This window comes from Brachycentrus maculatus, unplaced genomic scaffold (genome assembly GCF_059751285.1).
Source record: "Brachycentrus maculatus isolate JH-2025_06_01 unplaced genomic scaffold, ASM5975128v1 h1tg000475l, whole genome shotgun sequence".
Taxonomy (NCBI): Eukaryota; Metazoa; Arthropoda; class Insecta; order Trichoptera; family Brachycentridae; genus Brachycentrus; species Brachycentrus maculatus.
Window position 1 is genome coordinate 2,288,785 of NW_028281222.1, and position 255,299 is coordinate 2,544,083.

The 255,299-nt window shown below is 35.7% G+C and overlaps 16 protein-coding genes across 18 annotated transcripts; 10 read left to right on the plus strand and 6 right to left on the minus strand.

Moving 5' to 3' along the window:
* Positions 1–2,693: 2,693 nt before the first annotated feature.
* LOC148302152 (uncharacterized) lies at positions 2,694–73,291 on the minus strand. The gene is made up of 11 exons (XM_088272106.1): positions 73,152–73,291; positions 43,427–45,067; positions 41,502–41,653; positions 24,241–24,335; positions 17,606–17,873; positions 15,951–16,067; positions 15,282–15,361; positions 13,562–13,667; positions 12,350–12,493; positions 11,773–11,854; positions 2,694–11,575 (listed from the first exon to the last, which is right to left on the minus strand). The coding sequence occupies exons 1-11, from the start codon at positions 73,207–73,209 to the stop codon at positions 6,015–6,017; spliced, it is 8,304 nt and encodes a 2,767-aa protein (XP_088128232.1). The 5' UTR covers positions 73,210–73,291; the 3' UTR covers positions 2,694–6,014.
* Positions 73,292–74,890: 1,599 nt separating this feature from the next.
* On the plus strand, positions 74,891–91,228 carry LOC148302153 (uncharacterized). Its single transcript, XM_088272108.1, has 5 exons — positions 74,891–75,021; positions 75,127–75,379; positions 85,523–85,681; positions 86,429–88,843; positions 90,053–91,228. Exons 2-5 carry the CDS (start codon positions 75,199–75,201, stop codon positions 90,229–90,231), a joined length of 2,934 nt encoding a protein of 977 aa, XP_088128234.1. The 5' UTR covers positions 74,891–75,021; positions 75,127–75,198; the 3' UTR covers positions 90,232–91,228.
* A 6,961-nt stretch (positions 91,229–98,189) lies between these two features.
* Positions 98,190–116,198, plus strand: Hmbs (porphobilinogen deaminase-like protein l(3)02640). Its single transcript, XM_088272018.1, has 7 exons — positions 98,190–98,512; positions 103,679–103,751; positions 108,944–109,130; positions 109,959–110,041; positions 111,711–112,393; positions 113,703–113,862; positions 114,993–116,198. The coding sequence occupies exons 1-7, from the start codon at positions 98,462–98,464 to the stop codon at positions 115,925–115,927; spliced, it is 2,172 nt and encodes a 723-aa protein (XP_088128144.1). The 5' UTR covers positions 98,190–98,461; the 3' UTR covers positions 115,928–116,198.
* Positions 116,199–127,443: 11,245 nt separating this feature from the next.
* Positions 127,444–135,853, minus strand: LOC148302155 (mitochondrial import receptor subunit TOM20 homolog). The gene is made up of 5 exons (XM_088272138.1): positions 135,624–135,853; positions 133,434–133,537; positions 131,015–131,119; positions 129,653–129,773; positions 127,444–127,962 (listed from the first exon to the last, which is right to left on the minus strand). Exons 1-4 carry the CDS (start codon positions 135,751–135,753, stop codon positions 129,654–129,656), a joined length of 459 nt encoding a protein of 152 aa, XP_088128264.1. The 5' UTR covers positions 135,754–135,853; the 3' UTR covers positions 127,444–127,962; position 129,653.
* Positions 135,854–136,313: 460 nt separating this feature from the next.
* Positions 136,314–143,237, plus strand: LOC148302156 (cx9C motif-containing protein 4). Its single transcript, XM_088272139.1, has 2 exons — positions 136,314–136,475; positions 142,436–143,237. The coding sequence occupies exons 1-2, from the start codon at positions 136,424–136,426 to the stop codon at positions 142,597–142,599; spliced, it is 216 nt and encodes a 71-aa protein (XP_088128265.1). The 5' UTR covers positions 136,314–136,423; the 3' UTR covers positions 142,600–143,237.
* Positions 136,545–138,596, plus strand: Vps26 (vacuolar protein sorting 26). Its single transcript, XM_088272137.1, has one exon. It carries the CDS (start codon positions 136,694–136,696, stop codon positions 137,927–137,929), a length of 1,236 nt encoding a protein of 411 aa, XP_088128263.1. The 5' UTR covers positions 136,545–136,693; the 3' UTR covers positions 137,930–138,596.
* Positions 142,853–143,237, plus strand: LOC148302158 (NADH dehydrogenase [ubiquinone] 1 alpha subcomplex assembly factor 8). The gene has a single exon (XM_088272140.1). It carries the CDS (start codon positions 142,853–142,855, stop codon positions 143,051–143,053), a length of 201 nt encoding a protein of 66 aa, XP_088128266.1. The 3' UTR covers positions 143,054–143,237.
* A 122-nt stretch (positions 143,238–143,359) lies between these two features.
* Positions 143,360–144,680, plus strand: PIG-M (Phosphatidylinositol glycan anchor biosynthesis class M). Its single transcript, XM_088272136.1, has one exon. The coding sequence runs from the start codon at positions 143,360–143,362 to the stop codon at positions 144,668–144,670; it is 1,311 nt and encodes a 436-aa protein (XP_088128262.1). The 3' UTR covers positions 144,671–144,680.
* A 7,774-nt stretch (positions 144,681–152,454) lies between these two features.
* On the minus strand, positions 152,455–158,802 carry Tim10 (translocase of inner membrane 10). Of its 2 annotated transcripts, XM_088272131.1 has the most exons (4): positions 158,662–158,802; positions 156,616–156,766; positions 154,270–154,888; positions 152,455–152,577 (listed from the first exon to the last, which is right to left on the minus strand). In XM_088272131.1, the coding sequence occupies exons 2-3, from the start codon at positions 156,758–156,760 to the stop codon at positions 154,761–154,763; spliced, it is 273 nt and encodes a 90-aa protein (XP_088128257.1). In that variant the 5' UTR covers positions 156,761–156,766; positions 158,662–158,802; the 3' UTR covers positions 152,455–152,577; positions 154,270–154,760. The 2 variants fall into 2 exon arrangements, with proteins under 2 accessions (XP_088128257.1, XP_088128256.1); XM_088272130.1 differs by lacking the exon at positions 158,662–158,802 and having other exon boundaries at positions 156,616–156,952.
* A 221-nt stretch (positions 158,803–159,023) lies between these two features.
* Positions 159,024–162,270, plus strand: LOC148302161 (UPF0488 protein CG14286). Its single transcript, XM_088272124.1, has 3 exons — positions 159,024–159,568; positions 159,734–159,868; positions 161,062–162,270. Exons 1-3 carry the CDS (start codon positions 159,364–159,366, stop codon positions 161,358–161,360), a joined length of 639 nt encoding a protein of 212 aa, XP_088128250.1. The 5' UTR covers positions 159,024–159,363; the 3' UTR covers positions 161,361–162,270.
* Positions 162,271–165,736: 3,466 nt separating this feature from the next.
* LOC148302162 (uncharacterized) lies at positions 165,737–169,837 on the minus strand. Its single transcript, XM_088272008.1, has 3 exons — positions 168,068–169,837; positions 167,358–167,425; positions 165,737–165,853 (listed from the first exon to the last, which is right to left on the minus strand). Exons 1-3 carry the CDS (start codon positions 169,632–169,634, stop codon positions 165,737–165,739), a joined length of 1,752 nt encoding a protein of 583 aa, XP_088128134.1. The 5' UTR covers positions 169,635–169,837.
* Positions 169,838–178,810: 8,973 nt separating this feature from the next.
* Positions 178,811–181,052, minus strand: LOC148302163 (uncharacterized). Its single transcript, XM_088272032.1, has one exon. It carries the CDS (start codon positions 180,890–180,892, stop codon positions 179,312–179,314), a length of 1,581 nt encoding a protein of 526 aa, XP_088128158.1. The 5' UTR covers positions 180,893–181,052; the 3' UTR covers positions 178,811–179,311.
* A 10,639-nt stretch (positions 181,053–191,691) lies between these two features.
* Positions 191,692–193,435, plus strand: LOC148302164 (uncharacterized). The gene has a single exon (XM_088272037.1). The coding sequence runs from the start codon at positions 191,748–191,750 to the stop codon at positions 193,350–193,352; it is 1,605 nt and encodes a 534-aa protein (XP_088128163.1). The 5' UTR covers positions 191,692–191,747; the 3' UTR covers positions 193,353–193,435.
* A 1,816-nt stretch (positions 193,436–195,251) lies between these two features.
* Positions 195,252–215,906, plus strand: LOC148302165 (uncharacterized). The gene is made up of 14 exons (XM_088272024.1): positions 195,252–195,439; positions 197,158–197,335; positions 198,622–198,720; positions 199,266–199,357; positions 202,804–203,002; positions 204,208–204,342; positions 205,235–205,338; positions 206,254–206,372; positions 207,356–207,566; positions 208,385–208,523; positions 209,511–209,647; positions 210,521–210,674; positions 214,189–214,406; positions 215,487–215,906. The coding sequence occupies exons 1-14, from the start codon at positions 195,372–195,374 to the stop codon at positions 215,611–215,613; spliced, it is 1,980 nt and encodes a 659-aa protein (XP_088128150.1). The 5' UTR covers positions 195,252–195,371; the 3' UTR covers positions 215,614–215,906.
* A 599-nt stretch (positions 215,907–216,505) lies between these two features.
* On the plus strand, positions 216,506–217,353 carry Chrac-14 (DNA polymerase epsilon subunit 3 Chrac-14). Its single transcript, XM_088272062.1, has one exon. It carries the CDS (start codon positions 216,597–216,599, stop codon positions 216,966–216,968), a length of 372 nt encoding a protein of 123 aa, XP_088128188.1. The 5' UTR covers positions 216,506–216,596; the 3' UTR covers positions 216,969–217,353.
* A 10,719-nt stretch (positions 217,354–228,072) lies between these two features.
* Positions 228,073–252,073, minus strand: Uvrag (UV-resistance associated gene). 2 transcript variants are annotated; one of them, XM_088272035.1, is made up of 10 exons: positions 251,722–252,048; positions 244,417–244,546; positions 240,736–241,952; positions 239,510–239,678; positions 238,396–238,568; positions 236,098–236,324; positions 235,627–235,794; positions 233,192–233,381; positions 231,704–231,793; positions 228,073–229,724 (listed from the first exon to the last, which is right to left on the minus strand). In XM_088272035.1, the coding sequence occupies exons 1-10, from the start codon at positions 251,794–251,796 to the stop codon at positions 228,222–228,224; spliced, it is 3,942 nt and encodes a 1,313-aa protein (XP_088128161.1). In that variant the 5' UTR covers positions 251,797–252,048; the 3' UTR covers positions 228,073–228,221. The 2 variants fall into 2 exon arrangements, with proteins under 2 accessions (XP_088128161.1, XP_088128162.1); XM_088272036.1 differs by lacking the exon at positions 231,704–231,793 and having other exon boundaries at positions 251,722–252,073.
* Between the last annotated feature and the right edge of the window lie 3,226 nt (positions 252,074–255,299).

Sequence of the window (255,299 nt, forward strand, 5' to 3'; positions counted from 1 at the left end):
TTCTTCTTCTTTTAGGACTAGGTCCTGTCATTTTCGGGTCGGTCCTGGGAGGTGGAAGACCAGCTATCCTTCCATCGTTTAGGTGGTCTTCCTGGGGTCTGATCCCGCCTATGCTGCTGTCCGCTGCCACCCTCACCACTCGATCCGAACTCGCTCTTCTCACATGACCTCTCCAGAAACGTCTTCTTTCTCTTCCCCATCGCACAACATCGCAGATTTTTCTTATATCTGAGTTTCTTACTCTGTCGCGAAGTGTTAGGCCTGCGATGGGTCATAGAGTCTTCATTTCGGATGTCCTAAGGTGCAAGATCCTTAAAGAATTATTTTACATATTGGAAGACGCCTGAAAACATGATTTATAATTTTTATCATGCTTATGATTTGACCGGATATTTTATTCACAACATTTTGGGTGTGTCTAATCCATGTTCACAAACCTGGGTTTCTCCACTTATTCACTTTTTTTAACCCTTATCCGCACCCCACTGGTGCATAGGGCACTGCATCATACAAACGCAGTGGTATCTTGATCGTTAACACACGAAGGAAAGGTGATCAGCCCTCCGCTTCAGGTACCAACCAGTCCAGGGTAATATAGAATAATTATTAGAGTGGAAAAATCACTTATATTTATTTGACCCCCCCTGGGAATCGAACCCGGGACCTCCAGAACGGTAGCCGAGCGTGCTGACCATTACACTACGGAGGCGGATTCTCCACTTAAGTTATTTTTAAATGTTGAGATTTCAATATAGATGCCAACACACAGGTCATAAGCCCTGTAAATACCAAGACTTTTATATTCTTCTTCATCTATGTTGAGATATCGAAATGTAAATTATTGTATTAATATAGATATTAAAGTGTACAAGGATTTGGATACACCTAAAATGTTATTTTATTTCTCTGATTTTTTTTTACTCTGATGCAACTGAAGCGCAGGATGGGATGACTTCAATTTGTGTTGCGGTGGCCAATATAGTGCCCTAGGCGCCTTTTGCTCCGGATAAGGGTCAAAAAGAAATTAAAAAAAATAATAAATTTTGTAAAATATTTTATTTCCGTAATACAATTACCGGCATTCTTAAACATGTATAATAATAATAACATCCATTTTTGATTTCTTATAATAATAACTTACAAAATAAATAAAATATAATTACTGCACTTTTAGTATCAACAACGTATGTACTTAAAATTAAAAATTATAATGAGTATTAGTTTGGCATCTTACAATGACTTATGTTTATAACCAATTTTATAGATAAAATAAGTACATACAAAATTCATTCAATTCTCCTAAATATTACGTGTGCATTGACAAAAATCCATCACAAAAATCACGGAAGTCTACTACAGGTAAACTTGCAAAAATGTAAAAAAAATTATTGTAATACTCGGATTTTTAAATTCATGTTGGTAAATTCAACTTCAAATTTTACTGACTTATAACCCTTATCCGCACCTAATGGTGCATAGGGCACTGCATCAAATTGACGCAGTGTTATCTTGATCCTTACTTACATGACGGCAAGGTTAGTGTTAAATCACTAATATTTATTTTCACTACTCCCTGGGAATCGAACCCAGCACCAGCACGGTAGCTAAACACGCCGACCATTACACCACGGAGGCGGACTTGATTAACAGACAGCTTCAAATTAATGTTCAAAAAATGGAAGGATACGGAAGATCCTATATCCAGAATCAGAGGACAGAAGGCTAAAGAAGAAGAGTTCGAATCGCCAAAATTTTAACTCTTGAACCTCCGTGAAACAAATTGCTATTTATAGAAATTTATTTATTTATTGGACAATTTATATAGCGCTGTTTGTGAAAAATCACCTCAAGGGCGCTTTGCAATTCACAGTAATTTCAACCTTTAAAACAACATATGTAAATGATAATCTTTTATATACAACATTTTGAGTGTGTCCAAATACTTGTTCACAAAATCTGGATTATCTCCAATTACAGGAGTTATTTTCATATTATTTTTTGACATCTCATCAAAGATGAAGAAGAATATGGAAGTCTGGGCATTTACGGGGCTTACGACCGTCATAGGCTGGTTTGAGTGATCACTTTACACACGTGTAACATTCACCAATTCTACCCATTATTGACAACCACACTACTCAAATTCTTGGAAGTTCTATATATATGAACCAATTTAGAAACCTTGTTCATGAATCACTAAAACTTCACTAGAGACATCTATGATGAGATGTCAAAAAATAATATGAAAATAACTCCTGTAATTGGAGATAATCCAGATTTTGTGAACAAGTATTTGGACACACTCAAAATGTTGTAAATAAATTATCTGGTCAAATTATAAGCTTAATAATAAAAATGAAAATGGTATTTTCTGGCGTTTCTCATGTGTGTGATTATAATCCGGGATTCGGATCTCACATACTAATATAAGAGTTTCTGCTTAATAAAAAGCTTCTTTACATCTCACCAATAGATGTCTCTAGTGAAGTTTTAGTGATTCATGAACAAGGTTTCTAAATTGGTTCATATATATAGAACTTCCAAGAATTTGAGTAGTGTGGTTGTCAATAATGGGTAGAATTGGTGAATGTTACACGTGTGTAAAGTGATCACTCCAACCAGCCTATGACGGTCGTAAGCCCCGTAAATGCCCAGACTTCCATATTCTTCTTCATCTTTGATGAGATGTCAAAAAATAATATAATCTTTCATATTTATTGTAACTGCAGACAGTTGGTAGAATTCCATATTGAACTGTTGGGTAATATATCCTTAATTTAACACAGTTATTGGATTGAATTCTACTTTTATTTACATATATATGGTAATATGTGAAGCGTTTCGTCTTATTAAGACATTATCAAACACTGACTGGTCAGTTTTGATAATGTCTTAATAAGAGGAAACGCGGTCACATATAATATATGTAAATAAAATTATATGTAATTCTATCCAATTACCGTATTTAATTTTGGATATATGTATTACTAAACAATAATTTTCACACATTTGCATTTTATCAAGATATGTATATGAAAATTGTATATATCGATAAAATGTTATGTAGGGTCAAAATATGTATTTGCGATTTTTCACTCTGATGTTTATTTTATATTACCCTGGACTGGTACCTAAAATGCAGGGCTGATCACCTTTCCTTAGTGTGTCTAACCGACAAGATAACACTACTTTATGATTCAGTGCCCTATGCACCATTGGGTGGGAAAAAAGGTAAGAAGAGGATCTTCTATAGAACAATATTTTTGCTGCGATTCACCAATTTGATAATATGGAGGTTTTTTTTGTATATCTTCAAATTCAACCCTCATTCAATTATGTGTAACTATTGAGTTATCAATTAGAGTGAATGAAAAAACAATTTTACTAACATATTTTTTTTTTAAATTCTAAATTTCTCTCCAAGATAATTTCACACTGATTTTTGAAAAAGACTTAAAAACAAAAACATTTATTACTTTGGGCATATCGCCAGAAAGAACGAGAAGAGTCTTGAAAAACTGGTAGTAACAGGTACAGTTGAAGGCAAGCGGGCAAGAGGACGGTCTCCAACAAGATGGACAGACCAAATAAAGGAATTAACCGGATCCTCGCTAAACGCTGCCATCAAGTTGGCCCAGGACCGGGAAGAATGGAGAGGACTTGTGCACCAAGTGCCTGACATTCCAGAAGACCACGACGCTCAGCATTGAGCAAGAAGATGAAGAAGAAAGAAGAAATCAGTCTCATTTTGACAGCTGCACTTTTTTTCAATGAGATTATGTATTGCCCAAAATGCCTTCGAGGTGTAATAACTTTCCTTCAAATATTGTCGGTATTGCGAATGAGCTATCTCAACAAGTGTCAATTTATCAGGACAGCAAAATAATGACTTTTAATTATCATACATTATCATAATACATCACAATGAAATTCAGAAATTCTAAAAAATAAGGCCGATTGAACCACAACAAGGTGAATACAGTCCCTAATATATACCCAGTAGATGAGATCTACCTCCACCTCCGTAGCGCAGTGGTCAGCGCGTTTAGCTACCGTGCCGGAGGTCCCGGGTTTGATTCCCCGGAGGGTCAAAATAAATATGGCCGATTTTCACTCTCATATTTATTTAATACCACCCTGGACTGGTACAAGAAGCGCAGGGCTGATCACCTTGCCTTCGTGCAATTTACGATCAAGATAACACTGCGTCGCTACGATGCAGTGCCCTATGCACCATTGGGTGCGGATAAGGGTAAGAAGAAGAAGATGAGACCACTAAGATTCGTACTTGAGGCTATCCTCCCATTTATTATTTCGACGTGCCCTACGTAAAGTGCTCTAACTACATTTTTGACAATTTGGAGATATTTGGTGTATGTTATCAACTGCCCCGTTATCTACAAATAAAAACGAACAAAAAAATATATATATTAAATAAATCATGCCTAGTTTTCAGGCGTATAAGACGCTATCTACATCGAATTTTCGAAATGAACTGAACTCCTAAGATGCTAACTACTTAATTTTGACAAAGCATAAATTAGATTTATCACATTATTTTACCGTGTTTTTGAATGTATAATACTAGTTTAGTATTTCGGATAAAACCGTTAATTAAAAAAAAAAATTTTGAAAAAATCTTCTAAGCTCTCTCCTGTAAAGTAACAGATTTGAAGATAGAGTACTGTACGTAGGGGGCGTTGATTTACTAGTAATTTTTGAAGTATTTTGATTTTACATCGGTTTTTTTTCATTTTCATGCTTAACTCATTGTAAAATATCTTTAAATTAACCCGTCTGAAAATATGGTCATCCAAAGAAAACTTTCCTTAAAGGATTATGAGCATACATGAACGCCCGAGCTTATAATTAAAGCCCAATGACATTTATTTCTAAAATGGCACTTGTACTGCCATCTGTGGTCGTATTCAAACACTAAAACCTAACTTCAGATTGATTATTTTTTTGTTTTACCCATGACATTTTACTTAAAACAAAGTTAGTGTGACGTCAAAGAAAACCTTTTAAATATAAAATGGATAATTTTGATATAAAACATGCTTATTAATCTAAGTATTTTAGTTTAATTCAAGAAAATATGTTGCTTATAGCATTGACCATGATAAAAAATTATAAAAAGTAAAAAAAAAAAACAAAACAACTCACTTGATACAGTTTTGTCGCAGAAACTCACTCCCAGACAGGTTAATAATAATATTTATTATTATTATATTTTCAATCACATATTATTATTTTACGTTCCTGTTAAGTTGGCTGTTTTTGAGATAGCTTATTCGAATGTTTATATCATAACATGATGAATTTTCAGCCTTAAAAAGACATCAAATCAAATTCTATTTACATTATAATTAAATTAAATTAAAACACTGTTATCAATATAAAAATAAATAGTATAATACCCCCCAACCCCTACACGCACATATAGCATTTCTTTGAACAACGGAAATAAAGAGTATTCATATAAAAAGAGATGTCATTAGCAGAGGATAGATGTCGGTTCAAAATGGCCAAAAGAACTGTCAAAAAATGCCATACATTTAAAAATTATGACTTTTTAAAAAAAATATATAACTCTTAGAAAAATCATTATGAGCTACAAAATTATAGGTAGAGTAAGAGATATATAGAGGATAATTTTTAAAATACTGTATAACTTCGGCATCCATTACAAATGGTATTTTTTTCATATCTGAGGTTAAGGTAGGTACCCAATCAAAAGTGTACTGCGACGGCAATAAGTTGAATCTGTCAAAATGACAATATCAAACACGGAAAAATTTAAGAAACTGACATTCTGACCACCTTTAAACTCAAATTTACCCATAAATATTCGGGTATTCTGATTTGTCATAGTAGCAACACTCTTATATCCGCCGATCAAAGAAAGATCAATAAGTTTCTGGCACAATTTCATCTTTAGAAATAACAGTTATAGAATTTTACACAGATTTACAATTAAACAACAGTCCTTCCATTGTTCTCGTACAATACACTTACTGAAAGCGGTTTACAATGTGTTTCACCCATCCTCCTTTAGCATTGTCACTGTCGTGTGGACCCGGAACATTGTCTTGTGGGCCAGGAACATTGTCTTGGAGACCAGGAACATTGTCTTGTGGTCCAGGAACATTGTCTTGAGGACCAGGAATATTGCCTTGTGGACCAGGAACATTGTCTTGCGGAACTACAGCAACAGATTCTAATGTATCATCACTCCACGCATACTTGGAAGAACTCGGCAGTGGAATATTGCATTTCTGCGTTTTGGAAAGTGGTGCAGTTAATTTACTAATACAGCTTAATTTGGTTTGGTCTTTTGTGGAATTGTTCAGCTTCATACTGATGGATCTCTGAAATGTGATTGGAGAAGTGTCAATCAGTCCATCGGCCGATTTTCGATTGGCCGAGTTGTTTTTTGCCCTTTGCCCGACCGTGGTCATCATTTCGATTTCTTTTCGGCGCTCCTGGACGGACTTCGTCGCGATTTTATCTGAATCGCACGCGGTCACGCTTTTTGATCGCCTGCTAATCGTAGCTGAATCCAAGCTGCATCTTTCGAAGCTCATTCTTTTCAGCTGGATATTAGAACATCGCCGGACAGACTGGTTCAAATTATCATTCGGAGATTTCGGGGAAGGGAATTGGAAAACATTTTCCGGTTTTTCCGACAATTTGAGAGTCAAATTGAGCTGTCCGGATACTTCATGTTCAGGGCTGTTTATTTCTGAAACTTTTTGAACAGTTTTGATGGAAACACCGCTGTCATTTTGTTCGGTTATCTTCAAATTACTGCTGAGATCTCTAGTCTTTGGTACGAACCTCAATCCTTGTTTAGCGGAATCATGCTTTAAAGTTGTTTCTGCAGTTTTGATGACTGCGGGACTTTTGATGCTCGGTTTGAGAAGCGGTTTGGCCGGAACGGGAGGGGCAGTTTTTACACCGGGGAGTTTCGTGAGACTGGAAACCTTCTGCGACGTTTCCAAAGTATCGCGTTTGCAGATCAATTTTTCTAAATCTCTCGTTTTTTCTTTGATAATTGGATTGGGCTTGAGATCTTTGGCGGTATTTGTAACATACTCAACAGTGTTTAAATATGATGTACTGGTTATCACGGGCATTTCTTGTTTTGTCACATTCTCCGTGACGGATTTAAAAGTGGAAGATGCTTGTATCAAATTGTTTTTTTTGGTTAAAATACATCTTTTGAAGTCATTGGATGCATTCCTTTCTAGAGTGCGAGAGTTTTCATCCGGGTCACTGTAAATTGCCGAATCCCTGAACATTTCATTCCCGAATAAATTCTCTATTTCGTCGAAAGACTTTTCGTAAAAACTGTCATCCGAATTTATTTTGAAAACAAATTCTTTAGGTTGCGCCGCAAGTTTCTTTTCTTCTTCAATAGACTTTTTCAGCTCTTTTTTTAGCAGTTCTCTCGCAGCCTTCTGTATTTCCGTGTCTTTATCTTTGATGACTTCCGATTTGCTCGCAGTCGCCCTGTATAAGAACGAACTGTTTCTACTTCCTTCATTGCTCGCGTTGGCGTACCCTTCACTGGAGGAAGTGAAATGTGAGGAATTGGACAGCAGACTATCCGGTCGGAGAGCGTTCTTGTTGATAAATATATTGACTTTATCCAGATCAGAGTGAGATTCTCCGAGGAAGAGAGCTTTGGGGTCCGCATAATCCGACTGAGCTATCCTCGCCCCTAAGTGGCGACTTCCTTGCTTATAAATTGGCAATTTGTTCAGGTCTTGTACAGAGCTCTGGGCAGACCTCAGGCCTTGGTTCAAGGGGGTGGGGAATTGGACGGACTGAGACATCTGTTCCACGTTCGCAACGAGACTATCGGTGGACTTGTACGGCGATGTAATGTTGTTGCAACTTTTAGACACGGAAGATAAGATATTCCCCTGTTTGTAACTGGAATTGACAGAGACATTTGCCTTTTCATCGTCCGGTTTGGTCACGAGTACAGTTATGGGATTCTTGATTTCATCTTTAGAACTCTTGCGTTCATTTTTGTTATCGCCATTATTTGAACTGATTTTCAAAGCTTCCGCAACGTTGCTTTCGTGCTGTTCATCATTTATGATGCTCTTGAATCTCTGCATTAGATTTCTCGACGCAGTTGTCTTTTTACCGTCAGTTTTTTTGGCATCCTTGGTTTCTTTTTCGGAATTAGCAGCCGCGGTCGTAGTCTGCTCTTGATTGGACCGGCCCTTCAATTTAAAACGGTTTAAAACATTTTTGAGCGACAAAACATTCGCCGTCGTTTTGTATATCTTGTGCTCCGGATGCACGGACGCCGGAATGTCTTCTTGAGAAGCGCAATTCTGGGATTTTTCATTCATGACTTCCATAGACGAAGAGATGGACTGGTCTAAGAGCTGACTGCCGAGAAGCAGGTTGTTGTTGGAGCTGTTCAACGTCCCCAGATGTTGGCTCCGCATTTCGAAGTTGTTTTTGTAGCATCGGTCTATTTCCTCTTCCAGATCTAAAGTGGATCCGCTGACGGAGTCGATAGCTTCGTCGATGCCGTCTCCCTCCGCGAAAGATCTCGAGCTCCTGTTGGAAATGGTGAGGTCGCACGGGAATTTGAGGGCGGAATTATCGTCCCCTTTGATGAATCTTTCGATGTCTTCGTAACTGATCTCGCTGAAGTCCGAGGCAATGGTAAAGGGGCGATCGGACTGGAGAACTTTGCCCTCTTTGTTCAGATAAACTTTGTTGTAAAACGACGGTTTAGTCTTCACCATCGGTGACGCAATTTCTTCCGTTTCGCTCAAGTTGACCTGAAAACTTCGCGGCAACGATCCGGACTTTTTATCCCTCGGAGTGGTAAAATGTTCCTTTTGGCTTTTCAACCAAATTTCCGGGATATTGGGGCTCTGAGGCCCGTTCTCCGTTTCCAAATAGTCGTCGATGTTCACGTTGTTCAAATTATCTTTATTTTTGCGGGCTTTCAAGGCGGGATTTTCGATCACAGTGTCGTTTGAGATTCTCTTCCAAACTTCGGATCTATCATCGTAATGCTCGACAACCGGCCTGTCTCGGTTTCTTTGCTCCGAATCGACTTTGTCTCTTACAACCCTGACTTCTACATCATTCTTCACCTTCTGAGGGGTGGAAGAAGGGACTGCGTATTCTCCGTTATCCTCAAAATCACTCAACTTCTTAATGGTGCTAGGAACTTTGTAAGCGTCGATGTTTTTATTCCCGTCGAAACAGAGATAAACATAATCCGACTCTGACAAGCTGACTCTGGTCTGTTTGCCAAGGGGAAGATCAATCGAAATTGGTGCAACGACCGCCGGGGCATCATTTCGAAGAGGGGCAAAGGTGCTCAGGCGGGGAACTTCTTTGGAAGGCGACTTATCAGCAACTGGCAAAGAATCAATAACCGGTTTATCAGACACATTTTTCTCCGGACTTTGCACGAGTGTTTCGTAAATGTGTTCTTCCGCATGGTGTCCAACATTGTTGCCATCGTTATGTTGGCTTCCTGCACAGTTAGGTTCTTCTATGGCTTTTTTGAAGTCAGTTTTATGTTCATTTTCACCGTTGTCGGCATCGCTATCTATGCTGTGCAGTATATTCTCTATGGCGGAAGTTTGCCTCCCGTACTTGGGTCGTATCTTGGGTTGGCCATCCCTGGTCGGGATCATGATTTTCTCCGGATTGGAATGCGACTTGAGCAGCCTTTGGTGTCTTCTGTTTGTCGCGTTGCGGAACTGGTGCCTCTTCAAGATCTTCTGGAACTCTCTGTTTTGCATCAGGAGTTGAGATATGATTTGTTCCAGTGGTTTTTCATGTCCGTCGTCGCAACTCTCCAAGGTATCGTCTTCCGGCTCACTTTTTTTCGGTGAAGCGCTTCTGCTGCGTTCTTTCTTCTCGAAGACTTCCAAATGATTCCCCGATACCTTTTTGACGAGGGTTTTTTCTTTATTTATCTCGTTTTGTTTGAACGAATCGGTTTTTTGTATTAAGTTCCTGTAGACTTCTTCGTCCCCGTCTATACTTGGTGCGGAAGCGCCTGCGACAACACTCCGGGTATCGTTGGACTCCTCGCCGTTCTTATGGCTGCTGATAGTGTTGATGCTGTCGGTCGACTCCGAGATGTGGAGCACATTATCCGTCGAGAAATCGGTGTAAAATTTGGCCGTGGAGTCTACAGCGAGATGCCGAAGAGTTTTGGCTCTATTTTTCTTGATTTTAGAAATTTTCTTCGGCACCGTTTTGGCATTGTACATTTTAATTTCCAGGTTATTCAATTTAGCCTCTGGTTTTTTAGCTAGCGGATTAGCATCCCTGTCGAGGGATCGGGACTTGCGTTCCGTAGCTGATATCGGCGCATTTTGCGCGTCTTTTCGTTTGCAATGGAAGCTTCTAGAAGTAGCTCTGCCGCAGTTAGAACAGATCACGTTGATTCTCCCGCAATCTGCGCATCTGCCTTCGAAAGAATCCTTTCTCAACTCTTCCTGGCTCTTTGCGCATTTGTTCCTTTCACTCTCGACTGATTTCTTCCAATCTTTAGGATCGAAATTGATATTGGACATCCCCGGCTCGGATTTTCTCCTGAGTGTGCCGGAAGTTTTGGGAACATTCAGTAAGGTTTGGGAATCGTCCTTAGACACCCTTTTGATTTTGGGCTCAGCGGAATGTTCGCACTTGGCGGACGATCCGATAGCTTCCGTACTATAATTCAAACTGTCTTGCACGGTTATGTTTTCACGAATTTCTTGGCATTTCAGACATGTCTTTTTGAGATTGATACTATCCCTGTTTCTGAGTCTTTCTTCCGGGACTTCGAGCATATCCAATTGTTTTTTACTGAAGTCGTTTGCGGTTTTGATTCCGGAGCCGCCGCATCGTTGGCAACTAGAAGTTTTGGCTATATCGTCCGTGGATAGATTGTAATCATCCGGAGTAGACTTTTCATAACACTTTGAACAGGTTCTTCCGGCGCCTTCGGAACAATTTTCTCTGCTGCTTCGGTTGTCGATATGAAGAACAGATTTGCCGCAATCCGAGCAACTCTTCTTCATATCAAAACTGGTGTCCATCGATGATTGGCTTTGCATGTCGGAAGCTTCACAATTGTGATACTTGTATTCGTAATCGTCGCATTCGTAGTTGGAATCGGAGAAGTTGACTCCGTCTTTGTCGAGTTGACAGCGTTTGCAGAGGTAGATAGAATTGCCCTTGCAATCGGAGCAGAGATACCGACTCAGTCGTTGGCTTTGACAATCTGCGCACAGTTCGTAGTTGGAGCAGTCCACATTTGTGCAGGAGCTGTGGCAGTCGCAGATGTCTTCGTCGAAAGCCGAGTCGGTCCTCATACTCTTGTCCTTGTCTAAACTATCAATTTCTCCGGTTCCGTCGGCATTCTGTCCCTTTCTCGCGGAGCGTTTCAGTCGATGTCTCAGTCCAGACTCGAAGGATTTCCTTCTCTCCCTGTCGAGCTTGCGTTTCTCCAAGTATTCCGGCGCGGATAGTTGCTTCCTCATGGATGAATGAGAGATCAGAGTGCTCGACTTTTCGGCGAGAATATCATCTGAAAAAAAAAGAAAATTGATTATTTAAAGAGAAGTGGATGGTGAAATGATTCCTGGCAGTGTTTCTCTGGATTCACAAGTTTTGTGTTAGCACATCATGCATACGTTTCGGATCAGATTACCAGAATGTAGTCCATAAAGACATATAACACAATAACCCATGAAAGAATCAAAAATATTAATCATATTAGTTTACCATCGGTTTTATTCTGTCCGAGTTGCATGACCAACTGTCTGGCGTGGGACGGTATGACGGCCGTATAGTTCTCAAGTATCACCTGGAAATAAAAATATTTAAGTCCTCAAGTTTCGTATACAAATGATAAAATTTAAGTTCTCAAGTATCATATTCAAATACATAATAACATTTGATATATTATTTTGAGAAATAATTTTTGGTTCATTTCAGGGTTTATTTTAGTCATAAAATAAACCCTGAAGAGGGCAACAGGTTGTTGCCGAAACTAGTTGGTCGTTAATAAAAATGTGAGTGGATAAAAAAAAAAGGTCTTTTTATTTCTCAAAATAATACATCACTATGATCCACAAAGCTTTACATATTCAAAAAAAAAAATTAAAAAATAAAAGTTGAGTCCTAAAGTATTATATACAAATAATAACATCAAAGCACTCAATTATCACCCGCAAATAATACACAAATTCAAAATACACAAATTTATCCGAGAACAAAACAATGATAAAATGCCAAACATTTTGCATTCAGCAAATTTTCAAATACACATATTTATATTTTTTAAATTTGGTCACCTTACCCTTTTGAGTAAGAGCGTCCACTCCCTCTTGTGCTGTATGCTGCGAGCTTGTAGGGTGACCTGCATTCGGGGACAGTCAAACGGGATTACGTGGAAACTCAACGGCTGGCCTTGTATGGACTCCACAAGCATCAGGTTGTTGCACTAAAATAAAAAAATTAAAAATTAAGTAAATGTTTGACGTTTCAATAATATTCTGCAAAATATGACTATTTTTAAGAGAAATATTTGTGTTTTTTTTATTATTTAATAAAATAATTCAATTTCATACTATTTCTGTGAGCCTAAGTGGCTTATTATTAGAAATAGGTATCAAATTGTTGTACCGTGGGTTCGAACCCAGAAACTCAAAAGACTGAAAGTCCGCGACACTAACCACGGGACCACTACTCCACACATATAGTATATACAACATTTTGAATGTGTCCAAATACTTGTTCACAAGTCTGGACTATCTCCAATTAGGAGTTATTTTTTACATTATTTTTTGACATCTCAACATGGATAGTCATTTACAGGGCTTACGACTGTCGCAGGCTGGTTTAAGTGATCATTTTACTTTACACACGTGTAACATAACCAATTCTACCCATGATTGACGACCACAACTTCCATATTCTTCTTCATCTATGTTGAGATGTCAAAAATAATATGAAAAATAACTCCTATAATTGGAGGTAATCCAGATTTGTGAACAAGTATTTGGACACACTCAAAATGTTATTTCTAATTTTTTAAAATTTCCTTCATTGGCTAAAAATAATACATCGCTCACTTTCAAGAACGTCATAAAAAAACTTGATTTTTCAGGAGAACGTTTTTAAAGTTTAAAAATATAATACAATTTATTAAAAATATATATCAAGTCACTTATTGAACTTTTTACTGTGCAACAGATCTTTTTAGGTAAAACCTGAAGGTTTTTTCTCCATGTGAAAAATATTTAGTATATTGAAAAAAATACTTAAACAATACCTTTTCTTCAAAATGCAAAAACAACACTTTCTGCCCTGTAGCGGGTAAATATTAAGTTAAAAATATGCCTCTTTTGCTGGGGTATAGTACATTTTCTGGGCATTCCGAAAACATGCACAACTGAAAATGGATAATTTTTGATTTATGACATTCTTGAAAGGAGTGAGCGACATATGGAGCAGTAATCTATATGAAACATGAAAAAAGGGAAATTACAAATAAAAGTAGGAGAATTACCATGATGTGAGATTTGTACGCCAGAAGCCCATACTCCTTGTTCTTGGTGAGGAGTAACATCTTGTCAAACAGGAAGGCGTGCCTCATCGCCTTAGCGCCAAAAACCCTGCAATTCAGTCAAAAATACAAGATGAAGTCCTTCCCATTTGAGTAGCATTTTTTTTAGATGGGAGTTGCATGCCTCGCTTATTATGTACAAGGTTTATTGATTAGGTAGATTTTTGTTTTTTATTTGCACACAATATTTCGCAAAGCACACCAACGCATACCGAAATTATATCAGCTATTAAAAAGCTGAAAAACGGAAAGGCGCCTGGTGTCGACGAAATACATCCGGAATACGTCAAGAGTGGCATGGACGCTCTCCTTGACCCTCTGTATCAACTACTTTCAAAGGTATGGGAAGAGGAAAGGTGTCCGAAGGATTGGGTAAACGGGGAAGTTATAGCCCTCCACAAAAAGGGTGATCCGCTGTTGTGTGATAACTACCGTGGCATTACTCTTTTAAGCGTTCCTGGGATAATTATGTACATATAGTTAAGACTTTAACAAAGAGATTGGTACATAATATTCATATAAAAACATTAAATATGTAATTCCTTCTTTTCCGACTTTGAAATGAGGCCAGCACAGATGGTAACAATACTCTTCTGTCCTTAACCCTTTCCGGTCCCCCAAAATTAAAAAAAAATCTAGGTAGACAGTTACATTCCAACTGGAAAAATCTTTTGTCCTCTGCTCCACATACCGTTGTAATAGATACGAGTCACAAAAATGTAAGCTTGGAATTTAAATAAATAATACTAATGATGAAAAAATGTCTAATAACATCTGACATGGGACCTAAGAGGAAAAATTGATGTCGAATGAGATTTGACATTGGACCAGTAAGGGTTAAGCATCAATCGACCCAACGGGTAAAAATACCTTTCCCTTCCATAGTGTGTTAAGATATGTTTTATTTTGATCTGTGTTGGGAACAGGAGGGATAATCTAGTGTGGACCAATCAGGAACTTGTCAGCATTTGTCCATTGCTGGGAGGAAACCACGTTGCACTCCTCAGGAGAAGACGGACTGCTGACTATCCTCAACAGGCCTTCCATTCCACTAGAAGAGGGTTTGCCATTTTGTGTCCTAGCTTGGTTTATGTCCGGAATAATGAAACCTGGTCACTGGTCAAATAAAATAAATGTGGAAAAAAACCATAGTTATTTTATTGTATAAAATCCAGTTCCACCAAGAAATATATACTGATAACTTCTATACATTCTCAGCATTTCTTCTCCATGTTATAATGGGTAAATTTATACGTTATGTTTCACTCTCTCGCTGCTCGCTGATAGTGTGTGAAGGAGACGTGCATTGACCAGTGCTTACTATTTGTTATTTTACAATTATTTTATGTTTAAGACTTTTTGTTTCTCTATTAGTGTATTTTTATATTATACTGTATTTATGTATTATGTTAAAGGCATTAGCCAATCAATAAATAAATAAATAAACTTATCGAGTCTTTACATATTTATTTTTTTACAAAAATGTTAATTATATAAATATATTACCACTCACCGAGTGAGTTATATACCAATATTATTAACATTTTTGTAAAAAAAAAATAATTGAAAATTACTAACCACAAAGTAAATGCTTTAAATATAAATAATATTGAGAATATAAACTTATTGAGAATTATAAGCGGATTTGATTGGTTTTATTTACCTAAATGTCCCTTCAGCGCATAATTCTCCATAGGTCGTCAAATCCTGTTCGTGCCATCCGTACAACAGAGATTGAATTTCCTGAAAAAACAATAGAGAACAATTTATAATCTGAACTGTACACATTTCTCGTATGACTAAAATGTCGTCTGTCATCGAATGTTACAAAATTGAGAAGAATCTAAAACACACAGACAAAATATTTCAAATATGAAGCCTAATTCAAATGATGAATGCGGTAAATGGTGATAGAGAAACGATTGATGCAATCTATTTTTGTTTGAAGTGAATTTGGGGTAGAAGAAATAAAAGACGCATCCGGGAAAACGATTATTCAAGGAACGATAGATAGAGGTTTCACTGTATCTTCAAAAAAATCATATGATTTCATATCTTTAAAATAATTTTAGTGTATTGAAAATCGCTATTTTGTCGGCGCATTGTGATTGTTCGCAAGATATTGAACTTAGTGAATGTGTTGAGTGATCACTTTATACACTAATGTAACATTCACGAATCTTACATAGAAAGAGAACAGTGTGTACAAGTATCTACAAAAAGAAATTTCATATTTTTAGCATTTTTGAAATTGCTATTTCGTCAGCATCTTGTGATTGTTTGCGATAACTTTATATACTAGTGGAGGGTTCACCGTTTTGGTCATCATTACCTGAACCCTGACTGTGTGCTCGTGGCGTTTCTTCATCTCGTTGATGTGCTGGGCTATTCCCGTCATCTTTTGGAGAGCCAGCTCCGTCTCGCGGCACATGCATTGCTTCACCAAGTTCTGAAAACCAAAAGTCCGGTTCAGCAACACAAAATAAGCACGAAGCTAGGTAAAAAAAATTAAAAAATAAAATACACATCTGCATCCAGAGTTAGCATGTTTGCTGCCATGCTTGAGATCTTGGGTTCGATTGCTAAGGGGGAATAATTCTTTCCAATCTGTATTATCCTGACCTATTTTGGATAACATCCTTAGTGTACATCAGAGTTCGGCCTTTAGTGCATGTTGTTCTGCAATCTTTAGTGCATGTTGGTCCTTGGGTCGACCAAAACGCATGTGATTGACATTTTGCGTAGTTGTAAGTGTGTGAATAGTGCTATTGTAGTGACGTGTAGTGCTGTTTGTATGCTGGTGTAGTGATTGTCCTGACAAAGAGACGGGTACATCTCGAAAACGGTAGATAAGAATCTCAGTGAGTGATTGGTTTAAGCCCAAGAGATAAAATAAGAAATGAAGAAATTAAAAGTAGAACCAGAATAGGGGATATCATGGATCGCGTAGCAAGACTCAAGTGGCAATGGGCAGGATATGTTGCAAGACAGGACTCAACAAGATGGACCCCTAAATTTTAAGATGCAGACCTTGGGTGAATAAAAGAGGCGTCGGAAGACCTCAAAATAGATGGTCTGACGACATAGCCGCTGTGAGGGGTAAAAACTGACTGGAAACAGCAACCGATAGAAAAAATGGAAGGATACAAGATAGGCCTATTCTAGTAGTGGATGACAGAGGGATAAAGAAGCAATCGCTTTATACACTAGTGGAACGTGCAACATTCTGAACATATTGAACATCCATATTGCATTAATTATTGAAACCTGTATATGTGCAATGGTCTTAGATCCTTCTACATACCGTTAAGGTTTTCCATACATTCTTGAGATATGGCCAGTTGTCATGCTATCAGTTGAGCTATTGGTGGAGTATTTATTAAGCTTTCATTATTTATTTATTCCTCTTGAACATAGGTGAGATTCATTACAAATTATTAAACAGTAACCGATAGAAAAAATGGAAGGATACAAGATAGGCCTATTCTAGTAGTGGATGACAGAGGGATAAAGAAGCAATCGCTTTATACACTAGTGGAACGTGCAACATTCTGAACATATTGAACATCCATATTGCATTAATTATTGAAACCTGTATATGTGCAATGGTCTTAGATCCTTCTACATACCGTTAAGGTTTTCCATACATTCTTGAGATATGGCCAGTTGTCATGCTATCAGTTGAGCTATTGGTGGAGTATTTATTAAGCTTTCATTATTTATTTATTCCTCTTGAACATAGGTGAGATTCATTACAAATTATTCCATATAGGTTTTTTAGGAGACAGAGCCTTAAATAACTGGGATGCTCAGACTTCCATCTTCTTTCGTATAAAAGGGAAGAATGATACATGTTTCATATATAGTTGAGACACCTTTAAAAAAAGTAATTTGCTGTGTGAGTGTCCTCTGCATGGATTGAGGGAGATGGCTTGTTACATTGTGGCCTGAACCACTCAGGATTGGGGGAGTTGGATGGATGCCCACCTGCAGAAGGAGGTGGTACTTGAGTATCCGCTGCACCGGCTTGAGCAGGTAGGAGCCGAGCGGCAGCGGGTGGCCGAGCGCGGCCTGGCGCGCGCGCAGCTGCAGCGCGGCGCCGCGCTCGCGGGCCAGGCGCGCCAGCGCGGCCATGGTGTGCGGGTAGCCCGTGCAGTAGCGGCTGTAGATGCGGAAGCCGCCGCTGTGCACGGCGAAGCAGCGCGCGATGGCCACCGCCTGCAGCGAGCAGCCCTCCAGGTGCTCCGAGAACGTCCTGGAATCAGCGCAGGCCTTGTGAAGAAGGATTTCCAACATGCAAAGATGGCCATCAGACTGCTTCAGTACTAATAAAATATTTACATCTAGAACTCATTCCCTCCTCTAACTCAGGCGCCGTGGCGTAGTTGAGTAGACGCTCGACTGCGAAACTGGAGTCGCGGGTTCGATTCCCGCCAATTACAAAATAAATTCAAGAAAGATTTATTTTCAATTGGTCTGGGTTTTTGTGATGTATTTTTCACATTTACCTTCCCTATCCTTACTATCCTACCGGCAGACAAGACTCTAATAGAAGCTTTGCGGGTTATTCCTTTTAAATAAAATAAAATAATAAAATCCGGATTTTTTTGGATGTTCAGAGAATATCCTGGGATCTACGATAAAAACCGTATTATGAAGCAGAGCTGGTAATCCGACTGCTTTAATACTGCAGTCCTTTGGAAATGTCAACAGTTAGATCTCTTTTTCTACGTTACTACGTCATAGATCTTAGAGCTTCTGGATGTTCGGAGAATATTCTGGGATAAAAATGGTCTTATGAAATTGAGAATTTTTCTGTATGTAGAGTTGGCGATCCGACTGCTTCATTATTGCAGTGCTTCAGAAATATTGACAGCTAGAGCTCTAATTATTTTTTTAATACAATGTCGGCCAGAACGTTACGATCAATGGAGAGCGCTACAGAACCATGATTACTGACTTCTTCGTACCTCAGTTGAATGGCATTGATGTGACAGAGTTGATTTCAACAATATGGCGCAACATCCCACACGGCGGGTGCCACCATCAATTTATTGCGGGAAATTTAATTTTGTATAAAAATAATTTTAAAATAAAAAACCTATTTATTTGCCCCAGTCGCCTACTTAAAATTTTAAGCACCGTTTGAGATAACAACTTATGGCTATAACACCCAAGATGGGTGAAAAACCATTAAAAAGAAGAAGAAGAGATAACAACTTATTTTGATATAAAAATTAAATTTTATTAACCGGGCCATTTGAACATATGGGACAGGTGGGGAATAGCACCGAATGCCATAATTTCGACCTGGCGGCAATTCTCTTAACGCCAGCTGTTAAATTCTCAAACCGGAGTATAGACAACTGCAGATATGATTTATTGTGATTGGATTATACACGTATTAGGTGTGCATGTATAATATACGTGTGTAGATAATTTGGCGGCGCGTGCTCCCCAAACAAAATAGTAAACCAGTTTGGTGGGCGGTGGAGGGTGGTGGGGGTGAGGGTGGGGGGAATGGGTCGACGCACTCGCGCTGAGGAGCCTGTACGGCGTGCCCGCACGCGGTGTCACAAAACTCAACAGCTTAGTAAAAAAATATTTAAAAAATTAAGAAAAAATATTTTTTATTTTTTACAAAAATGTTAATAATAATATTATATAACCACTCACCGAGATTTTTATGTCTACCGGTTACGAGACGTACCTGTCTCTTCGTCAGGACAATCACTAACAAACATGATTGTCCTGACGAAGAGACGGGTACGTCTCGTGACCGGTAGAAATAAAAATGTGAGTGGTTATATACTATTATTATTAACATTTTTGTAAAAAATAAATAAGTAAAAATGACTAACCACCAAGTAAATGCTTTAAATATTAATAATAAAATTTATTTTCATAATTTACATATGTTTGTAGTTGAAGTTATACTTCCCACTATTCTAAAAAAATATATGGTAAATTTAATCTTAATTTATTTAAATAATTTACACATGTTTGTATTTGATGTGATACTCACCACTATTCTCAAAAAATATATATTAAATTTAGATCAATAATTGACAAGGTTCGTATTTAAAGTTATACTCAGTACAACTCTCAAAAAATATATATTAATTTTAATCTAAATTTATTTAAAAAAATTTACACATGTTCGTATTTGATGTGATACTCACTGCTATCTAAAAAAATAGTTGAATTTAATCTAAATTTAGTTTAATAATTTACACATGTTTGTAGTTGTAGTGATTCCAAACACTATTCAAAAACTCAATAGCGCAAGAAATACATATTTAAAATAATTAAAATTACATAGGTTCTAACCACTACATATGTATGTAAATCACCAATAACTAACTGACCATCATGCCGTTTTCCCGCAGGGGTAGGCAGAGAGAATAGAATGCCACACCACTATGTCTTTGCAAACAATCTTCGCCTCGTTCACATTCATGCATCTCCTCATATATACCATCGGGTATATATGAGGAGATGAATATTCCGACTCCTGACCTGACTACACACAAGTATTTGAATCACTTGATCATGCCATGTTTTCTTCAGTCTTCCTCTGTTCCCATTTTCAATTGCATTCGTTTCATAAATTTGTTTTGCTGTTCTTTCTTCACTCGTTTGATCCATATGCCCAAAAAACCTTTCTTTTTCAACATTTCAACACACCTTTCTTTTTTTATCGATAATGCCTTGCATCCTTTCCTTAAATACACATTTGGGCATCGATCACATCGTCTGAGAGATCGCACAAACGAAACAAGCGCCTGTGTCAGGTGACCCTTTATATAGTCCATGTGTGTTGGCGCACCGCGTGCGCGTGCGCGGGAATAATAACATATCGTCGGGCATCACATAAGAAGTACCTTCGGAGGATCAACGGGACCCGAGATTAGCGAATTGTATTGTGGTGACTCACGCTCAAGGTACAGGTACCACCTACCTCTGCTGCTAACCGAGTACCTAACGCTGTCCCAGTACCTACTAGCAGTACCTACTTGCAGTACTTACCCGCAGTACCTAATTACAGTACTTACTTACCCTCAGTACCTACCCGCAGTACCTACCCGCAGTACCTACACGCAGTACCTACCCGCAGTACCTACCCGCAGTACCCACCTCCAGTACCTACCTGCAGTACCTACCTACTGCTAAGGGAGTAGTACCTATCCACTGTTACATTATTGGAAGCTGTCCCACCGCATGCCCAGATCTGATACAAAAGCATCTAGGCTTCCTGACAGATCTGCTCTTGCAAAGCAATTTTTTTTTGTGAAACAACATAAATTTGTATCCCGATTTTACTGTGAATTTACATTTAAAAACTTTCAATATACCTGTCACTGCCAATCTAAATAAATCCACTGCTACAGTACCCACCCTTTATTAGGTGAGATTTGCAATTGTTATAACTTGCTTATTATGCACATGGTTTATAGATTAAAAGTAGATTTAGATAGACCGTGTAAAAAAATACATGCAAAAAAAACGATGGATGTTTCATCGACATTTGTGTTTAAGATGTAACATCCCTGCGGCGCTAGCTTGTTGAGATTTAGCGCACAATTTAAAATATTTGGTTGGTATATTATACACACACCTACTAGCTAGCTTTTACGCACACACCGATATCTTGTATTCATCATTAATGTTTTGATTAGGAAAAAAAAACATTTCCATAAATAGTACCAACTTCCTTTGTAGATTTTAAGTGAATCATATTTATTATGTGACGTGATCTTAAATTCAACAATGTAAGATATTATTCATTTCTATTGTGCGTATTTAAAATATTATGTTGTATTATTTTCAAATGCGAATAGCTATGTAATGTAGGAAGGCTTGGAATGAACCGGAAACTTACGAAAACGTCTCCGTTTCTTGATATTCTCGCAAATACATCTCTAGTTCCAGAACCCTCAAATACGGCTTCGGTTTGTTGAAAAAAACTCCGTTTCAGGGTATTGTATATACATATTTTAAACTTTAGTAGACGAGATTCTCTCAAATTCAGCTCTGGCGCGTGAGATTCTTTCAAGATTCTATCACATATCGCTCATCCCTTTCAACAACGTCATATTATATATAAAAAAACATGATTTTTCAGGAGATCGTTTTTAAAGTTTAAGAATATAATAAAATGTATTAAAAATAAATATCAAGCCACTTATTGAACTTTTTATTGTGCAACAGATATTTTTAGGTAAAACCTGAAGGTTTTTTCTCCATTTGCTCCATTATTTCCTCACTCATTCGTTCTACATATCCAAACCATCTCAACACACCTTTCTTAATTTTATCGATAGTGCTTAACTCAGCTTTGCGTTCCTTCCTTACTTCACTATTCGCACATCTATCATACATCGTTTTGTCGCACATTCTTCTGAGAAATCGCATTTCGACTGCATTCAGTCTACTTTCATCCTTCTTTTGCCAACTCCATGTTTCACTTCCATACATTAGAGTTGGAACCAGGACTCCGTTGTGCACTGCCAGTTTAGCTTCCGCTGATAGGTTTTTATGAAATCAGCCTTTGTCGAATTACTTAAGTATTGTATTTCAAGCCGCAGGGAAAAAACCTCATAAAACGTTTTTATAACGAATTAAACAAACAGCAGTGCCAATGATTTTTAAACGACTTTAATCAATGGCCAACGACGAAATGATCCTTTGAATTGTCGTGCAGAGAATTACGATGAAGCCACAAGGCCGTCTGTGGCTTTGACTTTCAATCAGTTGAATTAAAAACAATTCAATCATTGGTTATTATTATAACGCATTTGGGCAATTGAAAACAAAATGAAGGCCGAAAACGCATTGGTTTATATTGACATATCGCTCACTCCTTTCAAGAACGTCATAAATCAAAAATCGTAAATTTTCAGTTATGCACGTTTTCGGAATGCCCAGATAATATACTATATCTCAGCAAAAGAGGTATATTTTTAACTTAATATTTACCCGCTACAGGGCAGAAAGTGTTGTTTTTGCATTTTGAAGAAAAGGTATTGTTTTTTTATTTTTTTAAATGTATTAAATATTTTTCAAATGGAGAAAAAACCTTCAGGTTTTACCTAAAAAGATCTGTTGCACAGTAAAAAGTTTAATAAGTGGTTTGATATTTATTTTTAATACATTGTATTATATTTTTAAACTTTAAAAACGTCCTCCAGAAAAAACAAGTTTTTTGATTTATGACGTTCTTGAAAGGAGTGAGCGATATGTAGAGTTAAGTTTGGATTCGTGACGAATGCGTTCGGAAATGAGTCATTTGATGTTTGACTTTCTTTATTGGAAATATTTTTATTTATTCTCAAAAATTTCCGCTCAAAGTTAAGTATAATATAAAGTACGTGTAAAAGAAAGCGATTAAGGCGGAACAATCGATAATCGATTCAGCGTAATTTAATTTTTTGCTTAAAACACTGTTTTTGTATTGAATTTTTTTTCTTCGAAATAAATAAAAACTAACTAACCATCACGCCGCTTCCCCGCAGGGGTAGGCAGAGAGAATAGAGCGCCACACCACTCTGTCCTTGCAAACATTCTTCGCCTCTTCCACGTTCATGCATCTCCTCATACATACCCGCCGATTGTTACGACTCCTAACCTGACCACTTTCAAGTATTTGGCATACCTGATCGTGCCATGTTTTTCTCGGTCTTCCTCTGCTCCTTTTCCCACTAACATTCGCCCCATAAATCCGTTTTACCGTTCTTTCCTCACTCATTCGTTCCACATGTCCAAACCATCTCAACACACCTTTCTTAATTTTATCGATAATGCTTATCTCAGCTTTGCATTCCTTCCTTATTTCACTATTCGCACATCTATCATACATCGTTTTGTCGCACATTCTTCTGAGAGATCGCATTTCGACTGCATTCAGTCTACTTTCATCCTTCGTTTGCCAACTCCATGTTTCACTTCCATACATTAGAGTTGGAACCAGGACTCCGTTGTGCACTGCCAGTTTAGCTTCCGCTGATAGGTTTTATTTGCTATAACTGATTTCAGTGCACCATTCACTTTGTTTCCAGCATTCACTCTAAATATATTAATATTCACTCTAAATAAATAAATGGTTTTGAAAAGAAATAAATTATCGAAAGGTAAGGATTTTTGATGTTTTTTTAATCCTTAACTATCGATAACTATTAAAACCATATTTATTTCGAAGCAAAACTTATTTTTGACACAAAAACGATGTTTTAAGAAAAATAACAACATTAAATGATACTTGGCATTTAATAATAATAATAATAAAACCCTTATCCGCACCCCAATGGTGCATAGGGCACTGCGTCATATAAACGCAGTGTTATCTTGATCGGTTACACATGAAGGAAAGGTGATCAGCCCTCCGCTTCAGGTACCAGTCCAGGGTAATATTGAATAAATATTAGAGTGAAAAAATCACTTTTATTTATTTTACCCACCCTGAGAATCGAACCCGGGACCTCCAGAACGGTAGCCGAACGTGCTGACCATTACACTACGGAGGCGGACAGACTACCTGGCATTTACGAGGCATAAATACCCATCCATGTCTCGTCTCGGGTTTGTGAGGTTTAAATCTTAGATACGATTGGAAGCAGTGTTACCTGTTGAAGTGGTATATATCCTCTATGTTGCTAAAGAGATGGTCCAAATCCTGAGGTGAGAATGTTCCACTCTCTCTCCACGGATACAGGTAGCCCTGGAACAAAAAAACACACTAGATCATTCCAAAATACTTCGAAAAAATCATACTTAATTATAATATAACTTTGTTTTAAAATAATAAATATAATAATAATAAAACCCTTATCCGCACCCCAATGGTGCATAGGGCACTGCGTCATATAAACGCAGTGTTATCTTGATCGTTTACACATGAAGGAAAGGTGATCAGCCCTCCGCTTCAGGTACCAGTCCAGGGTAATATTGAATAAATACGACAGTGAAAAAAGTCACTTATATTTATTTTACCCCCCTTGGGAATCGAACCCGGGACCTCCAGAACGGTAGACGAGCGTGCTGACCATTACACTACGGAGGCGGACAAATTGTTTTAAAATAACTATAAATATTTTGCACTAAGTGATCACTTTACAGGCGTGTAAAATTCACCAATTCTACCCATGATTGACAACCACACTACTCTAATTCTTGGAAATTCTGTATATATATGAACCAATTTAGAAACCTTGTTCTTGAATCACTAGAACTTCACTAGAGACATCTATTGGTGAGATGTAAAGAAGCTTTTTTACTGAGCAGAAACTCTTACATTAGTATGTGAGGTCCGAATCCTGGACTATAATCACACACACGAGAAACGCCAGAAAATACCATTTTCATTTTTATTATTTAAGCTTATAATTTGACCAGACAATTTATTTACAACATTTTGAGTGTGTCCAAATACTTGTTCACAAAATCTGGATTATCTCCAATTGCAATAAATTACTTAGATACATTAAGTTATTGTCAAAAATGATATCAATAACTTTATGTATATTATAGTCCGCCTCCGTAGTGTAATGGTCAGCACGCTCGGCTACCTTTCTGGAGGTCCCGGGTTCGACTCCCAAGGGGGGTAAAATAAGTAAAAGTGATTTTTTCACTGTCATATTTATTCAATATTACCCTGGACTGGTACCTGAAGCGGAGGGCTGATCACCTTTCCTTCATGTGTTAAACGATCAAGATAACACTGCGTTTATATGACGCAGTGCCCTATGCACCATTGGGGTGCGGATAAGGGTTTTATTATTATTATTATATTATTTATGTATATTATATTACCCGAGCACAGGATTTTCACATGTGGAATTTTTCGTACATGTTTTGAAAATATTTAAATGATTGCACGTACCATGGAATGATAAGTGCAGTGCTGAGAAAAATCTACAAATACATGGCAGAAGTAACGTCGGTCTAATTGGAATCCAATGGAAGAACGCGATACCTAATTGCGTTACGTATGGCCCACACATGAGCTGACAGAATTCCAGGGGTGACGCGTTCTATCTTTTTGTGTGTCTCGATGGATGTGTGTATGTCCGCCTCCGTGGTGTAACGGTTAGCGTGTTTAGCTACCGTGCTGGAGGTCCCGGGTTCGATTCCCGGGGGGGTGATAATAAATATTTGTGATTTTACACTCGAATATTTATTCAATATTACCCTGGACTGGTTCCTGAAGCGGAGGGCTGATCACCTTTCCTTCATGTGTTAACGATCTAGATAAGACTATGTCAATACGATGCAGTTCCCTATGCACCATATTTATTCAATATTACCCTGAACTGGTACCTGAAGCGGAGGGCTGATCACCTTTCCTTCATGTGTTAACGATCTAGATAACACTGAGTCAATACGATGCAGTTCCCTATGCACCATTTAGGTGAGGATAAGGGTCAGAAGAAAAAGAAGAAGTAAAAAAACATCTAACAATTTCCTGTTATCTGGACCCGAATTCGTATAGTCTACTACATCTGAACAATGCAGCATTATCTTGACAGTGTCTGCTCAATATGCAGTCCAAAGACGAACAAAATGGTTTATCATGCTCTTGTACAGTAATGTACGCAACGGTTCCAATCCTAATGTACGGAGTTGAAGCATGGAGTTGGCAAAAGCATACTGAATGCGGTCGGAATGCCATCTCTCAGTGCGGCAAAGGATTACTAATATTTTTAATTTGTTTACGAGACAGAATAAGGAACACCAGGATAAGAGAAATATGCGAGATGGAAGGTGTCGTTAGGTTGGGAAGGCAACGAAGGAGACAACATTTTGAGTGTGTCCAAATACTTGTTCACAAAATCTGGATTATCTCCAATTACATGATTCATTTTCATATTATTTTTTGACATCTCATCAAAGATGAAGAAGATAATGGAAGTCTGGCCATTTACGGGGCTTACGACCGTCAAAGGTTGGATTATTATCCAGGATTCGGACGTCACATACTAATATAAGAGTTTCCGCTTAATAAATAGCTTCTTTACACCTCACCTATAGATCGGCTGTCCAAACTCAAAACACAGTAAGGGACATTTTTTTGTAGTAATTTTTTTTGGATTTTTGGACTAAGTAGATTCTACTTAGTCCAAAAATGCAAAAAAAACGTACTACAAAAAAATGTCCCTTATTGTGTTTTAAGTTTGGACAGCCGAGATGTCTCTAGTGAAGTTCTAGTGATTCAAGAACAAGGTTTCGAAATTGGTTCATATATATAGAACTTCCAAGAATTTGAGTAGTGTGGTTGTCAATAATGGGCAGAATCGGTGAATGTTACACGTGTGTAAAGTGATCACTTAAACCAGCCTATGACGGTCGTCAGCCCCGTAAATGCCCAGACTTCCATATTCTTCTTCATCTTTGATGAGATGTCAAAAAATTACAAAGGGGACAATGGTATGCGCATGTGAGGAAAATGGAACCATCCAGACTCCCCCACATTGCACTCCAAGGCAGACCACCAAAGAGATGGATTGACAGCTGGGAATCGACGTCTCTGGTTTTTACCAAGAAGAAGAGGGGAAGAAGAATATATTTTTAATGTACGCCTCTGCGTAATACATTAACGTTATATGTATATTCCATATGATCTATACAATTCGAGTGGATGAGAAATGAAAAACACTTGTTGGAGGCCGCGAACTGAACCCCATATCGTGCCCGTTCATACTAACATCCTTATCTAAGTGGTCCATTCATACACGGCACAGTCTCTGCCCATATTATCGGACTACTAGCGTTTTTTTTTCCTTTTCCACTCTGACCATTTTTTCTCATAACTGATCAGCTACTCTGATCAAAAAAATGTGACGTTTTTCTACCATTAAAATAAATATTTTGGTTCCTTAATTTTAGGACACTCTGTCTGGCAATTCGTATGACCACGTTAATTAAGATTAACTGTATATTATTTCGAGAAACAAAAATACTTTGTATTTTGATCCACTCACATTTTTATTAACCAACTAGTTTCGACAACAACCTGTTGCCCTCTCAGGGTTTAATTTATGACTGTAAAAACCCTGAAGAGGGCAACAGGCTGTTGCCGAAACGAAGTTAGTAAAAATGTGAGGGGATCAAAACACAAAGTATTTTTATTTCTCGAAATAATATATCAATACGATCCACAAAGTTAATGATTTCAATATTCAAAACATAACATTAACTGTATTTATCTGAAATATTTTTTGGTAGAATATACTTGGGTGATAGAGAAATCGGTGATTAAAGTTATACCTGCGCCGGGCCAGACATTGTGGCCCACGGAGCTGCCTACTAGAATCATACGGGCCAGAATGTCTGGCCTACAGAGTTAAAGGAATAACCCGCAAAGCCTCTTCTTTTAGAGACTTGTCTGCAGGTAGGATAGTCATTATTATGGAGAAAGTAAATGTAAAAAATACATCACAAACACCCAGACAAATTGTAAATAAATTTTTCGTGAATTCATTTTGCTATTGGCGGGAATCGAACCCGAGACGCTAGTTTCGCAGTCGAGCGTCAACCCAACTACGCCACAGCGCCTGTCACTTATATAGTCAAAATTATACTTGATAAAATAACATAACCTTCAAAAATCTATTGTTATTTATTAGGTTTAAGTTTTGTACTGACATTTCTTGGTGGAACTGCATTTTATAGAATCAAATAACAACTATGTAGTTTTTTCCACATGAATTTTATTTGACAGACTGGTCTGTCATCAACATCATCGTCAGATGTCGGTTACGACGAAAACCCGGTTGCTGGTCAAATAAATTTACTGTGGAAAAAACCTAGATATAGAATGACTAAGAAAATATATTTGGCGAATGTGAGCGGGAAATCAGAACGAGGACGGCCGAAAAAGACTTGGCACGATCAGATCAATCAGAACCTAAAATCTGGTGGTGTCAAAAGTCTGCGTAATCGGAGGGCATATATGACTAGATGTATGGATGTGAAGGAGGCGAGGAGTGTATGCCAGGACAGAAGAGTGTGGCGTTCCATCCTTTCTGCCTACCCCTAGGGGGAAACGGCGTGATGGTAGTTGTGGTATAATTATTTTTTAAACAAAATCGGCTCTGATAATATATCCGGATACTGTACTGCCAGAATTCATAGAAAGGAAACATAAATTATAATGTTCAAAAGATACTCGGATCAGAAATAGATGAGATGGTTGCAGCATCACGTTTCTCTAATTCATTAAAAAAACGAGAACTATCCATTAAGTTGGGCAGGTCATAGGCTTCAAACATAGCCTGAGCGACGATCGATTTAGCGGCGGTCATTTTTGCGACGGTCGATTAAGCGACGGTCGATTTAGCGACGGTCGATATAGCGACGTTCGATTTAGAGACGTTCGATTTAGAGACGTTCGATTTAGCGACGGTCGATTTAGCGACGGTCGATTTAGCGACGGTCGATATAGCGTCGGTCGATATAGCGACGGTCGATTTAGCGACGGTCGATAATGCGACGGTCATTTTTGCGACGGTCGATTTATCGCCGACGATTTATCGCCGTCGATATAGCGACGGCCGATATAGCGACTGTCGATATAGCGACGGTCGATTTAGCGACGGTCGATTTAGCGAAGGTCGATTTAGCGACGGTCGATTTAGCGACGGTCGATTTAGCGACGGTCGATTTAGCGACGGTCGATTTAGCGACGGTCGATTTAGCGACGGTCGATTTAGCGACGGTCGATTTAGCGACGGTCGATATAGCGTCGGTCGATATAGCGACGGTCGATTTAGCGACGGTCGATATAGCGACGGTCATTTTTGCGACGGTCGATTTATCGCCGACGATTTATCGCCGTCGATATAGCGACGGTCGATTTAACGACCGTCGATTTAACGACCGTCGATTTAACGACCGTCGATTTAACGACCGTCGATTTAACGACCGTCGATTTAACGACCGTCGATTTAGCGACCCACGATACAGCGGCCGTCGATGAATCGATTTTTTTGCACACAAATTCACCGGCACATTTAAAATGTTGTATGTATTTTTACATTTCTACCTTCCCTTTCCGTTTTATCCCACAAGCCTTTCATTGGCCGATTCGGCAATCACTTGGTGGTAAAATCTATCCATTTTAAATTTAAGTTTTACTTAGTAAATACCACTTTTTATTTAAATCTATTGTGACACGTGTTTCGATGCATTCCTAATCATTTTCCAACATCGTGTTTCAATACGATTTCTATGTTGATGAGGAAGAATATGAAAATCTGGTCATTTACAGGGCTTACGACCGTCATACGCTTGGTTAGGTGATCACTTTACACACGTCTAACATTCACCAATTCTACCTCACACAACTTGATTTTTGGAACTCCTAGACATATTAATATATCTCGTGACACAGCACATATCGCTCACTCCTTTCAACAACGTCATATATCAAAAATCGTAATATTTCAGTTGTGCATGTTTTCGGAATGCCCAGAAAATGTACTATATCCCAGCAAAAGAGGCATATTTTTAACTTAATATTTACACGCTACAGGGCAGAAAGTGTTATTTTTGCATTTTGAAGAAAAGGTATTGTTTAATTATTTTTTTAAATATACTAAATATTATTAAAATGGAGAAAAAACCTTCAGGTTTTACCTCAAAAGATCTGTTGCACAGTAAAAAGTTCCAATAAGTAGCTTGATATTTATTTTAAATACATTGTATTATATTTTAAAACTTCAAAAACGTTCTCTTGAAAAATCCAGTTATTTGATTTATGACGTTGTTGAAAGGAGTCAGCGATATGAGCATTCGCAATAGCTTAATAAAAGCTTTCCTCGATCCAACATAGATGGCTGTTATGAACTCGTATGTACATGTTTCATGTGAGTTCACAACATGCTTCTTACCATAGTTAGAATAGGGAAAGCGTTTATAAACACAGAATCTTTTTATTTGTATGCAAGGTCCGAATCCTGGTTTAAATCAACATACTTGAAAACATGTTTTTTTTTGTTTATTTTATAATTTTACCAGTTATTTTATTTACAACATTTTGAGTGTGTCCAAATACTTCGGATTACAAAAATCCGGATTACTTTCGCTCAGGAGTTAAAGATGAAGAATAATATGCAAGTCAGCATGTTATAAATATAAAAGATGGGAAAAATATGCTTAAAAGAATCAGTGTATGAAGCGAAGACAGGAGATTGCTGAAAGAAAAAAACCGAAATATATTCGATAAAACTGATAGATAATGATGATTAGAATATTCATATATGCAAAACAAAGCGTTCCAGCTATCAATTGTCAATTAAGGCACGTACTCTAAGCATGGATTACAAGGAAATGTCGGTGAAGGCAAAAAACTAGCCTACAGCTATCTCGGAACGTATGCAGAATAGTAAATAAGCTCAGAGAAATTTATAGGTTTGACGGGACAAAGATGTCTTATACTAATTTAATTATAAAAAAAGAGTATGTATTAGATTTCTAAACTAGACTACTCTCGGTTGTAAAAAAGCTTTTATTGAACATTAATTTAACAACATTTTGTGTGTGTTCAAATACTTCATAATTGATCATTCCAAAATACTTAAAGAAAATCATTACTTAAATGAAATATGTATACAAATTTTGTGTGTCCGAGTAATTCTTCACAAATCTGGATGATCTCCAATTATAGGAGTTATTTTTCATATTATTTTTTGACACCTCATCAAAGATGAAGAAGAATATGGAAGTATGGGCATTTACAGGGCGGACGACCGTCATAATAATATAACCGTGAATAAATGTATGGAGAAAACTTTCACCAAAAAAAAACAAAATTTTATAAATATATATATATATATATATATATATATATATATATATATATATATATATATATATATATATATATATATATATATATATATATATATATATATATATATATATATATATATACGAGGTAATATTCTTCTTTGTAATTAAAGTGGGTGCATAATAATAAAATAAACAATGTGTTGCTTTTTAATTAAAGAAACGACAGTAAAAGTTTATTCTTAATTAATCTTTATAATATTTTTCTATCTATCTGATGTCTTTTGTTTATTCAGAGCGACGCATGCGACATCCGGTGGTAGATTTGTTCTATTTGTAGGTACTTAATAAAATGTATAGGTAGGTACCTAGGTATTTTATTGCATCTCCCCCCTTGGGGAAGAAAATTCACAGTAAAATTTTCACTCGTCCTCCGGATCATCTCCTTGTAGTGAAGGGACTGGTATAAGTTTAGTGATACGATTAAGGTTTTCTTTTTGTTTTTTCTTTTTTTTTCTTGACCCTTTTAAAGTAGACACTGTTTTTTCCTACAATAAAATTTCCTAAAATACCTAGGTATTTTATTACACACATATATATATATATATATATATATATATATATATATATATATATATATATATATATATATATATATATATATATATATATATATGTATATATATATATATATATATATATATATATATATATATATATATATACATATATACACATATGATTACACACGCGTAATTTTGTTGAAAAAGCGTCGAAATAGTCAGGCTAACCTCACGATGAACTTTCTAAAGGCACGAATACAGAAACTCCATGCTCCGCCTAACTGTACACTACATGAGAACTAATATGGACACGGGCCTATTACAGGTCGCACAGGATCCATACATGGACAGCCGATCCCGGAGACTTGGAGATACCACTTTTTCTGTGCGGCGTGATACATTCATTTCATAATACAGCGTCCATCATAACAACAATAACTCTAAGTTCTAAATTATATCGACACGCCCCCGAAAACGTCGTATCTGCGATAGGAAATTGCTATTTTACAAGATAATAAGGCGGGTTTTTAAGTGGGTGTTGTAACCGAATCGTGGCGGAAGCTAAACTGACAGTGCACAACGGAGTCCTGGTTCCAACTCTAATGTATGGAAGTGAAACATGGAGTTGGCAAAAGAAGGATGAAAGTAGACTGAATGCAGCCGAAATGCGATCTCTCAGAAGAATGTGCGACAAAACGATGTATGATAGATGTACGAATAGTGAAATAAGGAAGGAATGCAAAGCTGAGATAAGCATTATCGATCAAATTAAGAAAGGTGTGTTGAGATGGTTTGGACATGTAGAACGAATGAGTGAGGAAAGAACGGTAAAACAAATTTATGAGGCGAATGTTAGCGAGAAAAGAAGCAGAGGAAGACCAAGAAAAACATGGCACGATCAGGTATGCCAAATACTTGAAAGTGGTCAGGTTAGGAGTCGTAACAATCGGCGGGTATGTATGAGGAGATGCATGAACGTGGGAGAGGCGAAGAATGTTTGCAAGGACAGAGTGGTGTGGCGCTCTATTCTCTCTGCCTACCCCTGCGGGGAAGCGGCGTGATGGTTAGTTAGTTAGTTAGTTAGTATACTTGATGGTTTGGGCATGTGAATCGAATGAGTGAAGAAAGGATTTTTAAGGCGCAGTATTCGTTAAGTCGTAACTTAATTTTCTTTAGATCCAGGTAACATTTTTCGTACCGTAGAACAGGGCTACTTAAAAAACAAAAAAAATATCGAAAACACATTCTTTATAAAAATCGGGCGTGATCAGACAACTGACCTCTCCGGTGGTCTCCGGTGGAATGAATGCGACGTAACGAATGCTGGGCCTTAAAACACCATTTTCGAATTGAAAAAAATAATTTTTATTCTAAATAAATACATATATTGTTTTGAAAAGAAAAGAGGTATTGAAAAGTAGAGTTTAAAAAAATACAATTTTCAACATATGTATATTCTAAAAAAAATCTAATTAAAAAAAAATGTGCGTGGAGACACGTCTGGCTTCTCGCACAGCCGATCGCTTAATGAATTGGGTGTTTGCGAATACCCCTTAACAGTTGAATCAGCTAACTGGGGAACTTTAACAAAAAATTTATCATCGAGATTCTCAAACGATTTTTCTACTCCAAAATGCAACACCAAGCATTTTCAGCAAAACTTCAAATATTTGGCAATCAAACATTTCAATAAACTCCCTAAAGAAATAAAAAAAATACATATAAAAATCCTTAAGAAAAAAATTAAAGCTCTATACATTTAAATCTTAAAAAAATATATAAAAAAACTATTATATCTTTTATTATATAACATTAAACCACGAGTGTAAGTCCCTCTCCAAGCACAAGAGCACAGACTCTTTTATGGAGAGGCACAGCGAATCGAAATATAAAAGTTCCCCATATGTATAAATGATTCAAATGTATTATGTTATATAGGGTCCGCCATCTAAAGTTTTTTTTTTCAACTAGTGCTTATTTCGTGAATGGTAACACTTAGCTCATGTCTGATTTGACAGATAATTAGTTTTATCCTTCCGCTGAGCGAATATGGTTGTGTATACGCTTGAACAACGCTGGGAAATATTGCGACATTCGACTTACAGAAGATGCCGATTTTGCCAAAAAAATCATCTTTTCGGATGAAGCTCATTTTGATCTTGGCGGGTATGTAAACAAGCAAAATTGTCGTATTTGGGGCACAGAAAACCCGCACGCATACATTGAAAAGCCGGTACACCCAAAACGAGTCACTGTTTGGTGCGGATTTTGGTCCAGAGGCATAATTGGGCCATTTTTCTTTGAAAATGAGCAAGGAGTGGCCGTTAGTCAATGGCGATCGTTATCGGGCCATGTTGAACGGATTTTTGTTCACAAAAATTGAAGAGGAGGATATTGGCAACATTTGGTTTCAACAGGACGGCGCTACGTGCCACACAGCCGAAGCTACACTCGATGTTTTGCGCCCCATTTTCAAAAAAAAAATGTTATTTGGCGGACCCTTTACATAAAAATGTAAATATATTAAATGAATAAAAAAAAATAATAATAAAACTCGTTCACCATTCATCTGTATTGGGTGCGTTGAGAAAACAAGGATTTGAACTGCCGGGAGTATTTATGTACGAGTATAGCTGTGCCGGGCTGTGGGGACGACATAACGCAGAACACGTGTGTTGCACATCACACATGCAGTGCTACTTGCATACCGGATGTGTTGCCATATACGAGGAGGTATGTAAAAATTTATTCAATTACATTATTTCCTTGGAATTTATTTTTTAAAAATTAATAATAAATCATAATAAAACCCTTATCCGCACCCCAATGGTGCATAGGGCACTGTGTCATATAAACGCAGTGTTATCTTGATCGTTTATACATGAAGGAAAGGTGATCAGCCCTCCGCTTCAGTTACCAGTCCATGGTAATTTTGAATAAATATGACAGTGAAAAAATCACTTACATTTATTTTACCCCCCTTGGGAATCGAACCCGGACCTCCAGAACGGTAGCCGAGCGTGCTGACCATTACACTACGGAGGTGGACATTAAACACTTGAATATACCGCATAATGAGTTTCATTTATATTTACGACTAGTTTCGAAAACTTACAGATGTTTTCATCTTCTGGTTAAAATTAAAAAGATTTAAATACAGTGGTGGGATTCAGCCGGTTCGCATCGGTTCTAGCGAACCGGTGCCTATTTTTTTTTGTTTCGCCGAACCGGTCCTTAACCCTTTGCTGTCACACAATATTCCCATTGAAATCATGTATCGGAGCATTCTCAGCCATTATGTGAATGTTCTGTTTATGTGCAGAATAAAAAACAAATAAATGAATAAATGTAATTTTTTATAGGGAAATTACCTAAAGGGCGAACCGGTTCTTGCAAATTTTGAATCCCGTCACTGGTTTAGATAACATTTTTGGAAAAAAGAGTTAATTTTTTTTGTTGCGTTGTGGCCCTTTGGCATTTAACCTGCAAAATGTATAATGAATTATAAATAAATAATGATGTGGAAAAATGTGGCGCGATTTTTGAATTTCGAGAGTTCACAGTAATTCCGTCACAATCTGTCAAACAGAACGTTCCTTCTAAATTTGAATGCATTCTTTTTTTTCAAACTTTCAGTCATTTCCGCCGCGGAGATGTATTTGTGAAAACGACAGCCTATCCCCGTCTCGCTCTGGCTTACGGGAAAGCGCGAAAGAGCGAGAGAGAGAAGGGACGTGTCTTCTTCACTTGGCGGGAGTCTAATCTATTTCCGTGAAATTTTCTAGCGGGAACTCTTAAAAGGCGGGAGGGATGGGCTCGTTTTTCAAAATGCTAACAAACTAACTAGTTAACCACTACGCCGCTCCCGCAGGGGTAGGCAGAGAGAATGAAACTGGTAGGCAGAGAGAAGCATAAATATATCGTTTAACAACATTTCGAGTGTGTCCAAATACTTGTTCACAAATCTGGATATCTCCAATTACAGGAGATATTTTTCGTATTATTTTTTTATATTTCATCAAAGATGAAGAAGAATATGGAAGTCTGGGCATTTACGGGGCTGACGACCGTCATTGGCTGGTTTAAGTGATCACTTTACACGCGTGTAACATTCACCAATTTTACCCATTACTGACAACCACACTACTCAAATTCTTGGAGTTTCTATACATCCAAAAAAAATCTTTTCATCTCACCAATAGATGTCTTGATCTTTAAACCGAAGTTTGCAATCTTGCCCGTTGATGATCATCTGCAGTTGCAACAACATGAGATCTATTCTCGGTCTTGTTATTCTGCAATCCTTAGTGCATGTTGGTCATCGGGTCGACCGACAACGCATGTGATAAATATTTTGTAAAGTGAGTATATAAAATGACGGGTAGTGATGTTTGCATGCTGTTGTAGTCATTGTCCTGACGAAGAGATGGGTACGTCTCAAAACCCGTAGACTCATTAATTGATTCGGCAGTCACTTTGTGGTAATATCTATCCAATTTTAATTTAAGTTTTACATAGGTAGGATTCTACTCTTTCACTTGATAAATACCACCATTTAATAGTGGTATTTACCAAGTTAAAATTCTACGATTAAAATCATTATATTACCTTCATCCATACTGTCCCTTGCTTTTACTTGGTAAATATCACTACATATTTCAAAACGGTCGATCGATATAGGGTATTTACCAAGTAAATATTTAATTAAAAATGAAAAGTAATTTTACCTACGTTTTACTTGGTAATTATCACTACATATTTCAAAACATAGCTATATAGCGGTATTTACCAAGTAAAAATTTAATTAAAAATGAAAAGTAATTTAACTTACGTTTTACTCGGTAATTATCACTACATTTTTCAAAACATAGCGATATAGCGGTATTCACCAAGTAAAATTTTAATTAAAATTGAAAAGTAATTTAACTTACGTTTTACTTGGTAAATATCACTACATATTTCAAAACATAGCGATATAGCGGTATTTACCAAGCAACACATTAATTAAAAACGAAAAGTAATTTAACTTACGCTTTACTTGGTAAATAGGTTATTTTTTTATTTATTTATTATTTTTTTTAGGTTCAATGCTGCAGAACAGCGTTTATTATTTAATATAATTTTGTACTTAAGTTATACATATTTATATAATATATATATATATATATATATATATATATATATATATATATATATATATATATATATATATATATATATATATATATATATATATATATATATATATATATATATATATATATATATATATATATATATATATATATATATATATATATATATATATATATATATATATATATATATATATATATATATATATATATATATATATATATATATATATATATATATATATATATATAGGGTCCGCCATCTAAAGTTTTTTTTTTCAACTAGTGCTTATTTCGTGAATGGTAACACTTAGCTCATGTCTGATTTGACAGATAATTAGTTTTATCCTTCCGCTGAGCGAATATGGTTGTGTATACGCTTGAACAACGCTGGGAAATATTGCGACATTACTTTGAAAATCATGGTAATGTTGCAGAATGTGTGCGAAAATTGCGTACGGTTTTTGGAAGAAGAGAAGCACCGTCAGCTCCGTATGTTCGTTATCTTGTGAAAAAAGTGAAAGAAACTGGCATCCTCATCGATAAACCAAAGCGTGAAAAGCCAAAAACAGTGCGTACACCCGAGAATATCGATGTTGTGGCAGAAAGTGTGCGTGAAGCGCCATCAACATCAATTCACCGTCGTTCTCAACAATTGAACATTTCGGAGACATCATTGAGACGAATTTTGCATAAAGACCTTGGTATGACGCCATACAAAGTCCAATTGGTTCAGGAGTTGAAGCCAACTGACCATCCAATGCGTTTTCGCTTCGCTGAGTGGGCCTGCGATCGACTTACAGAAGATGCCGATTTTGCCAAAAAAATCATCTTTTCGGATGAAGCTCATTTTGATCTTGGCGGGTATGTAAACAAGCAAAATTGTCGTATTTGGGGCACAGAAAACCCGCACGCATACATTGAAAAGCCGGTACACCCAAAACGAGTCACTGTTTGGTGCGGATTTTGGTCCAGAGGCATAATTGGGCCATTTTTCTTTGAAAATGAGCAAGGAGTGGCCGTTACAGTCAATGGCGATCGTTATCGGGCCATGTTGAACGGATTTTTGTTCACAAAAATTGAAGAGGAGGATATTGGCAACATTTGGTTTCAACAGGACGGCGCTACGTGCCACACAGCCGAAGCTACACTCGATGTTTTGCGCCTTGTTTTTGAAAAAAAAAAGTTATTTGGCGGACCCTTTATATATATATATATATATATATATATATATATATATATATATATATATATATATATATATATATATATATTATATATATATACATATATATTTATATATATATATATATATATATATATATATATATATATATATTATATATATATACATATATATATATATATATATATATATATATATATATATATATGTTTATTATTATTTTTTATTGGACACTGTCTATCCTCACTAGGCGTTTGGAGATACCTGTTCTGAGGTAGGCAGTGTATGCTTATTCTTTTTATAATACAGCTTTATATATTTTTAATAAATATCACTATATATTTCAAAACATAGCGATATAGTGGTATTTACCAGGTAAAACTTTAATAAAAAATGAATGGTAAATTAAGCTACGTTTGAAAGAGTTAGACCTGGGGTAAGGAGGTCTATGACGCGATCAAAATAGACATTATGACACTAATGAAGTGCACGCATATGAGAATGTAAACAAATTAAGGAACTTGTAGTCACGTACGTCACATCACTGCATACCTAACACTTTCTAGGGCGTCATATGCACTCAATGTGTCATGTATCAGGGATTATTATTATTATATATTGACTAACTAGCCATATAAACATCGCGCCGCTCTCACCTGCAAACAACACTTTAAAGATGGTCATCCAAGTAGACTGAATGCAGTCGGAATGCAATGGACCATTATCAGACGGGAGGAATATAGGAGGAGGTTAGGTTAGGAGTCGTAACAATCGGCGGGTATGTATGAGGAGATGCATGAACGTGGAAGAGGCGTAGAATGTTTGCAAGGACAGAGTGGTGTGGCGCTCTATTCTCTCTGCCTACCCCTGCGGGGAAGCGGCGTGATGGTTAGTTAGTTAGTTAGTTACATACTCAACCTATAAAGGACCGTCATAGACTGGTTATAGATTTCTCTAGTGAAGTTCTAATGATTCAAGAATAATGTTTCAAAATTGGTTCATATATCGCTCACTCCTTTCAACAACGTCATATATTAAAAATCGTCAATTTTCAGTTGTGCATGTTTTCGGAATGCCCAGAAAATGTACTATATCCCAGCAAAAGCGGCATATTTTAAACTTAATATTTACCCGCTACAGGGCAAAAAGTGTTGTTTTTGCATTTTGAAGAAAATATATTATTTAATATTTTTTTTTTAAATATCCTAAATATTTTTCAAATGGAGAAAAAACATTCAGGTATTACCTGAAAAGATTTGTTGCACAGTAAAAACTTCAATAAGTGGCTTGATATTTATTTTTATTACATTTTATTATATTTATCAACTTCAAAAAAGATCTTCAGAAAAATCAAGTTTTTTGATTGACGTTGTTGAAAGGAGTGAAGGTTCAGGCTATCTACATCGAATTTTCGAAATGAACTGAACTCCTAAAACGCTAACTACTTTATTTTGACAAAGCATAAAGTTTTGAAACGATTTAAAACATTATTTTATCGTGTATTTGAATGTATTATACTAGTTAAGAATTTCAGATAAAACCGCTAATTGATTTTAAAAAATACGTTGAAAAAATCTACTAAGCTCTCTCCTGTAAAGTAACAGATTTGCAGATAGAGTACTTTACGTAGGGGCCGTCGAATTCCTTGTACGTATACTTGATGGTTTGGGCATATGAATGGAATGAGTGAAGAAAGGATAGGATGGAAGTCCTCACCAAAAAATTATATTTCCAATATTGCACAAAAAAACCTTGAAATGCAAATCTGTTCAGTTTACTTCAATAAAAATAAAACACTTGAATAATAATAATAATAAATAAAACCCTTATCCGCACCCCAATGGTGCATAGGGCACTGCCTCATATAAATGCAGTGTTATCTTGATCGTTTTTACACATGAAGGAAAGGTGATCAGCCCTCCGCTTCAGGTACCAGTCCAGCGTAATATTGAATAAATATTACAGTGAAAAAATCACTTATATTTATTTGGCTCCCCTTGGGAATCGAACCCGGGACCTCCAGAACGGTAGCCGAGCGTGCTGACCATTACACTACGGAGGTGGATATTAAGCACTTGAATATACCACATGAGTTTCATTTATATATACGACTAGTTTCGAAAACTTACAGATGTTTTCATCTTCTGGTAACACTACGGAGGCGAACAAGTGCAAGCACTTGAATAATCCACTTGATTGAGTTTTATTTTTATTTACGACTAGTTTCGAAAACGACAATTGTTTTCATCTTCTGGTACAAATTAAAAGTGATTTAATTTGTAATTCAGTTTTAATTTGTACCAGAAGATGAAAACAATTGTCGTTTTCGAAACTAGTCGTAAATAAAAATAAAACTCAATGAAGTGGATTATTCAAGTGTTTAATTTTTATTAAAATAATCATGTCATTCCACAAAGTTAATGCCGAATCAATAAATAATATAATGTTCTGTTAATTTATTATTAGATTAAAACCAATATTTTTAGCTATTCCACTTTTTTTATTTGACCAGCGACCGGGTTTCGTCGTTACCGACATCATCAGACTGGTGAGAGGCTATACAAATTGTTATGTTATATATAAAAGAAGGCAGGAGTTGATAACCATGATTTGATATAATTTTATGGAATTAATTTCTCAATAAAATTATATCAAATCATGGTTATCAACTCCTGCCTTCTTTTATGTTATATATAAAAGAAGGCAGGAGTTGATAACCATGATTTGATATAATTTTATGGAATTAATTTCTCAATAAAATTATATCAAATCATGGTTATCAACTCCTGCCTTCTTTTATATATAACATAACAATTTGTATAGCCTCTCACCAGTCTGATGATGTCGGTAACGACGAAACCCGGTCGCTGGTCAAATAAAAAAAGTGGAAAAGCTAAAAATATTGGTTTTAATCTAATAATAAATTAAAAATGCAATTCCATCACGAAGTGTCAGTGGATAATATAAATCTATTAATGTTCTGTTTACTGTATTCTATCGAAATCTTAATTAAAGTTTCGACAAAACGGGACCAATCCTGTGTTAAACCAATATCAAATCATTGAATCGCTCAAAATCTTCTAAGCTCTCTCCTGTAAAGTTACAGATTTGCAGACAGAGTACATACTTTACGTCGGGCCGTCGATATGGTCGTATCGATCTGGTGATTGGGTCGATTTGGTCATTACAATAAGGGTTAAGTTCGGACGGCTCACCTCGACGACTTGGCGCAGGTCCTCGACGTAGATGCCCTCCGTGTCGACGATCTCCGTGCACACGCGCTGCAGGTGCGACAGGCTCGGGTCGCAGTAGCGGGGCCGCGGCGGGGTCGCGGGCCGCGCGCCGGGCACGGCGTCCGCGGGGCCGGCTGCGAACGGCGAAACCACATACCATATAGACAATATAGATAATATACACATAACAAACTTAATTTACAACATTTTGAGTGTGTCCAAATACTTGTTCACAAAATCTGGATTATCTCCAATTACAGGAGTTCTTTATATCTCACCAATAGATGTCTGTAGTGAAGTTCTAGTGATTCGAGAAAAAGGTTTCTAAATTGGTTCATATATATAGAACATCCAAGGATTTGAGTAGTGCGGTTGTCAATCATGGGTAGAATGGTGAATTCCACACGTGTATAAAGTGATCACTTAACCAAGCCTATGACAGGTCATAAGCTCCGTAAATACCCAGACTTCCATATTCTTCTTTACCTATCTTGAGATGTCAAAAAATAATGTTAAAAATATCCCCCAATCGGAGAAAATCCAGATTTGTGAACAAGTATTTGGGTAGTGTGGTTGTCAATAATGGGTAGAATTGTTGAATGTTACACGTGTGTAAAGTGCCCAGAGTGCCCAAGTACACTTAAACCCAGAAATGCCCAGACTTCCGTATTCTTCTTTATCTTATGATGAGATGTCAACAAATAATAACGAACTTAAATTTAAATCGTATACATTAACAAAAATAGAAAATAAGCAAGAATACTACGGCTGCCCAAATTTAAAACACAGTAAGGGACTTTTTTTTTTGTAGTACTTTTTTTTGCATTTTTGGACTAAGTAGATTCTACTTAGTCCAAAAATGCAAAAAAACGTAGTACAAAAAAATGTCCCTTACTGTGTTTTGTGTTTGGACAGCCGACTATTCATATTATTTTTTGACATCTCATCAAAGATGAAGAAGAATATGGAATTCTGGGCATTTACGGGGCTGACGACCGTCATAGGATGGTTTAAGTGATCACTTTACACACGTGTAACATTCACCAATTCTACCCATTATTGACAACCACACTACTCAAATCCTTGGAGGTTCTATATATATGAACCAGTTTTGAAACATTGTTCTTGAATTGAATCACTAGAACTTCACTAGAGACATCTATTGGTGAGATGATAAAGGACGATTACTCTCAAGTGATAGTGGACGTCAGGGGGACCTGACATGACACGCACAGAAGAAGATGTCATTGTAATCTGTGACTCATATGATGCGTCACGTTGCCAACTATGCGTTAAGTGTGTCGAATAAGTCGACTTGGGGTTATCGCAAAGTAAACATGGTGACAAATTCGATACTTTAAAAATAGACTGCAAAATTAAGAAGAGTTCTAATAGGAGCATGTGGACATGAATAACAAGAGAATGACAAAAAAAAGTTATTTTAGCAAATAGGAGCGGGGAAGAACACAACGAAGACTGCCGAAAAAGACTCGGCACGATCAGAACAATCAGGACCTAAAATCTGGACCAATTTTTATGTTCACGCTTCGAACTACAATGTTGAAGCTTTGTACTACGGATAGAAATTGGCACAATATTTATTTTGGACGCCCTAGGAATCGAGCCCGAGACCTCCAGCATGATAGCAAGAGGCTTAATACTGGAGAAAAATGTACGGAGGCAAAAATTAACATCAAGAACAAGAGAGATTTATGAGAGAGAAGAATTTCATTAATTGATTCGGCAGTCACTTTGAGGTTATACTTACCTATCCATTTTAAATTTAAGTTTTACTTGGTAAATACCGCTATTTAATAGTGAAATTGAAACTTGGTAAATACCACTATTAAATAGTGGTATTTACCAAGTAAAAGAGTAGAATTCTGTGATTAAAATCTTTGTATTACCTCCATCCATGGTGTCCCTTGCCATCTTGGATTCCGCCTGGACCAGCCTCGAGTTCTTGGCGAACACTACGCTGCTGTCGGCGTCGCTGTGGTCATCCAAGCTCTCGATGGAAGCCAGATAGGCCGAGTTCACACCCTTATTCTGCGCCCCGCTGCTCGAAGTAGAGCTGGACGAAGCTATGGAGCTCATAGACAAAGGTCTAGGAACGTTGGTCAGATTGGTAGAATTCGACCTTTCACCCTGGTCCGTCTGAGCAGTCGTCTTCAGATGCCCTGTACTTTCGCTGCTTTGGGCGTAAAGCGTTGAAGTAATGGGATTGCAAGAAGCTATTGAAGTCCTGCATCTATCAAACACTGGTTTTTGGTCACTTTCGGCTGATTTTACAACATTTTCTTGGTCGATACCTTTACCGATGATGCGGTCAGGAGAATCAACCATCACGAAATCGTTGATAACCTTCTCCGGAGATTCCACCATTATAAAATCATCGTCTTTCGATTCTCTGTCAGCGTCTTGGAGTTTTCTTTTAAGACTCTCTGGCCTGCTTATTTCTACCTTCAAAGCTTTTTTGTTGCTTGTGGGGACATCGTAAATGGCTGAGGAATTCAATGGCACGTCGTATATGGATCCGTTGCTGTCTTCTGCGTCGGAATTGACTGATTTGATCGATTTTTCTGGAGAGAAACTGGACACGTTTGTAGCTGAAGACCACTCGTTCGTGACACGGTGCATAAGACCAGATTTTGTGGGAGATACGAAGGAAGGAATCGAGTGGTTGGAAGAAGGGAGATTTGAACGTACATTGATACGAGTCAAGCTGGCTGTCAGCTCACTAGGTCTGCCATAGTCTACTGTTGGAACTATCTCGACTCCGGATTGGGTGATTTTTGACGTAGCGCCGATGAGAGGTATGTTAGATTGTCTCGATCTATAGGAAGACCTTCCCACTGTAGCCAACTGCTTCTTTGGTTGAACGATGGACGGTTTAGGATTCGCATTGTCTGCCACCGCACTATTCAGCATTCTTTTTACATTTGGGGATAGATTATCAAAGCTGTTCGAACTATTGGCGGACTTATCCAGCCAGTGTTTTCTACTCGTTTCCACTTTCGCGATCACTTCACTGTTGAGCTTTGAAATCACAGTAACACGGTCATCCGGGCACACTTTAACTTTTGTAACAACACTCGCGTCTTCTTCCGCTACTCTTTCGTTAAGTCTAGATGGCGGTGGTTTATTCGTAGGGCTAGTTTCACAATCTCCCATTTCTCTCGTTTCCTCCTGACTGGGATTACTGTTTTTTCTGAGCGCGAAGCTCTTGAAACGACTGACGTAGCTCATTTTAGTGGTGGTCTGGTCTTTATCTTTGTTGGTGGCAATCTGCGCTTGGGCGGGCTGTTGGACGGTATCGTCTTTAAAGAAACCTGGGAGTTTGACGCTGCCCGCTATTAATCTGGGGTCTTTTGAGGGGGAATTTGAAACTGGCGGTGCCATTTTTCGTTTCGGCTCATCCCTTTTCGAGGGAGTGTTTTCTTTATTCTTGGTGTCTGGAAACGCGTCGGGATCAACTGGTTGTAGAGGCGGTTCCAACAGAGAGTCGTAGATTCCTATAAGCGTCGGCGTTAGATCGGTCGTACTCCCTGTAAACAAAAAAAACATTTTTAATGGGTTGTTATTTCTAAATGCTTAAGTATATTAGATGAAAGGTTCTGCATCATAAGTGATAAATAAACAATAAGGTGTTTTATTTATGTAATGTGCTGTATTGTGTTGTGGTCTTTCTATGTCGTGGTTTGGACTTTGTGTTAGGTTGTGAGTTAGGGTATTTTTGTTCCATAATTTGTTAGGATTGTGACATGATCAAGAAAAAAATTGTTACTTGTGAAAGCGATATGTAAAAAAATGTCGATGAATAATGCTTTAGTGTTTTTACACATGCAATGGCTGAGCATTTTTTGCAAACGCCTTTGCACTATGTCTGTTTGCTGTGCTGGTCAGCGTTGTGAAGGCGTCTGTATACCGGCCAACGTCGGGTTGGAATCGGATCTAGCTGACTAACTGAACTAACTAACTACTAATCCCTTTACTGCCTACACTAGGGCATATAGAAACGTAATGGTTTTACAAACTTGTACTTATTTAGATATGCAGTATCAGGGACATTCAAAGCTATGCACAGTAAGATCGGGATACTATTTTGTTTCACATTTTCTAATCATTTCGATTGCTTAGCAAGAGAGGTCTGTCAGGAAGCCTCGATGCTTCCGTATCAGATCTGAGAATGCAGTTAGGAGAGCTTTCAATGTTAATGCGTTTCTAGAAGGTGCAGACAAGATGGATGCATAAAGTTTACATAATCTTGCATCAAGCTTATAACCTGCACCTTTGTTGTTTCTGTAAGCTTGTTGTGTTCTCATCTAATTGATGAAAAACATTCAAACAAATTGTATTGCACTGTATTTTACTTATTGTAATATGTTTTTCATTGTTGGTGAACCATAAATAAATGAATTAAATAGTGATGTGTCAGTAGCGAGTGGGATGGAATGAATGAAGAAGAAAGGTTATGTGGAGGATTTGGAGGATCATGGCCTGGTTGTCACCATACGGAACAATGAGTTTCATATGTATTTGAATGTGTGGTGGGCGTACTTGTGTGTATTGTGTAACAAGATCACAAATTTATGCCGAATGTATAATAAAAGTGACAAATCAGAAAGGAACCATAAAAGAAGACAATGCAACGCCTTATTTGGTCGTTAAACGATGATTTACTGACGTGAATGTATACGCCGTTAATACGATTGTCGTACGACGAGCCTAACTTTAAATTTAAGACGTCATTACACAATTTGAACTACACACATAAGTATACAGTATCGAACAGATTATTTGAAACATTTTTTTTCTTCGTATTTTCAACACCCTCTAAAAAACGTTTTGGGGGTGTTCCTCGTATTATGGACCAGGGCTGCTTCTTTCAGTGACTGAGATGATGAATAGCGAGAAGTATCACCCAATTCTACTGGAAAAGATACTACCAGAGATACAAAAACAAAGATATACAAAAACAAACGATTTTTCTATTCCAAAATGCAACACCAAGCAATTTCAGCAAAACTTCAAATATTTGGCAATCAAACATTTCAATAAACTCCCTAAAGAAATTTAAAAAAAATAGATGATATAAAAATCCTTAAGAAAAAAATCAAAGCTCTATACATTTAAATCTTTAAAAAATATATAAAAAAAACTATTATATCTTTTATTATATAACATTAAACCACGAGTGTAAGTCCCTTTCCAAGCACAAGAGCACAGACTCTTTTATGGGGAGGCACAGCGAATCGAAATATAAAAGTTCTCCATATGTATAAATGATTCAAATGTAAATACATAAAATGAATAAAAAAAAGGTCAAATGGTAATGAAATATTTCAGCAGGATTTAACCGCCTGCCACAAATCCAAAAAAAATATGAAAATTTTCACACAAAAACATTGAACTGTGATGGACTGGTCAAGAATTTTGCGAGACATAAACCTAATTGAAAATCTATCGGCAATCTGTAAGAATCGGCTCTCCAAAATTGATTGCACTACGGTTCATTTTGTTCATATTTCGGGTATGGTTTCGGGACGAAATAATGGCATTCCACGTGCCAAAACCTTACATAATGGATGCAAAGATGAGTAAAATCTTTGATGGAGCCCAAATAAGATCATATTCAATATTAATTTGTGATATTACTAATAAATAAAAGATTTTACAAACCTTTTTACGAAAATACAACCAAAAAAGTTTTTTTTCAATTAATCTGTTCGATACTGTATGTTCATGATCAATCTCATGACACAGTACATACGAGTTCACAACAGCCATCTATGTTGGATTGAGAAAGCTTTTATTTAACAGAAACCGTTTTATTTGGATGTATGCAAGATCCGAACTTTGGATTATTTTAACATACTAGGAGACGCCTGAAAACATGACGTAATTTTTTTTTATGCAGCTTATAATTTGACCAGTTATTTTTATTCGAAATATTTTTCTTCTAACCCTTATCCGCACCTAATGGTGCATAAGGCACTTCATCATAAAAACGCAGTTTTATCTTGATCATTATTAACACACGAAGGAAAGGTGATCAGCCCTCCGTGTCAAGTACCAGTCCAGGGTTATATTGAATAAATATCAAAGTAAAAATAACTTATATTTACTTGACCCCCCCTGGGAATCGAACCCGGGACATCCAGTATGGTGGCCGAGCGTGCTAACCATTACACAATATTAGGGATTAACAAAAGACAATTAAAGAAATTGATGCGAACTTTTAAAATTTCGGTTCCTTTTACGATGGTTTTATTTATTTACGATACATAGTAAAATTTACAAGTCAATAAATTGATAAAAGTTGATAAAGCCAATTCAATGAAAACATTCTTCACTAAACTGCGCGTAGATATAATAAAAATTGGGGCAAGTTGTTTATGTAATATTTAACCCGTTCCTTACCGAAATTTCAGACAAAGACTTTATTATTATTTTATTTATCGTTTCGGCATTAACTTTGTGGTAAGACATGTTACAATGATATAAGAAAACACTTGTTTTTTACCACTTGAGTTTTATTATAGACTACATGTTTCAGAAGTTAAACTTCCATCATTCAGGTCTGTATAATAACTAAAATATCAAATATAAAATTGTTCTATAAATAAGGAGAGGGGAAAGTAAGGGGAAGGGGTTAGTCAAGGGGCGGAGTTTGAAAACAAAGGAAAAATGGAAAGCAAAGGTGAAGAATTTTGAAACAATATATTATTTAATAAATTATTATTAGAATTCAGCCCGATCGATTCAATCGAGCCCGGAACCTCCAGTACAGTAGTTAAACACGCTAACTATTACACCAAGGAGTATTTAGAAATAGAGCGTAAAATCACTAGTATTTTTTTCTAACCCCCGGGAATCGAGCCCAGAACCTTCAGTACGGTAGTTAAACACGCTTACTATTACACCAAGGAGGTGGACTAAATGACATTTAATAACAACAAAAATATGAGATGTTTAAACATATGAGATGAAAATTACTAGATGTCTTTCGGGGGCCGGTAGCGAAAGGGTTAAACATCGGTATAGTTTACACAAGTGTTACGTTTGAACCGACAAACTCATAAATAGTGATAATTTTTCAATTCCAAATTCAGCTCGAGGGGTCTAGCATAAATATTTCTGCCTTCAACACTGTTTCGTTTCGATGCACTGCTCTGTGGCGAAGGACGAAAGAAGAAATTAGAGGTGTCGGTTATGGATAACAGCCAAGCCAAAGGGAAAAGTCTACCAAACAATGGATCTATGTCAGACGGGAGGAATATCTAATTTAACATACTCAACCTATAAAGGATTTTATTAGACTCGTGAAGTGTTTATAACAGCCGATATAATTAATGTTTTCATTCATCATTTTCCTTTGGAAAATTCGCCTTAGAAAAAACGTTATTTTCGTAAGTTGGCCATGAATGACGTCACAGAAATGATGGAGTTATTTTAATGGTGTCATTGATAAATTATTGGCGGCTATATTTGTTTATGTCTATGGTCTAATTAAAATTAAACCCTGAAGAGGGCAACAGGTTGTTGCCGAAACTAGTTGGTTAATAAAAATGTGAGTGGATCAAAACACAAAGTATTTTTATTTCTCGAAATAATAAATTAAACTCTGAATAAAAATCTGAGCCTGTAAATATCCCGACATCCGAACTCTTCCATATTCTAAATTGAGATGTCAAATCGTTATTATTATTATTATGTTTAATTCTATTGCCATGTTTGAATCGTTATTCTGATTCGTCCATTGACCTTTCGTTCGCATGACGAAAGAATGAAGAAGTGGCATTATGTGTATATGCTAGCGATCCAGATCAAACGCAAATTGAATGCAGACAGCACTAAACAAATAACTGGCAGAAATGTTTACTTTCTTTTTAAATTCTTCATCAAAAATGCAATAATCTAAATGATAACAGACGCTTGCAATATTTCATGTTTTAAAATACGCACATTGTTGTGTTATTTTACGTCGTACTTTTTAAAATATATTTAATTTTTATTATTTAATTTAACAGGGTTACGATTTTTTATTTTTTATTATTCAATTCATTTTCTAGACATTTCTACTTTTACAATCTTAAAAAGGAGGAAGACCGAGAAAAACTTGGCACGATCAGGTATGCAGAATACTTAAAAGCGGTCAGGTTAGGAGTCGAAACAATCGGCGGGTGTGTATGAGGAGATGCATGAACGTGGAAGAGCCGAAGAATTTGCAAAGCCAGAGTGGTGTGGTGTTCTGTTCTCTCTGCATACCCCTGCGGTGAAGTGGCGTTAGTAAGTTAGTTTATTAGTTCTCTCCAATGAAGAGACTAAGCTGTTGTGCTTGGAGAGGGACTTACACTTAATATTTACTGTTTATGTTTGTTGGTAATATAATTTATTTTTATTATAATTATTAAATATATTTTATTATATTCTTAAACTCAAAAACAATCTCCTGAAAAATGAAGTTTTTTTTATTATATTTGACGTTGTTGAAAGGAATGAGCGATGTGCGAGTGTGTAAGAGGATGTGTGTGTGTGATTTTTTGAATTACCTAACGTCCAAGTGACTCTGAAATCTAGCTACGGCTTATGCAACACCGCTTATCTTGACCCTATGAGTAGGGCTTCAACTTTTTAAGTTTTATAGCCTATGCCTACTCGTGAGTATATTTCCTCTTTATGTTTAAAGTTACTATAATTTCATGTAATTCATGAGTGAAAATTCTAGGCAAAAACACTCGCGTGGGTGTGTGTGATCTTGATTCTAGTGAAGACATATCGCTCACTCCTTTCAACAACGTCACATATCAAATAACTTGATTTTTCAGGAGACCGTTTTTAAAGTTTAAGAATATAATGAAATGTATTAAAAATAAATATCAAGCCACTTATTGAATTTTCAACTGTGCAACATATATTTTTAGGTAATACCTGAATGTTTTTTCTCCATCTGAAAAAGATTTAGTATATTTAAAAAAATTATTATAAAATACCTTTTCTTTAAAATGCAAAAACAACACTTTCTGCCCTGTAGCGGGTAAATATAGAGTTAAAAATATGCCGCTTTTGCTGGGATATAGTACATTTTCTGGGCATTCCTAAAACATGCATAACTAAAAATTGACGATTTTTGATATATGACGTTGTTGAAAGGAGTGAGCGATATACACAACGCACAGAAATAAATAATATAACACTCTCCTTATCATTCACGGTTCACTTTGTAGAAAAATAAAATTTGAAGTGAAGATTGTTTGCGAAGACGGATTGGTGGGGTTGTATTCTCACTGCCTACCCCTGCAAATAGCGGCGTGACGGTCGGCCAGTCTGTTTGAGAGCGATTGTTCAGCTCTGGTGAGCGCCAGTGAGTAGGTGGACTGTTGATTGTTTTGGTCGCGAATTTGTTGCCTTAATTTATGAGAGCGTTGCCATTTCACATCACGGACTCTCAACTACTTGAGGGTCGGGAAAAATTCCCAGTTGGTCATTGTTTCGGATGAATGTGTGTTTAATTTTTATTGATTTATTTTTCCTTTTTTGACAATACTTTATGCAATACGGTAATATGATTTTTTACAATATATAAGTATTTTTTATGAACGCCTCACTAAGCATAGTCCGTGACGAGGCGTTCATTTACATTATTCAAAAAGATATTTAAAAAAAAAATATATATATATTTATATATATATATATATATATATATATATATATATATATATATATATATATATATATATATATATATATATATATATATATACATATATATATATATATATAAAGGCAGTGTTATCTTGATCGTTTACACATGAAGGAAAGGTGTTTAGCCCTCCGCTTCAGTTACCAGTCCAGAGTAATATTGAATAAATATTACAGTGAAAAAATCACTTATATTTATTTAACCCCCCTGGAAATCGAACCCGGGACCTCCAGAACGGTAGCCGAGCATGCTGACCATTACACTACGGAGGCGGAGGCGGAATATATATGTATAACTATTTTATTATAACTAAATTATAATGTCTACCGGTTTTGAAGATAACCGCTTCTGTATCAAGACTGATCTATACTGTATTATCAGTCTTGATAAATAAGCGGTCAGCTTCGATTTAGTTTTGTGAACAAGTATTAAGACACACTCAAAATGTAGTAAAAATAAATAAATTGTATTATTTTTGGACATCTCAACATGGATAGATAAAGAAGAATATGAATGTCTGGGTATTTACAACCGTCATAGATGAATAAAATGATAACTCATATAATTGGAGATATTCCAGATTTGTGAACAAGGATTAATATTTTTTCATTTGTTTATTTTAAATATGCTTCTTACCTTATGTTTTTCTCATTTATTTCTTTTAAATGCGCTTCTTATGCCTTTTTATTATACCTGTTTATTGTTTTTATATTTCGCCATGTATTAGTTTTGGTGTTTTTTTAAAAATCTTTTTTGTAACTTTATTATTTGTGTTCCAGTCTTGTTAACCTTAATCCCATGTCCCAAACTGAGAAATAGAAATTACTAGCGGGAATATTATATGTATGACTTATGTATGTAATATGTTTTGAAATAAATAAATGAATACATATTTGGACACACTCAAAATGTTGTAAAAATAAATAAATGAATTCTTTCCATTTGCAGTCCGGACCTGAAGGAGTTACGGTGAATAACCAGACCCGATGACTTTGAACCAGAAATGGCTGCCGGGAGTCGAAGCGTGTCCGTTGGCGCCTCTTTGTGAACGCTGTTCACAGATCAGCACACCACTCACTGCTCAGCAACTCATTGACCAATCTACATATGTACCAATCTACATTCATAACATACTGGACAATCCTTGTTATCTCTCTCTACTCGACACACGTCTGAAATCTCGACATAAAAAGGATCATATTTGACGCGTTGAAAAATGCATATTAATATTTATAAATGTCGGACCGTAACGATTTCGCTTAAGTCTACATTTGACCTGATGATGGAGTGATTATTCCGAAGCCGGTAGTCACGAAGTACTGTTTTTTCAAAGTGGTATTACACAAAGTGAACGATGAATGATAAGGATATATATATATATATATATATATATATATATATATATATATATATATATATATATATATATATATATATATATATATTCAGAATTTGTACATGCCATTATTTTGATGACAAGATTTGTATAATTAAGAAATTTGATGTCAGGATTAGTATATTTCAGTATTTTGATGTCAAAATAAGTACAGGCCAATATTTTGATGTCAGGATTTCAAGATTTGCTCACGTCATGAGTCAGAGTTTGCAGGATTTGAACCTGTCATTACTTCGATAACCCATTCATTCACCAACCATCCCAGCCACAAAGGCGAATAATAATAAAAAACTTAATAAAAAAAAATCCGCGCCTGCGCAGAGTCAGACGGCAGACTGTCGGACAGGCGCCTCGAGAGAAACCATGCAGTGGAGAGAAATGAATGCAGTATGCTGCATGCACCACATAATATGCAGTTATGGTATTATTTACCTACCTACGCGATATCTTGCAATTACTGATTTCGAAATGCCGTTTTTTCCGACATTTTCGTGCGCTTAATTTGAAGAGAAAAAAAACCCGCCATTATTTCATTTTATAGGTGCCTTAAGGGGGTTCTCGCAATCACACGATTCAGTAAACGACCGGCTGCGTGAGGGACAGAAGTGTCTTCGCGCACAATTTATTTTTGTATATTTTCTTTAAACCCAGGTAACATTTGACGTAATTAAATTTTTGCTTTAAATACCGTTTTTGTATTTAAAAAAAATATTCGAAATAAACGTATGGTTTAGAAAAGAAAAGAGTTATTGAAAAGTAAGGATTTAAAAGAATTTCTAAAAAAACAACAAATTCCAATATACCATTCATTCTTTTAAAAAAAATGGGCGTGGAGAGTCGTGTGGACCTTAGCGCAGCCGGCTGCTTACTGAATTCTGTGTTCGCCAGTAAGCCCTTAAACTAAACCAGTAAACTAAGACAGAAAACTCAATACTTCACTTCCGTTGTTAAAGATCTTAAAAACCCTTATCCGCACCCCAATGGTGCATAGGGCACTGCGTCATATAAACGCAGTGTTATCTTGATCGTTTACACATGAAGGAAAGGTGATCAGCCCTCCGCTTCAGGTACCAGTCCAGGGTAATATTGAATAAATATGACAGTGAAAAAATCACTTATATTTATTTTACCCCCCTTGGGAATCGAACCCGGGACCTCCAGAACGGTAGCCGAGCGTGCTGACCATTACACTACGGAGGCGGATAAATATCTAACTGGATTTTAATATGCAATTAGGTTTAAATACCCTATTATATTTTGAAAGGTCTGTTTCGATTCTGATTCGACTCGAATTGAAAAATCATATTTGATGTTTAAATAGCATATTATATCTTGAAAGATCCGATTAGCTTTTTAAAAGATCTGGTTCGATTTCAATTGTCATATATAATTTTTAATCTTACAGCCATATTCTATTTGGAACAGCCTGATTCGTTTTTCAAATATCTGATTCTATTTTCAAAGATCCAGTTCGATTTTCAAATATCTGATCTATTTTAAAATATCTAGTTAGATTTTCAAATATCTGATTCTATTTTTAAAGATCCAGTTCGATTTTCAAATATCATATTCTATTTTGAAATTTATCCGCCTCCGTAGTGTAATGGTCAGCACGCTCGGCTACCGTTCTGGAGGACCCAGGTTCGATTCCCAGGGGGGGTAAAATAAATATAAGTGATTTTTTCACTGTCATATTTATTCAATATTACCCTGGACTGGTACCTGAAGCGGAGGGCTGATCACCTTTCCTTTATGTGTAAACGATCAAGATAACACTGCGTTTATATGACGCAGTGCCCTATGCACCATTGGGGTGCGGATAAGGGTTTTATTATTATTATTATTATTTTGAAAGGTCTGATTGAATTTTAAAAGATCTGATTCGTTTTTGAGATCTAGTTCGAATTTTAAAGAACAGCTTCGACGGCCCATCAAGTGTTGCCAGATATCCTGTGCCACGTGTGCTGAACCAGTTCTGGCCGTACGATGTATACAATATGTTGTATATTGCAGAAGGTGGATGGGTGGAGCGCTCGCGTCGTTGGGTACCTACCTATTTATTTATAAATTTACCGTACAATGCCTCCTGCATTTTATACGAACTAAATATAGCTCGCAGTGATGAATTCGTGGCGGGCCTAAAAACAGGACCTTTTTAATGGCTTCGGGGTACAAACCAGGGGTGCTAAATTTCAATTTATTATTTCATACTAGTGTTTTGTATCCATATCAACACATCATTCATATATTTTGTATGTTAAAAGCATTATTAACATTGTGGTTTGGTAATAAAACACTGTCCTTATCCTTCATTGTTTTACTAGTGTAATAAATACCATATTCTGAATATTATTAATACTGAGAATATGGTATTTTGGTTGAATTCAGTAAGATTTTTATCAATTTACCTTAATTAAATTGTTCGCCTCCGTAGTGTAATGGTCAGCACGCTAGGCTACCGTTCCGGAGGTCCCGGGTTCGATTCCCGGGGGGGGGGGGGTAAAATAAATATAAGTGATTTTTTCACTGTACTATGTAACGATCAAGATAACACTGCGTTTGTATTACGCAGTGCCCTATGCACCATTGGGGTGCGGAAAAGGGTTTTATATATATATATATATATATATATATATATATATATATATATATATATATATATATATATATATATATATATATATATATATATATATATATATATATATATATATATATATATATATATATATATATATATATTTTATTTTTTTTTATTTTTTTTTACCTTCACGAAATGTATGTAAGATTCTTTCCGAATTATTTTACATATTAGGAGACGTCTGAAAATATCATTTTTAATTTTAATCAAATTTATGTATATTTAAACAGTTATTAATTCACAATATTTTGAGTGTGTCCAAATTTTTGTTCACCAATTCACTGATACCTGTGAACTTTCCCTTCTTTATTTTAACCCTTTCCACTCTGACCATTTTTTCTCATAACTGATCAGCTACTCTGATAAAAAAAAATGAGACGTTTTTCTACCATTAAAATAAATATTTTGGTACACTCTGTCTGGCAATTCGTATGACCATGTTAATTAAGATTAACATCTCACCAATAGATGTCTCTAGTGAAGTTCTAGTGATTCAAGAACAAGGTTTCTAAATTGGTTCATATATATAGAACTTCCAAGAATTTGAGTAGTGTGGTTGTTAATAATGGGTAGAATTGGTGAATGTTACACGTGTGTAAAGTGATCACTTAAACCAGCCTATGACGGTCGTCAGCCCCGTAAATGCCCAGACTTCCATATTCTTCTTCATCTTTGGTGAGATGTCAAAAAATAAAATGGATTAACTGTATTTATCTGAAATATTTTTTGGTAGAATATACTTGGGTGACAGAGAAATCAGCGATTAAAGTTATACCTGCGCCGGGCCAGACATTGTGGCCCACGGAGCTGCCTACTAGAATCATACGGGCCAGAATGCCTGGCCTACAGAGTGGTAAGAGTTAACAGTTGAAATAAGGATTTAAATCGATTAATTTAAAAAATACTAATATTAATAAATTGACCACCCCTGGTATAACAACCAGTATCAGACTCGGGACAGTTTTTCTCCGAAATCCGTCTCGAGAGAGGCGTCAGGATACATGCATATTGTATACATCTCCCATACATAAACATGTCGCTCACTCCTTTCAAGAACGTCATAAATCAAAAATCGTAAATTTTCAGTTGTGCATGTTTTCGAAATGCCCAGAAAATGTACCATATCCCAGCAAAAGAGGAATATTTTTAACTTAATATTTACCCGCTACAGGGCAGAAAGTGTTGTTTTTGCATTTTGAGGAAAAGGTATTTTTTAATTATTTTTTTAAATATACTAAATATTTTTCAAATGGGGAAAAAACCTTCAGGTTTTACCTAAAAGGATCTGTTGCACAGTAAAAAGTTCAGTGAGTGGCTTGATATTAAGTTTTAATACATTGTGTTATATTTTTAAACTTTAAAAACGTTCTCCTGAAAAATCAATTTTTTTTTATTATGACGTTCTTGAAAGGAGTGAGCGATGTGATAAACCAAACATATACACGCACTCGCCTCTCCGAAGGGGTAAGAGGAGACGCGGCGACCCAAAACACCCACATCCACCCTCGCAAGAAATAATGCTGAGTTAAAAATATACAGGGTAGAGCGAAATATAACTGACCACGTTTTCTCAAAGGGAATTTGGTAAATTTTTTGCTAGTTGATATTTTTTTAAATTATTAATCTTATCAGACACTGGTTTATTCACCCTACAGATAATATATCGCCTACTCCTTTCAAGAACGTCATAAATCAAAAATCGTCAATTTTCAGTTGTGCATATTTTCCGAATGCCCAGAAAATGTACTATATCCCAGCAAAAGAAGCATATTTTTAACTTAATATTTACCCGCTACAGGACAGAAAGTGTTGTTTTTGCATTTTGAAGAACAGGTATTGTTTAATTTTTTTTTTTAAATAAACTAAATATTTTTGAAATGGAGAAAAAACCTTCAGGTTTTACCTAAAAAGATCTATTGCACAGTAAAAAGTTCAATAAGTGGCTTGATATTTTTTTTAATACATTGTATTATATTTTTAAACGTTAAAAACGTTCTCCTGAAAAATCAAGTTTTTTTTATTTGTGACGTTCTTAAAAGGAGTGAGCGATATGTTAATTGTAACTGCAGACAGTTGGTAGAAGTCCATTTTGAATTGCTGGGAAATATATCCAAAATGAAACATGGTTATTGGATTGAATTCTACTTTTGTTTGCATATAAGTATATGATATGTGACGCGTTTAGTCTTATTAAGTGTGTTTGATAATGTCTTAATAAGACGAAACGCGTCACATATTATCATATATCGCTCACTCCTTTCAACAACGTCATATTTCAAAAAACTTGATTTTTCAGGAGATCGTTTTTAAAGTTAAAGAATATAATAAAAACTGTTTTTTTTTAAAAAATAAATATCAAACCACTTGTTGAACTGTTTACTGTGCAACATATCTTTGTTGGTAAAACCTGAATGTTTTTTCTCCATTTGAAAAATATTTAGTATATTTAAAAAATAATAAACAATACATTTTCTTCAAAATGCAAAAACAACACTTTCTGCCCTGTAGCGGGTAAATATTAAGTTAAAAATATGCCGCTTTTGCTGGGATATAGTACATTTTCTGGGCATTCCGAAAACATGCACAACTGAAAATTTACGATTTTTGATATATGACGTTGTCGAAAGGAGTGAACGATATATGTAAATTAAAGTAGAATTCAACCCAATAAATGTGTTTAATTTTGGATATATTACCCAACCATACATGTTTTTCAATATTATAGGTATCTCAACTTGTGTCGGGCTGTGGTCCCGTGGTTAGTGTCGCAGACTCTTAAGTCAGAGTTTCTCTGTTCGAACCCACTCTACCACAATTTGATACCTATTTCTAATAATGAGCTTATGTTCTGATGATGTTCTGTTCTTACTTGGCGTCTTACACACTTCATCTCAAGATAAAACAAACAAGACTAGTTTCGAGAACTCCAGCGACATTCCTCGGGCATTTCTCCCTTCCTGTCCAGAGTTGACGACATTTCATAAGGTCAAATGGTTTGCAATTAACCCAGTGCCCCCTGAATTACAGACCTCTCGTTTTGTACCCAGTCCGGCTTAGCCACAGGAAACCGTAGGACTCGATATTAATCGTGAGGTCAAAGGGTTATGTTCGGCAATTTAGTTTCAGCTAGGCCGGTTTACATCGTGACAGCTACTGGCGCCGAAAACTGACTTACACTTGCAAGACCTGCCTTACCAACAGTCACAAAATTAAATGAAATATATTTTACTTACATACGGAACAAGTGAGATAAATAATAAATGCAACTCCCTTCTAAAAAGGAAATAAGTGAAATAATATGGTGAAATAAGGAAAGAATGCAAAGCTGAAATAAGCATAATGCACAACGGAGTCCTGGTTCCAACTCTAGTGTATGGAAAGGAAACATGGAGTTGGCCAACGAAGGATGAAAGTAGACTGAATGCAGTTGAAATGCGATCTCTCAGAAGAATGTGCGACAAAACGATGTATGATAGATGTTCGAATAGTGAAATAAGGAAGGAATGCAAAGCTGAGATAAGCACTATCGATCAAATTAAGAAAGGCGTGTTGAGATGGTTTGGACATGTAGAACAAATGAGTGAGGAAAGAACGGTAAAACAAATTTATGAGGCGAATGTAATTGGGAAAAGGAGCAGAGGAAGACTGAGAAAAACATGGCACGATCAGATATGCCACATACTTGAAAGTGGTCAGGTTAAGAGTCGTAATAATCGGCGGGTATGTACGAGGAGATGCATGAACGTGGAAGAGGCGAAGAATGGTTACAAAGACAGAGTGGTGTGGGGTGGCGTTCTATTCTCTCTGCCTACCTCTGCGGAAAGCGGCATATGAGTTTCATAGCCTATGCCTACTCGTGAGTGGATTTACTCTTTATGTTTAAAGTTACTATAATTTCATGTAATTCATGAGTGAAAATTCTAGGCAAAAACACTCGCTATCTCGCTACAGGCATGAGTTTCATTTCATTAATTTCTAACTCCTATACTATACGTATCGACATTACGAATATAAACTGATAATATATAACGAATAAATCCCAAGAGTGTAACCGATACATCGACAGTCACCCACTGCATAGTCACATCTCTAACGTATGGTCGCGCGAATGCATGAAGGCCGAGAAATAAGATCAGATAATACAAGTGACTTTGCGTCAATTTACCAATTTTTCATGCAGAATTGTTTGTTTGATCCTCAGGAATGCGTCTGCGTCACGTTCGCCGCATTTTCCCATGCATTCCTCTCTAACGACAATATAATGCGTCAAATATTTTGAGCTGAAACATTCTAAACATTTCGCGTCGATTTGCAACAATGAACTTGACTTGTGTTTAATTTTTCATTGGTTCAAATTCAACGTTTTACGATCGTCAGTCTAGTTTTTAACGCTATTTTTCAGATTATTTTAATTAAATTTAACACTTGAATAATACACTGAATCGAGTTTTATTTTATTTACGACTAGTTTCGAAAACGACAATTGTTTTCATCTTCTGGTACAAATTAAAAACTTAATTAAATTATTATGTTTTAATTTGTACCAGAAGATGAAAACAATTCGCTCACTCCTTTCAAGAACGTCATAAATCAAAAATCTTGATTTTTCAGGAGAACGTTTTTAAAGTTTAAAAATATAATACAATGTATTAAAAATAAATATCAAGCCACTTATTGAACTTTTTACTATGCGACAGATCTTTTTAGGTAAAACCTGAAGGTTTTTTATCCATTTGAAAAATATTTAGTTTATTTAAAAAAAAATATTAAACAATACCTTTTCTTCAAAATGCAAAAACAACACTTTCTGCCCTGTAGTGGGTAAATATTATGTTAAAATATGCCTCTTTTGCTGGGATATTGCACGTTTTTTGGGCATTCCGAAAACATGCACAACTGAAAATTGTCAATTTTTGATTTATGACGTTCTTGAAAGGAGTGAGCGAATTGTCGTTTTTGAAACTAGTCGTAAATAAAATAAAACTCAATTCAGTGGATTATTCAAGTGTTCAATTTAATGAAAATAATCATGTCATTCCACAAAGTTAATGCCGAATCAGTAAATAATATACTATTATTCAGACATTTTTACTATTTTAAATGTGTCCCAAGTTTACTTCTTAAATAACTTGTTACTTTTACTGTATTCCAACTAAGCATCGTATATGACTCACATGTTTGTTGCGTTTACTGTGTTTCAAGTTTACCGATTAAATATCTTATTTTATCGCGGTTAGTGTGCTCACTTAATATCTTATTTTGTTACTCAATAACTTATCAAAACTATTCAATAACTTATTTTGTTACTTTTTCTGTATTTTGAGTTAACCCCTTAAATACGTTTTTTTGTGACTTTTACCGTGGTCCAAGATTACCGCTTAAATAAATTATTTTATCACGTTTACTGTGTTCTTAGATAATCTCTTAAAAAAAAATTTTACTTTTACTGTGTCTTAAACAAATTACATTATTACTTAAAGTGTATTCCAAATTTACAACTAAAATAACTTATTTCGAGACTTTTACTATGTTCTAAGTTTACCTCTTAAATAGCTTATTTTGTTACTTTTACTGTGTTCCAAGTTTACCCCTTAAATAACATATTTTGTAACTATTACTGTGTTTTTCAATTAACCCGTTAAATAACTCATTTTGTTACTTTAACTGTATTACGTAATAAAAATGTTAATGTTCCTTGGTTCAAAATATTAAATCTTGTAGTTATTCACCGATTCCTTTCAAAAATTTAGCACAACGTTCAAATTCGAATACGTGCGAGTCGTTGTGTGCTCTTTTTTGTTTTCCTTTTAATCATACCGAGCATAAGGCTGGTATTACGCTTAGTTGTAACGGAATATCTTGAAAGTAAGGTTTTTGCAATAGCCATTTTTGCCTGGACGCGATGTTGATGCCATATAATGCGACGTAGCTGCAATCGTCACACCATTATTAATCGCCGATATAATCGCGTTACATGTAGTATGTAAGGTAACAGGTAATTAGGTAGGTTGACGGTCGTGACATCATCAAATTAAAATGTTTGAACGCAGCGCAAGGTAGACCGAGCGAAGGTCAGACTCGTCACCTCATACTATGGTATACACTATACACACTCGACCAGCCAGCGTGGTTACTTGAAACTTGTAAATAACAATAAAACAGTCTGCAAAGGTTGAAACTATGTCGTAATAACAATCGTAGGATTTTCTAATGTTTCAGGAAGTAATTCTCAAATGTGGAAATAACATCATTCCCTTAAAACCAGGGCTTTTTTAAAACAAAAAAGGTCCCCGAACTCACTTCATGTTAAGCTTTTTACTAAAAAAAAATATAAATGTATTTTTAAATATCATTTTTACATTCACTACAAAATCATATTCTATCATTTTGACGAATTATATAAATATAGATTATAAGCACAAACATTGTTTCGTCTAATTGATTTTGAAAAAAAAACCTGCACATAAAAAAATATATATATATATATATATATATATATATATATATATATATATATATATATATATATATATATATACATTTACATATATTTTTTTTATAAATATTAATATAAATAAATGTGTGTACCACATATATACAACCTTCTACTATTTCTACATACTTGCTTTATTTCTATATAAAGCATGTCGCTCACTCCTTTCAAGAACGTCAGAAATCAAAAATCGTAAATTTTCAGTTGTGCATTTTTTCGGAATGCCCAGAAAATATACTATATCCCAGCAAAAGCGGCATATTTTTAACTAAATATTTACCCGCTACAGGGTAGAAAGTGTTGTTTTTGCATTTTGATGAAAAGGTGTTGTTTAATTATTTTTTTAATTATACCAAATATTTTTCAAATGGAGGAAAAACCTTCAGGTTTTATCTCAAAAGATCTGTTGCACAGTAAAAAGTTCAATAAGTGGCTTGATATTTATTTTTAATACATTGCATTATATTTTTAAACTTTAAAAACGTTTTCCTGAAAAATCAAGTTTTTTGATTTATGACGTTCTTGAAAGGAGTGAGCGATGTATGTTAGTTAGTTAGTTACTTAAAATTAGAGATACTTATCCACCATATGGAATTCGCATAATTTTCAAGCACTGTTTGCATCGAAACACGTGTGACAATAGATCGAAAAAAATAGTGGTATTTACCAGGTAAAACTTAAAATTAAAAATGGATAGATTTTACAACAAAGTAATTGCTGAATCAATTAATGAAAATATATATTATTTATTTATTCATTTTTCAAAACATATTAAATGCATAAGTCATATATATACCATATATATATTATTCCCGATGAGTAATTTCTATTTCTCATTTTGGGACATGGGATCAAGGTTAACAAGACTGGAACACAAATAATAAAGTTACAAAAAAGATTTTTTTAAATAACCAAAAGTAATACATGGCAAAACATAAAAACAATAAACAGGTGTAATAAATAGGCATAAGAAGCATATTTAAAAGAAATAAATGAGACAAACACAAGGAAAGAAGCATATTTAAAATAAACAAATGAGAAAATATAAAAAAAATGAAAAAATAACAAATGAGAAAATATAAAAAAACATAAGGTAAAAACAAAATAAGAAAATATGACTAAACACTACATATATATCTTTCCATAAAGTATTTTTTCAGATAATTTATTTTGGATCCCCGAAAGGGTTCTATTTTATATATGTCAGGCAGCTGGTTTATTTAGTTAAATAATTTCAATTCCAGCCTAAGGTTCGCTTCCTGCCTGCCTGATTTCCAGCGGCGATAATACGTTACATTGGCTTTTAATTCATGCCGGGATTTTGTTAACATAAAGACGTTCCTTGTACGCATCACGGGAATGCACACTACGTATGTTCATGTGTGTCTCAGTACGTACGTAATACGCGATAAGAATTCATTACAAGCGCTTAATGAAATTACCTCCATTTATCTGCATTTTATATGGTAGACTATAAAATTATGAGTTTCATTGACGCGTGACTCAGAACTGGCTGTAAAAATTGCGGTTTAAAAGTTGACATTGTTTCCTTTGACTTATCGCTCACTCCTTTCAACAGCGTCGAATATATAAAAAATCGTCAATTTTCAGTTGTGCGCGTTTTCGGAATGCCCAGAAAATGTACCATATCCCAGCAAAAGCGGCATATTTTTAACTTAATATTTACCCGCTACAGGGCAGAAAATGTTGTTTTTGCATTTTGAAGAAAATGTATCGTTTAATTGTTTTTTTAAATATACTAAATATTTTTCAAATGGAGAAAAACTCTTCAGGTTTTACCTAAAAAGATTTGTTGCACAGTAAAAAGTTCAATAAGTGGCTTGATATTTATTTTTAATACATTTTAATATATTCTGAAACTTTAAAAACGATCCCTCGAAAAGTCTAGTTTTATTTTACTTATGACGTTGTTGAAAGGAGTGAGCGTTATGTACTTGCGTATTAGACGTAGAAGCCGAGGCAGATTGAAAAAAGCAATGGCAAACGTGTTTTTGTTGTTATTTTGTGTTTTTAACAATAAAATACAACTTAGTAGAGTCAAAAAATCAGTGTTTGATTTTAATATTTAATATTTAAATTTAAATGGACTTCTACAAATTAAGCGCCAAATATTTAAATATTTATTATAAAAAATATTGTACGTACATACACGTCTGGCCTCTCGCGCCGGCGGTCGCTTACTGAATGGTACCATCAAACATTTCGTAATTGCGTATTTTGTACAATGAAGTCTGAATTAGCAAGGTTTTGTGGTTGAAGTGACCCCGAGAGGCTCAAGAATGAGGTTGAATAACCATATTATTATCCTCAAACAGATTCCCGAATCGGGAATTCATGAGGAGTCATCCCGCATTCCGGGAATAGTGCCTCTACGTTTACAGGACGCCACACAGTGTGAGAATCAGCCAATCTAGCTGTACTAAAGTCCTAAAATGAATATCTTCATTTAGTATTAATTGTATGTCTAATATGATTTTGAAAGGTTGATCTATATAAAACTTAAAAATTTTGATTTGTAAAAATCTCTGTGTTAGTTTGGCAGCGTCGTAAACTATGTTATGGCGGAAGTACTGTGAGTTTTCAGTTATCAGTCAAATTTTATTAGTGCGTTCGGATGATTGTTTTATGCGCTGTGGTGATTATTTTTACGAAAACTGTCATGGAGTCTACAAAACAAGGTATACTTATTATTATTTTTATTACAAAATGTCAAATATATAATCGATCCATTTTAAATAAAATTATAACAAAATTACAAAATCAATTTTTTTTTTAGAAACTTTTGTCAAATTGAATAGACTTTAGAAAAAAACTTCTTCGAACACCACTCTAAAAGTACCACTATATTATATTTTCATTCTTTATCTATTTAGGCCCGTAGATTTTTTCTGCCAAAAGGTGCAAACCTTAATTTTTTTCCCTTTTTTCAGTGAGCGGGCGAACTTTTATTCGGAGTGAATTGTTTAAGCTTTGGCGTGATATCGATGTAGCATCGCGAAAAGAAAATATTTCCACTTACATAATGAACTTCTTTGGTTTTTCTTTGTGCAATAAAACTACTTAGATATATTTAAATAATTTTGTGAGTGCTTTATGTTGCAAATTTTATGTTCGTTGGCAAAAAAGTAAGAGAAATATGAGTACATTCTTGAAATACAATTCTAAACGGCTCAATGTATCAGTTACTTTGCCAAAGCATATTCTTAGTACTATGCCGTCTGTTTGTCAACCGTATCATAACACTCGCACTAGGATTGGACGGCCACTGAAAAATTTCGAAGAAACATGTGAGAGGGTAAAAAAATTCAACTGAAATTAAGGTGAATGAAAATCACAAAATGTTATTTACGATGGTAGATGGACCAATTTGTAGCACTCTTTCATCATAAAAATCTTCAAACAAATGCTATATTTGTGGTGCAACTCCTCGAGAGATGAACAATGACAATTTTATCACCAAAATTCCAGATCAAAATATGTATTCATTTGGAATATCTCTCCTCCATGCGTGGATTCGATTTTTCGCATGTCTCCTGCATATTGCATATCGTTTGAATATTTAAAAATGGCAAATTAGAGATAAGAGTGATGAAGAAAACCTTCAATTAAGAAAAATGGTTTTACAAGAAAAATTCAGGGAAGAAATGGGTGTTTTAGTGGACATACCTAAACATGGTACTGGCAATACAAATGACGGCAATACTGCAAGTAAATTTCTAAAAATTCCTCAAAAACAGCAGCTATTACAGGGTTAAATGAAGAATTGATCCAATGATTTAAAACTGTTTTAGAGGTTTTATCTTGTGGATATGACATAAATATTAATGCTTTTGATAAGTTTGCGTGAGAGACAAGACTAATTTTTTAAAAACATTATTCTTGGTTTTACATGCCTGCAAGTGTCCATAAAATTTTAGTACACGGTAAAGAAATTATAGACTCTTGTATTCTACCTATCGGTAAACTTTCGGAAGAAGCACAAGAAGCTAGACATAAAGATATTAAAAGATTTAGAAGGGACAATACGAGTAAAATATCAAGAATTGATACAAAAAGAGATTTGCTGCACATCCTTTTTATATCTTCTGACCCTTTCATAACAAGTTTGAGGAATCTTTCACAAAAAAGCTGTAAATTATCTTCTGATTTTCTACGTTTATTAAAAACTCCCGAAGTACCATATTCGGGTTCATCTGATAGTGAAAATAGCAAAAGTGACTGAATCACAGTGATTTATAAACATTTTTTTAAATATATCCTATTTGAGTTCAAATTTTTTGGCTTTTTTTTTGTTAGAGCTTTTATTGTATTTCTGTTTTCTATTACCAATATTAAAAACGTGAGAAATTTAATGTATTATTTTATTAAGTGAAACCATAATTTATTTTTAAAACGATTATGTACAATGGAAGGTTCATCGAATAATATCTCGACCTTTGAATGACATACTTTTACCGTGTACTTACACATTCTAATAAAACTATTTCTAATCTCTATTCCTGGTTTCATTACCTTTAAAATGACGTATCACACATAGTATACATAACTAAGGTTAGGGAGTTATTAATTTAGTACAGCTAGATTAGCTGATTCTCACACTGTGCGCCAGACACGTGATGATCTCATCTTTAAAGGAATGATTACATCCCATTGATTTTGAGAGTATGTATATTAAGTATAAATCTGTATAAATAAACGCTAATTATTATTCATATCGCTCACTCCTTTCAACAACGTCATTTAACAAAAAACTTGATTTTTCTGGAGATCGTTTTTAAAGTTTAAGAATATAGTAAAATGAATTAAAAATAAATATCAAGCCACTTATTAAACTTTTTACTGTGCAACATATATTTTTAGGTAAAACCTGAAGGTTTTTTCTCCATTTGAAAAATATTTAGTATAAATAAAAAAATACCTAAACAATACCTTTTCTTCAAAATGCAAAAACAACACTTTCTGGCCTGTAGCGGGTAAATATTAAGTTAAAAATATGTCGCTTTTGCTGGCATATAGTACATTTTTCGGGCATTCCGAAAACATGCACAACTGAATATTTACGATTTTTGATATATGACGTTGTTGGAAGGAGTGAGCGATATGTTAATTGTTAAAATCAAACACTGATTTTTTAGTCTACTAAGTTGTATTTTATTGTTAAAAAACGCATTATAAATAAGTATTGTGACAATTGTTTCGCCTCGTTATGGCATTTTCAAACGATTTTTTATTTTTTATTTTATTTCTTTAATTAGCTTATATTAAACTAATATAAACTATTATTTACATCATATATATATATTTACATCTTCTTACAGTAAAAAAACATTTATTTTAAAATTCTTTCAGACTATTTTCATTCTTCATACATTCAGGCATCTCATCATACATTTTCAAACCCATATACATTGAACAATTTTGCGATTCGGTTTTTTTCAACAATGGCAGTCTCATTTTATCCTTATTTCTAGTAATATGACCATGATTTTTTTAAAACTATTTTATCCTTAAAATATTTAGGTAATTTATCGTTAGAAAATTTATATATAAAGATCAGCATATTATATTTTAGTGTCTTTTTTATAGATAACCAGTTGAGTTCTTCTCTCATTTTTTTTCTATATTATTATATCTGTTTTTCTTAAGTACTGTTCTCATCGCTTTATTTTGCGTAATTTCTAATTTATTTGAATTTCCTTCATTTGCCAATATATTATTATATATTTAACGTGGTAATATTTTTCTTTGTAAATTGGGTGTAAATAATATGTTAAGTGGGTGTATAATAATAAAATAAACAATGTGTTGCTTTGTAATTAAAGTTTATTCTTAATTAATCTTTACAATATTTTTCTATTTATCTCTCTGATTCTGACAGTTTAGAATATTATATTTTTTCTATCTGATGTCTTTTGTTTTATTCAGTGCGACGCATGCGACATCTGGTGGTAGATCTGTTTTATGTAGGTACTATATGTAAGTACTTAATAAAATGTATAGGTAGGTACCTAGGCATTTTATTACATATATATTGATCAATCTCGAGAGACAGTACATGGATGAGTCAATGGAATAAATTTATGGAGCGAATGAAGTGAAAAACCCTGTAAATAATACACAAAATGAACGATGAATGATAAGGAGAGTGTTATTTAATTCTTTTTTATGTTTTAAAATATCATCTCTTCGGCTTTGTGTGGCCCTGTGTTTCACGTACGCCGGATGTGTGCAGGATGCGAACATGTAAGAGTACAACTTATGAATATGAAGTACGTTGTCACATATGTACACATTGATGATTTTTTGTAACTTCAAAAAGAACTCACCCTGCATCTATAATATAATAGAGTATCGCATTACGGGCCCGTATATCGTGCACCAAGTGGGCAGATACAAGTTACAAGGAGAAATTAACGTATTTCTTCTTTACTTATTTTTTTTTTACAAAAATGTTAATATCATTAGTATACAACCACTCACCGAGATTTTTATGTCAACCGGTTTCGAGACGTACCCGTCTCTTCGTCAGGACAATCACTACTGCAGCATGCAAACAATACCACATGTAGTGTCAAGTCATATTTTCTTATTTTATTAAAATTAAACGCTTGAATTATACCACTTTAATGAGTTTTATTTATTTATACGACTTGTTTCGAAAACGACAGATGTTTTCATCTTCGGGTACAAATTAAAACTTTTAAATGTTTTAATTTGTACCAGTCTAATTATATCTAATTATATTTAATTTGTACCAGTCTAATTTATTTGTACCAATAAAACATCTGTCGTTTTCGAAACTAGTCGTAATAAAACTCATTAAAGTGGTATTTTCAAGTGTTTAATATATATATATATATATATATATATATATATATATATATATATATATATATATATATATATATATATATATATATATATATATATATATATATATATATATATATATATATATATATATATATATATATATATATATATATATATATATATATATTTTAATAGTAGTGAAAGCTTTTATTAAGCTCTCTTATTCTTAATTTTTTAAATAAGTTTCACTTCTATCATGTACACGGTGTTGAACGCGCATTTTTTCCTTATCAGCAGATGCACGACGCCATATGGAGATCGTTTTGCAGCGTTTCCTAGAACTAGCATGCTCTATTGACAGAACTAGCGATTATCACCAACTATTATCATCGCCGTATTTGTTTAGTCGTTGTATTCCTGGAGATAAGAAGACACTCCAAGACAATAGCGGAGATGTCACGTACAGCTAGACTTCATTAATTTATTCGGCAGTCACTTTGTGGTAATAACTAACTACACAACTAAGAAGTTCCTGAGGTATCTCTACATGATAGAGGCCTCTTCTGTATCCTCCATTTCCTCCTGTCGGTTGCTGCTTGCAGCCAGTTTCTACCCCCCACAGCGACTATGTCGTCGGACCATCTCTTTGGGGTCTTCCGACACCTCTTTTGTGGTAATAACTAACTACACAACTAAGAAGTTCCTGAGGTATCTCTACATGATAGAGGCCTCTTCTGTATCCTCCATTTCCTCCTGTCAGTTGCTACTTGCAGCCAGTTTCTACCCCCCACAGCGACTATGTCGTCGGACCATCTCTTTTGGGGTCTTCCGACACCTCTTTTGTTCTCCTAAGGTCTCCATCTTAAAAATTTAGGGGTCCATCTTGTGGGGTCATGTCTTGCAATATGTCCTGCCCATTGGCGTTTGAGTCTTGTCACGCGATTTATGATATCCTGTATTTTGGTTCTGTTACTGATATCTTCATTTTATCCATCAGACTTAAACCAAGCATGGATCTTTCCATGGATCGCTGTGTGCATCTGAGCTTTTCTGCATTTCTCTTTGTCAGAGCCATAGTTTCTAGTGCATATGTGTTAACCTGCAGTATGCAAGGTGCGTACATTAATTTTTATTTTGATACAAGTCAGAACCTCATTATTTTGTAGAATTTGATAGAGTTTGCCAAAAGGAATGTGTATTTAATGAGGCATTTTTATCCATTGTTGCGCGGTATGATGGATAATCCTGAAATTACCCGGAACATTGGTCTGTATGTCCCCGATAGTTAGCTAAGACAGCGTCGGCATAGATTTTTTTCCCATTCCTATACACAGGTCAAACAAAATTGTCCGCCTCCGTAGTGTAATGGTCAGCACGCTCGGCTACCGTTCTAGAGGTCCCGGGTTCGATTCCCAAGGGGGGTAAAATAAATATAAGTGATTTTTTCACTGAAATATTTATTTCATATTACCCTAGACTGGTACCTGAAGCGGAGGGCTGATCACCTTTCCTTCATATGTAAAACGATCAAGATAACACTGCGTTTATATGACGCAGTGCCCTATGCACCTATTGGGGTGCGGATAAGGGTTTTATTATACACAGGACCAGCCTGCCGATGGTTATGCCTGCAGGAACAGCTACCGCTATACTGAACAATATCACGTCGGATATTCATATGTTCCATGTCTCTGAGGGGGTATTCCGAAGCGGGATTCTTCTACATCTTTAACAAAGTTTCTTTAAAAAGAGTCTTTTTACTTAATTTGTATGTTTTTAATATATCTATCCGCTATAATTGTCAATTTCTTATGTATATATTAATTTTTGCACTATCCTTTGTACTTCTGGTCAACACAAGATTATTCAAAATAATCGTTGATAAATCACACCATTCAATACGCATCGTAAAATTAAAACCAAATAGGTAGAAGTAAAAACATCAGTTAAGTGATTTTTAAGAAAAAACTTTTATTTTTTCTGACACATCGCTCACTCCTTTCAAGAACGTTTTTAAAGATTTAAAATATAACACAGTGTATTAAAAATAAATATCAAGTCCCTTATTGAACTTTTTACTGTGCAACACATCTTTTTAGGTAAAATCTGAAGGTTTTTTCTCCATTTGAAAAATATTTAGTACATTTAAAAAAATAATTAAACAATACCTTTTCTTCAAAATGCAAAAACAACACTTTCTGCCCTGTAGCGGGCAGTAAAGTTAAGTTAAAAATATGCCTCTTTTGCTGGGATATAGTACATTTTCTGGGCATTCCGAAAACATGCACAACTGAAAAATTACGATTTTTGATTTATGACTTTGTTGAAAGGAGTGAGCGATATGTGCTGTGTCACGAGATATATTAATATATCTAGGAGTTCCAAAATCAAGTAGTGTGATTGTCAACATTTTCTGCCCTGTAGCGGGTAAATATTAAGTAAAAAATATGCCTCTTTTGGTAAGATATAGTACATTTTCTGGGTATTCCGAAAACATGCACAACTGAAAATTGATGATTTTTTATTTATGACGTTCTTGAAAGGAGTGAGCGACATGTGCAAAATTGCATTTAATAAATCATTTTTGACAGTCCTAGAAGCCTCTTTGAAAACGATCGTTTTCCCAAGATGGAACACAAATCATAGATAAAATCAAAGACAAAACCAGAGATCATAAATCGATTTGAGGAACGAAGTCACATCTCTAATTCATTCCATTTTTATATAATTATTATAATACAATGTACAATGAGTGTGCCGTTGCACATTTCGCAACAAATTGTTTGTGTCAGGCAATGGCGGGCGCAATCAAGTTTCTTCCAGTGGAAATAATTTCAAACCAGTTTCAAAACTAACTTCCACGACCGAAGTGTCTCTAGATCTTGCCTAAAACGTACAATACGGTAATACCCCGCTTAACGACGCCATTACGTTATATACAATATAGTGGATCAATTTCATGATGTCGCTCACTCCTTTCAACAACGTCATATATCAAAAATCGACAATTTTCAGTTGTGCATGCTTTCAGAATGCCCAGAAAATGTACATATTTGGACCATAGACATCAACAAATAGAGCCGCAAATAATTTAGAAATGTCACCAATATTAAAATAAGTCCATCGTTTCTGTGACGTCGTTCGTTACCAACTTACGAAAACAACGGTTTAACGCAGGCGAATTTTGCAAAAGAAAACGATGAATGAAAATATTGATTATAGCGGCTCTTATAAACGCAAAACGAGTCTAATACAATCCTTTATAGGTTGAGTATGTTAAATTACATATTCCTCCCGTCTGCAAATATTCCATTATAACTTTATATGTGATCATCTCACCAATAGATGTCTCTAGTGAAATTCGAGTAATTCAAGCACAATGTTTCGAAATTGGATGATATATATAGAACTTCCAATGATTTGAGTAGTGTGGTTGTCAATCATGGGTAGAATTGGTGAATGTTACATGTGTGTAAAGTGATCACTCAAACTAGCCTATGACGGCTGTAAGCCCCGTAAATGCCCAAACTTCCATATTCTTCTTCTCTCCGTTGAGACGTCAATAAATAATATAAAATATAGTTCGAAATTTCGTTAACACTAACGAAAATAAAACTTGGATTTGACTAATTTATTAGAAAACAAAAAAAAATACTTTGACTAACATCCCTAGCGCAAGCCAGACCTCGGCCCTTAGTGCATGTTTGTGCTGCAACCGCTAGTGCATGTTGGTCCTCGGGTCGACCAAAATCGCGTGTGAACATTTGATGTAGTTAGGAAGTGTATGAATAGTGCTATGGTGGTGACGGGTAGTATTGTTTGCATTGTGTGGTAGTGATTGTCCTGACGAAGAGACGGGCACGTCTCAAAACCGGTAGACATAAAAATCTCGGTGAGTGGTCATGTATTACTAACATTTTTGTAACAAAAAAAATACAAAAGTTTATTTATTCTTTCGGGAATCACTTTGTGGTACGACATGATGAAATTGTAAAAGAAAAACACTGTTTTTTGTGTTTTTTTTTTACAATTTAAATAAAAACAAAGTTATTACATAAAAAAAATATATTACATTACGAAATTATAGTAACTTTAATAAAAACAAAGTTATTAAATAAAAAAAAATACATTACGAAATTATAGTAACTTTGATAAACATAAAGAGTAAATCCACTCACGAGTAGGCATGGCTATGAAACTTAAAAAGTTTAAGTCTGAGTAGGGTCATGATAAGCGGTGTCGCATAAGCCGTAGGCTAGATTTCAGAGTCACTTGGACGTTAGGTAATTAAAAAAAAAAAAAGAATAACGTTATAGCGAAGTATCATTTACCAGAGTGCCTTAAGACGAGGTACTACTCTACAAAACTAAACAAAACAATAATATGTGGGCGGCGCGAAGACAAACTAAAATATAAACATAAAACGGTCAAATAATCAACATAAAATGAATTCCGATGTACAACTCATAAAATACATTTAAAAAAGAACACAATCATTGATGATATGGGTTATCATCAATGATTGTGTTCATCAATATTTTAAAGATTTAAACGTGACATACCGAAGAAATCTTCCCAAGTCAGAGAATGGTCCGAGTCAGCATTCGCGGCTGCATCCATCGCACAAGTTTGTAAATCAACTTATCCCGTGAAACCCACAACGTAAATTGTGCACATTATCAAATGTTATCATTGTTTACTGTGTAAATAACCGTATCACAATTTTGCGTCGAGGTTTAAATGCATCGCGGGCGCGTAGTTTAAAAAAAAAATCTCAAATACGCGCATGACCGAACGCACACCCGCGCACGCGCAACTTGCTCGATCAACTGATTTCTGATTCGGTGATCTGTAGTAGTGATGACACCGCACAGTGTGTAGCGCTACATTCTACACGAAACACTACAGTCACTGTAGTGTTGACACTACGATTGTAGTGTTGTAGGATAAGTGAGTGGCTTTACGTTTCATATTAAATTATGCTGCATACATATCTTCGTATTCGGTAATGGAATACAAATATCTTAGTGTTTCAATCTAGTGTAAGATGTAGTCTTTACTTATTATAGGTCTATCTATGATAGTCTTACAGAAGTACACAACAATTATGATATTCATTCCATTCAATAATAAATGACTTTTAATAAATTTATTATAATAAATTGACAGGAACTTGGAATCAGATTTTCATATTTACGGCATAGTGACTTAATACTGATAGATACACCCAGCAATGGAGAAGTGGTTGACTAAGAAGAAGAAAGAAGAAACTTAATCCTGAATTCCAAATTTACATTTTTATCTGCTTATTTCGATAGTAAGTATTTATCAATTAAGATAGGCACTGAAATTAAGTAAAATAATAATTGTTTTTCTATTCACCTGTTATTTGGGATATTCTTCTAAATATGTTTTATAATGTAGTTGTAACATATAGTTGTCCAAATTTTGATTTTAACCACTTTTATCAAAAACCAAAAACCTTTGTGATAGTACGAAAAATAACAGTTTCTCGAAACAAAGTTTGTGATGTGCCACAAAGTATCAGCAAAAGAATGATTAAAAAATACTTGAGCGCTGGAGAAGTCTTCTAGGGGGTAGAGAGGGCCTAGAAATCACACGTAGGGTAAGGGAGAAGGCAATATAATTTGTATCTTCCCCTCCATGAAGGGCATTCTGGCAATTTTCTTTCCCGTCGATGGAAAATTTTGACAAGGGGGCGCTAGACCAAAAAAAGTTGGGAACTTGTGGTAAATCGGATTGAATCGGATCTCAAAAATATCCGGATCATCTTTTAGTAGCCAATCAAAACATCCACAGCTGTTTGCGTAATTTTTGAATATACATCAAATCCTATTCATATAAAGTTCAAAAGTATTCTTTATATAAAAAAATGATAAGGAATATTTTTGTTTATATTTATTAGAACACATATAGTATTCAGGTGCTAAGTTTCATTGATAACTGTAAATAGAATATAAAACCAGTAATCGTATTTATGGACAAATGTTACAATGACTATTTTCTCTTATCAAGTCAAGTACGTTTATTATAGAAAATATGTCTGGAATAAAATCTGCTATCTTCACGTCGATCTTTCTACCAACTTAAGCGCGCTAATAGAGAAAGGCGTGGCCAACATTTAAAAAATACCCAATAAACATTCCGCATTTTTCTGACGTCACGTCTCAGCCATCGATTTCTATTCCAACATGGCGTAATACTAATCAGTTGTTTTCCACACGATTACAAGCGGTTACTGACGGTTTTCAATAAGTTTTCAATAGAAAAATACAGTGTTTTATGTTTGGAAAATTTTACTCTACCTTCTACGCAAATTAACTATAAGAAATAAAGTGATTTTAGAGCGTAAATGCAGTGTTGTTTGGGTCCGTGTCTACCCTCTCCAGCGTGTATTTTGAGTGCTAACAGGTATTGATGTTTTGTATTTTATCATAATAAAACAACATATTTATATATTAGTTACATATAATCTGCTTGCAGATATTGATATGCTTGTTTTCTCGTTGTTTCCAGGATTGTATGTGTTGTCAAGACACAAGAAAGAAGAGGGAATGGTTTTGGTTTTTAAGTAATAATTAATTCAAGATGGGTCGCCGCGGTTGTGATTTAGAGACGAATGCTAACCCGGAGCCTCCGAAAAAAAGAAATAGAACCGCCTCAGACAATCATGTAATGAATTCTAGCATTAATATCGAACAACCTCTCCCCCCGGGAGTTGTATTGACGGATGTATCGCAGAAGGCATGGAGGATTGGAAAACCGATAGGTAAGTGATAAAACATTGCAATATCTTATCAAAATATGCTACAATATTAGAATAAGTTAGGTGATTCATATAATAAAGGGTAATTCATTATTCTCCGAATGGTAGAAGAGTGTATGGTAGATGTATTGTGCAGTTTGAATTAGTGGAGAGTGTAAGGGAGCATTATTCACAGAATGGAGGTCAGCCTACTCCCTGAATAGTAGAATAGTGTATGGTAGATGTACCTGCAGTTGGAATGAGTGCAAAGTGTAAGGGAGTACTATCCAAGGATTGGAGATCAGACTACTGCTTCCTGAATCATAGAACAGTGTATGGTAGATGCATTATGCAGTTTGAATTAGTGGAGAGTGTAAGGGAGTATTATTCACAGAATGGAGGTCAGACTACTCCCTGAATGGTATAATATTTTATGGTAGATGTACCTGCAGTAGGAACGAGTGCAAAGTGTAAGGGAGTACTATCCTCAGATTGGAGATCAGGCTACTGCTTCCTGAATCATAGAACAGTCTATGTTAAATGTCCCTGCAGTTGTAATAACAGGAGTATTTGAGTCTTGCCACTCAAATGGCAATGGGCAGAACATATTGCAAGACAGGACCCCACAAGATGGACCTCAAACCTTGGGAGACAAAAGAGGCTCCGGAAGACCCCAAAAGAGATGGTCCGACGACATAGTCGCTGTGGGGGGTAGAAACTGGCTGCAAGCAGCAACCAACCGGAGGAAATAGAAAGAAGGGGAAGAGGCCTATTTATTCGATGTTAAAAAAAAATCATATACATTAAAATACGAACAAAGATCGAAAATATGCAAGAACTATTGCTAAAGGTGTAGAAGAATCCCGCTTCGGAAAAACAGATCAATATCCAATGAGATATTGTTCAACATAGCGGAAGCTCTTCCTACAGGCATAACCATCGGCAGGTTGGTCCTGTATATAGGAATGTGAAACAATCTATGCTGACGCTGTCTTAGCTAACTATCGGGAACATACAGACCAATGTTCCGGATAATTTCAGGATTATCCATCATACCGCGCAACAATGGATAAAAATGTGTAATCAAATACACATTCCTTCTAGTCTCTAAACTATTGTAGCCAAGCATACCCTGGAGAAACTCGGTCAGGTAGAGCCAAGAATAATAGCATATATCCAGCAGTGGAGGACAGAGGGCTCATGAGGAAGTAAAGGAGCATTATTCACTGATTGGAAGCCAGAATACTCTGTGGATGGTAGAGCAGTGTATCATATACCTGCAGTTAGAATGAGTGCAGAATGTAAAAGACCACTATCCACAGAATGCAGGTTGGAAGAGTGAGATGATCTTTCCTGATACGTCACCCTAAAATGAGATACTCCATTTGTGCGGTCCAACTAAAATCTTATTTTCTGCTTCTGTTTGGTGTAGACCTGTGGCCTTATATCCCTTATCCTGTTGTTCCTTATTCTGTCTTGTAGACTCTTGCCAGATATGATCCTTAGGGCCTTCATTTCTGACACTAACTTATTTTCATCAGATTCAAATAAAACGCAAGAGTTCAATAAGTACTTAGAAATATTGAATTAACTAAAATTATGTGGAAATATGCTGCACATGTTTTGACGCAAGGTCAATGTTGATCCCGTTATTTGCGTAATATGGTTTCACCTCGCGTTTAGTCATTTCTTATATCATTAAGTAAACACAGACATTTTAAAATTTGTTTACCTCAATTGATTTTATTTGGAAATTGCGTAATTTCGATCAATCTACCACCTTTATTGTCCAATGCGATTTGCAAATAAATTATGACTATTTTTAATTAATGTTTTACTATGTATACCACATAGACTACATACTATGTATACTACATATGACTACATAGATGAAGAAGAATATGGAAGTTTCGGTATTTACTGGCCTTAGGACTCGTCATAAGATGTGTTGAGCGATCACTCTACACATTTGTACCATTCACCATTTTGTACTCAAATTCTTGGAACTTATATATTTGTATATTGTTCAAATTCGAAACATAGTGCTTGAATTCACTAGAATTTCACTAGAGACATCTATAATGAGATGCAGGAAGCTTTTTATTGAGCAGCAACTCTTTCATTTCATCTATTTTGAGATGTTACATAATAAAAAAAATAACTCTTAATTGGAGATAATCCAGATTTGTGAACAGATATAAAAATATTTTTTTGTGAGATCTAGGGATCTGTCATCCATTATGTCACTGCGACCATATTAGGTCTATTGTGACTTGTATCACAGCTCACTATCAAGGCCTACAAGAGTCACGTAGCTCACAACCTGTCTTAGTGGTAAGAGCTTCACCTTCTCGGAGTCCAGTAGTGGTCCTCCAAGGATGTGACTTCGTTTGCAAGCGAGTGCGTCATAATGATGGAGAATGTGGATTGGTGTTTCGTTATCCTCCATACAAATATTTGGACACACTCAAAATGCAGTATACAAAATTTGTTATAATGAATTTTTTCAAATTGCAAGTCTAGCATTGCGTTTTTAGCGCTTTCTTTATGCTTACATTCCAAGTGTTGGCGTTACCATTATCTAGATTTAGACAGACGTGCTGTGAACGACATATTACAATGACTCACTTATATTTCAAATATGTAATACGACTTTCTTATCTTGTATTTTGACGGTTATTTTTATTTGAACAACTGACTTGCGTTATCAATACTTATAAGTTATTTATAATTGATATCAAAATCATCAGACGGTTGTCATATTTTTAGTCTAATTACTTTAATTAAGTGTAGTCGTTTCTTGATTTGTGAAAATTCTATGTAAAAAAAACACAGTTTTTACATTTGTAAACAAAAATTATTAAGACAGGCGCCGTGGCATAGTTGGGTAGACGCTCGACTGTAAAACTGGCGACGCAGGTTTGATTCCCGCCGATTGCAAAATGTATTCAAGAAAGATTCATTTCCAATTGGTCTGGGTGTTTGTGATGCATTATTCACATTTACCTTCCCTGTACTTACTATCCTACTTGCAGACAATACTCTTAAAGTAGAGGCTTTGCGGGTTATTTCTTTAATAGATTTATATTATCCACTGACACTTCGTGATGGAATTGCATTTTTAATATATTATTAGATTAAAAACAATATTTTTAGCTTTTCTACTTTATTTTTAATTGACCAGCGACCGGGTTTCGTCCCCGGTCGCTGGTCAAATAAAAATAAAGTGGTAAAGCTAAAAATATTGGTTTTAATCTAATAATGTATTAGGTTATTTCTTTAATTAAATTAAAATTCATTTGACAGTCACTTTTTAGTAATATCTATCTATTTTTAATTTAAATTCCACCAGGTAAAAACCACTATGTCTTAAAATCTATTAGAGACACATGTTTCGATGCATTCCGCATCATTTTCAGACACCATGTTTAACAATTATGCAGAATACGCGGAAAAACGTGTCACAATAGATTTTAAAGAATAGTTTATTTTTACAGTCATATTTTTAACTTTGACAGAAGCCTTAGGAAATGGCAACCGTAGTTAGAGATTACTTACTGAGTTACCCTACCCATCTTGCATGCATCTAGGAGGCAATGTACCAAGTATGTAGGTACCTATTCAAGGTACCTACTCGCTGTGCTGACCTTGTGACTTGCCAGACTGGTTTTTTTTCACACTCGCCCAACAAAGGATTTGCCGCACTAGCATTCCTTGCCAGTTTGCTAATTTTCACGGTCCAGAAGATTGCTAATATCGTATGAAGACGGGTATCTCCCGTGTAGATCTTTCTTCTTCACCTTTAGAAGATAAAGTCAACTAGACCCTAAAGAAAACTTCAAATTTATTTATTGATTTGGCGTTTAATTTGTAGAACTCCATTTTAATTTATTTATTAATTTTAAATCAAACACAGATTTTTTTGAGTCTACTAAAGACACATTCGTTTGATAATGCCCTAACAAGGCGAAACAATTGTCGCAATATTAATTTTTTATGTGTTTTTGTAAATAAAATACAACTTAGTAGACTCAAAGAAAACTTCAAACCCTCATCCGCACCCGATGGTGCATAGGGCACTGCGTCATACATAAATCCGCAGTGTTATATTTTTCTTGAAATAAAAGATACATATTGTGTTTTTAATCTAAAGTTTGAACTGTTTTTCTTGGTGGAACTGTATTTTATTGAATAAAATAACAACCATGTAGTTTTTTCCACATACATTTTGACATAAAGCTGGTCAAATAAAATTTATGTGAAAAAAACTACATAGTTTTTATTTTATTCTCTTATTTATTTGACCCCACCCTGGGAATCAAACCTGGTACCTCCAGCACGGTAGCCGAGCGTGCTGACCATTACACTGAGGAGGCGGACCGCCAAATACGTAATTAGACAAAAATAATGTATGTACTTTATTATATTTATTTAAAATATTTGTCTGAGTTTAACGCAATAGTTATAACTGAGATATTAAAAAAAAATTATAAGAAGAATTATAAATAAATATATATCAGAAAAAATTAACCCTCTGCTCTGTGACCTATGACCTAAGCAGTATGTTGCCATTGTCAAGAAGTTAGTCATTCTCTATCGGATGTAATCGCCCCGCGACCTCCACAGTATTCTTTTTTGACATCTCATCAAAGATGAAGAAGAATATGGAAGTCTGGGCATTTACGCGCCTGACGACCGTCATAGGCTGGTTTACACACTTGTAACATTCACCAATTCTACCCATTATTGACAACCACACTTCTCAAATTCTTGGAAGTTCTGTATACATGAACCAATTTTTTTTCTTTTCACATATTTCTCTCTACGAAAGTTTTTTTTTTACACATATATTTTTGCCATCTTTTTCTGTCATCTTTTCATCACGCATTTGATACTACTGGATAAAAAAAATACGCGACTAGAAGAAGGTTAAAAGCAGCTTTTAATTACTGCAGCTGCGTATGACCTTAGAATTAAGAAATAGGCCTACATCCTAAGTAATTTTGTGTATCAATTGAATATTACAACATTTAGAATTAGATTGTGATCATTCGACAACATTTTGATAGGTTAGTGACCGGCCGACGCTCGAAGTCACCTTGAACGCACCAACATGGCGGCACGCTCGCAATTAATAATATAACAAAAATTTTCTTAATAATGTCCGAAAAGCGCGTAATATCGTATTTCAACTTCCTTCTGTCTGGATTTTAAAATTGTGCAGTCAATCGGACGGCGACCGCCACCGTTTCAATGCCGCGCAAACTAAACAGAAATTATGTAATTCATTCAAATTCCCGCGCGTTACGCCCCTCCCCCCCGCCGCCATCTTGTATTCGATAATGACATCCGCGGCCAACTTCACGGTTGTTATCTTATATAGAGAACTAAAATTCTGCTTCCCGAAGCGTACTCCGAGTAAAAAGGGTTATAGTATTTCATATACACGTTGAATCAAATCGCGTCTGTCAATACTACTTTTAGTCTCGTTGCTTTCATTTTGCCAGCGCGGTCTGAATTGTAGCCCGCGCTCTATATGCGAGCGTTACGTAAAAAGGTTCGCGTATCGATTTGACGCGCTGAATATTTTCAACATCACTTTTATTCGGTGCCTATATTACCCGGCGCGCGTTTACATAAAAAAGTTAAAGTATTTATTTGAAGCGTTAAGTTTGTTCGAAGTTTTCGTCACCATTTTTACTCGGTATCTTTATTTTGCCAGTTTGCTTTGCAGTTTTTGTGTTTTTATAGACCACGTGCATCAGCTGACGATCTCAACAGCTCTAAATTTAGGTTTTACGCAATGAGTTTTACTTTCATTTAGTATTTTTCGTGCCAACATTTTATTAGTACAACTTTCTCTACGATGTCTTACTTGTTATAGCATATGTACCTATTGACCGCCCTACACGTACGAGCGTACGTGTTGCGCGTTTTCTGCACCATGCCGCGCTAAGCCGTATCACGTACGCACACAAAAAATATCTGTGTCAAAAATAATGAATTCGCAAAAACAAACGAACGCCGTAAAAAAAAATACGCGGGAAACTCGCTATTATTATTGTATCGACTTTGACAATTTATCAAACTAAAAAATACTTTTAAATCTTATTCTTTCTCATATAATGATACTAAACATATAAAAACTAACTAACTAACCATCACGCCGCTAGGCAGATAGAATAGAATTCCATACTCCCCTGTCTTTGCAAACTTTCTTCGCCTCTTCCACACTCATGCATCTCCTCATACATACCCGCCGATTATTTCCACTCCTGACCCGGCTGTTTTCAAGTACATATTTGACATAACCGATCTTGCCAAGTTTTCCTCGGACTTCCTCTGCTTCTTTTTCCAACTACATTCACCTCATGAATTTCGTCCTTTCCTGACTCGTACATTCCACATGACCGAACCACCTCCATACACCTATTATGATTTTATCCATATTCCTTATCTCTTATCATACATCGTTTTTCATCTGAGGGATCGCATTTCGACTGCATTCAGTCGTAAAAATAAACTCTTCTTCTTCTTCTTTTGTCCGCCTCCGTAGTGTAATGGTCAGCACGCTACCGTTCTGGAGGACCCGGGTTCGATTCCCAGGGGGGGTAAAATAAATATGAGTAATTTTTTCACTGTAATATTTATTCAATATTACCCTGGACTGGTACCTGAAGCGGAGGGCTGATCACCTTTCCTTCATGTGTAAACGATCAAGATAACACTGCATTTATATGACGCAGTGCCCTATGCACCATTGGGGTGCGGATAAGGGTTTTATTATTTTTATTTATTATCTTCTTCTTTTTCTAGATCCTAAGGGTCTGTTTGTGCCTCCGCTTGTAGCTCTTGGGATGTTGACTCCCAGCTGTCTTTCCATCTTTTTGGAGGTCTGCCTGGGGGTCTGCGTCCTTCAGGGTTACCTTGAAGGGCGATAAATGGAAGTCTGTCTTCTTACATTCTGTTTTTATTTTTTTATTTTTTTTTATTTTATTGAAAGGAAGAACAACAGTTACAATATCGCTCACTCCTTTCAAGAACGTCATAAATAAAAAAACTTGATTTTTCAGGAGAACGTTTTTAAAGTTTAAAAATATAATACAATGTATTGAAAATAAATATCAAGCCACTTATTGAACTTTTTACTATGCAACAGATATTTTTAGGTAAAACCTGAAGGTTTTTTCTCCATTTGAAAAATATTTAGTAAATTTAAAAAAAATAATTAAACTATACCTTTTCTTCAAAATGCAAAAACAACACTTTCTGCCCTGTAGCGGGTAAATATTAAGTTAAAAATATGCCTCTTTTGCTGGGATATAGTACATTTTTTGGGCATTCCGAAAACATGCACAACTGAAAATTGACAATTTTTGATTTATGACGTTCTTGAAAGGAGTGAGCGATATATGATACATCAGAATACAAAAAATAAAATCATGAGTGCCGATTACAGTTCTTCACAACTATGCATAAGAGAAGTCTATAATATATAGGAAGAGACATGAGACAAGGATGGGATAAAGAGAAAAGGAGATGGCAGTGATAGGAAAAGAAGAAAAGGAAAGGACGGGGAATAGAATTACCTTCTTAGATTTATAAGATTTCGAACAATTTAGCTTTAAATTTTGAAAGATTGGAGTACAACATATCAAGGTGGGTACAACATTCGTTGAATTTCCCGCAACTTCGATAAATAAAGGAATTACACAATCATTCCAGTATCGCCTTCGTTGTCATCCCCACCTCACGATGTCCTCCGTCTTACACATGCTACGGATGCCGGTATTTCTTACTCATATTTTGTACATTATTTTATTTAAAAAATAAAATAATGTTAAAATATGACTAAAAATATAATATAATAATAATAAAATAATAAAATAATAAAACCGTTATCCGCACCCCAATGGTGCATAGGGCACTGCGTCATATAAACGCAGTGTTATCTTGATCATTTACACATGAAGGAAAGGTGATCAGCCCTCCGCTTCAGGAACCAGTTCAGGGTAATGTTGAATAAATATTACAGTGAAAAAATCACAAATATTTATTTGAAGCCCCCTGGGAATCGAACCCGGGACCTCCAGAATGGTAGCCGAGCGTGCTGACCATTACACTACGGAGGCAGACATAATATACTATACATACAAATATACTATATAAAATATAATATACAAAAGAATAACACCATAAATTTTTGAAATGGTTAGCAACCCTTGAAATTACAAAAGCGCATAGACCCATCCTATATGCACCTATTATGGAAAATTTTGTCAGGTATAAATACAAGAAGCATTGTTTTCATAATTCTGTAAAAAAAAGGTGTTTTTATAATGCTCATTTCTTGGAAAATGACCCGAGAATAGGGTGGTTGAAATTCCTACTATTTATGCCGAACTAACTACCTACCACGCCGCTTCCCCGCCTCAGGGGTAGGCAGAGAGAATAGAAAGCCACACCAGTCTGTCTTTGCAAATTTTCTTCGCCTCTTACACATTCATGCATCTCCTCGTACACGCCCGCCGGTTATACCGACTCCTAACCCGGCCGCTATTTGTGACATACCTGACTATGCCAAGTTTTCCTCGGCCTTCCTCCGATTCTTTTTCCAACTACATTCGCCTCATAAATTTATTTCAACCTTTCCTCACTCATACTCGAAGCACAAGAGCTTAGTCTCTTGATTGGAGAGAACTGCGTAGTTAATTTTAAGATTGAAATGTAAAAATGTGTAGAAAATTAATTAAATTACATTTTTTTTAAAGTCCTCGTAACCATATTAATTGTTAAAAAAAATATGTATATTATTTTGAGAAATAAAAAAAGGCTTTGTTTTTTGATCCACTCACATTTTTACTGACCAACTAGTTTCGGAAACAACCTGTTGCCCTCTTCAGGGTTTAATTTATGACTATAAGTCATAAGTCATAGTTATAAATTAAACCCTGAAGAGGGCAACAGGTTGTTGCCGAAACTAGTTGGTTAATAAAAATGTGAGTGGATCAAAAAACAAAGTATTTTATTTCTCAAAATAATACATCAATATGATCCACAATGTTAATGCTTTCAATATTCAAAACAAAAAAAATACGTTCCGCACGTCCAAACCATCTCAGCACACCATTCGTAATTTTATTAATAATGTTTATTTCAGCCTTGCATTCTTTCTACTTGTTTCCACTTGTTATTACTTGTTTCCACTTGTTATCTTCTCATTCTTCTTTATTTAGGCTTATGTCATATTGTTCTCCGGTCCGCTCCTGGAAGATGGAAGACCAGCTATCTCTCCTTCATTAGGTGGTCTATCATTTAGGTGGTCTTCCTGGGGGTCTGTTACCTCTTATGCCGCTGTCTGCTGCTATCCTCACCACTCGATCCGAACTCCCTCTTCCCACATGATTTCTCCAGAAACGTCTTATTACTCTTCCCTATCGCACAACATCTTCAACATCGCAGATTTTTCTTATTCCAGAGTTTCTTACTCCGTCGCGAAGTGTTGGGCCTGCAATGGGTCGCAGAGTCTTCATTTCAATAGCCCTAAGAAGGCTTTTCGTTCACTTGTTAATGTGTATTTTTTTAATATTATTATTATTATTATTATTATTTTTTTTTTGACATCTCATCAAAGATGAAGAAGAATATGGAAGTCTGGGCATTTACGGGGCTGACGACCGTCATAGGCTGGTTTAAGTGATCACTTTACACACGTGTAACATTCACCAATTCTACCCATTATTGACAACCACACTACTCAAATTCTTGGAAGTTCTATATATATGAATACTAATACTAATATAAGAGTTTCTGCTTAGTAAAAAAGCTTCTTTACATCTCACCAATAGATGTCTCTAGTAAAGTTCTAGTGATTCAAGAACAAGGTTTCTAAATTGGTTCATATATATAGAACTTCCAAGAATTTGAGTAGTGTGGTTGTCAATAATGGGTAGAATTGGTGAATGTTACACGTGTGTAAAGTGATCACCTAAACCAGCCTATGACGGTCGTCAGCCCCGTAAATGCCCAGACTTCCATATTCTTCTTCATCTTTGATGAGATGTCAAAAAATAATATGAAAATAACTCCTGTAATTGGAGATAATCCAGATTTTGTGAACAAGTATTTGGACACACTCAAAATGTTGTATTTTTTTTCTTATTTTAGGTTGCGGCAGTTTTGGGCAGATCTACCTGGCGTCCGACGATGTGAGCAGCGAGGTGACGCGCGACACGGCGCGCTACGTGCTCAAAGTGGAACCGCACTCCAACGGACCGCTGTTTGTGGAGCTCCACTGCCTCATCAGGACGGCCAGACATGGGATGAGTGAGTCTGTCTTGTATAATAATTTGGGATAATTTATGAAGCGCCATTTTTGAGGTAGTACCTTAAGCCATTTTCGCTTAAGGTACTACCTCAAGGCCGCTTATAAAGACGTGGATAATAATGGAGTTTTATCACTCGGGAGGAATATCTAATTTAACATTCTCAACTCTATAAAGGATTGTGTAAGACTCGTTTTGTGTTTATAACAGCTGATATGATCAATATTTTCATTCGTCCTTTGCTTTGGCAAAATTTGCCTTCGTAAAAGCGTTGTTTTCGTAAGTTGGTAATGAATGACGTCACAAAAATAATGGACTTTTTAATATTGGTGACATTGCCAAATTATTGGCGGCTCTATTTGTTGATGTCTATGGTAAAATCACTTATATTTATTTGACCTGGGAATCGAACCCGGAACCTCCAGTACGGTAGCCGAGTGTGCTGACAATAACACTACGGAGGCGGACCTTTAATTTAAGTTTTACTTGGTAAATACCACTATTTCTTAAAATCTATTGTGACACTTGTTTCCATGCGTTCTGCATCATTTTCAAACTTTGTATCTGAATGCATTGAAACATGTGCCACAATAGATTTAAGAATTAGTTGTGTGTACCGAGTAAAACTTACATTAAAAATTGATAGATATTTCCACAAAGTGACTGCCAAATCAATTATGTAATGAAAGTATATTTTTTGTTGTATTTTTAAAATTTATGTTTACACTGTGGTTTTTTTCTCTTCCAGTCCGAAGTTGGCAGCAACAGAAGAGACTTAAATCCCTCGGCATGCCTCACTTCATCGCCAACGGATCCCACGTCCTCGGAGACACCAGATACCGCTTTCTTGTGCTTCCGCGGTACGACACCGACCTCCAGAAGCTCTCCCGGACGCTCCGGTTCGGTCGCATCCATCCCAGGAACGTTCTGGTGCTCGCTACGCAGATCCTCGACGTCTTGGAGTACCTCCACACCAAAGGATACACGCACTCTGACATCAAGAGCTCCAACCTCATGGTCGGCTTCCAGGGAGAGAGCTTCAAGGACCAACGGACCTGCAGGTACATGCTGCCCCCCGAGAGACCTAACTGCGAGTCCATAGCTAGCGAATCCAGCAAAAAGTCCACCAAATCCAGTAAAAACAACTCCACATACTCCGGCTACTACGAAGACAAGGATTTCGACTTGAACAATTACAGCGAATCTAGTGAGTTTGAAGAAAGCGACAATGATATTGGCAGGATTTCCACAAAGAAAAGGGTGTCGAAGAAGCTACGTTCTAAGAAGATCTTCAATTTAAGAAAGCAAAAGTCTTCTGTGAATTACGGCGACGAGAACAGCTCAATATGTTCGGACAGCTCTCACTTAAAATCCGGCAATTCCACGTCCAAAAGCGACTTCTATTCTTCCGACGAAGGCTTCCACGAAGGCGGACGGTCCAAGAGATGTTCCGAAAGCAACGACGAAGAAGTCGACTACTTCGAAGAGAGCATCTCGACTCAAAGCTCCGGCCAGGTGTATCTTTTAGACTACGGACTGGCATCCAAGTTCCTCAATTCCGACGGGTCGCATAAGGAGTTCGGAATGGACCAGAGAAAGGCGCACGACGGGACCTTGGAATATAGTTCTAGAGATTCGCACATCGGAGCTCACTCGCGCAGATCCGATCTAGAAAACCTGGCATTCAACCTTCTGGACTGGCTCACGGGAGGCTTGCCGTGGAAGACCGCGCACATCATGGAAAACCCCGACTTGGTTCACGCCGTCAAAAAAAATTATATGTCAGACATCAAAAAGTTCCTCGAAGCCTGCTTCAAAACCCAATCCTACCCGCTCTTCATCGAAAAGTACCTCGAATACGTCAACAATCTAGAGTTCACCCAAGAACCCGACTACGCTTATTGCAAGAGCCTCTTTATCGACGAATTTATCAGCTGCAATTTCGGAAGCGAAGAAGATATGGTCTTAAACTTTACCAGCGAAAATAATCCCATCCCTCCAAAGAAGAAAAATTACTCGAAAAAGATCGGCAGGAACAGGACCGTGAAAAACACTTCGCCCGACTTTCTCAAGAGAAACGGAGTCGGAAAACCGTCGGGGAGAGAAAACTTCATCATGAACTCCTGGGAGAACGATCTAAAAATGGACTTGTTGCGGGAGGGATTGAACTTATCCAACGACGGTAATAGAAAGCCTTGCACGTCCAGGAATTTCTACGTCTCGGACGCTGTCCTGATCACCAAGTTGCGGCAGTCTCTTCTCCCGGTCCTCGAAACGCCCAGCAAAAAGTTCTCCCCGAAGAATCTGCGATCCAAGAAGGTGATCAGCAAGAAGCGGAAGGGGGCCAAGAACAAGCGGAGCAGCATCGGCAAGTTTGGCAATTTCCTCGGCTCTGGGAAGCAGTACACTTGGGCCGAGATCCTCGCCGGAAACCCGGAGGACATTATCAGAAAAGTGGACAGAGAAAAGGCTTGCAGCGACGCCGCGTCGGAGTCCAAGAACCCGCGGAGTCGGAAGGTGTCCAACGCTTCGGAAGTAAGCTTAGCGAACGATGTGAACGCTTCGCCGAATCTCTTGAGAAAAGATTTCTTAGCTAACAGAAATCCGACGTATGCGATGAAGCAAGTCGTTGCTCAGTATAGACGCAAGATATCCGGTAAACCAGTGAAATTAGATCTGGATGAAGTGGACGCGGATTCGAACGAGTCTGGTTACACATACGCAATGATAATGGTGCTTAAAAATAAAGAAAAACGATTGAAACGCGAGAGATTAGAGAATAGAACCGTTGACGATTTCCCTCTAAGAAGGTGTAGGATTAAGAATTTGACTAATGTAGCCGTGAAACCTAGCAAGAGTACAAATAAAACAGTCAAGAACGCGGCTAAAAGTGTAGATACCTCTAGTGCGGTCAAGCTGGAGGCCAAGCCGTGCGGTTCCAGAAGGAGAAATACAGTGGGCAAGGGCATGAGCAAGGCCGAGAGCGATATCGTGGAGGCCAGATCGAGGCGGCCCGTGGTGGTGCTGTCGCGGAGGCTCAGCCGGGCCGCCTCGAGGGCGGAGGAGGCCGGGGCGAGGCCGGCCCGAGCCCTGAGGCAGAGGGAGGCCGCCAAGACTGGCGGCGCAGAGAAGACTGATCAGTGTGTTAAAGTTACTATTAAAAGTAAGTAAACTATGTATGTATATTTTTAAAATATTGGGTAATATATCTAAAATTAAACAAGGTTATTGGATTGAATTCTGCTTTTATTTACATGTCGTAGCCGTACAGGAGAAAGTGACCAACTAACAAAATGTAAAATGTTCAGGAGGGCCATTTAAGTCACTTTTGCTCGGCAAGAAAATAAACGTCAATGCAGTTAGTCATTTTTAAGAAGTTAATATATTATACTTCCAAGTTTGAAATCGCTTTGGGATTTTTCCAGGTCAACACTAAGCTAGTAAGATGTCAAATAGTCAATAATCCCGTTTTTGTAAATAATGTCATTTTCTCTTACATGAGGACGATATATATGATAACATGTGATGCATTTTGTCTTATGAAGACATTGTCAAACTCCATGTAAAAAAAAGTAGAATTCAATCCAATAGTCTTGTTTAATTTTGGATATATTACCCTAAAATTTAAAATAGAATTCCACCAACGTGTGTCGGGTTGTGATCCCGTGGTTAGTGTCGCGGACTCTTGAGTCAGAGTTTTTTCGGTTCGAACCCACTCTACCACAATTTGATACCTATTTCTAATAATGAGCCGCTTAGGCTAACAGAAATAGTATGAAATTGAGATTATTAAAGAAAACACTAGTTTTTTTTACCACTTGGTTGCCTAAAATTTTCACCCATGAATTACATGGAATTATAGAAATTATAGGAATATAATTGACTCTTTAAACATAAATAGTAAATCCACTCACTAGTAGGCATAGGCTATGAAACTTAAAAAGTTGAAGCCTGAGTAGGGTCATAATAAGCGGTCTTGCATAAGCCGAAGCTAGATTTCAGAGTCACTTGGACATTAGGTAAAAACACTTGATTTTATTTACATTACATTTAGTTTACATGGAAGCTGTAAACTTACATTTAGACCTGAAGATGGAAGCTTAGCTTCCATAACTAGCTGTCACAAAAATAAACTCAAGTGGCAAAAAAAAACAAGCGTTTTCTTTAATAATTTCAACATGTACATATTACCCAAAGTAAATGCCGAAACAACTGATGAAATTAAGGTACATTTGTATATAATTAAAACACATTTCCCTTTAATAAAAAAAATAAATAAAAAAATACAGGTCGTGAGCCCTGTAAATCTTGCATATTCTTCTTGATCTATGTTGAGGTATTAATAAAAACCTTTTGTTTTCTCTGTCTGCAGATTCGAAACCCGCTCCCGTTAAGAAAGTTTTGAGAGGTCAGAAGCGGACTCCTTCTCCGGCCCCCAAATCCAAGACGGAGACTCCGGAACCGTCTCCAAATACCGCTTCCCCGATCAAAACTAGACAAAGACCGACCAGGGTGATAGCAACTAGAAGCAAAATGCTTCGAAGAAAGTAATCTGACAATCGGTTATTTTTTTAACTTAACCGAGATTAGTATTGACTGAAGAATAAGCGAAACGTAGCGTGCGTGGATGGATTTTTAAAACATACGCAATTGTTTTTTCTTCTTTTTTCTATTAAGACGAAATTTGGTTAACCCTTTGACTGAAGAGTTTCAATAAAGATCTAATTTGGATAAAGGGCGATTTTTTTGTTATTTGGCAGTCGCTTTGTGGTATTATCAATCCATTTTTAACTTGTACTTGTAAAAATACAACTATCCTAAATATTATTCTTTAAAAACTCTCATAGTTTGAACATTCTATAAAAACTAGAAAACATTGTCATTGCCATAATGCATTATTTGATTTTTAATTAAAGTTTTACTTGGTAAATACCACTATTTCTTAAAATCTATTTTGACACGTGCTTCGATGCATTCCACATCATTTTCAAACACTATATGTGAAGCTTTTAGACCATTAGACTGAAAAAATTGACTCGGCTTCACATACGGTGTAAACTTGTGTTACAACACATTTTAAGAAACCTCTTCTTCTTCTTCTTCTAGCCCTTATCCGCATCCAATGGTGCATAGGACACTGCATCGTATTGCCGCAGTGTTATTTCGATTGTTACTAACATGAAAGCAAGGCGATCACTCCTGCGCTTCAGGGTAATATTAAATAAATATAGTGTTAATCGCTTTTATTTATTTTCACCCCCTCGCGGGAATCGAACCCAGGACCTCCAGTGCGGTAGCTAAACACGCTAACCATTACGCCACAAAGGCTTTTAAGAAATAGTGCGAGTGAAAGTTTAATTAAAAATGAAATAATGTATTATGCGAGGCAATCACATGAAAATATTATTGCTTTTTTATTGAACCCGGGACCTCCAGTGCGGTAGCTAAACACGCTAACCATTACACCACAGAGGCTTTGAAGAAATAGTGCGAGTGAAACTTCAATTAAAAATTAAATAAAGTATTATGCGAGGCAATCAAATGAAAATATTTTTGTTATTCTATTGAATATTGAAACTAATAGAATTTTTTACTACTTTTAAAGGTGAAGACTGACCGGAGCATTTGGTCGTAACATGACACGTTACAATGCGAGCATTCAGGCAGTCAGTACAGCAAGCCAGCGCTCCATCCATAGTTTCGGATGTTCGCTTATGCTCGCCGCGAGCGATGTTACTACGTTATGTTACGACGAAATGCTCCGGTCAGTCTCCACCTTACAAGTGATCATAGATACACAAAGGTTTTCCATAAAATATTTCTAGCCCATGACTCCATTTTGATCTACTATGAACTACTACCGCCGTTCCTATGGTAAACATCAGTTTGAACTATTTCTCTGCGAATTTGCCCGTACCATGTACGGGCAAATCCACAAAAGCCCAATTTTTTGCCCGCATGTGGTACAGGCTAATTGGGTAAAGGGTTAATGCATTTTTGAAATTAATTATTATTATTGATTGGACTGATTGGCATAATCTTTGTAGAATGACGTTATTAAAATTGTAATAATTTTGTATTCAGAATATGAAGTTAGGAGATGGTAAAATGAATTAACAAATCGCTCACTCCTTTCAACAACGTCATATATCAAAAAACTTGATTTTTCAGGAGACGTTTTTAAAGTTTAAAAATATAATACAATGTATTAAAAATAGATATCAAGCCACTTATTGAACTTTTTATTGTGCAACTGATCTTTTTAAGGTAAAACCTGAATGTTTTTTCTCCATTTGAAAAATATTTAGTGTATTTAAAAAAATAATTGAACAATACCTTTTCTTAAAAATGCAAAAACAACACTTTCTGCCCTGTAGCGGGTAAATGTTAAGTTAAAAATATGCCGCTTTTGCTGGGATATAGTACATTTTCTGGGCATTCCGAAAACATGCAAAACTGAAAATTGACGATTTTTTTTATTTATGACGTTGTTGAAAGGAGTGAGCGAAATGTCATCTCACATTTCTCCCATACAAGGGGGAATGTCTTCACAAATGCATTTGGTCCAAGATCTATTGTGCCTCTATCTTTTCGTATTGTCTATAGTCACCATTTTGAGTGTGTCCAAATACTTGTTCACAAATCTGGATTACCTCCAATTATGGGAGTTATTTTCATAATATTTTTTTCACATCTCAATGTAGATGAAGAAGAATATGGAAGTCTGGGCATTTACGGGGCTTACGACCGTCATAGGCTGGTTCAAGTGATCACTTTACACACGTTATTAGTGAATGTTACACACGTGTAAAGTGATCACTTACGGGGCTTACGACCGTCATAGGCTGGTTTAAGTGATCATTTTACACACGTGTAACATTCACTAATAACGTGTGTAAAGTGATCACTTGAACCAGCCTATGACGGTCGTAAGCCCCGAGTGGCAGTTGTCACTGTCCCCATGGGCGCCAGGTTACGATTTTGAAAATACTGGCCATGTGTTTTTGTGAAGACATTCATGTGCGTGTATAGCCGTCAAATGACGTAGGATGTTCAAAATTTTGTATGTGAAAATAATGCAATGCTTAGATAAGCGTTATCAATGAATTTTGATGGTTTTTGGCTGTGGAAAGAATGGTACGATGCCAACAGTGTGATTAGGAGCAGCGGAAGGCCGAATGAGATATATGACACGATCAGGTGTGAAATTGTCAGGAGTTGGAACGATGGGGACGAATGTGTGAGGAGACGCATGGATGTGGTGTGTGAAGGTATGAAGAGTGGTTTGGCATTGTATCCTCTCGGCCTACCCCAGTGGGGAAGCCGAGGGATGGTTAGTTAGTCAAAAATGGTATCGATCCTGTTGCAGCAAGGTTCTGTAATGAATTTCTGCAAATGTTTTTTTTCAACGAAAATGTTGTCAATTTATTTTATTATTTTCACATCAGTTTGAATGCTGGTGAATTTGTAATGTCCAAAATAACTTTTTTTACAAAATCACTATATATTTACATATTATAATGTCGACCGGTTTCAAAGCAAACGCATCTTCCTCAGGACCGGCTACTGCTAAAATACCGGTCGAAAATATTCTTCCACTCCTTCTTCTTCCCTCTTCTTCCCTCTTCCGCACCCAATGGTGCATAGGGCACTGCATCATATTGATGCAGTGTCGAGTTGACGATTTTGATTATATGAAGGCAAGGTGATCAGTCTTACGCTTTGGGTGCCAGTCCAGGGTAATACTAAAGTGAAAAATCATTTGTATTTATTTTGTTCCTACTGGGAATTGAACCCTGGACCTCCGGCATGGTAGACAAACGCAATTAACCTATGAAGGCGAACAATATAATAAGTATATTGCCCTATAAATAATAATAATAATATATATATAGTGATATATATATATAGTGATTTTGTAAGATAGTAAATACATTTACAGCGTTTTTGTGTTTCCGAATCCTTGTTCACAAATCTGGGTTTCTCAACATAGATGAAGAATAATATGGAAGCCTGTCTTAGAGATTTCCGTATTCTTCTTCGTCTATGTTGAGATGTCGAAATGTAAAAGTAAATACACCCTCAATTATGTCAGTTTTTACAATTTTAAGGAAACTTGTTCTGAATTGAGTAGTCCACTTGCAAACCGCGTTATGTTAAAAAATTAAGTTTTTAGCCAATAAGATAGACGATTAAAAATATTTAAAAAAAATTATAAATAAAAGAGAAATATTTGTGTTTTTATTATTTACACAAATATTTCAATTTCATACTATTTCTGTGAGCCTGAGCGGCTCATTATTAGAAACAGGTATCAAATTGCGGTAGAGTGGGTTCGAGCCGAGAAACTCTGACTCAAGAGTCCGCGACACTAACCACGGGACCACAACCCGACACAAAATTTAACATAATCTGTCATAACTCGTTATGTTAGGAATAAAATGGAATAGAAAAATCATTTCTATTGCAAAACTTACTATGCCGATTGAAAGTTCACTTTAAAAATCTCTCAAATTGCTAGAAGATTTCAAAATTCCATCGATTGCCGCCATTGGCTAAAAAACTTAATTTTTTAACATAACGTGGTTTGCATGTGGACTACTCATATAAAGTTATTTTAATAATTTTGTATGTGTTCTAGCACTGAAACCGCGGAGCTATTTTGACCAATTTTTCATACTCATTTAAAAAATATATGTATATCAGGTACAATTGTTGGGTAATATATCCAAAATTAAACACGATTATTGGATTGAATTCTACTTTCATTTGCATATATATGATAGTATGTGACGCCTTTTATTAAGACATTATCAAACACAAGCTATGAATGTCTGTATTTTTCTGATTTAAAATTGCTGATTTGTGTAGTGACTACCCAACACCGGGACGCGCATTTTATTTTAGCACGGGAAGGGAAAATTTAAGTTCAATAGCGTGAATTTTATTCAGGCTAAAAAGCTTTAAATAACATGGATTATCAAACAGGGATTTTAGAGTTAACGTTTTTTGCCAGTATACCCACGATATAACCTTCTCCTTATCATTCATAGTTTACTTTGTGTAATACCACTTGAAAAAAAGTCAATTTTTTTAAATTGACTCATCTTTCACACCACTGAACTCGATTGATTGGTCAAAATAAGCGCTCTGGCAATTTCTAATATGAAGCTCTTCCAACGGTTCTAGTGTTAGATTTCCCTACGGTTAAGTGTGATATGACCAACTTTGTGATTGCGTTGAAATTGTCGATTGGACAATTGTAATTTTTTTAAAACATTACGCGTTTAAATTATATTTCGTAATCATTTTTTTATTTTATTTTAAAAATGCATTTAATGTGTGTAAAAAATATTTTAAATAATAATTATGATTTATCCTATTATACATTGTGAAATTTAAATGAAACTATTTAGAATTTTGCGAAATAGCTGTCGCCTAAAATTGTCGCGTAGTCAAAAATAACCCTGTTAGATGTTAAATACATTCTTTTTATTAAGAAATAAACGATAGTAGTAATTAAAAAAATTGTATTATTTCTATTTCAATGAAATCCTTTTTTATCTTTTCCGGGAGTACAAAAATTGATGTCCGACTTTCTCTGGGGAGTGGGTTCTTTTTACATGAAAAATTTTTTTTTTCTTCATAAAATCGATGTATTGTGAAAAAATAAATTATGTTAAAATAATTTAATAATAAAAAAAACACCTATTCGAAATATTTTTCAATTGTGATAAAATTACCCACAAATATCCACAGATGTCTTTGCTTTACAAGTTACATCATACTAACTGACAGACGGATTTCGACGTTCATTAACGTCGATACTCCTTTAAGGAAAATTTGCACTGACGTTCATTTACGTTCATACTCCCGGACAGGTTAAATATTGATGATGTCCTGAAAAATTCCTTTAACCTTGCCCATACTAATCATTAAAAAATTACACATGATCCGAAGGGGGGCACAGAAGACCCCAATTCATATTTGTATGGAAATCGTAGTACGCAGCTTGCAGCATGTACCAACTCGCCGCCAACTGAGTCATAGGTGCCACGTTCTTCCCAACACGCCGTCAGGCGACGACTGAATGCGCCCATCCAATAAGCAAGAGGCCGGAAATCGGATCAAACGAAAGCCGACTTGTTTAGTTGTTTCGCTGTTTCGTTATGGTAGTACTACATTTATAGGAGTGAAAGAAATAACATGTGCTGGCAGACAAAAACTTGTCAAACTGTATTTGTGAGGAATGAAGAGATAAGGCGTTGGACGCAGCAAACCTTGGTCACAACTGTCGTCAAGAAATGACGATTCAGTTGGCTTGGGCATGTACTCCGTATGCCTCCTGAGAGCCTTAATCAAGCTTGCCTCTTTTACAAGGCATCAGGTTCCCGACCGCTGCTGACCATTCGTCGGCAGCTCTCTTCAGAACTTCAGGACGTGGAATGATGCAAAGGAGCTGGCAGCGTACAGAAAAGCTTAGAAACAGTTTGTGGACTCCATATGCTCCACATAGGGAGCGGATATGGTTTAATTAAATTGATAATTTCATGTAATTAATTCATGAAGCAAAAGTTCAAAATTCTAGGTGAAAACATTCGCTGGTTGAATCCCATATCCTACTCGAAGTTAGTTGAAACGTTTATCAATAGATGGCACTATCATTCAAATTCATTATTAAATGACTATGAATGACAAAAATATGTCGAAAACATCTGCGTAATCGGGATTTTATATGCTTATTATGCTAGTTCAATATTTAAATTGAAATATTTGCTTATAAATTTACAGGTCATACAATCAATGAAAATTTCATACAAATAAGGTAGGTACGAGTACAAGCCACTAAAAAAGGACTTTATTACTATTTATTTTTTTAAACTGACCCTCTTCGTCACTCAATAGTGTATAGAGCACCTTTTAAATTAATGTTAGATTGAAAAAAAAATCACTAACTCCAGTTTTATCCCTTGAAAATTTAAATCTGGTTCTTGATTGAATGAGATGGGCAAAAAAAAATATTTTTGTATGGAAAATCGAACAAGGCTGTTGGTGTATTGAAAACGCGCACGAAATGGGAAGTGATCTTTTTGCGAGTGGGCAATTTGCAAAAAATGCTTTACAATTTGCCAAATGGTTTGGTTAGATTGAGATCGAATTTGGTACCTTTGAGGAAGTCGCGTGATATTTTATTCGCCAGACATCCGGAAAGTACCTACCCAACCTTCTGACGTATGTGCGGAGACTTTCTCTTGAATCGCAGCGCAATGAAACAAATGCAACAATAAATAAAATAAAAAAATCAAAACAGTTTTTCTTTTATTTATTATTATTATTTTATCATTAACAACTTGATGTTTCATACTGACTGGTACATTCTATTGCTAGATATTTTTTATATCTAGAAATTGAGAAAAAACGTCTACATTCAAATTAAATATAATATAACTGATTTTTTTAGGATAACCCGCAAAGCCTCTACTTTTTTAGTGGATTGTTTACAGGTAGGATAGTAATGATAGGGAAGGTAAATGTGAAAAATGCACCACAAACACCCAGACCAATTGAAAATAACACTTTTTCGAATTTATTTTGCAATTGGCGGGAATCGAACCCGCGACACCAATTTCGCATTCGAGCGTCTACCCAACTACTCCATGGTATCTGCCTTGTTCATTCTAGCTCCAACACTTGGATTTAAATGACCACTAATACGACTATCACGCCACTTAGCTGCAGGGGTAAGCAAAGAGGATGGGATGCCATACTGGTCTGTACTGCCATACACTGCTACTTTCACTTTCATCCATAAATCTAGTAATACATGTTCTTCGATATGTAGACTTTTGACAGCGCCTGCTTTTAGTTTTTGATCAATTTGGTGGTGCCGAATATTTAATTTTCTTCTAAACCCCGGGATCTACACATTTGTTCAAAAAACATGCCCGCGTCAGGTGATCTAAACTCTATTTTTATAGGCGTCATACTTTCGACATCTGAATTTAGATGTCGAAAGTATGATCTATTATATATTATTATGTAATATGTAAATATTAAAATGTTTGAAAAAATATGTTACTCAATTAGTTTTTTCTTATAATTTCTAAAACGTTAGATATTGTAAAATAGTGCTTACTTAAATCATTTTGGTGTTTGTTTTTCTTGCATTGTAAATATGCATATTTTACACGAAGAAATTGACTTTATTAAAGAAAACACTTTAGTTTATTTAAGATAACTAGTTTCGGAAGCTAAGCTTCCATATTCAGGTCAGTTTACATTTAGACCTGAAGATGGAAGTTTAGCTTCCGAAACTAGTTGTCCAGTTTTCTTTAATTATTTTAACATGTCTAGAAAGTAAATGCCGAAATAATAAATAAAAAAGAAATTGACATAATATTTAAATAATAATAAAATATTCAAATATTCTTACGAAAAAGATTTTTGACGTGCGCATGATCGCAGCTGTGTCCTTTGATTAGTGACGTCCGATTTCGACAGTTGCCGACAGTCAATTTTTCAATATGGCGAGGTGAGTCGTGTCAAACGTTCCTCCAGTTTAATTCTCAGTTTAATCGGTCGCAGTGCGCTACAGTGTTAGCGACTGCATAAAACACAACCTGAAATAGCATTCTACTAATTATTATAACAGCGACAGCCATTCAAAGTCCCCGTCGTGTTAAAATCTGTTATACAATATTGACAATCTTGATTCCTTAACCTGTTTTTCGCGTACGGATCCCAGTTAGATAATCGGATAAATCCGCTTTGATCAACCAAAATGAGTGAAAAAAGTGATAATGTCGTTAGAGTTGGATCCAGGAAGAGCCAGGTAATTTTTTTCGTCATATTTTCGCAACAGTTTTATTTAAAAATCGTTTGTTTTCGGTGTGTGGATTATGCAAGAACCTGACTTTACGTATCCCCGTGTCATTGAATATACTGACTAGTAATGATTTGGCAGAATATAAGTATCAATTACGCAAAGTCTATAGATCATTTATATATGTTTTATATTGTATGTTTTTCTTTTAATTAATGCGTATTTCATTATTCAATCTGACCTAATGACCTGTCATTCCTACGCTTCCTCATATCGCACGTTGAATGTGTGCGAACCGCAACTGATAATAAAACATCGTAAAATTTGGCACGTTTCCCTACCTAAGTGGTGCATAGGGTATCGCAAGGCAGGGTGATCAGTCCCGCGCTCCAGATTGGACAAATTAGTGAATGGAATATGTTTAATGGGGCGCAGATGATACAACAGTTAGAGCCCTGGGTAAACTAATGTGCAAAGGCAAATAGCCGCAAGTTAAAAGCAGTAGTTTTGAGATAAACGAGTTTCAAGTTAACTTAAAATTATAAATTATGCTTTTTGCCTTTCAAGAACGTCATAAATCTAAAAACTTGATTTTTCAGGAGAACGTTTTTAAAGTTTAAAAATATAATACAATTTATTAAAAATAAATATGAAGCCACTTATTGAACTTTTTACTGTGCAAACAGATTTTTTTTAGATGGGAATTGCATTTATTATTTACTTTGCTTATTATGTAAAAAGTTAATAGATCATTTAGTGGATTTTTATTTCTTCTATCTAATTAAACATGTTTTTATTTGGCTTAAGAGTCCGCGACACTAACCACAGGACCACAACCCGACATAAATTATACAGTACTAAGATTCATTCAATTTAAATTAATTTTGTCGGAAAAAATGATATAAAATCATGGTTTTCAACCCCTGCCTTATTACATTGTATATAACATATAATTGATTATTAAACCCCTGCATTATTACATGTATATAACATAGAATTTTGTCTAGCCTCACACCAGTCTGATGATGTCTGTCACGACGAAACCCGGTTGCTGGTCAAATAAAATTCCCACAGAAAAAAAACTACATACTTAGTTGTTACTTCACTATACAAAATGGATGAAAGGATGGAAGGATGAAAGTAGACTGATTGCAGTCGAAATGCGATCTCTCAGAAGAATGTGCTACAAAAGGATGTATGATAGATGTGCGAATAGTGAAATAAGGAAGGAATGCAAAGCTGAGATAAGCATTATCGATAAAATTAAGAAAGGTGTGTTGAGATGGTTTGGACATGTAGAACGAATGAGTGAGGAAAGAACGGTAAAACAAATTTATGAGGCGAATGTTAGTGGGAAAAGAAGCAGAGGAAGACCGAGAAAAACATGGCACGATCAGGTATGCCAAATACTTGAGAGTGATCAGGTTAGGAGTTGTAACAATCGGCGGGTATGTATGAGGAGATGCATGAACGTGGAAGAGGCGAAGAATGTTTGCAAGGACAGAGTGGTGTGGCGTTCTATTCCCTCTGCCTACCCCTGCGGGGAAGTGGCGTGATGGTTAGTTAGTTAGTTAGTTAGTTATACAAAATGCAGTTCCACCCAGAAATGTCAGTACAAAACATAAATCTAACAAATAAGCCAAGTCATGCCAATGTTGAAATTCTAAGCTATGACTCTAGTCTATTGAACGTGTGACACTAAAGAGATTGTTCTAGCCATGTGTGTGGAGTATGAACCTTGATATGTCCCCTCTATAATCACCAATACATCACCGCCATATTGCATATTGGCCAATCCAGCCATTTATATTCCAGCTAGCCTTCTGTACCATACATCATTCAAACACTAGGCCTTTTAAAAACACGGGTGTAATACTTTAATTATATATATATCGATGAGTTCTCCCAGAAAATTGTGGATAACTTTTAAAAATGCCTTATAAATACATTATTTATTTATAATTTTTTTATTACATTTCTCTTCTTTTTATTATGCCAGTAAGTGCATTCTAATTTAAATCATATCGCTCACTGCTTTTAACAATGTCATACGTCAAAATACTTGATTTTTCAGGATATATATATATATATATATATATATATATATATATATATATATATATATATATATATATATATGTATGTCTTCTTCTTCAAACCCTTATCCGCACCCGATGGTGCATAGGGCACTGCATTATATTGACACAGTGTTATTAGGATCGTTAATTGCATGAAGGCAAGGTGATCAACCCTGCGCTTGTAGTGCCAGTCCACTATGAGATTTAATAAATATGAGAGTCAAAATCATACGTAATTATCATGAACCCCTTGGAAATCCAACCCAAGACCTCCAATATGGTAGCCTGGCGTGCTAACCATTACAGAACGGAGGCAGCCAATATATATATATATATATATATATATATATATATATATATATATATATATATATATATATATATATATATATATATATATATATATATATATATATATATATATATATATATATATATATATATATATATATATATATATATATATATATATATATATATATATATATATATATATACATAAATTTATAAATAAAATAACAAACAAACACATCTGTACTAATAATGTATTTGAAATTTAAGCATTTTGAAGACATTTTTCCTCGTATTTTCTAGAAACCTGTTTGTTATTCCAATCACATGCACCAACATTCAAAGCCGTATAATGACTTTATAAACAGGAATATTTGTGAATTTCCAATTGTTTTTGTTTAAGCTTATAGAGGTATCCGCATGGCTATGACTGTTATTGAAAAATTCAAAAGGAAGCATGTAATTAATTATATTTTATTGCAAAATAAAATGTAAATTTTCTCAAAATAGAAACGTTCCTTATTAATTAGTATATCGTATTCTTAATTGGATAATTTTGTGTTTATATACCGTGACAGTAATCAGAGAAATGTTTTTCTGTAATTATGTAACACATACGAGTATTACATACTTTGATCTTATCTTTATATATAAAAATTTTAACGATAAATTACCCAAATATTTTAAGTATAAAATAGTTTTAAATAAAAATTTTCATGAACATATTACTAGAAATAACGATAAAATAAAACTGCCATTTTTGAAAAAACCGAGTCACAAAATTGTTTAATGTACAAGGGTTTGAAAATGTATGATGAGATGCCTGAATGTATGAAGAATGAAAAGAGTCTGAAAGAATTGAAAAATAAATGTTTTGTTTACTGTAAGATGTAAATATATCATAGTCATACAGGAGAAAGTGACCAAGTGCATTTTTCACAAAAACGTGATCATTGACTATTTGATATCTTACTAGCTTAATATTGCCCTGAAAAAAATCCTAAAGGATTTGAAACTTGGAAGTATAATATATTGACTTGTTAAAAATGACTAACTGCAATGATGTTTATTTTCTTGCCAAGCAAAAGTGGCTTAAATGGCCTTCCTGAACATTTTACGTTTTAATTACGTTACATGTATCAAAATAATGATATGTACATATCTTGACATAAAAATAATAATGGTAAATACAAATCCTGACATCAAATTTCTTATTTATACAAATCTTGTCATCAAAATAATGGCATGTACAAATTCTGATATCAAATTTCTTATTCATACAAATCTTGACATCAAAACAATGTAATGCACAAAATGTATTAAATATGATATAAGCTAACTAAAGAAATTAAATTTAAAAAAACATGATTCGGGATCTGTTGAAGTGAATAGAAACAGTTTGTCCAAACAAAAATTATATTGACAAATGATTTTAATTTATATTTAACAAATATTTTTTAATAGATTTATATTATCCACTGACACTTCGTGATGGAATTGCATTTTTAATATATTATTAGATTAAAACCAATATTTTTAGCTTTTCCACTTTATTTTAATTTGACCAGCGACCGGGTTTCGTCGTTACCGACATCATCAGACTGGTGGGAGGCTATACAAATTGTTATGTTATAGATAAAACAAGGCAGGAGTTGATAACCATGATTTGATATAATTTTATTGAGAAATTAATTTAATTTGAGTGAATTTAAGTATTGTATGATATTAAAAATATTTTTTATAAAGGTTTTTTTTTGTATTGAGAGCACGATTTTATATTATATTATAACTTCATATAAAATCGACTGGTACCTGAAGCGGAGGGCTGGTCACCTTTCCTTCATGTGTTAGCGATCAAGATGACACCGCGTTTATATGATGCAGTGCCCTATGCACCATTGGAGTGCGAATAAGGGTTTGAAGATGAAAATCGATGAAAGCAACCGGAGTTTTCGAAACTAGTCCTGTGTAATGAAATAAAACTGAATTGTTGTCCTAATACAAGTATTTAATTTTTAAAATAATCAACATGTCATTCCACAAAGTTAATGACGAATCGATAAATTATATAAATAATTCTAATTTAAAATGGGTTTGATAATTTATAAACACTCTGTGCCATTGTTGAAATAAATCTATTTTTAGATTTGTCATTTGGTGAGACAAAAATTTCACAGCCGGACTTATGATACAGAGTTACTAAATGTATTTAAGTACGCCTCCGTAGTGTAATGGTCAACACGCTTGGTTACCGTACTGGAGGTCCCAGGTTTGATTCCCAGGGGGGGGGGGGGTCAAATAAATATAAGTAATTTTTTCACTCTAATATTTATTCAATATTACGCTGGACTGGTACCTGACAAGCGGAGGGTTGATCACCTTTCCTTCATGTGTTAACAATCAAGATGACACTGCGTTTATATGATGCAGTGCCCTATGCACCGTTGGGGTGCGGATAAGGGTTTGAAGAAGATTTTTCACTGTAGTATTTATTCAATATTACCCTGGACCGGTGACTGAAGCGGAGGGCTGATCGCCTTTCCTTCATGTGTTAACGATCAAGATGACACTATGTTTATATGATGCAGTGTCCCATGCACCATTGGGTGCGGATAAGGGTTTAAAGAAGATACCAGAAATACCGTGATTCAAACATAAATAGTTCAAAAGTAAAATGTGTTTGATAATTTATAAACACCCTGTGCCATTGTTACATCTTTGGTGTGATGAAAATATTTCTCGGAGTTTAGTTAACGTGATTGGTCTTGAATGTTTTATGTATAAAGTGACTTTTTGTTTTTTTTAGTTGGCCCTTATACAAACCCGCTACGTGATCTCCCTGCTTGAACAACTATATCCAGAGAAGGTGTTTGAAATCGGTGAGTTGATATGCTAGTGGACTGATGGTCTGACATTTTTCTGTAGCAATAATGCTATTGGACTGATGGTCTGACATTTCTCTATAGCAATAATGCTAGTGGACTGATGGTCTGACATTTTTCTGTAGCAATAATGCTATTGGACTGATGGTCTGACATTTCTCTATAGCAATAATGCTAGTGGACTGATGTTCTGACATTCTCTATAGCAATAATGCTAGTGGACTGATGGTCTGACATTTCTCTATAGCAATAATGCTAGTGGACTGATGGTCTGACATTTCACTATAGCAATAATGCTAGTGGACTGATGGTCTGACATTTCTCTATAGCAATAATGCTAATGGACTGATGGTCTGACATTTCTCTATAGCAATAATGCTAGTGGACTGATGGTCTGACATTTCTCTATAGCAATAATGCTAGTGGACTGATGTTCTGACATTCTCTATAGCAATAATGCTAGTGGACTGATGGTCTGACATTTCTCTATAGCAATAATGCTAGTGGACTGATGGTCTGACATTTCTCTATAGCAATAATGCTAATGGACTGATGGTCTGACATTTCTCTATAGCAATAATGCTAGTGGACTGATGGTCTGACATTTTTCTGTAGCAATAATGCTATTGGACTGATGGTCTGACATTTCTCTATAGCAATAATGCTAGTGGACTGATGGTCTGACATTTTTCTGTAGCAATAATGCTATTGGACTGATGGTCTGACATTTCTCTATAGCAATAATGCTAGTGGACTGATGGTTTGATATTTCTCTGTACCTATAATGTTATTAAACATATGTTCTGACATTTCTCTGTAGCAATAATGCTAGTAAACATATGTTCTGACATTTCTCTGTAGCTATAATGTTAGTAAACATATGTTCTGATATTTCTCTGTAGCAATAATGCTAGTAAACATATGCTAGTAAACATATGTTCTGACATTTCTCTGTAGCAATAATGCTAGTAAACATATGTTCTGACATTTCTCTGTAGCTATAATGTTAGTAAACATATGTTCTGACATTTCTCTGTAGCAATAATGCTAGTAAACATATGTTCTGACATTTCTCTGTAGCTATAATGTTAGTAAACATATGTTCTGACATTTCTCTGTAGCAATAATGCTAGTAAACATATGTTCTGACATTTCTCTGTAGCTATAATGTTAGTAAACATATGTTCTGACATTTCTCTGTAGCAATAATACTAGTAAACATATGTTCTGACATTTCTCTGTAGCAATAATACTAGTAAACATATGTTCTGACATTTCTCTGTAGCAATAATGCTAGTGGACCAATGGTCGGACATCTTGTAGCACGACGAGAGTACTCTATGATACGATAAGACTATTTATGATTTTGTTTTCACTATGAAATTTAATTAATTTTTTATTTTTATAATTTGCTAATTAAGTAATATTTCCAGCTAACGAGGTTTATCATTTATGTAACATTTATTCAACTCAGGGCTGTCCAAAACTTGGTGTATACAGGGTGGCACAAAATTAATTACCCTATCGGATGGTGTTATAATTTTTGCAAATGGCATCGTACGTTAATAATATTTGACATATCGCTCACTCCTTTCAAGAACGTGATAAATCATAAATCGTCAATTTTCAGTTGTGCATGTTTTTGGAATGCCCAAAAAATGTACTATATCCCAGCAAAAGAGGCAATTTTTTAACTTAGTATTTACCCGTTACAGGGCAGAAAGTGTTGTTTTTGCATTTTGAATAAAAGGTATTGTTTAATTATCTTTTTAAATATACTTAACATTTTTCAAATAGTGGAAAAATCTTCAGGTTTTACCTAAAAAGATCTGTTGCACAGTAAAAAGATCAGTAAGTGGCTTGATATGTATTTTTAATACATTGTATTATATTTTTAAACTTTAAAAACGTTCTCCTGAAAAATCAAGTTTTTTAATTTATGACGTTCTTGAAAGGAGTGAGCGATATATGAACAAGACAGCTGCGGAATGCGAAAATTTTCCTAAGTAACTTTTGATTTAGTAAAAATGATTTTATTTTCTTTTAAGGTTTTTTTTTATTTTAAATTCTTTTGCATTTCACAATATAATATAAATATAAGTACAAAAAAAAATATTGTTTCTGTAGCTCTCAGTTTTTTTTAGTTTGGATTGGCCCGGGTTCATATCTGGTTTGGGACATCCCTGATTGATTAATTACAAAGAAGCACAGCACATTCAATTGAATAATTATTGCTATTATTTAAATAAAAATAATTGTCTTATCATCTAAATAACTAACCCAGAAATATATGTTCTCCTATCGGCGATACGGGCACTTGGTAAAGTGCTTCATATCTGGAGTAGTCTGTCCATTGCTGTGATAAATTTTATCTTGTTAATTAAGCAAATATAAAAAAATGGCTAGTACATATCGCTCACTCCTTTCAACAACGTCATATATAAAAAAAACTTGATTTTTCAAGAGATCGTTTTAAAAGTTTAAGAATATAATAAAATCTATTAAAAATAAATACCAAGCCACTTATTGAACTTTTTACTGTGCAACAGATCTTTTTAGGTAAAACCTGAAGGTTTTTTCTCCATTTGCAAAATATTTGGTTTATTTAAAAAAATAAATAAACAATACCTTTTCTTCAAAATTCTAAAACAACATTTTCTGCCCTGTTTCGGGTAAATATTAAGTTAAAAATATGCCGCTTTTGCTGGGATATAGTACATTTTCTGGGCATTTGGAAAACATGCTCAACTGAAAATTGACGATTTTTGATTTATGACGTTGTTGAAAGGAGTGAGCGATACGTCTATGTTATTAGTAGAGAGTGATTATTCACAGCTTACGTAATATCAAATCTGATACTCGAATAAATTTTACTAAAAACTATAAAAAAAACTAAAATGGTTAAATCCGAACTCTAAGTAAGTTTTAACCCAAACTCTAAGTAAGTTTTAAGTTTTGACCCAAACTGTAAGTAAGTTTTAAGTTTTACCCAAAGTCTAAGTAAGTTTTAAGTTTTACCCAAAGTCTAAGTAAGTTTTAAGTTTTGACCCAAACTGTAAGTAAGTTTTAAGTTTTGACCCAAACTCTTTGTAAGTTTTATATTTGTTCATTTTTAAAGCGTTTACTTTCCGATTAGTCATTTTTATTTGTTTGTTTTTTACAAAAATGTTGGTATATAATCGCTCAATGAGATTTTCATCATAAAACTATATGAAATCATAGTAACCTAGTTGTTTGTTGAAAATCTCAAATCTCTAAAAATGATACACTGATTGCTTTGTAATTTTGACACAACATTGTATTGAAATACGCGCATATTAAGTTTCAACCTAAACTTTAAGTAAGGCAAAAGAAGGATGAAAGTAGACTGAATGCAGTCGAAATGCGATCTCTCAGTGGAATGTGCGACAAAACGATGTATGATAGATGTACGAATAGTGAAATAAGGAAGGAATGCAAAGCTGAGATAAGCATTATCGATCAAATTAAGAAAGGTGTGTTGAGATGGTTTGGACATGTAGAACGAATGAGTGAGGAAAGAACGGTAAAACAAATCTATGAGGCGAATGTTAGCGGGAAAAGAAGCAGAGGAAGACCGAGAAAAACATGGCACGATCAGGTATGCCAAATACTTGAAAGTGGTCAGGTTAGGAGTCGTAACAATCGGCGGGTATGTATGAGGAGATGCATGAACGTGGAAGAGGCGAAGAATGTTTGCAAGGACAGAGTGGTGTGGCGCTCTATTCTCTCTGCCTACCCCTGCGGGGAAGCGGCGTGATGGTTAGTTAGTTAGTTAGTTTTTTTCTTTAAGTAAGGTTTTAGTTTCGACCCAAAGAATTTTAAAGACGAATAACGCAAAGAAATGAACTGTGTGACAAATCTTGATTGATATATGATATTGAATCCATTGTGTCCATTGTATTGTGTTCTATCTATTGTTTTTAGAGATCAACCTTATCCATTTATTATTTATTGTACACGTTCACTATCATTTTAAGATATCGCTCACTCCTTTCAAGAACGTCATAAATCAAAAATCGTCAATTTTCAGTTGTTCATGTTTTCCGAATGCCCAGAAAATGTACTATATCCCAGCAAAAGTGGCATATTTTTAACTTAATATTTACCCGCTACAGGGCAGAAAGTGTTGTTTTTGCATTTTGAGGAAAAGGTATTGTTTAATTATTTTTTTAAACACACTAAATATTTTTCAAATGGAGAAAAAACCTTCAGGTTTTACCTAAAAAGATCTGTTGCACAGTAAAAAGTTCAATAAGTAGCTTGATATTTATTTTTAATACATTGTATTATATTTTTAAACTTTAAAAACGCTCTCCTGAAAAATCAAGTTTTTTTATTTATGACGTTCTTGAAAGGAGTGAGCGATATGTAAACTGTATATCTGAATAAAAATAAAAAAAATAAACCCTTATCCGCACCCAATGGTGCATAGGGCACTGCGTCATATAAACGCAGTGTTATCTTGATTGTTTACGCATGAAGGAAAGGTGATCAGCCCTCCGCTTCAGGTACCAGTCCAGAGTAATATTGAATAAATATTACAGTGAAAAAATCACTTGTATTTATTTTACCCCCCTTGGGAATCGAACCCGGGACCTCCAGAACGGTAGCCGAGCGTGCTGACCATTACACTACGGAGGCGGACAAAATATATATCTGAATATAGCGAAGAATAGTCCGCCTCCGTAGTGTAATGGTCAGTACGCTCGGCTACCGTACTGGAGGTCCCGGGTTCGATTCCCAGGAGGGGGGGTCAAATAAGTACGAGTGATTTTGTCACTCTAATATTTACTCAATATTACCTGAAGCGGAGGGCTGATCACCTTTCCTTCATGTGTTAATGATCAAGATAACACTGCGTTTATATGATGCAGTGCCCTATGCACCATTGGGGTGCGGATAAGGGTTCAGAAAAAAATTAATATGCTTTAAATCCTTGTACATTATAGCCAAGGAGAATTTTCTGAGGCAACTAATGAAATTATTAAAAAAACTATCGACCCAAAAATAAATTGCCCAGACTTCCATATTCTTCTTCATCTTTGATGAGATGTCAAAAAATAATATGAAAATAACTCTGTAATTGGAGACAATCCAGATTTTGTGAACAAGTATTTGGACACACTCAAAATGTTGTCAAGTATGTTTTATTTGATTTTGCATTCCAGTGACCATGTCCACGCTGGGCGACCGCGTGCTCAACGTGTCCCTGCCCAAGATCGGGGAGAAGGCGCTGTTTACGGCGGAGCTGGAGGACGCCCTGCGCAGCGGCGAGGTGCACCTGCTGGTGCACTCGCTCAAGGACCTGCCCACCTGCCTGCCCGACAACATGGCCATCGGAGCCGTCCTGCAAAGGTACGCGCACCGATTCTTATACAAGTTCCGTGCCTATCGATGAGAGAAAATTAAGGTGGACATGGAATTGGCAAAAGAAGGCTGGAAGTAGATGCGATCTCTCAGTATGGCGAACCCGTGTTATATATATTCAAATGATGGTATCAGGAAAGAATGCAAGGCTGAGATAAGCATTATCGATAAAATTAAGAAAGGTGTGTTGAGATGGTTTGAACATGCGACTCGAATGAGTGAAAAAAGTACAGTCAAGTAAATTTATGGGGCGAATGTAGTTGGAAATAGGAGCAGAGGATGAGCGAGGAGAAGAAGGCATGATCAAGTATTACAAATACTTGGGCGTGGACGGGTCTGAAGTCGGAATAATCGGCGGGCGTGTATAAGGAGATGCATGAATGTGAAAGGGGCGGAGAATATTTGCAAAGATAGAGTGATGTGGCATTCTATTCCCTCTGCCTACCTTTGCGGGGAAGCGTCGTTTGTTATTTTTTTTGTATATTAAAAGCATTGTTAACCTTGTGGTATAGTAATAAAACACTCTTCTTATATACACTAAACCATTCATCATTCGCTTTGTGTAATACCATTTAAAAACACTACTTCACGACTACAAGTCATTTTAGTTGGCGTATTGTAAATTAAAAATTGTAAATATGTGTGTGATGAAATAAAAAAATAATTTATGAGAGCGGAATAGCCCTCCAGTTTGAACTGTGACATTGGCAGTGATTAGCTTATGTTTTTGAATAACCAGATAAAGTTTTGCTATATTTTAACGTGTCCATATATTTGTTCGGATATATTCTACTCCTTTGGTCCTGTGTTTTGCAGAGAGGACCCTCGGGACGCCTTGGTACTCCGCGAGGACTTCAAGGGGCACACGCTGGCCACACTGCCTCCTGGCTCCATCATAGGTAACTAGAAACTAATTAAACTGCGACTGTGGAAGTTCACACATTAGTTGACTTACAGAAAATTCAAAATGAGCAGAGTAAACTCGGTTGAAATGCATTCCCTCAGATGAATGTGTACAAAATTGTTTTATGACAGAATTAGAAATGAATTTTAAGCTGGACTAGGGATAGTTGAAAAGATTAAGAAAGGTTCTTTAAGTTCGACATTTGGAGCGAATAACAAGGAGAATGACTGTGAAAGTATTTTAACCACCCTACCTTCGGGTCATTTTCAGGCATATTTTTTATAAACAAGCAAAAAAATCGCAAAAAAAAACAAAAAAAGTGTATCCGGTACGCGTTCAATATTTTTGGAACAGATAAATTTTCTCGTACGCGTAGGTCAATACGGGTTAGCGCTGAACGGTGAAGAAAAACCGCGCATCACGTACGTTCGTATGTGTAGCGTGGTTACCCAAACGTGCATAGAGAAAACAGAACGAGGATAATCAAAATCTTCTTAATCTTTACAATTATCCCTTATTCAGCCTTACATTCTTTTTTACATCTTCGTTTATATAATATTTTTTATACACAATAATGGAATATAGATACTACCGATTGACGGCCAGCATCAACTGGCAAATTGATAAAAACATGTGCGTAATCATTTAAAATTTTATAAGTGCAAATTCAAGTTTCGATATATCTGCAACGTAGACAGAACGCAAATCAAAAAGTTTATTCTGTTCAATTTGCAAATCTGAAATTCATATTAGGTGTTTCGAAATAAAATTAAAATAAAATTCCCTCTAGTTCGTTACGTATCCAAGCATACATTGTGCAATTGCCTTTGTCACGAGGTGCCGGATTTAAAATTGTAATCTAATTTTATTCACATTTGTGCCGAATCTCAAAATCCATTATACATGACGCTGTCAACTGACTGTCTAGAAAACAAATCGCTGATACAATCAGATTGGTGTATGCAAATTTTGGATAAAATATAAATACAACGACGAATCTCTGAATTTATTTTATTTATAAGGTTTCAATAACATTGATTAACCTTTCCTGTACTGGCCATCCAAAACTTACACGTGATCCAAAGGGAGGTACTATAAGACTCCAGTTCATATTTGTATGGAAATCTTAGTACGCAGCTCGCAGCAAGTACCAACTCACTGCCAATTGAGTCACAGGGGCCACATCCTTCCCAACACGCTGTCAGGCGGTGACTGAATGCGGCCATCCGTTAAGCAAAAGGCCGTAAATCAGATCAAACGAAAGATGAATACTGTAAACATTGAAAAAAAACATTTAAAAAAACCTTTTTTTACAGTAGTTGAGATGTATATTTTATGATTTTCAAAGATGACTATTATTTGTTTAGTGCTAACATGGCTAGTTTTGAGAACTACAGATGTTCTCATCAACAGGTGAAAATACAAACTTTTGCAGTTTGTATTTTCACCTGTTGATGAGGACTTCTGCTCGAAACTTGTCGTATTTACGTTGATAAACTGAAAAAAATAATTTTATATAAGTGTTTTATTTTTATGTTTAAATTATTTTTATTACTTACGATAATCTTAATAAAATTAGTTGCGTTCATTTTAAGTATTAAAATATGTATAATAATTTACATCCGAAAGATTGAACATTTATCTATGATATATATTCGTTTTAGGTACCTCATCTCTTCGTAGGACAGCCCAAATATCTCGAACCCATCCACATCTTCGAGTTGTCGATATCCGTGGAAATTTAAACACCAGACTTCAGAAACTGGATCAAAACTGCCAACAGAAAAATAGCTACTCCCACGATACTTCCGCTTCCAATGAAAACAGCTCAAGCATGGACGCAACCAGCACAGATTTCAACTCAAACGGCACAAATTCAAATGCAACCAGCACAGATTTCAACTCAAATGGCTCAAATTTGAACGCAACCAGCACAGATTTGAATGCAAACAGCTCAAGTTTAAATGCAACCAGCATAGATTTCAACTCAAATGGCTCGAGTTTGAACGCAACCAGCACAGATTTCAATTCAAACGGCACGAGTTTGAACGCCACCAGCACAGATTTCAACACAAACGGCTCGAGTTTGAACGCAACCTGCACAGATTTCAACTCAAACGGCTCGAGTTTGAACGCAACTAGCACAGATTTGAATGCAAACAGCTCAAATTTGAATGCAACTGAGGCATTGCAAGATGTTTCAAATGGCGCAGAATCTTCCGGATCCAATGGCAATGATACGAGTGCGCAGGAAGTGAAGAGTACACCAAATGTTCCTAATTACGTAGCTCTTATTCTAGCCCAAGCGGGCCTACAGCGGATGGGATGGAAAGATAGAATATCAGAGGTGAGAAAAATATCCATGTATACTTGCAATTTAACGAATTGTTGTTTTCTGCTTTAAAAGAAGAAATTTGTTCTTAAAACACATTGTTGTCGGGCGGCATTTTCTGCTTTAAAAGTAGAAATTTGTTATTATAACACATTGTTGTCGGGCGGCATTGGTGTCCGCCTCCGTGGTGTAATGGTCAGCTACTGTGCTGGAGGTCCCGGGTTCGATTCCCAGGCGGAGCGAAAATAAATATTAGTGATTTTACACTGTAATATTTATTTAATAATACCCTGGACTGCTTCCTGAAGCGCAAGAGTGATCACCTTGCCTTCATGTGAGTAATGATCAAGATAACACTGCGTCGATTCGATGCAGTGCCCTATGCACCATTGGGTGCTGATAAGGGTTATAAGTAAGTAAGTAAGTTGTCGGGCAGTTTTTCCATCAACCCCGACACTTATTAATATACGCATTATGGTCTTATACTAATCACAAGTAACCGCAAACCCAATTCCCATCTGTACAATGTTTTTTAGTGTCTCGCGCTCTACCAAAAGTAAGCAAATAGAACGCTTATAAGCGTCTCCCGCTCTCTATTAACAGTATGTAAAAGACACTTTTAAGCATTTCTCGCCAACAGCGTGTTGATAGATTCATTTAAAGATGTTGTGGAAGTAAAGTTTTTTGTTTGTTTGTAAGGAATGATTTGCAATGCTTCTATTTTAGAGGCTTGTCTGCAAGTATGTGTAACTTTGTTTGTATGCTTTGTATATTTGAGGCTTTTCTGCAAGTATGTATAACTTTGTTTGTATGGAAAAAAAATACTAACTAAAATAAGTAATATGCAATAAACAAGGCATGATTTGCTTTAGTAAAAATCTTTTCCAAAAACAACTAATTTAATTTTTTTTCTGTTTAATCAATTTTTTAATTTGATCTCTCATCCCATAGCCCAGACTCACATACTCCCTTTGTATAAAAAGGTGTTTCGTTTCGTCTTTGTTGAGACAAAATATCTTATTATCAACATTTGTACTATGCCGACATTTCACAAAACCACGGATGCCGTGTTATCTCAAGAACATAGAGAAAATGCGGTCATAGACAATAAAGTTCTCCTAGATAAGTTCTTAAAGTACTTATTTATGTGAATGATAGTCGATGATGGCAACACTGAATAATGACAAGAATAAATCTATATTTAAAAAAATTTACTACTGTAATGAAAAAGGTTGAAAATTAAAATGAACGCAAAGTAATGTTTAAGTATCTGGGTTATCTAATAGTGCGATTCACATTCACATGTATTTTTTTTTTCATTAAGGTGCTCCCCAGTAAAGATGTGCTGTATGCAGTGGGGCAAGGGGCGCTCGCCATAGAGTGTATGGCTGACAATGTTCAAGTCTTGAAGATGCTCTCCCGTCTGAATCACGAGGAGACATACTGCCGCATCCTCGCCGAGAGGAGCTTCCTCAAAACCTTGGGTAAGTACTGACTGGCATACCATATCGAAATACATGAGAAACCCATTCTCGGAGTATTTAGTAACTAACAGATTGTTGCCCGGCGGTTTTTTCATCAACTCCAACCCTAATTATTGTCATAATTAGGGTCGTATACTAATCACAAGTAACTGCAAACCTTATTCCCATCTAAACAATGTTTTTTTTGGCATCTCTCGCGCTCTACCAAAAGTAAGCAAATAGAACGCTTATAAGCGTCTCCCGCTCTCAACGTAAAAGACATTTCAAACATTTCCCGCAAACAGTGTATTAATATACCTAAAGTTTTCGAAATGAACTATAATTATAAGAATGATTTTATTAATTGATTCAATAATCACTTTTAATTTTAATATTACTTAGTAAATACCACTATTTCTTGAAATCTATGTGTGGAATGCATCAAAACATGTCGCTCACTCCTTTCAAGAACGTCATAAATTAAAAAAACTTGATTTTTCAGGAGATCGTTTTTAAAGTTTAAACAAATAATAAAATGTATTAAAAATAAATATCAAGCCACTTATTAAACTTTTTACTGTGCAATAGATCTTTTTAGGTAAAACCTGAAGGTTTTTTCTCCATTTGAAAAATATCTAGTTTTTTTAAAAAAATTATCAAACAACACCTTTTCTTCAAAATGCAAAAACAACACTTTCAGCCCTGTAGTGGGTAAATATTAAGTTAAAAATATGCCTCTTTTGATGGGATATAGTACATTTTCTGGGCATTCCGAAAACATGCACAACTGAAAATAGATGATTTTTGATTTATGACGTTCTTGAAAGGAGTGAGCGATGTGTCACAGTAGATTTTAAGATATAGTGGTATTTACTAAGTGAAATTTAAATTGAAAATTTAAAAATGATTCTACAAACAGATTTCGCATTATGGATTTTTAAATACGCATAATTTCTGATAAATGCTCTGTGAAAATATTAAAACAAATGCCTCTATTTGCTAAATTATTGTTAGTTTACATGATTTTATGATGACACTGTGTGTATTAATTAGAACGCATGCAAAGCAAGTCAAATAAACACATAATTGGAGTTATCTTTGTTTGTTCAGCTGCTTGCTTTATTTATATTATTGTGTGTTTGTTGACTCAGGTGGCGGGTGCAGCGCTCCCGTCGCAGTTTCAACCGATCTAAGAGACATGGACCAATCTAAATCCAAAAAACTGGAGATCACTGGCGCAGTCTGGAGCCTCAACGGGGCCATAAAGATCGAAGAGTCGCTAGAAGAAGTGATCGACATCGTCAAAGCGCCGCCTAAACCGTCCGGGTGTCCGTACGATGCGAAAAATAAGCCGGGAAAACATAAAATGGCGGAGAGCGAGGTCGCGAAAAATGCGGAAGAGCCCGGTTCGAAAATGTTCAAAGGGGAGAGCCCGTGTCGAAGGAAAGTATCTGAACAAAGCGACGAAAAGATTGTCGGGTGTTGCCGTATGAAAACCATGAGTTCGGCTGTAAACAGCGCGGAACCGGTCGATATAGAAAACTTGATCAACATCCACGGGAAACTGTTTAAATTCTGCCCGTTTTCCGAAGCGAATCGGGTGTGCCCAGTCGAATACCCGAGCAGCCAGTCGGACGACTGCGGCAGTCGGAATCTGAGCGACACTCTCGTCAAAATGCATCCGCGTCGGCCGAGCTACGACATCAAAAAGTGCCCGTTCATGGCCAACCAGGTTGTGGCCATCAACTCCCAAATGGAGATGAGCAATTTGACGGGAGCGGAGTCTTCCATTCCGGTTTACGACATAGAGAGCAAGCCCAAGGCCAAGAACTGCCCCTTCTTGAAGCTGGAGACTCTGAACGCTGTGAATGACAGCAATAACGCGGTTCAAGAGCCCGACGGCGTAAAATTGTACTGCGGACTTACGAAGCACTTTAATATTTCGGATGATGTCTTGGAGCGCTGCGAAACGCTTGGCAAAGAGTTGGCCAATAAGTTAATTGAACGGGATGCGCTGAAAGTTATGCAATGCGCTCAGAATTACATTCGTAGCACGATACCAACGCTCTTAAGCACGGCTAAATAAAAATATATGCTAAATTTAACAATTATTTGGTCGTCTCGTATATGACTTATGTTTTCATTTATATGTTTTAACTAAAAGAATGACTGTACCTTAAATTCACCATCATTTGCGATGGCTAATGCAATAATTTACAATTAACTCGGAGTAATCCTAAAAATTTAGCAACTGGTTTGTGAAATTCCTAAGATTTTAACAGCTGGATTGTGAAATTCCTATAAAATTCCAGCTGGTTTGTGAAATTCCTAAAAATTTTACAGCCGGCTCATGAAAATCCGAAATTTTTTACAATCCTTTCATGATATTCATGAAAATTTAACAATCGACTCCTGAACATGACTGCCATTTTTCGGGAATGTATTTTCCATATATTTTTACCAGTTTGGCGGTATTAGATAAAAACAAAAAATTAATCTAAGAAATATTGATTTAGATGAGTCTGAAGATGTCAATATGGTGCAAGCTGTTATTATGGTGATATCTCTACGGTTGGTTACCCCTAACAATCCCATTAGGTGCCCGACTCCCTAACCGATTAGCCTTGCGATGTCGGTTATGGAGCAGCCTGATGTAATTTATTTATCATATTTTTTTTTCAAATGGTGCAATCGTATTTTATTGATAATTACAGTGGGACCTCTCATAACGACTAATTTGCATAACGAACAGTAAAATGTAAAGTTGCTCCCTTAACAAGCGAAATTTCGCATAGCGAGTTACAGAAAAAAAGCAAGTCCTACTTTCACGACATTCACTTGTGAGCTGGGACTTCCATGCCAGTCAAAACAAAAAATGTTTCGAATTTATTATTAGATTAAAACCAATATTTTTAGCTTTTCCACTTTTTTTATTTGACCAGCGACCGGGTTTCGTCGTTACCGACATCATCAGACTGGTGAGAGGCTATACAAATTGTTATGTTATATATAAAAGAAGGCAGGAGTTGATAACCATGATTTGATATAATTTTATTGAGAAATTAATTTAATTTGAGTGAATTTAAGTACTGTATGATATTAAAAATATTTTTTATAAAGGTTTTTTGTATTGAAAGCACGATTTTATGTAAAGTTATAATAGATTTGCATTTTATTTTATTTTTTGCATTTTTTGTATTATAACTTTATATAAAATCGTGCTTTCAATACAAAAAAACCTTTATAAAAAATATTTTTAATATCATACAATACTTAAATTCACTCAAATTAAATTAATTTCTCAATAAAATTATATCAAATCATGGTTATCAACTCCTGCCTTCTTTTATATATAACATAACAATTTGTATAGCCTCCCACCAGTCTGATGATGTCGGTAACGACGAAACCCGGTCGCTGGTCAAATAAAAAAAGTGGAAAAGCTAAAAATATTGGTTTTAATCTAATAATAAATTAAAAATGCAATTCCATCACGAAGTGTCAGTGGATAATATAAATCTATTAAAAATGTTTCGCTTAATGAGTAAGATTCTGGAACAAATTATGCTCATTATGAGGGGTTCCACTGTATATTCCTAGTTTAATTTTTGTTGAATATTATAAATAGATTTAATTTGTATATTTATAAAAATGCTATTTTTTTTCTTACGAGATTTTTACTTACATAAATAATACACCTCGAATTATATAAATTTTAATACAATGACACATCTTCTTCTTTTATTTTCATGGCTAGTCACCATTCAAGAGTGTTACAGCTACAATGACACATCGAAATGATAATAACGGAACTAAAATAAGTACCAATTAGTTGGCCAAATAAATTCCCAATATTTATATTGTTACAAAATATCATTTATTAAAATAAAATAATCACAATTACTGTACATTAAAGTACATTGAATAACCTTTTATTATTTTATTCTGTTTTCACAATATTTTTAATATTGAAATTAGATACTCTGCCAGTTTTGATAGAAAATGGTTTATTTTTCCTACTTTTTAAAAAAAAACTAGCTAGATTAAAAAAATGGCTGGCAAGTCGGCCCAGCTAGCAGTCTTAAAATTACTTTAAAAGTATGTGTTTCAATGGTTTTCCATTTAAAATAAAAATGTGATAAAGCTTAATCATATTTGCTACATAATGTATGTTACAATTATGTAATAATTTTTAGTCATTTAGCTGTGTAATTTACGTCGGAAGACGTAATTAAATTTTACGCTCAAAAAATTTTTTTCTCTGTTGATAACTTTTAATCAAGGATGATAGACAATTTCATTGTGTATGTATTTTATACCGTATACACATACTATCAAGATTTTAATTAGTACGTCGTAGAATCTCGACTCTGTCCCTACGCCAGGCAATTGCCTTGTTTTAAAATTGTTTTATTCGTTTCAAATGAATTAACTTTATTTTTGAGTCTTTGAGTGACATTTAAAATTGAGTGTTGCCATATGAAAACGTACCAAAAACAATAGTAAAAAAATATCACAATTTTTAGGTTCTTGAAATTTTATTCAGCAGAGAAATGTGCAGTCAGTATGGCAAACGAAAATCGGATTGTGTTGGCAATAAATAATTTTTATTTAAATAGGTAAACAAGCACAAAATATACAATGTTGCTACAAGCAATCTGATCAGATCCGACAGCAAACACTGTAAATGTAGTGTGAATACACAGCTTTATGTGAAGTTTATTGCTCAATGTTATAATTTAGAATTTATCATGTATTTTTATTGTTACTTTTAATAGAGATATCGCTCACTCCTTTCAACAACGTCATATATCAAAAAACATGATGTTTTAGGAGATAATTTTTAAAGTTTAAGAATATAATAAAATGTATTAAAAATAAATATCAAGCCACTTCTTGAACTTTTAACTGTGCAACAGACCTTTTTAGGTAAAACCTGAAGGTTTTTTCTCAATTTAAAAAATATTGAGTATATTTAAAAAAATAATTAAACAATACCTTTTCTTCAAAATGCAAAAACAACACTTTCTGCCCTGTAGTGGGTATATATTAAGTTAAAAATATGCCGCTTTTGCTGGGATATGGTTGATTTTCTGGGCTTTCCGAAAACATGCACAACTAAAAATTGATCATTTTTGATATTTGACGTTGTTGAAAGGAGTGAGCGATATGACTAATGAAAAACTGTTAATTTTTCATTTACCCTCATGGAATGGTATTCAATACTTTTTCTCGGCTTATATTACTTTCCAACTTACGTTTTTAATGACAAATTATCAAATATACCAGGAGTTAGAAATACGCAATACGCCACAAGATTTGAGCACTGATTGGAGTGGTTAATTTTAAATTATTCTTCCAAAAACCGCACCAACTCTAGACCTAACCTTGTTTTAACACACTAAGGACGGGTGTTTTTTACGCCTGCAGACCGCTGGCGACGGAATTTGATAATTCGCTCACTCCTTTCAAGAACGTCATAAATCAAAAAACTTGATTTTTCAGGAGAACGTTTTTAATGTTTTAAAATATATTACAATGTATTAAAAATAAATATCAAGCCACTTATTGAACTTTTTGCTGTGCAACAGATATTTTTAGGTAAAACCTGAAGGTTTTTTTCTCTATTTGAAAAATATTTAGAATGTTTAAAAAAACCATTAAACAATACCTTTTCTTCAATATGCAAAAACAACGCTTTCTGCCCTGTAGCGGGTAAATATTAAGTTAAAAATATGCCGCTTTTGCTGATATATAGATATATATATACATTTTCTGGGCACTCCGAAAACATGCACAACTGAAAATTGACGATTTTTTATTTATGACGTTCTTGAAAGGAGTGAGCGAATTGTGTACATATAGTTAAGACCTTAACAAAGAGATTGGTACATAATATTCATCTGAAAACATTAAATAATTCCTTCTTTTCTGACTTTGAAATGAGGCCGGCGCAGAAGGTAAAAATACCCTTCCCGTTCTGAGGCATCAATCGACCCAACCTTTCCTGGCTTAGTGTGTTAATGTACCTTAATACGGGACTATCATAAAATATACGACAATAAGAAAAACTCATATTTCATCAAAAACGTTTACTAAAAACATTTAAAAAATAAGCGTTGTATGTTTTTTGAGAATTTTATAAAAAATGCGAATATAAAATATGGGTAAAAAAATGAGATCCATGCTAGTTGTCACTACATTCTTTACATCTGTTGCCTTGGTGTTATCCATAGATAAGATGTCCATCGTAAATTTTACGAATACCCTGTAATCTAGGGTTAAGTAATAATTTCTTAAAAAGATATATTTTTATTATTTGATCACCCGTGTCAGATGAAAACAATAGTGCTAGCAATAATTGGGTGTCAATTAAAATGCACACATGACAACATTCCACGGAATGTTTTATTTGTTAAAAATAGGTATATTGAAAACTGCTAAGCAGGAAAAAAAGTCATGTTTGTTTGTGTTTATTTTTATTTATTGTTAAAGAGATTCAGAGCATGGGGAATCTGTCATGCATTTTTTTGTAGCCCGGATCCACAAAGAAAATGCAGAGAAATAATATCACTTGTAGCCCATAAATCCTTCCTTTCCACAGGGAGACTTCCAGACCAATGCGGCCACATATTATAGTTTATTTTAGATGTATTTAAAACTCTGACTAGTGAATAACATTTCATAGTTGTACAATGATTGTTTATCCATGTGTTAGAATATTTAAAAAAATGTATTGAAGATTTTTTTGTAAATATTGAAAACTGTTACCAATTTTTCATATTTTAAATGAACTGATATACATAATAATGTTTAAATAGAATATATATTGTATGTTGTTTATAAAAAAATAAATAAAGGTCATATTTTGTGGGATTCTTTGTTTTTCTTGTATAAATCATCTATCCCTAGCCTGATGGGGTATGGTCACCCATCTCTAGCTGCAAGGGGGCATTGATCATACATCATTAACTCCCAGGGGGATTTGATCATCCATAATTACCATTAAGTATAATGTCATTCCATCTTTGAAAATAATTGATAACCCATCATTAGCTCCAAGGGGACGTCAAAATTCTATTATTAGCTCCAAGGGGGATTATATCACCCATACTTGCAATGAAGTATAAAGTGATTCTATCTTTAATAAATAATTGATAACCCATTATTAGCTCAAGGGGGCAAATATCTTCCATCATTAGCTCCAAGGGGGGATCAATCTCCCATTATTACCTCCAAGGGGGATTTAATCACCTATAATTACAGTTAACACATTTCGGACAGGTATTTTTTACGCTTGCGGACCGCTGGCAACGGGATTTTTACATAGTTAAGACCTTAACAAAGAGATTGGTATATAAAATTAATATAAATACATTGGACAATTCCTTATTTTCTGCCTTTAAAATGAGGCCGGCGCAGAAGGTAAAAATACCCTTCCCGTCCTTAAGCATCAATCCACCAAACGGCCAGAAATTCCCCTTCCGTCCAAAGTGTGTTGAGTATAAAATGTGATTCCACGTTTTTTTTAATTATTCATCCATCAATAGTTCCAAGGGGGACATAGATCACCCATCATTAACTTCAAGGGGGGATTTGATCACCCATAATTACTGTTAATAACTACATGGACCAAATTATCTCTGACACGGGCTGTAGCGGGTATACCACGTTTAAACGATGGGTGGAGATTGACCTTGAAAGAAGCAAATCAATCATCACACAGATTGTGACTCAAGAAGGATTGGACACAAGAAGAAGGCTGAAGTAAGTGACTGTAATTTTTATTCTTCGGAATAAAAATTACAGTCACTTACTTCAGCCTTCTTCTTGTGTCCAGTATTGAACAAAGGCCTCCTTCTTGGACTTCTTAATTCTTTTTTTTTTTGAAAACAACAAGAAAAATAAAACAGCATTGTGATAAATCAATTTTAATAATATTACATAACATTTTCTATCATCTTCCAACAGTTTTCAACGAAAATAAGCTGCATAATGATTAATTCTACTATAACAATTTTTTCTACGAAGAACTAAACATTTCACAATTTTTTACATAAATATACTCGTGCCAATTACACAAAAAGTAATTGTGCATTTTTATTCAACCGAGAACAATTACTTTCATTATTTTATGGACTGTCAAAATTGCAATTAAAAATTGCCAAATTTGATAAGATTAAAAAAAAATGCAAATACAAGGGCGCTATTAAATTCATATATCACTTCAGACACAAATTTTAACCTGCTGCCAAAAAATAAATGTTTTTGTTTACATAAATGATGTTTTTTTAGACATCTTTTTGGCTTATTTGCAAAGTTATCAGTTACACCAGCAGTCACAGTTAACTGAAACCACACAACGCAAGTGTACATTCAGATAATATTATAATTGGTGAATGGTTTGTCTTAGCACAGTTAACTAATAACGGTCAGTTAACATTCGTGAAAATTAAGGTAAAAATACAAAATGATTATTTTATAAGTTATAGGTTATAGTTATAAGTATTTTTTGTTGTGATTTTTTATTTCAGAAAATGATAGCAGAGTTAGTTCAATACTTTAAATTGAATTCTGTAGCTGATATGAATGACTTGCAAGCTGTGTACTTATTATACTTTGTTCTTTTACTCATTGTAAGGTTATAAAATACGAAGCATGATTTTATAAAGCCAGTATAAAGATGTTAAAAAACGGGGTTAGTTGATAAACATAATTTAAATATGTTGCAAAAAAAAGTATATTAAATTTTAATCGTGATTTTTGGGTGAGAACATACTTTTATTTCATCAAACTATCAACAATTTTTTATTCACATACCGTTGTGTGAGCACAATACCATCAGACATCAAATGACATTTTATTTTGAGATATAGAATAATATATATATATTTTTTAAATTCATCCATGCGTCCCAATTTGTGGCGACATTTTCTGGCACAAGACAACCTTTTTTTTGTATTTTTAAAGATTGATTTTCTTTTATAAAATAACAGATTTAAAACCCAATAACAAACCTTTTCAATAATAAATTATAAGCTTTGAATAAGATAAACGCTAAGAGAGTCAGAAATGGAGACTCTAAGACTCTACGAGATAGAATGAGGAACACCAAGTTAAGAGAAATATGCGAGATGGAAGATGTCGTTAGGCGGGGAAGGCAACGAAGGAGACAATGGTATGCACATGTGAGGAGAATGGAACCATCCAGACTCCCCCACATTGCACTCCAAGGCAGACTACCAAAGAGATGGATTGACAGCTGGGAATCGACATCGCATGAGGCTAATCCCTCTTCAAAACAGGCCACAAGGCTACCAAGAAGGATAAGATAAAAATATAAAATAAAATATGTAAACAATTTTTTTTATTTTTATATTTAAAGCAAATCATTTTGCTGTACACCTTTTTTTCGATACATCAGCATAGGAGCCAGTTTTCTTTGAGTCGTCCATCTTAAAAATATAAATATTTCGACATGTGTTGGTACTGCATTCACACGACAATATTATATATAGTATGTAAAGGTATGTAAGCTCAAAAAATATCATTTAATTTGAATACACTTACAAATTTACAACAATTATATAATGCCGCTTACCTATGTATTGAGAACACGTGACAACATCAAAAATTCAAAGAAATAGCTTAAATACCATAGAAATAATTCTTTATATGATTTCTGCTTTATAAGTAGAAATTTATTATTTTAACACATTGTTCGTGGGCGGTTTTTACATCAACCGACCCTAATTAGTATACTAATTAAGGGCGTATACTAATCGCAAGTAACCGCAAACCCAATTCCCATCTGTACAATGTTTTTTGGCGTCTCGCGCTCTACCAAAAGTAAGCAAATAGAACGCTTATAAGCGTCTTCCGCTCTCTACCAACAGTATGTAAAAGACACTTTTAAGCATTTCTCGCTAACAGCGTGTAGATAGATTCCTTTTTAGATGTTGTGGAAGTAAAGTTTTTTTTGTTTGTAAGGAATGATTTGGAATGCTTCTATTTTAGAGGCTTGTCTGCAAGTATGTGTAACTTTGTTTGTATGCTTTGTATGTTTGAGGCTTGTCTGCAAGTATGTGTAACTTTGTTTGTATGCTTTGTATGTTTGAGGCTTGTCTGCAAGTATGTGTAACTTTGTTTGTATGCTTTGTATGTTTGAGGCTTGTCTGCAAGTATGTGTCACTTTGTTTGTATGCTTTGTATGTTTGAGGCTTGTCTGCAAGTATGTGTAACTTTGTTTGTATGCTTTGTATGTTTGAGGCTTGTCTGCAAGTATGTGTAACTTTGTTTGTATGCTTTGTATGTTTGAGGCTTGTCTGCAAGTATGTGTAACTTTGTTTGTATGCTTTGTATGTTTGAGGCTTGTCTGCAAGTATGTGTAACTTTGTTTGTATGCTTTGTATGTTTGAGGCTTGTCTGCAAGTATGTATAACTTTGTTTGTATGAAAAAAAAATTACGCTCTACCAAAAGTAAGCAAATAGAATGCTTATAAGCATCTCTCGCTCTTCATCAACAGTATGTTAAAGACGTTTTTAACCGTTTCCCCCAAACAATGTGATAATATAAACAACTTGACATAGAAAGGGTCACCAATCTTTTGATGTAAATTTTTATTATGGTGCATTTTTATTCCATCATGGATAAAAGTTTGGATAAAAATTACAGCCCTAAATCTTATTTGTCGATATTGCTGTTAGAATAATTTTCAATTGCTTTTATTTGATAATTATTTAAAAAATTAAAATATTTTACATACATCAATAGAGTCAAAGTTTTTTTACACAAGGGGAATATGGAAGTCTGGGCATTCACAGGGCTTACAACCTGGCGTTGGCCGGCTCAAGTGACCACATTATGCAGTGTGCACGTCAACCATTCTACTCATTATTGGCCATCCTTATTGCGTAATATCTTGAAAGTTGTATACGTAGCGTAAATGAAAAATGAAGGTGAAAAATAGTTGAATGGGATGACTGAACCATTCCTGCAAATGTTTTGATTTCGCTATACGGACACAGCTGTATGCTGTGCTGGTCGGGGCCATGGAGGCGTCTTTGTACCGGCAACTGTCGGATTGGAACCCAGATCTAACTGACTAGTAGTGGCGTGCGCAGAGACTTAATTAGGTTAGGTAGTAGAGGTAGGTGGTAAGGTAAGATAGGTACTACGTACTAAGGTAGGCAGTAGAGGTAGATAGTAAGGTAAGGTGGTACTACTAAGTAAGGTAGGGTAGGCACTGGTTGCTTTTTTATATGTTGCAAGTTAAGTTAGGATAGGCACTGCCTATATGGAAGGCACGCCCCTGCTGACTAGCTACTGAACCTTATCATTGCCAAAACTGGAATATTCATAGAAACTCGGTGATGGTATTAAATTTTTTATTTTGCTTGCCAGTATTTATGATTGCCAGTGACAGGGATATTCAATGCTTTTGTTTCACTACAGTTTTGAAAATTTTTCATAGTTTTTGCTACTTAGTTCCACAAAAGTAGTCCGCCTCCGTGGTGTAATTGTTAGCGTGTTTAACTACCATGCTCGATATCCTGGGTTCTCAAGGGAAGGTGAAAATAAATATCAGTGATTTTACACTGTAATATTTATTTAATATTACTCTCGACTGGTCCCTGAAGCGCAAGAGTGATCACTTTGCCTTCATGTAAGTGACAATCAAGACACCACTGTGATGATGCAGTTCCCTATGCACCACTGGGTGCGGATAAGGGTTAGAAGAAGGAGTTCCAAAAAAATTGGTTTGAAAGTTTGGGTTTGAAGGAAAGCCTAGAAATTCTGTATCATATATGGGAATGTGGCTGGAATCTAATCTATCAATATATATGTATGTAGAGCATGGGTGGCCAACATTTTCAGTAGCCGGGCCAGATTTTAGAAAAGAGATTTCTGAGAGAAATGTACTATTTCAAGATAGAAAGAGAATCATTGCATATTAGGCATGTTGGTTTTGTTTTGAATTCCACGAAAAAAAATGTTTATGGTCCATCTGTCCTTAAATGTCCTCATGTCTCTTCTTCCAATCCCGAGGTTTCCGGCGCCCCGGAAGGCCGCTGACGACCATTCACCGACTATACTCAGCGGAACTTCGAGACGCCGGACTGACCTGGGAGGAAGCCAAGGAGATGGCGCGTGACAGAGAGACTTGGAGACGACTCGTGTTGGCCATATGCTCCACCTAGGGAGCGAACATGGAAAGAAGAAGAAGAAGAAGTCTTTAAAACATCTCAGTTCTTCTTTTACTCCTCCCTTCTTTAGTCCAACGTCTTTACTACTTGACGCCATTATATGTAGGTCTTGAAATTGTCAGAATAGTGAAATACTCCCATATATGGGATATGATACAAACTACGCACGATGAAATGTTCTTTTGGTGGTTTTATGTAAAAAATGTGTGATTTGCTCCGCGGGCCGCAAGTACACACCCGGTGGGCCACATGCGGCCTGCGGGTTGGCCACCCTTGCTGCGGAGTATTTTAACAACCAATTTATCTTTGGTCCGTCTCTGTAGTGTAATGGTCAGCACGCTCGGCTACCGTTCTGGTGGTCCCGGGTTCGATTCCCAGGGGGGGTAAAATAAATATGAGTGATTTTTTCACTGTAATAATAATAATAATAATAAAATTGGATAACTTATATAGCGCCATTTTCGTAAAAAAATACCTCAAGGGCGCTTCACTGTAATATTTATTCAATATTACCCTGGACTGGTACCTGAAGCGGAGGGCTGATCACCTTTCCTTCATGTGTAAAACAATCAAGATAACACTGCGTTTATATGACGCAGTGCCCTATGCACCATTGGGGTGCGGATAAGGGTTTTATTTATTATTTTAATTTATCTTTAGAGCTGCCATCTCTTTAGAACATTGTGAAGTTAACAGCTTTCCCCCTTTTGACCAAAGATGAAAATTCTTTTCAAATTTATTTCCATATTTCATTATGAATTTGCATATTGCAACGTATTATCTCAACTCATCCTCTAATTTGACCAGATGATTATCAATATTTTTTTCCAGACTTCCATATTCCCTCTGCACAAAAAGATGCTTTGTCTATGTCGAGACATCAAATACAAGTTTTAAAAACTAGTAAATAATTTTTGTAAAAAATATATTCAACACATTTGTCTATGAAAATATTGCGATACCTATAGGTAATTTTTAGTATACTAAAAATTGCAAAAATTGACAGACAATGACATAGACGACATTTTATTTATTGTTTCGGCATTAACTTTGTGGTAAGACATGTTACAATAATTAAGGAAAACACTTTGTTTTTTACCACTTGAGTTTTATTATAGACTACATGTTTCAGAAGCTAAAGTTATTATACAGACCTGAATGATGGAAGTTTAGCTTCTGAAACATGTAGTCTATAATAAAACTCAAGTGGTAAAAAACAAAGTGTTTTCTTTAATTATTGTAACATAGATGACAAACGACATTACACGGTGGCGTTCTATAACTGTTTTTCGTTCAAAATTAAATAAAATACAAAAATCAGTTGCTAAAAGAGGGTGCAGAATAATTTTTTATGTTAGTAAACAAACTGAGTGTTAAAAAAAATTACTAGAATAATTTAATGTCACATTTTTATTTTAGGTAACGTTAAAAGTTATATATATGCATGTACCATAGTATATGTAAGAAGGTTGTATACGAAAATTCAATTCCGTCACTATCATACAAAAAAAATTCACAAGAAAATTATATTCACACATAAATATAGAGAAACAATTGCGTTAAACGATACGTAAACTTTCTAACTAAGACTAGATCTAACAGCTATTTAAACGCACATCAAAAGTTAACAAAACCTAACCAAAGAGTACTGCATTTTAATGAATTTTTATATTTAAAAAAATCAGAATACATAAAAGCAGTTTGTGGAATCTGTTCAAAGTAATAATTTGTATATTATGCATTATAGAATGCTATAAACGTGTTTTGGTCATCTGGATTGATGGGAAAATTTTTAAATATATATTTTTTTAAACAATTTAAAAGAGACCAAATTAAATTGTTTACTTTGTGTGAAGAGTCACATTTCTTGATTTGGGATTTCCGTAAAAGGCTTCACTCCGAATTTTGGTGTTTCTGGAAGAAGAAAAATCTGTATGAGAGCTAGAAACATACCTACTTATAGCACTACCATCAATCCGTTTACCTGTAGGGATAGGTGGAGAGGATCAAACATGAGTATTATATAGAGCCTGACATATAAAATAACATACACATAAAAAACGGGCTTAGAGTGTCAGAGATGAAGACTCTGAGAAGCATAACAGGCAAGAGTCTTCGAGATAGATTGAGAAATGCCAAGATCAGGGAAATATGCGAGATCCAAGATGTCGTTAGGTGGGGAAGGCAACGGAGAAGACAATGGTATGCGCATGTGAGGAGAATGGAACCATCCAGACTCCCCCACATCGCACTGTACGGCCACAACCTCATGGTAGACGACTCCCGGGCAGACCACCAAAGAGATGGGCCGATAGCTGGGAATCGGCGTCGCAGGAGGCTTATCCCTCTTAAAAACAGGCCGCAAGGCCTATAATAAGAAGGAGAAGAAGAAGAAGAACCTTAATTCAAACAGGCATCGTGTATTCATTTTAGGTTTTGTTTGTTAATTACTTTTGAAAACATAATTGCACTTTGACATTAAGAAGAAGAAGAAGACATATAAAATAGAACCCATTCGGGGATCCAAAATAAATGATCTGAAAAAGTACTTTATTGAAAGATATACATACATGTAATGTTTGGTCATATTTTCTTATTTTGTTTTTTATATTTTCTCATTTGTTATATTTTCTCGTGTTTTATATTTTACTCATTTAATTCTTTTAAATATGCTTCTTACCTTATGTTTTTCTCATTTATTTCTTTTTGAATATTGATTATACCTATTATTTTTAACATCTCATCAAAGATGAAGAAGAATATGGAAGTCTGGGCATTTACGGGGCTGACGACCGTCATGGGCTGGTTTAAGTGATCACTTTACACACGTGTAACATTCACCAATTCTACCCATTATTGACAACCACACTACTCTAATTCTTGGAAGTTCTATATATATATATATATATATATATATATATATATATATATATATATATATATATATATATATATGTTTCTTCTTCATCTTTGATGAGATGTAAAAAATAATATGAAAATAACTCCTGTAATTGGAGATAATCCAGATTTCATGAACAAGTATTTGGACACACTCAAAATGTTGTTGATTATACCTGTTTATTGTTTTTAAATTTTGCCATGTATTAGTTTTGGTCATTTAAAAAAAAAACTTTTTGTTTTGAATATTGAAAGCATTAACTTTGTGGATCATATTGATATATTATTTTGAGAAATAAGAAGACTTTGTGTTTTGATCCACTCACATTTTTATTAACCAACTAGTTTCGGTAACAACGTGTTGCCTTCTTCAGGGTTTAATTTATGAACATTAATTAGTCATAAATTAATTTTAGAGACCCACCAAGCCACCTTGTGTGTCTTGTCGGTGGAGTTCTTTTGGCATACATTTTTTATTTTTATTGTTTTTAACCACTTTTACCTAATATACACACAAAAAGAAGAGAAAAATTAAAAATACATCAACAAATAGAGCCGCCAATAATTTAGCAATGCTACCAATATTAAGATAAGTCCATCGTTTCTGGGACGTCATTCATTACCAACTTACGAAAACAACGTATTTACGAAGGCGAATTTTGCAAAAGAAAATGATGAATGAAAATATTGATTGTCCGGTACTGACCTCACTCGAGGTCATCGTCGTGCATGTTCAGTCCTCGCTGCGGAGCGCAGTTCTGGATGATGATGGGCAGGCGCTCCAGCAGGAGGCGGAACACGTTCGCCGGCATGCTTTGCTGGAGAACCTTGCAACATAAAAATATTTTTATTTTTTTAGATACAATGAAACCTCTCTATCGTTTTTCAAGGGACCTATCGAAATAAACTATGAATGCGGGAAAACAATAAATGCGGGAACACAATTTGTATGACATACCAGTAACTCGTGTGAGTGTACTTTTTTGCAAATTTGCACAAAACTAGTTGATTTTAGAAAAAAATACAAAAAAAACGGATATATCATGCAAATTGACAATAAAACCAATTGATAAGTATTTAAAATGGTTTATTTAAGAAAAAAAGACAAAAGATCACTATTTTAAATTTTTATAGTCAAAAATATCAAATTTGGATTGAATTCAAACAACGAATGCGATAAAATGATGATAGAGAAACGATCAATGCGATCTATTTTTGTATGAAATGAATTCGGGGTAGAAGAAATAAACGACACATCCGGGAAAACGATTATTCGAGGAATGATAGATAGAGGTTTCACTGTACATTTATTTAAATCACAATTTATACACATTTAGAACTTTTTGTTTTTGTTTTTGTAGAGTCAAGCCACCAAGCCACCAAGCCACCTTGTGTGTCTTGTCGGTGGAGTTCTTTTTTAATACATTTTTTATTGTTTTTAACGATTTTAACCTAATATATAGACACAAAAAAGAGAAAAAAAATTAAGAATATAAACATTTTACAGTTTTCATAAAATTAACTCTTGATCATTTACCCATTCCTTTATTTTGCCTTTGTTCCATATTTTATTTTGACCTCTAACATCCGTCGGCAATAAATTAAAAATGTTCGGAACGATATATTGCAGTGTTCGACTCCCATATTTATATTATTTTTGACATCTCATCAAAGATGAAGAAGAATATGGAAGTCTGGGCATTTACGGGGCTGACGACCGTCATAGGCTGGTTTAAGTGATCACTTTACACACGTGTTACATTGACCAATTCTACCCATTATTGACAACCACACTACTCAAATTCTTGGAAATTCTGTATATATGAACCAATTTAGAAACCTTGTTCTTGAATCACTAGAACTTCACTAGAGACATCTATTGGTGAGATGTAGAGAAGCTTTTTTTTCCCATATTTATTGTTAATTCTTGGGAGATCACTAAATCACAAAAAAATTGCTAATGCGCAAAACTTTCCGAGCCAATCGTCAAACGCGTCGTGTTGTGGTCCCGCGGTTAGCGTCGCGGACTCTTGCGTCAGAGTTTTTGAGCAAATTCAGTCAAGCTTACCTCGAGGAGTTTGTTGGGCTGCCCGCAGAAGGCAATGGCCCTCCCAAAGTGCTCAATTCCTTCATCCAGGTTTCCTTTCACAAGCAGTTCCTCTCCTAATTGGATCTGAAAATAAAATATTACCAAATTAGGAATCATAAAATAAGTGAAACTTTACTATCTTCAATTCAATTCAATTTATTCAACACTAAAAAATTAATATATACATAACAAACAATATTCAAGGCGTACATATTAAAAGTAAGCAAGAAGACTTAAAGGTGTAGAAGAATCCCACTTCGGAAAACTCCTTCAGACACATGGAACAGATCAATATCCAATGTGATATTGTTCAACATAGCGGTAGCTCTTCCTACAGGCATAGCCATCGGCAGGTTGGTCCTGTGTATAGGAATGTGAAACAATCTATGCCGACGCTGTCTTAGGTAACTATCGGGAACATGCAGACCAATGTTCCGGATAATTTCAGGATTATCGATCATACCGCGCAACAATCGAAATCAATACAATATCAATCGAAACAATATCAATCTCCAAACCCTTATCTGCACCCCAATGGTGCATAAGGCACTGGATCCTGTGTTATTTTGATTGTTAACACATGAAGGAAAGGTGATCAGCCTTCCGCTTCAGGTACCAGTCCAGGGTAATATTGGAATAAATATTAGAGTGAAAAAATCACTTATATTTATTTTCACCCCCCTCCTGGGAATCGAACCCTGGACCTCCAGCACGGTAGCCGAGCGTGCTGACCATTACACTACGGAGGCGGACAAAATTTACTATAATTTCATCAATTGATTCGGCAGTTATATCTATCCATTTTTAACTCCTGACCAGACCACACCCAAGTACTCGAAATACTCCTGCGATGCCAAGTTTTCCATGGTCTTGCTCTGCTTATATTTCCAACTGCATTCCCCTCATATTTTTTGTTGTTGTTCGTTCTTCACTCATTCGTTTCACAAGTCCAAATGAATTTGATGGATAATGCTTATATCACCATTGGAACATACATGGTCTTGCCGCACTGAGAGATCGCATTCCGACTGCATTCAGTCTACTTTCAACCTTCTTTTTCCAACTCCATACATCAGGATCAGCGCCTTGGCAAAAAGTGTATAAAATTTACTTTTAATATATGCCTCCGTAGTGTAATGGTCAGCACGCTCGGTTACCGTTCTGGAGGTCCCGGGTTCGATTCCCAGGGGGGGGATCAAATACGTATAAGTGATTTTTTCACTCTAATATTAATTCAATATTACCTTAGACTGGTACCTGAAGCGGAGGGCTAATCACCTTTCCTTTATGTGTAAACGATCAAGATAACACTGCGTTTATATGACGCAGTGCCCTATGCACCATTGGGGTGCGGATAATGGTTTAAAAAAAAATGTTTAATATAATTTATCCGTCCGCCTCCGTAGTGTAATGGACAGCACGCTCGGCTACCGTTCTGGAGGTCCCGGGTTCGATTCCCAAGGGGTAAAATAAATATTAGTGATTTTTTCACTGTAATATTTATTCAATATTACCCTGGACTGGTACCTGAAGCGGAGGGCTAATCACCTTTCCTTTATGTGTAAACGATCAAGATAACACTGCGTTTATATGACGCAGTGCCCTATGCACCATTGGGGTGCGGATAATGGTTTAAAAAAATATATTTAATATAATTTTTACTTGGTATATACGACTATTTCTTAAAATCTATTGTGGACACATTTTCCAACACGGTAAATGATGCGGAATGCATCGAAACACGTGTCACAATGGATTTTAAGAAAAAGTGACATTTACCAAGTACATCTTAACACATTTCAGACGGATGTTTTTTACGCCTGCAGACCACCGTTGGCGGGATTCGATAATAGATTTTTGTCACGATGTTGGTTTATTGGCTAATAAATTAATATGAAAAACCACAAGACTGTCGGTAACATTCTTATTGAAATCTGTAGGGAACTAAAAAAAAAAAAACTAACTGACCATCACTTCGCTTCGCCGCAGGGGTAGGCAGAGAGATTAGAACGCCACACCACTCTGTCTTTGCAAACATTCTTCGCCTCTTCCACGTTCATGCATCTCCTCATATATACCCGCCGATTATTACGACTCCTAACCTGACCACATTCAAGTATTTGGCATACCTGATCGTGCCATGTTTTTCTCGGCCTTCCTCTGCTCCTTTTTCCAATTACATTCGCCTCATTAATTTGGTTTACCGTTCTTTCCTCACTCATTCGTTCTACATGTCCAAACCATCTCAACACACCTTTCTTAATTTTATCGATAATGCTAAGGGAGATATTAAAGTTTAAACTTTAGATATTTGAATAAAACGAAAAACGTGCGTCCGCATACGTCATCAAATTTCCGTGATTGAACATTTTATGACCAACGGAGAGGATAGACCAACCTGCTGGAGGAAGTACTCCTGCACGGCCTGGTGGTCCTTGGGATTGGGGAGATCCGAAGGATTCACCCGGCTGGACCCCTTTATCTGGCGGTTCATCTTGCGTCCTGCAAAATCATCAAAATCAAATTATTTTACATACTTGTATTGATAAAAAAAATCTATATATATTATCAATATTATTAATATTTAAAGCATTTACTTTGTGGTTAGTCATTTTAACTTATTTATTTTTTTACAAAAATGTTAATAATATTAGTATATAACCACTCACCGCGATTTTTATGTCAGCCGAGGTTAGTGCTTGTTTAATCTCGGCTCGTAACGCATGTCTGTGGTGAAAACTGTAGTGCATGTTGGTCTTCGGGTCGACCAAAAATCGCATGTGTTAAATATTTTGTGTCGTTTTAATTGTGTAAATGGTGCTATGGTGGTGAAGGGTGGTATTGTTTGCATGCTGTAGTAGTGATTGTCCTGACGAAGAGACGGGTACGTCTCGAAACCGGTAGACATTAAAATCTCGGTGAGTGGTTATATACTAATATTATTAACATTTTTGTAAAAAAATAAATAAGTAAATCCATATATTTTTTTTTTATTCTAAAGAAGAACATAAATATTTAGGTTTTTTTATTATTTACAAAAAACATTCAATCTCATACTATTTCTGTGAGTCTAAGCGGGTCATTATTGAAAATAGGTATCAAATTGTGGTAGAGTTGGTTCGAACCCAGAAACTCTGACTCAAGAGTCCGCGACACTAACCACGGGACCCGACACATATTGCTCACCCCTTTCAACAACGTCATTTGTCAAAAATCGTCAATTTTCAGTTGTGCATGTTTTCGGAATGCCCAGAAAATGTACTATATCCCAGCAAAAGCGGCATATTTTTAACTTAATATTTACCCGCTACAGGGCAGAAAGTGTTGTTTTTGCATTTTGAAGAAAAGGTATTGTTTAATTATTTTTTCTAATATATTAAATATTTTCAAATGGAGAAAAAACATTCAGGTTTTTTACCTAAAAAGATCTGTTGCACAGTAAAAAGTTCAATAAGTAGCTTGATATTTATTTTAAATGCATTTTATTTTATTTTGAAACTTTAAAAACGATCTCCTGAAAAATCTTAAAAAGTTTTCTGATATATGACGTTGTTAAAAGGAGTGAGCGATATTGAGATGATAATATGGAAATTCGGGCATTTAAAAGGATCACAAAATGTCATCAACCGCTTGAAGTGATCACTCTATACACCGTGTAATATTCACCATTTGTCTGATTGACAACCGCATTACTCTAGTTTCACAGGTAATGTTTATATATTTCATTAATTCATTCATACCCTTATCTGCACTCGATGGTGCATAGGGCACTGCATCATATTAGGTTATCGCAGTGCTATCTTGATTGTCAACACATGAAGGAAAGGTGATCAGGCCTCCGCTCCAGTCCAGGGTAATATTGAATAAATATTAGAGTGAAGAATCACTATATGTATTTGACACCCTCCGCTGGGAATCGAACCCGGGACATCCAGTACGGTAGCCGAGCATGCTGACCATTAAACTACTTAATTTAATTTTTTCAACATACTAGCATTCAATTTAATATTGTCATGTAGTACTGTTATATAATATTACTGGATAATTTATATAGTCCCGATTTCGTAAAAAATCACATCGAGGCGCATATACGAAATGTAACCCCTCTTTTAACTACTAACCCAAAAATCACATCGCAAATATATTTGATAGAGAACATTGACACGTTATTTTCGTACTGATTACACAATATTTCCTGCAGTTTTTGCGAATTGAATAAAGAAGCATTGCATTCACTATTAGCTACACTTTCCCTTGGATAAGAATTTCAACAATAAATGAATGGGGCATCGTTGGAAAACGTTTAATCAAAGTAGAAACTAGAAAATCATGCTAAGAGTCATTGGAATCTCTAAGGGTAGTTCTTAAACGAAAAATTTCAATATTTTTCAACCGTTGACCTCAAATTAAATGCTGGTGAATCAAACGTCATGTTATAAAACCAATGCCAAAATGAGATAAATCGATATTATGAATACAAACGTTAAATATAATCAGTTGACACAGTGTCTAAAGTGATTCGTTAATCAAGCATGATGTATTATAAATGGACACGCTGTAATAAGTGAGAATTTTGAATTGTACTCACGTTCCCTTAGTTTCTTCTTGAAATCAGGATCCTTACGTCTTTTTTGGTCAAAATATATACAATATCCTAGAAATAGGGTGCCCGCCACTCCAGCGGCGATCCCAACCGAGGTTTTCGATAAATCCAACATTATTTAATTGTTTAAATTCAATTTATTTTTATTTCCAACCCGACAACCCTCGTTTCCACCTCGCTTCCCAACCGCAAACAATCGCCGACCCATATACTGTAGGTCTCAAGCTCGAAACAATTCAATTCTTGATGATTTATATTTTCTTCGAAATGTTCGTCATTGTTTGTCTCTTTTCATCTACGTTAGTTGACTGTGAAAAGTTAAGGACAGAAATATATTTTCTAGCCACAGGTAGATCATTGCTTTGTCTCTTTCTTTTATGGTTAATTTCCGTTAGAGAGATAAGGACAATATTTCCTCACCCAGCACGTAACCCACTTCAGAGTTTTTTGTCTTTTTCTTTCATCGGTGGATGACATTGGAGAGACAAGAACACAATATCCATGTACTAACTGTTGGCAACCTTTATACTAAGCTTAGAGTACTTGGACGCCGACCTTCAACTGAAGATACCATAGATTATTTAATATAAATGTGTTTTGTTTTCTTCTTTTTAAAAAAACCATAGACTAATAATTTGTTACTATTCGAGTAGGTCCGCTGTGAGTTTTCAGGTTAAGAAAAATTGCCCGGCGTCTTTGGTTTGCACGCCTGAGTCGGAATCCTTCGAGATTTTTACGGAAAACTGCTTTTTCGAGTCAAATATCACCAGAAAAATCAACCTTTTATGAAGGACCCTTGCAAGGCGAACGCCTGCAAAATCCAGAAGTGTCTCTCAGGTCAGTTTCCCATTTTCACTTACGCATTTTTTCTCAGCCGGCCGATCACATAACATCTGACACAACGGCAGTCGCCATCTTTGCGAGCTGTCGAACGCCACTTGGCCCGTTTGCGGGCGTTAATCACGGTTTTTAATGCTTCGATTCCTTTAATTTTTGATCGCAAACGTTCCCGCGAGAGTCCCGTAGTGAGTTTGGTCGAGCCGCCCGCCGCAGACATGAGTTTTTTCGGTTTCGGCCAGACGGCGGATATCGAGATCGCGTTCGACGATGCCGAGAGACGCAAAGTCGTCGAGGTGAAAAATTCCGACGACGGTAAAAAAGAGAAACAATTGTTGTTCTACGATGGCGAAACGGTGTCCGGAAGAGTCAACGTCACCGTCAAAAGACCCGGCACCAAGTTGGAGCACCAGGGGATCAAGGTGGAACTCATCGGTCAGATCGAACTTTTCTATGACAGAGGAAACCATCACGAATTCATATCTCTAGTTAAAGAACTGGCGCGCCCGGGCGATCTTTTACAACATACATCGTACGCGTTTGATTTTGCCAACGTTGAAAAACCTTACGAAGTGTATTCCGGGTCAAATGTCAGGCTGCGGTATTTTGTCCGCGCGACCGTCATCAGGCGACTGACGGACATAGTTAAAGAAGTCGACATCGCCGTTCACACCTTATGCAGCTACCCAGACGTGCACAACTCCATAAAAATGGAAGTCGGCATAGAGGATTGCCTCCACATCGAGTTTGAATATAACAAATCCAAATACCATCTCAAAGACGTGATCGTCGGAAAGATATACTTTCTTCTCGTGCGCATTAAGATAAAACACATGGAGATTTCTATCATCAAGAGAGAGACGACCGGAGCTAGTCCGAACACCTTTACAGAAAACGAAACTGTTGCAAAATACGAGATAATGGACGGTGCTCCTGTTAGGGGGGAAAGTATACCTATTAGAGTGTTCCTAGCCGGGTACGACTTGACGCCAACCATGCGCGATATAAACAACAAATTTTCCGTGCGCTATTATTTGAATCTGGTGCTGATGGATACGGAAGATCGCCGCTATTTCAAACAACAAGAAGTTACTCTATGGCGCAGGAGTGATCGGGCGCGCCTACTCAACTCTGGCAACCCTCAACACCTCGTCGGAGCGACGCAACAACGCCCATCACCTACGAGCCCTCCCAATTCCGACCCTCTAAAGCAGATGGAGCAGCAGCAGGATCCCGAAAAGAATCCCCTCGAGAGCCACAAGACGTCAGAAAATACGATAAAAAATGAGGAAATTACAAACCCATTGAGCGTCAAGGGCCCTGGACCTATCCCTCCCAAACCCGTCATAGACAATTCATCAGAAGTTGCCAACAGCAAAAAGGAAAAATTGACGCAAGTGGAGAAGGAAGTCGCTAGTAAAATTGTCACGCCGGATGATTCTATGGAGCAATAGCTGTTACTCTTCACAGGGCAAGCTTACTACAATTGCCAGAACTGTGGAGAAAGTACTGCGAAGGGGAAGCTGGCCGCTTCCGAATAAAACTCAATAGCCCCGTGATTTTTATACACATTTTTTTCTATTTTCAAAATTGCAACATAGATACGAGCGTCACTGTCGCTCCCCTCTGAAAGTACCCGAGAATAAACGGGAAAGCAATATTCTATATGCCTATGTATGACATTTTACAGGGTAGGAACATTAACACAAAAAAAAAAGATTTTCTCTTTTGTTTTAGCAACATTTATTTTTCATAATTGCTATATTTTTAATGAAATATTCATGTTTATTTTTAGTAGTTAAGCTTAAATATTATTTTTAATGAAATTGCCATGTCACCAAAATCATTCCATTGAGAAATATTGCTTTGAAGTAGGTATATTATAAATTATACAAAACATTGAATTGTTAACATTATTATAATGTAGGTAAAACGTACTAATTACAAATCCTATAAGAGTTGTATTCTTTGAAAAAGTTTATTTAAATTCATGATCTGTTGTAATATTTTGTATATAGGAAACTAATTATTTGTATATACGCTATGAGTTTTTGAAACAGATATTTTTTCGATGCCATGAAAGCAAAAAATGATTATCGTATATTAAATTGTATTCCCTTATTATTTCTTTCATTACTTTTAACCTGTTGGAGAGTGAGACACACTTTAGTTTCAGCATTCTTTTCAAAGCAGAGGTTATCAAACTTTTTATGTTGGGTACAACAGTTGGCCACAGCTTCTTAACAAGCTATCCAGAGCGCCTCTTTTGTGGCATCTTTGGGATTTTTAGATTCTACAGTTATCTGTAATACCGACCTCACAATTGAAACTTTGGTAAAATTCCTATTTATATTTCTGCAATACCAATTGTTGAAGAGCTACTAAAACCCGGTTACAGTTTTATAATTTTTTTACTATTTCTTCTTCTGCTTGGTGTAGGCCTTGTGGCCTGTTTTCAAGAGGGATAAGCCTCCTGCGATGTCGATTCCCAGCTGTCAATCCATCTCTTTGGTGGTCTGCCTTGGAGTGCAATGTGGGGGAGTCTGGATAGTTCCATTCTCCTCACATGTGCATACCATTGTCTCCTTCGTTGCCTTCCCCACCTAACGACATCTTCGACATCACATATTTCCCTTATCCTGGCATTCCTTATTCTATCCCGTAGACTCTTGACAGATATGCTCCTTAGAGTCTTCTCCATATAGGGTGATTTATGGTTAATCTATGATAAAGAACTCAATCGCCAACAGGTTAGAATCCCCCTTTGTTAGTTTTTTTAACCCTTCAAGGCTTGAATGCAGTGGGGATATTTAAATTTTTTTTTTCATATAAATTATAGTCATTTATTAAACTGTTTCCCGCTATGGAATGAATATAATCAACCAAATACATATGAAAATGACTTGTTTTAGATGTAATCATTTTGTTACAAAGGAAATAATTATTTGCTTATCAATCAATTGTTTTTAAAGTGAAATGCACTGTGTTTATATAATATTATTAAATTAAATGAATATTATTTTATAACTATAAATAAATCATATACGTAAATAAATTGGATTTTATTTATCATTTGTTCAAATTTATGTGACCCCTGTAAGTTCTCAATCAAATATGAGTGACTTTTTTCACTATTAATGGATTTGTAGAACTCTATTTTAATTTATGTATTAATTTTTAAATCAAACACAAATTTTTTGAGTCAACTAAGTTGTATTTTATTAAAAAACACATCACAATTAATATTGTGACAGTTGTTTCGCCTAGTTATGGCATTTTCAAACGAACATTAGTTTGAAAATGCCATAACTAGGCGAAATAACTGTCACAAGATTAATTTTTATGTGTTTTGTAATAAAATACAACTTAGTAAACTCAAAAAATCTGTGTTTGATTTAAAAATGAATACAAAAATAGACTTTTTTCACTCTAATATTTATCCAATACTATCCTGGATTGGTACCTGAAGCGGAGGGCTGATCACCTTTCCTTCGTGTGTTAATGATCAAGATGACACTGCGTTTATATGATGCAGTGCCGTATGCACCATCGGGTGTGGATGAGGGTGTGAAGAAGAAGTAAGGTCTCAAAATATATTAACACATTGTTGTCTGGCGGTTTTTTCATCAACCCCGACCCTAATTAGTTTACTAACTAGGTTCGTATAAAAATCACAAGTAACCGCGAACCCAATTCCCATCTGTACAATATGTTTTTGCGTCTCTCGCGCTCTACCTAAAGTAAGTAAATAGAACGCTTATAAACGTCTCCAGCTCTCTGCCAAAAGTATGTAAAAGACGCTTTTAAGTGTTTCCCTCAAACAATGTGTTAATAAAACAAGTGAAGAGATTTTTCCGATACATTTCTGCATTGACATGTTCGCGGACATTTTTTTCTGTAAGTTTGTTGAAATGGAACAGTTGAAAGGAGTGAGCGGATTGTCCTAGTCATTACACTGCATCATGTGTGAATCATTGATTTATCACACTATACAACCAGTAGGTATAAACAGAAACAAATCGTTGCATTGTATGATATGTTTGGTGTTCAATCAATACTCATTTAGACCAATTGAACAATTACACAAAGTGTACTGACAATCAACATGCCACCTACTGAGCGACAATGAATTGGAAAACTAAACTATTGTTTGCGGGAGGCGCCAAAAAGCATTGTACAGATGGGAATTATATTTGCGGTTACTTGCGATTAGTATACCGGGAAGGAAAGGTTAAAAAAAATGTAAAAAAATATATATAATAATAAAACCCTTATACGCACCCCAATGGTGCATAAGGCACTGCGTCATATAAACGCAGTGTTATCTTGATCGTTTACACATGAAGGAAAGGTGATCAGCCCTCCGCTTCAGGTACCAGTCCAGGGTAATATTGAATAAATATGACGGTGAAAAAATCACTAATATTTAATTTACCCTCCTTGGGAATTGAACCCGGGACCTCCAGAACGGTAGCCGAGCGTGCTGACCATTACACTACGGAGGCGGACAAAAAAAAAATTAGAATATGTAAATTTCCAATTGTATACCGCCCTTGAGGTTGATTTCTCACGAAAACGGCATTATATAAATTGGCCATATTTATTTTTATGATGTAATTGGATACATTGCATTATTGAAGGCGTTTCCTCCGTTACGTGATAAGCATTTTATCTACCGGAACTCATTTTTGACTATGTACATATTTATTTATTGTAACTGTAGACAGTTGGTAGAATGCCATATTGAATTGTTGGGTAATATATCCAAAATAAAACAAGGTTTTTGTTGGATTGAATTCTACATTTATTTATGTATATCTTAATACGTGACGCGTTTCGTCTTTTTAGGACATTATCAAACACTCCGTGTTTGTTTGATAATGTCCTAAGTTGTGTCGTGTTTGATAATGTCCTAAGAAGATGAAACGCGTCACGTATTAAGATATACATAAATAAATGTAGAATTCAATCCAACAAAAACCTTGTTTTATTTTGGATATATTACCCAACAATGTACATATTTGTTTTAAAAGAGTCAGTAAATTATTGAAATATCTACAGCTTAAACATTCTGTGTCCGCCTCCGTAGTGTAATGGTCAGCACGCTCGGCTACCATTCTGGAGGTCCCGGGTTCGATTCCCAGGGAGGGTCAAATAAATTTAAGTGATTTTTTCAACTTTATTCAATATTACCCTGGACTGGTACCTGAAGTGGAGGGCTGTTCACCCTTCCTTCATGTGTTAACTATCAAGATAACACTGCGTTTATATGATGTAGCGCCCTATGCACCATTGGGGTGCGAATAAGGGTTTGAAGAAAAACATTTGTATTAAAAAAAAATACAATATTTAAAATGACTAACCACAAAGTAAATGCTTTACATATTTTTAATTAATGTTTTACTTGGTAAATACCACTATTTATTAAAATCTACTGTGACTCGTATTTCGATGCATTTCGAATCATTTTCAAACACCGTAAAAATGATGCGGAATGCATCGAAACACGTGTCACGGTGGATTTTAAAAAATAGTGGTATTTACTAAGTAAAACGGTGATTAAAAATGGATAAATTTTACCACAGTGACAGCCGAATCAATTAATGGCTTTACATATTAACCTGTCTGGGAGTATGGACGTAAATGAACGTCGGTGCGAATTTTCCTTAAAGGAGTATCGACGTTAATGAACTTCGAAGTCCGTCTGTCAGTTAGTGTGATGTAACTTGACAGCAATGACATCTGTTGATATTTGTGTGTAATTTTGTCATAATTGAATAATGTTTTGAATAGGTGTTTTCTTATCAAATTATTTTAACATAATTTCTATCTTTATAATACATACGTTTTTATGAAAAAAAAAATCACCTAAAAAAACCCAATCCCCAGAAAGTCAGACATAAATTTTTGTACTGCCGGAAAGGTTAATAATATTGAGAATATTGATTTATTCTTTGCAGAAAACCACTTTCAAGAATCCCGATGCGAGGATGTCCTTGAAGAAATGAGGCAGTGCTGTGTCAAGTGGCAGGCAGAGTCCTTCGTTTGCAACGGTATCAGTCTGGAACCGAGGGCCAAGTCGGGCTCCGTCAACAGTTCTACCAAGAAGGAAGTTAAAACTTAGATTCGGATGCATTTGTCAGTGTGAATGATGCCTCAGTACCAAGAGAACACATATCAGAAGAGAAAGTTAACTCTCGGTCAACGCAGTTTCATTTATCGCTACCCGAGAACCTTTCAGGCTGTTATGATCACGCTGGGCGTGGGAATCTTCTATTCGAAGCCTCTTTACGACATTTTCCTCGTGGACGAACCCCCGTTTGATTATTCAGAGCCGCCAACCAGGAAATCGTAAATCGCGATTGGCCAGCGATAAAATGGATGCCGTGAAGAGGGCGCGATTGCGACTGAGCATGTACCCCCAGCTGCTGGGCAAGTGCGGGGAATCCGCGTCCGTCTACGCCAAGTGTGTGGCCGTCAAAGAATCTAAGGTCAATAAGGACGACTGCCTGCGAGAATTTCAACAGCTGAAAAACTGCATGGCCCAAGCCGCGAGACAAATGAAAACTAAGTTGTAGTGTGTGAGAATTTGGACTATTCTTCAGACGTCTACCATTGTTTACAGATTGTGTGTAATGTAAGGTTATCGAGTGATATATGAGTCGAATTCCTTAGAGAACTGGGCTAGTTTTGATATTTTGATTAGCGTTAGCGAGTGTTTTATAATTGAGATTTCAAATTATATTATGTATTAGATAGCTAGTGTTTTTTTTTATTTATATGAAACTAACAGTCTAACATCACATTAATCTTAGCTGTAGAAACCTTGATAGCGTAATCATCGCACAATTTATATGTGAAATATTACTTTTAATATCGCAAAAATGGGTCTGTTCAAGAAGTTTGTCAACTTGCCGTTCGGGACCCATTTGATAATCGCGACGCTCATTCGCCTGTTCCTAATCCTGTACGGGCAGTTCCACGATCAGGTTTCTGTGATACCGTACACGGACGTCGACTACAAAGTGTTCACGGACGGAGCGCGGCACATCATCAACAATGAGTCGCCATACAAGAGGCATACGTATCGCTACTCGCCGCTCATGGCCATGATGCTAGTGCCGAACGTTTTATTCAACCAGAACTTTGGCAAGATCCTCTTCTCCCTTGTGGACATTTTGGTCGGGGTCGCTATTAAGAAGCTCGTTATAGAAAACAAGAAGCTCTTGGCTGGCAGGAAGGAGGTCAACTTGATAGCAGTTAGCAAGATCGCTTCGCAGTGCGCACTATGCTGGCTGTACAATCCGTTGGCGATTGTCATAGCCACTCGCGGAAACGCGGACACGATTGGAACTTTCTTAGTCATCATGTCGCTGATCTTTTTCGAGACGGACCTCGTCAAGGGTGCGAAGAAATACTTCTTCTCCGGCATATTCCTGGGCCTCGCGATACACTTCCGCCTGTATCCGATCATCTTCAGCCTCCCGATGTTCTTCGCGATCGCGGACTACAAAGTCTTCGGCGCCGCGGAAATATTCGCCGATCTCTATCAGATGGTTCCCAATTGGCGGCAAGTCAATTTAGTTGGCGGTTGTTTGTTATCGCTCGTATCGCTGACTGTTGTATTCTACCGCGCGTACGGATACGAGTTCCTCTTTGAGAGCTATCTCTATCACATAGTCAGGAAGGACACGCGGCACAATTTTTCCGTGTACTTTTACCTGCAGTATTTGACAAACGACGACGCGCATTACTGGCACCGAACGGTTCCGCTGATGCTGCTCATCACGCACATTGGCGTGCGTTACGGGAGAATGAAGACGTTGAACTTTGCTCTGTTCCTGGAGGTGACGATCTTAGTCGCTTATAACTCAGTGCTGACTTCGCAGTACTTTATTTGGTACCTGTCCCTATTACCGCTGTGCATCTCGGACATAAGCATTTCCCGGACTCGGGGTATCTTTCTATGCTGCATCTGGCTGGCCACGCAAGCCGCCTGGCTGTTCTCTGCGTACGCTCTAGAGTTCCGCGGGAAGAACGCCTTCTTGGAGCTCTGGCTGGAAGGCCTGCTGTTCTTCATGGCGCACATATACATTGTCGTCATGATTGTCAGGTCTTACATACCCGGTTATGAGGGCGACGTCGAAGTCATCCTCATTGCGAGAAGAATTTCCATAGAGCAAGAAGAAGAATAAACAAATAAAATTAAATAATCATTACTAGAATTCTTGTCCCCCTCTGTAGTATAACAGTCATTGTGCTTAGCTACCGCACTGGAGGTCCCGGGTTCGATTCCCCAAGGGGGGGTTAAATAAATATAAGTGATTTTTTCACTCGTAATATTTATTCAATATTACCCTGGACTGGTACCTGAAGCGGAGGGCTAATCACCTTTCCTTCATGTGTTAACGATCGAGATAACACTGCGTTTATATGATCAGTGCCCTATGCACCACGAGGGTTTGAAGAAGAATTCTAAGCCTGTTTATTTTTTTCTGTTGTTGGAATTTCTCAATATTACATTATTTTGCTGGCGTACTAAGATTAGCACTTCATTTTGATGAGATTGGTCAATAAGTTGGATGTTTTTCTATATTTCTACATAGACTATTGAATTATTATCTTATGATTGATAAACATGGTTGTAACTCGACAGCCAATCACATGATGGTAGGGTTGTCAGCACTGCTTTCGTTGGATTTAATGTGGAATATATTTGATAGGATTCGGGTAACATAGGTAAGTGCGGTGTCAGGGTAATGTGTGTTGACAATGAAGGGAAATCAAGATGAAAAAAGTAGGTACCATAGAACGGGGCTACTTGAACTTTGATGTGTTACTTGAGCCCAGTACAAAAAAATATATATTAAAATCTCTATTTGGTCGACAATAATGAACGTATTGACATGATTCATTGTTTCCCTGACAGGTGACACTTATTGTCTTTATACTTCGATCGATACCACGATCTAAATATTTTTTAGGACTGGGCTCAAGTAACACATCAAAGTTCAAGGAGCCCCGTTCTACGGTACTACTGATTAAGAAGAAGTGAAGGCCAACCCAATGAGAGAGTTATCCATGTATAGCAATGTTTGATCAACAATGATCTGATTTGATATCACATATTTTGCTTTGCGTCTTAACACGTTGACTGCCAATGCAATTTTCAAAATTCCGGTCTAAAAATCCTATTTCATTTAATCATATTATTAAAATCTCATGTTCGACCAATAGCCACTTATGGGATTGAGGCAAGAGCAGATACTTCCAGAACAAAATCTTGACTTTGAACCTACGAGATGAAGACTCTCCGATTTATAACCGGAAACACATTGCGAGACCGAGTAAGAAATACTGACATCCGGAGCATGTGTAAGACGGAGGATATCGTGAGGTGGGGACGACAACGAAGGCGATACTGGAATGAACATGTAAACAGAATGTCAGAAGACAGACTTCCACGTATCGCTCTTCAAGGTAACCCTGAAGGACGCAGACCCCCAGGCAGACCTCCGAAAAGATGGAAAGACAGCTGGGAGTCAACATGCCAAGAGCGACATGCGGAGGCACAAACAGATCCCTAGGATCTACAAAAAGAAGAAGAAGATTAAAAACTCTAATTATATACTTACTTACTTATAACCCTTACCCGCACCTTATGGTGCATAGGGCACTGCATCGAATTGACGCAGTGTTATCTTGATCATTACTTACATGAAGGCAAGGTGATCACTCTTGCGCTCAGGAACCAGTCCAGGGTAATATTAAATAAATATTACAATGTAAAATCATTAATATTTATTTTCACCCCCCCTGGGAATCGAACCCGGGACCTCCAGCACGGTAGCTAAACACGCTGACCATTACACCACGGAGGCGGGCTAATTATAGTACATAACTATATTTTTCCTTCATTTAACAATAGATTTTCTGTTCATGTAAGCCAGCATTGATTTCTTATTTTCTTACCACGCGCCATCTATCCATATTAGCACTGCCATACTAGGAACTAGATGGTAGCTGCAGGAATATGGCAAGTAAACACAGTAGGAGATAACTCCTAGTCGGCGTCCTGCCAAAGAACGCAATCCTAGAGTTGTCTCGTAGTTGGCAGTCAACGTGTTAAACAGAGTTACCAAATGATTTGTTCAAAATATTGATCTCCCTCCTGAGTTAAGCATGGCGGAGAAGATGTGTCACCAGTATTGAACTATCAACTATATTTAGGTGTAAAAATTTAAAGTATTATATAATTAAGTATTTATAAATGGACACATCGCTCACTCCTTTCAAAGACGTCATAAAAAAAAACTTGATTTTTCAGGAGATGGTTTTTAATGTTTAAAAATATAATAAAATGTATTAAAAATAAATATCAAGCCACTTATCGAACTTTTTACTGTGCAACAGATCTTTTTAGGTAAAATCTGAAGGTTTTTTCTCCATTTGAAAAATATTTAGTAAATTTATAAAAATAATTAAACAATACCTTTTCATCAAAATGCAAAAACAACATTTTCTGCCCTGTAGCGGGTAAATATGTATTAAGTAAAAAATATGCTGTTTTTGCTGGGATATAGAAAATTTTCTGGGCATTCCGAAAACATGCACAACTGAAAATTGTCAATTTTTGATATATGACGTTGTTGAAAGGAGTGAGTGACATCAGAAATGCCAAAATGTACATGTATATAAAAAGAGTACCGGGTATTTTTCTAATATTTATATGATGTTTATATAAGGATAGTGTAATTTATTTATTGTTTCGGTATTTGCTTTGTGGTAAGACACAATGATATTATTAAAGAAAACACTCGTTTTATTCCACTTGAGTTTATTTTTTGACGACTAGTTTCGGAAGCTAAGCTTCCATCTTCAGGTCTAAATGTAAACTGTTAAGGTCTAAATGTAGGTTTACATGTAGGTTTAGATGGAAGCTTCCGAAACTTCTTCCAACCCTTATCCGCACCCAATGGTGCATAGGACACTGCATCGTGTTGACGCAGTGTTATCTCGATCATTAATTACATGAAGGCAAGGTGATCACTCCTGCGCTTCAGGCACCAGTCCAGGGTAATATTGAATAAATATTAGTGGGTAAAATCACAAATATTTATTATCACCCCCTTGGGAATCGAACCCGGGACCTCCAGGACGGTAGCTAAACACGCTAACCATTGCACCACGGAGGCGGACAAGCTTCCGAAACTAATCGTCATAAAATAAACTCAAGTGGTAAAAAAAACAAGTGTTTTCTTTAATAATAAGGATAGTGTATATGAGTCAATTCCGTATAAATTATATTAACCCTATGCTAGCTGTTCTGTTCTCATCATTGACTTTTTGTGACCCTTATTTGCACACATGGGTGCATTTGCACGCAAACTAGTGGACTGTATATTAAATAAATATTTGAATGAATCATTATTTATATTAAATTATACATAAGACACTTGTTTTTTACCACTTAAAAAGCTTTATCAACATTTTCTTGGCTTCTGTTGTAACAAAACTAATTGACAATGTTTCGTCACAAATGGCATTACAAGATAAGTAACTCGATTTTTGCTGACATTGAATTTGACCCGTTTACTGTTGACCCGATTCCTCATACTAAAAAAAGGGAATTTTGCCTTGTCACTACATATTTGTTATTCATAGCATGTCATAGTGCTTGTGCACTACACTGAATTTTACTGTCTGGTTTTTTAAAAAAATAAAAGCGACTACAACAGTTTAGTTTGATCAAATTTACGCGCACCGTGATCACGCACCGATCCGAAGAAAGAAGAAAGCACAAGCCAGTCATCGGTTTTTCGTGCTAACTGAAGTGCCGGGCGGTAAAATTCCACCCAATAGGGCGTATGTCCACTACATGGGATTTCACCGTCCAGCAGTCCAGTTTTGAAAAATGAAAACGACTATGACAGTTTAGCGTGATAGAATTTACACGCAACGTGTTCACGCACCGATCAAGAGCTCCAATCCGAAGAAAGATGGACAAAAGCACAAGTCAATCGTCGTTTTCAAACGCCAACTGACGTGTCGGACGGTAAAATTACACGGAATTCCGGGTAGTGGACAAGCGCCCATAGTGTGTATATAACACTATGAATAACGAGCCGATTTTATAGTAAAAACAATATTGTAATCAGAGTATCCCGTTCCGAGGAATCAAGTTTTTAATCCTAAGCACAAATCGTACATCTATCTGTGATATTCGGATAACATTCACATTAGTGCAGTATCACAGATCCATGTCTTCGTGGTCAAGCCTGTGATTTCGTTCTGTGAGTTCAAAACGGTTCTTTGTCAATAAAACCCCATTCTGCATTTATAGAACCCTTTTAAACTAACAGGGCGATCAATATTATTGTATGTTAGAAACTTAATGTGGTGTTTAGTCAATAATTTTAATTATAAAGCTAATATATTGATAATCATAGTACAGTGGAACCTCTCCTAACGAGTAATTTTCATAATGAACAAAAAAATCAAAAGTTGCTCCTTTAAGTGATTTTTTTTACATTAACACTGAATGACAATAACTTTCCCAACTCTGAACTGAACACACTAGCAAAACTACCTGGGGATCTAGCTTACCAACTAAACATTTACCATTTTTATTTTGTGTGTAATTTGGTCTTTATGTTTTTTTTTTAAAAACCCTCATCCGCACCCCAATGGTGCATAGGGCACTGCTTCATATGAACACAGTGTTATCTTGATCGTTTACACACGAAGGAAAGGTGATCAGCCCTCCGCTTCAGGCACCAGTCCAGGGTAATATTGAATAAATATTACAGTGAAAAAATTACTTATATTTATTTCACCCCCCGTGGGAATCGAACCCGAGACCTCCAGAACGGTAGCCGAGCGTGCTGACCATTACACTACGGAGGCGGACAATGAAAATGTGTCAAAATTAAATAGTGTGTTGTACGAACGAATTATGTCATCTTTATTAGTGGTGCAGTGGGTTAATGAGTGACATTTCACATAATGAGTTACAGAGAAAGGGCAGGTCCCTTTTTTACGACATTCACTTGTGAGCCGGGACATTCGCGCAAGTCTAAACAAAAAATATTTCGTTTTGAATATTAAAAGCATTTACTTTGTGGATCATCTTGATATATTATTTTGAGAAATAAAAATACTTTGTGTTCTGATCCACTCACATTTTTATTTAACCAACTAGTTTCTTCAACAACCTGTTGCCCTCTTCAGGGTTGCATTTATTACTAAATATATATATATGAAAAAAAAAAAAAAATATTTATATATATTTAGTAATAAATGTAACCCTGAAGAGGGCAACAGGTTGTTGCCGAAACTAGTTGGTTAAATAAAAATGTGAGTGGATCAAAACACAAAGTATTTTTATTTCTCAAAATAATATAAAAAATATTTCGCTTAATGAGTAAGATTCTGGAACAAATTATGCTCATTATGAGAGGTTCCACTGTAATACTTAATATATAATCCCTATCCAAATGTGTGTAAACATTCCATTTATGTAATAAAAATACCATGTATATTACTAACGCTGTTTGTTTCATTATTTGTGTTGAATTTGACATTTTGTGTATATGTACTACGAAATGTGGCTACATCGTACATTTTAACAATATCGTAGAATACCACGCATTATGGTAGGAACTGACCGGAGCCATTTCGTCGTAACGTAACACGTTACGATACGAGCATTCATATAGTCAGTACAGCGAGCCGAGCACTCCATCCATAGTCCGAGTGCTCGCCGCGAGCGGCGTTATGACAAAATGCTCCAGCCAGTCCCTACCATTACATAGACCGACATGGTCAGCAATGCAAGACAGCGTCGGCATAGATTGTTTCACATTCCTATACACAGGACCAACCTGCCGATGGTTATGCCTGTAGGAAGAGCTACCGCTATGTTGAACAATATCACATTGGATATTGATCTGTTCCATGTGTCCGAAGGAGTTTTCCGAAGCGAGATTCTTCTACACATTTAACAAGAGTCTTCTTGCGTAATTTTTAATTTGTTTTTTTAATGTATACGCCTTAAATGTTTGTTTGTAATGTATATATTAATTATTGAATAAATTGAATTGAATCGAAGTGAAAGTGTGCTCTAAAGAGCAAGAACAGGGAGACAGTTGCTGACTGATATCAAGGTCCGGAGGTGTCCTATCTGGGGCATGTGCTGAGAGGAGACAAGTACGAGCTATTGCACCCAGTGGAGGGTCCACGAGGTGTGGGCAGACGGCAGATCTCCTGGCTCCGGAATATGCGAGATTGGACGGGGATCAGGACCCTGTTTAGAGCTGCCCGAGACAAGGACAATTGCTTTCAAGTGATGGTAGTAATTTTGATATAAAATATGTTTTTTTATGGCATTGACTATGATTTAAAATATATATATTTATGGTTCATAAACAATGAAAAACATATTACAATAAATGAAATACAGTGTGATTCAAATTGTTTGAATGTTTTTCATCAATTAGATGAGAACACCACAAGCTTACAGAAACAACAAAGGTGCAGGTAAAATGTATGATGGTAGATATCGCTCACTCCTTTCAAGAACGTCATAAATCAAAATACTTGATTTTTCAGGACAACGTTTTTAAAGTTTAAAAATATAATACAATGTATTAAAAATAAATATCAACCCACTTATTGAACTTTTTACTGTGCAACAGATCTTTTTAGGTAAAACCTCAAGATTTTTTCTCCATTTGAAAAATATTTAGTAAATTTAAAAAAATATGTAAAAAATACCTTTTCTTCAAAATGCATAAACAACACTTTCTGCCCTGTAGCGGGTAAATATTAAGTTAAAAATATGCCTCTTTTACTGGGATATAGTACATTTTTTGGGCATTCCGAAAACATGCACAACTTAAAATTGACAATTTTTGATTTATGACGTTCTTGAAAGGAGTGAGCGATATGATAAAAGGTATGATGATAAAAACTTTTAAAAAATGGGAAATAACTCACCCCTTCAGTTGCAGTTTTGTCTGCAGAAACTCACTCTTGGACAGGTTTAATAGGGTCACGATAAGCGGTGTTGCATAAGCCGTAGTTAGAATTCAAAGTCACATGGATATTTAGTAAAAAAAACTTAAGATTTATTAAATATCACACTGCACTGGTACCTGAAGCGCAGAAATGATCACCTTACCTTCGTGTGATCAACGATCAATACAATATGGCAGTGCCCTATGCAGTGTTGGGTGTAGATAGAAGAGGAAACATTTGAATAAAAGAGCCCGTGAACAGAACATCACTATTTTATTATAAAACATGATAATTTTTTGATTTTTCACTAATATTATCAACAACATACATATCTCCATCTTGCATACAATAATAGCTAGGACTACAAAAAATGCAAATAAACTAAATTACAGTCCACTATTGACATCAACTATAGAGAAATTAAAATATTGTTAAGAAATATGTAGTAAAATACAGGCGGGGTTGATAATAATAAAAAACTAACAGTGTGTAATCTTCTTTTGGCTTTATGGATGAAATATCTCTCTCAATCAAGCTTGCATTCTTCCATAAATTCAAAATATGTAAAAATGCATGAAAGTTTCATTGATATTCAGAAGTTTTACCTCAGTATCATGGAGGAACCTCATCATCCAAACGAACTTAGTCCAAAGGAGTATTTAATAATTTCATCATACAAAAATTCAGAATTTAAAATTTACAATAATGTGCCTTCACTGGGTTTTCCCGTGCCGAGGGCACATTTTATAATACTTCATTAACCCTAGATTACGGGACATTCGTAAAATTCACGACGGACATCCAATATGTGCTGAAAGATGGACAAAAGCACAATCCAATCCAAGCCAGTCATTGTTTTAAAACGCTAACTAAAGTACCGGATGGTAAAATTCAGTGTAGTGCACAAACACCCTATGGGTAAGAGATTGAAGACAATATTTTACTATTGTCAATTAAAAAAAAAAAGACTTGTGATATCTGTAGAATTTGTAGTTTTAAAGTTAAAGTACAATTTTCTGTCAGATTTCAGGTATTATATTTGGAAAAAGTGTATGGGAACATGGTAATATTATATATACAGTATCTACTCAATGAATTAGGGCCACGCAGAATTTCGCGCAATTTCTCAATTCAAACAGGAATAACTCAGAGAACCTTGAATAAAACAACATTGAATTTTATTTACACATGAACACTTTATTACGCTTAAATTATGCATATATTTTCATATAAATATAGTTAGTATTTAGTATTTCCACCTTTGGCAGAAATAACTGCCTCAATTCTTTTTGGCATACTTAAAATGCACTGTTTTATCATGTTTTTTATTTCTTCGTCTTCTGACCAAATTTTTTTAATATTTTTTTTTTGACAGTCTACTGTCGGATTTGGAAATGAGTATACCTTATTTTTTAACATGCTCCATACGTTTTCTATAGGATTAAGGTCCGGAGAATTTCCAGGCCAGGGGAGCAAAGGCAGATTTTTGTTAGACAAAAATTTTATTATTGATTTAGCCCGGTGGCAAGGTGCCCCATCCTGCATGAAGGTGTATGGACCTTCTGTTGGGTCGAGTGTATGGTAGAAGGGCAATAAAATTCGTTCGAGGACCTGCTTATAGGAATTTTGGTTCATTATTCCTTCCACGAAAAACAACGGCCCAGGTAAATTGTTAATAATACATGACCATATCATTGTTGCAGGGGGGTGTTTGATAACTTTTACCACACAGGCCTCATCGTAACGTTCCATTGGTGTTCTCCTGACGAATCGACGGCTCTCTGTCACGGCTTCTAACCGGTACTCATCACTAAAGATGACCTGAAAAATAATGAAAATTTAAGTTTAATTCAAATATATAAGTTTATTTACTAAAATGATATGTTGAAAATTCAATTTAAATAAATACCTTTTTCCAATCATCTACCGAGTTATTTCGATGTAGCCTGGCCCATTTTAATCGATCCGCTTTCATTCGTGGTGTCAATTTTGGTACTTTTACAGGGCGCCTGCATTTCAGATTTACTTCGTAAAGACGTCGCCTCAGTGTTGATACCGATATATTTATACCCTCTTCTTCCAATTTTATTTTTAATGTTTTTGCTGATGCACTACGGTTTTCTAAGGCACTTTGAACGATTTTTCGATCAGTCCTCGGTGTTGTTTTTCTAATCCTACGACAGTTCTTTCGCCGATTGCTGGTGGCGGGTGACTGATTTTTTATTGATTTTGAAATTTAGTCCACTGTTTGACGAGAAACGTTTTCTTTTTTTGAAATTTCTCTAATAGATAGTATTCTTAATTTCAGTAGCACTATAACACTAGACTTTTTTTCCTCGGAAATATCTTTACTTTTTCCCATTTTGTCCTTTTCAAAAAAAACACTTGTGTTTACAAAAAAAAATTATACTTTATGAACTAAAATTAAAAATTAAGTTTTTTTCACAAGACACGATAACTATATAACTTCTCTGAACAAAACAACAACCAGAACTCAAGAAACTTCACTAATAAATAAGATAGGACTATTTTTTGAACTTTCAACTATCTGTCTACCTGTGCTAATTAGGGACCTTTCTCAGAAAAAGGGTTTGAAATTTTATAAAGGCTTAAATAATCCAGGTATATTTTACATATTATTGAAGGTAATATACATGATATTAGATGTCAATAGAAAACTTAAAGTATTTATGTAAAATAAATATAATAATCCAAAAGATTTCAGAGTATTCAAAAAAATAATGGGTGGCCCTAATTCATTGAGTAGATACTGTACAACTTTGAAAATCTTATCCCCATATTTCTTTCTGCAAATTTAACACTTGGATTCTTTGCGGACTAACCACCCTACCTTTGGGTTATTTTCAGGCATATTTTTGTATAAACAAGCAAAAAAATCACAACGTTTGTTGTCACGAAATAGTGTCAGGTATGAAACCTGACAAAAAATTGTCAGTGTACCCGGTACGCATTAAATATTTTTGGAACAGATATCTTTTCTCGCGCGCGTAGGTCATACGGGTTAGCGCGGAATGGTGAAGAAAAACCGCGCGTATCACGTACGTATGTGTAGGGCGGTCAACCGAGAAATTGATAATCAGGGGTTTTTTTCATCACCCATCCTGGAAAATCAGCAGTGTACTGTATATTTATTTATATATATACAAATGCATTTTGAACAGAAGAAATAAATAAAGAAGATATCAGAATAAGAGGGAAGAAGTCAACAGTGGAATTGCGGGTAAATTGCTTAATAGTAAAGTTTGTTTACGAAGGCTTCAGTCCGGCTTCTGTGGCGTCCTGCATGGACATGGAGGATAATTTTTTGCCTATTCTCTCGTGAATATCCAGGTATTTGGCCACACATCTGTCCAGGCACACTGATTCTCCTTTACCTGTAAATAAACATGCATATTTATGTAGGGGGCTCACAAAATGGCTATTAAGCGAGTGTTTTTGCCTAAAATTTTCACTCATGAATTACATGAAATTATAGTCACTTTAAACATAAAGAGTAAATCCACTCACAAGTTGGCATTGGCTATGAAACTTATAAAGTCGAAGCCTGAGTAGGGACATGATAAACGGTGTTGCATAAGCCGTAGCTAGATTTCAGAGTCACTTGGACGTAAGTTAATTAAAAAAAAGGCTATTAACATTTTAACCAAATTTAATAATAATAATAAAACCCTTATACGCACCCCAATGGTGCATAGGGCACTGTTTCATATAAACGCAGTGTTATCTTGATCGTTTACACATGAAGGAAAGGTGATCAGCCCTCCGCTTCAGGTACCAGTCTAGGTTAATATTGAATAAATATTACAGTGAAAAAATCACTTATATTTATTTCACCCCCCCTGGGAATTGAACCTGGGACCTCCAGAACGTTAGCCGAGCGTGCTGACCATTACACTATGGAGGCGGACATAACCAAATTTAGTGTTTAAATTTAGAGTGATTCACGAAGAGGCACCAGTTTATTTCTCAGAGCTCTGTTATCAATTCAGATAATCAATGATGATAGACAACCCATCCATTAGCAAGCGAGTCAGCTATCGGCAGACTATCAGAGCCCAAATATTGTCCAGGTAAAAATTGTGGAACAACTTGCCCCGGATCTATAGTTTAACACATTGTTTATGGCGTGCACATATCTGTGCTTGTCATGTTTGCTTTGCTATAAAGCGGATAGATGTCACTATGATACAAGAATATTATTAATTCTTCACTGTCATCGTTCTTTCAATGCAATCTAATACCGCGTTAAATTACATTTCTTGAATAAACTTCACCATAACTAGTCTTGCCAGATTTCTGATATGTTCAACCGGGACACCGGAATGCCCCCAGCGTACAGTACAGTGAAAAAATTGACAAAATAATTACCTTAAATAATCCTTCACAGTTAATTATTTTTAGACTTTTTTTATCATCAATATGGGACCTTGATTTCATAGCAATTCTTTATTTCTCCGCCTCCATAGTGTAGTGGTTAGCGTGCTAGGCTATGCTGGACGTCCGGGTTCGATTCCCAAGAGGGTCAAAATAAATATTAGTGATTTTTCAGTCTGATATTTATTTAATATCACCCTGGACTGGTACCTGAAGCGGAAGGCTGATCACCTTTCCTTTGTGTATTTAACGATCAAGATATCACTGCTTTCATACGAAGCAGTGCCCTATGCACCATCAGGTGCGGATGAGGTTTTGGAAGAAGAATAATACATATTAAAGCCCAAATGTTGTCCCGATGCAAATTTCAGTTACAGGAACTTTGCAGTGGTAGGTAACAACTTACCCCGATTTGATAATATAATAAGAACCTTACCTATTTTTGAATCACCTATTGAATTAATGTCCAAGTGACTCTGAAATCTAGAAATATGCAACACCGCTTTTCATGACCCTACTCAGGCTTCAACTTTATAAGTTTTATAGCCTATGCCTATTCGTGAGTGGATTTACTCTTTATGTTTGAAGTTACTATAATATCATGTAATTCATGAGTGAAAATTCTAGGCAAAAACACTCGCTATCTCGCTAGAGCCATGAGTTTATACATTTCATTGATTCTAAGTTAGCAGTGAAGTTACTTAGGTGTATGATTTCATAACCTTACCTAATTCAACTTCCGCATACTTTGGCGGTATGCACTTTCGGTGGCAGGCCGTCGTCAGCCTATTGTACATGTCCGACATCATCTCTATCTCCAACTCCTGAACGAGCTGCAGCTTGGAGGGGTCCAGCAGCGGAGACACCGCCATGCCTGTCTATGGTACTATACAATCACAACACTTCTTGTCACTGCACCTAGCGTCCGCTAACACCCTATGTATTGCTTCGATTTCCAGATATTCAATCTTGGCCTAGTATATTTGTATCAATTATTGCTTTTAATTTGACTAGGGATCAATGATATTGTTTGCTTGGTGGCTTGATTTTTTCTGGAAATTTTGTAATCTGTAAAGAAATGCAAGTGTTAAAATTCAAACAAGATTTTGGAGAAAAACATCTGTAGGAAAACATTTAAAAAAAACACACACACAAAGGCTAAGGAAAACATTTAATTTGTAATTAGAATGTAACTTTGTTTTAAATGAACTATAAATATTTTATTTGTAACTGACGTTACGCACGCTATGCCATTGGGGGGCCCGTCGTCTGTGGTACAGCTATGGCTCCGTACGGAATTTGCCCCGTACGGAACACATTAAATTACATAAAACACGTACAAGTATGAGCTTACATACTAGGATACAAAGTTTACACGCTATTCTAATATATTTAATATTTCTATTTATTCTAACATATTAGTCTTGTCTTAAAAATATACGCTGAGGGCCAGATGTCCGCAACATTATTATAACTTAATTATAATGTCTACCGATTTCGAAGCTAATTGGTAGACATTATAATTAAGTTATAATAAAATATTTATAGCGATTTTAAAACAAAGTTGCATTTTAATTATAAAATGGAAAATCGCAAAGTTAGTGCTTCAAATATAAATTATAAAACATTTATTATTCCATAAAATTATTATATAAAACTTAATTTTAATAGTAATGGTCACCACGCTCGGCTACTGTTCTGGAGGTCTCGGAATCGGTTCCCAGGGGGGGGGGTCAAATAAATAAAAAGTGATTTTTTCACTCTAATATTAATTCAATGTTACCCTGGTACCTGAAGTGGAGGGATGTTGATTTGATCGTTTATTATATGAAGGCAAGGTGATCAGTCTGTGCTTGAGGTACCTCCAGTGTAAAATTCAATAGATATGACTTTTTTATTACTTATAACCCTTATCCGCACCCAATGGTGCATAGGGCAGTTATCTTGATCATTACTTACATGAAGGCAAGGTGATCACTCTTGCGCTTCAGGAACCAGTCCAGGGTAATATTAAAAAATATTACAGTGTAAAATCACATATATTTATTTTCACCCCCCCTGGGAATCGAACCCGGATCTCCAGCACGGTAGCTAAACACGCTGACCATTACACCACGGAGGCGGACGATAAATATTAGAGTGAAAAAATATTTATATCTATTTTTCCGTCGTTGAAATCGAATCGGTGATCTTTAACAGAATAGACAAATGTGCTACCCATTACATTATGTAGGCGGACTAAATTGCTGATTCCGGACTTTTGGTAAATACTTTTGCTGAATTGTTAAATAACAATAAAAATACAATTATTCCAATACGTAAAGCAAGAATGTATTCTTTTTATAATCATAATCAATCTATTTTTAAATAAATAGTGAAACCCTGTAAATACCCCGATTTCCATATTCGTCTTCATCAATGTTGAGATATGAATAAAATTATAGCTATTATTTTAACAACAAAAAAACATTATTATAACCAAACAAAACCTTGGTACATTCTAACAATCCAATTACTAGGTAAAAATCCGTCTATCTGGTGTCGGGTTTGTAGCTGTGGCCAATTTTATAATATGAACGATTTTAGGTCATGTATCAATAAAATTATAGCTACTATTATTTAAACAAAAAAAGAATATTATCCCAAACAAGACCTTGGCACATTCAAACAAGCCAATTACTAGGTAAAAATGCGTCTATCTGGTGTCGGGTTTGTAGCTGTGGCCAATTTTATATTAGAAAAGATTTTAGGTCATGTCGAAGAAGGAAATTACCTAAAATTTCCGGTAACTCGGTTCGTATTCTCCGTAGTTACTCTGCCTCATTCGTTCCCTCACTCTCATAGCCTCCGCGCGGTTCTGAATCACGTGGTTCTTCGTGTAGGCGAATCCCGAAATGCCCAACACAGTAAGAATAGACCTGAAAATACAAATCACCAAATAATTCCTCAAATCCACAGCCGCCTGTTACATCACTAAGTATAATATGTCAAACGCACGAGTGATGTAATATCGAGTAATAATGTTATCAGGGCATACCAAGATATCCAAATTTTGTGAAAGTTTTGCATGCTTGTGTCAGCTTTATTTAGAAAAATAAACACGCACTTTAGAACATCGCGATACTCCCACAACAAATGAAATGACTTTCTTTTAGGTTAGGTTAGTTGGCCTTTGGTCTGCTTTTTTTGTCAAAGATCTTTTTACTTTTCATATCTATTATTTTCATGTCAAATGTTGCCCAACCTGTTTAAAGAAGAACCATAGACAAATAGTTAAGAAATTTTGGTTAAGAACTTTTGGTTATTATTTAGTCTATGATTCAAATTCTACACATGTTTTTAAAAGTAAACGTCAAAATTTTATCGGTTTTGACTTTCGATTATCGTTTTTAACGTACGGTTAAGTGCTAAAATCTTTCTAAACCAATTATTTTTTGGTAATTTGTGTAGTAAACTTGATAAAGTATTTATTATAATGCCTCCCAAAGCCAAATTACACAGTCGTAGTGGGAAAACGAAGAGCTTTCCGCAAAAGATTTCTCCTGAGCAGCCCTCGCCTTCCAACAACACAACAGTCGAGTCCACTGCAGAAAATGATAGAAAATTTGAAGTGGAATTGTGTTGGTGTGTTCAACAATTAGAACTGAGTCTAGAGAATAAGAATTTAAATCCCAAACTAGGTAAGAAAATGAATTTCCTTATTTTTTATTTACCCATTCATTGCCTTCATATTTTTTAAAAAAGATATCGTTGTGATTTATTAATTATATCGAATCACAAATTCCCTTCTCATCAAAAAATTATAATGATTTTTTAAAATGTTTATTTTTCTATTTTGTTTTCAGCTGAAGAATCAATAAAGACGCTCAATGTATTGAAAAGTAAATCGCAACCCATTGTGCGAAAACGCCAGTTGATGCGAGCGCATTTCGGAGATTATCGTTCAAAAATGGCAGCAGAAGAAAAAAAAGCCAAGAAAGGTCAGATTTGTATTTATTGTGAACATTGTTACCAACATAATTAATTAAGAAGTATCAACTTAACCTGTCCAGAAGTGAGTTCTTTTTTTAAATTTTTTTTTTACTCTTTATAATTTATATCATAGTCGATGCTATAAGTAACATATTTTCTTGGATAAAAAAAAAAATTACACAAGTAAACATGATTTATCGCAACATTAGCAATTTTTACATAAATCATGTTTTAAACATGTTTCGATATAATTCACGTCATAAATCATATTTTGTATTGGTCGTATACATACGACCATACTCCTGGAAAGGTTATTAGAGACCAACTTCTGTAATGTGATGTTGGCAAATTACATCAACCATCCTACTTCGCCTCTTCCACATTCATGCATCTCCTCGTTCATACATCCCCCCGATTATTTCGACTCCTGACCTGACCGCCTTGAAGCGTTTGACATACTTGGTTATGCCAAGTTTTCCTTGGTCTTCCTTGACTCTTATTTCCAACTACACTCACCTCATAAATCTGTTTTCCAGTTCTTTCCTCACTCATTCATCACTCATTCTGCATGCCCAAACTACCTCAACACGCCATTCTTAATTTTATTTATAATGTTTATCTCTTCCTCGCATTCTCTCCTTATATCACTATTGCAACATCGACCATACATGGTATTGCCGCACTGAGAGATGGCATTCCGACTGCATTCAGTCTACTTTCATCCTCTTTTGCCAACTTCATGCTTCACTTTCATACATTAAAGTTGAATTTACAAAATTGAATACAAAAATTAGTCGTTAATCGATTCGGCAATCACTTGTATTAACACACGATTTATCTACAACACGAAAAGGTATTTTTACCCATTCTGTTGATTATTGCTTAAGGATGGGAAGAATATTTTTACCTTCTACGCCGGCTTCATTTCTAAGTTAGAAAAGTAGGAATTGTTTAATGTTTTTATATAAATATTATGTAACAATCTCTTTGTTAAGGTCTAAACTGTGTGTATTCAAATACCAAATCCCGTCGCTAGCGGTCCCCAAGCATAAAAGAACACCCATCCTGAATGTGTTAATATCTTTCCATATTTTATTATTATTATTATTTAAAAGAGAAATATTTGTTTTTTTTTTTACCAAGTAAAACTAAAATTGAAAATATAAGAATTTTAATAGATAAATATACTTTTATTTTGCAGTGAACAGTAAAATTTCCTTCACAAACGGAGCTTCTACGAGTGGAAAATCAACATTTTTGAGGAAATCTGTGTTCCTGAGCACTAGCGACAATTCATTCCGATTCAACTTTGAGCCTTCCTTGGGGGAAATGACCATCGGAGACTCAAATACCAACTCGGCACAAATCACAAACACTTCTGCAAACCCGACAAACACATCAAGCTCTAATAAACCACTGGAATTCACAGGAGCTGCATTTAAATTCAATTTTAATGCAAATGAATTGATGGAATCTAGCAATTCTGACGGATCGAAATAGTCCACCCAACATTTTATGACATACTTAAACTAACTAACTAACTAACCATCACGCTGTTCTCCGCAGGGTTAGTCAGAGAGAATAGAACGCCACACCACTCTGTCTTTGCAAACATTCTTCGCCTCTCCCACGTTCATGCATCTCCTCATACATACCCGCCGATTGTTACGACTCCTAACCTGACCACTTTCAAGTATTTGGCATACCTGATCGTGCCATGTTTTTCTCGGTCTTCCTCTGCTCCTTTTCCCAATTACATTCGCCTGATAAATTTGTTTAACCGTTTAAATTTGTTTTACATATTTTCTGGCGTTTCTCATGTGTGTGATTGAAATCCAGGATTTGGACCCCACATACTAATATAAGAGTTTCTGCTTAATAAAAAGCTTCTTTACATCTCACCAATAGATGTCTGTAGTGAAGTTCTAGTGATTCAAGAACAAGGTTTCTTAATTGGTTCATATATATAGAACTTCCGAGAATTTGAGTAGTGTGGTTGTCAATAATGGGTAGAATTGGTGAATGTTACACGTGTGTAAAGTGATCACTTAAACCAGCCTATGCCGGTAGTCAGCCCCGTAAATGCCCAGACTTCCATATTCTTCTTCATCTTTGATAAGATGTCAAAAAAGAATAATGTAATTATTCCCCTTTTCCTCCATTGTTTTACCCACACAGAAGTAATATCCACCAGCTCCTTCACTCACGTTATCTGCATCCCCTAAAACATATTCCTCTCCATCCATGAATAGCAAAGCTCTTTGAGCGGACTGATCACTCTGTGTTTTGAATATTGAAAGCATTAACTTTGTGGATCATATTGATGTATTATTTCGAGAAATAAAAATACTTTGTGTTCTGATCCACTCACTTTTTATTTAACCAACTAGTTTCGGCAACAACCTGTTGCCCTCTTCAGGGTTACATTTATTACTTTTAGTAATAAATGTAACCCTGAAGAGGGCAACAGGTTGTTGCCGAAACTAGTTGGTTAAATAAAAAGTGAGTGGATCAGAACACAAAGTATTTTTATTTCTCGAAATAATGATCACTGTGTCTTCATATAGCAACGATACGTTAGATTTATTTAAAATAATATGAAAATAACTCCTGTAATTGGAGATAATCCAGATTTTGTGAACAAGTATTTGGACACACTCAAAATGTTGTAAAGTAATTTATGTATTTATGTTTTGCACTGAAATTTCTTGTTGGAACTCCATTTTATATAATAAAGTAACAACTACAGTCAAACTCGGTTCTTACGAGCACAGGTGTCGGAAAGGTGTCGGAACGCCGTTCCACCACGTTACATATAAAAAAAATGTTTATTAAAATACCTATTCTTGGATTTAATGGAGTAACGGTTATAAAGAGCAAATTAAGTCGGTGATGTGCATTCGTGTTTGTGCTAGCTGTGCATTCATATTAATTTTTAAAGTGTGCACTTATGAAAAAATATACTTGTATACCAAAATTATATCTGAAGTTTTTTTTCGATAGCAGAGAAGACCTGCAGGCGTTGGTGACAAAAGTGTATATAATGTGTGCAAGGAAAGTGATTTTTTTTAATTTTTTTAAATTTTTTTATTTATTTATTTTCATAATACATAGATACATTCAAATACATATTCATTTCATATACGTATTACGGCTCTTTAGGCATGGCCTGTGTTGAGCCGAATACTAACATGGTAATACAAAGTTTATATATATATTTTTTTAATTTTTAATATATATATATTTTTTTTAATGATTAGATTATAAACATAACATACAGGAGATACAAAAATAATTTATGTTTTAAGGTTTTTCAGTGTGATAATTACACCTGGACTTTAATTAATTCACTTTCCACCTTGTCCCTTCCAATGTTAAGTAACCATCGACGGACACTGTTCTTAAAGACCTGATCACTCCTGGAAATCTTAATGGTTTCGGGCAGCAAATTAAATATTTTTGGAGCGAGGAATGAAAAATTTTTTCGGGCAAAACTTGTTTTAATGGCTGGGCCAATGTAGTTTTTATTTAATGCTGCCCGGGTTCGAATAGTTTGTTGCGTTCTAACCTTTTCCATTTTATTCCAGAAGTGAATCAGTACTTCCTTGACGAACAGTTGCCGTACGTCTAGTACCATATAGCTTGTAAATAGCTCATTGGATGGGTGTGTCGAGTTACATTTATTGATGAATGTTAGCAAATCCAAGATTATGGTTTTTGAACGAGAAGAATGCAGATCTGAATGTGAAATATTGGTAGACGGAGAGATTTTGGAACAGGTAGATGATTTCGTGTATTTGGGTAGTATGTTTTCTAGGGATGGAAAGATTGATAAAGAAATAGAAAGGAGAGTGAATGCTGGGAACAAAGTGAATGGTGCACTGAAATCAGTTATAGCAAATAAAAACCTATCAGCGGAAGCTAAACTGGCAGTGCACAACGGAGTCCTGGCTCCAACTCCAATGTATGGAAGTGAAACATGGAGTTGGCAAAAGAAGGATGTAAGTAGACTGAATGCAGTCGAATTGCGATCTCTCAAAAGAATGTGCGACAAAACGATGTATGATAGATGTGCGAATAGTGAAATAAGAAAGGAATGCAAAGCTGAGATAAGCATTATCGATAAAATTAAGAAAGGTGTGTTGAGATGGTTTGGACATGTAGAACGAATGAGCGAGGAAAGAACGGTAAAACAAGTTTATGAGGCGAATGTTAGCGGGAAAAGAAGCAGAGGAAGACCGAGAAAAACATGGCACGATCAGGTATGCCAAATACTTGAAAGTGGTCAGGTTAGGAGTCGTAACAATCGGCGGGTATGTATGAGGAGATGCATGAACGTGGAAGAGGCGAAAAATGTTTGCAAGGACAGAGTGGTGTGGCGCTCTATTCTTTCTGCCTGCCCCTGCGGGAAGCGGCGTGATGGTTAGTTAGTTAGTTTTAAGTTTTTTTTCATTCCTAAATATTCCTGAAACGCCGTAAAGCACCTACTACTACTGCTACTACTAATTCTACTTTGCATGATTGGTTGAATACCATTATAAGATTAAATGCTACGCATTCCTTGGACCGATATAGTCAGCTTCGCAAATGTGCTCCAAAGAGCAAGAGCAGGGAGACAGTTGCTGACTGATATCAAGGCCCGGGAGGTGTCCTATCTGAGGCATGTGCTGAGAGGAGACAAGTACGAGCTATTGCACCTAATGGAGGGTCCACGAGGTGTGGGCAGAAGGCAGATCTCCTGGCTCCAGAATATACGAGATTGGACGGGGATCAGGACCCTGTTTAGAGCTGCCCGAGACAAGGACAATTACTCTCAAATCATCAAGGAGACCTGACATGACACTCACAAGAGATAAGATTAAAAAAAGGTTTTTTTGAATGGATGGGTCCAAATAGAAACCAGGACTTTCTATACCGGACCTGGAAATGTGGCGGGAGCTTTCAGAGGGCTTACGACATGTCATGGGCTGGTTTAATTGGTCACTTTATGCACTTTTAACATTCACCATTCTACCCATGATTGACAACCACACCACTCAAATTTCAAAAGGTGTTTCAAAATGATGCGGAATGCATCGAAACACGTGTCACAGCAGATTTTAAGAAATAGTGGTACTTACTTAGTAAAACATTAATTAAAAATGGATAGATTTCACCACAAAGTGACTGCCGAATCAATTAATAAAATTTTATATAAAAAACTTTTGTAACTGTATTAAATAATAATCAATAAATAAATAAAAAATACTGTTTTGAGATTTTAAAATCGCCATAAAATATTAATTTACATTATAATCATTTCATCACATAATTATATAGATTAACATTTGTGTGTCGGTGCGGCCTACCTGCGGCGCTAGCTTAGCAGCATAATAAAGGTAAATATAGATCCTGCAGATGGCGCTAATGTCGCGATAAAATGGCGCTCGTGTTTGAATAAAACGTATTGTGAGTTTTTGGCATCGGTTTCCAAATAAAACACTGGATTGGATGACAATTTATGATTTTGTATTCCATACAAAATAATAATTTACAAATTAGAAAGAGACAAAGTTAAAACTAACTTAACTAAAAAAATACAATACGGGTTTTTCACTTTAAATTGGACGTAAAACCTACCAAATTGGACGCTTTACGAATATCTAAAAAATTAGAATTTAAAGAAATATATTAATATTAAAAAATAAAATTAATAAAACCCTTATCCGTACCCAAATGGTGCATAGGGCACTGCGTCATATAACCGCAGTGTTACCTTGATCGTTTACACATGAAGGAAAGGTGATCAGCTCTCCGCTTCAGGTACCAGTCCAGGGTAATATTGAATAAATATTTCAGTGAAAAAATTACTTATATTTATGTGACCCCCCCTGTATTCATATTAGTAATACATAAACCGTCAGTTTGATTACCTGCCCACGTATTTCATTCTCAAGACTAGCAAGTTCGTTAGTCGTCAAGTTGGCAAGCCTGCGCGGCGCGTTGTCATAGTCTGTGCGTGCGATGTGTACTCAAGTTTTCAGATGAGAATTTCAATATTAATATTAATTATGTGAATCGTGAGTTTTTTTATTAAACACAATATAACTTCCAATTCGTTATGCAAAACGTCCAATAAACGTCCTACTAGATTTGCAAGGCGTACAATTTTGTATGTTAAACGTCCAATTTGATATCTACGGCTTCCAATTTAGTTTGAATACGTCCCTTTTGATTCGTAAGGATTCCACAATTTGATTTGTAAGGATTCCAATTCGGTTTTATAATCGTCCAATCTTATTTGTCGAACGTCTAATTTGATTTGTTCACAGTCCAATTTGATTAGATTAACGTCCAATATTGTATGTAAAACGTCAAATTTGTTTGAAAGGCGTCCAAATTGCTTTACATAACGTTAAATTCGAAGTGAAAAACCTGTACAATATCCGGACTTGCAGCAAAGAAGAGAACCGGTTTTCGCAAGAGCTGATACAGCGTTTCCAAAATACAACAAAGGCTTGTCAAAAAAAATACAATAATAAAAGAACTGGTCCTACCTAAAACGTCTTTTTGTCGTATAATATCGCTCGGACGCTAGTTTTATTGCCCAGTATTGGACGGAACCAACTCAAAAATTGTTCTTAGGAGATAGTCGTTGTTTTTTATCGTTTCAAAATTTGAAATCACGTTTGTAAAGAGAGGAAATATCGCAATTTTAACCCTCAACACCCTTAAACCAGCATTTTTAAATATATATTATATATATATGTATATATATATATATATATATATATATATATATATATATATATATATATATATATAAATAAATATATATATATATATATATATATATATATATATATATATATATATATATATATATATATATATATATATATATAAATAAATATATATATATATATATATATATATATATATATATATATATATATATATATATATATATATATATATATATATATATATATATATATATATATATATATAAATAAATATATATATATATATATATATATATATATATATATATATATATATATATATATATATATATATATATATATATATATATATATATATATATATATATATATATATATATATATATATATATATATATATATATATATATATATATATATATATATATATATATATATATATATATATATATATATATATATATATATATATATATATATATATATATATATATAAATATATATTAAAAAAGGAATCTTATTTATTTTAGTGTGTATTATTTCCTTTCTTAAAGCTGATATCTCGAGTGTCCGCGCCCGATTTTTTTAAAAGAATATTTATAGAATATTTTTTTTTAGAATATGTATATAAAAAATATTTTTATATATTTTTTTAACTCCTTACCTTTCAATAACTCTTCTTTTCAAAACCATGTAATTATTTTGACGAAAAACTTATTTTGTAAAACAAAAACAGTGCTTTTAGAATAAGATCAATGACGTAAAATGTTACCTGGAATTCGAGAAAATTAAATTGCGACTTAAATACCGGACCTTTATCCTTTTTTACTCGCACCACATCTGACTGCGAATAGTATTGAATTCGGAATTTTGAGTAAAAAGTTAGCAAGTTCAAGGACGCAAAGCAGAGAGTGTGATAATTAGGAACAATTCGAAATGGTTCTCTTTCAATGCTTGAAAGTTTTAAAAATTCTAAACTTTCAAAATTCAAAATTATTTTGGAGTTGTGTCTGTACAAAACTGGAAAGAGCGTTTGAGGCCAATTTTGTCTGATGCTATTTTTCGGAGTTGTCAACGTTTAATGCTAGACAATCGAGTTATTGGGTACCTACTTTATAGCTACCACGTCAGAGTTTTCTAGAATCACTTGTGTAAAGACAACGCGCTAAGAGTGTCAGAAATGAAGAGTCTACGAGATAGAATAAGGAACACCAGGACGAGAGAAATATGCGAGATCAAAGATGTCGTTAGGTGGGGAAGGCAACGAAGGAGACAATGGTATACGGGAGGATAATGGAACCATCCAGGCTCCCCCACGTTGCACTACAGTCGTAGAGCCGGGAGTCCCCGGGTAGACCACAAAAGAGATAGATTGACAGCTGGGAATCGACATCGCGGGATATTAATCCCTCTTAAAAAGAGACCACAAGCCCTACACCAAGAAGAAGAAGTTTAAGAAGGCTTGTGTAAACTGAACTTAGCATTCTATTCTAGTGTCCCTTACGACCTGTTCCCATTTCAAGTAATCCTCATCCCGCAAAGAATTATCATCACAGTCATTGTAACTTCCACTGGCGATGTAACATGTCGGATGGTTTCCATCGTCAAGGTATTCTCGGTCCAGTTGAATTTCATACAACGAGTCCAAAACGGGAAAAAGGCAGCCACATTTCCACGGATTTCCTTGTAGGCTAATTTTCATTCCATATTTCCCTTTGAATATGCTGGAAGGAAGGTAAGATAGTCTGTTGCAAGAAGCCCCCAAGTACTCTAGTCTGCTTATTTGGAGAATATCGTCGGGAAGTCGCTTTAAAATATTATTTCTGAGATCCAACGACCTCAGTTCTCTCAGCTCCACAAACGTGAGAATGTTCAGAGAATGTATCCTATTGTTGTTGAGATTCAAGTTCTTCAAACGCTTATTGGTCCAGAAGAGAGAGTTCTCCAAAGTGTTTAGAAGATTACTCGACAAGTCCAGGTTTTCTAGATTTTCTAGGTTCGTGAAGAACATGTCCAAGAAACTTTGAATCGCATTGTAAGAGAGATCCAAAGACTTCAGGTTGCGTTGCTCGTTTAGAAGCTTTTCGTAAAACCAAGACAGCTGGTTGTGAGAAAGAATGAGCGTGGTCAGGTTGCTTGCCAGCCAAAAAGTCTCCAAATGCAGGTAGCTGAGGTTGTTATACGACATGTCCAATATCTCGAGTCGAGAGCCGAAGATATCTGGTCTGAATATCTCGACGACATTGTTGCGAGACAGGTTCAAGAATTTTAGATCTCTCGTTAGACTCGTCAAGCCCACGGCGTTGATCGAATTATAAGAGAGATCCAGAGATTCTATCGTCGTTCCTTTGAAAGTGTTCTTGGGTAAGATCTTCACACCCGAATGCGACAAGATCAATGTTCTCAGTTCTTTGGCGTTCTCGAAGCATCTATCTTCGACTCTTGCGGGCGTGTGAGACGCGTTCAAGAATCTGACGGAAGCGCTGACTTTTAATTTGGTAAAGTCGACCTTATCAGTGTTTCGAGAGAGGTCGACGATTCGGAGACCTTTGAATTTGTTTAGATTTGATAATGAAAAATAATCAGTTCGCGCGCGTAGATTGGAGAGGTCCAGAGAGTGCAAGTTAGGCACAGAATCCAGCAGCGAAACGCCCGGACATTTTCCAGTACCCGATAATCTCAATGTTTCGAGATTATTCAAATGCACGAATTCGTTTCCTTCAAAACACATATCTGGGTTGTCCGACAGGTCCAAATTGATCAAAGAACTAGCGTTGACGAACAGCTCCGGTGACACTTTCGACAGTTTGACGTCTTTTAAAATCACCGTCTTGACGCGACTCCAGTCAAATTTGTTGAAAATCTCCGTCGAAGTCGAACGCACAAGTCCGCTCTTCGTTTCGTGTCCAGTTATGCGATTATTTCCTTCTCCGATCGAACTACACCTCAATGTTTCGAAATTCCATATCATAATGTCACATCGCAAATCACTGACACTCTTTCGAACTTGTAACAATAACACAACTAATACAATTTTGCACGAAAACATTTCGGTATTCGCATACGACGCGACGAGACGTTGAATGTTTTGTCGTGGTTAGTGTACCGTGTATGATGTAATATACAATAATGTTTATTAAAAAACAAGTGATTATATATTTAAAGTCGAATTTATCTCACGTTTACAGTAAATTTGTATATTATTATTAAATTTAGTCGAGATAATGTACCGCGGTGCATCTTCGCGCTGAAGGCAAGTATAAAAAGAAATAATACGATAATACACCCACCCGTAGGTAGCCAGCGTTATTGGACGTCCTGAATCCCGGTTTTCCGCACAACAGGCCCGGATGAGAAATGTAATGCTAAAAAATTGTGAAAGAAAAACATTTGTTTTTACCACTTCAGTTTATTTGATTAAAACGACTAGTTTTGGAAGATATGCTTCCATATTCAGGTCTAAATAAACTGATAATATAATATAATAAAATAATCTCAAGTGGTAAAAAAAAAAGTGTTTTTCTTTTATAATTTCATCATGTCCTACCACAAATTGAATGCCGAAACAATAAATGTAATATTAAACATTGCTTTTAAAACTGTTTCGGAGTAGAGATTTTTTATTCTCAATATTATTCAAATTTAAAGCATTTACTGAGATTTTCATGTCTACCGGTTTCGAGACGTACCCGTCGCTTCGTCAGGACAATCACTACCACAGCATGCAAACAATACCACCCTTCACCACCGTAGCACTATTTACACACTTAAAACTACACTTAATGTTTAACACATGATTAACAGAGATTTTTCTTTTACGTATGCTAAAATTGCTAAAGAATTTTATGCAAAAATGGTCCTTTTTATTTTTTATTAGGTGTGTCAGCAATATTTTTCTCAAATATTGTCCGATTTTAGTATTTCTTTCTGGTGTATAAGAATAAAAAGAAGAAAAAAATCAGAGAATACTTATTCGCGGAGAATATATCAATCAGTGGTTTAGTATTAGCAGTAGTAGGTTAGTATTTTATTCGAGTGCAAATAAAATAGCATTTAACATTTACATTAACATACAGTGGAACCTCTCAAAACGAATTCGCATAGCGAGCAAAAAATGTTAAAAGTTGCCCCCTTAACAAGCGATAACCTCGCATAACGAGTAACAGAGAAAGGGCGAGTTGTTTGTACGAATGCGCCATGGTAAGGTGAAAACAAAAGGTTTAAAAAAAATTATATATATATTTTTAAAAAAGTTCAATTTGCTCGACTACCAAAATACACTGGCGTCATCGTCGATATATCGACGGCCTTGCTTTTGGAAAAAGTATATCAGAGTCGATAGATCGATTATCAGCACTGTAACGGTTAAATTAATATGGATTGATTTAATGTCCTCGTAAGGGATTCGTACATATAAGCAGTGTCTGAGAATTACAAGTAAGCATGAGTACGGGTATGCAACACCGAGTTCCCTAGTCATTGTAATTATTTGAGTGTGTCCGAATACTTGTTCACAAAATCTGGATTGTCTCCAATTACAGGAGTTATGTGAGTAGTGTGGTTGTCAATAATGGGTAGAATTGGTGAATGTTACACGTGTGTAAAGTGATCACTTTAACCAGCCTATGACGGTCGTCAGCCCCGTAAATGCCTAGACTTCCATATTCTTCTTCATCTTAGATGAGATGTCAAAAAATAATAATGTAATTATTCTCCTTTTCCTCCATTGTCTTACCCACAAAGAAGTAATATCCACCAGCTCCTTCACTCACGTTATCTGCATCCCATAAAACATATTCCTCTCCATCCATGAATAGCGAAGCTCTTTGAGCGGACTGATCACTCTGTCTTCATATAGCAACGATACGTTAGATTTTTTTAATATTACCCTGGACAGGCGCCTGAACCGCAGGACTGTATACAGTACAGTGAGGGTGAGGTATACCTAAACTGACCATTTATTTTTGTTCTCAAAACGGGACATCTACCATTTTTTACGTAATAGCATGTGTTTTCAAGAAAACACGTATTTTTTATGTATTAATAAAAAGAAAAGGAATTTTGATAAAGAAAATAAGAGGAATCAATTATATAAATATGAAAAAATTCTGTTGTTTTATTATTTATATAAAGAGTCGGCAGTCTTTATATAAATTAGTTAGTCTTTGCACATGACTCACCAGCCACCTGCTATAGCCATATGCACCGAAATCAAGCTAGGATTTGTTCAGCAAAGTTTTATGAAACGGCAATTCTACAAACTATCGTCGTTTTTATCCACTTTTTTAAAATTGTTACCTTGTGTTGCTCTTTTTTTGAAAACGGGACATTTCGACGTCCTGAAACTTCACTTGGGGACAACGGGGTAGGCTATTCAAAAACGGGACGGTCCCGTTCAAAACGGGACGTATGGTCACTTTAGGTATACCTCACCCTCACGATAAATTTGACGTTGCGTCGACATGATGCAGTGCCCTTTGCACTACCTTTGCGGATCGCCAGGAGACAAATACCCACATCCGGCTCTGGTAATTTATTGAAAAATGTGTTTTTTCCCTTTTCTCTTCAATCGTCTTCTCTCTCCTTCTGTAACCGCTGAATAACAGTTCATTGACTCTTTATTTAACATTAATTTAGTAAAATGGGTCATTTACTACATTAATATATCGTTCAAACATTTTCAATTTGTTGCCGACGGATGTTAGAGGTCAAAATAAAATATGGAACAAAGGCAAAATAAAGGAATGGGTGAATGATCAAGATCATGTTGCACGCTCGGCTACCGTTCTGGAGGTCCCGAGGTCGATTCCCAGGAGGGGTCAAATAAATAGTCTAGTCTTAAGATTAAAATGTGTGGGCAGGTATTCACACTGACGGTTTATGTATTACTAATTTGAATTCAGGGGGGGTCAAATAAATATAAGTGATTTTTTCAGTATAATATTTATTCAATGGATTTATACCCTGGACTGGTACCTAAAGTGGAGGCTGTTCACCTTTCCTTCATGGGTTAGCGATCAAGATAACACTGCGTTTATATAATGCAGTGCCCTATGCACCTTTGGGTGCAGATGAGGGTTAGAAGAAACACCCAGACTTCCATATTCTTCTTCATCTATGTTGAGTGTCAATACTGGGTCCGGGTGGGTCGATGAATCAAAAATAAAAATAATACTCCAAAATGGGGAAAAATAATAAATTAAATTCCTTTTTAGCTTATTTTAACAGGTACGTTCGCCATTAAATTTTATCGACTTTGCTAGGGAGGTCAAAAAGTTCGTTTGGAAGCGAAAAAACTATAAAAGCATTCCTTCATTTAATGAATTTCAAGATTTTTATTGATGTTTCAACAATGATGAAAGTTTTTAAAACTATACTGGCAAAAAACGTTGACTCTAAAATATTAAATTTTGACTTAATGATGCATATTATAATGTTTTCAACGTTCTAAAAACAGGTAAAATAAATTGAACAAATAGTTAAAAATGTCATATATATACGGAGGTTAGAGGTCAAAATAAAATCAGTAACAAAGGCAAAATAAAGTAATGGGTAAATGATCAAGAGTTTATTCTATGAAAATTGTAAAATAGTTTATATTTATGATTTTTTTCTCTCTTTTTTGTGTGTATATTAGGTTAAAATGGTTAAAAACGATAAAAATGTATGTAAAAAAAACTCCAACGACAAGACACACAAGGTGGGTCTCTGCAAAAAATATTTTAAATATGTTTAAAATTGTTCTTTAAATAAATGTAGTAGGTATACAATTTATGTAAATAAAAAAAATAAACAAATGGTTTTAAAATAAATTCAATTTTGAGTTTAATAGCGGGGATTTTATTCAGGCAAAGTTTTGAAGAACAGGAATTATTCAAACAGGGATTTTAGAGTTAACGTTTTTGTCTGTATACCCACGATATAATAGCATACTATTTCTCTATTTTTACCGGAAAAACTTCTCTTCTTTTTCTGCTTGTTGTAGGCCTTGTGGCCTGTTTTTAAGAGGGATTAGCCTACTGCGATGTCGATTCCCAGCTGGCAATCCTTCTCTTTGGTGGTCTACCTTAAAGTGCAATGTGGGAGAGTCTGGATGGTTCCATTCTCCTCACATGCGCATACCATTGTCTCCTGCGTTGCCTTCCCCACCTAACGACATCTTTCATCTCATTTATTTCTCTTATCCTGGTGTTCCGAAATACTCTTGTAGGTATATTCCATACTTTGACGAATTTTGAATTTTGACACTTGTATTTTTTATGGTAAAAACCAAACGGCTTATCGGAAAACTTATCGGACAACCTATATTTTAAATTTGAACAAACTTGATAAACATAGATGACGTCGTAAAATGCTAAAAAACCTGAATGATTATAATTTAAAACAAGCAGTTTTGATACATATAAAAACTTGTTTACTACTTGAAAAAAATTTAAATATTAAAATTCAATTTATAATTTATTTTCATACTATTTGCGGATATTACAGAAATTTAAGAAACCTCTCTAGAACTATCGATATAGACACTTGGGTCTCTTTTTATGCGATAGATACGTTTCACAAGGAGTAGCATAAAAAAAAATTATTGAAAAAAAATACTTGAACTACATAGAAAACTGGGGGATAGGTTCCATTAATTTTAAAAACCCCATAACTTCAAATCAAAATGATGGAATGTACCAAAAATCGCACAATAAAAGTTTATAAAAAAAAACATAAAAATAAAAACAGAACAGTTTTTTCTTTAAGTAAATATCCACATACAGGAAATCGTTTTTGAGATAAATCTTTAATCCAAATTTCAAGTGCTTTTTCCGTTTTTTTTTAACAAAGCGTCTCTTGTTATACAATCACACTTTGTTGTAACCTGCACTAGTCTAAATTCGTATAAAAAAGACTTGAACTACATACAAACGTAAGGGATAGGTTCCATTACAAAACTAATTAATTAATTTATAAATTTTTAAACAATAAATTACCCAAATATTTTTAGGATAAAACATAAATTTTCATGATCATATTACTAGAAATAAGGACAAAATAAGACTGCCATTGTTGAAAAAACCGAGTCACAAAATTGTTTAATGTATATGGGTTTGAAAATGTATGACGAGATGCCTGAATGTATGAAGAATGAAAAGAGTATGAAAGAATTTAAAATAAATGTTTTGTAAGAAGATGTAAATATAATATGATGAAAATCGAGTGTAAATAATAGTTTATATTAGTGTAATATAAGCTAATTAAAGAAATAAATGAAATAAAAATTAAAAAAATAGCATTTGAAAATCGCATAGCTTCAAAATCGCATACAAAAGATCCGCATTAAAACAGATTCAAGTGTACATATCTAAGGTGAAAATCTTAAATTTCCCACTTAACTTAAATATTCCGATTACCTGAAATTTCTGCTTTGCTATATTTCCTGCCAACCTTAAATTTCCCGCTTACCTTAAATTTCTGCTTAACTTTAAGTTTTTGCCTAAAATAAATTTCCCATAATCTTAAATTTCAGATTAATTTAAATCTCCTGCTTACCTTAAATTCCAAATTTACCTTAATTTCCAGCTTCAATTTACAATTCTCAGCCTGTCTGTAGGATATAGGTTAATTGAACGTTTACATATTTATATAATAAAAACATGTAATTGCACAATGTAGGTAGGTACGTATTTCCACAACGTTTCAATAATTGCTACCTTAGTTATGAAACTGAGGCCCATAGGTTTTCCTCCATCAAAGATCCGTGTAACTTTAGGGTAGCTTGCCCCATGTTTGGCCATAGAGTGCGTAGGGTCATTTTACACAAAATTAAAATAAAGTTTAAAAAATTACAAAACTCCATTTACGCGGTAAGTGCAGTGTGTAAACCTTCCTATAACGTTGAGATAGGTAAATATTTTTTAATTGTACTTTAAGTCCGCCTCCGTAGTGTAATGGTCAGCACGCTCGGCTACCGTTCTGGAGGTCCCGGGTTCGATTCCCAAGGGGGGTAAAATAAATAAAAGTGATTTTTTCACTGCAATATTTATTCAATATTAACATGGACTGGTACCTGAAGCGGAGGGCTGATCACCTTTCCTTCATGTGTAAACGATTAAGATAACACTGCGTTAATATGACACAGTGCCCTATGCACCATTGGGGTGCGGATAAGGGTTTATTGTTTATTGTTAATTTGATAATGACTCTTTTTAGTCATTATTTATTTATTAAAGTTCATGTACAGAATAGAAATAAGTACACTGGCGGGCTTATTGCTAAAAAGCAATATGTTCCGACCAGCCAAAAACAGACTAGTGATATTGGTCAAAACGTTTGATACCATACATAGCTGTTTGCAATCAGAGGGTAGATAGTACTTGAACATTTAAAAATACGTAAATTACAAATTGATGATAGTAAGGCAGGCAAAGGAAAAAGAAAATTAAAAGAGTTAAAATGTAAAAACACAATTTAAAACATTAATCCCCTATAAAGTTCCTTCCGTTAACGCGGTATCTATCTCAACGTTATAGGTTACTGTCAATACGTTCAAAGTGGTGTCGTTTAAAAAAATATACTTAGATAAACAAAATACACGGTTGATAGATTTCCTTGCATAAAAAATCTAATAATCTAATACGAATTCACAACATTTTGAGTGTGTCCAAATACTGTTCACAAAATCTGGATTATCCGGTCAAATTATAAGCTTAAATAATAATAATGAAAATGGTATTTTCTGGCGTTTCTCATGTGTGTGATTATAATCCAGGATTCGGACCTCACATACTAATATAAGAGTTTCTGCTTAGTAAAAAGCTTCTTTACATCTCACCAATAGATGTCACTAGTGAAGTTCTAGTGATTCAAGAACAAGGTTTCCAAATTGGTTCATATATATAGAACTTACAAGAATTTGAGTAGCGTGGTTGTCAATAATGGGTAGAATTGGTGAATGTTACACGTGTGTAAAGTGATCACTTAAACCAGCCTATGACGGTCGTCAGCCCCGTAAATGCCCAGACTTCCATATTCTTCTTCATCTTTGATGAGATGTCATAAAATAATAATACGAATTCGTTTACATCTCCCAGCACTCAAGGTTACAAGGTCAAGGTTGCTGTAACAGCACTGCTGTTACAGCAACGCCTCGTCTGGAGTATCCTATAGGTACAAAATAAAGAGTTCACGAATTCATGGAAGCCTGGCTGTAACAGGCATCAATAGTAAGGTAGAGGAAAGGTAATTGAGATGGTATGGGAACATAGGACGCAGAGACCCTGATCATATTGTGAACCAGGCAATCGTCGTGGATCTTCCTCGAAAGACATCTAGAGGAAGACCAAATAATTCATGGATGCTGCAGAAAGATAACATGATTCGAAGGCATGGCCTAGGTGACGTTGTACATGATAGAAGGACCTACAACCTGAGGACGAGGAGAGCTGATCCCAACAGTCTACAAAGACGATAAGTTGGGATAGAGCCAGGAAGAAGATGATCTTTATTATTCACAAAGAGATGCAGAAAGGGGTCAGAATGAATACACCATATTGTTTTAATACAATTTTATATATTTTCATCAATTGGTTATTCGTATATCTAACTTGTCCATGACTAGGGTTTTATCTGTCCATTTCAAGAACCGTTTGGCATATCATCCAAATACTGGTCCCCACAGGTGCCAGACGTTTCGTCACCTGATTGCAAAACCATCCTATGTTGCAAATGAGACCATTTCTCGAATGTTTTTCGCAGATAATCTGTGGCACATTTTATGAACTTTATAAAATAAAACTAAGACTTTGTTCTGACATTACTTGATGGAACTACAATTCAAAACAATAAAATAAAAACTTTCTTTATTAATTGATTCGGCAATCACTTTGTGGTAATATCTACCCATTTTTATTTATGTTTTACTTGGTGAATACCACTATTATACAAAGTATAAAAATAAAATAAAAACTTTTTTTTATCTTTTTCCACAAATACTACCCATCCACTACACCAGTCTGATGATGATGATCGCTGGTCAAATAAAATAAATGTGGAAAAAACTATTTACTTGTTATTTTATTATATAAAATGCAATTCCACCAAGATCTGTCAGTGCGAAATGTACATCTGATAAAACTCACTTGATTTTAACCACTTTTAGTTTTGGTAATTTTTATTGTCCATCCCTAAAGATGACAAGGTGCTTGTAACTTCACTGTGATGGAATTAGGGAAAAGATAATAGTGGAAATAAATTAGCAAACATATAATATAATAATAATAAAACCCTTATCCGCACCCCAATGGTGCATAGGGCACTGTGTCTTATAAACGCAGTGTTATCATGATCGTTTACACATGAAGGAAAGGTGATCAGCCCTCCGCTTCAGGTACCAGTCCATGGTAATATTGAATAAATATTACAGTGAAAAAATCACTTATATTTATTTTACCCCCCTTGGGAATCGAACCCGGGACCTCCAGAACGGTAGCCGAGTGTGCTGACCATTACACTATGGAGGCGGACAAACAAATGCGTTTTTCTTTTTTTTTCTTTTCTCATCAATTATCTCTACTGTAAAATTTTCTTCTATGCACTTAAGATAGTTCTGCATGCAGGTACGATTTTGATCATCAATCTTCACAAATCATTTCGTAAATTCGCCTAACGGCTTATTTTATAATCCTACACTTTCTTACATAGTATTTTTTCCTCATTTCTAATGTAACTTATCTCAGTCAATAATACCTAATAAATGCCGTAACTGTGTTTCCCGGACAAATTGCCATTTTGAAATTATAGCTTTAGGATAGTCGTGTAAATAGTGTGCAAAACCAACATAAAAACACTTGGCTACAATCCCCAAAAACACTCTCCTTATCATTCATCGTTCACTTTGTGTAATATTACGTGGTATTACACAAAGTGAACGATGAATGATAAGGAGAGTGTTATATTACCATACCACAAATTTAACAATGCTTTATGTGCAGTATTCAAAATTCGTCACTATGCACGCAGTTTGAAAAATGTAATTATATATATATATATATATATATATATATATATATATATATATATATATATATATATATATATATATATATATATATATATATATATATATATATATATATATATATATATATATATATATATATATATATATATATATATATATATATATATATATATATATATATATATATATATATATATATATATATATATATATCGCTCACTCCTTTCAGGAACGTCATAATTCAAAAAACTTGATTTATCAGGAGAACGTTTTTAAAGTTTAAAAATATAATACAATGTTTTAAAAATAAATATGAAGCCACTTATTGAACTTTTTACGGTGCAACAGATTTAAAAACCTGAAGGTTTTTTCTCCATTTGGAAAATATTTAGGATTTTTAAAAAAATAATTAAATAATACCTTTTCTTCAAAATGCAAAAACAACATTTTCTGCCCTGTTGCGGGTAAATATTAAGTTAAAAATATGCCTCTTTTGCTGGGATATAGTATATTTTCTGGACATTCCGAAAATATATATAACTGAAAATTGATGATTTTTGATTTATGCCATTTTTGAAGGAGTGAGCGATATATAAACATTTATACAGATATGTGTGTGTGCCTATTTTTGCTGCAGTTAAAAGTATTATGGTATTCGTGATCACTGTCCAATGTATCAATGTCCAAATAACGTTTCACATACCCTATCTGATCATATCTCAACACATAATACCGGTTATTTCCACTGCTCGTTCCCAACTCGCGTACTCTTCGTCGCTCAGCGTGTTATCGTCGCAGCTCCTGTCAGGCTTATCTCCCACAAAACAGGTCGGATGGGTTCCGTCATTGAAGTAACGTCTCTCTAATTGCAGTTCGTACACTTCTAGATCGTTGACTATAGGAGACAGGCAATCGCACTTCCAAGGGTTGCCGTGAAGCGAAACTCTAGCTCCTATCTTCCCTTTGAAGAAACCCGGAGGCAGGTACGATAGTCTATTGCAAGATATCGAGAGAGAGTTGATGCCTCCGATGCTCAGCAAGTCCTCGGGCAGTCTCTTCAGATAATTGCTCCTCAAATCCAAAGTCCTCAGCTGCTTCAGGTGAATGAAGGTCAAGATGTTCAGAGACCCCAGTCTGTTCTCTTGCAAGAACAAGTGCCTCAATCGTCCGTTGTATTGGAACATGTTATTCTCTAATGTGTGGATCATGTTCCCTGCCAAATTTAGCGTCTCCAAGTTGTCCAGATCCGCGAAGAAAGACTCGTAAAAGCTGTACATGATGTTGTACGACAGGTCTAAATATTTGAGTGACGTCATTCCTGCGAACAGCTTCGCCAGCATCCAAGACAGCTGGTTGTGAGCCAAGCTCAGCCACGACAGCTTGTCAGTCTGCCAGAAGGTTTCGGTAGTCAAGTAACTGATGTTGTTGAAGGATAAATCTAGAGTCACCAGGCCTTGCTTCAGAAGACCCGGTCTGAATAAATCGTTAATTAGGTTATGCGAAAAATTTGCAAACTCCACGTCTTTTATTATACTACTCAACCCTGCCGCGTCGATGGAATTGTAAGACACGTCCAGATATTTGATAGCTGTCCCTTTGAAAGTGTCTCTAGGTAGTTTTTGTATGCCAGAATGTGACATGTAAAGATTAGTCAACTGCGCTGCGTTTTCGAAACAGCGATCTCCTAACCTCACCGTGGTGTAGGATACGTTCAGAGATTTCACGACTCCGCCGACATCGAACTGAGTGAAGTCGATGTCATAGTTGCCGGAGAGGTCGACGACCTGGAGATCGAAGAAAGAGTTCAAGTTGCGCAACGAGAAGAAGTCCGAACGCACTCGAAGGTTGGACAAGTCTAGAGAGTGTAATCTCCCCACACTAGACAGCAACGCAGTTCCCGTACACTTCCCTGTTCCAGACAGACGAAGAGTTTGAAGGTTTTTCAGATATTTAAACTCATCACCAGAAAAACACAGATCAGGATTTCCGGATAAATCCAGGTTTATTAAGTTTTCAGCCCGGACGAAAATATCCGGCGAAACAGTCAACAGTTTTGAGTCTTTCATCACTAGCGTTTTGATCTTCTTCCAGTCGAATCCTTCGAAGCTGGTCACTGTGGTGACATCGACGCGCTCGGACGAGCGCACTTTGTCGGATATATGGTTAGCTTTTTCTCCCACCGCGGAGCACTCTATCATTTCTAGGTTCCACACCGAAGTCTCGCAACGCAATTCACTAAAACCTGTTTGCCCTTGGAGCAACACTGTTACGAACAGCAGGAAGTCGCGAAAGGTCGCCATTTTGATCACTGTTGAACTTGGGCGAGCTCAAACGAAATGTTCGCCTGCTCTGTATAGCACTGTTGACTCCGCTTCCACATAGAAACTGCATTAAGGACGTTGCTTCGTTCAAAATGCCATTATGTGTCTGAGGTATAAATACCCCACGCAGAGGCGCATTCAGGCATGACCACAAACGCCCGCCGCTACACCAGACTTCGAAACGAACCACTTTGTCAGCCGAAACGGTAATACAAGCTCTACGAATACCTACCATTCTTGTGACTACAAGTGGAGACAGCTTGTACTAGTTACATTAAGGTAGCGCTTCTCACGAGTAGAAAAAACTCTTAACTTTTTCACTGATAGAATAGTTCCCGATGGGATACGAGTTTAAGTTTCAAAATAAATGGAATCACTTTTTTTTTTAAAAAATACATACATAAGAGTCACATATATAATATTCCCGTTGAGTTATTTCTATAACTCATTTTAGGAGATTAAAACACAAATGAGAAAGTAGATAGAAAATCAAATAAAACGTTAAAAAACAGGATAAAATGTAAAAAATACTTTATGGAAAGATGTTTGTGTTAGTGATCAGTTATATTTTCCCATGTGTTTCCTTTAAGCATGCTTCTTACCTTGTTTTTTTATATGCAAGTAAATATGCATATAAAAACATAAGGTAAGAAACATGTTTAAAGGAAACAAATGAGAAAATATAACTAATCACTAACACAAACATCTTTCTATAAAGTATTTTTTCAATTTATACATTTTCAGGGTTCTATTTTACATATGTCAGGCGGCTGGTTGATATGGGTATGGGCAATATATTGTAAGGAACTTAGAAATTGAAGTTACGATCACAAACACTGTATTGAGGAAAAATCAAAGCAAATACTGTTATAGGGAAAGTGGCAACATAAAAAACTAACTTAACTATTAGAAGGAAATACATTATTAAGAATATACCATATTATAAAACTTGTAAATAAGTAAATACTTGTTCTTCTACTTCTTAGTGTAGGCCTTGTGACCTGTTTGGTTTGATGTCGATTCCAAGCTGTTAATGTCCGCCTCCGTAGTGTAGTGGTCAGCATGCTCGCCTACCGTTCTGGAGTTGCCGGGTTCGATTCCCAGGGGAGCTTAATAAATATAAGTGATTTGTTCACTCTAATATTTATTCAATATTACACTGGACTGATACCTGAAGTGGAGGGCTGATCACCTTTCCTTTATGTGTAATCGATCGAGATAACACTGCGTTTATATGAAGCAGTGCCCTATGCACCATTGGGGTGCGGAAAGGAATTATTATTATGGTGGTATTTGGGGTTGGCCGTACAGTGCGATGTGGGGGAGTCTGGATGGTTCCATTCTCCTCACATGCGCATACCATTGTCTCCTTCGTTGCCTTCCCACCTAACGACATCTTTGATCTTGCATATTTCTCTTAGTGATAAATAATTAATAATAAATAATATATAATATCATGATAAATAATTTGTAATACATTTTGATATTAATCTAATCTAACCTAAGCTGGAAGAAACACGATTAGTGAAGAGTCGAGGAGGCGTATGCTGCTGCTGTTCCTAGATCAGTCTGCATAGAACAAACTCTAAACAAAGCTCCTCCAAAAATAACTCCTGTAATTGGAGATAATCCAGGTTTTGTGAACAAGTTTTTGGACTCACTCAAAATGTTGTAAATAAATTATCTGGTCAAATTATAAGCTTAGTAATAAAAATGAAAATGGTATTTTCTGGCGTTTCTCATGTGTGTGATTATAATCCAGGATTCGGACCTCACATACTAATATAAGAGTTTCTGCTTAATAAAAAGCTTCTTTACATCTCACCAATAGATGTCTCTAGTGAAGTTCTAGTGATTCAAGAACAAGGTTTCTAAATTGGTTCATATTTATAGAACTTCCAAGAATTTGAGTAGTGTGGTTGTCAATAATGGGTAGAATTGGTGAATGTTACACGTGTGTAAAGTGATCACTTAAACCAGCCTATGACGGTCGTCAGCCCCGTAAATGCCCAGACTTCCATATTCTTCTTCATCTTTGATGAGATTTTATAAAATGATATGAAAATAACTCCTGTAATTGGAGAAAATCCAGGTTTTGTCAACAAGTATTTGGACACACTCAAAATTTTGTGATCTAAACAAAGCTATTTTTATCATCAAATCGTCAAATTCAGATCGTCAAAATTAGTTTTAAAAAATATGAATTTGGGGATTTTGTTCAACTCGACATTGTCAGCGCTGGGATCATTCAACATTGTCGTCGACATTGATATCGTGTTGTGTTTATCCCTAATTTCGTACAATATTTGTCTTTTACTTGAGCTTTGATCTTTCCCTTTCCCCCTTTCCTCCCTCCCACCCCTCTTCCGGGTATTTTTTTACAATTTGGGGAATTTGGTAATGGAACAACACTTTTCATATTATTTTTTGACATCTCATCAAAGATGAAGAAGAATATGGAAGTCTGGGCATTTACGGGACTGACGACCGTCGTAGGCTGGTTTAAGTGATCACATTACACACGTGTAACATTCACAAATTCTACCCATTATAGACAACCACACTACCCAAATTCTTGGAAGTTCTATATATATATATATGAAACAATTTAGAAACCTTCTTCTTGAATCAGTAGAACTTCACTAGAGACATCTATTGGTGAGATGAAAATAAGCTTTTTAAAATAAGCAGAAACTCTTATGTTAGTATGTGAGGTCCGAATCCTGGATTACAATCATGTACATGAGAAACGCCAGAAAATATCATTTTTATTTGAATTATTTAATTTCTTGAATGTTTTTCGCAGAACCTTTGTGCCACATTTTATAAACTTTATAAAATAAAACAACTTTGTTTTAACCACTTTTTATTGGTACACTTTTTTAAACCGGTTTCGACAAGAACCTTGTCATCATCAGGGTTAATGTACTAATTCTAAAACATTGAAATACTCATAGTTAGGTTAGCGTTAATTACAATTAATGCGCAATGCTTAATAAAAGCAACATTCAGGAGTTTTTTCTCGTTTTTTTAAATCACATTTTTTAAAATCACATTTTTATATGGTGTACGGAGTGTGTGGAAGTTTTTGGTACCGTAAGGAAAGGGTAATAAACTCTAACCTAACTTAAATATTTAATTAATTAATTAAACTAGATAACGCCATAAGTAGGCAAAACAATTGTCACAATATTCATGTGTTTTTGTTAATAAAATAAAACTTGGTAGACTAAAAATATCTGTGTTTGATTTAAAATGAATACATAATTATTTAAGCTTAATTACTAATGAAAAATAACTCCTATAATTGAAGATAATCCAGATTTGTACTTGGACACACTCAAAATGTTGTTAATTTTTCTTTCAGATGGTTTTATAAATAAATATTGTAAAATTTTCCCTCGCCTCTAGAAAACTCAGTGATGGTTCATTCTTCATTTTTCATTTTTCATTCTTAATTTTTTGTGTGTTCATTATTTGTGTGTTCATTCTTCATTTTTTGTGTGTGTCATGTCAGGTCAGCCTTATCGACTATCACTTGAGAGTAATTATCCTTGTCTTGGGCAGCTCTAAACAGGGTCCTGATCCCCATCCAATCTAGTATAATCCGGAGCCAGGAGATCTGCCTTCTGCCCACTACCCTTCACACTTCGGACCCTCCACTAGGTGCAATAGCTCGTACTTGTCTCCTCTCAGCACATGCCCCAGATAGGACACCTGCCGGACCTTGATATCAGTCAGCAACTGTCTCCTGCTCTTGCTCTTAGGAGCACATTTGCGTTGTTCATCATATCGGTCCATGGAATGCAATTCTTTATTGTAATTTTGAATTATTATGATGAATTTTTTTTAAATATGGTTGTAGGATGCTTGACGTAAACCGTATTGATTTTTTTTAATAACATTATTTTCAAGTTATGAAATTCAACTTATGCAACACCGGTTATCATGGCCCTACTTAGGCTTCAACTTTGTAAGTTTTAAAGCCTATACCTATTCGTGAGTGCATTTACTCTTTACGTTTAAAGTAACGATAATTCCATGTAATTCATGAGTGAAAATTCTAGGAAAAAACTCTTTATGTTTAAAATTAGGATAGTTTAATGCAATTCATGAATGAAAATTCTAGGCAAAACCACATAATCTTTGTACTTAAAGTCACAATAATTTCATGTAATTCATGAGTGAAAATTCTAGGCAAAACCACTTAATCTTAACACTTAAAGTCACAATAATTTCATGTAATTCATGAGTGAAAATTCTTGGCAAAACCACTTAATCTTTACTATTAAAGTCACAATAATTTCATGTAATTCATGAGTGAAAATTCTAGGCAAAACCACTTAATCTTTTCACTTAAAGTCACAATAATTTCATCTTATTCATGAGTGAAAATTCTAGGCAAAAACTCTTACTCTTACGATGATTAAACTCCTTAAAGTTCCCTTTTCTTTTGCCCTCTTATAATCATATTTTGTAATTTATGTTTTTTTATATGTTAATTTGTAAATTTGTGTTTTTTTTAATGTTCAAGTACTATCTACCTTCTGATTGCAAACAGCTATATATGGTATCAAACGTTTTGATCAATATCACTAGTCTGTTTTTGTTGGTTGGAAGATATTGCTATTTAGCAATAAGCCCGCCAATGTACTTATTTCTTTTCTGGACATGAAGTTCAATAAATAAATAAATAATTAAGTAACAATAATTTTATGTGATTCATGTGTGAAAATTCTAGGCAGTGACACTTACTCCTTATGTTTAAAATTACGACAGTATCATGTAATTCATTAGTGAAAATTCTAGGCAAAAACACTCGCTCTCTCGCTAAAGGCATGAGTTTAAACAGTTCAATGATTCTAAGTTAGCAATGAAGTTATTTGTTTTAAATCCATTTCCGGATATTTCAGTTTCCTAATACATCTCTGTGTTACCATCCTTGATAAATAAAATCGAGTTACACAGGTTTTCTCGCCGTAGGCAACACTTCTGTATACTGAATGTACCTATTACGTAGAAATTACATATAGTTAACTATAATACATAATTCTATGCACATGTAATTCACATTGGAGTCATTTATACACGGTAACCCAACATTCACCGCGATAAACCATTTTTAATCTTTAAAAAATGCTTTTATGTCATGCGATTTAATGTAGGTACTCTTTGTATAAAACGATGCTTCATCTCTGTAAAGATATATATATATATATATATATATATATATATATATATATATATATATATATATATATATATATATATATATATATATATATATATATATATATATATATATATATATATATATATATATATATATATATATATATATATATATATATATATATATATATATATATATATATATATATATATATATATATATATATATATATATATATATATATATATATATATATATATATATAAATATATATAATTCATCATATTCCCTTCGTATTAAAGGATTCCTTATCTCTGTCGAGACAACTAATATGTTTTCAAACACTATTGGCACATGTTCTTTAAATACACCCTATAGTGTGCATATTTTACTATCGCATTATTCTTTAAGTTATTATTACCTTTATTTGAAGGGGATAGGGAAAAAAACATGTTTGTCAAAAATGTTTTAAATATTATAGGTGTCTCCACTTAATATGAAATATCTATCGTTCCTCTTTATATGAATGAAGATGGAAGTCTGAGCATCCCAGGGCTTACGACCTGGCATTTGCCTGGCTCATGCGATCACTTTATACACTTATGTGGAATTTAAACATAAAAATAAAACAATTGTATAAGACCACTATTGAATTCATAAATATAAATACGACTAGTTTCAAGAACTACTGATATTCACATCCACAGTTACTTTTTAAAATATACCTCGTCACAAGTTTGGAGGTGTAGAGAGGGAGAGGAAGATCCTACACGATGGACCGATGGAGTTAAGGCAGCAGCAGGCACCTCGGTGGTTGGAGCGCTACGTGCAGCGCAGTCAAGGGATAACTGGAGAAGATTCATTGCTTCGGCAAGGGTCACAACTCTCAGTAATGAGGAATAAAAAGGAGAAGAAAAGTTACAAGAGTTTTTAAAAAAATTCAATTGATTTTCTAGACATTTCTACTTTTATAATCTTAAAATTAATAAAGCAGTTCTCTCCAATAAAGAGACTGTGCTCTTGTGCTTGGAGAGGGACTTACGCTTAATATTTAAGTTTATGTTTTTAATGCACTAGTTTTTGTTGCACTTTGTATCTTCACCTGTTTATGAAAACACCAGGAGTTTTCAAAACTAGTCGTGTCTATATTAATAACATCATAAGTGGTCTAACAAAAGTGTTTTATTTTTAAATTTAAAGGATATTAAAGGATAGGATACAAAAAAGGAGTTGGTTTTCAAAAAAAATATTGTTGATTGAAAAATATAGTGACAAAGATGGTTTCTTCGCTGTGCCCTTCATATATATTTATCGTAGGTATTTAGTTTTTAGCAGGGCCGAAATAGGGTTATTGTAATGGGTGAAGTTCTTATTTAAAAGTTTTATGCAAAAAAATAATGATTTTTAAAATTATTTGTATTATTTATTTTTTATCATTCTTATTACTATTACTTAATAAATGTAAACAGGACTACTTTTGAGAACTACATATGTTCTCGAAACTGGTCGTGTTTTCAATAATTAACTAAAAAGTGGTCTTATACAAGTATTTTTTGTGTTTTTTTTTACAAAAAGAGAAATATTTGAGTTTTTACTATTTATATAAGTACATGTGAGTTATATTTATATTTCCAATATTGCACAAAAAATCCTTTAAACGCAAATCTTTTCTGTTTACTGTATTCTATCGAAATCTTAATTAAAGTTGCGACAAAACGTGACCAATCCTGTGTTAAACCAATATGAAACCATTAAATCGCACCAAAACGTAACAATTTTACAATGATTAAAGAAAACACTTCGTTTTTTACCACTTGAGTTTTATTATAGACTACATGTTTCAGAAGTTAAACTTCCATCATTCAGGTCTGATAACTAAAATATAAAATATAAAATTGTTCTATAAATAAGGAGAGGGGAAAGTAAGGAGAAGGGGTTAGTCAAGGGACGGAAGTGTTTTCTTTAATCATTGTAACATGTCTTACCACAAAGTTAATGCCGAAACAATAAATAAAATATACAATTTTACAAGATAGAATTTATGATTACTTTAAATCATTCATAATAAAAATCTAGCGTTTTGGCGTGGACCTCCATAGTTGTGGCCCCAAGGATCATTTTTTTCTAATTTGGCAGTAGATGTGTTAGTAAAATAAATTACTATATAAATTGCCAAATTCGCCACTGGAAAAAAGTATTGTATCCGATTATTTCGAATAATTCCTGCACGTTTTGGGTTCATCGTAAATTCAATACCACTTTTTGTTTTTGGCGCATCCTTTTAAAGATTATTCGCAACGCGTCAGCTTAATCCATAAACTATCTAACTCCAAACCTCTTACGGGACAAGAAAACATTACAATTTAGTCAACAAGCATAATAACACCTTTGGGACGGGTGTTTTTTTCGCCTGTGGACCGCTGGCGAAAAGATTTGACAATTCGCTCACTCCTTTCAAGAACGTCATAAATAAAAAAACATGATTTTTCAGGAGAACGTTTTTAATGTTTAAAAATATAACACGATGTATTAAAAATAAATATCAAGCCACTTATTGAATTTTTTACTGTGCAACAGATCTTTTAAGGTAAAACCTGAAGGTTTTTTCTCCATTTGAAAAATATTTTGTATATTTAAAAAAATTATTAAACAACACCTTTTCTTCAAAATACAAAAACAACATTTTCTGCCCTGTAGCGGGTAAATATTAAGTTAAAAATATGCCGCTTTTGCTGGGATATAGTACATTTTCTGGGCAATCCGAAATCATGCACAACTAAAAATTGACGATTTTTGATTTATGACGTTCTTGAAAGGAGTGGGCGAATTGTGTGCATGTAGTTAAAAACAAAGAGATTGGTACATAATATTCATATAAAAATATTAAATAATTCATTCTTTTCTGACTTTGAAATGAGGCCGGTACAGAAGGTAAAAATATCCTTCCCGTTCTTAAGCTTCAATCGATCGAACGGGTAGAAATACCTTTCCCGTCCTAGGTGTGATATTATATCTACTGTTACACGTGTTTCGATGCATTCCGCATCATTTTCAAACACTCCTCTTCATCCTACAACGTTCCAAGGACACAATTTAAAAATTTACCATAGACTTAGCTTCACATACGGTGTTTGAAAATGACGGAACGATGCCTTGTATTATTTTCTTATATCACTATTCGAATATTTGTCATACATCGTTTTGCCGCACATTCCCATAAAAAAACATAAAAAATAAAACCATTGTTTAAAAAATAAAAAAATGGTATATGTTAGTATAGATAAATAAAATTTAAATAAAAGATCAATAAATATAAACATATACACTGATAACGAAAAAGAAGGAAAGTTATCTATACTACGATATCAAGGCCTCTTCCGTATGGAGACCCAGCCCAGATGGATGGAGTTAAACACTTTATGAAGTAAGCTGAGGATACGATACTTATTACAGAAATACCTTAAATTTTTGGACCTCCGTTTAACGAACTCACAAGGAATGTATTTTTAGACGGTTTCGACAGACAAAGTTCAGGTACTTTAAAAAAAATATATTTAAATCAAAATATCCCTAAAGGCAACTTTTATTGGCAAACAATTATTATTTTTAAAAAAATCACAAGATAATCGGTAGTCTTCCATATATTAGGGTTAAAAGTATTATGAATTATTTTCTTAATAATTCTTCAAACCCTCATCCTCACCCGGTGGTGCATAGGGCACTGCATAATATAAACGCAGTGTTTTCTTGATCGTTAACACACGAAGGAAAGCTGATCAGCCCTCCGCTTCGGGTAATATCGAATAAACATTAGAGTGAAAAAATCACTTATATTTATTTGACCTCACCCTGGGAATTGAACCCGGGACCTTCAGTACGGTAGCTAAGCGTGCTGACCATTACACTACGGAGGCGGACAAACCTTATGATTATCTTCTTAATGGTTTGATTAAGAAAATAATTCAGGATTACCTTAATTATAGTAATAATAATACTTTTGGATGATTTAATAGCACAATTTTCGTAAAATTTATTTATTTACTGCCTTTTACAAATACTACCTTAAGGGCGTTTATACAGATATGGATTTTGGATGATTTAATAGCACAATTTTCGTAAAATTTATTTATTTACTGCCTTTTACAAATACTACCTTAAGGGCGTTTATACAGATATGGATTATAGGAAGACCGAGAAAAACATGGCACGATCAAATACTACCTCAAGGGCGTTTGTACAGATATGGATTATGATATAGGAAGACCGAGAAAAACATGGTACAATCAGGTATGCCAAATACTTGAAAGTGGTCAGGTTAGGAGTCGTAACAATCGGCGGGTATGTATGAGGAGATGCATGAACGTGGAAGAGGCGAAGAATGTTTGCAAAGGCAGAGTGGTGTGGCGTTCTATTCTCTCTGCCTACCCCTGCGGGGAAGCGGCGTGATGGTTAGTTAGTTAGTTAGATTATGATATGAAAATGATAATGAAACATTATTTTTTTTAAAGAAAAACGTCGTCAATCGGCTGAGTCTAAAGGGGGGAAAGTGGAGCCGCCGCTTAGTATGGTTTTATATTGTGTTTTAACCAAGTTATAGTATTTTTACTTATTACGATCCTGTAATATATTCATATTACATATCGCTCACTCTTTTCAAGAACGTCATAAATCAAAAATCGACAATTTTCAGTTGTGCATGTGTTCGGAACGCCCAGAAAATATGCTATATCCCAGAAAAAGAGGCATAGTTTTAACTTAATATTTACCCGCTACAGGGCAAAAAATATTGTTTTTGCATTTAGAAGAAAAGGTATTATTTAATTATTTTTTTAAATACACTAAATATTTTTCAAATGGGGAAATAACCTTCAGGTTTTACCTAAAAAGATATGTTGCACAGTAAAACGTTCAATAAGTGGCTTGATATTTATTTTTAATACATTTTTTTATATTTTAAAACTTAAAAAACGTTCTATGTATGGAAGCGAAGCATGGAGTTGGCAAAAGAAGGATGAAAGCAGACTGAATGCAGTCGAAATGCGATCCCTCAGACGAATGTGTGGCAAAACGATGTTTGATAGATGTTCGAATGATGAAATAAGGAAAGAATGTAAGGCTGAGATAAGCATTATCGATAAAATTAAGAAAGGTGTGTTGAGATGGTTTGGACATGTGGAGCGTATGAGCGAAGAAAGAACGGTTAAACAAATTTATGGAGCGAATGTAGTTGGAAAAAGAAGCAGAGGACGACCGAGGAAAACTTGGCACAATCAGGTATGTCAAATACTTGAAAGCGGCCGGGTCAGGAGTCGTAATAATCGTCGGGTATGTATGAGGAGATGCATGAATGTAGAAGAGGCAAAGAATGTTTGCAAAGACAGAGTGGTGTGGCGTTCGATTCTCTCTGCCTACCCCTGCGGGGAAGCGGCGTGATGGTTAGTTAGTTAAAAACGTTCTCCTGAAAAATCAAGTGTTTTGATTTATGTCGTTCTTGAAAGGAGTGAGCGAAATGTTATGTTATAAAATATAATAGATAATAGACATTTATAAATATTAATCAATGTTATTTACTGAACCAACCTGTTTGTTTCCATAAAACAGTTCACGTCTAGGAGTGCTCCGTATCGTACTTTGCGAGCGCATACAACAACTTCAAGTTCAATGCTAGGCCAAACAATGGCGACCTTTCGCGATCTCTTCGTAATAACGTCGCTGCTCCTTCCGCTAAAAACTGGTTTCTGCGAATTGCGCTGCGGTGCATCCTTGTGGAATTTGGAAAAGTTGGAATGCACAGCCATCGGGGAGAAAGATAATCATATTTCAAGTTCTGTTCGCTCATCGCAACGGGCTGATACGATTCCGTTGAAATACTTCAAAAGCTACAATTGGAATCAAATCAAGACTCTGGATTTGCAGAACGCAAAGCTGCTCAGTATTTCGCCGGAGTTGTTCGCCAATGCACAGAGCTTGGTTAATTTAGATCTGTCTGGGAACCCTGGTCTCTGCTTCACTGGAGAAGAGTTCAAATATTTAAATAACCTTCAAACTTTGAGGCTGTCTGGAACGGGAAAGTGTACAGGAACGTCGCTGTTGGCCAACGTACCAAATTTATACTCTTTAGATCTTTCGAACCTTCGATTTCGATCCGATTACTTCTCGCTGAGAAATCTCGACTCCTTCACGGGGCTTCAGTTCGTGGATCTATCCGGAAATTACGACATCGACTTTACCAAGTTTGACATAAGCGGAAATGTGAATTTTTTAAACGCTTCCTACACCAAGGTGAAAGTAGGAAATAGATGTTTTGAAAGAGCGGCGCAATTGAATACCCTTGTCATGACTCACTCCAACATTCAAAATCTACCAAAAGATACATTCAAAGGAACTGCTGTTACGTATCTAGACCTATCTTACAACTCCATAAAAGTGTTTGGGTTGAATAGCATCACAGATCAGATGGCGTACGTCAACGTGTCTCATAACATCATCGGCGATTTGTTCAGACCTGGCGTTTTACGACAAGGCTTGGAAACTGTCGACTTGTCTTTTAATGACATCAGCTACTTAAACATAGAAACATTCTGGTTGACAGACAAGCTTTCAACTCTAAGTTTAGCTCACAATAAGTTGACCCTGGCGACGCCCATGTACGATAAAATCTTTGCTTTGATGACAACGATGAAGAATCTAGATATATCTTACAATTCTATAACAACCTTACCGGACACCATCTTTATAGACCTCGAGAACCTGGAAACGTTGAATCTGGCGGGAAATCAGATGACAACTCTGCATAATACCTTGTTTCAAAGCAACGTCCGTTTGAAGAATTTGCTTCTTCAAAATAATCAACTGCAAACTTTGAACATATTGACTTTCGTTCCTCTCAAAGAGTTAAGAACTCTCGACTTGAAACAGAATCGACTTAAAAGATTGCCAGAAAATCTGGTTCACATCGGAGGAATCAAATACCTCGATATATCATGCAATCTGTTGACGAACCTTCCTTCCGGCTTCTTCAAAAGAAAACTAGGCGCGACCGTTTCGCTTCATGGCAACCCTTGGAAGTGCGCTTGTTTGACCCCTGTACTCGACGATATCGAATTATACGAACACCAACTCGAGAGACGTTACTTTAACGAGGGAACCCATCCAACCTGTTATGTGGGAAATACATTTACCAACAACTGTGACGACAATACTTTGAACGAGCGCGATTATAGGAACTGGGAAAACGCCGTTGAATTTTCCGGAATTATTTGCTAAGAAATTGATAAAATGTATTCTGTTTTAGAAGTAGTTTAGTAGAAGTAGTACACCAAATAAATAAAACACCACAAATGTAACCTTTTATACATCCTTCGTTAAATCCTGCAAATTCCTTTTCCCTTAAACATTATACATATATATAACAATATACTTATGTACTTCGTTAAATCCTGCTACTTAATTTTCCCAATTCGATCTAGAGATGTGAGACAATTTTCGTTGTTTTTTTCTGTTTAAATTTCTTTCCAGTTTTCCATTATTAAAAATTAAACACTTGTATTAGACTATTAATTGAGTTTCACATCGACATGTGATTACAAAAATACAGTTTTTGTAATCACGTGTTGACAAAAACATCTGTAGTTTTTTAAAACTAGTCGTGTGAATTTAAATAAACTCAATTAGTACCTAGTCTAATATTTTATTTATTTTAACTTCACGTACAGAAAAAAATAAACATTGGCGGGTTTATTGCTAAGAAGTAATATCTTCCAACCAATCAAAAACAGACTAGTGATATTGGTCAAAACGTTTGATAACATATAAAGCTGTTTGCACATAAATTATGAGAAATGAGAAATAAGAATATATAAATTACAATTTACTGCTATATTAATAAAACAACTACTTTATTTTAAATATTTATGAAAATTACAAATTGATGACAATTAGGAAGGCAAAGGAGGAAAGGGGATTAGGGAAGGAGGTTTAATTATTAGAATTGTTTAATTTTTAATAATCAACGTCATGTCATTCCACATATAACTTTGTCAAATGAATAAATAATATTAGTTTTCACTGTCTAATTGTCAAATATATTTGGAGCTAGAAATATGCAATAAGCAAAACCATTTGTGCACTAATTGGCGTAATTAGATTCAAATAATAGAATCCGAAGACCGAACAAACTCTTTTAAAGAAATCATTTTGATTTTTCAATTGTATTCCCTTGCCTATATTTCGTAACCGGATTTGCCAAATCGTTTCAGTCAGATTAATTTGCAAACAAAACCTTCGTCACATCAGTGTAAAAAAAATACCATGAAAATAAATGTACTGGTCACATTATGTACTATTTATTATTTTCAGAGATTGTTTGTCAAAGACCATTTAAATTTTAAATAAATATATTAACTGACGTAAAATAATTGTTTTTATTTTATTTATTTTACTAGACCTATTATGGCAAAATAAACTGTTTTGAATATTATAAGTATGAAGCTAAAAATTCTGATGTATAAAATTTTAATTACGCATTCGAATTTCGAAAGCGGATAATGTCCGTGTGCTAGTGCTTATGAAGAGTTTAAAAAATAGACTAAATTGTCCTTTAATCACATCCGTAAATATTTTAATATCAACTTTTTTATAGTCCTAAGCGGACCGTTATTAAAAATAATAATCAAGTTGTGGTAGAGTGGTCGCGAACCTAGAAACCCTGACTTAGAATCCATGTCACTAACCACGGGATCACAGCGCGATTTATTTAGTGCAGAATGGTGCATTAATATCATTGAATACTTGTTTCATAATATTTTGTAGGTATTAATTGTGTATTTAAAAAAATAAGGGTATTCGGAGCGCATAATTATTACTACATTGCCACATATTGCTTTACAAATAAAGATTCGTCGATGGTTTATTTTTTACGGAGTTCACTGATGTAACCACAAAGCGAATTCAAATGAAAAACACAAAAGAAATTAAACTAATTAAAAATGTGTAGGAGTCTCTTTCTCTTTCAACCAGCTTTCTATCTGTTTATATTACAATAAATTTTCTTCTATTTCGGAATTTCATCCTCGTTTCTGGGTAGTACTCCAGTAGGTAGGTACCTACTACAGATTATGGCCGTAATAAAAAAATCTATGGTACATTGTCTATGGAGTTGTCATTCGAATTTTCAAACAAGTTGACAGTTACCAGATTTCTCGTTTGTTGTGTGTATCAAATAAGTCAGCAAAGGTTGCTTTAAATATTTTCTTGAAAGATACCGATTCACTACTAAAAGACAAAATGAATCGGAGACCTTCCGCTCCCCTGCGCTTATCCGAAATAATTCCAAACAATGTCAGAAAATCGAGGTTAGTAAAAATCGTTGGCGTAAAATGTACGAAAACGGCGGCATAATTTTGGCTATGAGTTAAATGTTTTCACAATTTGTAATTGTCCAATTCGCATATTTATTTATAATATTATGTTAATAAATCAGTATATCCCTGTTACACTTAAAATGATGACATCCAGTGTTGTATCGTCCCCCTGATGGCAAGTAATCAATTTGTAAAACATTACGATTGTAATGTCAAAATGTTTTGACAAACATAAAAAAACAAAAACAAATGAAGAACAGGTTTTTAAACAAATGAACTACGATTTTTGTTTTAGTAAATGTATGTTATTTACTAATTGATTGAAGGATAAGTAAAATCCATTTAATAAACTTTAAAAAATCCTGTATAATAAATAGCTCACGGAAAATCAAATGAAAATTGTGATATCTCATATTTATGACAAACTGTTAACCATTTTGAACTTATATTTATATTTTTAATTATAATATTGTAATGAAAAATATAAAGATAGCAATATATAATATAGCATGTATTTATCAATAAATATGTGTTATACTATAATATAACACCAGAAAACACATGATGATGGTGAAATAAAAAAAAATATAGAGTTATATGTATTTATTTTATTTTAACGACTAGTTTCGGAAGCCATGTTTCCATCTTTGTTTTTAGTTTATATTTATCTAGTCCTAAAGATGGAAGGTTAGCTTCCGAAACTAGTCATTAAAATAAAATAAATAAATATAACTCAAGTGGTAAAAAACAAGTGTTTTCTTTTAAATTAAATGTAATAAGGATGAAAGTAGACTGAATGCAGTCGAAATGCGATCTCTCCGATGAATGTGCGGTAAAATGACGTATGATAGATGTTCGAATGGTGAAATAAGGAAAGAATGCAAGGCTGGCATAAGCATTGTCCATCAAATTAAGGAAGGTTTTTTGAGATGATTTGGGCTTTTTTTTTGTGGAGTGTATATGTCCGCCTCCGTAGTGTATGGTCAGCGTGCTCGGCTACCGTTTTGGAGGTCCCGGGTTTGATTCCCAGAAGGGTGTCAAATAAATATAAATGATTTTTTCACTTCAATATTTATTCCATATTACCTGAAGCGGAGGGCTGTTCACCTTTCCTTCATGTGTTAACTATCAAGATCACACTGAGTTTATATGATGCAGTGCCCTATGCACCACGAGGGTTTGAAGAAGAATTGTAAGCCTCATAATACGTGTTTGTTTTTTCCCTGTTGTTGGAATTTCTCAATGTTACAGAATTATTTTGCTGCCGTACTAAGATTAGCACTTGATTTTGGCAGTACCCTATACACCATTGGGGTGCGGATAAGGGTTTGAAGAATGGATATGAAAAGGTTGGGACTGACCTCCACATTTCGTCGTAACGTAACATCGTAACGTCGCTCCGACTATAGATGGAGCGCTCGGCTTGCTGTACTGACTATACGGATGCTCGCATCGTAACGTAAAGGTGGAGACTGACCGGAGCATTTGGTGCGAGCATTCAGGCAGTCAGTACAGCGAGCCGAGCGCTCCATCCATAGTTTCGGATGCTCGCTGATGCTCGCCGCGAGCGATGTTACCACGTTATGTTACGACGAAATGCTCCGGTCAGTCTCTACCTTAACACGTTACGTTACGATGACCAAATGACTCCGGTCAGTACCCACCATATGATTGTTATTAGTAATACAGAGTTGAATGTGTTTGTTCAGAGTGGACGGGATGAAGATGTCCTTCATACCCCGGCCGAGCGGGCACTCCCTGGAGCGCGTGTCGGGCGTGCAGCCTCTGGAGTCGGGCGCGAGTGCGCGCCACCGCAGTGCCGACACGGGCCGCGCACCCGCCGCCTCGCAGCGCGTGTCGCAGTCGGCCCAGCGACCCAGCGGACCCGTCAGTGCCCTTGCCTTGTCCTATTCTCGTGTATAACCTGTCTATGTTTGCACAATATTTTGAGTATGTTCAAGTCTTACTCAAATCATAATTGTATCACTGTATTAAACATTTTTGTGATATGCTTATTGTCCGTCTCCGTAGTGTTTTCTTTTAAATTCAATGTAATAAGGATGAAAGTAGACTGAATGCAGTCGAAATGCGATCTCTCAGATGAATGTGCAGTAAAATGACGTGTGATAGATGTTTGAATGGTCATATAAGGAAAGAATGCAAGGCTGACATAAGCATTCTCCATCAAATTATTTCGAGATGATTTGGGTTTTTTTTTGTGGAGTGTATATGTCCGCCTCCGTAGTGTAATGGTCAGCACGCTCGGCTACCGTACTAGAGGTCCCGGGTTCGATTCCCAGGGGGAGGGGGGTCAAATAAATATATGATGCAGTGCCCTATGCACCATTGGGGTGCAGGTAAGGGTTTGAAGAAGTATGAAGTATTTAGCAAGTATGTAAATAAATTGCTTCAGATGTATTTTTTGTTAAAAAAAAATGATAATCAGTAAAAATGCTTAAACTTGGACAAATATCAACCAGTTCTTTTGATGTTTTTTGCAATTATACAAGTGAAGAATGATGTTTATAATTGCAAGTGAGATCACTTGTTTTTTACCACTTGAGTTATATTTATTTCAACAACTAGCTTACCTCCCCTCTCACTTACAGTACAGATAGTTATTGATGGTTTAGTTTATATTCAGACCCGAAGATGGAAGCCTCTATAGCTTCTGAAACTAGTCGGTAAAAATATATAACTCAAGTGGTAAGTGTTCTCATTTACTATTTCATCATGTCTCGCCGCAAAGTGAATGCCGAAACAATAAATAAGACATTTATAGATTTGGCGTTTAATTTGTAGAACTGCATCTTGATTTATGTATCAAATCTTATTCATGTAATTTAAATATGTTAAATTAAACACTGATTTTTTGACTCTACTAAGTTTTATTTTACTGTTAAAAAAAAAACATAAATAAATTTTGTGACAATTGTTTCGCCTAGTTATGGCGTTTTCGAACGAATGTACAACATTTTTAAACAATAAAATACAACTTAGTAGACTCAAAAAATCAGTGTTTGATTTAACATTTAATATATAAATAAATATGATATTTACAATCATGAAAATTTCAATAGCACTCTGTAGCAATTTATGCTACTAATGCTCACAGCGCGATGGCGCTGGGATGAATACTAACAGTTAACGAAAAAAAGGTTTTATCATTGTAGTCTAGATCTCGCGCTACGTTCATGGGGATCAGAGAGACCCCTTCGCAGAGAACACCACTGGCCCGTCAGCTGATGCAGACGCCCATGTCAGCCATGAGTGTAAGTTATTATTACCTATCACTATTAATCGGCATCAGGAGGGGAAGAGAGGGAGAGGAAGATCCCCCACACGATGGACCGATCAAGTTAAGGTTGTTGGAGCGCTATGTGCAGCGCAGTCAAGCGACGACTGGAGAAGAGTCATTGCTTCCACAAGGGCCACAGCCCTCATTAATGAGGAATAAAATAGAGAAGAAGAAGAATAATTAATACAATAGAATGGAACCATTCAGACTCCCCCACATAGCACTGCACGGCCAACTCCAAGGCATTCCGGGCAGTCCACCAAAGAGATGGATTGACAGCTGGGAATCCACATCGCAGGAGGCTAATCCCTCTTAAAAACATATACATTAACATAATTAATCCCTCTTAAAAACATTTTTAGATTTGTTTGTTTAAGAATATTATTGACAAATTGGAATTTTAGAAACACGCACGCTGCGACACAACCTCCCAGCTCGGCCGTTAATATGTCACTCATTGACTTACGCTTGACTGAGATGAGAGATGTGAGATGTGTTGATAAATTTGAAATCTTGCAGAATCGACCGAGAACTCCCTCCACCGAGAGACATCGAGGCAGGCTGACTTGCTTGGAGAGAGCCATTCTTGCAATGCCCGGGAAGGATACAAGGTACACAATCCCTCCATTAGCATATTTGGCCATCACGCTCCAGAGATTCCAGATCCAGTTTCTCTGGAGTCATCCGGGCCTGTTGTTTCAACATTTGGGGCTAGATATTTTGCGATGAAATTATCATATCTTTATTATTGAAGACATATCGCTCACTCCTTTCAAGAACGTCATAAATCAAAATTTGACAATTTTCAGTTGTGCATGTTTTCGGAATGTCCAGAAAATGTACTACATCTCAGCAAAAGAGGCATATTTTTAACTTAATATTTACCCGCTACAGGTCAGAAAGTGTTGTTTTTGCATTTCGAAGGAATGATTTTTTTTAATTTACTAAATATTTTTCAAATGGGGAAAAAACCTTCAGGTTTTACCTAAAAAGATCTGTTGCACAGTAAGAAGTTCAATAAGTGTCTTGATATTTATTTTTAATACATTGTATTATATTTTTAAACTTTAAAACCGTTCTCCTGAAAAATCAAGTTTTTTGATTTATGACGTTCTTGAAAGGAGTGAGCGATATGAAAAGGAGCTTAGGATACATTACTGCTAGAGTGTGGAAAAGGAAATTGCGGAGAAATAATAGGTAAGAAGATTAATTTATTGTAACAGCTAGGCCAATCTCAGGTTGCATACACATACTAGCTTATGTGAATTGGTTGCTGCTAAAATATGTGATTCTAAAATATAAATTAACCTTGAATCTCTTTTTTCATTTAAAAAATTAATAATATACACTAGGTTTATCTACACACTGAAAAACAAACATTGCAATGCAAAGATAACGCATTTAAATACGTAGTTTAAATAACTTTTATACTATTTTTTGACGTCTTATCAAAGATGAAGATGAATATGGAAGTCTGGGCATTCACGGGGCTGACGAACGTCATAGGTTGGTTTGTGTGATCACTTTACACATATGTAACGTTCACCAATTCTACCCATTATTGACAACCACACCACTCAAATTCTTGGAAGTTCTATATATATGAACGAATTTAGAAACCTTGTTCTTGAATAACTAGAACTTCACTAGAGACATCTATTGGTGAGATGAAAAGAATTATTAATCTTTATTATTATGTTGGGTGGATCAGAAATTAAAACATGGTCATGGACTGCATCGATATGACGCAGTGCCCTATGTGAGATTTTTTTTTCAATGGGAGTTTCGATTTATTATTTACCTTGCTCATTATCATCATCATCTTCTAAAGGCAGCGCCTTGTTGTGTCAGCCACTTGTCTCTGTCAGTCGCCATCCTCTTGAGCTACGAATAGGAGGAGACGTCCATGAGCCGCTTCAAATCCTGGAAGTATGAAGTTCTTGGGCGGCCTCTTGTTCGTTTTCCCAAGATTCTTCCTTCGAAGATGTTGCTAAGAAAGGTGCTATGTCTAATTGAGTGCCCTATTAGCTTGGCCTTCCTCTTCAAAATATGATTTATAAGCTCTCTTCTTTCTTTTACGTCCTGCAACACCTTTTCGTTGGACTTCCTTACGACCCATGATGTTTTGGTCATCTTCCTCCAAACCCACATCTCAAATGCTTCAAGCCGGTCTTTTTCGTACTTTTGGATGGTCCAGGTTTCACACCCATACAACAAAACACTCCAAACAAAAGCCTTTATGAATCCTTTTCTTACTTCAATTTTTAAATGTTTGTTTGATAGGAGGCTGTACTTTTTCATAAAAGTTTGCTTGGCTAGCGTTATCCTCTTTCTTATGTCTAGGGTACATTTATTGTTATATGTTAGCGTGCTACCCAGATAACAGAATTGATCCAACTGTTGAATTACTCTATTTCCGAGAAGTATTTTTGGATGGAGGTCAGATTGCTCTTTTTCAACGATCATTGATTTTGTTTTGGCGGCATTAATTTTCAAATGGAACTTATCCAGAGCATTAGAGAGAGTGTTTAACATGTGGTTCATGTCACTCTCGTCCTCTTGCTCATTATGTACAAGGTTTATAAATTATTAAGTGGATTTTTATTTCTTCTAGCTAGAAAATATGTTTTATCTGTGTTGGGAACAGGAGGGATAATCTAGTGTGGGCCAATCAGGAACTTGTCAGCGTTTGCTCATTGCTGGGAGGAAACCACGTTGTACTCCTCAGGAGAAGGCGGACTGCTGACTGTCCTCAACAGGCCTTTCGTTCCACTAGAAGGGGTTCAAGCATTTCGTATATGTACTAGCTTGGTTTATGGTACCAATGTCCTTCACCAGTTTTATCATGTATGATACCACCTCTTGTGAGAGTTCCTTATGAACTATCACGGATAACCTCTACCTTGGGGTTGGCCGTACAGTGCAAAGTGGGGGAGTCTGGATGGTTCCATTCTCTTCACACGAATACTGCTTGTTAATTACCTAAGTTTGTTTCAATTTAAAATTTTGCTTACATTATTTATTAAAAAAACATATCTAAGTACCTTCTTCTGTTAAACTTATAACTCACAAAGTACATATTTGCTAACTTTTTTCATTTCCTTTTTGATTTTTTGTTTTCTATTAAAATCAAATATTTGTAGGTCATATTAGCACTTTTAATCTTTTTATATTTCTGATATCTATTGTATTCTTGCCAGTGCCCTTTTATTATAACCTAAAATAAAATGTATACCCAACCACAGGCCATGCCTTTGTGGGATCTTTTTTGTATTAATATTATATATTTTTTTGTCTTTGTAATTATAATATACAGTGAAACCTCTGTCTATTGTTCCTCGAATAATCGTTTTCCCGGATGTGTCGTTTATTTCTTCTACCTCGAATTTATTTTATTTATTTCATACAAAAATAGATCGCATTGATAGTTTTATCCACCATTTTACCGCATTCATCGTTTGAATTATGCTACATATTTGGTATAATTTGTCTGTTTTTTTTTAATTTTCTCAATTTTGTTACATTCGACGACAATATTTCAACGTGCGGGATACAGACTATCGAAAGCTTGTGTGATGGATACAACAGAAGAGGTCTGAAGATCTTTGGGTTCTGTTCAACTTTGTATTTTTTTAAAAATAAATACATTTATTAACATCTAAAACTTGTATTCTCGAAATTTCCACCTACTAATGGTTATGCAGATTGGGAGGACGGTATCTTTACTCGATCGTATCTCCTTGTGTATTGACTTCTTTATCCCGCATTCATTGTTTTCCCCCATTCATAGTTTATTTCAATAGGTCCCTTTAAAAACGATAGATACAGGTTTCACTGTACATATTTTACCTTTTGCCTCGTGTTTTTTGTTTACCTTAATCCTATATCCCTATTGAGATATAAAAGAAGAGAAAGAAATAGCTCACATTCTTATTGAGTTTGGAGACCACTGTTCTAGATAATTCCCGTAATGAAAGATCCAGTTGGCGCTGCATCGACCTGACGCAGCGCCCTATAGCGGGTGGGATTGATTGATTGATTGTTTGGTTGGTTGCAGGAAGATCTCGGAGCAGGCGTGGCAGCGGCGCACGTGCGAGCGCGTGGTGGAGTTCCTGAAGGGGCACGCGGCGGCGGCGCCGCTGCTGCCGGCCGTGAGCAGCCCGCTGCGCCCCATCACCATCAAGCTCTTCGTGGACCTCGTCAACTGCCTGCTCGGCCTGCCCGGCCACGTCAACACGGGCAACTACGTGCAGAAGGTGGGTCCACACTCCCAACTCCTGCTATCCCGGTATTCTTCTTTCTGTGCCACTTGTAATGAAGATCGGCGATCATCATGGCTATCTTCACTTTTGTTGCTGCAGCTCGGAACAGAGATTTGGTGCTTCTGCCAAACCATTGTGGTAGGTTTTTCAGCCATGATGTCCTTCGGCATCCTTGAGTTCTTCGCCCCTCAATCTTTCCTTGTATGATTAGGTGGAGAAGAGGATATTTTTCATTTCTTACATCAGCTTTCTCTGCGTGATGGTTGGTAGGAGTTCCTTATTGGTATTCATCCGTCGGAGGACCTCTAGGTTGGTGACCCCATCACGCCATGAAAGTCGCAGGATCTTGCGATAGAGACCCATTTCAAACGCCTCTATTCGGTTTTCTAGTGCCTGTGTGAGTGTCCATCCCTCCATTCCATAGAGAGCAATAGGGAAGACATAATATCCCGGTATATCAACATTTAAACTGGATATAGACCACTTTATCTCTCTCGTAGGGGTTTGCCGGGTCAACAATTCAATTTGTTTGTGAAAATTTTTGTGTATATACATATATCGCTCACTCCTTTCAACAACGTCAAATATAAAAAATTGACAATTTTCAGTTGTGCATGTTTTCGGAATGCCCAGAAAATGTACCATATCTCAGCAAAAGCGGCGTATTTTAACTTAATATTTACCCGCTACAGGGCAGAAAGTGTTGTTTTTGCATTTTGAAGAAAAGGTATTGTTTAATTATTTTTTAAAATATACTAAATATTTTTGAAATGGAGAAAAAACATTCAGGTTTTACCTAAAAAGATCTGTTGCACAGTAAAATGTTTAATAAGTGGCTTGATATTTATTGTTAATATATTTTATTATATTTTTAAACTTTAAAAATGATCACCTGAAAAATCAAGTTTTTTTATATATGACGTTGTTGAAAGGAGTGAGCGATATATGTTATCATAAAATGTGTTAGTTGTGGTTTGTGTGCTTTGCTAGGAAGTGCTTTCTTGTGTTATATGAGAGTGATTCTTAAATGCATACGTAAGGATAGTTTTAGCAAATAGTCATTTGACTGTCATATGTTGTATTTTATTAAATATTTCCTCTGTAGGAGCCACAATTTGCCAAGCCCTAAGTATGCCGTAAGCCCTGAGATGCTCGGACTTCCGTCTTATTTCATTTTAAAAAAACATGCGTGATTCCAGTTGCCCGGGACGGCCCGCAAGATCCTGTATCCCGGAGTGATGACCAAGTCCTGGCTGAAGTCCGTCAACGCCATGCACACCTTCCCCAACATGCTGGCCTTCCTGGCCTACCTCGTGGACTACTCCAGGGTGGAGGTAAGTGCGATACCTTCATTCATGCTCCTAGACATACGGCGACTGTTCATCAAAGAAGCATTGATTCACTTCTGGAATAAAATGGATAAGGTAAGAACTCAAATAAATATTCCAACCCGGGCAGCATTAAATATAAACTATGTTGGCCCATCCGTTAAAACAAGTTTTGTGCAAAAAACTTTTCTTTTCTTGCGCCAACGATATTTAATTTGCTGCCCGTAACCATTAAGAATTCCAGTAGTGATCGTGTCTTTAAGAACAGTGTCCGTCGATGGTTGCTTCTCGTTGGAAGGGACAAGGTAGAAAGTGAATTAATTAAAGTCCAGGTGTAATTGTTTCATTGTAATACCTTTATGCTGTAAATTGTTTTTGCATCTATCGTATGTAATGTATATAATCTAAAAAAATCAAATAATAATGTAAGTATTTCGGCTCAACACAGGCCATGCCTAAAGAGCCGTAATCATCATCATCAAACCCTTATCCGCACCCCAATGGTGCATAGGGCACTGCATTATAAAAACACAGTGTTATCTTGATTGTTAACACGAAGGGAAGGTGATCAGCCCTCCGCTTCAGGTACCAGTCCAGGGTAGTATTGAATAAATATTATAGTGAAAAAAACACTTATATTTATTTGACCCCCCCTGGGAACCGAACCCGGGACCTCCAGAACGGTAGCCGAGGTGGACAAATACTATACAATACCAGAGCCATAATACAAATAGTAAAAAAAAATAATTTATGTATCTATGAAATAAATAACAGAGACAGATTGGTGTGGCGTTATATTCTCTCCGTCTACCCCTGCGGCAAAGTGGCACGATGGTTAGTTAGTTTGTTAGTTGGTTAATTAATACAATTTGTGTTGATGTTTCCATTTTGCTACCAGGAGGTCATAGCCGACAGGATGTCCCTGAACAAGATAAGCGGCGCAGAGAGGCGCGGGCCGATGGCGTTTCTGAAACAGCAGTTCTACCTCGAGTGCTGGGAAGTGTAAGCGAATCCGTATTTATTACCCAAATTCCATCTAACTATATGTACCGCTAGATGCAGAAGTGCATCTGTCTATCAAATTAATCTATTATATTGTCTGTCTATTACAAGGGTGGCCAACCCGCGGCCCGCGGGTGTCTACTTTCGGCCCGCGGAGCATTTCAGATATTTTTCTTTAAATGTACATAAAACCACCAAAAGAACATTTCATTAAATGCGAAAAATTCACAACAAACACCCAGACCAATTGAAAATAAATCTTCTTGAATTTATTTTGCGATTGGCGGGAATCGAACCCGCGATGCCAGTTTTGGAGTCTAGCGTCTACCCAACTACGCCACAGCGCCATTAAATAAACCATTAATATATAAAAACCATTGTCGGGTTGTGGTCCCGTGGTTAGTATCGTGGACTCTCAGTCAGAGTTTCTCGGTTCGAACCCACTCTACCACAATTTGATACCTATTTCTAATAATGAGCCGCTTAGGCTCACAGAAATAGTATGAAATTGAAATATTTGTGTTAATTTGTAAAAACACAAATATTTCTCTTTAATTTAAATAAATAAATAAAAATATATAATTCCTTATTTTCTGCCTTTGAAATGAGGCCGGCGCAGAAGGTAAAAATACCCTTCCCATCCTCAAACATCAATCCACCCAATGGGTAGAAATACCTTTTCCGTCCATAGTGTGGTGCTTAATTGTTTTTATTATTTTGTTTGTAAATAAAAATAAGACGAGCACTGGCAGAAACATCCTCTCACTGGGTGATGGCCAAATAAAAATAAAATAAAAGATACAATATACAAGTCCTGTGGTCTAGGGTTAAAATATGAGTTGTTGATGCATTCCTCTCTTCCTTTCGAATCTTCATTTCCGGATTTGGAGCCAATATCAATTAGTGTGATTGCAGTTACCAGAACCCGGGTGACCCGGACTACGGGCCCAACCTGGATGCGTACATCGCGGCCATCAAGGACTTCCACCAAGTGTCCGACGAGCAGATCATGAAGGTCCGGGAGAAAGTCACGGGTTCGTACAACTGCCATAGTATTTAAGCCTGCTTTTAGTCCACTCTTCGGAGTACCCAAAAATTTGTCTATGATTTCCGGTATTTTGAGTGGGTCCAAAAAATGGGTGAAAAAACTGGTTAAAAAATATGTTTAATAAAAATTTAACCAGTATATGTTTAGTCATAAAATAAACCCTGAAGAGGGCAACAGGTTGTTGCCAAAACTAGGTTTTTAATAAAAATGTGAGTGGATCAAAAAACAAAGTCTTTTTATTTATTTATTTTTTATAGAAAAGAGAAGTATTTATGTTTTTATTATTTACACAAATATTTCAATTTCATACTATTTCTGTGACATTATTAGAAATAGGTATCAAATTGTGATAAGAAATAGGTATCAAATCAGAGTTCCTCGGTTCGAACCGAGGAACTCTGACTTAAGAGTCTGCGACACTAACCACGGGACCACAACCCGACCAATTTTATAATATTTCTCAAAATAATATAAAATTTAACCAGTTTTTTGCATTATGCTAAAATTCATGTAGACTTTTTTCAGTCCATTATATATTTTCATTAATTGATTCAGCAGTCACTTTGTAGTAAAATAATGGCCAAAAAAAAAAAAAAAAAAGATACAATATACAAGTCCTGTGGTCTAGGGTTGAAATATGAGTTGTTGATGCATTCCTCTCTTCCTTTCGGATCTTCATTTCCGGATTTGGAGCCAATATCAATTAGTGTGATTGCAGTTACCAGAACCCGGGTGACCCGGACTACATGCATCGAAACACATGTCATAATAGATTTTAGGAATGCATCGAAACACATGTCATAATAGATTTTAGGAATGCATCGAAACACATGTCATAATAGATTTTAAGAAATGGTGGTATTTACTAAGTAAAACATTAATAAAAAATGGATCCATTATATATTGTTTCATAATGGACAGATAGTGACTGCTGAATCAATTGATGAAATCGACGCTTGTCGTTTGCAGAGTTGAGTCTGGCGACCGCTAGTCCGTCCATCCTGGAAGCACGCGGCATAGAGGCGGAGCTGCGGGCTCGGCCGGCCGCGCTGGAGGAGACGGCGCGCCGTCTGCGCAGCACGCGCGCAGAGCTGGAGCGCAAGGCACGCGGGGCCCTGCAGCGCCGAGACGCCGCCGCCGAGGCCCTGCATGGGGCCCGCCGGGACCTGCGCACCCTAGAGTGAGTAGAGTGCCCCCTCGGGTCAACAGGTTGGCTACCAGGACTCTTGGGGTTTCTCTTCTTCTCCGTCTTAGTCTTTATTACTGAGGGTTATGACCCTTGTGGAAGCAACGACTCTTCTCCAGTTATCCCTTGCCTGCGCTGCACGTAGCGCTCCAACCACCCTAACTCCATCGGTCCATCGTCCATTCAGTGGTAAAATATGTTATTTTATGAACACTCTGTGCCTTTGTTTTTTTGCCTTTCGGCATGACGAAAATATCTCTCAATTTTATTTAACTAAATGTATGTCTATTTTGTCTGCCTCCATGGTGTAATGATTAGTGTGTTTAGCTACCGCACTGGAGGTCCCAGGTTTGATTTTTTTGCACAACCCTGAAGGAATATGTAAAATTGTAACATCAACAAAACATATTTGTACGTATCCCACTTGATTTGATACGATTTGATTTGATTTGATTTGATATACCTGATTGTGCCAAGTTTTCCTCGGTCTTCCTCTGCTTCTTTTTCCAACTACATTCGCCTCATAAATTTTTTTAACCGTTCTTTCTTCACTCATACGTTCCACATGTCCAAACCATCTCAACACACCTTTCTTAATTTTATCGATAATGCTTATCTCAGCCATAAATTCTTTCCTTATTTCATCATTCGAACATCTATCAAACATCGTTTTGCCACACATTCGTCTGAGGGATCGCATTTCGACTGCATTCAGTCTACTTTCATCTTTCTTTTGCCAACTCCATGCTTCGCTTCGATACATAAAACCTTTTTACGTGTCACAAAAACAATGTGTTGCCTTGCGCTTGCAGAGAAGAGATCAAGGAGACGCAGAAGAGCGTGTCGGAGCAGAAGATGTCGGTCAGGCAGAAGGATGAGATGACCGCGGAAGTCGAGAGGATCATGACCGCCGTTGAGTCCAAGAGAGAGCTGACAAACGAAATACAAATGGTTTGTATTCTATCTCTTTCTTTTTTATTAGATTCTAATAGGTTGAACGGTGACATTACACATCCCTGTTTAACTCCCTTGAGAATGATTAAAGAAAACACTTGTTTTTATACCACTTGAGTTTTATTAAAGACTACTAGCTTCAGAAGCTAAACTTCTATCATTCAGGTCTGAATAATAACTGATTAGTTAGTTAGATAATAATCAGTTATCATTCAGACCTGAATGATGGAAGTTTAGCTTCTGAAACTAGTAGTCTTTAATAAAAACATGTCCTACCACAAAGTTAATGCCGAAACAATTAATAAAATACCCTTGAGAATCACCTGATCACCGCTCCTTCATGTTTTATTGATCAAGATTGTTTAGCTTCTGAAACTAGTAGTCTTTAATAAAAACATGTCCTACCACAAAGTTAATGCCGAAACAATTGGTAAAATACCCTTGAGAATCACCTGATCACCGCTCCTTCATGTGTTAATGATCAAGATAACACGGCATTTATATGATGCAGTGGTGCCCTATGCACCATTGGGTGCAGATGTAGGTTTGAAGAAGATTCAGTTCAATTCAATTTATTTATTTATAATTAACATACACATTACAAACTTTTAATTTAAAGCATATACATTAACAAAAAATCGAAAATAAGCAAGAATACTTTTGTTGAAGATGTAGAAGTATCCCACTTTGGAATACCCCCTCAGACACATGGAACAGATGAATATCCGGCATGATATTGTTCAGCACAGCGGTAGCTCTTCCTACAGGCGTAACCATCGGCAGGTTGGTCCTGTGTATAGGAATGGGAAACAATCTATGCCGACGCTGTCTTAGGTAAATATCGGGAACATGCAAACCAATGCTCCGGATAATTTCAGGATTATCCATCAAGTTATGTACCCTAATATACCAGCCCGGGGAGACATTTATCCGGTGTCCTTTGAGTGGTGTGAGGTATTCACAGTGGTTGTATTCGGTGTCCAGATGGGCTACAAGAAGGACCTGGAGCTGGGCGGCCTGCAGAAGAAGGCGCTGATGGCCAGCGTGGGGGTCAACCGCTCCCTGGTGGCCGTGGGGCTGGGAGCAGGGGTCAACCTCAACCAGTACACTATCAACGAGAGGTACCGTCCGTCGCTTCTTCTTCTAGATACTGTTGCTGTCGGTAACGATGAAATTTGGTCACCGGCCAGATTAAATGAAAGTGGAAAAAACTATTTGGTTTATACAATAAAATTAGAACTTTGTCTTTAACCAATTTTTTATTGGTAGGTACTTTTGACCAAACGGTTTCGACGAGAAATGTCATCAAAAACCGGTTGGAGAAAAGTACCGATAAAAGTGGTTAAAAACAAAGTTCTAATTTTGTTTTATAAAGTTTATAAAATGTGCCACAAAGTTCAAGACACTTTATAGTTTTATTACATGTTTATGTTTATGTCAATCAGTTGGTTAGTTATTTTGCACTTTTAACTTTCAAAATTACAGTTACACATTATTTTGTTGTAAATATTTCAATAAAACTTTTCATGATACTTTGATAGTAAATAATATGTAGAATTGGTGACTGTTTCATGTGTGTAAAGTGATAACTTAAACCAGCCTATGATGGTCGTCAGCCCCGTAAATGCCCAGACTTCCATATTCTTCTTCATCTTTGATGAGATGTCAAAAAATAATATGAAAAACTAACTCTTATAATTGGAGATAATCCAAATTTGTGAAGTATTTGGACACACTCAAAATGTTGTAAATATTGCTGGCGATAATAATCAGATCATAATCTACTAGAAAAATCAAATCCATGACAGTGTTTGTACAGACTGTGTGGGCACAGACTGGGTGAGCACAGACTACTTGGGCACAGACTGGGCACTGACTGCTTGGGTACAGACTGTTTGAGCGCAGACTGTGTGGGCACTCTGTGTCGACTATCGGCAAAGAGCCACTATTTTTGACAATCCTTCTCTGCGGGTCGTATAATAAATGGCTTGCAGGGATCTGCTGTGCGGTAATACTCTGGAGGAAAACAAGAAGAAAACTGAAGAGATCCTCTCCTCCATCCATCGCAGCTGCGAGGAGAGGCTGCAGAAGGCTCGCCACAACAAGGAGGCCGGAGTGTGCAGGATGCAGCAAGTCAAGATTGAACTGGTAAGGACCTTTTTACTACACTTATATGAAAGTCTCATTTTTTGTATTAATTTTAACAAATACAGTGAAACCTCTATCTATCGTTTTTAAAGGGACCTTTTAAAATAAACTATGAATGCGGGAAAACAATAAATGCAAGATTAAGAAGTCAATACGCAAGTAGATACGACCGAGTAAAGATACCGTCCTCCTAATCTGCATATCCATTCGTAGGCTAAAATTCTAAGAAAAACACAGGTTTCAAATGCAAATATATTTATTTAAAAAAAAAATACAAACCTGAATAGAATTTTAAAAAATACTAAAGTTTATTGATTGATTTGCAAATAGTATTTTTTTCAGCATCGGTTATTGAATGCGTTGTAGAAAGTTTTATTTCAAAGAGTGTGCACGCTTCTGGAAACGCAGGTACAGGCAGCGGCTCCTTTTCATCAATATCGACCTCTCCTGCTATCGGTTACACAAGCTTTCCATAGTTTTTATCCCATATGTTGCCGTTGAATGTAAGAAAATTGGAAATAATGTAAAAAAACAGACAAAATGTATCAAATATGCAGGTTAATTCGAACAATAAATGCGGTAAATGGTGATAGAGAAACGATCGATCCGGTTTAGTTTAGTATGAAATTAATTTGGGATAGAAGAAATAAACGACACATCCGGGAAAACGATTATTCGAGGAACGATAGATAGAGGTTTCACTGTACCATGTTTTCTTTAAGAATGGATACATGCTAAACTCGACACGGAGAAATATCCATAGTTAGGTGAGTAGGCGGGATATAGGAGTGGTCAATTCAGTGAGAAATGGGAAAATATTTCAAATTGGCAGGCTTACCATACGTCTCGGTTTGACCGGGATTGTCCCGGTTTTAGACACGGGTCCCAGTGTCCCGGCCGGTTTAGATTTTGTCCCGGTCTATTAATACTGTCTATTTATATATTCAGACAGTGCATTTCTTACGTAGAATTGTGGGAAAACATTTTCGGCAGCGCTGAAATTTTTGAAAAAATAGATGCGACAGCAAATTATTACTGATAGTCTTTTTGATGAACTGTTAAAAACTTTTTTTGCATCAAAAATAGAAGAATGGAGTTCAACAAAGTTATTTTATTAAAATTAAACACTTGAATATACGACTAGTTTCGAAAACGACAGATGTTTTCATCTACTGGTACAAATTAAAACTAACGAACAAAAATATATTAAGGTGTATATACAGGTTAATAAATATAGGTAGCGGGGTTAAGGAACAAGATTTTTTGTAAAAGGAAACATTGATAATAATGGTGACGTATTTTGAAACAGTATATTATTAATTATTGTTTTATCTGAATTGAAATTTTTATGTATTTCTAAATTTTCTAAATTATTCATGACTTGACCTTTATTTCAACAAAGTTGTTACACTCCTTAACAATTTATAAGTATTTAGTTTTATTTAAATAAACGTTAGTAAAAAATACATACAAATTTATCGGCATGGAACGCATTCTCATATTTTATATTGATTTCTATGGGAAGAAATGTTTCATGAATTATGCCCGTTATAAGAGGTTCCACTGTATTTGTTTTTTTTTTCCCTACTTGTCCCAGTTTGGAGCTTCATAATTATGGTAAGCCTAACAATAGGGCTCTTACTTGAAAATATTCTTAACCGGTTAACTGCCAAGAGCGTCTTAAGACGCATAATTTTCTGTGAACGGAGCGCCGCTCATACAAATATTGCACCTTATGACCGTTTTAAATGGGCTTTTACTAAAGAAAATAAATTATTCAAAATGTACAAATATATTGAATGCATAATGACATCTATTGAGAATATCTTTGCATACTTAGAATTGAAACAGAATTTGTTTTTACCACTTTAAACGTAAATTAAAGAGAGCTTTGTCGTCGGAACAACTAATGGCGCTCAGGGTTGTCCAATAATCCCCGAGTTGCCGTCACTGCCGAATCTGATAGAATCTGACAGTGATTTTAGTGTCGATTTTGATGTTTTATAATTTAAAAAAAATTCAAATCAAAGTGTTTGTGTGTGTATCCTTTAAAAATTAAACTAACATAAACAATTACTTTTGACATATAATTTAGTTTTCATATTTTCTATGACATATTTTGTGACAACCCTGTACCATGAACAATTAATTTTATGATTATGGATAAATGACTGAACGACTGGCGCGCTCTTCATTTATTTGGCAAGTTTTATAAATAAACGTTAATACACTTCTATTAACAATATGTTTAGAAGGTTTTATTTTTGTGGTAAAATTGGCGGCGTGCTGGGTACCGCCGTACATGTACCTGCCGGCAGTTAACCGGTTAAACATAGGAGTACTAAACAAATTTAGTACGCTGGTTGCAAGCCGGTAAGAACACTTTGCTCATTGCAGTTGTAGCCGATCGAAGTGTGAGACGTCCATCGACCAACTTGTCTGGATAACACAGCTCTTTTAGATACTTACTTTACTTACTTATAACCCTTATCCGCACCCAATGGTGCATAGAGCACTGCGTCAAATTGACGCCGTGTTATGTTGATCATTACTTACATGAAGGCAAGGTAATCACTCTTGCGCTTCGGGAACCAGTCCAGGGTAATATTAAATAAATATCACAGTATAAAATCACTAATATTTATTTTCACCCCCCCTGGGAATCGAACCTGGGACCTTCTGACCATTACACCACAGAGGCGGAACTCTGGATACTCTGGAGTCATATTATGTATTGGTTTTGTTCCTGATATCTTCATTTCTTACATCTTCATATTACATCAGGCTTAAATCCAGCATGGATCGCTGTGAACATTTGAGCTCAAAAATACTCCTACTAGCTTGTACAATATAGGTTTTTAACCGGATCCACGCGGCTCGCATAACCGTATGTGTTTTAACAAAACATGCCCCATACGCGGCTGACATAAGCGTATGTGTTTTTACTTTTCTCCAAGTTTCGAACCTCAGTTCAACTTGGAGGGATTTTTTCATGGTGTGGAACTTTGGATAAAATAATACGTCAATCCTTGGCCTTATGACATCTGTTGAAATATCTGACTAATAATTTGTAACATCACAAGATAAATAAAATAACAGATCCCTGATTTTTCTCGAGGTTGGTAATTAGTCCGCGCCATAATCATGCCCTATATCTGTCTCACTCTCGACGCTACGCATCGCCAGTGGGTAAGAGTGACACACGATGCATGCTTTGATTTATTTATGTTACGATCTTTTTTGTTTATATTACGATATATTTCAAGAATAATGTGACACACGTGCATTATAGAGTACCAAAATGGCACAATGAATCCCATTGAACGTTTTTGCTTAGGAAAATAAATTGTTTCTTAACTAAATACATGATAAAAGTAATCATTTAAAAAATGGCGAAATACCGCCGCGCACGGGCGTCTCTCAGGAACAAAGTTAACGCAGTTAAAAGGTTAATAATAGTACGGTATTGAAAATCGAATTGACAAACAAATTCAAACATTGCCAATCTCCCCAGGAGTCGGCTCGGCAGCGCCTGGAGACGCTGCGGTCGCAGCTGCGCGCGCGGCAGGAGCAGAGCGCGGCGGCGCGCGCCCTCGCGGCGGAGGAGGTAGCGCGCACGCGCGCTGCGTCGCACGCGGCCCGGGAGCGCGCCGCGGAACGCCGGCGCCGCACGCAGGACGCGCTCCGCGAGGCGCACAAGCTGAGGGACCACTGGAGCCAGCAGGACAACAAGTATGCACATTTTATTTATTATTCTTCTTCTCCGTCTTACTCCTTATTACTTAAGGGTTGTGACCCTTGTTGGAGCAATGTCTCTTCCACAGCTATCCCTAGGCTGCACTGTACGTAGCGCTCTAACCACCGAGGTGCCTGCTGCTGCCTTAACTTGATTGGTCCATTGTGTGGGGGATCTTCCTGTCCCGCTCTTCCCCTTCAGGTTTCTGTACCTAATGGATTTTTCAGTTCTTTGGACATGTTGTACATGGCAATCAGGACAGCCTGGAAGGACTGGTTGTGATTGGTAGCCTAAAGGGGAACAATGTTGCGAAATTTATTGAATTTTTTTATGTTGTTTCACATTTTCAATAAATTTTGCAACTTAGTTCCCCTTCAGGCTACCGATCACAACCAGTCCTTCCAGGCTATCCTCATTGCCACGTGCAACGTGTCCAAAGAACTGGAGAATCCGTTAGGTACAGACATTGGCCAGAGTCAAGCCATTCAAGTGTAGTTCTTGGCGAATGGACTCATTGGTGTGTCTAGCTGTCCATGGAATTCGGAGCATACGCCTCCAACACCACATTTCGAAAGCTTCAATTTTTCTCTTTCTGCTGCTTTTATGGTCCGTGTTTCAGCAGCATTGAGAAAAATGTAGTGGACCAAACTCCTGACAAGCTTCATCTTGGTGTTGTTCCTCACACCCCGGACTTTTCATATTTTGTCTAGCTTAGACATGGCTTTTTTAGCGATAGCAATACGAGGTCTGATCTCTCCGAGTGTCTGATATAATAATAAAATAATAAATATTGTAAATAATAACCCTATCTTAATAGAATCGACTAGTTGTGATTGGTAGCCTGGAGGGGAAGAGAGGGAGAGGTAGATCCTCACACAATGGACCGATCAAATTAAGGCAGCAGCAGGCACCTCGGTGGTTGGAGCGCTACGTGCAGCGCAGTCAAGGGATAACTGGAGAAGAGTCATTGCTTCGGCAAGGGTCACAACCATCAGTAATGAGGAATAAGGCAGAGAAGAAATAGAATAATCATGACACTCAAATTTAAAATGTAATTTTTTTAATATTTTTTCCAGGTGGCAGTCCAAGTTGGAGCACCTAAGGAGTGAAGAAGAGACAGTCAGAAGAACTTGTGAAGCTCGCGCAATGGCCTTGATTAGGGAATATACATCAATAACCAAGATGGCTTTTGCCAAACAATGAAATCATATCCTGTTCAACGGGATTTAAATGATGCCAGTCCACCAAACCACTCCAATTACAAATTGTATTAGAAGGCAGACCAAAAATCCTACATACTATTTATTAAGTATTTTGGTGTGCCAAATTGGTCATTATTTTTGCCACTTGATACCTTTTTAAGTATGTATAACCCTTCAAGAGTCTCTCAGCACTAGCAGAATACATTAAGAATAGTACCATAGTATAAAGTTGATTATTTGAAGTCACGGAATTTGTTATAGATTATTTTTAATAAATGTTTTATGTAAATAAAATATTACTCGTTTTATTATTTGATTTTAAGTAATTTATGAAAAGATAATACTGAATTATACGATGCAGTGCCTTATGCGCCATTGGGTATACAGAAAGATTTGAAACAGGCACTGTAGCGTAGTTGAGTATATGCCCGACTGTGAAACTGGTGTTGCGGGTTCAATTATGGCCAATTGCAAAATAAATTCACAATAGATTTATTTTCAATTGGTCTGGATGTTTGTGATGTATTTTTCATATTTACCTTCCCCTTATTATTCTATCTGCAGACAAAACTAATTTTATCCTAGGAAAAATCAGCCTCATTCAGAATAGATAAATTGAAGACATTTAGGTTTTAGTTGCTTTATGAGTGAACGGTGTTACTTATTGGATTATTCGAAAATTGACTCATTTTATTAATTAAATAAAAAAAAAAGAATAAAGTTAGCGCCATGAACTAGTCTTCATTTTTGTTTGGGAATTTTAGTGCATGGCCAAGTAGAGTTAAAACTACAACAGACCCCGTTTTCGAAAAATAAGAATACCAATATTCTGTAGGTGCTGTAATCAAAATTGTTGTCATTTTTTGACATATATCTATGGTTAAAACATAACCTCACAAAAGTTCCCGCCGTTTATTCGCGAACTGACATTACCGACTGTTGTTAACGTTTGAAACACATTTTAACTGTTAATTTATCGTCACAATGGCTGAACGACTCGAAGATTTAAACTTGCCAATATCTGTAGTGTCCCGGCTGGTCAAAGAAGCCCTCCCCGACGGGATTTTAATTGCAAAAGAGGCGAGAACCGGCTTGGCAAAAGTGGCCTCGGTCTTCGTGCTGTATGTCACGTCCGCCTCTACAAATGTCGCCAAAAAGGCCGGAAGGAAGACGCTCACAGGGCAGGACGTGCTGGACGCCATGGAGGACATTGAGTTCGAGAAGTTTATCGAGCCACTCAAGGAGTCGCTCGAGATTTACAAGGCTTCTTTGAAGTTGAAAAAAGGGTTGTCTGCCGCCAAGAAAAAGGACCAAGAGGATCATGACAATGACCTTTCGGAGATAATTGAAGACTGAAGAATCACTTGCAGTAGAATTCTTGTAAAATAAGCAATAATTTATATATTTTTTTGTAGTGTAATTCTTGAATAATAATACTTATTTTACCGAATATGTCAGCATCTATGGCAACAACAGTGCGCGGTACTAACGGCATTTGTGGACCCTTAATTTCTAAGGACAAAGTACTCAAATTGTAGTAATTATTGGTTTATTCTTTATATTACGACATTTGTCTATTTAATACTGAAGAAATATATCCTTGTGTATTGTTCAATGAAAAAATTGGCCACCTCAGTGGCCGCTTGCTGTAGGAACAGCATTGTTCAATAAACTTAAAATATTCTTACATTGCAAAAGCAATAAAATCATACATAAAGAAAACATTTAATCAAAGAATAAAGATGTAGTAGGTACATATCAAAAATATTTCAAGTGTTATATAAGGTACTTGTACTAACAAAGGCGGATAATGGCAACACCATTGTAATGACAATAAAAATTTCAGGCAATCTGTAGTTTTTGAATCATAGTCTCTTCTACTCATAATGATGAATAGAGAGTTTCCCGCTATCAACATGTTCACAACATTTTGAGTGTGTCCAAAATCTGGATTATCTCTAATTACAGGAGTTATTTTCATATTATTTTTTGACATCTCATCAAAGATGAAGAAGAATATGGAAGTCTGGGCATTTACGGGGCTTATCTCACCAATAGATGTCTCTAGTGATTCATGAACAAGGTTTCTAAATTGGTTCATATATATAGAACTTCCAAGAATTTGAGCAGTGTGGTTGTCAATAATGGGTAGAATTGGTGAATGTTACACGTGTGTAAAGTGATCACTTAAACCAGCCTATGACGGTCGTAAGCCCCGTAAATGCCCAGACTTCCATATTCTTCTTCATCTTTGATGAGATGTAAAAAAATAATATGAAAATAACTCCTGTAATTGGAGATAATCCAGATTTTGTGAACAAGCATTTGGACACACTCAAAATGTTGTAAGAATTATCTATTAAAAAACATATTACTATTTATAATGGATACAGTGTTGAATTGATAAATAACATTTTGAATAAAAAACTAAAATTTAACTACAATTAAAATATTTGTAGTCTCCAAAAACATTGAGCAATAATTATAGCTGGCGGTGAATTTTGTATGTAAACTCATTCATTATTTAAAAGATTTAAGTTAGGTACTGACATTTCTTGGTGGAACTGCATTTTATAGAATAAAATAACAACGAAGTATGTAATTTTTCCCACTTCATTCATGTGGAATAAATTCCACACACAATTCATTTGGAAAAAATTACATACTTCGCTCACTCCTTTCAAGAATGTCATAAATCAAAAATCGTCAATTTTCAGTTGTGCATGTTTTCGGAATGCCCAGAAAATGTACTATATATCCCAGCAAAAGCGGCATATTTTTAACTTAATATTTATCCGCTACAGGGCAGAAAGTGTTGTTTTTGCATTTTGAAGAAAAGGTGTTGTTTAATTATTTTTTAAAATAAACTAAATATTTTTCAAATGGAGAAACAACCTTCAGGTTTTACCTAAAGAGATCTGTTGCACAGTAAAAAGTTCAATAAGTGGCTTGATATTTATTTTTAAAACATTATATTTCATTTTTAAACTTTAATAAAGTTCTCCTGAATAATCAAGTTTTTTGATTTATGACGTTCTTGAAAGGAGTGGGCAACTTGTTATTTTATTCATTCAGTATTATTTCTTATAATTTATCAAATGATATTCACCCAGCTTTTCATACAAATAATAATATAGGTCATATTGTAAAGATACAGAAGTTAAATTCAATCATTCTGGTGTTTATAAATTAAATTGTTCCAATTGTCCAGCCTTTTATATAGGAAAAACATCGCGTAAATTTAATATCAGAGTTAAAGAACATCTAAGATGCCTTAATAATAATAATTTTTCAGAATTAGCTAATCACCTTATATCTGAAGACCATAATTTTGATATATCCACGCTGTATGGAGTGGAAACATGGACACTGAGGAAAAAGGAAAGACATATGCTGGATGTGTTTGAAATGTGGTGCTGGAGGAGGATGCTGCGCATTCCTTGGACTGCAAGACGCACAAACGTCTCCATTCTCCGCGAACTGTCAGTGACAGAAAGACTCTCCACGACTTGCAGGAAAAGGATTCTGTCTTACTTTGGGCATATCGCCAGAAAGAACGAGAAGAGTCTTGAAAAACTGGTAGTAACAGGTACAGTTGAAGGCAAGCGGGCAAGAGGACGGTCTCCAACAAGATGGACAGACCAAATAAAGGAATTAACCGGATCCTCGCTAAACGCTGCCATCAAGTTGGCCCAGGACCGGGAAGAATGGAGAGGACTTGTGCACCAAGTGCCTGACATTCCAGAAGACCACGACGCTCAGCATTGAGCAAGAAGATGAAGAAGAAGAGAAAACTGGTCATTGTTTGGATAATCTTGAAAATTAGAAATAAGTTAAGCAATTAATATCTTTTGACATCTCATCAAAGATGAAGAAGAATATGGAAGTCTGGGCATTTACGGGGCTGACGACCGTCATCGGCTGGTTTAAGTGGCCACTTTACACACGTGTAACATTCACCAATTCTACCCATTATTGACAACCACACTACTCAAATTCTCGGAAGTTCTATATATATGAACCAATTTAGAAACCTTGTTCTTGAATCACTAGAACTTCATCTTTGATGAGATGTCAAAAAATAATATGAAAATAACTCCTGTAATTGGAGATAATCCAGATTTTGTGAACAAGTATTTGGACACACTCAAAATGTTGTAAATTAATATCTTTTTGAATATTGAAAGCATTAAGTTTGTGGATATATTATTTTGAGAAATAAAAAGACTTTCGATCCACTCACATTTTTATTAAATTAAAGTCATAAATTAAACCCTGAAGAGGGCAACAGGTTGTTGCCGAAACTAGTCGGTTAATAAAAATGTGAGTGGATGAAAACACAAAGTCTTTTTATTTCTCAATTAATATTTACCCATAATAAATAACCAATTATATTTAATTTCAAGTCTGCTTTGGACAATATTCCCTTTGTGAATCCTTTATCTTTAAAAAAAAAAAAAATAATTTTTGTTGCATATAAATAAGGGACCATAGCAATTCACTTTAGTCTGCAGTTGACCTGATGATGTATTAGTTAATTCATGTTTTAAATTCATCCCAAACACGTAATTGATAATTTCATAATTTGTTTATTTTAAATATGCTTCTTACCTTATGTTTTTCTCATTTATTTCTTTTAAATATGCTTCTTATGCCTATTTATTATACCTGTTTATTGTTTTTATATTTTGCCATGTATTAGTTTTGGTTATTTAAAAAAAATGTTACTTTATTATTTGTGTTCCAGTCTTGTTAACCTTAATCCCATGTCTTAAAATGAGAAATAGAAATTACTCATCGGGAATATTATACATCGCTCACTCCTTTCAAGAACGTCATATCTCAAAAATCGTCAATTTTCAGTTCTGCATGTTTTCGGAATGCCCAGAAAATGTACTATATCCCAGCAAAAGAGGCATATTTTTAACTTTATATTTAACCGCTACAGGGCAGAAAATATTGTTATTGCATTTTGAAGAAAATATATTGTTTAATTGTTTTTTTAAATATACTAAATATTTTGCAAATGGAGAAAAAACCTTCAGGTTTTACCTAAAAAGATTTGGTGCACAGTAAAAAGTTCAATAAGTGGCTTAATATTTATTTTCAATACATTGTGTTATATTTTTAAACTTTAAAAACATTCTCCTGAAAAATCAACATTTTTGATTTATGACGTTCTTGAAAGGAGTGAGCGACATATGACTTATGTATGTAATATGTTTTGAAATAATAAATACATAATATTGTTTGGTTATTACAGCATTGCATACAAAGTTTAACGCTTTCTACTTTGCATGTATTTTTCTTAATTAGTGTATTTAGGCTAATGAATTTTGTAAATATAATATTATGATTAGTTATTTATAGTTTGATTATATATTTTTATAAAAACAGATTTGTTTTTTTTTTACCCCTTTTCGTTCCTAGCTGCCGTGCTGAGGTTCCGGGTTCAATTCTCACGGGGTTCAAAAGAAATACAAGTGACTTTTCATCATAATGTCTGTTTAATACCTCCCTGGACTGGTACACGAAGCGCAGGACTTTACCTTAATATAATTACCAATCAAGATACAACTGCATCAATATGATGTGGTTCCCTAAGCACCATTGTGTGTGAATAAGGATTAGAAGAATTTTAAAGCAATAATAAAATATAATGTGAGAAACAGTATTTTTTGCTGAAAATTTCTTCATCTTCAAACCCTCATCTGCACCCCAATGGTGCATAGGGCACTGCATCATATAAACGCAGTGTTATCTTGATCTTTAACACATGAAGGAAAGGTGATCAGCCCTCCACTTCAGGTACTAGTCCAGGGTAATATTGAATAAATATTAGAGTGAAAAAATCAGTTATATTTATTTGAACCCACCCTAGGAATCGAACCCGGGACCTCCAGAACGGTAGCCGAGCGTGCTGGCCATTACACTACAGATGCGGAAAATTTAGAATGACTAAAAAAGCATGACTGATCATTTTCCTTTCATGTAATTAACAATCAAAATATCACTCCTTTTATATAGTGCAGTACCCTATGCACCATTGGGTTGAAAGTTTAAGAACTAAAATTATAAGAAAATATATAAAGAGGGTCAATTAAAAAAAAGTTGGCATTTAATATTATGTATTTAAAATCATATAATATAATACTTTCAACATTTTCTATATGGGTCGAACAAAATACATGATTATGTATATATATTTTGGAAATAATTACATTTAAATATATTAATAACGAAAAAATATCACAATTTATAGGTTATATAGTTACAAGCTATTTTCTGATACATTTTTAGAAAAATATGTTAAAAGTAGCCCAAAAGAGATCACTCGTAAATTTTCATGTTAAATTTCACTTATATTCTGCCATAATGAATGCATATGGGCAATTTGATACTGCTAGAAACCTTTACAGCGTATAGTATTACGTGATAGTGTTTTGTTTCTTTGATAGTCTCATGCATGTTTCAGATGACCTTGTATAACACTTTCATCAAGTCACTCACTCCATTCAACAACGTCATATCGCTCACTCCTTTCAAGAACGACATAAATCAAAAAACTTGATTTTTCAGGGGAACGTTTTTAAAGTTTAAAAATTTAACACAATGTATTAAAAATAAATATTAAGCCACATATTGAACTTTTCACTGTGCAATAGATCTTTTTAGGTATAACCTAAAGGTTTTTCCTCCATTTGAAAAATATATAGTTTATTTAAAAAAATAATTAAACAATACCTTTTCTTCAAAATGCAAAAACAATCTTTTCTGCCATGTAGCGGATAAATATTTAATTAAAAATATGCCTCTTTTGCTGGGATAAAGTAATTTTTTTGGGTATTCCGAAAACATGCACAACTGAAAATTGACAATTTTTTATTTATGACGTTCTTGAAAGGAGTGAGCGATATATAAAAAATTGTCAATTTTCAGTTGTGCATGTTTTCAGAATGCTCAGAAAATGTACTATATCCCAGCAAAAGCGGCATATTTTAAACTTAATATTTACCCGCTGCAGGGCAGAAAGTGTTGTTCTTGCATTTTGAAGAAAAGGTATTGTTTAATTATTTTTTTAAAATATACTAAATATTTTTCAAATAGAAAAAAAACATTTAGGTTTTACCTAAAAAGATCTGTTGCACAGTAAAAAGTTCAATAAGAGGCTTGATATTTATTTTTAATATATTTTTTTACATTTTTAAACTTTAAAAACGATCTCCTGAAAAATCAAGTTTTTTGATATATGATGTTGTTGAAAGGAGTGAGCGAAGTGGGGTGTTACTGAATTTGACAGTTCCAATATTACAACTTCTTTACATATTATAAATCCAAAATCTCTGATTAAAATTTCATGATGAATGTTTTGAAAAGAAAGACTTGTTTTTTTTCTATGGATATAGCAGCAGCGCTATCACGGGTCTATACAGTAAACCTCCCTATAACATTGAGATAAGTACCCCTTTATCGGAGAGAATGTTATAGAGGTTAAAAACATTACATGTTTTAAAATTGTATTTTTATTTAATAATAACTCGTTTTAGTCATTTTGGCTGGTTAAAATGTAAAAATGCAATTTAAAACATCAACCCCTTATAAAGTTTTCTCCGATAATGGTACCTATCTCAATGTTATAGGGGGGTTTGCTGTATTTATGTGGTTACATATGTATCTATTGAAGCATCAATTTGAAGACACACAAGTCATTGAAGATCAATTACACTGGCCAACAATTTACAACTTTTATTTTGTAACTGGCATGAAAAAACCTGAACTTTATGCACTTTCAATAGCTGAATTAAAAAACGAAGGCAAATAAAATGTAGCATGTCAGATTTTTTAGTTATAGATATTTTTAATTCTGATATTGACTAAAGTTTATCTTATTATTTATGTATAAATATATATATATAAACATATAATGGCTATAGTATTCAATATTAATAAGTTAATATATTTCCACTGTTACTCCATAATTATCAATACTTTTTTTTAATCCCTTAGACCTCAGACTAAAACATGTCTAGATACCAACCACTATTACGGTTTCAACGTATGGGGTCCATACAAACAATAATATGACTGTAACGTCAAAACTTGACGTGATACAAGCTTGTCACCATATAGACTTTGAATAAGAACGATTAACTTAGTCCAAATCAAAATTTCAGTTACAAAATCATTGTTGGCCAGAGTTATTTATAATTTTCAATGCATATGTTATATAAGTAAACAAATAATCCAAAAGATTCAATGTGATTAAAATTTTTGAGGACAAAACTTATTGATATAGTTTTTTTTAAAATCAATATTATATATGTAGTTACATGTTCAGAGTCAAAACCTTATGAACGCAAATACAAACGCCAATAAAATGTTTGTCATGGCAGATTTACGCCATGGTAATATTAAGCGTCAATAATTATTGACAACATAATTAAATTTAATTAGAGGTTAATATTTCTTTGAAAGAAGGTTGGCAAAATGCTGGTTACAATTTGATAAGTTGGTCTTACTGACATTGTTTAGTTATGACATTTTGGTAGATCTCAAAACTCTGTAGAATCCGAATAAATCATGAAAATATGTAATCTGTGCTTAGAATGGCAGCACTGCTCTACATTCTATCGGTACAATTATGTAAATATTGCGTTAATATAAAAAAAAATTAGCACCAGACCTAAAAATTAGCCTCTTTTGAGTCAGAAATTTTAAATGGTTGATTGATAATGGAGTCATCTGGCGGTAACTACAGCAGAACATATTGACCAATAGGAAAACAAACACTATAAAAAAAGGTATTTTATGATTTGTTTTTTATGATTTATCATTGATTAATTCAATTGTATGGTCTAAACAAGAAAAAAAAACAATCCTAATCCCATAGAAAAAGCAACATGAAAACCATAGACAATGTTCATGCTACTTTTGAAATGAAAAAGTTCACATGCTCATCATGCTTGGTACAGACGGAGCCGGAATGCATATGGCGGCTGTAAATTTTTTCTGTACTGTCTCTGGTCCATCATATTCACTTATGCATTTTAATAGCCGGGTGAATTCGTTGATGTGTTGACCTTTGTGTCGTAAATGTGAAAGAGCAGTGTAATATTAACCAATTAGTAGTCCTCGTCATCCCAAAATTCATATGTGAACGTGATGGACCAGAGACAATACAGAAAAATGTAAAGCCGCCATATCGCTCACTCCTTTCAACAACGTCATATATCAAAAATCATCAATTTTCTATTGTGCATGTTTTCGGAATGCCCAGAAAATGTACCATATCCCAGCAAAAGCGGCATATTTTTAACTTAATATTTACCCGCTACCGGGCAGAAAGTGTTCTTTTTGCATTTTGAAGAAAAGGTGTGGTTTAATTATTTTTTTGAATAAACTAAATATTTTTCAAATGGAGAAAAATCCCTTCAGGTTTTACTTAAAAAGATCTGTTGCAAAGTAAAAACTTCAATAAGTGGCTTAGTAATTATTTTTAATACATTTTATTATATTCTTAAACTCTAAAAACGATCTCCTGAAAAATCAAGTTTTTTTATATTTGACGTTGTTGAAAGGAGTGAGCGATATGCATTCCGGCTCCGTCTGTACCAAGCGTCAAATGAAAAAGTTCACATGCTTATCGCAAGACAAGGAGTATGCAATTTTTGACAGCTTTCTCACTTTCCTACAGTCCTACTCATGACTTCAGACAGTTACTCTGTGGATTTAATCCCACCAAACTAATCATAAAGACAAGCACATGTCTATGGCCACAATCATTTATCAATTGTTAAAAAGACACCATGTTTAGATGAATTTAATTATAGTATCAACAGAAAGCTATTGTAATTGCATCAATAAAATACCACTAATCTCGTTTTGTTACCACAGACAAATATTTAAGCTTTAAATGTAACTTTGTTTTAAAATCACTGTAAATATTTTATTATAACTTAATTATAATGTCCACCGGTTTCGAAGCCAACCGCTTCTTTATCAAGAATGATTAATACTTGTAGTGATTAGTATTAGCGGAGGGCTGATTACCTTTCCTTCATGTGTTAACGATCAAGATAACACTGCGTTTATATGATGCAGTGCCCTATGCACCATTGGGGTGCGGATAAGGCTGTGTGAAGTATTAATCAGTCTTGATAAAGAAGCGGTTGGCTTCGAAACCGGTAGACATTATAATTAAGTTATAATAAAATATGTATAGTGATTTTAAAACATAATTATAAAATGGAAAATCACAAAGTTAGTGCTTCAAATATAAATTATAAATATTTAAGCGTTTAATATAAAAATTAGCTAAAAATAAATATATTTCTTTAGGGCAATTCCGCCTCCTGTCTCCTACATTCTCATATATTCATACAATAAAATAATGAATTAATGACACAGCATTATAACCTAAGAAAATACCATCAACATAACCAGGGCTTTTTTTTCCATGTAACGCGGTGGAACGGCATTCCGGCACTTTTTTTCACAGATAATATATTTTTTAAATATTATTTTTTGACATCTCATCAAAGATGAAGAAGAATATGGAAGTCTGGGCATTTACGGGGCTGACGACCGTCATAGGCTGGTTTAAGTGATCACTTTCACCAATTCTACCCATTATTGACAACCACACTACTCAAATTCTTGGAAGTTCTATATATATGAACCAATTTAGAAACCCCATTCTTGAATCACTAGAACTTCACTAGAGACATCTATTGGTGAGATGTAAAGAAGCTTTTTATCAAGCAGAACTCTTATATTAGTATGTGAGGTCCGAATCCTGGATTATAATCACACACATGAGAAACGCCAGAAAATACCATTTTCATTTTTATTATTCAAGCTTATAATTTGACCAGTAAATTTTTTTACAACATTTTGAGTGTTTCCAAATACTTGTTCACAAAATCTGGATTATCTCCAATTACAGGAGTTATTTTCATATTATTTTTTTTTTTAATTTTCAAAATCAATTAGAAGAAACAATGTAAGCGCTAAACAATCTATATTTGTATAATTCATAAAATAATAAAATATGGTATTGTAATATATATTTAACCCTTACTGGTCCAATATCGAATCTCATTTGACATGGATTTTTTCCTCTTAGGTCCCATGTCGGATGTTATTCGACATTTTTTTCATCATTAGTATTATTTATTTAAATTCCAAGCCATTTTTGTCACTCGTATCTATTACAACAGTATGTGGAGCAGAGGACAAAAGATTTTTTTTCAATTGGAATGTAACTGTCTACCTAGATTTTTTTTTTAAATTTTGGGGGACCGGATAGGGTTAAACGATATTTGATTTTTTTTTTTTTTAGTAAAAAGTTTGACATGAAGTGAGTTAAAAAGAAGCCCTGAACATAACTATATTATGTATTGAAGTTTCTTAAGAATGTATTTTATTATTCACTAATTTTATATTACCGTGGGATTTTGTTTTGTTTTATTTTTTGCCTTGCCCACACTGTATCGCGATTTACTATGTAATTATGAGTTTTTGGCAGAAAAAGGATAAATAATATTGAAATGTCCATTATAATACTTTAGTCCAATATAAAAATCTAGTTATTTTAACACAAACTAGGAATTTAATAAATTTATTATAGATTTGGCGTTTAATTTGTGGAAATCCATTTTAATTTATGAATAAGATGTAGTGATTTAACCGGATCCACGCGGCTCGCATAACCGTATGTGTTTTAATAAAACATGCCCCATACGCGGCTGACATAACCGTTTGTGTTTTTACTTTGCTCCAAGTTTCGAACCTCAGTTCAACTTGGAGGGATTTTTTCATGGTGTGGAACATTGGATAAAATAATACGTCAATCCTTGGCCTTATGACATCTGTTGAAATATCTGACTAATAATTTGTAACATCACAAGGATAAATAAAAGAACAGATCCCTGATTTTTCTTGCGGTCGGTAATTAGTCCGCGCCATAATCATGCCCTATATCTGTCTCACTCTCGATGCTACGCATCGCCAGTGGGTAAGAGTGACACACGATGCGTGCTTTGATTTATTTATGTTACGATCTTATTTGTTTATATTACGATATATTTCAAGAAGAATGTGACACAAGTGTATTATGGAGTACCAAAAAGGCACAATGAATCCCATTGAACGTTTTTGTTATGGAAAATAAATAGTTTCTTAACTAAATACATGATAAAAGTAATCATTTAAAAAACGGCAAAATACCGCCGCGTACGGGCGTCTCTCAGGAACAAAGTTGACGCGGTTAAAAGGTTAATAACAAAGTCATATTGTAGGCAGCGCTTCAAGTATTGGTACGTTCTGTTGGGAGATGTTGCAAATTGTTACGAGAAATCAAGAATTGTCAGAAAGTGAAGTCGTAATTTTCCAAGTGTTCCCATAAAACAACTAATTTAACATTTAACACACGAACAAGCTTAAATATTACAATTAATTTACAGCTTTCAGCCGCTTATATTAGATTATTGCTCTGATTTCGTACGATATTTGATTTCTAATCGATATAATTTAAATAAATAAATATATAATTCATATAAAATAATCTTCCATGCATTAGTTACAAAATAATACCTAGGTTTACTATAATTAGCTGTACCCGTTGACAGGCATCACACTATTAGCATCGCTCTTCTTCCTTGCGGACTTCAAGATGGCGTCGCTGCTCTGCGACTCTTCATTTGTACGGGAGAAATCTATCTCTTCATGGCATTCTTTGGAGGATTCTACGCTAATATCACTTAAACACTCGTTCCCCGAGTCCGCCGCGTTGCTGACAGACGCTGCGGGCGGTGCGACCTTGCTAACGCTACAACCGGAGGTTGTGGAATTCACGACGGTACAACCGCAAGTTGGATTTGCGGTGTTGCAACCGCAGGTTGAATTTTTGATGTTACACCCCAAATCTTCAATGTTGCAACTGCATTTTTTGGGGTCAGTTTCTAGACTCAACAAGCTTGAATTATTGCTACTGCTGACGGTTCCATTGCATCCATGGTTTTGCGGGTATTTCGATGCATTATTTGCAGGATTTTCTTCACTTTTTTGATCGTCACGTATCAAGAAGGCATTGTTTCGCGATTCGATCGCTTCAAACTCATCGTCTTCTAATTTCAAGGCATCCGTTGCGAGGTTCACGAGTTCTTCGTTGGTCTTATCGTCTTGGTACTGCGAGTCTTGATGCTGCAGACTGTGCAGTACGGCGGTGCGCAGTTCGAGCCCCTGCTTGACGGACTCCCCGTCGAAGAGCGACGGAGAGTCGGTGAAGTGCGAGCTGGCTGTGAGGATGGCCTCGGCGCTCGGGAGCACGATCACGTCATGCATTATCTCGTCGCCGTTATCGCATTGATCGTACCCTGTGTGCAGTGCCGGCGGACACCCGGCCTTCAGGAGGGGACACTCCGCAGAGCACGGGCGACTGCAGAACGGCGGGTAGCCGAGCTTCTCGATATCCACGTTAGACTGATCGATCCCATTCTTACTCGAACTATCAACACAATCTCCAACAAAATCTTCAACACCCTCTACATTTTCATTAGCTAATTCATTCTTACATTCACGTTTTGCACTGTCCGATATATTTAAAAAACTGAAGGCAACATCGGGACACGCGCAAGACTCTGTATCAATCTTTTGTCTTTCATCTCCGCTTAAATCGACGCAGTTATCGCAAAGAACTTCAATCTCTTTGCTCAGCTTATTAACATCACTTTTCAAAGTGCCAACTTTTAAATCGTTGCTTCTGTCTGTCTCAGAATCTTGGCTGTCGATTTTCAAAGTGACATCGTCTAAAATGTGTGTTTTATCATTCAACGACTCTCCCAAAGAGTTTGAATCTTCGCCCATTGAAAAGGCGACCTTCCCGTCAGATTGTGATGGATAGTCAACGACGGACGAAATGTCCTGAGAGATTGTATCCGTGACCTTGGTCAGATCTGACTCGGAGAAAGACAGGGTGTTCAGAAAGTTCTCTCCTTCCGGTTTTAACTGGTTGATCTCGGATTTCTGAACGTTTGCTTGGGATAACAGGTGATGGAGGGATGGCTCACTTCCGATGCCTGACGCTGGACTCATCTCCAAGCTTTGCAGCGACTGAAAATATAAAAAAGACACTTTGAATATCACAAACTGAATAGTATAAAAAACAGACTCTCATGACATTTTGAGTGTGTCCCAATACTTTGCAAATCTGGGTTTCTCCACTTATTTTATACATTTTTGACATATCGCTCACGCCTTTCAACAACGTTATATATATAAAAACTTTACTTTCCATGAGATCGTTTTTAAAGTTTAAAAATATAATGAAATGTATTAAAAATAAATATCAAGCCACTTATTGAACTTTTTACTGTGCAACAGATCTTTTTAGGTAAAACCTGAATGTTTTTGCTCCATTTGAAAAATATTAAATACATTTAAAAAAAAATTAACAATAAAATTGTCCCGTTTACCTAAAATCTGACTTCGATACTACGTTTATTTTGTAATTCACATCATAAGTGGTACTATATGAAATAATGCGCATTATATTAGTCAACATTATATTTATTTTTATTATATTATTCAATATTATTCAATCGTTAGCGATCAGATTATCTGAAAGCTGTCATCATGAATCACTTTGTCTTTGTTCTTATGTGCTTTAGAAGTACAAATACATATGCATATCGCTCACTCCTTTCAACAACATCAAATATCAAAAAACTTGATTTTTCAGGAGATCATTTTTAAAGTTTAAAAATATAATAAAATGCATTAAAAATAAATATCAAGCCACGTATTTAACTTTTTACTGTGCAACAGATTTTTTTAGGTAAAACCTGAATGTTTTTTCTCCATTTGAAAAATATTTAGTAAATAAAAAATACCTTTTCTTCAAAATGCAAAAACAACACGTTCGGCCCTATAGCGGGTAGATATAAAGTTAAAAATATGCCGCTTTTGCTGGGATATAGTACATTTTCTGGGCATTCCGAAAACGAGCACAACTGAAAATTGATGATTTTTGATACATGACGTTGTTGAAAGGAGTGGGCGTGATCAACATAGATGAAGAAGGCTGCTTTGGAGAAGGAACGGCTACTTTTCATATTACTTGTTTCAAGTGCTGCGGCTTGATGGTCACAGATGTTGAGAGTTCACCTGGATTAGTAAATGATAGTATTTGACCTGTTTCTCTTCGTAACTCCCTAGGCCCAATATCATATGACAATAAAGTCTGACATTATAGGTCAAATGATGTCACACAATATTAATGTGATAAAAACGTCTGACAATATAGATCAAAAGGTCACCCAATATTATGTCACAAATAAAGTCTGTCGATATTATGACAGCGTAGGACAAATGAAGTCACCCTATATAATCTGACTAATAAGTCTGACAATATAGGTCAACTGAGGTCACCTAATATTATGCTACAATTGAGTCAGTATAGTTATAAGGTTATCCAATAATTTTTCGACTGTAAATCAACCAATATTATGAAATATAGGTTAACTTAGGTCAAATGAGATCTCCCAATGTCAATATTATGACAGCATAGGTAAAATGAGGTCACTCAATATCATGTCACAATAAAGCCTGTCAATTTGATGACCGTACAGATTAAAAATGATGTCGCTTTATAATTTTGCAAACTAAAAATCTGTCCGCCTCTGTAGTGTAATGGTTAGTACGCTCGGCTACCGTTCTGGATATACCCTGGACTGGTACCTGAAGCGGAGGGCTGATCACCTTTCCTTCATGTATAAACGATCAAGATAACACTGCGTTTATATGATGCAGTGCCCTATGCACCATTGGGGTGCGGATAAGTGTTTTCCTATGAGGTTTCCTAATATTATGCGATATTAAAGTATGTCAATATTATGACAGAATAGGTAAAATGAGATCACCCACTATGATGTCACAACAAAGCCTGTCAATTTGATGACCGTACAGGTTAAATGAGGTCGCTCTATAATTTTGCAAACTAAAAATCAGACAATATTACAACAGTTTAGGTTAAATGAGACGTTTAGGGTTCACCGGGATTAGTAAATGATAGATAAGTGATGCGGTTCTACCTGTTCCTCTATATAACTCCCTACACTCCGGGAATTTCTGTGCTTTCTTATTACCATAGCCGCCGTCGGGCTTGTACCGTCCACAGAATCCTGCAAGTGTCAAAATAGGTCATACAAGGTCACCCAATATTGTGTGACAATATAGGTCAAATGGGGTCACCCAATATTATGCAACAATAAAGTTCGTCAATATTATGTTGTTGTATCACTCAATACTATGTAAAAATAAAGTATGTCAATATTTTGACAATATAGGTCAAATGACTTCACTCAATATTATGTGACAAAAATCAATACAGGTCGGATGAGGTCACCCAATATTATTTGATAGTAAAAATGTCAATATTTATGTTTTTGTCATTCAAGTTTATGTCAAATGAAGTCACCTAATATTATGTGACAAAAACACTGACAATATAGGTCAAATGACATCCTATATTATGTAATAATAAAGTCTGTCAATATATTGAAAATATAGGTCAACGACGTATCCAATATAAGGTAACAAAAATGTGACTTTATAGGTCATATGATGTCAACCAATGTGACAAAAAAGTTTGTCAAAATAATGAGGTCACCCAAAATTATGAGACAATAAAGTCTGTCAATATTATGATAGTATACGATTCAGTCAGTCAATATTGTGACCTCTCTCAGCGGCAGAAACTGTTGAATTGTCACATATTGATAGGTCGCACACTATTGTGACTTTGTGACAATATTGGCAGGTCACCAAACACTCGGGCAAGTAGACCTGGAGACTAAATTTAATTTAGGGAGTTTAAAGAGGAAGTTCAACATATAATAAGCATTAAACAAAGAAAAACAAACTGCATTTGAAATATACACAAGTCATAATTTGTGTATGTTTCAACTGGTGTTAAAACATAACAAAAACACAATTATTACAAAACACAAAATGATGAATGATGATTTACGAGGTGAGTCGAAAACTAATGCCTCCTATTTACTTACTTTACTTAGCCACTTAACACACTTAGGACACTGTTTCCGATCTCCTTTTAGTAGTGCGTGAGTCGTCCTTTGGGGCGGTCGTGTCGCTACGCCAGCTATGTTGGCTACTTAGTATTTTTTTTCACGTTTTCATATATTCAGAGCTATCATTACGAAATTGATACATTTCAACTCCAACTATGGTCAATAAAAGCAACATTTAGGAACATTCACATTTTTCCTGTTTTTAAACCACATGGTGTACAAAATACACATCACCGATGCAGGCGGAAGGTTTTAGCACCGTAAGGGAAAGGTTAACTGCCTAACTAACTGACTAACCATCACGCCGCTTCTCCGCAGGGCTAGGCAAAGAGAATAGAATGCCGCACCACTCTGTCTTGAAATACCTGAGCATACCAAGTTTTTAACTGTCAGCTAAAAACGACAAAACTAGTTGAATTGGGTCCCAGAAACATGCCCTGAGGGACTCCAAAGCCAACTAAATACTGGACATTTTTGATGGGGTCTCACCTTGAATCGGTTGAACGGGCGCCCCATAGAGCTGTGGTGGCGCGGCACCATCGTGCGAAGGCTCTGCGAGGACGTCCCCCCGGCCACCTGTCCCATCGGGGAGACGACATTCGGCCACATCTGCGACCACCCGCTGTTGGCCGCCGTCTCCATGGATGATGCGGATCCGAACATCTTTGATGCGTCCAAACTAAAGGCAGAAAAAAATAATGATTTCTCATGTTAATGAGAAATCTAACTAACTAACCATCACGCCGCTTCTAAGCAGGGGTAGGCAGAGTGAATAGACCTCACATACAAATATAAGAGTTTCGGCTCAATAAAAAAGCTTCTTCGTCTCACCAATAGATGTCACTAGTGAAAATCCTAGCAATGCTTATACAATGTTTCAAAATTGGATCACATATATAGAACTTCCAAGAGTTTGAGTGGTGTGGTTGTCAAACATGGGTAGAATTGGTGAATGTTACATGTGTGTAAAGTGATCACTTAAACCAGCCTATGACGGTCATCAGCCCCGTAAATGCCAAGACTTCCATATTCTTCTTCATCTATGCTGAGCCGTCAAAAAATAATACGATAAATAACTCCTATAATTGGAGATAATCCAGATTTGTGAACAAAAAAATGTTGTTGAGAGAATAGAACGCCAAATCAATCTGTCTTTGCACATAATCCTCGCCTCTTCCACATTCATACATCTTCTCATACATACACGCCGATTAATCCGACTCCTAACCTGACTAAGCCGTGGCGTCTTATTGAGAGAGAGAGAGAGAGAGAGAGAGAGAGAGAGAGAGAGAGAGTCACAACCCTCAGTAATGAGGACTAAGACGGAGAAGAAGAAGAAGAAGATTCTCTCAGGTAATATTGTATTCCTCCGCCTCCGTAGAGTAATGGTCAGCACGCTCGGCTACCGCTCTGGAGGTCCGGGGTTCGATTCCCGGTGGGGGGGGGGTTCAAATATATATAAGTGATTTTTTCACTATTTTCAATATTACCCTGGACTGATACCTGAAGCGGAGGGCTGATTACCTTTCCTTCATGTGTTGACAATCAAGTTAACACTGCGTTTATATGATGCAGTGCCCTATGTACCATTGGGATGCGGATAAGAGTTTGAAGAAGAAGTAGAATATTGGATTTGGTGACATTCAGCATGGCACGATCAGGTATGCCAAATACTTGAGAGTGGTCGGGTTAGGAGTCGTAACAATATAACCGGCGGGTATGTACGAGGAGATGCATGAGCGTGTAAGAGGCGAAGAATGTTTGCAAAGACAGAGTGGTGTGGCGTTCCATTCTCTTTGCCTACCCCTGCGGAGAAGCGGCGTGATGCTTAGTTAGTTAGTTAGAGTATAAAATCACTAATATTTATTTTCACCCCCCCTGGGAATGGAACCCGCGATCTCCAGCACGTTAGCTGAGTGTGCTGACCATTACACTACGGAGGCAGACATCTACAGTACCCTTTAGTCACACTACTTTGTCACATCTATAGTATAAACCTTTATTTTTGTAATTTAACGGAAGCGGCGTGATGGTTAGTTATGTAGTTAGTTTTTCAATTCAATTCAATTCAATTTATTCAATAATTAATATATACATTACAAACTAACCTTTAAGGCGTATACATAAAAAAAAAAAAAAAATTAAAAAGTAAGCAAGAAGACTCTTGTTAAATGTGAAGAAGAATCCAGCTTTGGAAAACTCCTTGGACACATGGAACAGATCAATATCCAATGTGATATTGTTCAACACAGCGGTAGCTCTTCCTACAGGCATAACCATCAGCAGGTTGGTCCTGTGTATAGGAATGGGAAACAATCTATGTCGACGCTGTCTTAGGTAACTATCGGGAACATACAGACCAATGTTTCGGATACTTTCAGGATTATCGATCATACCGCGCAACAATCGATAAAAATACGTAATCAAATACACATTCCTTCTAGTCTCTAAACTATTGTAGCCAAGCATACCCTGGAGAAACTGGGTCGGGTAGAGCCAAGGATAATAGCCGTACTCTCTCATGTAGAGATACTTCAGAAACTTCTTTTGGACTTTCTCTACCATAAGAGAGTACTTAAGCTCGTGTGGCCCCCAAATCATGGATTCAAGTCTACTTCGAGTCTCGAGTCTACTTCGCATCAAGGAGTTATAAAGAGTTCTCAGCGCGCGGGTATTTTGGAAAACCCTGGCAGTAAGCAGAACAAATCCTAGCATTTTCAATGCACAACTACTGACCGCCTCTATGTGATGGTGAAATGTCAGGGTGCTCACAAACCTAACGCGCAGATCCCTAACTTTCGACGCTCGCATCAGATTTTCGTCGTTTCTATGCACCATTGGGGTGCGGATAAGGGTTTGAAGAACGAGAAGAATATTGGATTTGGTGACATTCAGTAGGAGAGGGATTCCTCTAGCTAGGGCACCTGTTGTTGGGCGGAGTGAGCAGCCTGCGCAGGTTGCCCAGCGTGTCCCCCGGGTCCGGGGTCATGACGCGCTGGCTGGTCCACAGCAGCTGGGCGATGTTCCGGTTGAGCAGGAACAGCCCGTAGCGGAACAGCATGGAGTCCTTGTTGCGGGCAAACAGCGGGATCCTGCAAACACAATACACACACCAATTAGTAACTTACACATCGCTCACTCCTTTCAAGAACGTCATAAATCAAAAAACTTTTTTTGGAGAACATTTTTAAAGTTTAAAAATATAATACAATGTATTAACAAATAAATATCAAGCCACTTATTGAACTTTTTACTGTGTAACAGATCATTAAAAAAAATATATATATAATATGAAAATAACTCAGATTTAGTGAACAAGTATTTGAGTAAGGAGCTACTGAGATGGGGAGTCTCCTGCCGAGCGGCTTCTCCTGAGCAAGACGTCGGACACTCACTCTCCGGGGTGGCGCGCCAGCTGGTTCAGCACCTTGGAGCGGCTGCCGCCGAGGCGCAGCGCGTGGCGCAGCGGCGCGCCCAGCAGGCTGGCGGCCAGCGCGGCGGCGTGCGCGGCGCGCCCGAGTGCCACAGCCAGCTGCGCCTCGCCGCAGCGCCGCAGCCCGTCGCCCGCGTCGCGGCACGCCGGCAGCGCGATGCCCAGGATGCTCAGGCAGCCCGCCTCCTCCTGCAGGACCAGAGACAGTCAAAACGTGAAACTTTTCTACTTCTTAGTCTTCTGGTCTTCCGGGTTTATTTGAAACATTTAGAGTGCATCCATTTAAAAAAAAAACTCTTATCTGCACCCGATAGATGCATCGTATTGACACAGTGTTATCTTGATCATTAGCAGATGAAGGTAAGGTAATCACTCCTGCGCTTCGAGGACCAGTCCAGGGTATTGAAAGCTTTCCCTCCGCGTGCCCAGATCTGATACAGAAGCATCTAGGCTTCCTGACAGATCTGCTCTTGCTTAGCAATTTTTTGTTTAAACTAAGTTGCGAAGTTTATTGAAAATGTGAAACAATATAAAATTGTATCCCGATTTTACTGTGAATATACATTTAAAAGCTTTCAATATACCTGTCACTGCCAATCTAAATAATACAAGATTGTAAGTCCATCACCAAATTTTCTAGAAGTACCCCGGAGTTTACCAGTCCAGGGTAATACTAAATAAGTATTTGAGTGCAAAAAACCTCCCCTGGAAATCGAACCCGGGACCTTCAACACGGTAGCCGAGTGTGCTGACCATTACACTACGGAGGTGGTTTAGCCAGCCAAATGCCAGGTCGTAAGCCCTGGAATGCTCAGACTTTATATTTGATTACGCATTTTTATCGATTGTTGCGCGGTATGATCGATAATCCTGAAATTATCCGGAGCATTGGCCTGTATGTTCCCGATAGTTACCTAAGACAGCGTCGGCATAGATTGTTTCCCATTCCTATATACAGGATCAACCTGCCGATGGTTATGCCTGTAGGAAGAGCTACCGCTATGTTGAACAATATCTCATTGGATATTGATCTGTTCCATGTGTCTGAAGGAGTTTGCCGAAGCGGTGTTCTTCTACACCTTTAGCAATAGTTCTTGCATGTATTTTATTTCAATGTATATTATTTTAAAAATACAGTTTGTAATGTATATATTAATATAATAATAATAAATCCCTTATCCGCACCCCAATGGTGCATAGGGCACTGCTTCACATAAACGCAGTGTTATCTTGATCGATTACACATGAAGGAAAGGTGATCAGCCCTCCACTTCAGGTACCAGTCCAGGGTAATATTGAATAAATATGACAGTGAAAAAATCACATATATTTATTTTACCCCCCTTGGGAATCGAACCCGGGACCTCCAGAACGGTAGCCGAGCGTGCTGACCATTTAATTGAAATAAATAAATTGAATTGAATTGAATTGAATCTTCTTTCTTAAAAAACAATATCGTTGAAACATCTTACAATATTGATATATATCCGTAGGGAGAATAATCCAGTGTCTGATAAGTCCATGACACCGATCACCACCCCACATGTGACAGTTATGGCAAGACCAGAGAGTATGTGGTAACACTGTTGCGTTGTCGCGCTGACGTAAACAGTACGGAGGCGTTACGATACGAACTAAACCGAAGATTTCCGAGCGGACCCACTCTGAAGCGAGAGAGCTGAAAAGCTGCGAGAACTACTTGGGCTGTTGACGCGAACAGACGTTTTATTTAACTTTACTTCTTTACTTTCGTCCGCCTCCGTAGTGTAATGGTCAGCATGCTCGCCTACCGTTCTGGAGGTCCCGGGTTCGATTCCCAGGGGGGTTCAATAAATATAAGTGATTTTTTCACTCTAATATTTATTCAATATTACACTGGACTGGTACCTGAAGTGGAGGGCTGATCACCTTTCCTTCATGTGTAATCGATCGAGATAACACTGCCTTTATATGAAGCAGTGCCCTATGCACCATTGGGGTGCGGAAAGGGATTATTATTACTTCTTTAACTCTATATATTGTAAATTATTTGTCATTATTTGATTCCAGTATTTAGTATAGAATCGCATTTATTTCAATAAAGGAACCAACTGTGAGTACATAATTATGTTTTCATTCTGTGCACCACTCCCTTAAATTAACAAACACGATCACCAACACGTGATCACAAAACGCGGCAACACGCCGCTCCCAAAATAGCTGTTCCCGAAACCAATAGCTATAAAAGTTGGCCAAACGGCTATAAGTATCTGATGCTCACCTCCCGTATGGGGTAGATGAGCTGGATGTCCTTGACGAGGCTCCACCGCCGGGCCTGCAGCAGCACGTGGGAGCGACAGCACAGCTCCCGGAGAGCCGCCTCCGACTTCTTCAGCTCCTTGAGGTTCTCCGACTTGCGGCTCAGGGAGTGGTACTTCTGCATCAGGTCCGTTCCTGCACACGACACATTCAACACAATTAACACCTTATTTGCTGGAATCACTTAAAAGCGTCTTTTAAATACTGTTGGTAGAGAGCAGGAGATGCATATTTCTTTTTTTTTAAAGGAATAACAAACCAATAAAATAATTTCATCAATTGATTCGGCAGTCACTTTGAAGTAATATTTATCCAATTTATGTGAAAAATACATCACAAACACCCAGACCAATTTTGAAAAATCTTGAATTTATTTTGCAATTAGCGGAAATCAAACCCGTCTGTCCAACTACGCCACGGCGCCTGTCTGAGCTAACTAAAGTGGAACTAGGTAGGTCGTGTGGCACGTATGTCTGAGGATAGATGGACGAAGTGCAGTGCTTGGAGACCTAGAAGCGCGAGTAGGCCTCAGACGAGATGGTCCGATGTCATTAACCCTAAATAACTAAACTATATATGTAGATATAATGCCTTTTGTGGATCGCATAATATTGACATATCGCTCACTTCTTTCAAGAACGTCATAAATAAAAAATTGACCATTTTCAGTTGTGCATGTTTTCGGAATGCCCAGAAAATGTACTTTACCCCAGAAAAAGGAGCACATATTTAACTTAATATTTACCCGCTACAGGGCAGAAAGTGTTGTTTTTACATTTTGAAGAAAAGGTATAGTGTAATTATTTTTTTATAATTATACTAAATATTTTTCAAATGGAGAAAAAATATTCAGGTTTTACCTAAAAAGATCTGTTGCACAGTAAAGAGTTCAGTAAGTGGCTTGATATATATTTTTCATACATTGTATTATATTTTTAAAGTTTAAAAACGTTCTCCTGAAAAATCAAGTTTTTTTATTTATGACGTTCTTGAAAGGAGTGAGCGATATATGGAAGAGGTATTCTATTCTCTCTGCCCGTCGTGACAGTTAGTTAGAAAGTCAGACAGTAACCAACCGGTATCCTGGTTCTCCTCGAAGAGCTTGGACTTCTCGATGTGCAGTTTCCGCAGCCGCGCCAGCGAGGAGTCCCTCTCGTCCTGCAGAAGGCGGCGCTTGAAGCGGCTCAGCTCCGCCAGCCTCGTCAGCTGGGAGTGGCGGAGACGCTGCGAAGGCGACGGCTGCGTCTGGAATGCAGATTCAACATCCATAAGGAATATTATTTTTCATATTATCGGGTTCGATTCCCACGGGGGTCAAATAAATATAAGTGATTCTAATATTTATTCAATATTGCCCTGGACTGGTACCTGAAGCGGAGGGCTGATCACCTTTCCTTCATGTGTTAACGATCAAGATAACACTGCGTTTGTATGATGCAGTGCCCTATGCAACATTGGGGTGCGGATAAGGGTTTGAATATTATTTTTTGACATCTCATCAAAGATGAAGAAGAATATGTTAGTCTGGGCATTTACGGGGCTGACGACAGTCATAGCATAGCGTAACATTCACCAATTCTACCCATTATTGACAACTACACTACTCAAATTCTTGGAAGTTCTACATTCTTCAATGTATATATAAGAACCAATTTTGAAACATTGTTTTGTAATCACTAGAACTTCACTAGAGACATCTATTGGTGAGATGTAAAGAAGCTTTTTATTAAGCAGAAACTCTTACATTACTTCATACATACTCCAGACTTCCATATTCTTCTTCATCTTTGATGGGATGTCAAAAAATAATTAATTGGAGATAATCCAGATTTTGTGAACAAGTATATCACACTCAAAATTTTGTAAATATTATTTTTATTCTGCTCCCTATGAGGAGCATATGGAGTCCACAAATTGTCTCCAGGCTTTTCTGTAAGCCACCAGCTCCCTTGCATCCTCCCAAGTCAGGTCCGCGTCCCGAAGTTCAGACAGAGCTGCCGACGAATTGCTAGTTGATCGTTAACACACAAAGGAAAGATGATCAGCCCTCCGCTTCTGCTACCAGTCCAGGGTGATATTTATTTTACCTCCGAACCGGGAATCCAACCCATGACCAATAGTATGGTAGCCAAGAGTGCTGACCATTACACAACGGAGGCAGACCAATTCGTGAATTAGTATGTCATGATTATCACCAGAGATGTTTTTGTATGTTTCAATATTGACATTGTCAATCGAACTTGACCTAGGCTAGTAAAATTAAAATATGTTTTTTTTTATGAGAAAATAAAAATGAGCATACCTTGGATTCTAAAAGCCTATTAAGCGGTAACGTGAATCTCCGGTCACTCGGCTTATTAGGATCTTGAATCTGCCTTTTACTCTTGCCCGGTTTATCTTTATCGGGCGGCAGCGCTGTGGAGGTCACGGCCGCGTCGGCAGCCCGCAGGTCGTTCCGGCTCTCCGAGAACAGCTTCCCGAGGTCCCGGCTGCGCGAGGAGTGCCTGCTGTTGGCCGTGGCGAGTGAGAACTCCCGGCAGGACATGCTGAGCCTCTCGGATCGGGAGAAGTCCTCGCTGTCCGGCAGCAGGCAGTGCGGAGACAGGTTCTCGCAGCTCATGGCCGACTTCTGGTAGATCTGCTCCTTGATGTCCTGGACCCTCTGCGAGCGCTTCTTGATGGAGTACTGCAGCAGATGGAGCTTCTGCAGCTTATCAGCCGTGTAACTCGGTCGGACTTCAGACTTGAGGAACTTGAGAGTAGAATACCGACATTTGGGCACAGGATCCGACTTGGTATGTTCGAAAATCTCGGCCGTTTCACTTTCTTCGATGTCCGTTCTTATCAAGTCTCTGCTGGAAGCGCTCAAAGACCCGTCACTGCCTAAATATTCCCGAATTTCAATATCCGTATCGCTTTTGGGAGAGTGTTCGTATATAGAATTGCTGTACGAATCGCTGCGTTTCCTCTCCCGTCTGCCTTCCTGAAGATTCCTCGAGTAATAGTTGGAAACGTTGACGCTCGACGAAGTCTTAACGCTGGCGAAACTCTGCCGGAAGCATCCGGTAGGCGGGCTGTGACTGTTTGAGAGATATCTCGTTTCCATCACTTCGCTTTTAAAACTCCGGCTGGGAGAGACTGATTTGTTTTGCATTTTTGACGGCATGGGTATCTTCCTCGAAGGCGATGCCTCTTTTCCCATGATAGCGATGCCTCCGGGATGCTCAAACCCTCCAGGCTGCGAAGACGGCTCCAGCCTGAGGCTTTCGTACGAGCAGAAGTAGCCGCCAATCATTTGAAAGACGAGAGAATTGGCTTTAAAGCTGTTGGGGGTGAAGTCGAGTGCTAGGTTGGCTCCTATATGAAGCAGGCCGCTGAAATTTACCCCCCACGTTTGGACAATGGCATCGGTCTGGTGGAGTTTGCGTTCGTTTGCGGAGTTTTCATTCTGACAGTCGTATCGGGAATGTCTCCACACGCGTACTACCACGTTGGGTGAAGACATCTTGTGTATCAATTCTGTAACAAACAAAAAAAATTACATTCTCAATATAATTAATATTTAAAGCATTTACTTAGGTACTGTGGTTAGTTATTTTTACTTATTTTTTTTTTTTTATAAAAATGTGAATAATATTAGTATATTGGTGCTATAGTGGTGAAGGGTGGTATTGTTTGCATGGTGTAATAGTGATTGTCCTGACGAAGAGACGGGTACGTCTTGAAACCGGTAGACATAAAAATCTCGGTGAGTGGTTATATACTAATATTATTAACATTTTTGTAAAAAAATATTAAAACAAAAAAGGTTTATACTATAGATGTGACAAAGTAGTATGACTAAAGGGTATTATAGATGTCTGCCTCCGTAGTGTAATGGTCAGCACACCCAGCTACCATGCTGGAGATCCCACGATCCATTCCCAGGGGGGTGAAAATGAATATAAGTGATTTTATACTCTAACTAACTAACCATCACGCCGCTTCCCCGCAGGGGTAGGCAGAGAGAATCGAACGCCACACCTCTCTGTCATTGCAAACATTCTTCGCCTTTTCTACATTCATGCATCTCCTCATACATATCCGACGATTATTACGACCCGGCCGCTTTCAAGTATTTGACATACCTACCTGTTTATGCGAAGTTTTCCTCGGTCTTCCTCTGCTTCTTCTTCTAACTACATTCGCCTCATAATTTTGTTTAATCGTTCTTTCCTCACTCATACGTACCACATGTCCAAACCATCTCAACACACCTTTCTTTTCTTTATTTTACACTCTAATATTTAATTAATATTACCCTGGACTGGTCCCTGAAGCGCAGGAGTGATCACCTTGCCTTCAACTAACGATCAGTATAACACTGCATCATTACGATCACCGCTACCCCGCTAACCGCTAGCCAGAGAACATTGAGCTTTGAGCTCCTCACGCTTGCACAGTGCAAGTATGCAAGAGTGAGATGCGAATATAGTGTCGCGGTTCCCGCACACTCTTCACGCGCTGTTTATACGCAAATTTGTTTACGACATTCACAAAATACCTCCAATGTACCGGATAAATCCTAATTATTATTAATATTATTTTTTAAATCAATGGGTAAATATGTTATGGAGGAATACCTTATAGATTTCTATTTATTTTATTTGTACAGATATTATGGTTATTAGAAGCAATGTGTACTAGGTACACAACGCCGGGAAGGGAGGGTTGAAGTTGATTTAAATTTATAAGTGTTTTATTCTTAACGCTTTCCACTCTGACCATTTTTCATAACTGATCAGCTACTCTGATCAAAAAAATGCGACGTTTTTCTACCATTAAAATAAATATTTTGTTTCCTTAATTTTGGGACACTTTGTCTGGCAATTCGTATGACCACGTTAATTAAGATCAACTGTATTTATCTGAATATGTTTTTTGGTAGAATATACTTGGGTGATAAAGAAATCAGTGATTAAAGTCATACCTGCGCCGGGCCAGACATTGTGGCCCACGGAGCTGCCTACTAGAGTCATACGGGCCAGAATGTCTGGCCTATAGAGTGGTAAGAGTTAAATTTAAATTAATTTCTGTAGTCCTGTTTGTTTTATGATTTTTCCTATTTTGGCGCCATTTTCCCCGCATGTGTCACTCTGGTGCTCGGTGAGTGTTTATTGACAGTTTATGGCGTCCTATCTCAATTCAAAGTAAACACAGACAGCGGAAGTGAGATAAGTGTATTCTGATATCAATTGACCGATTTATTCAGTCTTGGGCGGTTAGAACACACGCCACACATGGCCGATACGCAGAAGTACTCTGATAAGCCGTGTTGTGCATCGGAGAAATGAATTTTAATCATTGTTATTTGCGTTACATCATTTATCGGGCAGACGACGTCGTTATGAAATGCGTCCGTCATTGTCTGACATTTATTTGTTGATTTCCGTTTACATTTCTCTTCTCATCATTTCATAAGTGCATTCCATGCAGTAGCATTCATTTATCCCTCTGGTTACCAGGACTTTTGGGGTTCTTTTTCTTCTTCAAACCCTTATCCGCAACCCACTGGTGCATAGGGCACTGCATCGTATAAACACAGGGTAACCTTGATCGTTAACACACGAAGGAAAGGTGATCAGGCCTCTGCTTCAGGTACCAGTCCAGGGTAATATTGAATAAATATTAGAGTGAAATAATCACTTATATTTATTTGACCCCCCCCCCTTGGGAATCGAACCCGGGACCTCCAGTAAGGTAGCCGAGCGTGCTGACCATTACACTGCGGACAAAATTTACTATAATTTCATCAATTGATTTGGCAGTTATATCTATCCATATTTAACTCCTGACCAGACCACACCCTTGAAATACTCCCGCAATGCCAAGTTTTCCACGGTCTTGCTCTGCTTATATTTCCAACTGTATTCCCCTCATTTTTTTTTTGACAAAATTTTTTGCGTACAAAATAATACATAAATAAATAGGAATGGAATCTCACCCGAGTCAATCTCTCTCCACTTGGGGTGGTTGGAGAGGAGCTTCTCGCTGGTATAGAAGGGCGCCGACATGGTGGTGGAGTGCAGGGTGTAGTACAGGCTTCCCGGCTCCTGGATGTTGTACCCCACAATCTGCAATGCCATTAAAACACATCGATTTAGCCACATTTTGAGTGTGTCCGAATCCTTTCCAGAATCTTACTCATTAACCTTTTTTTTAACCTTTCCAGGAGTACAATAATTGATGTCCGACTTTCTCCGGGGAGTGGTTTTTTTTTACATTAAATAAGTATTTTTTAAAAATAAAATCTTTGTATCACGAAGACAGAAATTATGTCAAAATAATTTAAATAAAAGATAAAGATTTATGTATTAATTTTAAATCAAACACAGATTTTTTGAGTCTACTAAGTTGTATTTTATTAACAAAAAACACATAAAAAATTATATTGTGACAATTGTTTCGCCTTGTTAGGGCATTATCAAACGAATGTGAAGATCAAATGGACTACGGTCCTTATGTAGCTATACAATTCTATGTGACAGTTTTAACATGTGCAGTAATAATTTATGGGAGACAACAGTCGCTAATGGGGGATGTAGGTATGTACCCTTATATTTGTTTTCTGGGAAGGGAAGAATTTATTGACATGGCCATATTTTAGAGATTTTAATACAATTGTTGGTAATATTATTTTTAAGAATTTTTATATGTAGATGTAATTATTAGTTTATCAATAACGCATCATGCAAGCGTTTACATAGAGAGAGATGATGTACAGTAATAGTCTATTTAAATACATTTAGCAATAGTGAAGACCTAAGGATTACTGCACATGTTAAAACTGTCACATAGAATTGTATAGCTACATAAGGACCGTAGTCCATTTGATCTTCACATTCGTTTGATAATGCCCTAACAAGGCGAAACAATTGTCACAATATAATTTTTTATGTGTTTTTTGTTAATAAAATACAACTTAGTAGACTCTAAAAATCTGTGTTTGATTTAAAATTAATACATAAATTAAAATGGAGTTCTACAAATTAAACGCCAAGTCAATAAATAAAAGATAAAGACACCATCTCTAGGTGTTATTTTATGACAAAGTTAAATACAAATATCCACAGATGTCATTACTATACAAATTACAGCATACCAACTTACAGATAAACTTCGAAGTTCATTAACGTCGATACTCCTTTGAGGAAAATTCACACCGACTTTTATTAACGTCCATACTCCTGGAAAGGTTAGTTACCTAACGTCCAAGTGATTCTGAAATCTAGCTACGGCTTATCATGACCCTACTCAGGCTTCAACTTTTTAAGTTTCATAGCCTATACCTACTCGTGAGTGGATTTACTCTTCAAGTTTAAAGTTACTATAATTTCATGTAATTCATGAGGAAATTCTAGGCAAAAGCACTCGCGTCAATGCCAGAAGGTATTATTATGGCCGTACCCAGCAGGCCGTGAATTTTTTAACAAAAATTTTCAATGCCGGAAGGTATTAATATGGCCGTACCTAGCAGGCCGTGATTTTTTAGCAAAAATTTTCAATGCCGGAAGGTATTAATATGGCCGTACCCAGCAGGCCGTGAATTTTTTGACAAAAATTTTCAATGCCGGAAGGTATTAATATGGCCGTACCCAGCAGGCTGTTATTTTTTTAACAAAAATAAAACCTAAAAAAGTATATTATTAGATTAAAACCAATATTTTTAGCTTTTCCACTTTATTTTTATTAGACCAGCGACCGGGTTTCGTCGTTACCGACATCATCAGACTGGTCAAATAAAAATAAAGTGGAAAAGCTAAAAATATTGGTTTTAATCTAATGATATATTAAAATGCAATTCCATCACGAAGTGTCAGTGGATAATATAAATCTACTAAAAAAGTATACATTTTTTAATAGAGATATAAAGGAAATTATGAAATCTTACCAAATATATACACCGTGTGGCGTATGAGCTGCCGTTTACTCAGAAAAACACACTTTAAATATTCAGGGTTGTCACAACTTGATACAGAAAACATATTTACTTGTAAATATAGCAAAAGTAAAACCCTCATCCGCACCCCAATGGTGCATAGGGCACTGCGTCTTATAAACGCAGTGTTATCTAGATCGTTTTACACATGAAGGAAAGGCGATCAGCCCTCCGCTTCAGGTAGCAGTCCAGTATTTTTCGCTGGTAAAGATAGGCCTGGCTTAAAAAAATTGTCCGAGGGTGTTTTTGTCTTGCCTTATTGTCCATTTCGTTCTTCAGTGATTTGGCAAAAAAGTTTTTTTTAAGGGCCGTTATAGCGAAATGCCATATAAAGAGCGGCCGTATAGCGAGGCATGTCGCTCACTCCTTTCAAGAACATCATAAATCAAAAAAATTGATTTTTCAGGAAATCGTTTTTAAAGTTTAAAAATATAATACAATTTATTAAAAATAAATTTCAAGCCACATATTGAACTTTTTACTGCGCAACAGATCTTTTTGATAAAACCTGAAGGTTTTTTTTCCATATGAAAAATATTTAGTATATTTAAAAAAATAATTAAACAATACCGTTTCTTCAAAATGCAAAAACAACACTTTCTGCCCTGTAGCGGATAAATATTAAGTTAAAAATATGCCTCTTTTGCCGGGATATAGTACATTTTCTTGGCATTCGGAAAACACGCACAACTGAAAATTGACGATTTTTGATTTATGACGTCCTTGAAAGGAGTGAGCGATGTGTGTAAAGTAAAAATAATGAAAACAAAAATTCTATTGCGCTGCTGTCTCTGAGTGACACTATATGGGTCACCTTATCTTTGCGACCTATAAATTTGGACGCAGTGCGAAATTGCCAAAAGAAAATACACATAAACAAGTAGATTGTCTGGTCTACTGACCCACAAGTAATGTGATATGTATAATTATGAGGACAGTCATGTGTAACATATCATATCACGAGGTAATTACTACTGCTAGGAAATCTCTTCATTAAGTTTTGGAGGGAAATTGAAATATGAGATTGTGAGAAGATGGATAAATGAGTTTTTGTATTTTTTAAAACAATGATTTTGTATTTTATTAATTGTTTCGGCATTCACTTTGTGGTAAGACATGATAAAATTTTACAAGAAAAACACTTGTTTTTTTACCACTTGAGTTTATTTTATTATGATGACTTTGTAACTATTTTATTTCATTTTATTTTTTGACATCTCATCAAAGATGAGGAGGAATATGGAAGTCTGGGCATTTACGGGGCTGACGACCGTCATAGGCTGGTTTAAGTGATCACTTTACATACGTGTAACATTCACCAATTCTACCCATTATTGACAACCACACTACTCAAATTCTTGGAAGTTCTATGTATATGAACCAATTTAGAAACTTTGTTCTTGAATCACTAGAACTTCACTAGAGACATCTATTGGTGAGATGTAAAGAAGCTTTTTACTAAGCAGAAACTCTTATATTAGTATGTGAGGTCCGAATCTTGGATTATAATCACACACATGAGAAACGCCAGAAAATACCATTTTCATTTTTATTATTTAAGCTTATAATTTGACCAGATAATTTATTTCCAACATTTTGAGTGTGTCCAAATACTTGTTCACAAATAACTCCTGTAATTGGAGATAATCCAGATTTTGTGAATAAGTATTTGGACACACTCAAAATGTTGTATTTTATTTCAGTTTATATTTAGCCCTGAAGATCAGTGTTGCCATATGCCAAACCAAAAAACCTGAATCAAACAGTCTAGAAATCTGTATAGAATCAATAACCCAAAATCTATGTAGGTGCCTATTTGCCATTACTTTGAAATTTTGATACAAATAGCACGATCTGTCAAACAGTACTCACAGTATGGTTTCTAGTTGAATACCACTTTAATTTATCAGAAGGGAAGCAAGATGAAAGCGGATTACTTTTAACACAAATTTATTTAGTTCTATCAAATTACAATCAAGAAAATACTTAAGAATAATCGCGTGATTCTAATATGAGAACAGTTGAAGTACGTGTCGATCTGAGGACGGGCGGCGACGAAGTGTGGCGGGCTCGCTTCCGTTCGTTGCTGGTCTCGTGTAGGGAGCTCGCTACGTCACTCGATTTGAGTTGCCATAGTCGATGTGTGGGTTGCCATAGTCGATGTACATTATATGTGTGGGTTGCCACAACAGTATGCATATTCTTCACCCTTTTCACATGTTTCTAAACAAGTCTTAAAATAATTATCTTCCAGCCAGCACTGATTAAAACGTTGCGTATTACGCGACGCGTATAAAAAATGAACACTCGGTCGCATGAACAAAATAGACATGATTTGGAGAATCCTACAGTACGCTGCGTAAATTGCGTAAATACCCAATAATAAATGACGCACTCCAATATAAAACAAATTCTCACCTACTTATTATCAAATGTTAATCATGCTTGAATCTTTACATATTTTCATTCTTCTGTTTTATCATATACTATGTCCAATTCCAAAAATGTGTATAAAACTAAAAGTACTTCTTCTCCGTCTTAATCCTCATTGCTGAGGGTTGTGACCCTTGCAGAAGCAATGACTCTTCTCCAGTTATCCCTTGACTGCGCTGCACGTAGCGCTCCAACCACTGAGGTGCCTGCTGCTGCCTTAATTTGATCGGTCCATCGTGTGGGGGATCTTCCCCTCCCTCTCTTTCCCTCCAGGCTACCGATCACAACTAGTCGTTCCAGGCTATCCTCGTTGCCACGCGCAACGTGTCCAAAGAACTGGAGAATCCGTCGGGTACAGATATTGGCCAGAGACAAGCCATCCAAGCGTAGTTCCTAAGAGTAAAATCTACCTAAGAGTAAATACTGTCATCTGTTACGGCAGCCTAAAATCTGCATCAATACAGATAAATCTGTATTTATGGCAACACTGCTGAAGATGGAAGCATAGCTTCCGAAACTAGTCGTCATAATAAAATAAATTCAAGTAGAAAGTAAAGTGTTTTTCTTTTACAATGCATTTTGTATGCTGAGGATTTTTTGTTAATTTAATTAAATTCATTTCTTAACCGGTTAACTGCCGGCAGGTACATGTACGGCGGTAGCCAGCACGCCGCCAATTTTACCTCAAAAATAATACCTTCTAAACATATTGTTATTAAAAGTGTATTAACGTTTATTTATAAAACTAGCCAAATAAATGAAGAGCGCGCCAGTCGTGCAGTCATTTATCCATAATCATTAAATTAATTGTTCATGGTGCAGGGTTGTCACAAAATTTGTCATAGAAAATATGAATAATGTCAAAAGTAATTGTTTATGTAAGTTTAATATTAAAAGTATATACACACACACACTTTGAATTTTTAAAATTAAAAAATCATCAGAATCGACACTAAAATCACTGTCGTCAGATTCGGTAGTGACGGCAACTCGGGGATTATTGGACAACCCTGAGCGCCATTAGTTGTTCCGACGACAAAGCTCTTTTTAATTTACGTTTAAAGTGGTAAAAACAAATTCTGTTTCAATTCTAAGTATGCAAAGATATTCTCAATAGATGTCACTATGCGTTCAATATATTTGTACATTTTAAATAATTGATTTTCTTTACTAAAAGCCCATTTAAAACAGCGCGTCTTAAGACGTCATTTTTGTATGAGCGGCGCTCCGTTCACAGAAAATTATGCGTCTTAAGACGCTCTTGGCAGTTAACCGGTTAACGCACTATAGACAGGAAAGGTATTTCTACCCTTTGGGTAGATTAATGCTTAAGGACGGGAAGGGTATTTTTACCTTCTGCGCCAGCCTCATTTCAAAGGCAGAAAAGACAGAATTAAATATATATTTTTTATGAATATTATGTGCCAATCTTTTTGTTAAGGTCTAAACTATATGTCCATAATTATCAAATCAGGGTAGGCAGGGGTAGGCAGAGAGGATGGAATGCCAAACTCTTCTGTCCTGACATACACTCCTAGCTTCCTTCACATCCATACATCTAGTCATATGTGTGTTTTTTTTGTATGTATGTATGAAGGTCTGTGTGTGTTTATAAATGTGAAACCACGCAATTTTCCTACTAAAATGGGTTTTCTCAAAACTCAGGAAAATATCAAAGGTATAAATCATTTTCAAACAAATAAATAATAATAATAGTATTTATTGATTAATCATTAACTTTGTACAATGAAATTAAAAAAAAAAAAAAGAGAATTATTTGTGTTTTGTTATTTAAAAAAATAATTTAATTTCATACTTTTTCTGTGGGCTTAAACGGCTCATTATTAGAAATAGGTATCAAATTGTGGTAGAGTGGGTTCGAACCGAGAAACTCTGACTCAATAGTCCGCGACACTAACCACGGGACCACAACCCGACACTACTTTGATTACTTTGAAAATGAAACACTTGTATAATACCACTCATTGAGTTTTGTTTCATTACGCACGACTAGTTTCGAAAACTACAGAAGTTTTCATCAACAGTTGATTAATTAATTATTGAAAAGCTAGCGTGTAATGAAATAAAACTCAAAAAGTGACATTATACAAGTCACTTACTCCTTTCAACAACGTCATATATCAAAAATCGACAATTTTCAGTTGTGCATGTTTTCGGAATACCCAGAAAATGTACTGTATCCCGGCAAAAGCGGCATAATTTTTACTTAATATTTACCCGCTACAGGGCAGAAAGTGTTGTTCTTGCATTTTTAAGAAAAGGTATTGTTTAATTATTTTTTTTAAATATACTAAATATTTTTCAAATGGAGAAAAAACATTCAGGTTTTACCTAAGAAGATCTGTTCCACAGTATAAAGTTCAATAAGTGGCTTGATATATATTTTTAATACATTTTATTATATTTTTAAACTCGATTTAAAAACGATCTCCTGAAAAATCTTTTTTTTTTATATATGACATTGCTGAAAAGAGTGAGCGAAGTGTTTAATCAACAATAATAAAGCGATATGAGTATAAACCATACATTGCAGGTATATAAGATCTACATAAGAATATAGTATAACTGAAAAAAATCGTTTGTAGACACGAGATAGGGTCAGTGTAGCGTTGACATAATTTAATTACAAATTATTCCCGTGTCACAAAGTTCAATATTGCAAGGTCGCAGTAATCAACACGTAAATATAATTGAATTACATATAATGTAAACAAAATCAGTTCCGCGAAATGACAACATATGTAACATACATAAAAATCTAAGATCTCCAAAACAACGAAAAACGTTACTGTCAAATTACCGTCCAAAAACAAGAGGCTACTGGCGATTTTTCTCAACCATTATCGGGGTTTTTACCTGTATTAGGTTACGCAAACGGAGTTGCTGTGTGGCGAGGGGCGTCCACTCCCTGCACCTCGGCTGCCCGAACATTTTAAACTGGCGGAATTATCAAATTATAAATTTAAATATAACCTCAATTAAATGTCAATAACTGTGCGAGCGTTCGAAACTTTTTGCAAGTGGCCTTGAGGCGATGTTGATGTGTATATCTGCGGGCGTTTTGACATTATTTCGCAGCACCGGACGCGATCCGCTGGTCACTGCGCGGGATTGATTGAAACGCGATTTAGGTCGAGATATCGAAGAAAACAGACACCAGCTGATGGGATGATGACATTTCTCATTGTTCCCGTTTGTCTATGGCTCCCTTGTTTATTTTTGTTGTATTGCCATTGCTTTAATTTTGAGTGCTGCAAGTATACAAAATAATAATTTTGGTATCTACCCACGAATTTAAAATGAAGTATGAGACAAAACTTTGTAGAGTAAAAATCTTTTAAAAGCGGTTAACGCCATTGTTTATCGTGCTTGAGGGTCCGGGTTCTATCCCAAAGAGAGCTTTTGTAAATTAAAGTTTTTGCTCCAATATTTATTAGTCCTTCCTTGTAAAAATTGTAGACCTTGCCTTCATGTTATTAACGATCAACTGGGTCGATACTATATTCTGATTTTTGCAGCATTCATTGAGTATATGGTTAAAAGAATCTTTCTTTTCTTTTACTTCTGCAGTATGGAACACACACAAATGAATGGCATACCGTCTAGTTCATCCACACAAGTATAGAGATTTATCAATTATATATCTGTCCTCAAGTGATGTCACAGCGTAAATGCTTATGACAAGGATAAAATTTCGCCAGCAAGGAAATCACCATACTTTGCAAACAATTTTTGCCTTTTCCACATTCATGCATCTCTTCATACATACCCGACGATTATAACGACTGTACTACTGACCTGGCCGCTTTCAAGTATTTGACATACTGATTGTGCCAAGTTTTCCTCGGTCTTCTTCTGCTTTTTTTCCAACTACATTCGCCTCATAACCACTTTTTATTATTAAAGGAGGTGGATGAGTACTTACCTGACTAAAAAGGAAAGATTTGCTTGCCAAATGCAAATAAAATGCGGCTTCACATGTTAGCCAATGCTTTTGAAAGTTTAGACTTATTTTCACCTTGAAGTCTGTACTTTCTCAGAATTTCTTCTCCATGTTATAATATGGATAAATGTAAACGTTGTGTTTCACTCTCTCTCGCTGCTCGCTGATAGTGTGTGAAGGAGACACAGAGGAGTATTTACCAGTGCTTACTATTTGTTATTTTGTTATTATTTTATATTTAAGACTTTTTGTTTCTCTATTAGTGTATTTTATATAAGATACTATATATGTACTATGTTAAAGGCATTGCCGTTAAATAAATAAATAAATACATAAAATATGCTTGGTGCGTTGCATACGGAATTCGGAATCAATATGAAACTTTCTTATAGACTTTTATTTGTATCGATTTTGGAACATGTTTAAAAATATTTGCGTTGGTTTAAAAACTTTTGAAGTAAAACATTTTTTTAATTTTACATTTTTTATAATCTACAATCACTCACAAATAAGCCAAAATAAGTAAAAAACATAAAAGTTATTGATACTACGTATTTAAATGCGTTATCTTTGCATTGCAATGTTTGTTTTTCAATGTGTAGATAAACCTAGTATCTATTATGATTTCTTTAAATTAAAAAAATATCAAAGTTAGTATATATTTTAGACTCACATATCGCTCACTCCTTTCAAGAACGTCATAAATCAAAAAACTTGATTTTTCAGGAGAACGTTTTTAAAGTTTAAAAATATAACACAATGCATTTAAAAATATATCAAGCCACTTATTGAACTTTTTACTGTGCAACAGATCTTTTTAGGTAAAACCTGAAGGTTTTTTCTCCCTTTGAAAAATATTAAGTATATTTAAAAAAATTATTAAACAATACGTTTTCTTCAAAATGCAAAAACAACATTTTCTGCCCTGTAGCGGGTCAATATTAAGTTAAAAATATGCCTCTTCTGCTGAGATACAGTACATTTTCTGTGCATTCCGAAAACATGCACAACTGAAAATTGACAATTTTTGATTTATGACGTTCTTGAAAGGAGTGCGCGATATGTTAGCAGCATCCAATTCACAAAAGCTAGTACAAGTATCTATGTGTATGCAACCTGAGATTGGCCTAGCTGTTACAATGAATTTATTTTGTTACCTGTTATTTCTCTGTAATTTCCTTTTCCACACTCTAGCAGTAATGTATTCTAAGATACTTTTCATACGTCATCAATCTTTTGTTCAATAATCTGAAGAGCAGGACTGATCACCTTGGCTACATGTAATTAATGATCAAGTTAACAGTGCGTCAATTAGATGGAGTGTCTTTTGCACCATCCAGGTGCGATAGAGGTATTTTTTTTTTTTACAAATGTGATCCATGAAATATTGTTTTTTTTTGTATAAGCTAGTTATTTTAGTAGGGCATCGTGGGATTAAAACATTTGACATATCGCTCACTCCTTTCAACAACGTCATATTTAAAAAAACTTGATTTTTCAGGAGATCGTTTTTAAAGTTTAAAAATATAATAAAATGTATTAAAAATAAATATCAAGGCACTTATTGAACTTTTTACTGTGCAACAGATCTTTTTAGGTAAAACCTGAAGGTTTTTTCTCCATTTGAAAAATATTTAGTACATTTAAAAAAATAATTAAGCAATTCTTTTTCTTCAAAATGCAAAAACAACACTTTCTGACCTGTAGCGGGTGAGTATTGAGTTAATAATATTCCGCTTTTGCTGGGATATAGTACATTTTCTGGGCATTCCAAAAACATGCACAACTGAAAATTGACGATTTTTGATATATGACGTTGTTGAAAGGAGTCAGCGATATATGTTAGTGAGTAAATAATAAAAAGTTTTTTTTAACATCACTTTACTTATTTTCAATATAGACAATTAGAATGGCGGCACAATCGAAAAATATGTCATTTTAATGTTTGAAAAAATAATTAACATAAAGACACCTTTAGTTTTAAAATTGCCAAACTTCGAAAAACGGCTAAATTAGCAATTTAAAACATTTGACGTTTGGTACGTGCTTGATGTCAGTATTACAATTATCATGTTTTAAAAATAATCAAGTGACTGTAGAATGTAAAAAATAAACTAATCAATGTCGGATAAAACCCAGAAGGATTCCGCTCCTTATAATATTACGCATTTGAAAAATAATACTTGTGTAAATAAAAAATTATATAAAATAATAATGCGTGTATGCATACATTACAAAATACTTATAAATTAATACGCGAAACATATCCATTTTTGTATAACGTCTTGATTGATTTGAGTGGTGTCATCTTCTTCTAGCCCTCGTCTGCATCCAATGGTGCATAGGGCATTGCATAATATGGACGCAGTGTTATCTTGATCGTTGATTCCGCGAAGGCAAGGTGACCAATCTTGCGCTTTTGGTACAAGTCCAGGGTGATATTAAACACAAAGCAGTGAAGACATGTCATTCTTTTTGACAGTTGTTTTCT

Bases quoted from the DNA above. Each gene is read 5' to 3' on its own strand.
- LOC148302152 (XM_088272106.1), bottom strand. From the start codon at position 73,209: ATGGATGCAGCCGCGAATGCTGACTCGGACCATTCTCTGACTTGGGAA. The intron at 45,068-73,151 runs GTATGTCACGTT...TTTTGTTTACAG, and splicing joins GACTTGGGAAGATTTCTTCG to GGAGTACGACCGATCTAACG. The intron at 13,668-15,281 runs GTAAATAAAACC...ACTGAATTGCAG, and splicing joins TGCGCTGAAGGGACATTTAG to GGTTTTTGGCGCTAAGGCGA.
- LOC148302153 (XM_088272108.1), top strand. From the start codon at position 75,199: ATGGGTCGCCGCGGTTGTGATTTAGAGACGAATGCTAACCCGGAGCCT. The intron at 75,380-85,522 runs GTAAGTGATAAA...TTCTTATTTTAG, and splicing joins GAGGATTGGAAAACCGATAG to GTTGCGGCAGTTTTGGGCAG. The intron at 88,844-90,052 runs GTAAGTAAACTA...CTCTGTCTGCAG, and splicing joins TGTTAAAGTTACTATTAAAA to ATTCGAAACCCGCTCCCGTT.
- Hmbs (XM_088272018.1), top strand. From the start codon at position 98,462: ATGAGTGAAAAAAGTGATAATGTCGTTAGAGTTGGATCCAGGAAGAGC. The intron at 110,042-111,710 runs GTAACTAGAAAC...TATTCGTTTTAG, and splicing joins GCCTCCTGGCTCCATCATAG to GTACCTCATCTCTTCGTAGG. The intron at 112,394-113,702 runs GTGAGAAAAATA...TTTTTCATTAAG, and splicing joins GGAAAGATAGAATATCAGAG to GTGCTCCCCAGTAAAGATGT.
- LOC148302155 (XM_088272138.1), bottom strand. From the start codon at position 135,753: ATGTTGGATTTATCGAAAACCTCGGTTGGGATCGCCGCTGGAGTGGCG. The intron at 133,538-135,623 runs GTGAGTACAATT...ATGATTTTGCAG, and splicing joins CAAGAAGAAACTAAGGGAAC to GACGCAAGATGAACCGCCAG. The intron at 129,774-131,014 runs GTAAGCTTGACT...TTATGTTGCAAG, and splicing joins AGCCCAACAAACTCCTCGAG to GTTCTCCAGCAAAGCATGCC.
- LOC148302156 (XM_088272139.1), top strand. From the start codon at position 136,424: ATGAAGGACCCTTGCAAGGCGAACGCCTGCAAAATCCAGAAGTGTCTC. The intron at 136,476-142,435 runs GTCAGTTTCCCA...TATTCTTTGCAG, and splicing joins AATCCAGAAGTGTCTCTCAG to AAAACCACTTTCAAGAATCC.
- Vps26 (XM_088272137.1), top strand. From the start codon at position 136,694: ATGAGTTTTTTCGGTTTCGGCCAGACGGCGGATATCGAGATCGCGTTC.
- LOC148302158 (XM_088272140.1), top strand. From the start codon at position 142,853: ATGGATGCCGTGAAGAGGGCGCGATTGCGACTGAGCATGTACCCCCAG.
- PIG-M (XM_088272136.1), top strand. From the start codon at position 143,360: ATGGGTCTGTTCAAGAAGTTTGTCAACTTGCCGTTCGGGACCCATTTG.
- Tim10 (XM_088272131.1), bottom strand. From the start codon at position 156,760: ATGGCGGTGTCTCCGCTGCTGGACCCCTCCAAGCTGCAGCTCGTTCAG. The intron at 154,889-156,615 runs GTAAGGTTATGA...GTTTATTTACAG, and splicing joins GTATGCGGAAGTTGAATTAG to GTAAAGGAGAATCAGTGTGC.
- LOC148302161 (XM_088272124.1), top strand. From the start codon at position 159,364: ATGCCTCCCAAAGCCAAATTACACAGTCGTAGTGGGAAAACGAAGAGC. The intron at 159,569-159,733 runs GTAAGAAAATGA...TTTTGTTTTCAG, and splicing joins GAATTTAAATCCCAAACTAG to CTGAAGAATCAATAAAGACG. The intron at 159,869-161,061 runs GTCAGATTTGTA...TTTATTTTGCAG, and splicing joins AGAAAAAAAAGCCAAGAAAG to TGAACAGTAAAATTTCCTTC.
- LOC148302162 (XM_088272008.1), bottom strand. From the start codon at position 169,634: ATGTTTTCGTGCAAAATTGTATTAGTTGTGTTATTGTTACAAGTTCGA. The intron at 167,426-168,067 runs GCTAAGTTCAGT...ATTCGCAGTCAG, and splicing joins AAGGGACACTAGAATAGAAT to ATGTGGTGCGAGTAAAAAAG. The intron at 165,854-167,357 runs GTAACATTTTAC...ATCGCACGCACA, and splicing joins TTAATTTTCTCGAATTCCAG to GACTATGACAACGCGCCGCG.
- LOC148302163 (XM_088272032.1), bottom strand. From the start codon at position 180,892: ATGGCGACCTTTCGCGACTTCCTGCTGTTCGTAACAGTGTTGCTCCAA.
- LOC148302164 (XM_088272037.1), top strand. From the start codon at position 191,748: ATGCTAGGCCAAACAATGGCGACCTTTCGCGATCTCTTCGTAATAACG.
- LOC148302165 (XM_088272024.1), top strand. From the start codon at position 195,372: ATGAATCGGAGACCTTCCGCTCCCCTGCGCTTATCCGAAATAATTCCA. The intron at 203,003-204,207 runs GTGGGTCCACAC...GCGTGATTCCAG, and splicing joins CGGGCAACTACGTGCAGAAG to TTGCCCGGGACGGCCCGCAA. The intron at 206,373-207,355 runs GTTCGTACAACT...TGTCGTTTGCAG, and splicing joins GGTCCGGGAGAAAGTCACGG to AGTTGAGTCTGGCGACCGCT.
- Chrac-14 (XM_088272062.1), top strand. From the start codon at position 216,597: ATGGCTGAACGACTCGAAGATTTAAACTTGCCAATATCTGTAGTGTCC.
- Uvrag (XM_088272035.1), bottom strand. From the start codon at position 251,796: ATGTTCGGGCAGCCGAGGTGCAGGGAGTGGACGCCCCTCGCCACACAG. The intron at 241,953-244,416 runs GTGAGATTCCAT...TGTTTGTTACAG, and splicing joins GTGGAGAGAGATTGACTCGG to AATTGATACACAAGATGTCT. The intron at 239,679-240,735 runs GTATGCTCATTT...TCTGCATTCCAG, and splicing joins ATAGGCTTTTAGAATCCAAG to ACGCAGCCGTCGCCTTCGCA.